This window comes from Vanellus vanellus (genome assembly GCF_965231255.1).
Source record: "Vanellus vanellus genome assembly, chromosome: 4".
Classification (NCBI taxonomy): Eukaryota; Metazoa; Chordata; class Aves; order Charadriiformes; family Charadriidae; genus Vanellus; species Vanellus vanellus.
This window is the reverse complement of record NC_138909.1, coordinates 50,333,680-50,622,037: the sequence shown is the minus strand read 5'-3', so window position 1 is coordinate 50,622,037 and position 288,358 is coordinate 50,333,680. Positions and strand designations below refer to the sequence as shown.

General features: G+C 43.9%; 1 protein-coding gene across 1 annotated transcript; it reads right to left on the bottom strand.

Annotated features, from left to right (window-relative positions):
* Positions 1-91,033: 91,033 nt before the first annotated feature.
* FGFRL1 (fibroblast growth factor receptor like 1) lies at positions 91,034-270,975 on the bottom strand. The gene is made up of 7 exons (XM_082482578.1): positions 270,547-270,975; positions 269,234-269,343; positions 181,428-181,700; positions 105,966-106,046; positions 99,859-100,143; positions 95,571-95,924; positions 91,034-92,880 (listed from the first exon to the last, which is right to left on the bottom strand). Exons 2-7 carry the CDS (start codon positions 269,292-269,294, stop codon positions 92,471-92,473), a joined length of 1,464 nt encoding a protein of 487 aa, XP_082338704.1. The 5' UTR covers positions 269,295-269,343; positions 270,547-270,975; the 3' UTR covers positions 91,034-92,470.
* Between the last annotated feature and the right edge of the window lie 17,383 nt (positions 270,976-288,358).

Genomic DNA, 288,358 nt, shown 5'->3' with positions numbered 1-288,358 from the left:
TTTGCCCAAGCATTGCATTTTAGCTGGTATTAATCCCAGCTAAACCAGCCCGAAAATATACAGCTCAGTATCCCGGCTTAGGTCCCCCGGCACACCTGTGCCATTGCACACTGAGGAGAACCAGTGTTGGGTCAGGCTACCGCCAGAGGCTGGGCACAGCAGATCAGTCCTTATGCCTGACTGCCGTTTCAGGCTGCTCCCACCAGTGAGTCCTGCTGGCTCAACAGCTAAATCATAAATCACATTTCGGTGTGGCTTTCATCTCTAAAACACATCATAAACATTAATCTTAACATCCCTGTTAAGTACCAGTAGGTTCAATGGTCAAAATCTAATAACTTGCAGACAGTCTGTTATCCAAGACAGCAGCTTCCCACAGTGCAGAGCTGAAAATAACCTGGCACACAGATGATGATATTCATTGCAAAAGCGTTACCTTATGAGGCAGATCCCGATGAATGTCTCGGGACATGCATCAGTTTGGTGGCAGCATTCAGAATTCTGTCCCATGTCCAGAGTATTAAAACCAGGTGCTCAAGTATGTGAAAGCTGAATTGGTGAGAAAAAAATAATAAAAAAAGACTTTTCTCTTTAAACTATAGAGGTAGACTAGGTTTTGTTCTTGATTTAAGTAGCAAAAATCCATCGATGTCATGCAGTGTTACATGTAGAAAGGCTGTTGTTCGTGACTAAAGAAAAGCCTAACGCCAGAAGTCAATCTGGGTAAGTGTAGCTGAACACCAGTGTTCAGGTTGGTCATCCTGTGAGGCTGAAGTCTGATCTAAGGCAAATCAGGTCATTGTGCGGCATCACGTGCAGCAGTTCTCTTTAGTGCGGGAGAGACCAGACACTTCTCTGAAGCTGAAATAGATTTCGATGCAACATGTAGAAACCCATCCTGAACAAAAGTCCACAAAAAAAAAGAGGTTTCAGCACTTGCTGGATTGCAAAATGTTAGCCAGCTGGATTTTGCTCACATCAGGCTAGCTGGCTGCTTTGAAAACCACTGCTTCTTTGATCCCAGTCCTGGCAATACTGTTGGACCTCTGCTGTACAATGAGCTCGAGGTCAGTAAAATATTTTTCAGTTGTGGTGGAAGCATTTAAGTTGGAATTTGTTAAATCGGGGGCACAATTCCACAGGTAGAAATTGAACTCTACGTGTGACATTTCTCTTCTTATTACACTTTAAAATATTAAATTGTCCAGGTTTTTACTTCCATTAAAAACAAGTTGCCAGATTTAGCATTTTGTTACTTTGAAGTTCTTCTTTTATTCTCCCCCAAAGGGCTTTAACTTTCAGACATGGTTATCCTTAAAAGTATATTTTAAATGTTGGTTTTGAAACCTTACAAAGGATATGGCGTTGGAGAAATTCAGGATGGAATGACCTTCTCAAGGGCAACAGTCAGGGAACAGCAAAATATCTCAATTTTTCTTCCACCCCCACATTTCCCTTCAGTTTCCAGTATCTTTAATTGGCTGTCAGATCTTTCTACCTCCTGTACAGAGTTTAACACTCAACTTTTAGGTAAGCTTTTCTTAGGATTAGTTTCTATTGAAACTGGTTCCAGAGGATTCGCCCCTTCCCAGCAGCAATCTGAGTTAGCAACACCTGTGGCTGATCCTTTGCAAACAGAACCATAATTAAGATGTTAGAGCAACGTTCCTAAAATCTTGAAATACAAGCCAAAATCTTATGGATCAAAGTGTGATTTGTAATGGATAAGAGCAGTGAAGTCTCACTGTGAGAACACAGAAATGTGAAAGACACTTTGCTACACTTGGGTGCTCATTGATCGCTGTAGGGAGAGGGACAGGCTATGGAGAAAGTCTCCTCAGAGCAGTCAGCTGGTTTGGTTTTGTATCTTTACTTCATGGAGAGCTACAACATTCCCCACTGTGGGAAATGCGCAAAAAAAACGAGTACCCAAGGGAATGTTTACAGACCTTCCACCTACTTGGTCAGTCACAGGAGAGGACACAGACGTGGCTCTTACTGCACCGGTCTCAGAGTCCATGTGAAAGACAATTATCATTGCAAGGACATCCACACAGCAGTCTGCCATCTCTAATGCTACTCTCCTTCCCCTGCCCCGCACCCAACTCTACAGGGTTTTCAAATACTATTTGAGCTCCTTCTACATGTTAAGAGGACACAAAACGAGGGCTGATCATCACCTTGCTTGCATTACCCTCCATCTTCTATGAATACACTAATCCATCACTCTGATTCTCTCATAGGTTATCCTGGCTTAGCTCCAACCTTCTTGCTTCTGCTGGAAGTGTGAATATGACTGTCATGGAAATGGCCAACCAAAAAAGAAACTGGAACATGCGTGTTTGTGAGCCAAGGCATGTCCTTCTACACTGCCTGGAAAGTCTTGAGCACCATCGATGCCATAACCGTAAAACCAGTGAGCGGAGACAGGAACTGCTGTGCACCTCTGGAGTATTTCACAATGAATGGCTCCAAGCAGAGCCCTCCCTTGCAGAGACCTCGGTGCCTGGGCCCACTGGAAGACAACCTGGCAGGAAACTTAGCTGGAAAGTTCTTACTGCCACCTTTCTTTCCATTTCCTTATTCCCAACAGCCCTTAAATCTTCAGAGGAAGCAGAAAACTTTCTTTAGAATGATCTACTCAGTGACAGTTAAAGCCCTCTGTCTCTTTGCGGTTACCACTATTATTTTCTATGTAATATTTATGAAAAAAGAATACAAATGGTTTCTGATTACACCAACACAGGAGAAGAAACATTTATACATGGATGTAATTTCTTTTTCTTTTAAGATGAAATAAGGTTCTAGAAGTATATAATTTTAAATTGTTTTAAATTCCCTCAGGTAACATTTAGAGGGGAATGACTTTGCCTGTTGCCAGTTCTCAGTTGTGAGATGTCTTTACAGACTTGCAGTGTATTAACATACTTTTGTTCTTTTAAAAATAAAATCTTTCCTTAGCTGAAACTAACCCCCAATTCAGAGAGCAGCAGCTCTGCTTCTCAGACTTGCCAACTCAAATTTAGTTTGCAAACTCAAAAGTCATGTGTAATCTCCTTCTATATCCAATTTTCATTTCTCTTGTTGTCAGTCTTTGCATTGTTTGAAGTGCATAAGGTGGCACATGTAGAACTGTCTTTTTTATCTTGGCCGTCCTTCAAAGTCTGGATGTTCTGTGACTTCATGTAAAGTTTAAGTCAAAAGTAAATATGCCAGTAAGGATGCCTCACCTGATGGGCTAATGATTTTGAGGGGTGGAATGGTCTTTCTCATGGTGTTTTCTCTTGCTTGATCTCTTGTTCTGGGATGTCACAGGTCACACTTGAATATGAGGCTTTGAGTTTTGCAAACTCATGGTGATATTAAATATGGCAAGAAGTGTTAACTGAAGGATCAGCTTAAAACTGTGCAGAAGTAATTTAGCAAAGGCGGCTAACATTATTCAGATTGTGCTTTGTACAAAGGCCCTATATGGCCTCCATAGGCGGGATGTGATTATTATCAATATTTTGCCTCTTACTGGGATATCTGCAATGTGACTCTTTCTGCATGCTCAAGACAGTTACATGCAGGAAGCGGAGAGGTTGCTGAGCTGCCAGTTTGCTCTCATCTCTGTCTACTCTGTTGAAAAACATCCTGATTTGTCCTTGGTCTTTTTGAATTGATCCTCCACAATTGTGCAATGCCTGGAATGAGAATTTTATGCTTAAGTAAGGGTTTGAGCTACCGATTGATGTAGAAAATGAGGAGAGTAAGAGAACTGAATAACATGGGGTATGTAAGAGTCTGAACAAGAGGCAGAAGGTGGAATGCAGGTGTTTGAGAGGTGCAAACAGAGAGACTGAGGAAGAGTACAAAATGTCAGAATTTTGCACTTGGAAGAGAAGCTAAAGAAACCACATGGGAAACAGGAAGGGGAGGAAGGGTGCAGAATTAGGGTAAGGTTAGATGTAGATGGAGTTTTGCCTGAAGATTTGGGAAGAGTTGTCCTCTATGAATACCAGATGCAGATAGATCCTTGGGAAAGCCAAAGGCTGTTGCTCCAAACCAAAGGAGAAGGCCTCCTGTTCTGTATTAGGCACAATCCATACTCGTTAAGGGACAATGTGGTGCCATCCCATCATAGCAGAATTGCAGGAGATGTGCTCCTCCTACCCTGAGCATGTGTCCTGCACGTCTCTGAGCAAAGTGGTCTCATGGCCACCAACCTGCTGATTCACAGGAAGACAGGGCTATAGTTCTGCTTTTCCCAGGTCTATTTTGGGTGCCCTGTCTTGCAAGGGGACAGAGAAGTGGTTTGTACTGGGAGAATAATAGCATCTTACTTATGCTTACTTAAATGGCATGGTATGTGGATGGAGCAGTTTTTTTTTTTTTCTAAAATCCACTTGCTAAATTGTGTATCCTGGATGCTAAATACAAAAAATACCCACTAGTTATTTTTCACTGGCCTGTAAGAAATGTAAAATTGCCCTTTAAGAGAGAAAGAACTGGAGTGAGACCACATACGAACAATTTTCTTCATCAAAACTGACTTTTGCATGCTCCCAAAGGTGGTAAGGGGATCTTCCAAAAAAGTCAAATGAGTCCTCCTGACAGGAAAAGTAAATGCAGTGATTGTTATGAAGAATTGCACTGGCATCCAACTGCAATTGTTTACAGAAATGACAGTGAGTCAGTCTCAAGGAAACCAGTTTGAATGAATTTAAGGGTTTATAGAGTGACACACTGGTCCTTATCATTCAGGATATTATCATTAGTCCAGGAAACTAGAGGCTCTTTTATGTTCTTCTTGTAAAGACTGAGTTCATGATTTTGTTGGTTGGATTATTATCTAAGGAACAACAGTCAAGATTCCTTTTCCTTTCTAAGACTCGATCTGTACAGAAATATTCCCGGCAACTTTATAAAATGGTTGGGGAAAAAAAAAAGTCACTCCTAACATAATTTAATTGTGTCCATTCTAGATAGAGTCTCAGCATGCTTTAACATACACTCAGAATAGTTGGCTGACTTACAATATAACAGTTCATCCCAAGCCTTTGACCATGTAACTCTCCCACTGGCTGGAAGCATGAAAATGGCAATGCCGAACTTTTCCATTGCTGTGTCCTCAACTGCCATTATCCACCTTCCAGAGTGAGCAGCATTTTCAACTGCTGACAACAGTCCCCTTCAGATAGCATGAACTGGCTAACAAGGCATTCCAAAACTTCCTCATTCACAACCACCATCTCAGAGAGCATGAGGAAATGCTTCTGATAAATTAATGCCTCGTAGATAAACACCTTATGGCACCTTGTCACAAGACAGTTGATAAATGACTGAGTGAAAAGACAATGGGTACACTGAGATGATGTTTCCATTTTTAACATGATACTTTTGAACTTTTTCAGAAGAGAAACCAGGGACTTCCTCACCTTTAGCTTACAAATTAAAAATACAGATATAGCAAAGTGGTGGATTTAACCTCTGAGTAAGTATGCATTAATTTCAATTCCTGAGAGTGTGCCGCATTAAACTGCTCTTGACAGAATTTAATAGGAATTTTGGACGTTGTACATTAATAAATAAGTACTACCTTTGTTATTTTAAGTGCAGTGGTTTTCCTTAGTTGAGAAAGTCTGGCTCTCTGGCTTGATTTATATGATGCTATGTTAAAAAAGGTAGTAATGATACGTGTGTTATTCATGTACTTGGAAGTCTCAAAGGATTTTAAATATATCTTGACACGTATGCTCATAAATTGTGTCTAAGGTAGACATTTTGGCAAACTGGATATGGAATTAATGTTCCTGAGACTTCCAAACACCATTGATCAAAAATACTTTCAAAATTCTCCAGAGCTCTGAACTGATTTCTTTTGAACCTGCCTGTGTGGTCAGTGCACCATCTATCAAATTGTCTTCAGCTTGGAGACATAGTTCATGGGCCCAGGCTGCATTTCAGTGCAAATTCCTCCCATCGCGAAGTCTTGACTTCATCAGTTTGAGATGGAGCCGTTGAGGGTGAGTCTCTAATGAAGCAATATAAAGAGTGAAACATGAGTGAGTACAGAGCTCAACATTCCAAATGTGCATGTGTTTATGAGTTTCTCAGTGATGATCTTTTTACACCCAATCTAATGTATGAAATGCAAAGGCTTTTGCAAACAGCGTGTTTACTTTAAGCAGTGAGCCACAAGTTGTCTGTGGGTTGATTTGGAAGGATGCTCTTGAGAAGATTTGGAGAGGCAGAATCAAACACAGCGGTGGGCTGAGAGCAGGATTCTGGTTTTACTCCCCTCTCTGCATATGGGCTTAATTCCTCTGGACCTTCTTCTTCAAATGTCCTATAACTGTTAATATTATAGACTGGTTTAGGCACCAAGAGTAATTTTTCCTTACTGTCTGTACCGTGCTGACAGCTGTTGTAGCCTTCAGGTAAGAGTGTAATCCCAAAAAACGTCTCTGCATTTTGGTCTATACAGCTAGCCCAAGTGGAGGCCATAAAGGTTATTTTCCTTAGGAAAAGCAGAGGGCAACCCAAAATTTCTTTGGCAGAAAACATTATTCTGGATGCAGCAGTAAAAAAATTGGAGTCCGTTCCCTTGTTTGCCATTCCAAGTGCTTTCCAGGCCAGCACCCTCCCAAAATGTGTCCTTGATATCTCTTCAGGTGAGCTGCAAAGTCTTCATTACCTACTACCTTTTTGGTGCTTTCTGTTGCTGGGTATGTCCAGATTTTGGAGACCAGAGTGTTATTGGTCCTGGCTGCTCACCTCCATACCACATGTTTCTGCTGTAATTTAGAGAAGACAGAGATTTAATTATTTATAATGGGCTTTTTTTTTCTTACAAGCCTGTTCTAGCTCCCACTGATCTGACCAAATCTCATTCAAACGTTCTTCTCTGATTACCTTTTCAGCATGTGGGAAGGTCTTTTCTCTATATCTTTGATGGGTCTCTGTTGTTCCTGCAAAACCTGCTGTTTGGCTCCTGGAGACAATTTCTTTCTAGTACAGCTGTTTCAGTCTCTGAAATGATTCTCCTTGGTTCTTGTGGCATAAATCTGAAATAATGCTTAGACACCTTTCTGGGTGACCCTATGGCATTCAGAGACATCTTCCAAACTTTATTCAGCCTGTTCTTCTTCATAGGTCTGCCCACACCAAGCAAAACACCTCTTCTAAAAGTTCCCTGCTTGAATGCGTCGGAAACCTTTTATAAACTGAAAATACCAGAAACGAGCATTTTTTTCATTTTTGCCATGTAGAAGGCTTGTACAAGGTCCACACTTCTGTGTTTCTTTTCAGGAACCACATATGAGAATTTATGAAGCACCCAAATTTATGTAGCACTGCGGAAAGTGCTGTGATATATTTTACTGGCTTTTGGGGGTGTTTTGTCTATTCAAATGAATGGAATACGCTGTTCCTGGTCTTTTTGGGGAGGTTTGATGCACGTAACCAGATGAACTGTTATTGAACCTTACTACTACACGATCAAATTGCTGGTGCAGAGGTTGAGTGTAGGATTTCTAGATTCACAGAATCTAATAAACCAGACAAAACACTTTGAATTCAAAGTTTAAAAGGCTCAGGGGGCATCTCCAGTATTAGTGTACCTGTGTTTCTGTATTTATTTCAAGGAGAACACATGCTGGTGCTTACAGTGCGAGGATAGTGTTAATATATAAACAGAAAGAACCGGGAGTAGGATTTGATTTACTGTGAAGAAGTAAATTTCCCAAGGAGAGCTTGTTACTTTAGCTGGCAGTGCCAAAGTCTGTATCACATTTTTCTCCATGACTTGTACGTAAAGTCAAAACTCCCATATAAGCCAAAAACTCCACAGAAAACTGTATGTCGAAAAATATTTGTAGAGCTGATTCTTCCAGAGAGCCTCCATTTTCTTTCTGTAAGAGATTTCTATCTCCCACTGGGCTTCATAGCAAATAATAACTTTTTAAACTAACTCACTTTCCTATTGACAGCCCACTTGCTTTTCCATTAGAGAGCAGTAGTGAAAATAGCACATTCTAGTCAAAGACTTCAAAATGCTCCATGGTATTATCTGGGTTTAAACACATAGTGTGGCTGTGGCAGGCTTAGCCATCCAAAATCTGCTCCACAGGCCTCCCAGATGGGACAGGTTCCTTCCCCAGGGTGAAAAACTGTCACTTTAAATCACTACAGGTCTTGTCCAAGTGTATTTTCCTCCCATTTGGGACATTTTCAATTTTTAAGACCAACACAATACAACAGACAGGGTGTCCCCATTCCTAAACGTGAACGGGAATACTGTACCTTTCCCTAGGGTAAAGTTTCTGTGCTTCAGGCTGAATTGACCCCCGTTGCTTGTTCAAGTCAGATCTTTCCTGAAGTTTTGTTCCCCTCTGTCCAGCTCCCTGAGTAGAAGAGAAGCTTCCACTGAAGACACACGATGCGCCAACCAGAGATATATAACAGTCTTGGACATGAAACAAAGAAATTTCATAACAATAACTTCTATCTGGTCCGTTTCCTGAATTTTGTGTTTGCCAATTTTTCTCCTCTCTCCTTAAAAAATAAAAAGATAAAAAAATTGAGTTTCATTGTTTTCCTGTTAGCTCAGAGAAGCCATGAGCCAAGTTAGAATCTCTTAGCTTTAGACATGCCAGGGATGGAAAAGTCCATCGGGGCTCACTGATACCGTCTTCCAGCCACCTTGCTACAGCGGGCACTTCTGCCGAGAGACTGTTGACTGCAAAGCTGGAGCACCACAGCAACTTATTCCATGTCCTGAGGTATCCTGGGCCTTTCTTCTTTGACTTAAGAGGCATGTTTGAGTTCAGGCAAGCATCCCTATGTTAGTCTTTTATGCCTTGCAATCTTCCTCTGAATCTAAACCCACGTAAGCTGAGATTGCTCAAGTCTCCTTGGATTTTGTCCCTGTTCTTTAAGGTCATCTTCTCTCGTGCTTTCCATCCAGCTGTAACCTGTTATCTGTCTGGTTCAGACTAGTGGCAGATCTCAGACAGATTTAGATGAACAATACAGTAGGTGTGTTTGTGGTTTGCGTTGGACCGGCCACTGAAACAAACGACAGATGCTCTCTGACCTCCCTCCCTTCAGAGAAGGGACAGCATCTCCCTTCAGGGAGAAGAGGAAAAGAGAGAAAGAGACTTATGAGTTTAAAAGAAAACTAAACTACTTCAATGAAAATATTAATCAAATAAGAAAAAGAAAATAACGAAATATATACAACATATACAAAACTGTATTGTGCTCCCAGGACGACGATCACGTCACTGTCAGGCACGGGGAAAGTCCCAGACTGGGCTCAGCGATGGATGGGAACTGGATTCTGGATTTGGATTCAGGAATGCACAGATCAGGATCAAAGGCAGACAAATAGACAGTCTTCCTCGGATGACGGCCATTGAAAAGTGAGTCTGACTCCTTTGATCCCTCAGCTTTTATACCGAGCATGATACAGATGGGATGGAATACGCCATTGGTCAGTTTTGGGTCATCTGTCCTTTCCGCTCCTCCCCGCAGGTGGGACCCCTCTATGCTTTTCCATTTCTGACCCTCCAATGTGGCAAATAACAAAGGTAGCTGCCCTTGGCTGTTATAGCAATAAGTATTAGCAAGAGCCTCTCTGCATACTGTCCATTGGCATAAATTATAAACAAGCAGGTCTTATCGCTCTGGGACCAAACAGTGTCTGAACAAGATGCTGTTTATTTCACAGAGTTCAGTTAGTTAGAAGAGGCTTAGCTGAAAAGTAAAGTTACTGAACAGAAAATCGGTTCTGTTTTACCTCAAACCAGGGCAACGTTGTGTATGACTTTCAAAGTGGGATGCTCAGGGTGATTCTGTTTGTACTGGCACATAAACCCCCCAACCAGCTTTTTGGGATGTGATATTGGTGGAGACATGTATGCCTTCACAAAAGGCTGTCGCTGAGTTGACACATACCTTCTCTACCTTTTGGTGTTCCCAAATAAAAGCTGGAGTAGAAAGAACCACCAATGCCCTCTCTGTGAAAGTCCTTTGGATGATATGAGTCCACATTTCGTTTATTTAGCAAACTGGGGTTTTTCATTTGCTGCTTTTTCTTTTCAGCTCCGTAAGCCCTTGTTTCAGCTGAAATGTATTGGTAAATTCCAGTTGAAAAGGGCCTTCTTTTTTTATGAGAAGCTCTGTGAACCATCAAACCCCATTGCTCAGCATTATGTTGATCTGTTACTGAGTGCAACTTGGAATTCCCTAAAAAAATGTGCGCCAGAGTCTCTGACAGAAGAGCAGAGGCAGATTAATGACCTTAAAGGGTTTTTTTAAACACTTTTGCCCTAAAATTCTAATATTGGCCATTGTTAAAGAAAGGAAGCTGTGCTACATGAATCTTTAGTTTGTCTTGGTGCAGTTTTCTAAAGTTCCTTTTTATCTACTGGTCAAAACTGTATTTACTTTAGCAGGGTTTTCTAATCTGCTCAGACACACTTCATGCTGCCCCCAAAGACCTGGTTATATTTCTGTCTTTTCTGGGAAGCCACAGAATTTTGACTCAGTTCCTTTTCCGAGGGCTCCAACAATAGTTTATATCTTGTTTTAATTATTTTCTGGCCATTCTTGAATTTTGTGAGTACCTCCATTATTTGTTCCAGTTTGATTGCAGATATCAGCGCAACCTTTCTCTCCTGGGAAACTTGATTTCTCCACTGATGCTTTCCTGTCCTGTAGCCCATATTTTTGGCGTGCAAGATTGTTTTCACTGGAAGGAGAAAATGGTGACAGGTATTTCTTGAATGCCATCGTGTTTGCTTATGGAGAATGTTCACAGACACCTGCAGCAATGACCTAGGAGTCAGTGGCCTTGCTCATAATGCCATTTTTCTTCTCCAGTAATTCTACCCTTTTTTGATGTTCTTATTTTATAGATGTTCTTTCTGTTGTTTTCTACCTGCCAGTGGTTGCTTCTGTCACTTGTTCAGACACATACGGGTATATCAAGACAGGAGCAGCGTTTATGGTGTGTATTCAGTTCCCAGCCAAACCACCAAAGACAGTTTAATTGATAGATCAGCTGCATCATGTAGATTAGTTATGAACAATAACTTCTGTTATTAAACAAAAGAGCATTTTTTTCTGCTCTCTCATTTAACCTTAATAAAAGGCTGCTACCAGGTCCATCACCTTCAGAGAGGTTTTGAAATGTCCATATACAAAAGATACTACACTTTGAAGCATTGAATCTTCCAGCAGAATAACGAGAGAGATTTGTGCTCTGTCCTAAGCCTTCATCCAGACTTTTTGGGTGAATGATAGTCTCTTAGGCTTAATATGCCTTATTTTCCCATACCGAGATATCAGCAATAAATTATTAGTTATAAAGCTACAGATGTTAGTGTCTATGAAGTGTATTTGGGTCCTTCACTGGAATCAATATAGCAATGCAAAATTAAATTAATCAGAATGGTGGTGACAAGCACACTTTATAGGTTGCAAGCAGATACACTTAATTTTTTTTTTCATTATCTTTGAACTGGAGGAGACACTCTGCAGACTTCAGGGGTGACCTCTTCTTTCTGAACCTTCAAATCTTTCCCCGATGAGCTTGTAGAAAACCAGTTCTGCAATGTTGCTCCGTGTGGAAGTATACCATGGAGTCAGATTTGAGAGTCTGGCCTTTACATGTCTTCCCCGCTCCATATTTAATTTTTTTCTCTGTTCTAGAGATGTAGGTTAATTATGTAGCTACCAAAAAAGAAGGAGTTTAAAAAGTTTAGCTAGGAAAAAGGTGAACAGCAATGTGATTAAATGCACGACTGGAGGAGTTCAGAAATTTGGAGTAGCACCATAAGTGAAAATGTGTGTGTTCCCTCAGTAGTGTTTTCTCATGGGCCAAAAGAATAAAAAGAAACTAATATATAGCTATTTTTCTAGTGGCAAGAGGAATTCTATTGAAGTTTCCACCCCTGTGCTGACCTGAGGGTTTGGACAGCTGAATGCCGATCCTGTGCCACCAGAGATTTTGCAGAAAAGATGTGGCGTAACTTCCCACCAGGTCAGGGCTTGCTCTGCTCACACAGCCAAGTCTTTGCTGCTGACCCGTTCATCTGCTGGCACCCGCGCGCACTCCCCTCCATGCTGTATCTCTGAGGTCAGCTCGACCTGGGCTGTGGCTGCAACAGCGAATCCTGGCTCTCCCTGCCCCTTGGCCCCAAACAGGCCCTTTGTCGCTACAGCTGATATTTTTTCTGCTTTATCCTGGCAGGCTCTTCTCTTGATGAATCTCCTCTTTTGACCCATGTTTGCTGCTTGCTTGGTCTGAACAGACGTTGTTTTGCTCAGCTAATTAATGATGGAGGACGGTGTTTTGCGTCCAGCTCACTGATAGATCTGGTTCCACCCTTAATGCCCTGCTTGAGGCTCTAAACTTCCTCTCTAACCCCTTTCCTCTCTCCTGTGAATGTTTTAGACCTCTTTCCGTTTATTTTTTTCTAGGTTTTCAGCTTTATTTCTTTTCTCTTTTCTAGCATGTACTTTTCCAGTGAACTGTAAACTCTTTCTTTGCCTTTTACTGTTCTCTTTCGCTTCTTCAAGCCAACAAGAACTCACTCACCCATCTGTCCTGGGGATGGCCCTGAAACATCGTTCTTTCTCTTCCAGAATTATCTTCTTCAGGAAACTGGCTCTGAACTGACACTGACCTTTTCCCAGGTGGCCAGGACACACGTTTGAATTTCAGTCTTTTTCTCTCTTTTTATTTCAGTGACGCTTCTTGTGGTACTATCTCCCTAAACACAGTCAAGTTTTTCTAAGCTGTCTTCCCTAATTGTTCTCAGATATAAATTAGGCGTCCTAAAACTCACAAGTCATTAGTAATTGAAGGAACTTTCGGCATGTAAAAAATGGTGTTTAAAAGCTGAGAAGAATCTGGCAGAACATTACTGCCCTACCTTTCCAAATGTTGCAAGATATTCTTGGCTTATAGCATATTATATAACAGAGCCTTTAAACACGGATTATCTTTAGAAAGAAAGTCAGTGATTATTGTCAAACTGCAGTGATGAATTAGCTGAAGCTGATGAGATGTGTTTGCAAAAGGAACTGACCAAGAGAAGTGAGAAGCAGCCAGCCTGTTTTGGGAATAACAGTGTTCTTAAAGACAAGTAAATAATACATATGATCCCACATTTATTGTTCTCTTGGAATGACGTTTCTGACTTTAGAGTAAACAGAAACTTTGTTTACATTATGTCTGTCTGCTTTTCATAAGGCTAACTAAGGACTTCAGCCTGTCAGTATAGCAAAGCAATTGGCCAAAAGTGGGGCCACAGCAAGATAAAATATCTTTGGTTTTCTGTTGGAAGTCCTGCCATACAAGCAATTTTTGATGGATGGAGCCAGTGTAACTCATGTTTTTTCTAGAACTCTTACTGGCATCAGGAGAAGACCAACATTGGGAGCACAGTTAAAGCACCAGACTTTTTAATGCCTTGGTTTGCTCATGCATTTTAAATAGATGTGGCTTCTGAGCACTAAGATTTTAGACTTCAAAAAGAATAAAAGAATATGTCTTGGATGAACAATATCACGCTCCTTGTATGGATATTTGTGCACCTCATTCTGACTTCAAAACATTCTTTTAAAGTGAGGAATACTTTACCCAATTTCTTATTTGACTTATCATTAGAGGCTCATGAGTTCTGGAAGGAGTAAATTATAACCTACTTCTTTTGTGAATATTTAATAATTTGATCTTTTGTGAATATTTAAAGTACAGGTTAAATGTGAGTCCAGTCACAACTCCCATTCCTGCTGGTGAGGTTTCGCCCTTTTTGTAGCTAGCATCTTGCCAAAGAATGTGGTGGATTCTCCATTGCTTATAGTCTTTAAATCAGACTGAATGTCTTTCCGAGAAAGATGCCCTGAGTCAACCACAATTTATTGGAACTGATTTAGGAATTGCTGGGCAACCTCCTCTGGGCTATGTTCTGCAGATGTCAGAGAAGGTGACTGCAAAGTTTCCATATGATCTTTAAATCTACAAATACATGACTGATCTCTGAAATACCAGGTTCTTAAAAAAGTTTTTCTTTTTTTCGTCAGGGAGGTTTTAAGAGCTTTGATGTGCTAATGATCAGAGTAGTCTGGCTAGATGATAAATCTTAGATGAAAGTAGTAGATGGTGAGTTAAGACTTCTTTCTCACCTCTGCCTGGGAGCTATGGCACATCTTAGTAACTTCCTTAATAAACAGTATGTGTGTTCACGGGATTGGGCATGATTTTAATTACAGCTCAGCAGGAAGCTGTTTCCCTATTTTATGAAAGCTGTCTTGATTTTTCAAAATGCTTCATGGAGCTGAAATCACACCAGCCTTTCACTCCTTCTAGCTTAAAGCCCAGTGTTTAGGGCTCTGGGACTATAATGCCATGTCCTTGTTTTGTTCAGATGGAGCAGGAGACAGATCTTTTGTCTTCCAAATCTTTCTGAAAGATTTGGGCTGGGGAGTATGGACTGTTCCCCTGCAAAAGTCCACCTCCTTCTTGTTTTGAATAGCAGCTCTATCCTGGACCTTGAAACTGGGCAGCGCTTTCTGGTGAAAATGTCACTTCTGACAATTTGATATTTCTTGACAAACACCTCCCCAGATAGTAAAATATTTTGCCGGAAAATTCATGGCCAAGTCTACTAGCAATGATCACGGAAAAAGCTACGCTCTGATATATAGAGAGAGCACTAAGAACTGTGATGCTTTAAGAATCTCAAAAGTTTTGTGGACCACCAGGGATAATAAATCATAGCAACTGTGAAGGCCAAGACAAAAATGCTATCTGATAGAATACAAATTGTGTCTTCTCTTTTAAGTGTTCAGAAGTTTTTTAATGAATATGTTTACATAATTTTAAATCTGAATTTTCTGTCAATGCTAGTGTATACATAGGGGGAAAAAAAGAACAAAAGTTTTTCTTCTCAAAATCAGATTTATTAAGTGTAAACAAATGTCCTTTTCAGTCTGTCTGAAGCTGGCAGTGCTAAATTTTAACTTTGCACAAAAGCATTTAACATAATGTGTGTAAATATTATGTTAAAGGTTTCATGTCCTGTTTTGAACAGTGGCGAAAATTTCCTTTCAGCCTTTACATTTTCCACTAATTTCTTTCATATTAAATCAGAGCAGGCAAAAAAACCTGCTGATCAGATCTTTACTGAGCTTTATTGTAATGCAGTTTAAGTGGATGCAGACGGCTGGTTTTTCTTTTACTTTATTTCTTCATTTTTTTCCCCTCCATGTCTGAAATATTATACAGGAGACTGAAGTTCTTGTGGCATTAACTTGAGAGTCTCGAAATGGGCCAAAAAATAAATATTGTAAAAATATGTCATCCAAATCAAATACCGTGTGAATAAGGGAAACTGGAGAGGTTACAATTGTGGTTCAAGGTTTTACATGCAAGGTACCTCAAAAGTTAGCTAAATATGTTTCAGATGGATGTAAAATGTAGAGCAAATGTGTTAAGTATCTTCCCTCGGTGTGTTCTCCAGCCTGGCTCAGATAACAACTTTGAAGGTCAAGTTCCCATGTGGGGTGATAGAAATAGGCTCAGATCCCCCTTTCCCTTCAACAACATCCACCTGGTAAAAGGGCAGAGGATCTGCTATAGCCTAAGAGCGCACTGTGGACACCTTTATGCTCACCTGCAATCAAACCCCTGAGGGGGCCTGAGAACTATATTGCAGTATACGGAGCCTTTAGGTTTCCTTATACTGGGCAAAAGCTTTGGCTACTGACTGCTCATGGTGCTTAACTGTATAATTGCCTTAATCATGCTAAATTGCTCTGTGTAGTCCCTTAACAATTAGGTGGGTTAGCAACAGTATTATATGACAAAAATGACATTCATGTAATTGTAGCATTGTCTAGCAGAAGCAGGAAAGTCAGTAAACACCGGAGTCTGCACAGGTTTCCTGTGAGGAACCGCTCTCACCAGTGGACGCTCTGGCAGCTGCATGCGACTTTAGCGCAGGGGGTGATCATAATATCACTGATTACATAAAAAGTCTTTGCTTATGGGACGAGTCTACCAAAATGCATACTTTGAAATACTCACTAAATAATGAATGTTTGGGCAAACAGTTTTAACCCAGTGGTTTACGTCGAAGTGCTTATGTTGGCTATCAGAACTTGACCAAAGGGTTTTTAACTGGTTTTGAGTGTAACTGTGAAATCTTACTATTACTATCACCGAGCTGGTTTAATTCAATAGTCCAGGACAGTTTTGATGAACAATTTTTTTTTTTTTTTGGGTGCAGCTCTGGTCAACCATTTGACGATATGGCTTTGCCTGAGAGCCGGGGACACAAAGCCTTGAAATGAGAGTCTCAGCAATGAAAACCAAGGAAGAACTTGCACAGAAATTCTAGAGACTAAAACATCAAAATTTTTTGCAAGTGTTTAGTTCTTGACTCTGCTAAGATCTTCCAGTTGACTCAGGTACTGCAGACCAGTTCCTTCTTCCCCTGTCTGAGACAACAGAGCAGTCTGTGGCAGCCCCCCTTACAGATGGGCTCTCGCTCTCAGGAAAGATGCAATCTCTTCCCCAGAAAGATCAGCCACCTACAGTAACTCCATTGTGATAAAGAGGTAGTTGTTGAACTATTTGAACAGATAATAATGTTTTCTATTTTAATATGTATGAATTATATTCAATAATTTAAAAATTTTAAATTTACTGTTTTAACAGACAATCATATATATTGCATTTGTGCAGTAAGCTGTGAACTCCAAATGTGGCCGTTCTGCCATCCACTACTTCCCATGGAACTTATCTGAAACCTGCATTGTTTCAATCCCCGTCACCAGCAGCAAGTGAGGAAAGGCCGTAGCTCAGATGAGCAACCAGACACGAGTATGAGCTTCAGGGAGCCCTAGATAGCTACAGAACCAAGTGACAGCTCTTGCGCTGCACTGTGTGAAGGCCAAAAAAAGGCTTTATATGGATTATTTAAATATTTGACCAGCTTCACCATGAAATAACATCAGGAATGAACAGAAACTAGCTTGTTCTTATTGAGTTTTCATGTTAGGGTTCTTTAAGGGGTTGTGTAGGATCCTCTGCAGCTAGCAAGCTTATTACGTGTCTATTTTTAAAAAGATGGTTATAGGTTTGGGTATGAAATAGCATAGCCACATCAATGAATCTCTTCTTAAATATCAGCGAAACCTTTATGCTTGTTGTCTTAAAGTACTGCTAAAATCCAGAGCATGGCCCTCAAGCTAAGCTACTTGATTGACTGCCTCTGCCAGTAAAACCATTTGTAGAAGCTAGTATTAATTTATATTATCTCGAAGTAATAACAAATTGTGGAGAAATATTTTTTCACTTAACCATCTATGGAAAAATCAGTGCATTCCTCTTTTCATATTCTGGGGTAACCTATAAATTAGTTCCTTAGGTATTTATAAGGATAGCTCAGTGTGTGGGATTTGCTAACAAACCCTCTTGAATTCTAGTTTGGTTTTCCTCTTGGTGAAGTGTGGATGCATATCCCCAAGTAAGGCATCTGGACAGATCCTGTTCTGTCTGAAGCGTTTAACACTCCTGTAAGGTTTAAGCATTCCTAGAAAATTCTGAATTCCCTCACAAATTGTATTTACATTTTTTAATAGTGTGAGTGTAGCCAAGATGGACTTTATCTGGAAGAGGGTTTCTCATTTATCAGTTGAATAACTACTCTTTTAGTAGTGAAGAGGGCAAAGCCTAGAAAAGCAAAATCATCCGTTTGAAAGGAGGAAAGAGAGGTATTTTCTTAAGACAGCGTGCCTTCTTGCATTTGAAGTCATATCTTATAGAATATATGGCCAAAGTTCAACATGATGTGGTTTGAGCTTGGCTTCCTTCGGTAAATAAAAACATATATTCAATGAACGGGCTTTCCTATCATTTCAAATTCAGACCCAAACTCCCCCCAGAGTTTGGGGAATTGTGCTCCCAGGGTTATGACCAATAAGCTGAAAAAGGAAGGAACTGTATGCAAAGCTCCAGGATCTGAGATTTTGGGTTGATGACATTTCTATCATTTAAAAATCCTTCCATATACAATCCGTCTACAACAGACTAACTAAAAACCTACAAACACTTATGAAAATGTATTGAAAAATGAATCTTCTGTTTGAATCTGGATGCTAGCGTTTTGTTTGTTTTTGTTTTTTTTTGTTTTTTTTTAAAATATCTGTGCTCCTGTTCAGTAGTGCTTCTGAAAGCACTCAAATAAAACTTTGTAGTTAAAGAATGGCTTTATCAGCCAAAATGACCTATAAAAATTCAAGGAATTTTCTGGTGAATAAAATATTATACTGCAAATATTTGCTCTGCTTCAACCTGGCATTGTTCCCACTCTGAATCTACTGACAATTTGGAGGGGAAACACGTTATCATTTTGAGCTTTGTCTCAGTATTCCTGATCTAGTTTCTTTACAGAATATGTTAGAGCAGCAATTCCCCCAAAAATGTCATTTGATACTTTGGTACAAGCGGAGCAGTGTGTCAGCTCTACTTCTTTGCAAAATACCTTTGCTGTGGACACAGATCTCAGCAAATGCAGTTCATTTAAAGCTGGAAAACTTTTCCTGGTCCCAGCGTTACTCAGATTCCACATTTAGTGTGTCCATCGGTTGCACACTTCACAATTACTCTTGTCCAAAAATAAATTAAAAAAAGATAACTTACTGGTTGAAAAAGTGATTTACATTAAAAAACAAATTCCCACAGTGTGTTATAGGTATAACCGGGGAACAAGTATGGATCAGGAGCCTTGCCAAGGTCCCAAACATTTCTGTCTTCGGCAGCTCCATGCCTCATTTTGGCTGCAGTTTTATCTATTTGTGTTCCACATTTCGGGTGTCTGCTGCGGGCTGTGGTTCCCTCTGGGCTCGTGGCAGCTTCAGAAGGATAGTGAGCAGCCTCAACACATGGCGCAGCCAGTAGTGAGATGCACTTTGCTTTTTTCCTCTGAAAGACACAACCTCCAGCCTGAGAGAGAGGGGACCTCTACAGTCTGAGCTCTCTCTTGCTCTACCACTCTCAAAACTTAATTTTAAAGGACTCACAGATGAATGTATTTGTTTGCGAGAGACATTCCCTTAAAAGAATGAGCTGGATTTGTATCTCACACCCATGCAAATTTGGGGTAATGGCTCTATTCTTGGAAATCGCTCTAGTTTATGCTGCTGCAGTAAACCAAGAGTTGGCTACTGTGTTCTTCCCAATCATCATTTTAACGCCAGCACATACTTGTATGTGCTTTGCAGTAAAATTAGAGAAAGAAACCTCTGGCAAACAAAACAATTACTAAATAGATGTTGTCCATTGGCCCTGATTTCACACTCAGGATATTTAAAACAAATGTTCTGGTGCTATTGAGATCTTGACATGTTTGTGTTTAGCTCAGTGGGTCAGCTGAATTTGCCTGTGTTCACAGTGATCCCTGATGAGAGATGCTTTGAGTCACAGATTATTTAGACTATTCTCAGTATGGGGTACAACTCAAAGCTCCTTCGCAGCGTGACTCTCATAACAATGATATAACCCAACAGCAGGTCCTCTGACCTGCCAACATGCCCGTCGCTTCCAGGGAATTTGTGTAGCTAAACAAAATATTTGTGAACTAATGAGAAAACAGGAGTCACCTGCAATTAATCTGTCTTTATTTTAAGCACAGGCACCACTCTGTGGCCCGTTCTGACTTCCTGGTGTATCATACCAGGGTTTTGTGTGGAAATGGACCACATCTCAAGAGATGCCAGCAGTTTTCTTTTCCTCATTTGGAGATGAGCACATGCACAGTTTGGTTTGGTGCCTCTTGGTCCAGCGTGGTGTTTTAAAGGTAGGATGAAGCCAGCCTCTCTGCTCAGATGTTAATTAAACAGTGATGAACTAGGCAGTAAAGTCCATAGAAGAGACTCACAAGGCAGTGCAAATTGGCATTTTTGCCATATCAAGTCAAGAGCATATGTGTACAGGGAAAGGGGAGGGAGAAGAAAAGGGTAAGAAGATGTCTTTGTTTAAGGACTGATATTCTCCAAAATCTGAAGACAGGTGACCATCACATATACATGCTCCAACCTACCTTAGACTTTCCCCTTATTGCTATATCCATTTCTTCCTCTGCCTTTTTCTTCATCTCTTTTCTTCCTCTTCCAGCACAAAGCCTTCACAGCAAATCCAACTTCCCCAAACAGGACCACTCTTTCCCCTCATCCCAAAGCAATGCAGAAAGTTGATCCTCCCTCTCCACCAGTCTGAGATCAGTTTGTCCTTATTAACACAAACAGGAGCAGGTAGCTGATACGTCCTGCGGAAAATACTTGGCTTTTCCACGAGTAATTCATTCCTCGCATGTAATATGAGTCTTTGTCTCCGAACAATCCACCTTTTGCTTCTTCTTGGGCCTTTGTATGGTGCTTTGGAGACTGCCAAACACAGTGCCTAGAGTAGGCTGTACTCATTAACATCTGGCTTTACAACATGTTCTCACCTGATGCCTCTCTATTTCTTTAATGTTCAGTTGAGGCTGGCTTTCTGCATGAGAGTGACAACAGTTTGGACTGTTATTTGGGTTTTTGTGTGTCTTTATTGGATTAATTTCTCCATTTAGGAAAAACTAAGTCAGTTTTGGTAGGCTTGTAAGTGCCTCAACCCAAAAGAAGCAAAGCATTCAACCTCAGCCAGTCAGAATCACTTTAGTGGATCCTTATTCTACCAGAACATGCAAATTTGGTCAAAATGAAACACTTCAGAAAACATACTGATTTTGTCAGCACTTTGGTTTAAGAAAATAGGAGGGAGGAAGAATTTCAGTCTTGTTGAAATGTGCTGGGTTTTAAATACTGCTATTTCGGTTTTCTTTTCATTTCAGAGAAACTTTTTTTTTGGCATTTTAACATTGTGTTGTGTTTTCTAACAAAATCAAAGTAAAAATCAGAAAAGAACTGGTCTTTTACGTGGAATTCTGGAGGTTGCAGATTTCATTTTAAAAGAAATTAAAATATGTATCTAGATCAGCAGCAATCAGAACTTGCTTCAAGAGAGATCTGCACTAAGCCAAAAAGCTTAGGCGATAGCCCTACTGTCTCCTATCATCCAGCTCTATCTGGGGAAAGTGGGACTGCAGAGGATTCAAATAACAAATTAACATGGAATCATTATGAGTAATTTAACTTTTGAAATGAGATATTTCTGCACGAACAATAGCTAGAAATTGAACCTCCTTCTTTCCCACAACTGTCAAACATGTTCGCTTTTATGAGACCTGGGATAAAATTCAGTTTGACTTCTTGACTACATCTTTTTGCTATCAAAGCAAGTGAATGTGGCATAGATTCTGAAAAATTACTATGTACATGCAAAATATAATCTGATTTTTATGTCAGCTTTTTGCATTCTTTCTGAATTTCTCTTCACCTTCCTTTTTATAACAAGATTTGAAGACATTTCAGTTTAAATATTTTTATTTAAAAAAAAACAGTACTGAAGAAAATATTTGTTATGAAAATCTGTTGATGTTGACAACATTTGATGACTTCTGAGTGATTGTTTCTAAGTGATCTGTTATAAGTAAAGCATTCGACAATTTTTTCAGACTGCACATGGGGAAAGTAGACACAGTCATATCAGTAACAATGAAAAGGATGTATCTAATTCTTCTTATGCCATCACAGTAAAATTAGTTCTAAATAATAACATTACAGCAAGATAGACAGTTTTATTATTCTCAACGCATGGGAGAGTAAAGGACAGAAAAAGTTGTTTGAGTCTGAGAAATGTCTGGTATCCTTAGAATTAAAAAATGTCATCATTAGGGAAGTCCAGCAAGAACAAGATAGTTGTGTGTGTCATCCCATTAAGTCTGTCTGTCTTAACGAGCAATCACAGTGTAGTCACATGGATGTGAGTGAACACGATTAAGAGTGAAAACTCACCCTGCCCCAGAAGGAGTTTTGTTTCAATTCATAAAAGGAGCTGGTTGTTTAATTATGAACACACAGAGGATCAGAGTCAAAATCAGATTCACTATGTATTTTAATTCATGAATCAAGCTTTTGTTTAGCTGAAAGAAAGAAAAGTTGTGATTTAATTAGTGGCATGAGAGTTGGACAACCCGATCTCATCAGGACTAATCACTTTCCAGGAAAGGCTGAGCGCCCTGTCTCACACAGCATCTCCCAGAAATGATCACTATTTTGCAGGACTGAGCTCAGCATTTAATACAACTGTTGCAAGAAGCTGTCGTTAGCTGTGTTAGGGGGGACAAAACAGGGACAGAAGGCCGCTATTCTTGAAATGAATGTGGCTATCCAGGCTCTCCTCTTGCTCATTAAAACCACAGCTTGCCACCTCCCCCCGATACAGGCTTGAAGAACAAACTGGATTTTATTACAAAGGGAAGTAACAGAGGATAACTCCAAACAAACAAGGAAGTCGGGCAGGAAGAGGTCAGGTTTGGAGAAAATGGTGCACAGATGCTTTCAGGAGTTAATATATCCATGTGGGAGCAGCCACTGAAGGAGGCAGGAAGGGCAACAGAGGGTGCCATTGTGCCATTATGCTAATTGTGTAAGCCTGGGCGGGGATCATTTGCCCTTGTAAGCTCTGAGATCTAGTAGATAAAACACAATCAGATATATTTATTTATAAATCTTCGAGAATTTGTTCGCATGGCAGTCTTGGCAATGCAGGTAGGAGGGCATCACACATGTTTTCATGTATATATATGTGTGTACAAATAAATATATTGTTGGGAGGGTGCCTAAATACAAAAAAGCACACCTGCTAGGTGGGCCATCATAAGTGACTTCATCACACATTCTTTCCTAGCTTCATCTGCAGTCAATCCACTAATTTCTTGATCTGGCAATCTATCGGCTCCCAGTTAAGCCCTGTCTCTTCCCCCCTCCCTGGTGCTTTGGCATTGGAATATTTCCCTACAAATCTGCTCTGGCTCGTGGTCCAGCAGATCAAAGTACTCAGTCATTGACAGCATTTGTTTATAGTAAAAAATGCCATAGCTTCATACCCAGATTTAGCCCTCGCCTCTTAGTGCTGTAGAAAAGGGACATTTTTAGATCCTTGATGCTCATTCCTAGCTCTCAAGTTATCAGAATTTACAGTTGTAGTGTTCTTATGAACTGAGAAGGCTATTTTTGGTCAGAATGAAGGCCTGTGATGGACCAAAGCTATTAAGACCCCTTACTTTATTAACAGGAGGGAAAAAAAATAGTCCTAATTAAATATTTTTCAGCTCTCCTAAACATTCCTAAAATAGCCTTTTCTGTAAGGGAAGGGGCATAAGCAGAGGGTGTGGTGGGGCGGCACAGTTTTCGTGGCACTCCTTTAGCTGCCTGCAGATCTCATACCGCTTGTTATATGTCCAGCCCAGAGTTCATCTGGTAAAAACCTCTCCCCTCTCTGCCATGCGCTCCTTACCCATGTCACAGACAGGCACTTACACACTTCATGCAACATTTGCTTCACGCAGCAGAAGACACTTAGTGAGTAAAATCACTGATGCCCTTTAAATCACTGCAAAGTGGGTCGAGGTCTTAGAAGCTTAAGAGGAGAAGCTGAGCTGTGCAAATGTTGGTGTAAAAGCTCCATTGTACAAACAAGAGCCGCGTTCCAAGGATGCTGCCGCCTTGGATTTCACCAAAAACAAACCTTACCGCCCCCCCCCCCCCCACTTCTTACAACTGCTGAATTATTTAGACTGTGAATCTTCAGGACAGACAACCTTTATTTTGAACTTTGTACTCTACAAGTCCTGCAGGCTCACAATCCCTCCTCCCACCAGAGCACAGACTTAGGTGCACATTCTATTGTTGCAATACAGATTTAAACAAAAGATTCGATTTCTGTCTTTCTTTGAAAGGCAATACAGACCCAGCTAATGACAGGTCCCTTTTGCTGTCTATGGAATAGACGTTTTCCATATAGTTTTTGGGCATTCAGAGGTAACGGCAATGACACCAGAGGAGCTCCTAACTAGTTTAGGAGCATTGAAGATTTTTTTGAGCAGAAGTATGTGTTAAGGAACAAAGCTGTCCGTGTGCCATGCAAGTTGTTCCTCCTATAAATGAAGAGTCCTGTCACGGTGCCGTTGATTACAACAAAGAGAATGAGAACTATGCACAGTGTTTCAGTGAAAACCAACATGAAAAGAACTTTATGTCAGAAAATAACTTATGTCCCTTTTTGTATAGATTCATCTGGGAATACTGTTTTCCCTTGAGTCTTGCTTTGAAGGTAAAGAGGATTAGGCCTGTAATAAAAATGTTTAATGGAGAGAGAAGTAGAATTATTCACTGTGAAAAAGATCTGAAATATATGCAAGAAGGACCACAAACTGGCGATGGCTTGGAGGTAGAGGGGCATACTTCTGCTCCTATAGTGAGCATCCCAAAGAAGATTGAAAAACTTTTAAACTTGAAAAAGACAGGTTTTGTTTGAACACAGATTAGAAGGGTTAACTTCTCAGCAGCAAAGACTGGATGTGGCCAGGGAAGCCAGAAGAGAAATAGCAAGGTTTCTGTGCCAAACACCAGTACATGTATGTTGAAGATGAAGTCTAAGCCCAGTCCATAAGATCCCCTAGGACAGCCTCTAATGGCCAGGACAAATGAGAAAGGAGTATTTAGCTCCAGCACCCTCCCTGGAAGTGCTCAAGGCCAGCTTGGATGGGGATCTGAGCAACCTGATATAGTGGATATTTAGGGTCCCTTCCAACCCAAACCATTCTATGATTCTACGAACTTGGTTGTGGAGGGCATCCATCCACATTGCTTTCTTTGCTGGCAAGCAGCGGTCTGTTGGGCCAGTTAACAAGCCAGTCAACCAACCATTGCCACAACAGCATGCCGCTGGCAACAGAACCCCCAGTGTGAAGGAATAACCATGTTTTTTTCTGTTAATCACCTTGAACAAAACTTGTGTTGGTATAGGGGAGCTGTGAACATCCACTTACTGAAATTCATAGGAGCTGTCATGATTGGTCAGATTTTTCTTTGGAACAAAGTAAACTCCCCTGTTCAGACCTTCGAAAGTTAGACTGGTGTCTAATGTTGCCAACCTCACCCTTCCTGTCCCCTCCTCACCTGCCTTTGATGGTAAGCCAGGTATTGTTTGGATGACTTATACACCCAGTTCTGTTTCTTCACCACTGAAATGCCATCAGCTACAACGGATCAGCTCTTTCTTTACCCAAGCACATTGTGTGCATGAGGACTAATAATTTTGGTCATTTCCTCTTCCATAAATCCTGTGGGATTTATGCCCACAGATGTTGTCTGAAAATGCTGTGGTAGCAAAGAGTCACCATGGTCCCTCTGAGCCAGCAGCAGGGACAATCAGTGCATAGAGGGAAAAGTGGCATCTTCTTGGACGTGCGCCGTTGAATGAGACCTGAGCACCTCTATGGTTTCCCCCTGCACCCAGAAATTGCTTGAGGTCTGAAGTGCCTGGATTTATCCTTTCCAAGTGTTTACATTCTGTTTTCCTATAACTTTTCAGCTTCATTTCTGTCCCAGGACTGAGTCAAACCTGGAGTTTCAATCCTATGGAAAATTCTGGCATTTCAGATTCTGCTTCCATTCTCAGTCAGCATTAAAAGAATATGTTTAGAAACTGCAGCTTGGAAAAAAAACGCTATTGCCCAGCACCTGAGCCATCCACATCTGAATACAGCTGAAATGTTTTTGCTGAACTGTCTTTGTTTCCTCTTTCTATCACAATAGAGAAAAGTTTCCTATAATCTTCTTAAACAAGTTAAGCAAAATTGTCAGAAGGCTTTTTGTTTTGACAAAACATTATTCTTCTCACCAAGAAAACATAAGCATTTAGCCAGAAGTCATAATCTGACTCTAGTCTCTTCTTTCCCTAATTTCTGCCAAGTGCGTTAACTCAGAGACACAGAGGAGACCCAGACTCCTCTTCTAAAGGTCTTTTTGCCACAGCAAAACCTTTTGCCACAAAAATCTTTTGCTGTGAATGAGGCCATTCACTGATTTGAAGCATCGGCACTCTCTGACCCTGTAACAAAAGACTCTGTAGAGAGTGGTTCCCAATCAGAAGGGTTTATATAGTTTGGGAAACAGCTGGCTGTGGCCAAGATGCTCAGACTTTCTCACCTACAGAACTGCACCTTCACTTGAAACTCTAGCACTTACCACTACATTTAGTCTGCTATGCTACATTCATCCTATGGTCTGGAATACCACAGAAACCCAAACAAAATGGTGTATCGTTGCTTCTGTGAGAAATGCTATGTAATCAGAGACATTTCCCAGAAAGGGCTGCTATCATTCTCTGCAAAAGCAGAGTCAGGCTTTTCTTTACCTCAGAGGTGTTCTTGCCCTTGGCCTTCAAAGAACATTTGGAGGAGAAGAAGAGGTCAGAAAAAATAGAGTGTATGGCATCAGATAATTGTGCAGCACTACAATCATAATCTACTTGTAATAATTTTCAAATAGGATAATATTAAACGAGATGAACAACATGCTAAAATTGCTAAATTGTGAACAATCACCGCTTATCTTTTTTATTGGCATACTCCACCCCTGCACATACAGCTGAAATACACCCAGAGCCTGATGCCACTTCCCACTAGCACAATGATTTGGCCTTATTGCTACTAGAATTGAGAGAGGAGGCTTTAGTCTGACCAAAAGGGAGAAATTCAGATAAACCCTCTAGGCAGAGTGCATGTCTTCATTTTTTCTAAGGAAGGGATATTTAGGAAATCATCTATGAGCCATAATCATAAACTTTCTCCAGGACATTCAAGTGAAATATTAGACAACTGCCATCTCTATTGAACAGGACAGGAAAAAGTTTACTTAACCTTGATGCACCCATATGTGCTCTTCCTGCTGAAAAACCTGGGGCTGGAGGGGTGGCAAAGTGATACCTCTCTGTCATGCTTCATGTTTCCCTGGCATATGGGGCTTGCTGGTGAACCTTACAGACCAAGCCACATCACGCTAGCTTAGCCAAAGTGCCAAGGACAAACTTTGGTGCGACCAGAGCACGGGGTCACTGAAAGAGAAAGGCATGTCCATGAGATGGACAGTCCTTTAGCTAATTGTCCGTCAGATCTTGAAGTTCTTAAATCCTCTGGGGCTGATGTGCAGTAGGAAGGCGGTGCCATTCCCATCCCATCTTTCAGCAGGGGATCCATGGACTTTGTTTCCAAGGTTATCCACACGCTGTTGGCTGTCCGTGCATCAGTCACGTGCCATTATCTATCTGCCATTGGCTGGGGTCCTGTCACCGGGGTCTTTAGTGGAAAAGGCCCCAGATGACCTTAACGGGTCAGGAGCTCATCTGACTATGTAAGAGCATCTCTATTCTTGTTCCAGGCATAGCCCCTTACCAGACACACATGGAAGATATATTTTAATAGTAATTCTGTCTAGATGCCAAAGATTGCTTTATAAATTTCTCTAAAACACCTTTTTAGCCAAAGCACACTATCTCTTTAGCTGTCTCTCTATGTATTTTTGTGTACATACACACACAGTTACAGGTAGCATAGGATCACACACTATCTAAACAAGAGCGTATTTTGCTTTTGTCAGAGCCCGATAGTAAGACAGTAAGAGTTAATCTCACCGTTCAAAAATCATCTCTTCATCCAACTTTCTGTCCTCCACCAACGCTACGTCACCTTCCGAGCTATGCAGGACAGATGATCAGCCAGAGCATTACAACACGAGGCTGCAAGGTACAAACCGGCTGCGCGAACGTGGCTGCCTGGGGCAGGGGGAGTTATTACTTGCTCTGTGGCATCTGTCAGCATCTTGCCATGAGCTTTCATTCTACATTTATGAAAAGGTACTGAGGCACAGCAGGCATTATGCATGATCTTCAGCATAAAAAAGGATCATGCCCTTATCAGTTTTCTACAGTAATTTGCTAAATGTCACTGCTCTTACCCAGGTCTCGTTCTGCAGAGCCCGGGCATGCTGCAGTCCTGCTAAAACGCTGTCTGTCTTTCCCCTCACACTCATGTGAGTGTTTGCTCTGCCATGAGATCGTCTGAATACTGGATGTTTGATAGGCCACTTAGCTGCCTGAATAAATATTTTCACTTTCTTTTAGTCAATGCTCGAGCCAAAATTTCAGCTGAAAATAGCTTGGGGTAAGCATTGTTGTTTTAAAATTAATTTTATAATACATTCTGTTCATGGAATCATTGATTAGTGTTCCTTTGCTGGCTTTTAAAGTGCAGCATACAGTATTGCAGAGAAATAACATTTTTACCACTAGAAGTATTAGATTTTAGCCCAGACTATTTTTGGAAGGCTCTCCTAAACTGCTCGTGGAAAAGTAAAGCAAAACATTCTAGCTCAAAACCAGTGATACATGTCCATTGCTAACAGAGATTTGATTGTCTGACTTAAATGGCTGATTGCTGTTAGTATCTACTTTTGCTGCAGCCTAAAGAGATTTTAAATGAAAAAAAAAATTAAAAAAAAAAAGAAAAAAAAGTAGAATAGACTCTCCCAGCTGCAGATTTAAAGGGAACATTTAAAAACCTCGATAAGAGTTTTAAAAATAAATAAGAAAAAGGTAAGATCCTAGTTTGGATGGTGAGCTATTTTTGACATTATTTGATATAAGAACTCAATGTGGATCTTTTTGAAATATGGTTCTTATTACCATTTGGATGGAATACATTTCCTTTGCTTCATTCAATCATGAAAACATTCCACCTACAGATAGTCCATACATTAGTGCAGCCTCTTTCACACATTACTACATCATAATACAGTTGGCTGCATTTTCTTCGAACAGGTCTGCTCTACCCGTTCAGCCTGGGTTTATTATTTCTTGCTCCCATCTGTTTTCAGTTATCTTCTTTGAGCTACGTTTTTCTGAGAGATGTTCTTCAGCTGCACGCACAAAGGCTGTTTCTGAGAGAAAATGCAAACAACAGGGAGCTTTTACACTCCCACATCTGTGCAAGGTTCATTGAAGTTGGTGGAGCCTACTGGTGTAGATTTTGGCTCTGCAGAGTCTGCTAAACCCCATTTTGTCTGCACGGTCTGAGTTTGTATTACAAAACCCTAGAGGCCTGGTTTTGAAATCCTTTATTCATGTGCATATTCCTGCTGAAGAGCAGCGTCTTTCAAAGAGATGTCTTTCATTTTCATTTTCCCATTCACCTCTTTCCCTCCTCATCTCTCCTCACCAGGTCAGTGAGTACTGGTCACATCCTCCACGCTGGAAAAGTAAAGAAACAGTCCTTGCCCTAAGGTTTCTCCATCCCTAGCAGAGAGGTCAAAACCTAGAGGAGTTTCCTGCTGACTTCCCCAACCTTTCAATGAGCCTCAGGATGGTCAGGAGAAGCGAATCTAGCTCACAAGACCTTCCCCTACCATCCAGCCCCGCTCCACTCTCACTAGGTGGTCAGACCATCAAAGTCACTTCCTTGTTAGGAAGTCCATAATCTTCTCCTTTCTTGTTCTCTCCTGAAACTCGATGTCCCCAACATAGTGATGCCATTTGACATTACTGATCCCTCCTAAACACCTGCTATCAAATGCATCAAATCTTTTCTTGTCAGCTTGCGTAATGCCCCAGGTCTTTGCAGCATCGAGCAAAACTGATACCACACAGCTGTTGTAGAGTCTTATTTTTTGTTTTGTGGGCATGTCACTACCCCATACTTTTGCCCTTGAATTTATTTACATTGATCTTCACCTTATACTGGTCAAGCTTAAAATGACATTGGACAAAATCCAGGCAGAGTGGTCAAGAGCACTGGGAATGGGAATAATACAAAAAACATGAACACTGCCACGATTGCAACTGACCTCAAAGAGGAAGGAGAAAGCCAATATTTCTTTTCATCAATAGACCCAAAGCCATTATTTAATCAAAAGCTTTGAAGTTGGTTTCTACTAAAAGTTTCAATTTTTAGGGTTTTTTTTTTTTTTTAAGTTGATCACTGGCCTTTGAGCTCACCAAAGAGGAGTCAAAGGATTTTGTAATTCTTCTATATAGCTGGATATGGTGTATTTATGAAACCCCTTAGAAAAGAGAGACAGAAGGCAGTGGATCTTAAAAAATGTATTAAGGATGGCTTTTCTTTTTCAGAAGGGAAAACTTGTGATATGACTGAATTTATTGATGAAGTTCTGCACCAAGATTTAAAAAGAAAATAACAGAGAGGAAAAAATAAAAGTAAAAGCTCTGTGCATAATTGTTTTCATTTGTCCAGAGGTAGGTAACACCATTTATCACAATTTTTAACATAATGTCTAACTTTTCTTAAGTTACATAGACAGTGTAAAAGAAAACAGACAGAGAATGACGGTGTTGATTTTTAAATTAAGCTTTCCTGATTTCTGTTAAAACTTTCTTTGTCTATGTCAGCGTGAAAGAATAAAAAAGTATGTGTGTACGTTTCCATAATATGAAAATAATTTGAGATAATTTCTAAAAATTTTTTTAGAAAGGTTAGAGCTATGTAGAACATATATTTCTTATATACAAGTTCCAGGAAACATCCACAGAGCATACAATCAGACTATGCCGGCCAATGTAGAGCACTGCATATATTCAATGAAGGTAACATTATGTCAGAAAATAAAGAAAAGTTCCTTCCTAGAATTATAGAATTTTATGGAAAAAAACCAATTATTGATGACCTACACATAAAAGCATATAGTAAGCACAGGCAATTAAAAAATTTAACCTATTCTCCAGTATTGAAGAGATTAACAATATGAGCAACGTGTTAAAAAGTATTTTGAACAATAATATCTAATGTAACTACAATTATATAGTTACATTATATTATACATATATGTACTACATATATTATAATTATCATATTATATTTTATTATTGTAATCATAGTGGTGTTTCAATAATATGTTTTTGAAAATAATTATTGAAACAAATATATAAAAATAATTTTCACTTGATTGTTATAATTATTACTAATTGTTAATTATAATATTTTTACATAGTACAGTTATATAACTGCATATATTTATATATAATATTATTACATGTTACATGAAGGAATAAACTGTTTACAGTTTGCAATGCAACCTTTCTGGCAATTAACATAAGACTGTATAAAACTCTGGTGTGTTTTACTTTTTTCCTGCTTGTTAAAAGTCATGTGAACATGAAATTACCCCGTATCGGATTGATTCTACCTGTAATTTTGTAATTTTCATCTAACTTCTATTAACTTAGAGCAGGTTCACCTTTCATAACAATCCTGAAATATTTTTATCTTCCAAAGGAATAAAGTCAGCACACAAGTAAGGCACGAATCAGTTACTGCATTCAACAGTTCAACGTGTGAACCTTTCCTGTGACCGTTTTTTACATTGCTTGTTCCAAATATTGCCTTTGCTGTTTATATATCTAAATAAACACAAAATATATAATTCACTCATCAGTGTGTAATTAAAAAGCACATTCGAAAAGCTATTCCTGAATTGCACGATAATTAAACACGTGTAAGTTGAAAAGATTTCTCGTCTGATATACAAAACTTCTGCAGAGCAAAGATTTCTATTCACAGGAAGAGATACTGTAACTTTTAATGTTGCTTCTAGATTTGGTCCTGATGAAGACAGGAGAAATAGATTCATCGTGACTGTTGGAATAAAATCTGTTCATAAGCAGGTATCAGAATAGTTCTTGTATTTATTTTTTTTTGTGTGTGTTGGACAACAGTCATTGCCATCCAGGATTCCAAACATTTATTCTTTTGAAGTTAATTACAAAAACAATCTTGATCAGAATTTAAAACTAGTTGTTCAGATATTTGAGTTGCAATTTAAAATGGGACTGATTTACTGGGCAATTATTAATTTCAGTGTGACTAATAATATCAGTAACCACTACCACAACTCTGATTTGCAAATAAGTACATATCCTTTCTCCATGAAAAATTTTTTATAGTAGTTTTTTATAAATGTGACATTAATTTTTTTAACTTTACCAGGTTTTCTTTACAAAATGGGACTGTGACGATTAGATACTTAAATCCTGTTTCAGTTGAATTTGCTTTGAACTCAACAGCAGCACAGTAATGAGAAAGAACATTTTGAAAGCTTTAAAACATGGGCTGGACACTACACAACATGCCCTTTTACAGTAACAGTGACACAAGATAGAGGTGCCTTTCAACTGTGGGTTGTTTTTTTTTTTTTTTTTTTGCCAAGATCATGTCAAATGACCTAAAAAGGGGCCAGCTGACAATGAGCCTGTGTGTGTCTGAGGTCATTATTTCTGGACACTGAGGTAACAAATTCTGAGCAGCACAGCTACCTGTGTAAAGAGCAATAAAATAGAGGTGATTTTAACTAGAGCTTTAATAATAGGCAACGTGATTTTTCTTCACTGTAAATCATGAGGGTTTGGTCTGGTTTGGGGTTCCCCCTGACGTTTTATTTTTTTAAATTTCAGGACTATTTGAATGTGGCCAAAAGGAGCAGCACATCCCTGTCCCAGCTCAGATGCCACAACTGGCTGCTGGCAACCGACAGGGCTGAGGACTAGCTCAGCCACGGTAGAAAAGGCTGCAGATAAAGGAGATGAATCTCACCACAAAAGGTGGGAACAGCGCAGTGGAAGTGACACAGAGGGTCAGTGGAAACACACCTCAGTCTCTAGCTCTGGAGGATGACTGAGCTGAAATAACTGTTCCACCAGTGAGATGAAGATGTTGGGCTTGAGAACATGAGGCTCCATGAGCCTGAGCGTGGACAGACCTGACTGCCTATCAGACAAACTCTGCTTTCTTGCAGAAATGAGTTTGCAAACACAAAGACGTATGGACACTGTGCCCAGACTGAAAATTTCAATCAAAAATAACACTAGAAGAATATCTCAGGGCAGGGAATGCTGCATTGTCCAGCTGATTTTTTTTTTCCCAGGGCACAGGCAGTAAGGGCAGAGGTCTCCTGTGGAGGCTGATGACCACAAAGCTGGTTTGCTGGACCACTGCCCACCTCCTCATGTGATGCCCTGCCAGCTTTGATCTCCAGAGCTGATGGCTCCCCTGGCTGAGCAGCTGCTCATAGGGAATTTTGCAAGAGGACTCTTGTCTCTGAGCTCGTTAGCCCTCCTGAGCTCATTAGCCCCTCTTGGCCCAAAGCAGCCAAGCCCCAATGACATTTACTGTTTGTGGAAAGACTCATCTGTTATGTGGCCCTTCTAGTAAAGGATGAGTTTAAGAAGCTGATGGCATAACATAGGTGTGTGTTGACTTTGGGTAGCCAGCTGGTGTCATTTAGGGAATTGCACCATGCATATTAATTATAACTGTACTTTGCACAAGAGGTCTGTTGAGCTAGAGGCAGGTAACCGGGGTAGTCGGTGATGACACCAAAAGAAGAACTCAGGTCCCAATATTGTTTTTTTCCCATATGAATAACACCAGAGCACATATTGAGGCAGGTGTCACACACAAAGGCAAAACATAAAGCTTCCCTGTCTTTCAAACTGCTAAGACTTCTCTCTGCCTCAAATAAGTATGAAGTTCTTTATGTCTTTACTTGTGGGCCCCACAGGGAGCTGCTATGATATCTCCCCTACACAGGTGAGCATGGTGGATGGGTTGCGAAGAAATGCAATAAGAACTGGTCCTAAGCTATGGTGGCAGAAGGAAGGTCAATGAAAATTTAATCAGAGCAAACGAAATGAGAATTGCCGATGCACAAAAAACGCATGAGGATTAAGCAGCTTGGTACACCATCGCTTGCAGCTAGAGCACGGATTCAACTACACAAGTATATAGAGTTCCAGCTCAGTACATAAACTCTCCTTTCCCTATTCAGTATCCCATAACCCTGTAGCCACCATTGTCCTCTCCCTGTGCCAAGGACATCGGCAAGAGCTGAACCTTGGCAGTACTCCACTCCAGAAATCACATGGGTCTGGGACTGAGAGAGGAACAGAAATTGGCTACTGTCCTGGATTGTGAAGAAAGCGCTGGGGTCTGAAGGAGCCAATTTTGTGCCATTGCTTTTAAATGCAAGAGACAACAGGGTCAGCAGGGGGGACTCCAAAGACAACGTGGAGCAATTATATTCTGTGAGTCCTGCCCTGCAGAGCTTACTCAGGTGGACAGACTCATTAACAACAATTAACGTCCCATTTCCAGGCATGGCTTGTAAAAGCACAAGGATAATCACTGACTCAAAGCTGAAGTAACATTTAAAAGTCAGTTTTACTGCACGTCCAAGTCAAACAAACCAGATCTGAGTTTCTGCAGACACTCAGTAGTCTCATGTGCTGTTTCTGGGCAACAGGGAGGCTGTTATCCAAACAGCCTTGCTACAGCTCCAGCGGGCTGAAACTGGGCTTTATTCAAACCGTTTCTGATCGGTGCCTAATTGCATTCTGCTCCCCTGCTTATTTATTATTTTGCACCAGGTGACCCTGTTACGAGTGCAGCTTCGCATGGAAAACATCAAAGGGAGGTTCAGAAGTTATCGGAGCTTTCTTATCTTGTAGCCAACATGATTTCCTAATAGCACACATCTGCCTTGCATTTTGTGAATTTTAGCACGTTGAAATCACTGTGGCTCAGAAAAGCTTCTCTGGAGCCTGCTTGGTTGGTACACACTCGAATCACTGCTGCTTCACATCCTGGTCCTCCAAATGCTCAAGTACTTGAGTTACTTTGCACGTCTGAGCAGTCCCATTAACCCAGTGGGAATATCTGAGCGGGTAAGTGCAAGATCCAGACCCTAAATCTGAAGTGAGGCTGAAAAGCATAGGCGAAAAGGGGTGAGAGGGAAGGAAGGACATGATAAAAGCACACTGAGTAGTGAACAACCTCAGGCTGTGAAATCGGGTGTTACTATTTAACTTCTTATAATAAAACAATAAGGAACTCCTCGTAGCACAGGTAAGATAAATTGAGAAATGACAGAAGGAAATACTAGCTTTTGATCAAGTCACATAATTCTTTCTTCATCACAAAAAGTAATTCATGCTGGAAATTAATAAAAAATGCAACAAGGGAATTATTGTACTTCTTCCTAGCTATGGAAGAAAGATACGTGCATTGGGTGATTATACAAGGAAAACGATATAATAACAATAGTGGGACAATTCCTCAGCACAGACTGGAAGATGTGGCTAAATTGATTGACACTGATTTTTAGATGCTGGCTAACTCATGTCACAGATCAAAAATGAAACATCACAAAATGTAGTGGTTGGATGGGGGAGAACAGTGGCAGCTGAGACAAAGAACTTTGTACACGTTAGGCTGAAAAGATGTTTGTGGGGATTTGTGGGATTTGTGTTGTGATATATTTTTACAGTATCTCTGCATCCTACTACCAAGAAGTACTACTAAGCCAGAAAAAGCTGGTTAAAAAAGAAAAATCAATTATTTTGTAAATAATAGTGTTGGAGAACTTTACTCTTGGGAGTACCATTGCTCATTCAGTGTTTAAACTGAGTTACTGGGATTAGACGCAGCAAAATTAGCCCTTCCATTAACTCGGACAGCCCGCCGCAAGACACAAGGGTGACTTGCTCTTGACCTGCTGGTCTCAGTTTTGGTGTCGTGCCCTGATTTGAGTAAATATGACTCACTAATATTTTACAAAAAAGCAGTTTCCTGGTTGTTGGGTGATTAACTATTTGTCCTGTTGCAATCCTTTCCACTCGCTCCCCTTTGCAGTGTGGCAGTAGGGATGAACTGTAAATTTGCTGGAACACCACCACCAGCAAACCCAGCACAAGTCCCCCCGGCTACTTGCACATCCTAAAACCGCGGTGTGCTGAATTTAAATTGAACCCCCTCACTTTCTCCCTCACCCCCTGCACCAAAGTGAATGATTGCCATAATAGAGGCACTGAGGAGTTAATGACGAGTGTGGCTTTGGATAGAGTCTGAGCCTTTGATGTGCCATGGCATGTCAGTTCCCAGGTGTTGCTGCAGAGCCCTGGTATTAGAGAGCCCATGGGGCTGGAGCTGATGAGCACGCCCGGAGCCGCAGCTCCTGGCATTAAGGGGTGCAATCAGAAGCACAGCCAGATGGGAACATAGAAAGCAGCAGCATTTCAATGGGAAAAATGCCTGTTTGTCCCGGCTGAAATGCTTTGCAGCAGCTTTCAGATTTTGACAACTGCCGGGGAAAGCGTAGGGGGAGTTTGCGGGGAACCCAACCACTTCACCTCTCTTCTGGTCCCAAAGAGTTACTGACATGTTAGTGCAGAACGGCCAGAACAATCGGCCTGCGGTTTAGCAAGTTTGTTTGGGTTTTGGTTTTTTGTGTTGTTTTTTTGGTTGTTTTTGGTTTTTTTTTCCCCCAAGATGAGCAGTAATCTGGGTGGCTCCATGCTCTGGGGATCACGTCTGGATGCCCCGAGGGGATGAGCATCAAATCTTTGAGTAATCGGGGCTTGGCAGAGCCAAGCAAATTCAAATCCTTTTGCTTATTTGTTTCTGAAATGCTTGGAGGACTCCCCGCTAGCATGGATTCATGCCACTGCCAGGCTTAGGTGAGAAACTGCCAGTTTCTGCACATTAATGTAGGTCTTCATGGACTTTTTCAACAAACACAAATATTAGCAATTCTCCTCCTATCTCTTCTTTCCTTTCCATTGTGTGATTTTTTTTTTAAATGCCAGGATTTTGTTTCTGAAGATCATACCATCATTCAGCTATTTAGAACCGCTACGTACCTGTGCATACAAATTTCTCTCATGTATTTTCACATAGTCTGATATACTTCATAATCTTACACTTAAATTATCAATTATTTTGTCAACGCACCATCTCAGACATGACTGAGTACCTGAAATACAGTATTTAAAGTTAGGACACCTGAACATTATTCCCCCCCCAAGCCCTTGAGCTCTCCTGCTGCTTGATGTACGGTCCTGGGCAACTCACTAGAACATTTTGCACCTCATTTTTTTTAATCTGTTTTGCAGAGCTCCAATAATTTCCTTCTCAAAATGTTAGTGTGCAACTAAATTCATTAGCTTCCTTTTGGGTGATGAAACACAAACTATTATCACTTATTGAGCTTGGTAATCAAAGATAATTTGAATATAATGTGGCCTCAAAATTAATAGCCCCGAAACAAATAAGAATAATAGACTCTAAGGAAAATTACCAGAATGGGAGCACAGCAGGCTCTCTTTAAATGTGTCTTTAAAAATAAATTGCATACTAATAATCTTATTATTCAATGGAAAAAAGAGTGTCTTTCTATTTTTATTATATACTCTGGAAAAGCCACAGTCTTTTATAATACTGTTTCTCACAAATCACTTCAGTTTAATGGCAAGATACCATACACTTCATCTCATATTTAAGTAAATATGTTTGTTTCATCCTGTAGAGAGATTTTATTTTAACTTTAAGATTATAATTTCTTAGAAGCCTGTCACGGAACAGCATGAGCACTGCCAAATGGAAATATATACCACCCCCCCGGTATGTTTAAAAATTAAGTCTTTTTTTTCCGACGGCACGGAAAAATACTTATTTATTCTGACAAAGAAGCAAAGGACAGCAATTAGGGACAGTAAAGTTAACTGCTGCCTGAAGTCATAAACATCTGGTGGCTATTTTAATTGCATTGTGAACTAACCACAAAATCCTCCACTAAAAGAATAGAAATATTTCCCCTGTGCGATACTGTATTTTAGAATTCCTCTCTTCTGAATCAATGTCAGGCATGATTATAGCACAATGAAGCCTGTGTTTTCATGCCTGCATTTTCTTGAAAATGCTGCGTACCATTATTACAATTACAGTGTTACTCAAAGATTTGCATACGGACAAATTATTCAGGTTATTGCTGCAAACACTGATTTAAAGATGAAACGTAATGCTTACATCATTGTCATTTTTTTGCAAGTTAGATAGGTTAGTATGTCTGTATAAAAATACTGGACATTAGAGAGCACACAGTCACACAAGCGCACAACTTTGCGTATATAAGAATGTATTTATATATATATACAAAAACATATAGATATTCATACATATATATGCATGTACATGTATATATAGCATGCATTTAGTAAGTAGTAATACAACCTACCTAAATGTGAATAGAAATTGTTGTTAATAAAATACTTGCATGAGTTGTACAGGGACCTTCTAAATGTCTGTGCTTCCTGGGGAGACCAAATGACCTCTTTTTTACAGATACCAAGATCAAAGCTCTTGGTTTAGATACTCCAGCTGTCTCTCTCGTTGGCATTTGACATGCAACCCAGTCCATTTAAAATCAGGGGGCATGTAAACATTTTAACCCTTGGCAGCAGTATCTGAGAAAGATGCTAGCAATAAATGGTCATAACTCTCTGGGCCAAATCACATTTGGTGTCCTTCCTTTGAAGTCCATGCAGGCACTGTACCCTATGGTTTTGACAAAGAGCCAAGTCCAAAAAAAGGGTGTAGGCTCTCGAAGCTGGCCGGACATGGACTTTGGGATCCAGAGTGGCTCCATGCAGCTGAATGGTTGCCTCCAAACTCGCTGCAGGCCTCCCTGCTTGACCTTGGAGAGTCTTTGCCCACGGCTCTGTTTGCAGAGCCCCAGCTCCTGCTCACGAATGGCAATTTTTTTGCCTAAGCAGAGAGGCACCTTCATCCTTTGTGAAACCTCCTTTGGCGGGTGTGCTCATGCTAATCACACTGACAGGATTAGACCCTGTACTTAGTAGAGTCACAGCTATTTTCTTTTTTTAAAATCATTGCCACAGGAGGGTGCCATTTTTCTGTTTAAGCCCCAGACTGTCAGATCCTTTGCTCAAAACTGAGTCATGGTTCAAATCTCTCTTGAGATCCATCATGTCCCAGGAGAGCAGGAGATGACGGATATAAGTCCAGAAGAGCTATTCTTGCATGCCCTCACCCTTCCTACCAAAGTCAAGCCAGATCCCTAAGGACAGGCGAGCAAACATCAAAAAGATCCTATGGGTAAAAGCACTTCTTCTGGAGAGGATTTCTGGCCTTCACTGCCAGGTTGATTTCTGTCCCATTTTTGGATGACAGATAGCAATGGAAAACCAGCACCTTTCTCTTCTGCAGCCATACTTTGAACAGAGTCTTTCTCTCTCTCTCTCTCTTTCCGGTCTTTGAAGAAACAGTGGACAACACCATCCCATTTGACTCCTGAACTACCTGCCCCCTGCACCTGGTACCCATGATCTGGAGAAAGGATGAGCTACATACCCAGGTAAAATATGTCCCATTGTCTTGTGTGTGGCTTGAATGCCATTCTCCCCACACCCAGAGCCCAGTCGCTTAACTTGAGCTTCCAAGTTCCTTTTGGGTTCAGGTGCTTAAATACTTTTGCCTTTAAAATGGCAAAATGCCCAAAGGTGCCCAGGGCACCTATGCCAAAGCCAGAGCTGGTGTAAAGACAGTAAAACAGGGTGATGTGACACTGGTTTTCAGGGGCAGAGCAGATCTGTGGAACAGCTGCCTCTTATAAAGTGGTGCAGAACACATTCAACGCCATGAGATGCTCATGGGGAAGAGAAGGGAACTGCAGACCTGGGAATATCCTTCCCAGAGAGAGATCCTCATTGTAAGGCAGATGCTGCAAAGCCAACTCTGATGGTTATTCCCTGGCAGTGGAGTGGGGAGCCATGCACGTGGATGAGGTGGCAGGAACTGCTTCTCAGAGGGAGACCTGAGGACCCATTTCCTGCTTGGAGGACAGTTGGTGTAGTCAGCTGAAGTGGCAGAAATAATCTTGTCAGCAGAACCCCAGGAATTTCCCTTCTTCAACCACAAAAGAGTTTCAGGCTTTGCACCCCCTTTTCCTGCTGCACTCACCCAAGCACTCGGCTTCGTCAAAGAGCTGAGTTTCCGGCACATCCCCCTCCTTGCTCCTCCTGGTCCCATTTCCCTTTCCAACAGCCACTTCCATGGAGGGTTTGTCTCCCCCCTGCCTGGACATGGAACAGGGCAACTGCCCCTGTGCTGCCATCTCCCCTTGGCGCTCCGTGGGTATCAGTGAGGCATCCTCATGAGCATCCCTGTGCCTGAGTCCCATTGCCTATGGGCAAATGTAGCAAAACACAGACATTTTAGGGAGCGATCCTTGAGTCGCAGACCAAATAGTGCCAGCTGGTTTGTACCCGCACTGCTCTCCTTCCTGACCTTACCCTAAGGGATTCATCCAAGGTAGAAGTTGCTTCCTCCCTGTGCATGGGTCCCCATGGCATGCTCAGAACTGCTCAAGCTGTGATGGCTTCTCCATTATTAAACTCACGAGGACTCAAAACTACACTCAGAATGAATGAGTCATATTTCATCTGAATAGACTTCAATTGACTTTCAGCACATTTGAGTATTTCAAGGCAATGGCAGTCACTATCAACTGCAAATAAAGCTATTAATGGCATTGTAAGCACTGGAGAATGTATTTGCATTCAATATATATTGTCAAGAATTGTGAAAGTATTTTATACCAACAAAGATCTCAGCACACATGATCTAAGGAGGTCATTGAAAGGGGAAATTATAAGATAACGCTAACTTCTGAAGTTTTTTCCCCTGCTACTCTTTCTCGTAGAACTGCAGCTATTAAAGTGTCTTGTTAAATATGTGGCTTTTAAATAAGTACCCACTAACTCAAAATTTACAGTGCCTTAATATTATTTTTAAAGTTATGGTTGTACAAAGAGGTAATCTAACTACACCATTTCAGAGTTTAAACAAATACACTTCGAGCTGTAATAGTAAGTTTGGGTTGTTGTTAACCCACTGTAATTGTATCAGTGCATTTATTTCCACTTCTGGATGATGTTACAGAAAACCATTAGGGAAGGATTTCTTAATAGTGCAAGTGTAGGCAGAAATATTAAAAAAACCACTATGTTGACGTTCTGTAATTAATACAGAGTTACTACAAGTGTTTGTAGCCAAGAAATTGAAGAAATCAACATAATTTTTTTTAAATTGATGCAGTTCAAGAATTGCTACCAAACAAGAAAGATTGAGACCTGGATTCCAAGCGTACCAATCCTGCACTTCGCTATCAATTGCTGATATGGATCACCAGTCACAGCTCTAATTGACTGATTACACAAAAGCAGTTTGCAAAATCAAGACTAAGCCTCTGTACAGTATGAGCTGCAGATCCTAGCAACTAGCTCTAACGGAGCTTCAAAGTTTGCATAGAGTGACCAAAATTGAATTTGCTGACTTAAAAGCAAAACTCGGGGGATTTGTCCCGTGCATTTACAGAGTCCAAAGGAATAATGAATAGAGCTGGAACAGTTAGATGAAACATTAATTGCCAGGTTATAAATTGAGCAGCAGTGTTTAAAAATATATTTTGTGTCTGACTTCAAGTGAAAAAAAGCATTTAGATCAGAATTGATGTTAAGGTTGGAAAATCAGCTTTTGATTTGCCGATAGCAAAATTCAGATGAATTTCGGGAAAATATGATAGCATAAACGAGCTTGCCTCTGGAATATGATTTCATTGATGGGGCTGTGAGCTTGTTTCCCTTTTACCTATTTCAAAACTAATTAAATTAAGTAGCAGCACATCTACCTATTTACACTGTAATCTCAAATCTAATTCCGCAGATGGCCTTGAGACATCTTTTCGTCTGTTGCCTTGAAAACAGGAAGAAAAGCAGAGGCAGAGAAAGGGAAGCATAATCAAAATTCCTGGTAGTAACTAAAGATCTGAATGTCAAACTGCTTCGTTGTCACAATTATTTAGAAACAAGCCATCTCATTTTCATTGTGCCGCTATGATCTCATACGGCAAATGGTGGAATATCATATCAGGAGTGCAGAATTTATGTAATAAATTAGTCACATTAAGCATAATAAGATTTTGTGTTCTATTTCTGCAGCACCACATTATCCATTTCATGAAGGCTAGCATACATGTAAAAAGACTCTCAGAGTTTTCATTGATATTTCAGCAGCCCAAGAACAGAAGCCATTATACCATTCCAACCTAATAAATTCTACCAAGCCAGTGGGGTTTTTCTCTTCTTCTTCTCCTCCTCCTCCTTCTTCTTTGTCATCTTCTTCTTCTTCTTTGTCTTCTTCTTCTTTTCCAATTCAGAGAGTAGCTAAATGAGTTAAAATAACAAGGAGGAAAATTACCTTCCCATAAAATTTTGATGACTTCTAGTTTATGGAAAAAGACAAACGTAATTTGGGACAGCAGATTTGTATTAAAATGTGACCCTTTACAACTGGAATGTCCATAATGGGTGGCAGTTGAAAGATCTGTTTTATAACCCTGTCACTTCTTTAACAGCCTCGTATGCAATAATTTCTGTATTCAATTTCCTGTACATGTGTACGACAGCTCACCCAAGGGAATTGGGTTCCCCTACAATCCTCCTTCTTTTCCTGAGCATTTGCAATTTCTAGCCACTGGAGGAAAAAAGGGGGAAAAAAATGCCATAAAAATAACACAATAACACTTACTGTATTTATGAAACAGTGAACAAGTTTATAGTCTTTGCTTCCAGTGGAATGGAAAAGGTCACAGCCTGATCCCACCAAGCTGTGCCATAACTCTGTCAGATGGAGGACAAGTCTTCCTCACCGGGGAGAGCAAAGATGCCCCTCGTGGCAGCTGTCAGATCTGGATGCGAAATGCTGTATTCCCCTTTCCTCTTCCATCTCTTCCAGTTGAGAATGGCAGAGGAAGGGGAAGGAGCAGTCATGTCTGACCAATCTGATAGCCTTCTATGATGACATAACTGGATGGGTGGATGAGGGGAGGGCAGTGGATGTTGTCTACCTTGATTTCAGCAGGGCTTCCAACACCGTCTCCCACACCATCCTCACAGGCAAACTTAGGAAGTGTGGGTTAGATGAATGGACAGTGGGGTGGATTGAAAACTGGCTGGCAGATAGACCTCAAAGGGTTGCAGTCAGTGGTGCAGTCTAGTTGGAGGTCAGTAACAAGTGATGTTCCCCAGGGGTCAGTACTGGTTCCAGTCCTGTTCAATATATTCATCGATGATCTGGATGAAGGGATAGAGTGTACCATCAGCAAGTTTGCTGATGACACAAAACTGGGAGGGGTGGCTGACTTGCTGGAAGGCTGTGCTGCCATTCAGCATGACCTGGACATGCTGGAGAGTTGGGCTGAGAGAAACCTTATGAAATTCAATAAAGGCAAGTGTAGTGTCCTGCACCTGGGGAGGAATAACCCCATGCATTGGTACAGGTTAGGGGCTGACCTACTGGAAAGCAGCTCTGTGGAAAGGGATCTGGGAGTCCTGGTGGACAACAGGATGACCATGAGCCAGCAATGTGCCCTTGTGGCCAAGAAGGCCAATGGCATCCTGGGGTGCATCAAGAGGATCGTGGCTAGCAGGTCGAGGGAGGTTATCTTTCCCCTCTACTCTGCCCTGATGAGGCCACATCTGGAGTATTGTGTCCAGTTCTGGGCTCCCCAGTTCAAGAAGGGCAGGGAACTGCTGGAGAGGGTACAGTAAAGGGTTACAAAGATGATTAGGGGACTGGAGCATCTTTCTTATGAGGAAAGGCTGAGGGACTTGGGTCTTTTTAGTCTGGAGAAAAGACGACTGAGGGGGGGGATCTTATTAATGCTTATAAGTACTTAAAGGGAGGGTGCCATGAGGATGGGAACAGTCTTTTCCAGTGGTGCCCAGTGATAGGACAAGAGGTAAGGGCACAAACTTGAACATAGGAAGTTCCATCTAAACATGAGGAGGAGCTTCTTTACTTTGAGAAGGGCAGAGCACTGGAACAGGCTGCCCAGAGAAGTGGTGGAGTCTCCCACGCTGGAGATATTCAAAACCCACCTGGATGCCATCCTATGCAATCTGCTGTGGGTGAACCGGCTCTGGCAGGGCGGTTGGACTAGATGATCTCCAGAGGTGCCTTCTAACCCTGACCATTCTGTGATTCTGTGATTTTGTGAGAAGGAGAAGAGTCAAACTCATCCTCGTAGTTAATGGGGATAGTCCTGAGCCAGCTATGACAAGAGATGGCGGAGATGTCATTCGGTTTTAATATTAATCTTCTTCACAGTAGTCCTGGACTGTAATGACACACACTGTATTACTTACAATTTATTATTTGGCATGGGAAATCATAAGGAAATCCTTTACTTAACAATGGAAAGTGTTTTCAGCCCGTTTGATAATTGACACTTCCTTGTCTATTGTTGTTGTGTTTGATGCGGGAACTGCTGGAGGGAATTGGTAGCCCAGGCTATGCCCAGAGGACTGACTAGAAAACTGATTAATCTTCTCTGGCTGTGTAGTTCATTCAGAGCAATAAAAATAAATCAGCTATTGAACTACATACAGAAATTTTATACACTCGGTTATCTCTGCTAACTAATGCTCCAGGCTTTTAGAGCTGGCTTCGGGCAGATAAGGAGCATCAGCACTTTCAGGAAAACCATTTATGCCCAGTGCTAGGCACGAGCATTAGCCTCACCAGCATCACGGCTTTGAAGGGACATGTCATGCGGCGCTTGAGGACTTGAGGTCATCTATCTTGTGGTGGATGATAGTACTTCCACCCAATCCCTGCCAGCAGATGAAATGGTAGTCATTCCAGCTTGTGAATGTAGGTCATCTATATTTAAAGTCTGCATGTGCATATAGCTCCATATCTATATGTATGAGGTCTGTAATATTTAACAGCTCCTCAGCCTTAAGTGTAATACTGGTGTTAAGGCTTTGAGCTAAGGCTAGATCCATTTTTGGTTTTGTAACAGACATCTCCTCTGGTTTTGTCAGTCACATTCTCCTGGAGCTATTTAATGCCCTTTGGCCCTTTTTTGGGGGTGAGGATGGTCTCCAGGATGCCCAAACATTGCAGGTCTAATTGGAGCACAGATGGTGATAATAGCTCCAGAAAATTAAACACACTTTTTTTTGGCTTTTCTTCCTTGTTTTTTCAACAGACAATAACCTTCTTAGAAATCATTTCGCCAGGCAACATTGCTCATTGCACCCAAATACAATAAGAAATCCAACAAAGCAGTCAAGATATTAATCAACTTTTCCAATTCCTTTAAAAAACATCGAGTGATGTGGCAAAATAAACTACCGTCTGGATAATTTTTGTTGACACAGTAGCGTACACCGCCTAGAGAAGCTGCCTCCTTTGATTTGTTTCATCCAACAATGAGGCAAACGGGCCTTAGCTCTCCAGCTACATTATCGGTGAGCGCATTAACATGGCTGCTGTGCCATTTATCTCCTGTGCTTCCTGACACGTCCTTCATCCTGCTGTCACAACAGATATTTCTGCAGCTGGAGACACTCTGCAGTGAGAGGAGCAGCCCAAAGCAGGTACACCTACAGCAAAAGGGAAATGGGAAACATAGCACATCCTGAAAAAAAAGGCTGTTGTTTCACCTTTACTTCCTGGGAAAGCAAGAGCATGCAGACAGTACCCTTTATATCACAGAAATCACTTCTGCACCCGGGAAGGGCATTGCTTAAACACCCCTCATCGGTGTGAGCAAGAAGATGGGGAGCAGTGTTGTACATGAAATGCTTTATGTTTTTCCAGAAAAAGGAGCAAGCCCTGCTGTGCACTTCATTTCCCAAAACACCCTCAAGGATAAAGAAACTCCAGGCACTTCCAGCAGGACTAGTGCACCAATGCAGCACATTTGGTAGCTTTAGAATCACGCAAGGCTCTTCTAGCTGACCAATCAAAGAATCACAGAATGGTTGAGGTTGGAAAGGACCTCAGGAGAACATCTTGTCCAACTCGCCTGCTCAAGCAGGGCCACCTGGAGCTGGTTGCCCAGGACCCTGTCCAGACAGCTTTTGAATATCTCCAAAGATGGAGATTCCACATCTCTCTGGGCAACCTGTGCCAGTGCTTGGTCACCCTCACAGACAAAAAAGTGTTTCCTGCTGTTCAAAGGGACCTTCCTGTATTTCAGTTTTGCCCGGTGTCTCTGGTCCTGTCACTGGGCACCACTGAGAAGAGCTTGGCTCCATCTTCTTTGTACCCTCCCCTCACGTATTGACGTACATTGACATTTCCCCTGAGCCTTCTCTCCTCCAGGCTGAACAGTCCCACGTCTCTCAGCTTTTCCTCATAGGAAAAATGCTTCAGTCCCTTCATCATCTTTGTCACCCCTTGTTGGATTCTCTCCATGTCTCTGTTGTACTAGGGAGTCCAGAACTGGACCCAGTACTCCAGGTGTGGCCTCACCAGTGCTGAGTAGAGGGATAGGACCACCTCCCTCAACCCGCTGGTAACACTCCACCTGATGTAGCCCAGGATACCATTCACCTTCTTTGCAGCAATGGCACATTGCTGACTCATGTTCAACTTGGTTGTCCACCAGGTCCCCCCAGGTCTTTTTCTGCCAAACTGCTTTCCAGCTGGGGTCACCCAGAACGTACAAGTGCCGGTAGTGGTTCCTCCCCAGGTGCAGGATTTTGCACTTCTCCTTGCTGAACTTCATGAGGTTCCTGTTGGCCTGTTTCTCCAGCATGTTGAGGTCCCTCTGGATCATAGCACAATGCTCTTGGCAAACTTGTTGGGGGTACACACTGCCCTACCATCCAGATCATTAATGAAGGCACTAAACAGGACTACACCCAGTATTGACCCCTGGGGTACACTGCTAGTTACCGGCCTCCATCTGGATTTTGTGCCATTGATCACCACTCTCTGGGCACAGCTGCTCAGACAGTTTTCAGTCTTGCATTTGACGATTGAAGAGTGCAGATGTTTTATGGCCTCTTCTGAAGTGCCTGAAAGGTCATCCTGCTTTGCTCTGCTGTGTGATGCAGATGGGGCACTGGACATGTCACACAAACAGATGGACTTGGTACAGAGAAAGGGAACTCACCTCCCTCTCGGCACTGTGGCATCCCGCCTTGCTGGTTATCACCATGGCAAGGAGAGGAGAAAGAGACACTTGGCTCTTTGAGGGAGGAACACATGGCAAAAGGAGAAGAATCAAAGTGATCTTAACAAGCTTGTTATCCTGGTAGCACAGCAGCCTTTAAGAGCAAGATAGTCCTTTCTGTTCTTTCTTTATAGAGGATTTATTTTGCTGCATTGCAATAATGGAGAGGCTCCAGAATGTCAAAAACATCTCCCTTCACCTCCATCCATGACACTTGCAAGCTGTCAGTCCCCCTGCTATGAGCTTGTTTTTCTTGTCAAGGACAATGCTGACCACTTGTGCTGGCCAAAGAACCGCAGCACTTGGTGCCAGAGGCAAACCTGCAACAGGACTAATTACAGCTGTTGAGACTTCAAGCCAAAAATCTCCCTTTGCAGAGCCAGTGGCGTAAGGCATGGAGCCCTCCATGCTGCCCTATCCATCCTATCGCATAGGTCTGCATTTCCATGGCGGCTTCAATGCAGTCAGTGTTAGTCCCTTGTGTTGTTGGGCTCAGCACCGTCCAAACCCCTCAAACAACTGACAGCAGCCTAGAATCCAAATCTTGGTGTGACGGACTTTTTTTTTGCCATTTTTTTCCGTCTCCAAAATGTGCTAATAGAAAGCTGCAGTCAGACAGTCATAGAATCAGAGAATCACAGGATTGTCTAGGTTGGAAGGGACCTTTAAGATCATTGAGTCCAACCATTAACCTAACACTGCCAAAACCACCACTAAACCATCTCCCTAAGCACCATGTCTACCCGTCTTTTAAATACCTGCAGGGATGGTGACTCAACCACTTCCCTGGGCAGCCTGTTCCAATGTTTGATAACCCTTTCTGTGAAGAAATTTTTCCAAATATCCATCCTAAACCTCCCCTGGTGCAACTTGAGGCCATTTCCTCTTTTCCTATCGCTTGTTACCTGGGAGAAGAGACCAACCCCAACAGGCAAATTTCACAGGATGGACATGCGTGGGTGGTACACTAGCACAGCTGGCCGCCTTCTCACCACCAGTTCTGGAGCCACCAAACCTCAGCATTGCTGGCATGTGGCTGTCATTGCATGAGGATTCAGCTGCTGTCTCCATAATTTGCATAATCATGCATTAAAGTGCACAGGTTTTCTATGCAACCGTGTGCCTAGAGGATGTCAAGGTCATAACTGCCAACTTTATGTCACCAATCAAGTAGTTTACCACTGATAGTGGTTGGACTTGTATTTACCAGGTAGGTAGGTTCCTGAACAAAACAGAGCTAGCTTTTTAATGTAAAGAAAAAAAAAAAAAGAGAAAAAAGAAAAAAAAAAAAAGAGCAGCTTGATAAATGTTTTTATTTCTGACTTTTAAAACCTGGAGCCTGAGAACTACAAATATATTGAGGAGTCTAGATCCTGGTTAGGAAAGCAGCAGGGATTAAAATGCCTGAGTAAGTGACAGGCACTAAACACCTTTTTGCTCCTAGGCCTAAAATGCTGTTGATACAAGGGATTGCCAGCAGACTTATTCTGGGAAACAATTTATTCAGTTATTCTAAATTGTTACATTTTGTTCTAGTTGTGGATGCACCAGTGAAATCAGAAGGGGCAATGTACCCTTTTCACAATAAATTAAACACTAACGTGCTTTGGAAAGCAATAGGGAGGGATGGTGTGGGTTTTTATTTCACATCCATTTCCAAATTCTTTACACATTTGTGGGCAAATCATCTTATTAGTTTGAGTCTTTGTTGCCTAAAGTATAAAAATATTTCCTTTCTCTGCAATCTTTTGTCTCTCTTGTCTGTTCAACTTGTAAGTTTTCTCTGTGTACATTGTGTAGTAGCATTAACAGAACTCCAATATTAGATGGCAATTCTAACACTATTGCAATAACAACTGTAGCCAGATCGCATTAAATCACCATATATTTGATGTAGCAGTGACAGTTTCAGTGGAATTAGGCTACAGAGAAATTTATCCAAGAGTCTTTAGCAGTGATTTAGACATGAATGCCCTTTTTATGTAAAGCGATAGTTGGAAGGATTAAGATTGGGAGGTTAATCTTTCCTAACGGCTAGCTCATTGTTTTCTCACGATTCCAAGATTCTTTGGTAAGAGACATGGTCTGGACAGCTCACCATTAGCAATTTTGGAATGGAAAGTTAACCGCAAAATAGTTAGAGCTGGATATCTTGCAAAACTCGCTCAAATACTGATTTCCTTCTGAGTCTTTCTTCTTAAGATGCCAGACACATTCCTATCCATGTCCAACAACTCTGTTTTCTGAAAGAGGAACACGTACACATATACACATATCCACGCAAAGACACACACACACTCAAAAGAGGCAACTTAAAGTCTCTGCCAAAGAACACGTATGCTGGAAAATATATTGATTAAATAACTTGTTTTCTTATCACAGGCTAAGAAAGCTTACCCTTTGTAAGAAACAGTGCTGCTCATAGGGCAGGCTAACAGCAAATTTAATATTAATTAATTAGAAATCTTTATTTTTTTTTTCCTTTGGTTTCTGAAATGGGAAATCATTCCAACAAATATTTGGGACAGAAAGGAATTATGATGATAGTCCTTCCCAGGAGGAGGAAGACTTTCTGTCAAAGAACTGGTGGAAAGCAAAGAGGGAAGGTTCCATGAATACTTTTTGACTTAAATCCCTTAAGTCTTAAGTCTGGAATCTAAAATAAGCCCTCTTGGTGCTATGCTAATACATACCTGGTATAAATCCTCTTCTAACCTCTGTTTGTAAATTCTGTCCTCAAGTCCCGCTATATAACAAGTTAGCGAAAGCTTTTTGTTTCCAGCAGATTTCTCCTTGCTCTGTCTGAAAGAAGTCTGCTGTTCAGCTTTGTGCCTATTTGGCACCCTCATGGTCTACGTTCCCTCTGGGACACTCCTGTTATGGTCTTGCCGTTTCACTGCCTGCATGGCCGTAGACGCAGAGGGAGCCTGCTCTTGCAAGACAGAAACTTCCTCCATGAAGATTCAAATATATTTATAGGCAAATGTAGAGAGGTCTGGGTTTTTTGGGGGTATATCTTTCATATATCAAGGATCTGATGACTTCAGGGCAGCATGGGCTCAGGGGCAACCCGGAACAGAGGATGCTGCTCATGTTTTCACGTAATCGGTTCAAACCATATGCAGAATACGTTTAGAGACAGGATTTATGAAACAGCCTTGTATTAGGCAAAATCTGCTCCCATGGCAATATCTGAGTGGTACAGGGACATAAATGGAGCAATGCAAGGCCAGCGAAGAGTGCTTTTGGAACACTGCCAGAGTACACAGTTGTGGGATGACATTTCTCAGTCACACCCTGAATTCTTATATTCTTCCATCCTGTTAGAAGTGAAAGTCTTGTTACTTGGAAATTGTTAGTTATGCTTCCAGTTCCTAAACAATTATTAAAGAGGGCTATCTCCGGTTATTTATGGCACAGCTGCAATCAGAAAAAAACGGCTGTAAAAGTGCCATTGTGGATATCTGGTTCAGGAGCAGCTTTCTTCGCTCGGTTTACAAATGGGGGAGTTGTCAGACTCACAAACTCAGCCAGGGAACAGAGATTTAAATGGGGTCATTTCTGGCTCAATAATCATTAGCAGTACTGAACTTTCTGCAAGATAAAGAGTCCTCCATCTAGGCACAGATTTATATCAGTAGGATCAGAGCATCCAGCACATAAATTCTTCCAAGGCCAGCACTGCCTACATTTATGTTTTTAAAGTATCTCTCTGAAAGGGGCCTCAGAGCCATATTGTATCAGAATTAAATGTCATTTTTAAATCAATACATTCCTGAATCCCTTACATAGTTTTGGCAAACCCCAGGCATTACTGTCAATAGAAAAAAAATAATTTAATTTTACTGGCTAATTCATTCCTGACACCTTTAGATGAGGCAGTGACCTGATGTCCTCTGAGACTGGTGGAGAGACAGAGAAAATACAGGAGAGAAAAATCTTTGAAGCTTTGACTAGGAAGTCCAAATTTGGAGGAAAGGATTTTGTGCCATACAAATTTGGTTATTGTGAGTTTGGGACTGAACTGTATCATTATTTTTTATAGTGCTATAAAATGAAATGCTCTTTTTATCGAATCCAATTCTAGCTGTCCCTTTTGGGTTGTCAAGTCCAAGCGTGCTGTGCACAGGATATAATTAGCCTAATGCACAAGCTAGTGAAATAAATGGACTTTTAATGATACTCAGGGTGCTCAAAGAAAAGAGTAGCCAATACAAAAAAATGCATTAGAACTGGAAGTAAAATAAAATTGCTTCTTGCAAATGACTTTTTGGCTTGTTTGCTCATTTTGTCTTTGGATATTTCTTCTTGCCTTTGCTTTTTTTTTTTTTTTTTTTACTTTTTTCTTTGATTGAATTATTCTTTGTAGCTTCCAGGGAGGCAAACCTGCTGCAGGCACAAACTTCCCTGACCATGTCATCTTCCCCCTCTGTACCAGAGTTGCCATTTCCCATGTTCCCTCACAAGAGGCAGCCTTGCCAGCTCTCCCTTGGCCCACTGCCGTGCACCCTGAGCTGTCTGGTGAGAATGCCCCTGGACCAAGTGGGCTGCAGGCTGAGCCACAGCAAAGGTGGGGGTCAGGAGACCTCTGATCTTCCCCCTCTTCACTGTGCAGGAATGTCATTCAGTTTTCTGTCTTGCTTTTTTCTTGGAAGTGGAAAAACTCTTCTGGATCTCACTAACTTCTGTTTCTGGCTATTTCTCTTCAAGAAAGAGCAAGTTCAGGCCTGAACTTCAAGAGCCCTTTGCTTAGGAGCTGTCATTTTAAGAGGAACTTGTCTGGCTTTAAATGAGTTCAGTTCTTAAGTGCATGTCATTTGTAAAGAGCATAAGTCTCATGCTAATTATACACATCCTGTGGATGTTAATATTGAAAGGCCATCCTTCTTCCACAATGTACTGAAAAAGGGAAATGAATCACAAAACACAAGCCTCCGTGAGTTGGACAGAGTGCAAGTGTCTCCCTATCTTGGTTCAAAGCAACTTTTGGCTCTGAGCCCTAGATCCATTTGAACTGGTGGCAACCTTCCCACTGCCTCCATTGGCACTGAATTTGGCCCTTGGACATTGATGTTGTTAAATGGAGCTAATAGTCCCTGGGTGAGCCAGGAGAAGGGTCCCCTCCAGGCTACAGGGTCATGGGGTCTGACTCTCACTTACTCAAACATGCAAAACAACACCATCAAAAGCTCATAAAGAGCGGTGAAGGCTGGAGGTTAAAAGAAATGCCTGCATGCTTCACAGAAATCCAAAAGCAGTTGTGCAACTGCAAACACATTAGAGCATGAATCAGCCCGGCGGTTGGAGGGAAAACACGTCCCATGGTGGACAGATACAGTGGGTAGATGGACCACATGGCCCACTGCCATCCTAAACTTTTGCTATTTTAGGTCTCTTATAATATATTATTTGCAAAACAACCCTTTTAAACTGACTTTTGTGCCATGAAATGGGGTGTAACTTCCCTGTATGTTGGGTTTCTGCCCCGGAACTCATTATTTCTCCTATTACACTCTCAGTTTTCCACTTTACTTTCCTATAACTCCCTTTTTTCTTAACGCTGCCCTTTTTTGCCTCCTCCCACCTACTCACACCTCCTTAATGCCAATATTTGCAGTTACTCTCTTGTTACTTTTCCATCAGTCAGTATCCTTCTTTCCAGTTAAAAAAGTTATTTAAGGAGCTCTGTTTAAGTGTTGTTTTCTTCTCACCTGATTCCACACTCCATGTTTTCTCTGACTCTATGCCAGTATTGGTGCTTGATTATTTGTGTTATTATTATTAACTGGTCTGGTATGTGCCCATATTTATGCTAGGTTTTTTTCCAGTTCAATCACCACCCTCACCTACCCAGTTTGATGAAGTCTTCCTTTGCTTTTCTAAGGAGCATCTTTGTTAAATGCTCTTTTCCTTAACACAGTTGTGGAAAATCCAGCCTGGTGGAAGCTCATCTGTTAAAAATCTTATTTGGGAAGAGCTGGAAAAGTGAAGGTGAGTCAAGCCACTGATGCAAGACTGCTTTATAGACAGTATTTGGCTGGTCACCTTCTACTAGCAGGTGAAGTCAGCACCCCCTTGCTGACCTCGTTACACAGCTGTAAACCTCATGCAGCTTGTGAGAACATCTACAGTGGTCAGTATGTGGGAGAAATACAATTTCGGCTCTAAAATTTTACACACTGTTGTTATGAACTGTGAAACTATGGCAGCTTTCCCTCCAGAAACAGCTGGACTCGCATGTGGATGAAGTAAGCCCTGTATTTTACATCTATAGTTGTCTTATCTACCATAAGGTAAGGATTTCTGGAAAATGGATCAGCCACTGCGTTAATATACAAAACCGTGTTGCTACCCTCATAATAAAAGTCATAGAAAGTAATGAAATTATCACACAGATCCCATGATCCATTTGCACGTAGATTTTCAAACCCAACTCGGTATGTTTTCTTGGAAAATGTGAGCTTTTAGGTGAATTAGCCATTTAGTTGTGAAAATATTGCCTTTTTGCAGAGCATGATTGAATGTGCCCTGGATGCCAATCAGCTCACCCAGTGAAGAGAAAGAACAGACAAAACTCTTGGAGTGTTAAAAAGCTCCTTAGCTGCCATCCACCTTCCTGCTTTCCTTAAGCAGCCAGCCCGGTGGGGAGCTGTTTTTTCTCTCCTTGCAAAAACACTTGGGCATGTGCAGTGCAAGGCTTGAGCAAAGCAGCTTCCAGCAGAAGCAAGTCGTTTCCTACCTAAGAGCACGACTAAACTCAGTGGAGATAGAAATGAAAAATGAAAGGTTAATATTTTGGCTCCAAGGTCCTTCTGGCAGACTTGAGGTTATCTTTGGACGTGTCAAGAAAAGCTTTCAAGACAGACCCCAGAGCCAAACATTTCTGAAGTGGCTAGCAGTTTTGGAAAACTCAGCTGTGCCGTGCCTGGCTTGAGAAAGAGGCATCACAAAACTCACCTTATGAGAAATCAGGCTGGAAGGAGATAACTCAGCCCTCCACCTCCAGTAACTCCCCACCTATAAAACCGTTGAGCAAATCCTTCTTGAAGCTGCCTCTATTTCTTCCCAGTAAAACATCTCTGCAAGGCAATTCTCATTTCAACATGAATGTCTGGACAACATTAGCATTTAAGATGTTTTTGAATTTGTGTTTTGAGGTCTAATTGCTTTCAGCAAAATCACGCCAGGTGGAAAATCGATAGAAGTTTTGTCACTTATTTCACTTGCACTGAGATTTCTCACAAGCAAGAGCTTAGATGTCAGCCTGCCTCTTCAGAAAGGCACAGTAAATCACAGACATGAGGACACGGCATGTTTCAACCTGTGTTCTTTGGTCAGACCTCAAAGTTGGCTCCACACAGAAAAAAATAATTCTCCCCTCCCCATAGGACAAATGAGGAGTTCCCTGCTGAAATCAGCAGGGTAAGAACAGTATAACTGAAGAGAAAGTCTGTCTCAAAAAAAAAATCAGTCTTTTAAGGCTGTATTCTGATTTTATATACACTAGCTTGGATCTGGAGTGTGCCTGAGACAAAGACTCTGCAGCTTATAACTTGCATTTAAACATGAAGGCCGATCTTAGTAGTACAAGGGATAAAATTGACAAGGCAAATTAAATATTGCTGTGCATACGTAAATATTGCCATAGGTACATAACTCAGCTGTGAATCCTCTGCTACTGTAAGGTCTTCAAGGCTGTTCTGCCTTTCCTTCAACTCTTTTGTATAGCCACGAGGTGACAACACACACTTGAAATGCTGGAGACCGAATCCAAGATTTGAAAACAGTATTCCTCCTCCAGCCTCTCTTCCCCTGTCTCCCCTGACCTGATGGATATTTGACTGTGTACAGAAAGTGAGAAAACTTCAATAGGGGTGCATCGCTCCAAAAGCTTAAAGGCTGTCTGACCTTGCAAACAAAGTGTGAACCAATAGCTCAGCTTCAGATGAGCTGGAGGGGAGGTTCTCCGCATGGCCACGAGTCACTCAGCTGACCTCAAAAGGCCATGACCCTGCATTATCTGGGTACCCCTGCAGTTTGGTCCACAGGCAGGAGAGGGAAAGGAATGGCTGGTATGGGAATCCCTTGAGGTTCATACACATTTCCGAGTATCTTAGCTCTGCCAGGGCTTGGCAGGTTTGCTTAGACTTTCTGGCAGAAAATTAGGCACCTGTTTGGAGCATCTCTGCAGAACCTGTATGCTGAATTCAGGCACCTCATCATCCAGCCCTGTTCCCAACACTTTTCTGGAATTTAATCCCTTCGTTTCCCTGAAACGCTGCTCTGAGTTCAGACTTGCCAAGAGACAGAGCTCAGATTCAGATGGTAAAAAACCCGAGAACGCTGCTGCACCACCACTTCTCCAGGCACCATGGTCCAGAGGTGTCCAGCATGCAGATGTGCAAGACGCACACCTCTTCATACTGGTTGTGGTCTGCCCAGCAATGTAAAAGCTAATTATATTTCTTCACCGAAGAACATTCCTTCCAGCAGCTCATCAGGGCAGGGATAGCTGCATTTGTCAATTAAGGAGAAAGGTTTGATTATTGATCCTTTGGAGATGGATTGGGGCAATAGTGACTCAGCTGTTGTAGCAACACACAAGCTCCAGGCTCCAAGCTGGCTGTCACCCGCTCAACACTCAGCCTGTTTGGGCCTTTTTTCACCCCCAGACATTGGCAGCAGAGCAATGGAAAACAAAACATGTTCAACATGTAGGAGTGTTTACTCTTGTCATGACACAATTTGGGATTTTCCATTTAAGCTTGAAAAACAAACGCTAAACAGCATTTATTAAGAAAATAGTAGCTATGAGGCAAACATGTCAACAAATGCCAAGAGGTCAAACAGACGACGCATGAGATTTTGGTTTAATATTCTGTGTGTTCCTAGAAGCAGTGCGAAAGCTGGCTCACAAGGTATTTGCTGGAGCGTTACAGTGACTGGGGAATAGGGCAAGTCCAGAAAGTTCCTGAAAGCAAAGCTTTATTCTGCTTTGCCGTAACAGAGGCCTTTTCTTCATACACCAAACCCGAGCGCTCCAGATGCCAAGGCTGGGGAATGGCAGGGGATGCCGACAGTGGCACATCCATGTTACCAGCAGGAGCCAGAGGATGCAGGACAGGCTGGTACCACAGACATCCCTGCTCCAGCCTGGATGGAGAATAACTCCCAATTTTCCCATGCTGCTCCCAAATTAAGCAGTCATAATTCCCCCCTAAAACAGTCCTAACCACCCCGCCAAAGTGAGAGATTCACAGCTGTTTCTGGTGAAGGTGCTCAGCTGTCATTAACAGAGGCAGAAATCTGCTCAGCCAGCAAGAGGGGAAGCAAGACTAATGGTAAAAGCTGAATATGAGGAAAAGGAGAGTAACTGTCCCTGCTTCAAGTAAGGTTCATATATTGTCCTCAACAATCATGAACCTGTATGATGAATCTCACTCATTTTTACATCACACATTTTTATTCTTACATCATTTTTAACTCCAGGAGTTGTGCTCTTAAGAAGAATTTCACCTGACGAGATTCATAATGAATATCACAAATTAGACCATTCCTTTATTTAGGCAGCAGCTGGAAACTGGGTAAATCCTATCTTGTCAGAGCCCCTGCATTCCTGGGTTACTAGCTGTCTACCAAAATCTTGCCCTCCTCTATCTTCAGGATGCCTTGGCATCATCTGAATTGAAATAACGAATACATAAAATATCACAGGTAATCATAGACTCATGGAAAGATCAGGGTTGGAAGGGACCTTCAAGATCATCTAGTTCCAAACCCCCTGCCATGGGCAGGGACACCTTCGACCAGACCAGGCTGCTCAAAGCCTCATCCAATCTGGCCTTGAACACTTCCAGGGAAGAGGCCTCCACAACTTCCCTCGGCAACCTGTTCCAGTGTTTTACCACCCCCATAGTGAAGAGTTTGATCCTAATATCTAGTCTAAATCTACCCTCTTTCAGTTTAAAACCTTTACCGCTCGTCCTATCACTACACTCCATGATAAAGAGTCCCTCTCCATCTTTCCTGTAGGCCCCCTTTTGGTACTGGAAGGCTGCTATAAGGTCTCCCCAGAGCCTTCTTTTCTCCAGACTGAATAATCCCAAATGTCTCAGCCTGTCTTCATAGGAGAGGTGCTGCAGCCCTCTGATCATCTTCATGGTCTTCCTCCATGGACTCACTCCAACAGGTCCATGTCCTTCTTATGTTGGGGGCCCCAGAGCTGGACAAAGTATTCCAGGTGGAGTCTCACGACAGTGAAGTAGATGGGCAGAAGCATCTCCCTCAACCTGCTGGCCACACTTCTTTTGATGCAGCCCAGGATGTGGTTGGCTTTCTGGGCTGTGAGCACACATTGCTGGCTCATGTTGAGCTTTTCATCAACCAAAACCCCCAATTCCTTCTCCTCAGGGCTACTATCAATCCGTTCTCCACCCAGCTTGTATCTGTGCTTGGGATTGCCCTGACCCAGGTGCAAGACCTTGCACTTGGCCTTGTTGAACTTCATGAGGTTCACACGGGCCCACTGCTCCAGTCTGTCCAGGTCCCTCTGGATGGTATCCCTTCCCTCCAGTGTGTCGGCAACACCACACAGGTTGGTGTCATTGGCAAACTTGCTGAGGGCACACTCAATCCCACTGTCCGTGTCCCTGACAAAGACGCTAAATAGTGCCAGTCCCAGTACCGACCCCTGAGGAATGCCACTTGTCACTGGTCTCCACTTGGACATTGAGCTGCTGACCACAACTCTTTTAGTGCGACCATCCAACCAATTCTTTATCCACCAAGTGGTCCATCCATCGAATCCGTGTTTCTCCAATTTAGAGGCAAGGATGTTGTGTGGGACAGTGTCAAATGCTTTGCATGAGACTAGGTAGATGACATCAGTTGCTCTTTCTTTATCCACCAATGCTGTAACCCCATTGCAGAAGGCTACCAAATTTGTCAGGCACGATTTGCCCTTAGTGAAGCTATGTTGGCTGTCACTGATCATCTCTTTATTTTCCATGTGACTTAGCGGAGTTTCCAGGAGGATCTGCTCCATGATCTTTCCGGGCACAGAGGTGGGACTTATTGGCCTGTAGTCCCCCGGGTCCTCCTTTTTTCCCATTTTAAAAATGGGGGTTACGTTTCCCCTTTTCCAGTCAGTGGGAACTTCACTGGACCGCCACAACTACTCAAATATGATGGATAGTGGCTTAACAACTTCATCCGTCAGTTCCCTCAGGACCAGCAGATGGATCTCATCAGGTCCCGTGGATTTGTACACCTTCAGGTTCCTTAGATGGTGTCGAACCTGATCTTCTACAGTGGGGGGTTCTTCATTCTCCTGGTCCCTGCCTTTGCTTTCTGCAGCTTGGGTGGTGCAGCGAGAGCAGCTGCCGGTGAAGACTGAGGCAAAAAAATTGTCGAAAACCTCAGCCTTCTCCATATCCCAGGTCACAAGATCTCCCGCTTCCTTCTGAAGGGGGGCCACATTTTCCCTAGTCTTCCTTTTATCACTGACTATGGAGGATTTTCTTGTTGCCCTTGACATCCCTGGCCAGGACAATAGGTTTTAACAGTCACTCTGGTTGAACATATTCCAACTTTGCAAAATTAACATTTATACATGTTATGTCCCATTTCTTCCTATTATTGTTTCAGTTTTAATAATGCCATTTCCAGGTGTGCATTTCCAGAAATTATTCTCCCTGGTTTACATTGCAGCACACAGTGTTTGCAGATGGTGAGTAAAATGCACTGAGATTATGAGAAGAAAGTCACCAACTGAGACAAACAGGGCAGATTATCATCACTAGGGCACCCCAAAGAAATTAAGACTTGTTGTGTAGCACTATTTTGCAGAGAGGCAAGACACTCCACAATGCCGTCTCCTCTCAGTAAACAGGGAAAACACTCATATAGATACATGCTATTCATAGACTATGGGTTGAAACCCACATACCGCAGGAGAACTCACATACCACAATCAGGTGTGCTAGTTTACATGGCTGTGATAGCCACACTGTGATGGGCATATCCCAAGAGGTCGCTTGTAAGCTGCAAATACTACACAGCACTGCGGTGTGCATAGGGGCCCCTGGAGGATGCCATGGCACAAATCAGCATTTTGCTGTATAGCTCTCATATGAGCTCCAAATTCACAGGCTTTATGAGAATTTATGATGCTGAAAACCTGGAAAATAAGTAATACCACAGAAAAGGAGAAACATGGAAAAGATAAGACGTTTCATCTGATGGAAAAAAATTTCCAGCTGCATCTGTGTGACCTTGGAGGGTAAGGCCACAACTATACCAGCACCTTTCCATGGGCAAAGCCATAAACAGAAGACTTGGTGTACAGACCATGGGCCATGTCATGATGGCTGACTGTGGGAATGTTCTGGCATGACAGATAAACAAAACTGTTTTGATCTACCTCACAACCTATCATGGGTAAGAACAAGCATTTACCCACAGTCAGTGAGGTGAATAAAGTCAACCCCTGGCTCACTCTGTGGTGACTTGTTTGTGTAGCTATGCCCTAAATCTCAAGTTGCAAAGATCAAATAACTTTGAAAAATAGAAGTTTTGGTAATTAATGATCAATTTTTTGCAACATTTGTGGCACCTAAAGATACCCAGTAAGATTTCAAAGCTGAAATCCTGTTAGGATCACGGTGTGTTTGCAAATCCAGACTCCTTTCAAAAGAGTCCAGATGTGTAAGGTGTGCATATGTGCAAAATGTAGGTCCATGGGACCCTTCAGCTATAACTCCAAAGCTTCCCCATAAAAATTTTGACTTGTACTGTCAACTATATTTCCAACAACAGCCTTTCTGCCAGGCATCTAATTCACACTGAAGCCTGGTAGGGAAAAACCACTGTTCTGAGCAGAGGTCCTGGGGTGAGCTCCCACTCTGGCCAGTTGGGATGCAAAGGTTCCTCTGATATCCCAGTGGCTGGAAAATTAACCTTTTACAAGAGGAAGAAAGAGGGTAAGTCCAGGGCTCTGGTCACATTTTACGCATATGTATGTCATATAGATTGAGGTGTAACATCTCCATGCTTTGGATGAGCATTGAATTGAGATGCTTTAGTGAGCAGGCTACCACTTCCCCAAGTTTCAGGAAGCGCAAGATTGCAAACACAGACTGATATTTAGCCTTTCCTTGGGGTTAATTAGGGTGGCTCCCTATATGTTGACGGGTCCACACCCTTCTTAAGTGATACGTGAAGTATATAAGCCACAGCTCCCCCAGTTCACAGGTCTGTATCCCTCTCTAACAACTAAGCATCTAGGGTAGGTTCTTAAGTGACTGAGATTTTCATCTAAATCCTTTATTAGTTCTAGCTCTGAGACTCCAAATATGCCTAAAAATGTGATAATTAGACTCAGGGATCATCTTATTCCTTCCCTGTGAAGAGCCACATCACACCTCTCCAATACCAGCAGATCTTTCTTGCAGAGATTAAGTGTTTTGGTGAGGCATTCGTCAGTGGTGGAATCTGAAATCTGGATCTTAGACATTTGCCTGGATGATTCCATTTTGAGTAAAGGGAATTTAGAGCTTTAAAATGTCAATTTTGAACCGCTAGATCCAGCCACTGCTGACACGGTGGAGCATGGAGCTGTAGGACTGAGATGAATAGGATAGGAGAATCTGGTCCTCTCCGACACAGGGGAACAGAGCCCAGATCCCGCCTTGGGTGCCCTGGCTAAAACTGGCTGGTGTGCAGAGGCATTCCTAACAAAATCCCACAGCAGATCCCAACAAAAAGACAAATGGAGGTCAACACAGCTCCCCACCCTGCCATTCTTTGATGCTAGCCCCCCCCGCTTCACCCACACAAACCCTTGATGTAAATGGGTCAAGACTTACTCTCCATATGGGGCAGTGGATGCTATTTTTAATTTTTGAAAGTTAAACCAGCTCTGAAGATGGATTAGTGGTGGCAGATCCCTCTAAACTATAGGCATGTAAACTGAGGGTGGACAGCTGCTTCAACGTTCCTGGCTGGGAATCCAACCCTTAAAAACACTAGATGCACATACATGGCTTCTTGGCTGCCCCATTTATGCCCATCTGTTACGATGGCACACTGCCTGCTTAGAAGTTGGTCAGATCTTTGCCCTTGGGTAATATACCAGGCAATGTTGAATATATAAGGAGACCCTGCATACGGTGGCAAGAGATCTCTTCCCCAGGAAGTGCCTTCTCCTGCTCTGCCTGAACCTTGCAGTTTGGTGTGCTGGTACATCCTTGCACTCCAGGCACGCCTGTTTCATTACTGGCCTCCTAATAAGTAAGCAAGCTGAGGAGAAGAAAAGGAGCCTGTGGACTTCATGGAAAGTTCTGGCTGTCAACAATGAGCCAGGTTGTATTACAGAGCATTCCTGAAATACACGCGGTCACCAATGGGGACATCAACATGACAGTTCCGCCCACAGCCACTCCGCATAACAGGCAACAGGACCAGGGGACAAATCAAATTTCAAAGGATTGCGTACATTTGAGCCCAAGATACCAGAAAGATACACTTGCCTCAAGAAAAGAGCCAAAGGATATAAACCTTCCTGGTCTTTAGTAGGGTACATGATGCCCTTTCACATGGGAGCATGATGACATGAATAACTGTCAGGTGAAAAGCAGGGATTTTCTTATGTTCCTTTAAGAGACATTCATTTCCCTTTGCATAAAGTGGGAGAACCCCCTTAAAGTGAAGACTGAGAATGTTATGGGCTTCTCTTTCCCTTCACCCCAAAGATTTTTTTCCAGAAGCAAAGTTCTTGAGTCTATAGGACAAGTAGTATTTGGCTTGATGCAGAAGAGAATATGCACCGATCTGTCCTTGTATTTGCAGTAACACTTAAAGACCTCTGCTGAGATTGAAGCCCTAGTTACTCTTCAGGTCAGCTTCTGTCCTGGGAAGCATAAAATACAAGCACATAATACGGAAGAAGGAAAATGAAGAATATTATCCTGCAGCTAACTACCAAGAATGGACAAAATTACTTATCTGTGCTCACAAAGGAAAGTTTTATTTTGGCAAAGCCCCTATAAAGCCCTCACACACACTTTATCTATGAGAAAAGACCTCCTGTGTTAGAATTGTCTCAAATACATTTGCACTAGTGCAGGTTGGTAACAGTGCCTCTTTTGCTGCCTTTCTCTCTAAATCTTTTCCACCACTGCATGATTCTGCTTCAAGTTGATTTATTTTCATTCAGCAAAAGCTTATGGAAAGCAAAATTGTTTTGATGTCACCTTGGAAGCTGTAGTTAGGGGAACAATCCCCCGGGATCCAGGATCCTGACTCGGGAGAGCAGGAGCATGCTTTATTCAATGCACTGTGCCAGTGAGGATGCTACAACTCTCTCACCCTACTCTACTCTCCCAGTAAATCTACACCTATTTCTACACTGTCTGCAAAGCAGCTTCCAAACCCCATGTGAGCTCTGGTGCCCAAATGAGCGCAGCGGGTCAGTGCACCGGCGCAAGCGCACTCCGGTTCCACCATCTCACGGACAGGCGGTTGGCAGCCCTTCAGAGGCCATTCTTGCATGATGATACACATGTCCCCAAGGGTAGGTCTTGGAAGGGTAACTGAATGTCTAGATCCCACTGAAATCCTATAGTCTCCTTGTCCCCCAGGCCTCCATATAAATTGGGAATAACAGGAAATCTCTAGCTTAGAAGAGTGCTATGAGGCACTTAGATACTGATGTAATTACAGCTATTTATGTACTTCAGGTGGACGGATCTGATGTATTACCCGCGATGGCCCTCTTACTGTCCAAACCAGCCTGCAGCGTGCGTACACTTCACTGCAACACGCTGGCCCGTATCCCATCGCTAACAGCTATTTAGAGTGCGCTTTGAGACTTTCTGGTGAAACCTCTATCGTTCAGTCACCAGGATGAGATAACGTTTTAACAGAAGAGAAAGTCCAGAGTTTTCTCACCACCACCAGTGAGAAGCCTGTAGTGTGAACTCCTGCCTCTGGGAGTGCGGTGCAGGGTGCTGCTCCACTGACCTCCAAGTCTGGCTCAGCCCCAGAAGCCAGGAGTGGACAATGTATGCAGTTTCTGACCATAGGCCATTTCTCTCACTCTAATTAAGTCTGACAAGCCCAGTTTCTCCTTACACATTGAGCTCACATGTTCCCATATGAGAAAATTTTATTCCAGCTGCCATTGTAAGATCAGAAGTATTATAGGTTTTGTTCTTTCTTGCCAGACAGTGTTTTTGCTCTAATTGGATCCATAAGAATGCCCTTATTCCTGAGATGAGACAGACTTTTGCCAAGACTAATGTCTGCAGAGAGGAGCTAACCTCATTTATACCTTACAAAGTCATGCTTTTAATCCAGCAAAAGGATTTTATCATTGTGTTATTTGGACGAGTGATATGGGGTAGAAGCCACCTAAGTGACCTAATAACTCTTAAGTAGTTAGCGGCACAAACTCTTCTTCCCAGAAAATCTTCCTTCAGTCTTGTGTCTGCTGGCTGCGTTTTGTGAAAGACCCATCCTAACAGATGCCCTATAAACACCAGTGGGTGTGCAACTTCCTGGTGAAACAGCTAGAGAAATGCCTCTTGTATGCAATCTGGCAGGACTTAACTGTAGGTGAGATGGGTTGGTGTTCAGCATGTTCCAAGTTCAGCTGGATGTGCACAGGGTGGACTTGGTATGTGCATGTATATATATATGTATGTACACTTGGGTATCCAGCAAACCATCCCTAACTTCTGGCAAAACACGTGCCAGGTAGTTTACAATAAACCTGTCCCAGCTTTTCAGTCTTCCAGCGTCCTTAGGCACAAGAACTATTCATCTAAAGTGCCCCTCCTTCCCTGTGATGGTACCTCTCTGTATGTCTGGCCACTGTGAAACTCACACTGTGAAGTGAAACACTAGGTCGTTCACACATGTCAACACCCAAAGGTCCAAGTCCCCATGCAAATTATGTCCCAGGACTTCAGTAGCACACACAGACAGCGGCTGAACCAGGGCTAGAGGATCTCAGTTTTGCACTTAGGACCACAGGGAGCTTCATATTCATTTTGTGGAGCTAGGTCAAGAGCAGAGATACTTCTTTTTCAAAATGCCTCCTACTGATTAAATTATATTTCTGTTGGCAACTGAGGGCCTCTGACCTCTCTGAGCCGCATGCTCTTTCCAGAAGAAAGTTTATATGCAGACTGACTAGTTCATTACCACATAAAGGATCACTTCTTTGTTAAGAATAGACAGTACTTGAGCATGGTTAAAAACGAAAATCCAAAGGAAACTTTTTGGGCAGGAAATCGTGGACGTGGGCTTCAGTTCTGAGTGAAGTCACTGAAGTGCTGCTCCTCACGGTGGCATGAGACAGGAAAGGCATGATACAAAGCTGCGATGTGATGCTGCCAGGTAATTGCTAGGGTTTGAATCACTCCTGAATCAAAGACCTGGAGAATCAAGGGATAAGGACTACCAGTGTTGTCTGACCCGTTTCTTAAAGATTTAAATACCAAACAGACCTAGCAAAGCTTTTTGAGCTAATGTAGGTTTGAGAGACTATATCCTACAGAATACTTGAATGCAGCTATGCTACTACTTCAGGCTGACTGTAGGAATGATGCAAAAGGGAAGGGGGAAAGCACAGGGATACGTCCAGGATGTCTGCCTTACACAATACCTTCCAGAAGAAAGGCCAAGATTTCTAACTTCTTGGACGTACTCACCCAAAAACTTGCCAAAGCTTTTCATTCTCTGTGCTGTGAACAGGAATAAGGTAATGGTAACGGGAGGCGAAATTCAATTAGGTGGAACAAAAGGGACCTTTTATGGATTTTCCATCATAAATCCTATACTCGGACCTTTTTTTTGGGGGGGGGGGGAGTGAAAAATCATACTGTTTAAAGAAATGAGGCATAACATATAAACCAGTAATGGTGATTAAATAAACATAAATCAGTACTTAGTGAAAAGTTGGTGCAAAAGCAATAGCTGCACAATATGTCATTGTCCTTTTGCCAGGAAGACTGCTTAAAAGTAATGGGTGAAAAACTGCTCTTATTTAGGCATCATCTAGGCACTAGATGGATGCCAAATGAAATTTGGGATTTTAAATCACAGTCTATGTTTAATGCACTAAGTTCAATGAATCTCAAGCAAGGAATCAATTCCATTCCTTAGACCCTCCACACTTAATTCATGTGGACTTACATCTTTTCCTGTCCCAATACGACGAGGAATTACAAGGCATACATCTGAGCTTTGTCCACTGATATTGAGGGGATTGACTTAGGTCCTACCAATGTCAGGGCAGCTGCTGCCAATTCAGACCCTGACTAGGCTCTTCATTATGTTATTTTGAATTTTTCTCTGTCACATTTCAAACCCCTTTAACAGTATAAATATTGTCACACTGATATTTGTATGCCACTGTATAAACCAATGATACATCTACATCACAAAAACTGTCTCCTCCCACTCTCAAAAAAACCCAGGTAGTAAAATGAAGAAAGTGACTGTGCGGGATCTCTGTTTTCCCTCCTTTTCTCATCCTTGGGTCATAGGTCCAGGAAGAACAAGGTCATGATCCCACCAAAGACTTCTGGCAGCTGACCGAAGTTTACCTGGTAGCGTTGCCAAAGGCAATGCGGTACGTCTAGGGGCTTCGCGGCTGCTGGTACTGGGGAGTTTTCTGCCCTGACCTTGAATAGGCCCCTACTGGACCAAGGAGGATGAGACTATCATCTCTTACATCCCACCAGCTAGTTTTACATTCCTCCAAGGGCAATGATTCTTCTCCAATAAAACTTTGTCAAAGTCATGGTTTCCATGTCACTCTCTGGACCCTTCATGGCCTTTGGCTCGTAGGTTTTCCACTTCAGCCCCAGTCAAAAATATGGTTCATCGTTCAGCACCTTTTACACAACAGGGTCTGCCAGATCCCCTAGCACTGCAGCCAGACACAGAGGGTTATATGAACATTGGATCTGTTTCTTCAGGTGATGTATGAGCCAGAGCCATGGCCCCAAGGAGTGTGCAGGAGTGGCGGTGGTGGTCCAGGTGATGGAGGCGTTCAGCAATGATAGGGGTGACAGTGTCAGCTCCATCACCATCATCTGCTCCTCTACAAGTTTTGCAGAGGCAGGTAAGACTAGAGCTTGCAGGTATACCCCAGTGCCACTGGCACCTATGAAACATTGAACAGTGCTGTCAGGAAGGGTTGTTTGCACGGTTAGTCAACCACACTGATTAGACCCTAAGAGTGCTCTATGTCATGGTGTTGACCTACCTTCAGTTATCTTCTAGTTTTTCTCTGGGAGAGGGTTGTCAGCAGGAAAGCAGAAGAAATCTGGAGCTTGATGAAGAATAGCCCAGGTCAGTGCTATGTGGATAGAGGCACTAAGTGATCATGGGAGTGAAGTGCTCAGAGCCTTTGGCTCCATCTGTACCAGCAGACAAACTGGCCCAAGGAGCACTCAGTCAATGCAATACAGTTGTCTTTACTGTGCATTGCTAGAACGGGCACCGCCATGGTTTTGCTGGCTAGCACTGCCGCAGACAATTTCTGGGCATAGGTCAGGAGTCAGCAGTTCCCAGTGAGCAGTTTTCTCATGGCCACCACTAGAGACAGTGGCTGGGATCATTTGGTACAGGCAAGTCTGAATGCCAGACACAAATCAAAAGCATACTTAACTCACCAGTACATACATAGCGCCTAAGGCCAGCGAGGACCATTTTGAGCAAGAAGAGACTATTTGGCTTGAGTCCTCAGGCCTTGAACCATTTTTTTTATGCCAACTTAAAAGAGGGTATTCCAAGGCCGGAAGAGTTGGTGTGACTTCAGCTAACAGCAGTGTCACACAAGGTCCCATAAATGCTGCATCTTGGATGGAAATGCAAAGGTGCATACCTACTCCAGATATAGCAGCATCAGATTCATCCCTGTTTAAAGATGCAGTTCCTTGAAGATGGCCCACAGCTCTCATCTGCTAACTCCAAGACCTGAGTCAAGAAGCTCCATGTTTTCTGAGTGATAGAGAACCTGCACAGAGGCAGTGTTTCTGGGCCTTTGAAAAGGTTTTACATGAAGGCAAATGCCTAAAGGCTGTGGTGGAGGAAGAGCTCTCCATACTGTCTCTGATTTTAGTCATATGATTTAGTTATAGGTAGTCCTGTGAGAAGCAGGGAGTTGGACTCAATGATCCTTATGGGTGCCTTCCAACTTGAGATATTCTGTGATTCTATGAGTCTATGCTTCGACCCCTATTGCCATGCTGGGTCGTGGTAATCCCTAGCTCCCTCTGAAGAAAAGAAAATAGGCCCTTCACAGATCAAGTAGCTTAAATTTCTCTTCCCTGACAAAGCGAATATTGCAAGAAGAATGTCTGTCTTGTTGTAGGGTCCAAATCCCTTAGGCAGAGCAGTTTTTGTACACAAAAATAACATATCCACTTTATTACAGAAAATCACACCCCACAGACATCAAAAGAAGGGAACCACATATTTTGCCTGTCCTCCAGAAGCCCACAGCAACCCAGGCCTTGGATGGAGAGGATGTGGGCACACCAGTCGCCCATCATCAGGCAGCTTTTACTGGTCCTGCCCACAGACAGAGACATGTTGGTCACACGTATGCAAGATCTCAGAGAATGGCCCATGGTGAAGTGTACAATTTTAAACCCATCCAGTTACATTCCTGGAAACATTCTTCCCCAAGTCAAACCAAGAAAAATATGTATTCCAAATACCATCAAGAGGCACAAGGAATTGCATCACTCTTCTATGGCTCTGGGGTTGCAGCGTGGCCAAACAAAGAAGGAGGCGCGGGAAGGGCAGGATGCAAAACTGCAGCCCTGATTGTTACCTCAAAGGAGGCTTGAGGGTCCTCGGTTTCAAGCAGGAGAGGTTACAGCCCTGCACCAGAACTCTCCTCAGCTACCAGCGTATCACCCGTAAAGATGGCAAACTGATGTCATGCAAGACGCAGCCTTGCTCTCAGTGAAATTGGTGCCAAGACTTCTCCTGACTCTTACTGAATTAAAGGCTCATGCAAACCTGAGTACAAGCTTGCATCAGCGTGGCCAGTAGTGTTTGGCAGCACACCAGTGTGCTGGTAACACAGTGAGCCCACAACAGACATGCAGTTATGCATCCACATATTCATGCTTTCACAGATGTTACATGTGTAAATAATCTGTTTTTAAACATGATAATGGAAATGAAGTCTGTATCTTTAAGAAGGTAGGGGCTTCTTTTGGAGAAACTGAATTTTTTTCATCTTTTCAAAGTGTGAACAAAAGAGTGGTAGGTTTAATTAATGTTGTTTTTTGCAGGGGTCATTATTTGCAATTTCAAGAACAGAGATCTTAAAAAAAAAATCAAATTCAACCTGTTCTTTAATCTGTCTTTTCTTTGAATCTCTCCTTTCTTTGTAGACATGTCCACTAGTCCTTAACCTGATTTATGTGATTGGTCAATTGTGAGTTAATGAAGGGGATAAAATGTTTTCTGGAATGTTGGGATAATCGACAAATAGCAATGACCAGTAACTGGACCACGGCCAAGACAGGAACTTAATCCCCTGAAGTCCAAGGGTATTGTGAAGTTGCACTGAAGTGGGAATTGAAAGAAACCAGTTACATCATTCCATTTGTTTCCTTAGATTGGGACAAATGCGCTCACTCCAGAAAGCATATTTGAAGACTAATTATATAGGGAGAAACCAAGTTAGGAAGGAATTTCTCTACTTCTAGGCATATGTGATTTCAAGTGCGGTTTAAGGGTTTTAATCCTCTTCTTTTCTCGCAACTTTTTACTGTTTGATGCATTCAGTGTGGGTTGTTTCTTCCAGAGGTCACACACTCTCGCCCCCTACCTCTGCTTTCCCTAATGATGTAGAGCAGCTCCCTCACCCTCTGTCAAACATTTCTACTGAAGTGGCAACACAAGAGCTGAATGGTTCAGCTGCAAGGATTAAAGAGGTGGGTTTAAAATGTATGTATATCCTTCGAGTGTAAAATTTAAATTAGAATACAGAGACATCCTTGCTTGCTCTGCCTTGGATTTTGTGTAAAGGTCAGAATTCATCACTGCTGGAGTCCCACTGAAGTTAAGCAGTTTTGTCAAGGATGAACTTGGGGCTATTCAGTCCAGCCAAGGCTTCTCAGCCCCAATCTTTCTGGTTTTGAACGCACACCTCAAGACACATGGTGGGGGAGGGTGGGGAGAGAGAATTTTCAGGTGCTTGGTACACAGTCACTGAATTTAAAAGTTGAAACTATGCTCATGAAGCCCAGATCAATTCTCGCAAGTTCAGCGTCTAGACAGGGACTGAAGCACAGCACCTGTAAGGGCACCAAGAATTAAGTTATCCCGCCTTTGGTGGAGGAAAAAGTGTGGACTATGGGCAAGCCACTAGTGATAACGAGAGGAAAAGGGGCTCTTTAAAGTATCCCCTCTGCCTGTGGTGGGTATCACCAGCACGGAGGAGCTTGCCAGGAGTGGAGGAAGGACAACCCAATTTGCCCTAGACCTCCAGTTTTGAGAAGTTAGATCATGTCCCCAGTGTGTTACCTGATATATGTCAGTACAAAGAGGTTTGTTGACTCAGTCCTAGTACTAACACTATGCAACACACCTCCCCGAAGGGGATTTTGGGGATACTGCAGGATGACCCCTGTGCTCTGATCAACAACCAGATGCTCAGTAATGTTTTCTCAAATACACAGCTTTTTCTCAGACCTTAGATCTTGCTGGAATTACAAACCCTACAAACAAACTGAGGTGACAGAAACTCTTCTCGGACTTCCAACACCCTCCCATGTGTTTCTGTGTTGCTCAGGCTCACTTTTCTTTCAACGAGTGATTAATTTTTATACCATTTTACAGATATATTTCCAACAAGAGGCCCTGGAGAGCCAGTGTTGCTCATGCAGGTGGATTGTAAATTCACTGGGGAAAGGGCTGAGGTTTATTTGCCTCATTTGCACCTCAGACAGTGGGTCCTGATTTCGCTGCTACGCCTAATTCATATAATTGATAGGCAAATAATTGAACAGCTTAAAATGCCTGGGAAGGCCCAGGAGAAGGTTCAAATGGAACTGTTGCTTTTCTTACAAGAACAGTTGGGGTCTGTAATGATGTGACCTTTGAAGGGAGCAAGAGATGATGTTTGTGGTAATGAGATTTCCAGAGACAGAGGCCCATGGGGAATCATAAAGCGAGAGCGAAGTGAGACATGAGGAGTGAGGAGAGATTAATTAGTGGTAAGAAACATCCTCCTGATACTCTTTAATAAGCCAAAACGCTCAAATATGTGAGAACTGTGTTAATAGCCCATGGTGAAGCACCAGATGGGCCAGCACCAGGGTCTACACCCAAATGTAGGAGCTCTGGGGCAGTCCTGCTGCTCCTCTCCCTCTCTGGCTCTGATCTGAATTTGCAGACTCCTCACCACCCCAAGCCGCCTGGCCACGTCTCTGATGGAGTCGGGTCCCTCTTCCACCTCCCTCTGGCTTCTCCACACCAGTTTCTCTATGCTGTTAGCCTTGCTCTGCATATTGCTTCAGCAATTTTGCCTCTTCGTTAGCATTTCAGCAAGTGAATTGCTGTCCTCCCACAAGCTGGCTGGCTAACTGTATCAGCCAGGCAGCTGCACCTTTCTTGTGTTTAGGGATTCATTGATTAAAACGATTAGCTCATCCAGTTTGACCCTATCAGCTCCAGCTTCCTTTGCTGCTGATGAGAAGCACATGTCGGTGGGCCTGAAGCATTTCACCGCAGAGCTCAGCAGCAAAACAAGGGGCTGGACAACAAGCAGGTGGGTTCTGGCAGTGTGAAGTCTTTCTTGCCATGGGTTCAGGACAGATCCATAGGGAATAATGGTAATCACCAACATATAAAACACTGCTGATAGTCCAGGATCCCATTTAAGACAAAATTTAGCAATAGGTGGCTTCAGAAGACTAGGTCATTCTAGAGAAAGATTGAAAAAGGTGATGCTGGTTGGGTGAGGTCTAGGAAGTTAAGGAAGAAGAGGTGATATTTAGCTCTAATTTGCTTGTGCTAATGAAAAATAAAGACTTACAAGAACTATTGAGTAAATGCCTTGTGAAGAAATAGAAATTACTCTCATTGGGTTTGTGTGTGATGTACTAAGGACATCTAATGTATTGCATAAATTCAGGAGAGCTGTGTCTGCTCTGTGTTTCACAGACTTCAGATTAAGCTTTTTTTTTACTAGTCAGCTTTCCAACTCTCCGAAAAAAAGCTAGATCTGATTAGGTTACAGCTCAAGGGGCTAAACCTCATCTCCACACCCTTTTAGCCAAAGAAAAGACTTGGAGGAGAGGTCTAGGAGGGGTTTATTATTCATTTGTCTTCAATCCTTAAATGCCATATTAAGGTACAGACTTTTAAGGTCTAATGTGAATTGGGCTTAGATCAGGAGGACAATTGCTCTCAAAGACAATGAAATACAGCTGTCCAGCAATGAAGGTCTATGATAGCTCAGTTTAAGGCCTCATTCACCTATCTCAGGTCTCTTAAAAACCTCCTGTTAGAAGTCTTCCTATGCAGTCTATTCCAGTGCTTGCCTCTCGGTCGAGTTACAGAGCTTTCTAGTGTTCAGCAAATCCGATTATTTCATTCGTCCATGATTTTTCCATCTATCTTCTCTTCTGTGATTTGGATCTCATGTGTCTGGAGTACATATTACTTAAGCTGTAGTGCCTGAAGCTGAACAAAACGCTCCACATGTCTCAGATATGCCTGTCTCAATTAAAACTAAAACCATAAACTGGAGCTGCCAAGTGCTGACTTCAATAATGTATCTATTAATAGTGACCGTTATCGGCGAAATGGGAAGAACAGCAGACAGATAGAAGGAGAAAAACAGTATCAAATTAGACATTTCTCCGAAAATATGCTCCAACTTAAACCACAAAATACAGTCAGATGACCTACAGAATTATGGATATGTGGGTGATAAGCCACCCTTTAATTTTTGCACAGGAAACTGTGTTTCAGATTAGCTTTTCAGAAGGGATAACAAAAGCGATTTACTCCATGCACAAAACCCCACACTAGCGTGTTTATGCATTGCTGTGGGCAAAGCGCCTTCCAGACACTCAAGATTGTTCCCTTTTCTAAGCATTGTGCAAACCAGACTGTTTTTGTTGCTTACTGGGCTATAGCAGCACTGATTATTAAGTTTGTAACAAAATCTCAGGTAACATAAATATTTAGACACAGCAATCCAGAGGGATTAAACAAACACAGAGCCTAACTCTTACAGGATTTCCCCTGTTGTTATTCAACTTGCACATTTTAGAGATAGGAAAACCAAACTGTGTAGGGCTGCGCTGATTGCTCCCCAAGACTAAATGCCTGTACGCATGGGACTAGATTCACAGGAAGGATTTAAGGATCAGTATTAGACCGTGTTCCTAAATCCTAATTAGGCAATTCCTAAAGATGGTAGTTCACAAACCCCAGCACCCTGAGTACAGCTCTGCCTAGTACCAGACACTCTATAAAAAATCAGCAAAATGCTGAAGTGGAGACATTTCTTGTGGGATTAAAAGCTGGAGGCTTTGTCTTAAATCTAAGCACTGAATCAGGTCAGTCATGCCTCTCCCTTCCCTCAAAAAATACTAGGGTTGGGGTGTCATGTGCAGAGCTCTCCTGCCCCAAATATTAGCCTACATGTCTCTGAGATGACAGACCCCCTTCAACGTCCACAGCTGTGCTGAAGCCCATCTTAGAAGTTGGGTCATCAGGTCTTCTGGTTTAATTATTAAGGGTTTTTTTGTGTAGAGGGGGTGTTGTTTGTTTTTTTTTTTTGTGGTGGGCAGTGCAAGGAGAGGGAGACAGACTTTCTGCAATAGCCCGTGGGATATGTACTTTGTCTCCGGCATGCCTTTCCCATCTGTGGCCCGAAGAAAACCTAAAACCCATCTCAGAGTTGGGGGAGGCAGCTTTATGTGGTGAGCCACTGGGCTCATACGCAATGAGCCCTATTTTGGATGGAAAAGCTTCAGTTCTAGTTCCAGAAACATGCTAGCGTCAGGGGACTGACCAAGTTATAATTGAATCTCTTTGTGTTATTGGTCCCTTGGCCTTCTTAAGCTAAAGCAAGCTACATTTGATTTCTTTGGCATCGTGTAGCATGTGTACAGCCAGCGTGTTGCCCTTGGTGCTTTGTGTAAGCCAAACTGGCCACTTCTGTGACCTCTTGTTCCTTCTATACATGGAACATATTTCAATGATTTTATAACTCCTTAAATAAGGTCTCTTTTATTCTAATCTGAATGCCCTGTTAACTTGGTTTTGGATCCTCTCCCAGACTCCAGAATACCTGATGCTTTATATTTTGGAAATACAGGACTGCCTGTTGCTCCAGTCAGTGACAGACCATGTCTGGTTCACATACTTCTCCCTTTAGATTTAGTCTGCTTATTCCTATTCCAGTTCCCCATCACCGTTAAAAAAAAAAAAAAAAAAAAAAAAAGAAGAGACGAAAAAGAGCATAAACAGCTTCCTTCAAAATTCTCACTGTAAAAGCTGCCCATCAGCTCAGTTGTGCTGTCTCATCGGATAGCAAAAGAAAGTCCCTCTTGTTGCTCAGTTCAGCTTCTCCAGCCCATGTAAATGGGCAGATTTTGAACCAAGAAAGCTCAGTGTGGGTTGTTTCAATACAGGTCTAACGACAATGACTGGGGCACAGGACTACGGAGACGAGGATCTCCCAAGCAGTGCAGGAAACTGTCATGAGAAAAGTCACATTTCCTGGAAAATGGTTTGTAAGTAGCCAGCCTGCTTGCAGGAACATTTGGGGTGGGGAGAATCTCCAGACTAAACATTTTAAAAATATACTTTTCAACTTGCCATATCTCTCTCTCTTTCTTTCTTTTTTTTTTTTTCCTTAAATGAAGAATTCCTTTTGATTCTAAAGCACCTTTGAAATTGCAGTACACTAAACTTTTCAAAAGTTTTTCACTATCTTTAGATATCAGAATTGAAATAAACTGTTCCCATATGCTTCAGATTAAAAATTTCAGTGGAACCAATCTGGAACTGGAGGGGGAGAATTTGGCGTGCAGAGTTTCACTTGTTCTTCTTATTTATTACAGGAGGGGAAAAACGAAAGCTCTGAAACCTCTCACAGGATGGGGAACAAGTTTCCTACTCACTTGTGGGGGCCAAGTTCTCCAGGCAGAGCTGCTTTTGCAGCAAACCAGCCTGGTGAAGGTCTCTTTCCATGAACAGATGGTGAGGAACTAGTCCCCTCTCAAATATCAACTCGTCATGGAGGGTAAAATGAAAATTGGGGGGGTAGATTAAGCCAAAGTGATCAACCTTTTCTCTCATTCTCAACTCAGCTTCCTCCTCTTCCTCCAAATCAACTTGTTTCTTTGTACATCTCCTTCTTAGTATTAAGCACGCAAGCTGTAATTCCTGTGGTGGTGGAAGATAAGGGTGCAGTTATATTAAATTATAGCAATTGACCCCAAACTTCTCCTGCTTTTTGCACTCTTATGGTTGCTTTTGATTTCTCTCCCTGGCCTTGGCCATTTATTCCTTGAACTTCACCCTCAAAAAAGCTTCTCAAATCCTGAAATAGCCTCTTGTGTCTCCCTCATCTGCAGATTTTCCAGTTGAAGCATCCCAGACCATGCCAAACTGGATATCTTTTAGAAAAGCCTCCCAGGGCTTCCCTCTCAGGGAAGATTCAAGTGTTTCCTCCTGCTCTCCCTCTGCTCCTCTTCACACCTTCTTTTTATGGTTTGAACTCTGGGCTGTATCATCTTTGCAGCCAGTAAATTACCCAGGAATTTGGCATAAATATGTTCAGCAGCATGGGGGTTCCTATCAGTTTCTTTGCCATGCTCTACTGCAGCATTCAGGGGAAAACAGTGGTTTCAGCAGAAAAAAAGCAAGATGAGCAGCCCTGAGTGCCTTGCTGGTCGTCTTCTCCTGTGACGTTGGGAGGTGCTGAGCAAAGCACTGGACATCCATGCCTTTAGCTTCTTTATGGAAGTGACTGATGAGTTTCCAAAGAGTCATGAGGTCTTGCAAGTGTGGACAAGACTGTCTGCCACTCTCATAAGGTTTTACAAAACCAATATCAGCCTCTCTTCAGGTGTTACCATGAAAGTATGTGGTTACTTCTTAATTAATTGTGTCCCTCATGAGCTTTTGCATTCAGATTCCTACAATACAGGTTTTTCTTCTTATTGCCTTTCCCAAGCTTTCGGTCAGGAAGAAAGCTGCTAGTCAGGAGCCAAGGAGACCTTGCCAAGACAGCACAACATTCACCAGCCCAGAAACAGTAGCCGAGGCAAAATGGAGCCCAGGCTGATTTCCCCTACATCTGCTGGGACAGTAAACAGTGGGAATTGCTCCAGGTAGCAGATATGACTGTACAATTCCAGACTGTACTCCAAAAGTCATACCGTATTGGCAGAGGATGGCTAAAGGCCATGTGAAGTGCCATCCTATGCCCTAGGAGCAGATACTGCTTGCAGATATCCCTGCCGTGATTTACATCCATAATCCTGGGCAGTGGAGAAGCTGGGGTTCCCATGGGAGTCCTGCGACCAGCCAAATGAAGAATATTCAACAACCAAGACAGGTCAAGTAAGGTCCTACCAGCAGGGCAATAATATTTCTAAAGGTCCTTCTAAAATCCAACTTGCATTTTCAGCTCTACACCTTTTTCTTCACAGCAAGGGAATTCTTGTGGGCACTATCACAAAGACGATCCTGAAGGTGCAGGGAAGTGTGAAGGGCTAAGAGGTGAGGGACGGAGAGAGATGGCAACACGAGACTGGTCTGGACCAGAAATACAAGACTACGTGGAATGGCAAGAACTAGATACCTTACCCTAACCTCACAGGCAAGGACAATATCCAGGTTTTCCAAGGCATCTCCATTCAGAAATAACAAAAATAGAGAATTGCAATCAATCTATCCCTACGTGTCACTGACATTCTGAAGCTTAAAATAATAGCCTGTAATCCCAAGTCAGGAAGCAATTACTAATTACAAATGTAATATAGAAAGCATATTTTTTAAAAAAAATCCCAGTTCCTCTTTCCTTTTCTCTCAAATCATTCCCTGAATTTTTTACAAGTGTTTGCTATTCATAAAGCTTTAATAAAAATTTTGAGTAATAACTTTCAGACAGTGCCTGTGAATTGCTCTCTTAGATTAGTATCTATAATTTCCCAGTAAGAGATGGCCACGCTGCCACTTGCAGTGTCAGAGTGGCCAGTTAAACCTTACAGCAGTATCTGTATACTGCTGTAAAATGAACTGTACTACAGCATGAGCTGTGCTAAAGGCTGAATGAAACTATTCTCATCAGAGATGAGTGGTTAAGGAGACGCAAACATTTTAAGAAATCCCCAGCAGCTGTCTCATGCATTTGCAAATATGTTATTTAATTATTTGATGGGCTCTGGGTTGCTATGGGAACTTGATGAATTTGGAGAGACACAACAAAACGAGGCCCTTCCACTTGGGATGGCGATGTCTTTGGTCCCAAGCATTTCACGATGTACTGTAATTATTTAAATGCCAGCAAAGCAGTGATATCATGCAAAGACATGACAGATCACACTTTTCTCATATTAGGAGAGAGGGCTGGAACATGTGAATATGTGTACAGGAGTCTGTTTGTAATGAAATTGCCGTTACGAGGCCCTTGTGTGCTTGTAGTCTCATTTCATCAAGTTAGGAGTACTCGCTTTTCTTAATGCTTGCTTAATGTGTTTACTTAAATATATTTAATAGCCTATGGAGTCCATTTCCATTTACTGTTGGAGTTTTTCTAAAGCATCATAGTGGCGATGCTGCATAAAATACCCATGAAAAACATCAGTAATGATAACATATTGAAAGCGCTGAGGAGTGCACGTTCAGGATGTAAGAGGGCAACCTTCGGTTTTGTAATGAAAATAAGTAAATGAGAAAAACTGTGGGGACATAGTAAAATAGAGCAATCAGCCAGGAAAGTAACACATTCCCCTGTGTACCCAAAGGGAAAGAGTGAAGAAGGCCAGTTTCTTTTTTCAGATGTTGCTCATTGTGGAAGCAAGAGATGTCCAGTTTGGAAAAAAAAGTAATTATAGTACAAGTATTGCACTCTCTGCTCCCTCTTCACCATCTGACCTCATCACTATCGCATTCCTGGCTGCAAAACAGCTCAGCTTCAAGGAAAAGACTGGACTGCTCTCAAGAAACTCTATGACCTGGTGGTTAAGACACTCTTGGTATGAAGGAAAGGAAGGTTTAGTGCCCCTTGGTCTCAGTAATGGTCTCTTTCTTCCTAGATGAATGCAGTAGCATGCACACAGCAGCCACTACCAAAATCAAATGTAATGGCTGTCCTGACCACACTCTGGGACCTTCTCTGGGAGGCCTTGGGTTGATATGGCTGACTGGCTGAGACTGCAGTGGAGCTTGAGGTAGAAGACCACCACCTGATTTACCATAAGAGGCTCTTCTGACCACGTATGAGGACTAGAGCTAAGCATCTAGGGAAATTTCAGGCGAAGTTGCTGTAAGTCCTACAGCTATTCTCATTTCTAGGTCAGTGTACAAGAAACTCCCTGGTTGGTGACCTGGGGGAAGAGAGGCAGCGGAAGAGGCTAAAAGCCTTGAAGCAGAGGCACCGAGTAATTGAGAATCCACTCTTAAATTGCGGGAATGGCAAGGGGATTTTGCACTCACCCTTTCTGTGTTTGAGTACCGGGAGTCTTGTTATTCCTGCTAGAGACACCTACATGCTAGAAAAGCACGTCCTGGTGGCAAGGGACACAATGATCTCTTCAGAAGGGTCCCAGCTGCCTTCCCCTGTTCAGTGTCACTCATATTGCCAGGCCTGGGGAGCCAGTGCTCATGCATGTAAAATCACTCTTTTTAATTTTCTGTTTCTGTAACATGACCTATTACTATACTACATCTTCATGAGGCAGAGCTGTCTGGAGAACATCTGTTGCAGTCCCAGCTGTTCGGGTACTTCCTCCGTCTGATGTTTCAGCCCTGATATGTGCAAATCACTGACAGTATTACATCCCTCAGTTCCTCCTATAAATCCTATTTTCTCTGTTCTCACAGGGAGAGGAGGGAAAAAAAAAATACGTTGTATGGTTAAATATGGGCTAGATGTTTTATTCTCACCAAATCGCACCAGTAGGGTCATTGTGGAGTAACTCATACCAGACAGACAGTAAAAACCATCCCAGTGTTTATTCCCTTTGGAGCCTATATAATTAAAGCTGCCCACCTGCTCCTGAATTTTGCTGTCGTTTTTTGATGCTATGGGCAACGTGATACTCAGTTATTATTATAAACTATGTTAAGCTGTACCCACTATGGGGTTTATGACAACAATCCTTGAGAAAATTGTAATCCTCTGTGCTCAAGTATATCTCCTTGTTATAATGCTTATGATTCTTGGCTTGAGATGATGGCAGATGATGGCCACGAAAGACTTCCAAATATGGGTCCTGGCAACTTGCTCTCTCCCTAGCTTGCCCGCATTAGATACTTTAGATGAAGCCATTTTCAGCCCATCTCTTCCAGCCGTTCAACAGAGCCATTATTCATCTTCCAGGACACATGACTGAGAGATGTGACAGCCTGTGCCGAGCTAATAGTTCCCCTCTCATCTCCAAAGCCATCCCTCACAAAGATGCTGAGGGTCCAGGGGGAATTAAAGTGGCTGCAATGAGGTGGGGTGGCTGGGGTGCCATCTGAACAGCTCTCATGCTGCTTCACCTTGGAGTTTGAATGAAAGCCACTTGCCTCCTTTCCCTGCCTGGTCCATGACTCTTGTTTTCATCCACACAGTAGCATCAGCACACCAAACCAAGGGTGCTCAGTAAGGATTTGGGGCATTTTCCAGGGCTTTGGCTGGAAAATTTGCAGGAAGTGGAGTGTAGAGAGCCCTTCTCCCACACCTTGAGTGAGAGTTACAACCACTAGATCCTCACTTTAAAGGGTGGCAGATCATCTGAGTGTATTTTAAAAGGAGAAACTGCCTGGATTTTGAGAGAAGGGTTGTACAGAAGAGCACTCCAAGCTGTGACACCCATGCACACTGGACTTAGGGTGCTTCCAGTGTCCAATATTACCCCTTGGAAAAATGGGAATTATTGACTATTCCTCCTTACACACTGCACAGGTATTGTCAGAGGGAAAGACCAAAACATGTCTCCAATGCTCAACATTTAATCCACTACATTTAAAAAAAAAATCTAGCTTCTGAGCTCCAAATACTGTGGAATAACCTAGAGACACCAACTTATAATATTACAAACACAACCATGGGACAGCTCAAATATTCGACAGTCTTAGAAACAATAAAATGGGTTTCCATATCACCCAATACTGGTGACACATGTAGTAAAGCAACCATCATAAAATGCTTCTTGTAACCTCATGACTGAAAACAGCAATAACACGTTTTGTCTCTGTAAACACTCTTCATTGGTTTCTGGAAAATTAAAAAACATAAAGAATCTACGTTTATAACATTTTTTTTTCAAATGGTACAAACCCCAAAGGCTTTGGAAATTAAAAAAAATATGACTCTTTTTTTTAATTCTGAATAACCAGACGTCCAAAGTTTAACACCTTTTGGTTACAAAAAATCTACATCTGATATAGTTTTCCTGTACTGGTGCCTCCTGCTACAATCTCAACAATGAAAAACTATCAAGATTAACAATTCAAACATGTTTCCTAGACAGTCTGGTCATCCATAATTGTTGGAAGCAGTCCTTCTCTTCACTGCCAAAATTTTGTCTATCATTTGTTGCCTGATACTCCTGGAGGGACTTATCAGTGTTTATTAAATAATTTGAATCTGCTCCGTAAAGTTTCCATTTAATGCTGGTTGAAATGTGAATTATTTATCATGATTGCCTCCACCCCCAGCTTTCTGAAGGACAACACATGGTCTTTGATAAAAGCTTTTAATGCTAGATGTGCATGAGCTGGAACCATGCTCAACTAACTTTCTGTAGTAGCTGTAGGACAAAGCTTTGATGTTGACACATCTTGTGCAGGTCCTCCAGAATGGTGCAAAGCAAAGTCTCCCCTCATATTTTTCTTGCACATACTTACCCAGAAAAAAAAAAAACAAAACAACAAAAAGAGACATTGCTCAGTTGTATTGGGTTTGCATGGCAAGGTTTTGGTAGTGCGGAGGCTACAGGGGTGGCTTCTGTGAGAAGCTGCTAGAAGCTTCCTCGATGTCCGATAGAGACAATGCCAGCTGGCTCCAAGATGGACCACTGGCCAAGGCCGAGCCCATCAGCGACGGTGGTAGTGTCTCAGTGATAACATATTTAAGAAGGGGGAAAAAAAACTGGGCAGTAGCAGCCAGAAGAGATGATTGAGAATATACGAAAGAAACAGATCTGCAGAAACAGAGGTCAGTGAAGAAGTAAGGGGAGGAGGTGCTCAGAGATTCCCCTGCAGCCCATGGAGGTTAACGGTGGAGCAGATATCAACCTGCAGCCCATGGAGGACCCCACACTGGAGCAGGTGGCTGCCCGAAGGAGGCTATGACCCCATGGGAAGCCTATGCTGGTGCAGGCTTCTGGCAGGACCTGTGGCCCCATGGAGAAAGGAGCCCATGCTGGAGCAGGTTTGCTCTCAGGACTTGTGACCCCACAAGTGACCCATGCTGGAGAAGTCTGTTCCTGAAGGACTGCATGCTGTGGGAAAGACTCATGTTGGACAAGTTTGTGGAGGACTCCTATGGGAGGGACCCTATGCTGAAGCAGAGGAGGAGCGTGAGGAGTCTTTCTCCTGAGGAGGAAGGAGCTGCAAAGACAACGTGTGATGAACTGATCACAACCCCCATTCCCTGTCCTCCTGTGCTACTTGGGGGGAGGAGGTAAAGAAACTCAGAAGTGAAGTTGAGCCTGAGAAGAAAGGAGGGGTGGGGGGAAGGTGTTTTAAGATTTGGGTTTATTTCTTATTACACTACTCTGACTTCTAATTGGCAATAAATTAATTTCCCCGAGTTGAGCCTGTTTTGCCCATGACAGCAATTGCTGAGTGATCTCTCCCTGTCCTTATCTTGACCCATGAGCCTTTCAATATATTTTCTCTCCCCTGTCCTCTCCTGAGGAGGGGAGTGACAGAACGGCTTGGTGGGCACCTGGCGTCCAGCCAGGGTCAGCCCATCACATCAGTGCTGATGACAGCAGTTGTCAGAAGGAATCTAGCTTCTTAAGTGAAATAAGCTATTCTCCCAAGAAGTCCAGCATAAGCCTCCCAGTCACTTCCATGAGGCCAAGTTCAACCCAAACCACTCTGATGTCCTCACCCAGTGGCTGGGGAAAGAATTCCACCTTTTAGACCACGTTTTTGGAGAACCAAGGATAAGTCACGACCCTGAATGGAATAACAAATCATCTGTGCCTTCCATTGATGGAGAAACTGAGATCAGCACTGGAACACAACTCCCACAGTATGGCCTCCACTGTCTTCACTCTGTCACCAGCTCAGGTTCAGAAAATAACTGGCCTTGGTCTTGGTTTGCTACGCCTGATGGTCTGAGAGACAGCAGATGTCCTGTGATTTCCCTGCGTCAAAGAAGCACTACTGATATAATGAGGAAGGTGATGGCTTTGGACAGACGTTAATTGGGTGCATACAGCCAAGTTCAAATCTCTGCTCTTCCTGCAGAAAAACCTTTTCATTTATCGTATTTCAATGCCTCTTCTATACAGTGAGAGTAATTACTGCTATAATTCACAGGGATGTAGTAAGAATAAGTGGGCAAAGGTGTCTGGAGTGCAGACGACGCTCTGGAAATTGAGAGGCACTCAGTCATCTACCTACACAATGTATATCATCTTTTCTCCTAAAATTATTTAACAAGTAGGTTATTTTTAAGTGCCATTTTGACCTTGTTCTGCCCGTTTGATTTTCTGCCTTTTGGTTTGTAGGTGCCAGTTCTAGCAAAAGATGGCAAATGAGATTAAATAGTGCAGAGACTTGCACTTTAAATGCTGACCGCAGAGTCATGTTTGCACAGAGGCCCCTGCAGCACTGTCAAGGAACCAAAAAACAAGTGCAAACAGAGTTGTGCTGACTTTATGGCCCCTTACAAATCTTTTCCGGCATATGGGAGTATTAGGTCTTAACACACCAAAACGAGAGAAAAGTGTTTTATCACTTCTCTCTGATATCAGGTCGTGCCTGCCCTTACACGCAGCCTGTATTGTGCATGCACATTTGGAAGAGGGTTTCAGATATACATCAAAGTGCATCTCTTCTGATGTCAAGCCCGAGAACTCTTCGCTCTTATTCAACCATGACAGAGGGCAGCTTGTGTTCCCCTGGCAGCGTGGGGCCAGGGCTGGCAAACCGTGGCTGGAGCCATGCGATGAAAGCTGGGGCTTGTACCAGCAGGCAATCCCACCCTGCACACCTCTCCCCTCTGATTCCCTCGTTTTGTTTCCTGTTCCTATGGACAGGGAGAGTTCAGGAGGACACCACCCTTCCAGGCTTAGAAGGGTGCTGTAGAGACACAGCAGCATAAGGAAAGTCTCAATTATGTGCTGAGGCCTCTACCAGATTTGGGCAAATTTAACACAGATGGACACTTCACCAATTTGCTGCATATTTTTCTAGTTTTCCAATGTTGTATTTCAGTGCCAAAGCCAGGTTCATCCTTTTGTTTCCTGGTACCTGGGTGACAAATTTAGCTTATCCTGTTGGCTTCAGAGGAACAGTAAACACCATTGGGTGTCTTTCTCTCCACCCAGAAACCAAACCACCTTTAGGAAGTGCCAGTTTCTCTTCCCTATTTAAGGAAGCTCATGATGACTCTGTCCCTAACTTTGTTACCTCGCGTAAGAAGGATGAATACTGTTCTCATAACACATCCTTATTTCTTTTTGAAATCCAGGCAAGGCAAGAACATGCTTTGGATGAAAGATGTTCTCCATTGATGCCCTCAAGAGAAATTGTCTGCTATAGTGGGAATTGAGTGCTCTGGTTTGTCCCGGCTCTGGGGGGAGCACCCCACAGCAGCCCCTGGCTGCCTCCTGGGCTCCAACCCATGCAGATCAGCCAAAGCAATAACTTAACTTTACCCTGGAAACCTCCTGTTGACATGCCATCTCTCCTCCTCTTTTTTAATTGCTCCTCCTTATCATTCACAACTCTTCTTTTCATATTCACGTCCTGTCTTAGGCAGCATTAGTGAAAATATTACTATTTTCAATTTTCTATATTAATAGCATCAATATTGAAATAACTCAACAAAAAATGCCTTAAACCCTTACTCACGTCCTCATCAAGATTTCAGATCCCAGCTCCTACTGGTTTCAGGATCTGGGCCTCCACCCTTATCTCTCCGATTAAATCATTAGCTTTAAAATCCTTCACCGTTTTCAACCTGATAATAAAACACAGGAAAACGTGGCTGTAAGCTTCATGAATATTTATTTTATCAACAGTGAAGGAGCAAGTATACCTAACAGCTTTGCTAACTGATTGTCTGCAGAACAAGGAAGTTATGGCCATGTTAACGCAAGCAGTAGTAGTTTATTGTTTTAGTAGGCACTTCTTTTTCCTTCCTTTCGAATAAACAGACCGCAGGGTCTGGGAAGACGTGTGCCAAGAGCATTACTGAGCGCAGCAAAAGCCGAACAAAGCGCGGCAAAAGCACAATCCTAATCATAACAGAGCGAGCAAGTATTGTTACAAATGTTCCCTTTAGTATGGAAATGAGCCAGAGGTAATAAAAACACCATAAAAATGTCAAAATGACTGATCACTATGAAGCACTGGCCTTTTTATAACCAAAACTTACAATGAACTTAAAAAAATTCCTGTGTTAAGAGAAATGCCATTTTTACTTAACTTTGTTGTTCGACTTATCCTCAGTTCACTGCACAGTTAAATGACTGCAGAAGAGAACAACTTCAGAAGGGCATCAGTAAAGATCTGATTGATATTAAATGACATTCAAGCATGATGGTGGACTCTGGATGGAAACAAACCGTTAACCAGGGCATTAGCATTAACACTGCTACTGCCTCTTTATGAGAATATGGGGCATATTTAGGTACTAATTGTTTGAACAGCAGCAATAAAATATAATGCTTAATGACATACAAATGAAGAGCTGTGTAACTCATGTAATTCCATCAGAAAACGCTCAGAAACAGCAGCTTGACTCTTTAATTACACAGATCAAAGGAGAAAAAAAAGGCATTTTGAAGTCTAGTCTAAAGTGTTATTTATTACTCCGCTCACTAAAGCATAGATCAGCTCTGATAGAAATCGCATTTCAGAATGGATTTGGTTAGCGAAAACAGGAGAAAAAAAAAAAAAGAGTATTCATTGCTTTCCTGATGTCCATATATATTGCGGGACATGTTAAATCCTAATTAAAACAGACTGGCAGAAGGGAAAAGAAAAGAAAGAAAAAGCGTAAAAGCTAAAATAAGGACAAATAAAGGTCGTAGCTCCATGTGTTGATCTCAGAGACCTGAAGGTGGTAAACATGCACAAAGGCACATGGGCTAAATGCAAAATGATCTTCCTCCTTCATTCAGACCCCACTCTATACATAGACAATATGTATGTGCCATCTAATAGTCAACCCAAGACCAGTATTTTAAATATGGTTATATCAGCTATTACTTCCTATTTTCAACTACAATAATCCACATTTTTGGTGGGTTTTTGTTTTGGGGTTTTTTGGGGAGTTTGTTGGGTTTTTTTTTGCGTTTGCAGCAAACTTAAAAAACGAGAATCTGAGTTCCAGAAATGCATTGCTGCTAAGATAAGGTGAAAAGAAAGCGTGAAATACCAACAGCTCCCAATTATTGGCATTTTCTGGCAAGTCTACAGTGCAGAACCAACCTGGCAGGGGGGCTGGGTGCATCCCAGCATATTTGGATGACATACCCTGGCCCTGGCCAGGCCAGTACCTCCGTGCCTCATTTCTTCCTCTGTTAAATTCTTGCTGAGATCTATAGGTGAAACCCACTCCATAAAGCTAGGCGGTTCTGTGCCTGTGCCCCTCACACCCTCACTACATCAATCCACGAGTAAAGAAGTGCACAGAGGTGCCCTCTTTGTGGGTCTAACACCCAGTGAGATCCTGCGCATGTAGGAGACCTGCAGGGTCACTTTGGCCAAAGTGTGCAACCCACCCTACAACCACTTGTGTCCAAATGACTGTGCTGGGGGGAGCTGTGTCCACCCCAGGGCGAGGGCAGGGCAGGATCCGGGCTGGCTCCCATGCATGGCAAAAAAGGGATTGAAGATACTTACACCAGTGTCGTGGTTTAACGCTAGCCAGGAGCTAGGACCACACAGCCACTCACTCACTCCCCCCACTTGGGATGGGGGAAGAGAATCAGAAGGGTAAAAGTCAGGAAAAACTCATGGGTTTGGATAACGACAGTTTAATAGGTAGAGCAAAAGCCACGCACATAAGCAAAGCAAAACAAGGAATTCATTCCCTGCTTCCCATGGGAAGGCAGGTGTTCAACCATCTCCAGGGAAGCAGGGCTCCATCATGCGTTAATGGTTACTTGGGAAGACAAACACCATCACTCCAAACATCCCCTCTTACCTTCTTCTTCCCCTGGCTTTACATACTGAGCATGACATCATATGGTATGGAATATCTCTTCGGTCTGCTGGGGTCAGCTGTCCCGCCTGTGTCTCCTCCCAGCTTCTTGTGCCCCCCCCAGGCTGCTCACTGGCGGGGCGGTGTGAGGAGCAGAAAAGGCCTTGACTGCTTAGAAGCAATTAAAAACACCAGTGTGCTGTCACACTACTCCCATCCCAAATCCACACCAACTGCTGGCAAAAAAAGTTAACTCCATCCCAGCTGAAACCACAACAACCAGTTAACGAGTTTAAGCAACCGAGCAGGCCATTAACCGCATGTGTTTGCATTCAAATTCACATGTAAATCCTTCACGACGCTAACTGCAGCGCATCCAGTAAGATTTTCTAAACCGCTGATAGCGCAGAGAAGGGGTGTGTGTACGCACAGCGCTACACTGCTGTTTACACAAGGGCTTTCTTGCAGACGCAGTACGTGTCGATGCACAGCTCTAGTTTATCCAAATAACACCATTACTGTAGTAATAAGCTGGAAAGTGCTGAGATCACATACTCGCAGTCTGGAGGCAAGCGGAGCCGGGTGTGCAGCCTGAGCGGGGCTGCCCTGTGCCAAACGTTGCTGTAAGGTCTGTGGCGCACGTGTGCAGCTACAGCGCCCGCCAGGAGCAGCGCAGCCGGGTGCAGGGGACCTGCGCTTGCACCTCCTGTTCTCTGCAGCTCAACTACATCTCTTGGGGGCCAGAAGGGACCACTAGATGACCCCATCTGTATTCCTTTATCCTTACGACACTCCCAATATCTCGCATCCAACTGAAACACCTTGTCCACAAAGCACCCAGACTTATTTGGAAGATTTTGAGAGATGCAGTGTCTACCCCTTCCTTTGATAGCTCCTTCCAAAATGCGTGCATTTCCCATTTAAATGTGTCTGGCTTCATACACTGGCCATTAACATCTTTCTCTGTCACATCTTTCTCTGCCAATGGGCCAGCCAGAACAAAGATGTAAAAACCTTGCAATGACTCCATGTGTCCGATTGATTTCCCAACGGACGTTGCAGGGAATTTTTTTCCCACTGGCATCTGCAAGAGCTGGAACAGGCATTGTGTGTGGAATAATCATCGACTTTAGGTAATTTGGCTTCCTGGGAACACTCGACATACCCCATATAGGCAGAGGTGATGCCCGGATAGCAAAGCCATGATAAATTCCCCATTAACCTTTGACCACCTCCCAATTTTTGCTCACTGCTACATCTCCCCTGGGGCATTATTCTAATATTTCAAACCTCTAAAGGGTTTCAGACAGCCACAGAAATGGAGCCGACAGAAATATTTCCTCTTTCCCACCCCAAGTGTGCAATTTCTGCACAGGGCTCTTTGGGTCTGAGGTCCAGGTCAGGTCAAGATGAAGTTTGGGTGAGGGCCAGCTTCTCTGAACTTAAAGTCTCACAGCTTGGACATTTGCTGCCTCTGGAACTAGTAGTGAGACACGCAGACATTCACCTCAAAGGGGTGGAGGTGCTGGGCTTGACCTTGAAATCCCTGCTCCACCCCAGGTACTAGAGCTTGGCCATCTCCTCCAGGGACCCCTAAATTTCATCTTGCTAATTGCAGTTTGGCTCCTGGTGTAATTATGGCATTTGGCTCTAGAGGTGAAGAGAGTAAAAATAGTCCCTATTCACAAAAAAAAAAAAACCACAACAGAAAACCAACCAACCAGAAACCTTTTCCAAACCATTTGAAAAATAATGCTTCCGCTAGATTCACAGCATCTACACAAAATACCAGACCAAGCTGTGGTGCAAAGGTAATTTTGCAATATTGTCTGCTTTGCCAGCATGTGTTCCTGATGTGTGCAAACATACACACATGCACATACACAGCCTCACACACGCGGCCATCCTTTTCTTCAAAATATAGTGAGTTTACAGAACTCTCTCCTCTATTAGCACAATGCCAGGCTTTTATGCCTTTCTTTTTTTCTGTAACTTTTATTATGTAGCCACAGACAAACACATGCTCTGCCATGCTCTCTCATTTCGATGTGTCCAGTTATTGTACTTGCCACTGATTGAAAAGCACGACACCTTTTATTTTGAATGCCTGATAAAAGTTTTCAGTTTGAAAGGGGCCGACTGTACAAAGACTGTCCATACAAAGTTTAAAAATGCCACCCACAAACTGGCACGTAAGGCCATGTTTGATCTGTAATGCAAATTGTCCTCGTTTGGCCTCAGCCAGCAGCAAAGACCCACACAGCCGCTCGCTCGACTCCCACAGCCGTGGGAAAAATCGGCAGAAAAAGGGCAAAACTCGTGGGTTGAAATAGTGTAATTTAACAGAGCAGCCAAAGGGAAGAAGAAAGAAAAACAATAACACCGACAAAGGAGCATAAGGACGCGATTACAGTACCGCCGCGCAGCGCGCCGACCGGACCCGCAGCACCGCAGCCCGCCCCGAGTGGCGACTGCCCCCATCGCCCCGGCTAGCGCCTCTTATAGCCGGGCACGGGTCACGTGGGATGGGATACCTGCCTCCCCTGCCGGCTCCTTGGGGAAATTAACCCCATCCTTGCCGGAACCAGGACACAAATAAAATAAACAAAGATGGTGAGTTTTAAGCCTGAAATTCCTTTGATTTTTGAAGCCCCATGGCTTCAAAAGCAAAAACTACCTTCTGTATCGCAGCCTGGAGGCACATACATCTGTATGGCTGTATGTATATGTATACTTAACATAAAATATTTCTGTGTTCAAAGTAGGGTCAGTACCTAATTACAAGACTATTGTTTTCTTCTTTAAACATCCCCTATTCATGAGTGAAGATGAGTCCAAATCTTGCCCCACTGAAGAAAAACAATTTCAAACACAAGCAGGACCTGGCTGAATTTATTTAGATGAAGGAAGACTTTGCAACACATGCAAGGCACAATCAAGCCCTAAAAATAAATAGCATGCAGTAGGGCATGGGGCAGAGTAACCCTTAAGAACACTTATAGGTTCCTGGTGGAGGAAAAATAACTCCTTAAAAATGCAAAACCCACTCAGGCACAGCAAGACAGCGCGAGGCCCAGACAATATATACAGCCCCACTCAAATAGGGCACAAGATGATATTTCCCTAATATGAAATTTCATACCAATTTGGATGCTCAAGAGGAAATGCTTAAGAGGGAGCTGATACCCAAGGCAGGATGAGCACCCCGAGCTTTCTGCAAATCAAGACCTTTATAGCATCTCTCATGGTGCATCCAAAACCAGAGCTGTCTTTTCAGTCCCATGGCTGAGAGGTGCAGCTGTGCTTGGCCGTAGCATCCTCCATTCCTCCATGCTGGGTGGTTTACTGCAGTGTTTGCTTTTGGAAATCTATTAGCATCACTAGAGATTTGTCTTTAAAGGCAGGAGCTTGAAAGGGCAGGAAGAAGCCACTCCTTCTGCATATCTGGCAATATGTAAAGTTTTTGACTGCATGATATAACACAACGGAGCTGTACCACAAAGGGTAGAAGGCACCAGAGGAGAGCATTACGGTCCGCATGGAAGATTGTGCTGTATGGGACATGCAGGGTTGCTTCTCTGAACCCACTGACCCTCTCTCTGAGGGTCAGCGATATAGCTGCCATTTGAAAAAGTGCCATAGGACAGTCTCTTAGGGCTTGCTTAGAGCTGAACCATCCAAAACCAGTGTTCACCTCCACCCTTGAAGCTGGTTTCAGTACCGCTATCACAGCATGTGTTAGAAGTGTCCTCTCGCTGCAGCACTGGCACAGACAGCAGAGAAGGGCTGTGGGCATAGGGGTGCATCCTGCCCTCTGCCATGGCCCTAATGCTGCTGAAATGTGGGGTAGCTCAATACATACTATGGTGCAATAGGTAGCTTCCCATAGGCATGAGATACGAGATGTAGCCCTTAGTATCTCTCATGGAAACATCCACTTACTGCCTTCTTAAAATAAAGGTGATGGACTTAATGTATAAAGGTATTTTATTTTTTTTTTAATGAAATGACTGAATAAACTACAGTCATTAAGAACTTCTGCCTAAATCATGCCTTATATCCAGAGCCCTCAGTGTTCACATTTAAGCCTCTTGGAAGCTGAGAGGATGTATACAAAGATACCCATGATCTGAATTTATCTTTTATGGACTTCATAAATTTGTGTTAACAAAGTGTAACTGAATCCTCCTGATGAAAAAAAAAAAAAATTAGCAATGGGTTGCTTTATTATAACTTCTACAGGAAGACCATTGTGAGGGATGGTCTTCCTGTAGAGGTTATAACATGGATTTCCTACTACAGCATACAGGCAAGCAGCAGAGTGTGCTATGCAGTGCTGTATTGCAACAGTGCCAGTTGGTAAACTCCACATGAGTAGGAAGGTCTCCTTCTTCTACTTCCTCCTCCTCCTCTCCTTCCCCAGAATCATCCGATGGCTCCAGCCAGCACCAGCACAGTGGGCAGGGATGGAGCCACTAATCCAGTTGGCTAAGACAAAAAAGGGGCTTTTGGGAGCAGCATGTATTGGTGAAGGAAAGCGGGAGCTTACGTGCTTTGCTGAATCGGGGCCCCATCTCACAGCGCTATGGCTGAGCAAACAGGGAACTGTTTGGTTTGCTGGTGACTCAAACAAACCAGCAAAAAAATCACTGCAGGTCAACCCAGAGCAAATACCTTCAGAAACGTTCCGAGAAAAGCAAAGCCTAAAGCACTGTTTTGTTTCAGGTTAAATGAAGTATTTCACTTTCAAACAGAGCAGCTGGTTTGCTGAAGATCACTTTTGCAGAACAGGCTTGAGAAGGAAGTGATTTCAAAGTTAAAAATTGGCACGTTTCAAATTTTCAGGGTTTTTTCAGCAGCAACCTTTAAGTGAAACCCAAGTGAAGAGCAGACAGTCGAACCATTGCTGAACCTGCCTGCTCTGAACAAAATTTTGGCCACTAAAGGGTTGGGTGCCTCTCCTTGGCATGCAGCAGCCGAAGGTGTGAGCCCTCCTGGAAGGGAGCAGCTCCCAACGTTCTCTTCTTACTGCATCCAGCTCACCCTGCGCTGGCTCCTTCAGCAGCTGCATTTACAAATGAAGTGTTTCACCTACATTTCATATTTTCCCCTCCCAAGCACCCTGAGGCTGAAGTTCATTTTACAGGCTCACAAATGATTATTATGTTTTGATTTACAAAATTTTCTTTTAAAAAGAAAACCCACTGCAGGTTTGTGCCTCAAAAACAAATGCAACCTCCTTCTCCCCCAAAAAAGCATGCATAGTGAAACAGATTTCCCTGTGAGCACAGGTCTTTGCTACTGAACATGACAAGGTGTCCATGACAAGTGATCTGGCCACCGCAGGCCCTCACAGTCAAAGTATAAATGGTGGAAAAGGCCAGTTTCTGATGGAAAGGATGGCACCAGCGGTACCTGAGATAATGTCAGAAGAATTACACGTGGCTAGTGTGATAAGGCATTTAGATAGATGACCGCCGAGTTAGGAGAAGTCACATTTTACATTGAGCGTATTCTGAGCACGGCATCTATAGAACCCGAAAAAAAAAATCTTTATTTTCTTTGATCAAAAATACGTATAGAAATGCCTGTTTTGAGGAAAATATCATACACTTTTTTCTTGTTTAACAAAATAAATTAAATATACATGACTTTTGTTTAAACTCTATATAGAATTACAAAGGTTTTATATTTGCAATTGGACTCATTTCCAGTCCATATAGGTATTTAATATGGTCCTTATTTATTTTATCTTCTCACTGTTGTTTGAACTGCAAATGAAGTTGTATCATTTCCAAACTGTTATCTGAGGGGAGGGGACAACCACACACAACCTAGGTGAATATTTCTCAAATGCATTTTTTCCTACAAGATTATTATTTCATTCTCTTTGTTTCTTACTCTTTTTTTGTAATGTTTTTATATATTTTGCATTGATGTAGAAAATCCAGTAGCTTGTCACTGTGAGCCATCAGTGGACAGCGTGTTTTGCTTTCTTCACCATCAGCAGTTCAATTATTATTATTATTAATTATTATTATTTTTTAAATATAAATATAAAGGTGTTCTGTACAATATTCCTCTTTCCTTCTTTCCTTTTTCCTGGCAGCAGCACTGAGTCCTAGGACCGGGGAGTGGAGCACTTGTGGTTTGATCTGCAGTACCCCCCATGGTAAACATGATGCCTTCGACTTGCAGAAATCAAGCAAACCAGCTCAGTTAGCATGTCAAACCAAATCACCGTGACTGAGAAGCATTCAGCATTTCACATTGTGAATAGAAATTCCTTTTTCCAGAGCCTCTTGTGTTATTTCTTTTCCCTGGAAGAGGTGAGTTGGTTATGTCTCCAGGTGCTTTGGCACTAAGCCTCAGGTACTTTAGAGCTTGAGTCACTCAGAAGGAACAGGCTCTCCTGCATGCTCCCGAGTGGGACAGGCTTGGGGGCTTCCCACCAAACAAGTGATGTGCAGCAGGCACAGGAACAGCAGTGCCCATCTGGAAAAGCACCACAGTTGCCTCCTGCTCTTCTTGCTCCTTTTAGTAACACAAGGAAGGAGGTGGTGGTTCACGTCCCTGTGTCCTGTCTCACTTGTTGCCACCTTGATTAAAAAATCTGGGAAGGCTCTGCTGTTGGGGATGGCCGCCTCTCTGCTGAGATTTGGAGCTCCTTCATTATTCCTCAGCTACATCCTGATTGCAATAATTAAAAAAAAAATCTATTTTCTCTCTCTGTCTTTCTCTATTATATATATATTTATATAGATAGATATAGATATATACACATATATATATACACACATACACACACGCATATACAATTATATATATGTATATATATATTTAAAATTATATATAATCTTTTCTGTCTGCTTTGCCTGTTGCTGGCAGTGTGAGCTGACTTGGAGCAGTCTCTTCTGAGGTACCACGAGGAAAAGCCCAAACGAGCTACTGTACACGGCCGCCCTCTTAGCACTGGTACTGAATGTGCTGGTGCTGATGGACTTTGCCTTCCACGTGCGAGTGGGTGTGGGTGTGGATGTCCGTGTAAATCTTTGGGTACATTTTGGATGCCATGGCTGGGGCAAGTGCAGGCCCTTGCGACAGTAAATGCTGCTGCTGGGCAACATATTCCTCATAGTTTATGGAGGAGATGCAGTCTTTGTCGGGGACCTGGGAGACACAGATTCTGTCCCGGGGCTGCGGCCGATGCACAGGGGCAGCAGCTGGTGGGGAGCAGGGCTTCTTCTTGGTCTGGCAAAGCCACAAGAGGATCGTTCCGAAGATGAAGACAGCTCCAGCGGGGATGCCGATGATCACTGGCCAGGGAAGGCTGCTGGTGGAGGAAGGGGGCACAGGTGCACTCGGAGGCTTGGGATCTGGACATCACGGCAGGAGAGAGACAGAAAGAGTTAATTAAATGCAGGCAAAGTGAATTCAAAACAGATGTCACGCTTGGGCTGGCTGTTGTTCAGGCTGTCTGGCAACCCTGCCAGACCAAGTAACAAGGGAGAAATCAAGCCAGCACATGATGTTTGGTAACTGCTTTGCTTTTCAGTGCTCCTGGAAGGACAAGCAACTCATTTTCTTTGGTTTACAGGTCGGGAGAGGAGTCTTTGGGGGATTTTTTAACTTTCTTATCCAAGCTTTAATGGATGCACTAGAGCCAGACCAAGAGAGTTTCCTAACACCCTCCCTCTGCGATGGAGTGGGCTTTGCTGCCCAGATTGGAGGATACAACTCAGGATGTGTCAGTAATACCTCCATCTCAGCAGCCCAGGAGGTATGATTGGGTTGCACAGAGCAACAGCATGTTGCCCACTTGCCTCTGCCAGGTGTAACTGTGTCTGCATGGGCTTTAGACACTCTTTAGTATCCATGTCTAGCGATACTGGAGATACTCAGCAATGGTCCACCATGGCAGGCAGCATTAATGTGGTGTTTTGAGTTTCTTGTGTGGCTGGGAGGAACACTGAAGGACGGGAAAAATGTAGGTGACCTGGTGTCCCCTCCTTGGTGCCCAAGCCATGGAGAACTGAAAGTCCATGTGACATTAGTGTGTTCAACTCCCCATACCAAATGGGCTCTACGTTCACCAGTCTCTTTGAAGCTCCTGTTGGCTCAAGGGCAGCAAATTCAGCTACTGAAGGAGATAAGATGCTTCAGAAAGCATCTTTCACACCTACCTCCCCCTTCCCCTCCCTGCTGTTGGCAGCCTTTACATCCCTGGGTAGACACTCTGGTTTCTCAGCCTGATCTGTTGATTTATAGACCCAAAATGAATTCCTGGGGCAGGATCCTAGCTATCAAAATCCCCATCTAGATAGCTACCAGCTGTGATTTCCAAAGCCCTGAAAAATACCTAGGCACAGAATTCAGCTTGCAGGGAGACACTCGAGAAACTTTGAAAACCACAGGCTATCCTAATAGCCTAATCTGTTATATTCAAACATATATCACTTAACTTTCAAGCCAAACTTCTTTAAGACACTAACGTCTTTTTCTCTCCTTGACAAATAATCCTTCGGCTAGTTTAAAATATTAAATATATACCATGTGGTCTCTTTGAAGTCAGATGCACCTATACTGTTGACCTCAGTAGACAAAACTTTGATTCACCAACACTGAAAATTACAGAATAATTTAGGCTGGAAGGGGAGTCTGGAGGTCGTCTGGTCCACCCCCACATGCTCACATCAACTCAGGATCAGAGAACTGACCCATCAGCTGACCACAAAAATAACAGTCTTCATGCTGGTTGGCAGAAATCCTCTGCTGGGCTGAAACGAAAGTGTTTTGATATTCATCCATGTTGTTCTTTGGAGCTGTCTATGTCAAATTTGGTAGATTTACAAGCAAAATGGTGCTTTTCTAACTCATGGCCTTGCAACCACATTGTTGCCTCTGAGGGCAAGCTGGGTTCTCCTTCTCCGTCATTGCCACTAACAACAGGCCTGCAGGCTCTCATTCTGGTATGAGGCCTCATTATAGTCCCATTTAAATCAATGGAAAGTCTCCCACTGATTTTATTGGGAGCTGGATCAGACTCTCATAGTTCAGAAACTCCCAGAGGCTTTGAGTTATACCCCACCCACGCAGCCTTTTCTTTGGGATTGACGGTCTTTCTACTTGGGAGTTTAGTCCTAAATCTAAGTGATGCAGAAGAAGATGTCAAGACCATTCTCTTACATGGCAACTTGCTGTCAGTATCTAAATTCAAGCTAATGACTCTCGATTGCTTTGGCAATCAGTGAGCAGAAGAAGCCATGGTGCCTTAGTTACAGGAGTCATAAGTATTTTCCCCACTACCTACACAGAAAACCAGTCTTAACAGCCTGAGAGAGTTAATGAGCTCTGTCTCTTACTGGTATCTTGACTGGAGACACCCCATCAGGCCTGACAGCTAAAATGTTTTGATATTGGCTCCAGCTCCTGAGCTCTCTTAGCTGTGTTGGCCTTGTGGCGGTGAAGGGAAGAAAAAACTCGTTCTTTTCCTTTCCTTGTGACTGGGACAGTTTTTATTCTTCTCTTATTTTATGGGCCTGTATCATTGTTTCCTTTTACCAGGAAAAGCAATATAAATAAGAGCAAGAGAAAGGAGAAATGTGACGCAATGGGGTTGCAAACTGTGCTGCTCTTCTGTTCCCCTCTCACGTGCTGCAACCTATCACTGAAGTGATGCAGTGCCTGCAACTGTAGTATCCTTTCTTAGCTCCTCTTCGATACAGGACCAGATCATTCATTTCATTTCACCTTGCTGGAATCATTATTCCCCATGAAGGGAGAAAAGGAAACATCATCAAGAGGATTTCAGCAGGGGCTGATTTAAATCACAGAATCACAGAATGATCAGGGTTGGAAGGGACCTCTAGAGATCATCTAGTCCAACCCCCTGCCAGAGCAGGGTCACCTAGAAGATTGGTTTAGTCCCTCACACATTCTTATCAGAAGTAGTCTAGCCTAAATCAGCACAGAGGGCCACGGAGCCCAACGGGCATCAGTAGTTGTGTTGACACGTACCATGATGCAGACTGTTGGTTCAGATGGGGGAAAAAAAGACATAACTCACCTGGCAGGACTGTGAGAAAAGCGCTGCGAAAGCTGTAGCCCATGGTGTTTGCCCCTAGGCAAATATACATCCCTGCATCCTCTTCCTTGGCTCGAGTAATCATCAGTTTGTTCAGGTAGGAACCATCAGGACGGGACCAGACCTCTCCTGTGGGCAGCACAACAAACTTCTGTCCCCCAACATCGATGGTTGAGTTGTACTTGCTCTCTGTGCCATACTCCACCCTTTTCAGCCACTGGATGACAGGTTTCACATCGCTGCGGACTTTGCACTGGAAGGATGTGGTCCCACCGTAGTCTACTGTCGTGTTGACAGGGTGCGTCCCTGTCAGGATGGGCTTGGACCTCGTCCTCTCTGCACAAAAAGACAGAGAGCTCCATGGAAAAAAGTGTTTGCCAATCTCACTAATTTGTGATAGCAGAAACATAGGAAAAAGGCATAGGAGGGATGCAAAATAATTGTCTAGTCCAACTCTCTGTCCCGAAGCAGGCTGAGATTTCTGCAAACCTCTCCTGATAAAAATTTGCCCAGCCTCTGCCAAAGCCTCTAATGGTAGATGCTCTCCAGTCTCTCCAGAGAGCTCCTCCATTGTCTGAGACATAGCAAGTCTTTTCTCATGCTCAACCTGAATCTCCCTGTTTCTAACAAGGAAGTTACTCTATCTGCATCAGACCTGGAGAAAAGTTTGCTCTCCCTCTTACCCCTTATATTTTGGAAGATTTTCCTCATCCGTCTCTTCTGTACACTGAACAACCTTCCTAACTGCTAAAAAACCAAGGTCCTAAGAATCTCCGATGGAAGGTTTTTTCTGTCTTTTCTGTATTTCTGCTCTCTCAGGTCTCTCATGAAGCGTTTATATTTAGGTGGTAGTTTGCAGTGGTATTACTCGGCACCACACAAGTCAGAGTTGGCCTTTCTGCTCCTTGGCAAGTATTGTAAGTCCAGTCTGGACTGCTGGCTTTCCCCATTGCCTTGCTGTACACTGCAGCTATGAGATGATAAAAAGGGCCATCTTTCCTTGTAATACAACTTATCCCCATATCTTAGGGACCATATCCCGGAATAATGGGGGTCAGAGGCTGCAGTGATCTTTCCTGAGTCTTGACCAGAGGAAGATAAGTGTCCTGATACTAGCCAAAAAGGCCAAAAGCCATTTCAGGATTAAATTTGGGCAATAGGTCTGAACACAAATAAAGTGGATTATTTCACTGTAAATATTCACTTGATATTGACCCTGATGATGTCTTATCAATGTTTACAAATATCTGAAGGCAGAGTGTAAAGAAGATGAAACCAGGCTTTTTTCAGTGGTGCCCAGTGACAGGACCAGAGGCAATGGGCACAAACTGAAACACAGGAGGGTGCTTCTAAACATTGGGAAACACTTTTGTGTTGTGAGGGTGACTGAGCACTGGCACGGGTTGCCCAGAGAGATTGTGGCATCTCCATCCTTGGTATTCAAAAGCCGTCAGGACATGGTCCTGAGCAACAGGATCTCAGTGACCCTGCTTGAGCAGGGGGAGTTTGACCAGAGGACCTCCAGAGTTCCTTTCCAACTTCAGCCATTCTGTGGTTCTGTGATGCTGTGTCTCTTACCACCATGTCTGACAAGGTGCAATTTACAGGTGAATATGTCAGAATCTTATGTATTCTCAGACACAACCTCAGTTTTTTACCAGATTATTTACAAGTACTTATCTATTGAGAGTCCACACCAGAACCACTGCAGCTACTCCCAGTTTGGGAACAGTGAGGGGAGGGTTAAGACATGTACTTTCTCCTTTTGGTCTCCCCAAATGTTCCCTAAGGAAAATTGGATGGGAAAAGGCTTCTTCTTTCATGGACTAATGGCAGGCTGTGGATATTGTCTCATCTTTTGCCTGGGGGCCCTTCAGGAGATATCTGCTATCTCTACTGCTGGGCCTGGTAGCTGCCCATGGGGGACCAACTTCTGCTGGAAGCCATCCCACGCCATGTCATCCTCTGCTAGGGGAGCTGAGACCACAGGCACTACTGGTGAGGAAGATCTTCACTTCATCCGCACCTCCCCGCTCTCCTTATTTCTTTCTTCTGTCTAATTGTCCCCATGCTCACTATGGAGCAAATTTTTGGGGAGGAAGAGCTCAGAAGGCTTCTGCTTTTCTAGCCAATAACATAGTCTTTCCTTTCTCAAAAAAATTTTTGCCTCAAGTCTCAGCTGATGTAGGAAAGGAAATCAAACACAAGAAGTTCACAAGATCATCCTTTCCAGTGTGATCATAAGCCTTATGTTGTGTCAAGACCACATAAAGTCAAAGGAAAAGTATATCCCTCATTCTGCAGAATGTTTGAGTTTTTTTTAGTGCTAGCATCGGAGAAATCAATCACAATTTCCAAAAAAGGAGGTACTGCAAACCTCTATCCTAGGCACAGAGATAAATTATGGTAACACAGTGGGTGGTAACTGCTGGCAATCATCAACTGCTTTTGATGGCAAACACTATAGAACTGAGCATGTAACAAAACAGCTCCCACCAGCACTGGCTTTGGGGTGAGAGTAAGTAACAATGGACCCTCTTTCAAAAACTCAGGATACTTTCAGTAATGAGGGCTCTAAAGATGTGCCTGGGAAACAAAAATACCACAGTGGTCTCTATAGGCTTTGCCTTGGGACTATGAGCGAGAATCACAGCTGGGGAGAGTGAGACTCAGATAAGCAGGACTTAGGAGTGGAGGCTCAGGGGTAATAAAAAAAAGGAGGAAATTGAATAAAACCTGAAATGCTCCACAGAATTATGTTAAAAATAGAAAGATGTCTGAAAACTGCTTAATGCCCTTATCTCCTTGACTCTGGTTCCAGCTTTGGTTACTGTTTTCACTCCTAGCCAGCAAAAGCTAATGAAAACAAAGGTTACATACATCTTTAAGTTGATAAAAACCAAGATAAACAGGGACACAGAAAGGGGTTTGTTCCTGGTGCTGTCTGGTTTTGATGAAGTGAAAATGCCACAGCTGCCATTAGGATGGGGCTTGATTCATTTCCCTGTCTCTGCTCCTGGTTTTAGTGTAAACACATGTTTTTACTGTCTCCACACAGCTGCATCTTTATCAATCCCAGATGTCCAGCAGGTTTGTGCCTTCGGAGCCCAACATAGCTCCCCACATGTGCTTTTAATTCCTGTGATTCTAGAGAAAGGACTTATCAGAGAACAGATCTTTACCTTTAAGAACAATCTTTCACACTGGGATAAACTTTCTCATGCTAAAATGTATGCACAGACAGACAAACAACATGCTTTCCATGTGGCGGAAATAGCCCTCCATGCCTCTGCTATTCATTAATGAAGGCTACTCAATCTTCCCTCCACTCAGCTCATCCTCTCCACTTTCTTGAGTGGCTGCCCTGTAATCATTTCCATGACAACTTGTGATGATGTCATAGACAAAGCACAATGATTTAAGAAGAAGAGCTCTTCTCTGGTAGACTTAGGTAGGATTTGAGTATAACTATCTTCAGTAATAATAGGGAAAACAGGAGATTAGAGACCAACAATCAGAATAGCTACATAGTAAGAAGAGCAATTTATTCTACCCCACCAAAATGCAGGGTAATCCCCCACAGCTCATCTTCTAGGGGCTCAATCTTTAAAGCTCTGTGGGCATCTAAAGATACAGACAGGACCCTAGTGGGATTATTTTTTTTTTTTAGTATCTCAGTTGTACCCACCTCAACATTCAGATGTCCAAATGTTTTCTAAAATCTGGCCCTAAAGCCTTATCTAGCTGATCACTCTAGTCGTAAGATTTCTGCTGTATCCCTTGGGAGACTTCTCTAATGAAGTGGGCCTCCTATTACAGGTATCTAGACTAAATTTTCAATTGATTGGTTTGACCCTATTACCACTCTGATAGAGTAATCTGGGCCATCCTAAATACTTCCACCCCTCCTTTATGGTACATGAAAGAGCTTTCTCTGTTAGTTCTCAGTCTGTCCTTGAATTGACTCTGTTGGTAGCATAAGACTGAACTGGGCAATGGTGAACTTTCACCACGCAGGTGCCCTTAGAGATAACTATTTCCCAAGTACTCTCCTCATTTCAGCTACTAAATTGTATTAGTGCTACTTACCCAGCTGTTAGGTTTATTCTAGAGTTTCAATAATGCTTTTTCTCTCTCTGATGTTTTTAACACTTCCCCATTTTTGTGTCCAGCTATCAGCACTGCACACTTGTCATCACACTCTCTTTACTCAACCAGTCTCCTTCTCAAAGCTCCCTCCCTGCCTTCCCACCCCAGATGCTGTACTTACGGATTACTTCAACTTTGTATGTTGCGTTGATTTCTCCAACTTTGTTAAACACTCGGCAGGTGTATTTCCCACTGTCCTCTGGTTTCAGGTTCTTCAGGTTCAGCGTCCACTTCTTCTTCTTGTTCTCCCCAATCTCTTGGGGCGTGAGGGGCTTATTGTCCTTCAGCCACGTGATGTCAGGCCGTGGGTTCCCACTGGCCACACACTTCAGGCGGATCGAGCTGCCGACAGGACGGGCGATCACTCTCCGTCTCATCTTGGCAGGCTGTGTGAACCTGGGTCGGGCTGCAAAAGGCATGAAAGAATGACTGTGGTGAGCAAAGGGCACACAAAGGAAGATACTGCTGTCAAGTGTTATGGCGAAATTTGTTTGAGGCACCTGGCAGCCCCATACATACTACTGTATCACTATCTCTCATATCAGCTCAAACTGATTTCCTTAAAAAGGAGGCACCATCCAGCCCGATGCATTTGAATGTCTAGTGGACTGCTACGGCCGCCGCATTAGCCTTCAACATAGCACAACCCTGGAATTTCTCAGTGTCCATAAGGCAACTGCGTCAGACCATCCCACAAGATAATACCAAAATCACACTATTGTAGATGATGGCAAAACGCGGCCCCATTATCAAATTATAAGTGTTACCATATTCCATGCCACAAGTGCAAGCCCTTAGCCAAGACCTAAGGAAAAACCTCAGATTCCTGTCAGGCTGACCATTTTCTCAGTCTTTTGCTGGTCATTTGAAGCTTCATGTTCTGAATATGTTTCGACTCTTAGTTCTCACTGCCTTTAATGGGACTTCAGAAGACCCAACATCTTTTCAACGTGTAGCAAAGTCTTAGAAGTGTGCCAGACTTTTGTACACTGATTGGAACTGAAATATATGCAATTCATTCAACATTAATTTGAATGCATTAATATGAAACATTCACATTGAAAGGCCCAAAGAAGCAAACAAATAAATGGAGAGACCCAATAAAACCCCCTTGAGTTTGTTATTAGAAGATACCCCATGCCAGTCCATCCCACAAATGGAGAAACTGGAGCAACAGCTGTTGGTGGACAGAATCATGGGTTAAGATAGTCACCTTGTCTTAGCAAGGAAATCACCAATATTTCTCACGGCAGTGACAAGAACACTAGAGAAACGCAAGGTTCTCACCTGGCAAAATCTGAAACTTATACCCTCAACTGCACCTAACTTTAGTTCAGATTATGTCAGAATTCCAGAGGGAAAAGAGGCGGCACCTTTACATCCTCGTAGCTTTACTGACATTGCAGAGAGTCTTCCTGTGAAGTAATGAGTTGGTCTGACTATCAATAGAAAGAAAAAGATCTTTGCAAAAACTTTTAAAATAGTTAAAACAATAGAATATGATCTGGTGCAAGGCAAAAGCTTGTCTAATAGTATCCTGTAATGAAGAATTCAAAAGAAATTACAAATTTCTCACAGTTACTTTAATTATGCGATGCCAGTCCAGGGGCACTTGTAACTGCAATCTCCTGCTGAGATTAACACCACTTCTGACTCCCACTTGGCACTCTCCTCCTACATGCAAAATACTCCTGCCAAATTCACCTGTCTTCTTTCTTTTTTATTTTGGCAAAGCCAGCTTCTCCTCTAAGTCCAATCAGTGTCTCCACAACAGGTTTCTCTCCCCACTTTTTCACCCTGTTTCTTGCTTACTGTAATCTTACTCTTCAGTCATAAAAGGCAGTCACCCTGCATTTTCACACTCCCTGGTAAATTCTCCCTGATCCTTTTCTTGGGAAATAAGAGAAATGGGTAATGAGGGGCCTGCTCTGTGGCCCACTGCTGAATTAAGCCCACCAGCTGCTGGCCTTCACAACCAGCAACTGGACAGCCACAGCCTCAGTAGCACACAAGACACCAAAGCAAGCTGAGGAGGTTCTGCTACAGGTATCAGGGGAGTTTGCTACAGGGTGGCACGCAGGAGTCCCTACTACAGAGCCAGCCCTGCTGCCCAGGGCTGAGGGCCAGAAGCTCTGTGATAGGCACTATAGGGGAGCTTTGCTGGATGGAAGAGACCAGTCTGCAGTTTCCTCTCTCCAAGCACTGGGGAACTGCAGCTATTGCCCTCTGAGGTCTGTGAATATATCCCTTAGTCCTCATTCCCCTGCCACTTTGCCCAACATCCCTCCCTCTTGGAAGAAGACACCCTTTGGCATACCCCTCTCTTCATAGTTCTTTTCTGTAGGGGAAACCATCTGCCTCCGCAGCCTTCCGTTGCCCCCTTGGCTGTCATTTTGGGTCCCAGCCATTTCATGTTATTTCAAACTCTTGCTCAGAAATGCTTTACTCTCCATGCAGAAGCTTTCATGTGTAATCTAATGAACCGGAGCAACTCTGGCACTGAAAGTCCTTGCCGTGACAGCTGAGCAGCAAGTGTGACATACTAACCCACTCCACAGGTCGTGGTGCGTAAATTGCTGGGTATTCCCTTGGGGGTCTGCTGCAAGAGGAGGCTCCTTCCCTTCCCAGCAAAAACAATCAACCTCCCAGAGAGACAATTAACCCCATCAGACCTGCACATTGTGAGCAATGACATGCTGAAGTTTAGGTCTGAGCCGAGGGAGACGTGCTGATAAGGGCTGTCATTGTGGAAATCCAGTGAATGTCTGCAAGGTGCATGGAGAGGTTAAGAACAAGCCGTGAAATGGGTCTAAATGGTTATCCTCTAATATGGCAGCAATTTACTCTGAGACCAGGAACCGTGGGTGCAGGTAGGGGCAAATATTTGCCGGACGGGATTCCTGGGACTACCATATCAAAACCCAGGTTGGAGACAGGACCGTCACACTGCCCATGCAGAGTGAAGAGTTAAGTGAGTGAGGCTAAGCTCTCGCCTTCCCTTACCTCTTCCCTGCTTCCACAGCCATGTTTCAGAAGGACACGATGTTGTCCCTGCTCGGTAAGGGCATTGCAAGACAGAAACTCTCTTTCCTCCCAAAAAATCAGGCCTGTAACGTTTCTGGTATTCCTCCCACTGTGACTCCCATGAATCTGTCTGGAGTTTTGCATTCACTCCACGTGCATTGTTGCCCAGATACATACCAAGCTACGGAATCATGGAATCACGGAGTTTTCAGAGTTGGAAGGGACCTCTAGAGATCATCTAGTCCAACTCCCCTGCTAAAGCAGGATTGCCCAGAGCACATCACTCAGGACTGCATCCAGGCGGGTCTTGAAAATCTCCAGGGAAGGGGACTCCACAACCTCCCTGGGCAGCCTGTGCCAGTGCTCTGTCACCCTCACCGTAAAGAAGTTTTTTCGTGTATTTGAACGGAACTTGCTATGTTCTAACTTGTGCCCATTACCCCTCGTCCTGTCACTGGGAACCATTGAAAAGAGCCTGGCTCCATCCTCCTTCAACCCGCCCTTTAGATACTTGTATGCCATAATAAGGTCTCCCCTCAGCCTTCTCTTTTCCAGGCTAAAGAGTCCCAGTTCTACAGGTAAAGCTAAACTTCTTTGGCTCTTTCTGTCTTTCTTCTTCTGTTTAAAGAAGGTTAAGTGATTATGTGGTCTCAAAAGCTACTCCAGGCTGTGTGCAATATGCTGAAACCAGATCCCATTTACACAGTCCTGACTGTTTCCTTGACAAAAGCCTGAATTGGACAAGTTTAGAAAAGCCAGTTAACAAAAAAGAAGAAAGAGAGACAAACACATAAGAGAGAAAAAAGAGACCCAGCAAGCACAAAGGAGAAAGAGGGAGAAGCAGCAGTGTGAGAGAGAAACAGAAAAAATCTCTTCGAGTTGGTGCTAGTAAATGTCTGTCCCCAGATCTGTACCATTTACAGAAGTTTTGCTTGTTGGAGTGCCAGCGAAGGCCATTACAAAGTCCCTCTGTGTTATTTATACTTCACATGCTTGTTCTCCTCCACATCACTTGGCGTTTGCTTCATAAACATGAACCGCACATTTGTACAGTATAAATTATGCCACACACAAGAGCAAAGGAAAACACAAGTGGATGGGGACAAAGAGACAGTGTTGTGTATGAGTTCCTTGCTGAAATGCTGTCTACCGTGAAGATTTATTCAAGCTAATGAAAATTAAATGAAACAGAAGGCTGTCAGCACAAAGACCTGGGAAGGAATTCAGCAGCCTCTTCTTCCTGCGGGACACCTCAAGGTACACGGATTAGTCTCAGAGGCTCCTGTCAGACATTGCTCATACAAACTGAGGTGGTTAGCTAAAACATGTAGTCTGCTGTGATCCACCACAATTACCTCCACATAGTGATGGTCAGTACCACTTCAGTCTTTTGTGATACTTAGACAGAAATGTGTCATGATATGACTAAGTATTGAAATACTTTCAAGTCTTTTGGATAAGAGCTCAGTCAGTTGTGGGAAGACATGGATGGGCGTATCTATCTTCCCCCACATGACTGACCTGCTCTTGATGGGGGTAGGACCTCTCCCTAGCAATACCACCCCATGATGGTAGCTGAAAAGCAAAGTGGAGCTTCTTTTTACCATGCTTCTCCTCTCCCACTTCTCTAGGGCCCAGGACTCTGCAAACACAAACTGCTCCTTCACCCATTATCCTCCAGAGACCTGCAGATACACACTGACCCTCCCTGCACACCGGCTCACACGAGCTTACACCAGCACTTTGCTGGTGAACACTGCTGGATGGAAAGGGCTTGGGTGGGTCTGCCCCAGCCATTTCCCTGCTTGGGGAGAGGAGACAGGAGGGAGGGAAAGGGGAAAAAGCAGAGGTGCAGGAACACTCTGCAGCACAATGAAAGACTGGACCAGGACAGAACAGAGTAAGACACGATTTGATATGAGATTGTCAAGGCCTAATAATTTTAGTAGTGCTTACACCTTTTTTCATAGTATTATTGTTGCACTGATCCCCTAGCTCTACCAGAAGCATATCTGCCGTGGCATTCAATGTCTGCTCCTACCTCCACCAGGGTAACAAAGACTGGAAAGATGGCAGCTTTTCTTGCTACCTGCTGAATCCCTCCTGAAGGACTCCTGACGTGGAATTTATCTAAGACGCCCTTTCTCTAGCTTCAAAATGTCAACCTTTTCCAGAATGAGCGGAGGTTACCTTCCTCTCCCAGATCAAGCTCGCTCAGATGAATCTGTAATTCAAAGCTACTTTGGCACTACCTCCTCTAGGTGTTGACTGGACTACACCACAGCACACCACATCTCTTTTTTGCCAGCTCCCGAAGAAAACTGGCCTCAGCTCAAGTAGTGCAGACTCATACGGTGAAAGCCTGACAGGTTCCACCCCTAACATTGCTGTGAGGTTACTCCCTGACCGTGAATATGTTACAAAGCCATCTCTGTATTATAAAATTAAAAGGAGGGATGTACTGCAAGAGCAAAATGGAAATGCTGTGCTTCATCCCTTGAGGTCATAAACTCACTTTGCACTCCTGTCAGTAATGGCCAAAAGCTGTTTGGCATCAGCCTGACAACTTACTGCCCTTCGAGGAGTGCTTGGACCAAACTTTGGACCTGCAAGTCTTGCAGTGATTCAGAACCTGTTCCAAGTGAGACTTTAGGAGTTCCTCAAAGCTCTGCAACAGCATCAAAATCCTATGCTTGAACAGACCAGGGTTTAGAGCAGTTCATGCAGGTGTCTAAAAAAGAGGGTAATTTTAAAAAATACTCAGCTTTGGCCTAATGCTAATTCTCCTGAAGTGAAGTCAGACCTCCCATTTGCCCTCAGTGGGAGCAGTGTTATGTTGGCACTGAAGGCTTTTGGAAATATTGCTGTAAAAGTCAATATGCCTTTTATAGACAGTCTATGAAAGCTATAATAGCTGCACATGCAAAAGAGAGTCACTGCCCAGAAAAACAAATGCAAGGGAGAACCATGCTGAGGTACGTGGCAGGGGGCCCTAGAGTGGACCATTTTGCAGAAGGATCCTTGGATGGGATCCATGTACACCGAAATGTTCAGCTGACACTCTGTTTATTATTTGACCATCTGTAGGGAGAACTCACTCCAGTCGCTCTGCCTTTCCTTTCCTTCAGCAACTGAGAAATGTGCCGCATGAACAGCACTGAACCAAGAACGGAGGAAAAGCAACAAACATACACTGGTCCTTACCCCATTGCTTCCCAGTATGATCTTCATATTCTCCATTGGAGCCTTCAGGTACCTGGCTATCCTTTCCTGAGCTGGCGTCATCTGCAAAGGAGAGGAAAGGGATGTTAAGAAGATCTCCTGCAGTGCAGCAGTACGACAATAAGAGTTTGCAACTCCTCCTGGAGGCACCATGCAGCAGAAACACACTCAACATACATTTGGCATCCACATCCTGGCACTTACACGCTGGCCAGTTTAATGAACAATTTAGTTTGCTGCTTTATGAGCTTTTCAGCTCATAAAAATGGGAGATTAATCAATGCTTCCATTAATAGCTGACAAAAGCCTCTTTGTTTATGTTTACAGGTTGCTGTTCCCTAGGAGGAGCTGATCTGTTCTACCTTCTATGTACCTTTAAGCCAAATAATGGCTTAAATCAAAATTAAAGCTAATTAAACCTAGGAGGTGGAGGAAGACATATGATCAGTAACACAGAGCACAAGCAGTGGAATTAGGGCCACTAATTCGCTTTTCAGCTTCCGTACAAAATGAGGAAAGCAAGCAGGTCTGGGGTCAAATGAGCCCTCAACGGATACTGAATGCAAAGCTATGGCTGGAGAAAGCAATTGTGAATTGAAAAGCTGTTTGTGTTTGTTTGTTCGTTTGTTTTTAACTAAGACCACCCATCCACCTGTATCTACAACACACTGCTTTGTCCCTTACCACTCTAGCTGTGTATACCACTACCACAGAGCAGCATCAAGGTCTCAACTCTTTACCCTGTACTGCTAGGAGAAATAGAAATCACCTAAAGGTGAAACCCCCAGCCCTCCAGCAGCCCCCACCTCAAATTGCCGCTGTGATACAACCACCTACAAGGTCTCCATGAGTGCTGAGGGAGCAGGGGAGTGCCTTGAGCCTCTTTGTGCAACCTGGGCTGTGCTGGTGGTCTCACACCTCTGCCGTGCCCAGATGTGAAGCTTTTTCCTCCTCCAGTAACAGCCCAACTTCTACTGCACAAGTGCTCAGCTCAGCGCAGAGCATCCTTTTACAGCAGTGCATCACACCAGGAGGGAGGTCCACCTGAGGGACTTTGGGCACCTACAGGTGACAGCACAGCAAAGCGTGGCGCTTCCAAGGCTACTTCTGGACTGTACAGGTGGCACAGCCCCATACAGCAGCTGGATTTGAGGTGAAGATCTTGATCAACACCTACTCAGCTCCTAGGTGAAGTGCACTGAAGTGTGTGAAGTTTGATTTTCAGAGATAGGTCAGGTGAAGGCTGGGAAAAAGTTCACCTTAATAAGGAACTGCTCTGGAGTGGTGTAAAAAAAACTATAATCAAGAGAAGTGGGAACACTTGACCTAAGGAATGAATCTCTCCAAATGCCCAACTCCAAAAACCCATAAGGAAAAGGTCTCATGAGCAAAAGAGAGGAAATTTCTTGCTGCAATCTTTGCAGCAGAAGCGAAAACCTTAACTCAGACATGAACATGTCCCCCCCCCCAAATGTACAAATAGCAGAGCTGCAGAGTACAGTTGTTTTGTAAGTTAGGTTGTGCTTAAACAGTGCTTAGTGCCTAAGCTGGTGTGCAGTCTTTGTGAGAGAAGAACGTGTGTTTAACCCCATCCTCACCCCAGTTTCCGCTATTTTGGAAAATCATCCCGTCTCTTCAGCATGGGGCATTTTATACCAACACATACGCCAATCTTGTTTGCCGCTGCCCGTTAAGCAGAGAGGCTGCAATGCCATATGGGTTTGTCCCCCCTCACCCCTAACAGATTTTTCCCTTCTCCTTGTGGTTACTTCGGCACAGTTTCCCCTGGCAGTATGTGCAGCTGTCGCTTTGAGGGGAAAAGAAAACTTTCAGGGCAGCAGCATGCCATGCTCTTCCTTCGGCAGCTCACTCCAGCTGACTGCCCCTTCCCACCTCCCTCTCGTCCTCTGTCCATCGCTGGAAACGCCGAGGCTTTCCTGAGGGCTCCTGCCGGCTCCCAGGCCAAACCGCAGGGAAGCAGCCTGAAATGCAGTCACACTCGGGAAACATCGACTCTCGCGCAGTGCCGTGAGTGCAAACGTACCGTCCAAGCTCTGCTGGGGCTGGCCCGCAGCCTGCGCTGCACAGGAGACAAGTAATCCATGTGCTGCATTTTACAAATATATTTTTACAGCCTTGGCAAGCCAAATGCAGGGAATACAAATATACCCATTATATATGATGGCTTGCATATGACAGATTGTCTCCTTTCAGTCAAAATACTGAATCGATTATCTTCTGGCACTTGTACAGTTTTTCACATGAATATCAGTAGTGCTACGAATGAAATCTTGGATGCTCTCTGACAGAGAACTTAGTAAATCCCTTAGCACAATTAGAAAAATGTATTGAGTAATGGAGAAGAAAGAAAAACTGTGGTCAGAGATGTAGGATTCCAGCCTGTTGTTAACTGCCGAATATCTTAAAAGTGGTTAAGACGTTTAAGTGGCGATGTTCTGTCAATTATATCTTAATCCTACTCAGCTTGATGTACAAAGAGCGGTATATCCTCCCTTGCCTCCTGCCTCATGTTACAGTATGTCAGCCCATGTGCGCTCCCTCTGCCTACACACAAGGACTGACTGGCGTTCTCAACACCTCTTGACATGCTGCCAAGCTTTTGATGTTAAGTAGAATTGCTCTGAACCTGTTTGATCTTCGAAGATGCTTCTGCGGTTGTTATCCTGCCAAATCGCAAACCTGCGGAGTAACCTACCAAACCCAGAAAAAAACATTTTGGGGGGAAGAGATCGGGATAACTAATGCCACTGTGCTGAGCCTATGAAATAGATAATTTGGCGGAGAAGCAAGACTGAAATAAATAACTGCATTCACTTAGATGTGTTGGTTTAGATCCACTGGAACCGGTTTCACTTTTGTTAGGAATGCAGTAGCATTAACAACACCACATAGTCTCAGTGGTGGTGGTGAAACGTCAAAAACATGGAAACTCATGTGGAGCAAAACTACTCCTTCCCATCCCCAGAGCTGCAAGGGATGTCACAGCAGTCTCCATTCCAGCTGCAACATGAATTGGGTCCCTACCTTCAGCGTGACTGTATCTGAACAAACTCATACTTGAGAATTATAGGAAAAAAAGCTGATTCATGAGATCCCCAAATTGGACGAAATTTAGCAATGCTCATTCTGGGAAGATTCCCTGAAGCCCAGGAATCTGGTCAAGCTTCAAAGTGTGAGTAAGGTGGCAGAATAGCCAGTGATATAATGATAAAGCCTTAACCTGGGATGTGAGTGGCCCAGGGTCAAGTTCCTCTTCTGCTGCATTCAGAGACAGATTTGAACCTCTTGCACCTTGGATGAGTGTCTTAAGATCTGAATTGTGGTCTCAGAGAGCCAAAAATGAGCATATTAGTATATAAAGTGGAACAGCGCTGTGGGAAACAGCTATCTGAGGAACACCCTTAGGTGTCCCTGTCTAATTCAGATATCACCAAGATTTGACTTCCACCTGCCCCATTCGAAGTCAGTACTGTGGCTGCGTGGAAAGAATCTGTCTCTCCCTGTTTCGAAGAACTTTTTCCCATTTTTTTAATTTTAATATCAAGTGTTTTCCTGGGGTAAGGAAGCACTTTTGCAGTTGTTCTAGTCCTTGTGCTGGAAAGGGTGGATATCTTTCTGTCCCACAAACTCACTTTGGACAGCCTGCTTACTCCTAGGGAGGATCTATGACACCGAAAGCAAAGCCAAATTTCCTGAAAGTGCAGAGGCATCTGGTTCAGCACAAACCTGCAGTCTGAAGCCTGGTTAATAGTGCCAGATCTGAAGACCTGCTGTTTGTCTTTCACCCCAAGCTTTGCAACTGCAGCCGGCCTGGCAATACTCTTATTAGACAGAGAGCAGACCTGAAAAAATGAGCCACGTTCAGATCTGTGACCAGCATACAAACCGATGAATTAGTAGCAGAAATCACATGAGTCTTAGCTATATTCAAAAATGACCTAATAAGCTGATTGCTTACTCATGCTCTTGTCACCTCCCAGAGAGGAAAGCAGGTCATGGTGATAAGTGCATACAGAAAAAATCAGCCTGCAGCCAAAGGGCGGCAGGGACCAGCTACGCAGCATTGCCAGCTTTGCTGCCAGCAGATTACTGCAAGAGGCAGTGCTAGGAAGGATGAGCTGCTGAAGTTTCCTACAAGCTCCCTTTTCTGTGACCTGTATTGGAAGGTCATCCTGTACTGGGCTTCTTGGACAGTATCACAGGCTTAGGAGAGCAGCCAGTTGGAAGATGAAGTGGAAAACCTGCCTTGCAAAATAATCACTGACTAATTTTATGTCACGAGTATCTGAGGCTAAGAAAACAGATACATGATTTAGGTGTCCTCACGGTACAATTTGGTTCTGTGGTGTTACAAAGCACGTTGGCTGGTTGAGAAACCTGAAGTGGAAGGCTCCGATATCATGTCAGGTGATAGACTTAGAGACATGGGACAAACTCACGTAGCCCCTCCCCCTCCAAATAACGCACTTGGCCATACAAGACAGGGCCAGGACGGATCCAGAGGCACCAGCCCGTTGTTCAGGAATGTCATCCCAGTGGCATGACCCCTAGTTGCTCTCCAGCCATTGCCTCTCTCTTGCTTTAGGATCTCATTCCAAGCAGGCTTCTAGGTCTGAGATGCCACAGGACTGGGATGCTGGCACTGTGGTGGGGAATTGTGCGGTGGGGTTGAAAGGGGCAGTCACGGGACTGGTTTTGCCTTGAGACTCGACACGTCTGAGTGTTTGAGGCCCTGATTATCGGTGCTGATGTCAAGGGCCAAATTGCCTTTTCTCACCCCAGAAAGTGCAATGCTCTATGCACATTGCCTGCCGTGATCTACCCCCTGTCCCAAAGCAGGCTGGATTTCTGCAGAAAAGGGATTTCTGTATGTAATGCCATCAGTTGATAAAGCACTTTGGGGATCCTTTGAGACAAAGACCGCCGCGTAAGCAGGGTATAGTTACTGTTTATTACCATAGCAGAATTGTTCCATTCCCTCTTAAAGGTTAAAACAAATGGAAAATTCTGTATAACACTCCGGTTCTGAGAGAAACTGATGGGAAATATTCACAGACTGTTACTAAGCCAGGATCAAATTTTATTTACCCACAGACTCTCCATGAAAGCTTCATGTTTTAGCCAAAGGGGTATGATTGGTTTTCAGGCCAATACTACATGCTGAGCATCACACCACGAGTCAAAACAGCAGCCCAATTTTTGAAGCAAAAAAATAGCCGTAATATTTCTTTATGATTCACAAAGTTGCTTCAATTTGTTATAATGCAAGGCTCGTCCCTGCTCTGACTTGACGGGACCAGCTTTGGAGTCTTTGATGTCACAGGCCTTGAAAGCCCCATTTCACAGATGAGGCAGCTTTGCATAAATAAACAAAGTGACCTCTGAACTGGAGCCTGAGACCTGAGCACACTTCAAAGCACTGGGGGAGGTGATGGGGGGGGCAACGGGGAATGAAGCGATCAGCATGCATCATTAAGGCAGCCCCCGCTCAACGCTGCCGCCGAACAAGGGGTGTAAATAAAAGGAGGGAGGCAAGCAGGGAGGGAGTGAAACGAGGGGGAAAGTGATGTAATCCAGTCAGGCTTGAACAATTATAATGAGGCCTTCTCCCATGGATGAATGAAAGAGATCTCTCTGAACTCCAGCTTTAAGAGCTGACTCTCACGTTTACCCAGATGCATCATATTTGCACATCATATCTGCTCCCCAACGTCCTTTGCTGCTGCAGATGTCTAGTGAGTGACAAAACGCAAGTTGCTTGTGGGAGGTGGGTCTTGGACCTTCCTCAGACTTAAACCAGAATTTGTTCTGCTGAGCCTAACCAGTAAAACTGGGGGGTGGGAATACACCATAAACTTAGGCCAGCAAGTGATTTGCCTTATTTTTCAGTAGTCCTGATGGTACAGTAGATAGAAGATAAACACACATGAAAGTGAGTACAATCTGAAAGAAATAGGTCTCTGCAGTTTATCTCTGCAGTGTTCAGGTTTTCCTGTAACACTTGCTAGAATTTAAGGAGAAACACAGGGAAAGATCATTCTGTACTTTGTTTTAGGGAGTCTTCTGCTAACCCAACTGGTTCCTCCGATGCTCGGATAAATGGTCCATGAGGTATATATGTAGGCAGGCAGTAATGACTTTATCACTGGGTTTGCAGGGATTAAGGCACTTGCTTTCCCCAGATCTCCTTAACATGGATTAACACTCCAGGTTTCACTAGAATTTCAGCTGGTATTAAGGCCCAATGGCCAGAGAAACACATCCCAACCTATCGGCTAGCACATGATTTCCATCTGAAAGCTACTATTGCCAGCTGCCAGGATTTTTATTGCTTATCTTGTGATATTTGGGGTGTTTCTGGAGGACCTCTACCCTGGTAAGTGACTACTTGAGAATCTATTTTTTTTTTGTTATTGAATAACAGTTCTTAACATCTGTTTTGTAAAGAAGAACTCTACACAAATATACCCTAAAAGCTTGGAGGAAAAGCAACAAAACACTCACTTTTGAGATCTTGTGATTTTTCAGCTTGTTTTGTGGTTTTTGTGAGGTCTGAATTATGGCTTCAGAACCCTTGGAACTGGTGATCCATAGATGAATCCCAAGGTTGATTTGAAATCATGAAAAAAATTAAGATGCAAAGTGCTCATCTTGACTAATTCTGAATTTCCTCCCATCATTGAGGTCTAATTTAGCAAGCCTCCTCCCTGAACCCTCCTTTCTGCCAGAGGCAGACAGCACAAAAGTCCAGCGAACTCATTCCACTAATACAAACCCGGTGTAAATCTTAGCTACTATTTTGAATGTTTTTCATAGTTCCTCCATCAACCCTTCATCTCATGCTCACCGTTCCTTAACCTACCTACTATATTTACAGTGTCACCTACTGTATTAACAGTGCTGATGCTATGAAAAGACAGGAAATGCGTTTAGAATTTATTTGGAATGGCACAGCGAAAGCAAAGGGATCAGGAATATTTGGAGGGAAGAAAAAAGATCTCATGGAGGAAACCCCTCTCTTTGGGCCCAGCCAAACAAAACTCCTCAAGATGAAAAAGAAACCCGCTCAGAGGAGCACATAGCCAAGGAACACTCTACTTTTCTTAAAAAAAAAAAAAAAAAACAAAAACCAAAACCTACCCAACAAAACCAACACAAACTAGAAGGTTACTGGCAGACAATTTGCCTCTGTAACGGGCACTGAAGTTTTTAACTCCAGTTGGGCCAAAAATAACCAGAGGTATTGAAACTGGAATTTCCTGAAAATAAAAATAAAAAATGTTTGTATTAGTGGCTTTTTGGTATTTTCAGCTCTGGCCATTTTCATGAGAATTTCCATGCAAAAATTTTCATGGATTTCAATTCAGCCCTAGCACTGGGAACCTCTCTGTAAGCGGGATGCTTTGCAAAAGAAACATTTGCAGCCCACCTGCCTCCTGAAACACTGGAGAGGCTCCACAGTCTACAGACCAAAGCCCTGGCTGGGGAGTGAAGAAACAAGATTTCTGTCCCTAGCTAGGTCACTAACTCACATTTTTAAGTTATGATGTACAGGCCCATGCTATTACCTGTAGATGACAAAGCTCTTAACTTGTTGTTATTGCTGCATCCCGCATCTCAACACACAGCTGAACATATATTAGAAGTGACTGCTTTAAGACCAAAAAAGACTTAACTCCCTTCCATGGAATGAAAGAATGAGGGACTATGGGGTAGCGTAGGCATATCAGAGCCAGTTTATTTTTTGTGGTGGTACCAATCTAGCTCCAATAGCATGGGCAAACCAGTCCTACTTCTCTGGAGTTTTAGCCGTCCATGGAGAATCTAGCACTGCTGTGCGTAAGCTGCTACCAGCACCTGAGCTAACTCTTTTACCACCAATTCCTTCTTAATACTGCTATCTCTGCTGGGAATACAACATAGACATATCCCTGCTCTGTACTCTTGCAGACCACTAAAGAATGCTGTGGTTTATTGTTTGGGCTTGATTTAAAAACTTTGCTACGGAAAGTGATCACGTATTTCCTTAAAGAAGTCATGTGTAAGGTGGAGAGATGGAACTTCAGAAAAGCAGAGTATTTTAGGCATGTAAAGGGATTCATACACAAATAACGAGATAGAAAATGAGAATACTTAAATTGAACATATGTGAAAACCTCCCAAGAGAGGCATCTGCTAAACTATGGAATAGTCACCCAGAAGAAGAGAAAGAAGTTCTATTTTGAAGAATCACAGAGTTATAGAATCATTCAGGTTGGAAAAGACCCTTAAGATCATCGAGTCCACTGTTAACGTAGCACTGCCAAGTCCCACAAAACCACGTCCCAAAGCACCACATCTACACGTCTTTAAATACCTCCAGGGATGATGATTCAACCACATCCCTGGGAAGCCTGTTCCAATGCTTGACAACCCTTGTGGTGAAGAAATTTTTCCTAATATTCAATCTAAACCTCCCCTGGCACAACTTGAGGCCATTTCCTCTCATCCTACCATTTGTTACTTGGGGATAGAGACCAACTCCCACATCTCTACAACCTCCTTTCAGGTAACCGTAGAAAGCAATAAGGTCTCCCCTCAGCCTCCTTTTCTCCAGGCTAAACAAGCCCATTTCCCTCAGCCGCTCCTCATAACACTTGTGCTCTAGACCCATGACCAGCTTTGTTGCCCTTCTTTGGACATGCTCCAGCACCTCAATGCCTTTCTTGTAGTGAGAGGCCCAAAACTGAACACAGTATATGAGTCCTGCTGGCCACACTGTTTCTGATACAAGTCAGAATGTTACTGGCCTTCTTGGCCACCTCAACACACTGCTGGCTCATATTGAGCTGTCTGACAACCAGCACTCCCAGGTCCTTTTCCACCAGGCAGCTTTCCAGCCTCAATCTTTGGGACATTTAAAATTATAATGGTCTAACTATGACTGAACTAGAGATTTCACAAATCCATTTGCCAAATTTGGTAAAGAGAGCTTTAGTAACTCCTTCACTGTTACTGTGAATATGGTATGATTGATAAGAATGAAAAAGTCCAACAAAGGATGCTCATGAAAAAAGAGTCCTTGAAAGCCAAAAAAATATTCTCTATTGGCTATATCTACACAGAGGAACTTTGGAGCTCTTCTGAGCTCCTGCATGGAGCTCTTCTGAGTCCCTACACGGTGAGACCTGTGCATACCATCTTCATCGCTCTCATCCCCTTCTTTGTCCCCATGACTCTGTATGTGGTCAGTTCTGCACCTACTTTATAACTTTTTCTCCCTCTCCTTCCCCAGCCACTTTCCATAAAGCTGTGGAGGGAAAAGCCTTCCTGAAGGTTTAGTTCTTCCCTTGCTCCTTGTGGTCCATCACTACCCACAGAGCTCACAAAGTCATCTGCGACACATTCTTATGGCACATCTCCACACAGAGATGCTCCAGCTCCTGCTGTAACCACACAAAGAACCACAAGGAGAAATGGCTGGAGCTTTTCACTGAACCACCGCAATTCCCTGGCCTACCATTATAACAATTACATTACAAAGGCAATCACAGGCCTTCCGCCATGCCGACTCCTCCAGACACCAGGACCTCCCGCCTGCCTTCAGGTCTCCATTCCACAGAGGGCAAGAAAACAATTCTTCCTTCTTTGTTGTTATTGTTGAGGTTACTTTTTTTATCAGCATGCTCCAGCAAACACAGCAGCCCTGAGAGCTCGGCACCACAGGCACCAGTCTGCGGTTATATTCTTGATCTACTACTGGAGAAGAAATCAGAGAACAAGATGAGTGGTTAGGCTTCTGCCTTGTCACCAGCACTTTATGAGCTTGAAATAGTAGCACTAAGAAGACAGCAATTACCAATCAGCTGTTCCAGAACTTGAACAAATTGATAATATTTCCCAGTATTTTTTAATTGTTACTCGCACCATGACAGTATCAAGGATTTCTTAGAGATGGGTTGCCAGTATATTAGACAGTGTTCACACACAGCACAAAAGACAGATCCTGTTTAAAGACTTTACTGCCTGGGTAGTGCAGGCACAGAGCGGACATCACAAGTACAAAGGTTCCTCAATAAACACATTTTTTAGCATCCACACGTTTTGGCCTGCTGGGGGAATGATGGGACTCTTGTGCTTTTATAGAGTTGAGAAGCAGACCTTCATTTATAACAGCAATCAGCCTATCTGAATTTATAACAATTTTATTGCATTTATTATTTATAATAAGAAATAATTAGTTGCTTATAGTAAGTTTATAAACGTTGGGAAGAATTATGTGATTTTAATTGTTACCTGACAAATAAAGATTTTTAAATAGTCCTTACTTTAGAAACCTAGCTCTAGTACCCAAGTTAGGAGTGAGAATGAAAAGAAGGTCATGTTGACGTATACCTCTCTTCCCTGGCTGCAAAAGAGGTGATGGAGGGGGCTCAGCCACATACAGTGGGTGCCAAAAGTGAGGTGGTATGAACACTCCACCCAAGAACATAGGCCAAAATTCCATCTTCAACAATCCTAATTTGCTTAGGGTTGGGGCAGGGAGGCATGCCACTGAAAGGACTAATGCAAGGTTAATGATAAGAAGAAGATTACAGCAGCGCCGAGGATAAACTGGTAAGACCTGGCTCTCAGCCTTCTCTTTTAACCACTACACAGCTGCTGTTCTCCATAAAGTTATACCTCTATCACTCCCCTTCTGTGTAGCACTGATCGATATTTATTATTTCCTTCATTGGGATGTGTGGGAACATCATATATACATGTTCTATCTCCCTGAACGTGCACATGGTCAAAATTGCTACCACAAAGAAATTTCCGGAGGGGTTGGAAGGAAAGAGAGGTCATATATGTCAGTGACTGAGTACAGGAATTATTTTTGGATGGCATTTATAATCAAACAAAAATAATCAATTGTACAATCCTGTCCCTTCCAAACACTGAGTTAATTCCTTAGTGTGGAATTACCCAATCCATCATCATGACCTGGGAATTGCAATACTGGACTTCACAGACAGGAATGTGGATCCAGCTGTTTCTTCAACACCAGTATGAAAATTATTGAAACATTTTTTATAGGCTTACATGTTTCATAGTCTTCTGGTAGAAAAGTAAAAATATCTCCTATGGAAGAAAATGAAACGTCCTATGCAGTATGACAATTACCAAATGAAGTAAACTCTCAGAGAGGACTGCTGCTGACACGTTTTTACTAGGAAAAGTGAGCCCCGTGTGTGTTTGCTTGAGGCTAAAAAACCCACCTCATCAAGATCCATCATTAACCTATTATGTTTTAACTTTGATTTCAATAAATAACAGCACCTATATGGGGTAAAAGTGCTAAGAAATCAACAGAGGATGACTGTTTTTAATTGGACATTACAAAACATATAAAAATCTCAGTGTCTAAGATGTTAGTTACATTCAAGTTATATTCAGTAAGACACAAAATGTTGTTAGGGAATCCTTCCTCTCAGATTTCAGAAGTATACAGAACTATTTCAGAAAACAGTCCATATATGTAATAAATACAGATTTTTAAAAATATGTAATTTGCAGCTGTCAGCCCCTCAACAGCCACCAACCTGAGACTATATACTCAGGTATCTTTTGATAAACGGACTTTCTAAAGAACAGGTAAACCACTAAGACAGAAAGTACACAAAAGCCATTTGAAAGGGTAGCGAGGAAAAATTAATTTTAGCTCACTTTTTTTTTAACTTAGATTTAGCTTTTATTATCAAACTGATATGCAGTAATAGCAATATGGCAGTGGTTTAATCTTTCTGACCACTATACTTTATAGCATGACAAGAAGCTAATGAAATTGAGATTTTGGGGTCCAATCAAGACAGAAAGTAGCCTCAGCATCTGATGATGTCAAGCCTTTCAACATTGCCCCCATACGCTGTTAAATACATAATTTTATTAGTGAAGCACCATACACCTTCTACATAATGTTCAATGAATGATACGTATACCTCTGGGTCATTGTCAGACTAATAATAAACTGGTTTAAGTAGCAAAATGTTACCACTTTCACAATTCTGTCCAAGAACAACTCTGGACAAGTGGCAATTTTGTTGGCTCCCAAAACAAACGGAATATTTGGCACCCTAACTAACGTGAGGATTACAGTATATTACACAGGATAATATGGGCCTATGTCTCGCCAAAATTAAACCTAACCTAATTACTTGGAGTAAATTATAGCTTTCCATGTGGGGTAAAACACAAATTGTAAAAATGGTTGCTCCACAGTTAACTATATAATCCCAATGCTGTCATTACAAATTTCTAAAACATACTTCAAAACAATGACTACTGTAGTACAGTCATTTCTGTGGGATGGAAATAAATTCCCTTGTGTTTTTTGTGTTGTTTTTTTGTGTTTGGTTTTTTTTTTTAAATGCCTGTCCTGACACATGACCAGCAATGTATGAGAACAACCACCAGCACAGGACCAGAAAGGACCAGAGACAGTAGCTACCTAAGAAGACACGTGAAACCCAAGATCATTTTAGGTAGAATTCAACAGCTTTTGGGTGCTCAGTTGCAGAGTTGCTGCATTTTTTTTGGAGAGTGAGGGTACAGTTCTCCCCAACACCCAGAACCCTCTACATTCAGGGACACAACGCACGCCATGTTAGTGCACTTCATACCTTGAACGTTTTTTAAAGGCTTCACTGAGATGAAGACAGAGTGGCAGAGAGTCTGCACGAGTAATACTATTTTGCAGATAGGGAACAAAGGCAGAGAGAGAGCATACAAATGCATTGAGAAGACAAGACTACGGCTGCAATCTGAATTCAGTGCTTGTCAGTGAACCAGAGCTAGCTAACACCTAACCAGAGTTAGCTGTCACCTATGACCTTGCCTAGATGATCCATAAACAACTTTTTCTAGGAGGTATTTCACCTTCTTTGATATTCAGAAGCTAAAGCAGGTGCAGTTTATTAGCTTTCTATGTGAGCTACCCCGTAAGGACTGCTCTTGGAGAGCACTGGAAGCCCCAGCGTGCACCGAGGGTGCAAATGGGAACATTTAAATCCTCTATTCAAAATACAGAGAATACATCTCAGTATTATCTGCAAGGGGAAAATATTTTCTTTTGTACTATTAAACAGTGCTTTCTCCAAAACCTCTAAATACTGATCCTAATGAGCACTGCAGTTACACACCTTATTTTTTACTGTGATAATGTATACTGTTATTAACATACTCATATGAATATTGCATACTGAATGTATCCCACACGCTGTTGGCTATTTTAAACAACAGATGTGAGAGGGATTCAAATGCCAATTTTAAAACTGTGCAGTTGATTAAAATCCTGTGAGCCATTCATAGATTGCCAGATATTCTATTTACATGTATTCCTCACATGTAAAATACTTCAGGGAATACTCTAGACCCTGGCATATGGTTTAGAATGATGATAACTGATGTTGGAGATGCCACACAGACAACAGGACATATTATCCGGTTACATCTGTGTGTAAAATGCTTTGAGATCTTTTGATGGAAGGAGTTATGAATGTGTAAGGCTGAGATGCTACATTTATGTCCCTCTAAATCATGCTCGGAGATAACAAGCAGTCAGAGCCCCATCAGTGCAAAAACAAGCACTTTTATGAATGCATTTCATTGCAACCATGTGCTGTTATCCTCTAGGGTAATTATGACTTGTGGGTGAACCTTGAAAAATTGCAGAGGATCAGCTTAAAAGGAGAACTCCGATGCCAAAACGCATCCAAACCTTGAAAATGGAAACCTTGTGAGAATAGCCTCTGCGCAGTCAGACTGCAGCACACTCAGGGCTTACTCTTCACTTCTTCTAACACCGGGGAAACCCCTACCCATGCCGCAAATCTGACTGACTTCAACTTCTGCATCTGTAGCCTCACAAATCCCACGGGCCCAAAACTCCCACGCTCTATAGCAGAGGCCCTGCCTGACAGATTACATGCAAATGTTACAAATACATCATAGGTTATAGTGGAGGAATGTTCACAGTGCTGCAGACGCATTCGGGAAAAAAGATTCAGCAGGACCCCTTGGTACAGCCCGCATGGTAATACGTCCTGAATGAGGAACTCTGTCATGTGAAAACATTCCTAATAATTCCTCCTGTTTTCATTAATAATATTAAATTTCCTGCTTCTGGGGTATCTTTTTGTTTTAACAAGCACAGTTTTTTGTCTCATCTTCTGAAAGACTGTGCCACTGTAGTCTATTATTACTATTTATGCTGAAGTCGTTTAAATGGACCAGGCATCCATATCCAAAATCAGCAATTTGCAAGCCTTAATCTCATACCAACCAGATCCATGTGACACCTGAGATGTGTTTTCTTTTGAGACATAGGAGTCTGAATGGCTGAAAGTGTCAGAAACGCATGAAAAAAAGAGACTTTCTGCTTCAGAAATGTACATGCAGTTGATTCTGCAGTGCTTATAAGTGACCTCTGGTAATTTTTTTCTTGACAAAGAGCCAACTAAAATTGAATCAACTTGTAATAGGCCAATGGTTTGAAATCACTAGAAAAAAAAAGAGAGAGTTGTTTTCTTACTTTTTGAAATACCTCATTCTGGCCGAGAAATAATTAGGGGCGGATAAGTTATCTAGTCTACGATTTTCTCTGGCATATTATTTTACTCATGTCTTTCTTCTTCCTCTGCAGGGGGTGCTTGTGGTCATATTGTTCTTTTATTTATGGCTCACAGCCTTTTCAGTGGCAGCACGCACACCAAAGCACAGGCACCGAGCAGGAATGCAAATTCCTTGCGAGGTAACCAAGAAGAGAAAAATGTCCCAGACCATGCCAAATCTTTACAAGAACGGCCGTTAAACAGAAAACTATACCCTTTAAAAAAAGAAAAAACTGGGAAACAACAACGCTTAATTAGAGTATCATGATTTGTATATTTACGAGCTTTAAATGTAAGACCTGGTTCCCTATTGAAGGCTAATTGGTTCTTTTGAAATTCCCTTATAAAACAGCACTCATATGATCCAGCTGATGCATTCCCCTATTTATTTTGCTCGACGGTGACTTGCTTCCACTTTGAATAGGTCGCTCCCAGGACTGCTCTCTGGCTCAGCTTTCAAGCTGATTTCTCTGACAAGCTGGCAGCAATAAAATAATTCATTCCAGAGGCTGAGAGAATCACCCGCAGCATATACTGCAAGTATCGTCTGGCAGCAGTACAGAGGCCTACGCAATGGGAAGCCTGGGGTAAACCCTGCGCTGGGACACATGAATGCTGCGGGGAGGAGGAAAGGCTCCAGTAATTCGACCAGGAATAAAGGCAGCATCATGGCAGTGGGACGGGAGGAATGCTGGACAGGGGTTGCTCCGAAGGTGACTCACCGAAAGGAGGAAGAACTCACCGAAAGGAGGAATAAGCAACCAAGGAGAGGAGTATTTTGAATAAAACTGGAATTTCCAAGAGAAGCAGCAAGCCTCTGGGATGAACCCTGCGATGTGGTGCAGGTTTCCAACCTGTGGTCTGCATATCGATGACGGCTTCTGAAGCCCTGGGGAAGATAACTGAGGAGGAGAAGCCTAACAGCAGTAGCCATGCTTTTGCAATGCTTTTTATACAGCTGTGTCTGTATTGCTGCTGGAAATGCTGGGGATCCACAAGCTGAAAAAAATCCTTGTGCTAAACAATATGGTGTAGGAAGTCTTAAAACTATGAAACTCTGAAAAAGACAAAACAGCAGATTCACTCCTGTTCAAAAAAAAAAAAAAAGGTAAACTCCTCAGAACCTCGCAAGAGGATCGTTTTTTGGATCATATTTGTGGCTGGGGTTTCTACAAGAAAAAACAGGCTCGAGATACCACATCTCCCTGCTGAAGTCACTGGACGTCTGAGTGCTCAGGGCAATCAGGACTTTCCTCTATCAGCACGATGTATAACGAACGGGCCCAATCTCTCACTGAACAATCACCAGCCTGTTGCAAGGAAACTTGATGACATATCCCCGTGTACTTCCAAACCAACCACATCTGGGTAGAGATTAGTCACCGTTTTTACAGTAAACTCCTGGACTAAGATCTATTCTTTGATGCCGTTATGAGGGCTAGAGATCCCACTACCTATATGCCCTGAAACCTGTATTAGCGACAGCCCCAGCTGACTCCTGCTTGCTCCCTTGGAGTTCCACGTAGGGAGAGGCAAGTCAGGGTGATTTGGCAAGTCCCCTTTGAGATAATACAGCAGGAAAGTTGGGTTTAGCTGTGCTGGCTTTGCTCTTTGAGCACTCAAAACATACACTGTTGGAAAACTGTGTCAGCCTCCACATGAATCTTCCTTAATTTGACTTCTGGCTGGTGTAACCATAACCTGTCAGCATTTCAAACTGCAAGAAGTTTCTTCTGCAAGACCTTCTCATAGGAGAGAGCTGATCCTCCCGCATAACCCAGTTTGTTCAGCTGAGCGGGCAGATTTCCATTGCCCTTGTTCAAACTTGCCCACGTTGTCCTGGCCCAGCCTACAGAAAGTTCATCGATCCCTAAGGATCGCCTGTGCAAAGTCAACCACCCAACCTGCAGCTAGGATGGCTCTCCAGAGAAGCTGTCTAGAAGGTGATGCACCATGTTGCCCCTTCACAAGCAAGAGCTAATGCAAGCACACTGTTAGTACACCAGAGGTGCAAAACAGACTTCATGACACGACATTCAATCACAAAGACCCATACTGAAGTCTTTCTGTTAAATTGCCAGGCTGAAGTTGGAAGTTGGAAGTTGCTCAATGGAAAAAATATGTTGTTTTCTGCTTTATAAACAATGGGTTAATCTTATCAAAAGGAAAAAAAAAAACAACCTCTGAAAGCAGATTTTTTTCCACTAGCTAGCCCTTTTTAAAAAGGAAAAGCATAAAAAAGTGAAAAAGCATTTTTAGCTACTGATTAAAAAAAAAAAAAAGTTTAAAAGCTAATTTGGAGACAGTAAACCCAGGGAACACATACCTATCTCCATAGGTAAACACGCCATTGCGCAGGAGACATCTCTCAGAAGAGACTCTCAGGAAGCTGTTATCTCAAAGCCATCAAAGCCTCTTCCCCTTCTTCGCTTTCAAGGGGCAAAAGTGGAGCAGGTGGCCCAGCACTAGCCAGGCTCTAGGCTCTCCTCTACCTCCGGGGAGGTGACCTTCCCTGCTGATGGCCTAGGACCTCATCTGTGAAACCGGGAGCAATAGGTTCCCACCAACTGGGAGTAATGTGAGGATAAATACAGCCAAATTGTGTGCTGCTCTGGTATGAGCATAGACGCAGAAAGACAGGCATGTTGTTTTAGTCAGTGTGTATAACTCACTTAAATTTACCATGCAGTTTCAACTTGCAATCCCGTATTTCCTGTCCTAATCTCATATACAATGTGGGTTTTGTACTGTTAAACAGTTTCTCTGTGGTTGCTCCATAGCAATGGGCAAATTGATTCCTATACAGAAGGCCAGACTCTGCTTTCAGATACGTACACTATTTCCAGTGGTCTGAAATGGGAGTAGTTGGTGTGTTCAAGAACAGCAACTGGTGGAAGGACAAGGCATAGGTATAAGGCACAGAGAAGCTGATTGCTTCTCAGCTCTGCCCTATGCCTCTGAGTGAAAATGAGTGAGTTATTCACTCCACTTATTGCCTCAAATTTTTACCCATAGTAATATTAATTCTGCGTTTTCTGCTGTTACTAAGGTTACATATTCTTTGGCCAAGGGTGCTCGACTGTCCACAACCAGTTGTGCAACAGGACCCTACCAAAAGGAGTTAGTAATACCTAAGGGCAACATTGATTTTCCTTGAGAGGAAATTCTAAATACAAACTCCTATTAACAACCTGTGCAGCATGACAGCAACATTATACAATTATCACAGGCCGGATCAAAGCACACTAAAGCCAATTAAAATGTTTCATTGGCTTCAAAGTAGAATGGATGAAGAACATTAATGTTTAAGGATGGATGTGAACAACACTAAGGACCCTATAACCAAATAACATTCTCCAATGGCATCACCCCAAAGGGTTGAAGCGTGCTCCATCACATATTAAGGGTTTATATCAACAAGACTGAAGCAACACCAGAGAAAAAAAAAAAAAGCAAAAAAAAAAAAAAAAAGCAATGCAAAGCACAAGCTGTAGAAGGTCCCAGTAAAAGGAACAATACAAATTCCTTAGCAAAAAAGCCTGGATAAAATTGCCACCTTCACCCTTCAAAGTTGCTGCCTGAAACCAAATCTAAATCACACCGTTAGCTGCACAGTGGTATTACTGGACGGGAAGGTGAAATACCTACTTAGCAGCAGCAATGCAAAGAGCAGCAGTGAAAGACGCAAAACCGTGTGTTTAGTAACAAGTTGCCTTAGGACAACATATGCTATGTAGCTTATTTGTGTGCGTCCCTTGATACCTGGTTTGATGTACACCTTGGGGTTTTTTTGAGCTTAACAAATAGTAGGTCTTACGATAAATCCTGATCTGTAACACAGTCAATGGCCCCATCGGCAGTTTGTCCCAGAAAGATCCTATTCTTAGGGAACATGGTTATTACAATTGTTGCTTTAAAAGGAAACTTTTTTTCAAAACATGTTATTGCTTGTCTGCGCACAGTAGATAAGTAGACATTGGTTTGTGCTTCTGTCATCTAAGCAAAGGACAAGCTTCGAGCATCACCCACCAAATCAGACAGGACATAAGTGAGTTCCCATGTGCTGCTGGGAAAGGGACTACCCCATGTAAGAGAAACATCACCTGGCCCCAAGTGCTTCTTTGTGCTTTCTGAAAAAAAGTCACTCATCTTTTCCATGGCCACAAAGCAGGAATCTATCCAACCCTCCTGTCTACCAGAGCTAGGAAATGACAAATGCTTTGCCTTCACCAGCAAATATTCTCTGTGGGAATGGCGGATAGCACGAAGCCACTCCAGCATGGGCAATTTGGCTGATAAAAGGTTGACAATACTGAAACAGAGACAAGGAGGCAAAGTTCCAGTGGGAACAGATGAAATGCCGTTTGATCGGAACTGAGCAGGCATCAACTAGGCTCAGAAAGGTGAGAGTTTGTCTAGACAGCCTTACTCCATGTAAGGAGAGGGACCGGGCAACTAGCGTAATACCTCCCACCTTTGCCATTTCCCTAAGGTGAAAGATAAGTCGAAGGGTTGCCTTTTCCAGAAAAATCACTGCATTTCACTGCAGGTCTCGGCTGTTGGACATTTTAATCATACATCCTCAAGATCTAAGAGCAGGAACTGGTTATTAAAATGGTAGCAGCTATGAGTGAACACAGATGACAAGTGTAGCCCAGGAGGGAGGGGAAAGCTGGCTTTTATGTCATACATTACTGCTTCTGAGCAAGGAAAACATAACTGGCAATAAATTACACGGAAAAGAAACAAGCTGATCAAATACTCAGCACTGAAAAATTGTCATTAGGAAGAAACTGATTTAACCAGACACAGTTTAGTACATAATGACACATTTGAGCTTCTCCATGTGAAAAGCAAAGGAGATGCTCTTGAAAAATGAGCTAAATGCTTCTTAACTTACAGAACATAAAAGCAGAGACACCTGTAGTGCAAAGTCACAGCTGAGAACATTTTCAATAGCAAAACCAGGCTCACAAATAGCAGGACAGAAAAGAGGTTTCTTTTTTTTATGTCTCAACTGTTGCATACTCAGCATGAGAAGTAGATACCTACCTCCTTCACTCCAGTCTAGCCAAGCAGGACAGCCCAGAGCCAAGTGAGCGCTCAGAGAGAAGTGGAGCATCAATGAGGAACTAGCTACGTATCAAGACTTGCCTTAAATCCGCTGGGATAATCTAGCAGGTCTAAAGACTCTGATTCACAGTTCAAACAAGGTAAGATTAGACAAATTCTACAGAAGCCAAAAAACAGCAGAAGAAACCAAAAGAAATCAAAAGCCAGGGCAGTAGCTCTGTAAGAAAGGCTGTTGTATTGGCTGACTACAATAGCAGTCCCTTTCTCCAAAAATTGTTTGCAAACAACTTTCTAATATTGCAGAAAGGTTTGTTCTCTAACACTGCAGAAAGCATGCAATGTGAAGAAGCTCAAGACAAACATTTCCCCCAAGAAAACCTTGCCCGTACCATTAACAATTTCTTGTCCTTCAAGAAGTTCTGCCCAGATCCAGATAACTCTGGAGTCCAGGAAAATTCAAAGCTACCTAAAAATGGGGCAGGTCAGACCCAACTGCCTGTATCAGACTTAACAACACAAACAGTAATTATCTGCAACCGTGTGCTGTTAAGGCACCTATTGCAATTTTTTCTCTCCAGAGCTATGGACATGGTGGGCTTCATCTGCGCAAGTGTCTATTAGCACAACATGCAGAGTGCTCCAGGAGAAACGCGGAAGGATTACGCTACAAAGAGTTCAGTAGCTTTCAAAAGCCTTCAATATGTTAATAGCCTTTAAAGTGACATTTCAGAGCACCAGTGGCACCTGGTCCAGCTGCTCGTGGCTCTGCTTCTATCTAAACCCCTCGCTGCTCATCTCCCAACCCCTCGGGCCAAGGTGAGGAGGGCTTGTGCCTGCCTACTCAGTGCTAAAATTTATTGGTTAGGCAAGAGGAGAGGACACAGGATTCTCCTTCGGTTTCTTGTGCACATTCTCCTCTACAGCTGCTGAACGTAACTTTAGCAAACATCAAGGAGAACAGGAGGCTTTACTGAATTAAAATATTTAACATACTGGCTAGTCATCGTTCCCTTTGAAACCAATACCCATCTGGGATTTGACTTCATGAAGACTGCTACAGTCTTTCCATACCATGTCCCAAAAAAGTTCAGAAGGGAAGCACATTGTTGTACACTTTATGTAGGCCCACAGAAAGATTGGGTTTGGAGTGCACAGGCACACAAAAGCTTTTTATCTCCAGGGAGCTAACCTTTGATAACTGTCACTACAAGCATTTTATTTTGCTCACTTAAGTAGCGCTATCAATAACGGCCTTTTGCTCTAAAGACAAACGTGGTCTGCTTTTCCAAGAAAAGGAAAACAAATTAAAGACTTAAAACACCCATCAGTTGTTCACTTCAGCAATTTGATCGCTATCTTTTTTTTTTTACTTTTATTTCCAGAAGACCCTTCAGGCCAGATAATAGTCACTCGCTGCCTGCAACGCTGCACTTCAGTCCACAGCATGTGTATTTTTTGAGAGCTTCAGTGAAATATGAGCGAGAGGCACAGATTAGAATCTGGCCTGGAATTACGGTTTGAACTCTGCAAAAACGGATACAGCAGGTCAAATTCTACTCTCAGTTACACCAGAGGAGCATTCCAATGAAGAACAGAAAATCCATGTTTTTAGCCCTCATTTTTTAGCTTATTTATACAACCCAGAATGATGGGGGGAGGGGGGCAGTTTAGAAGGATTAAAATCATTTGTAAGAAATCCGTGGCAAGCTGCATGTATGCAGCTCACTGGCGTATCAGCTGACCGCTTGACTGAAGAATAAAAAAGTGAGTGTCTCTGTCATTTGGGAGAAGGCAGAGAGGTCTTACTGCCTTGCAAGTCTTGTGCCTCTCTGCGGCAATTCCTGGAGTCTGGCTGAGTTTAGAGGAAGCTCTCTAGGTGGCAGAAATTTAGTTGCAGCAGCACAGAATTCAGCAAGGTGGATTTTACTCAAATGCTCTGGACTCCTCAGTTATTGTGATTTACTCTAACAGTATGATAAAACACACAGACTTTCATGCCACTGTGGCTAGGTGGATGCTGCTCCCCATGATATCCAGTCTAATTGCATCTGCCATCACTCCATTACACTGAAGACAGTGGGGGAGATATACCCCCAAAAAAAACAGCGAGAAGAACTTGATATTCACCTCGAAATAGGAAGAACTGACATAAACATGGTGGCAAACAATAACGCCAAGAAAGACCCTGCGCAATACAGTTCAGGGAGCGCTAGTGTGGGAGCGATGCAAGACATTTCTGATGTGCACGCAATAAAAGCAGCATTTGGAGCCCCAAACAAATGTACACACGAGTGGGTGCAAGTGTGAGTTGCACCCACGTGCACCCACATGCATGTGAGAAAGGGAATGGGGCTCGTGCATCTCTGGTGCTGCTGCACCACAGGTATTCAAGAGAGCATTTATTGGCCCTGCTCCTCCACTTGCTTACAGTGGAGACATGTCAGGGATAAATTTCATCCTGCCATGCTAAGCAGCTGGCTGAAACAATAAAACTGCAATCAGTAAACATGCTCAGATTTTTTTTTTCCCCCCAAAGGCAATAACTTCCCTTCACATACACACATGCACATTGTTCAGAAATATTAGCCATTTCTCCCCTGCTCCAGCTCTGGTAAGTCAGGTAATTGAAGCTTCAAAGGAGAATCACAGTTTAATGGAGCTGTGCTTGCCAAAGAAGACAAAGGACTTTCATTAGATTTCTTCCAGCTTATTTACATGACTTATCTTTTTATAAATTCAACTTCCTTCCAAAGTTGATAATGAGGTGCCTTGAAAAAAAGAAAGAAATGGAAAGGTTTATTTTGTCGCAAGACAAGTGATTATTTTTGTGATAGAGTGTGTCTGGTGTAAAGTTCAAAAACAATGGAAGTAATAGTCTTTAGGGAAAACACATAACCGTTCCTGATAACAGCCTCCCAGGAAAAAACAGCATTTTTCAGAATTCTGCATAATAGCATTGACAAATACCTTCCAGAAGCTGCTGTCACGGTTAATTTCTGCTCTAAGATCTAAAACCAGGGATGGCTTTTCAATTAGACATTATTCATAACTTTTTTGCGTTTTATTTCTTTTGCCTGAGTAGAGAACGGACATTTCTGAGACAGGCAAAGAACCATTAACATACTAGATTAAAATGTTTCCATGCATTTCAGCTCTTGTCATTCTGACTTGGACACAAATATATTCCATTTCTCCACTGTGGAGTCCTCATAAAATCACAGGCATGATGATATTTTCCTAAACTGGCCTCTAAAGTGTGGCAATAAGCCTTGTGCATATCAAGATTTGAGTGAAAGAAAACCAGAAACAGAGCAATTGGATAATCTGAAATAATGACTGGAAGTTACTTTCTAGGCAACAAGTGATCAGAAATTAGGCAAACTGATTTGCCCTGATTTGTCATTCAGCAGCTGGGATGCATGGAGAAGATCTACCTAAAACAACAGAAGGGGGCAGGTGACCAGAAAAAGGATGGAGCAAAGCATCCCCCCTCTGCAGGGAGTCGGCTTCCACACTTAAACTGACTGCTTCTTTATGGTTTGCATAAAACCCTGACAAATACGCACTCACCCAGGGCATCTGACAAATTAATCTGAGAGTCTACCCACATGAATTCATCCCAAATAGCTACCACAGTTAAAGCATGCCTCAGCTGAATCTAAATTCAAGTGAGAAGCACTCAGTTCTGGCCCCAAGATTCCCGTTTCCAAACTTTTTCAGTATATACATCAGCAAACGAACGGCTCGTATGTTTGAGTTTCACTCAAACAAAATAATTCCATGCCATGAAATAAAAACAACATTAAAGCAAAACTATGCGTGCAATAATTAAACAAAAATAAAAAGCTCTAGCATACTTGAGCAGACAACCTAAAAATAGTTTCCAAAGAGATTCTCAACATTTCTAAAATTAGAGCACGTTGCAATAGCAAATCTTGCTGTAAAAAGTTCTGAACCTTATGTGTGTGAACTAAAAGAAACTAAAAGCAAGAATTTTTACAAGCCACTTGACTCAATATTATGGTACATTAACCTTGATTTTTATTACCACTCAGCATTTTTGCTTCTGGACCAGACCAAAACCCAGAAACACAAATGAATACACATATGGGGGTGGGGAGGAGAGAAATGAGAGGATCTGGGGTTTGTAATCCTTGTAAAAATGTAGTATGAGTTCTGTGCTAAAACTCAAGTGGGTTGTCCTTTTATCTAACTGATTGGCTCCATCCATAATTAAAACCCAGTTTTTCTCCCTACAGGCTATGAATCAAAACATGTGTCTGAGAACTGTGCAGGAGGGACAGCCTGGGATGGGACGTGGGCTCAGGTTCGGGGCACAGCTCAACCTCACTCCATCGAGACTAGACTCCGGGAGGAAAGTAACTTGCCAAAACAGCCGTTTCACTGATCACCTCTTATTCAGTGGAATATCACATGTTTGCAAATGAAGTTGCTAAAAATAAAAGGGGTAGCTGCTCTGCCTTTGCACTGATGGGAAAGGCAGATGTTGCCTGTAGCTCTACCCACCACAATTTTATTCTCAATTTACCCACCACCCCCTGTTTTATGGCTCACCCTGCGGTAAGATACTGAAAGTCAGAGCTGCTGATTGCCAGTATGAACCTCGTGCTGATGTTTATAGTGCCTCATACCGGCAGCCTTTGCTGGAAAACAGTTTGGAAATATTGAGAAACATTCTCCAGTCATTCCAGTGGGAACCCATGAGAGCTCTGAATTAACCTTGGCCAAAAAGGAAGTGAAAACGGAAATAAAGAAAATGAGTGAAGATAGCATTCCTGATAATGCCTTCAGTCTGTGTTCCTAAATCCTGCCCTCAGACAGAAATGGGCGACTCGGCTGCTAAACAAATGCTTGAGCAAAGAATTTGGCACCCACATTTCTAACCACAGGTCACTGCAAAGCAAATCATCTTTGCTGCCCTTCGCAGCCCTGGAGAAGGTCACTTCCCAAAGACGCAGGGCCCCATGGGTGCTCTGAGTGGGCCAAGAGACCCCAGCAGTGCTGTGACAGCACGAAAGGCAGCATCAAGTAGCAGCAAAATCAGTTCATCTCAATCCCTTCTTAAGGCAATCGAGTCTTTCTGCAACCTTCCAGGCACGACTAAAAGCTGCTTGTGTTTGACAGAATGAGATGCCACTGGTGTGGCCGATGTCCCAGCCTTTCCATGCTCCCTCTCATCTCTCTCATTAGGAGTCTAATGATCTCACGCTCATCCTAGATTCATCCATTCCATAGATTTAAGATATGCCGACATAGTGCTGATGCCCTTTCCCACCCTGTGTCTGCATCCCTCCCGCATTAGACACACCTTTACATGTGTCTGCAATCAAACGTCAGCATGTTACCGTGGGACTTTTGTAAAATAAATATTTGAATTATGATTTCCCCTAGTTACAGAGAGCTCCTGCACGGATTTGCGAACGCTGTTCGACACCATGTAAGATCATGAGCAAATGGGCAGACACATTTTGAAGAAGCCAGATTACACCAGCAAACACACTGGCACCCAAAACTAGGAAACAACACAGCAAAAAATTAGCCCAGATTTCTTCAGTCAAAATGACATGCGAGTTGTTCAGCTGTGGCTCATCTCTAGTGGAAATGTAGCATATGCTGAGTATTTCAATGATGTGGTGAATGCAGTTAGCACAGAAATGCAAGCGCAGAGAAACACATGGCTGGTGTTACAGGAGGTGCAACACGGTCTCATCTCAAACAGACTCCCTCATTTTCACCCCACCTCCATCCAAATATTTTCAAAAAATGCCCAAACTGCTTAAAGGTCAGTTGTATATCCCCTTATCCATACAGGTGTGCTCACCAGTGTGTCCTGCCAGAAAATTACAAGAGGGTACCCACAGGTGAAAATAAACAACTGGAACTTGTAACTTGATGATTTTTTTTTTCTCCTAGTTGAAGATATTTTTTGTATTACTCGTTTGTGGCTCTTTCATTAAGCTAAATGATCTGGATGCCTTTATGTATACAGGCTGGCATGGTGAGGCAGCAACACCGGACCTCCAGGCCCACCAAAACTCCCACTGCTCCAGAGGAAATAGCTCTGAGAGCATCTGTGCTTGGAGTTGGTTCCGGAATAACTATTTTGCCGTCAGCCCCATGGCGATACCCTTATTCCCGAGCTCTCAATCCGGATGAGGAATGAGTGGTGAGCTCAGACCCCTGGAAAGAGGGGTCTGCACTCCAGAATCCATGTTTAACAATGAATTTATGCCATGATACCCTTTCCAGAATTTCCAAGCGTTAATGCAGCGGAAGCAAAGCGGGCTCCCTGGACGGCTCTCTATGCCAGCTAAACCTGCAGTAATTCTGCATTTCTGCATGTATTCCCCTGAAAGAATAAGAACTATTTCGGTTGCGAAAGGAATGTGCCATAGGAACTGCAGGAGGCAAATCTTGGAGCCTTGACTTGCCTGTTATACTGGCAGATACTCAACTGAGGTTCCCAGCAAGGAGAGAGGGAATTTACCTGCGCACAAACTTCATGTTTCAGCCCCAATGGACTATTGATACCTAAAAAAAAAAAAAAGCCTCTCTGCCTCCAAAGCAGGAGCATTTGGGAATCAAAGGGAAGTCTGAAAGCTCCTAACGAAGGGAAACATTTCTATGGAGAAACTCCTCAGTGCGGGCAAATTAGACCTGGAAAAAATCAAAGCTCTGGAGGGTTTTATGCAACAGTAGCCAAAACCTTGAAAGAAAACATTGTTAAAGGTTCGTATTTTCTCTTTTCTTTGGGGGGACCGTTTCTTCTGGAGTGGCCTACATTCTCAGGCCTGAATGCTCTCAAATTAATTGCTTTGCGTTCTCTTCCCTGCCCCCACCCCCTTTTCTTTCTCTCTCTTTAGCTTAGTCCCGAGCCGGTGAAGTCTTGGCCAGGCCCGTAATGAACTGGCAGAATGATAAAGAGATGCTGGGCTGGAGGGAGGTGGGGGACCGAAAGCCCGCTAATAAGACCAGGATCCCCTACTTACGCCGTGCCCCACCGCGGGGAAGCCATTAAAGAGCCGCAGAATAGAAGAGAAAAGGAAGAAAGTTCTTACAGAGAGACCTCCCCTCCCCGGGCCCTCTCCAGCACTTTTTCAGAACAGAGCTCTCGACATGGCTAATCCCTCCACCGCTTAATGAACTACAAGCTTCCCTTTCACTCGGACAAAAGTTTCTTTCCTTTCTCGGGCCTAATCGCAGACAAATGGTCCCCCCACCATGATGCCTGTTAAAAACCCATTCCCTTTTTTGAGGCTGTGAGGCAGGAGGAATGCCACTGGCAAGAATAGGTACCCTTGAAACGAGCTCCTTCTGCACTTCTGAGAGATAAGTGGGAGATGACATTGGAGCTATAATGGAAAAAATATTTTCACAAGGCAGCATCTGTTGTTTCAGTGGATGCAGCCCCATTTTTGTTCGAGAATGCTTCTGTGCATCTGTCTATATCTTTTCTGTCAGTGAAACAATTACCTCCCGCCCGCCCTCTCTCTACACACACATACATTACTGCCAGGAATGTTGCGTGGCTGCACAGTAAAGCTGCCACAGCCTGGGCTGAGTTTCGTATGGACAACAATTTACTGCAAGGAAGAGTTACTGGTTTGCTTCCAAAATGAAATAGTAGGCATCACTCTTACAATTTATTACTTCACAGTGCATGGGACGAGCTCAAATATTGCCAGTTCCATACAGGAAAAGGAAGATATGCTATCTAATTGAGTGTAAAAAAGCTGAGCATCCAGATTTTGTTCCTGTATATAAACAATTATCCTTGTTTCAGGATAATAAAGAGGCAAAGCGTTTGCAGCTCTCACTTCTGCTGAGCAACAATGAAACCAGGCCATTTATTTTAGTGTTTAACCTTCCAAACACAGTATGAATATTTCGTCTTGGATGACGTCTTAGATGACGGTTCAAACTTGATTTCCCCGAGTTTATAAAATACACCAGTATCGGAGCTGGGAATGTGGCAGGTCTGCCAAGCCTCCCTCCAGAGCTACGTCCTCTATCTCACACTCCTGTGTGACAAGAAGATGTATAGACTTTAAAGCAAGTAGGGACTTTCTGAACATCTAATCTGAACTCCCATCTAGTCAGTGCTGCTGTATTTGGTGAAGACATTTTCCAGGAAAGCTTCCAGAAATAAGCTGAAGACATCAAAAGATGGAAAATCCATCCTTTCCCTTGGCAGTCTGTCCCAGGGTTTTTTCACCTCCACTGCCTGGCTAGTTTCTACCTTGCTTTTGTCCAGACTCACCTTTTAGCTCTCATATCAGCTTACGCATTTCTTTTGATAAATTAAAGAGCTGTTTAATATCCTGTATCTTCCACCCAGGAAGTACTTGCATGCTGCAATTAAGTCACCTCTCAGTCTTCCTGTTTATAAGGTTTACACTGGAGTTCTTTAAATCTCTTTCTTTAAGGTCCTATCTTCATCCTGTCAACGTTTTTGTGGCTTTCTATATAGTCCCCCTGACACGTCAGTGTGCTTTTTCATGCATGGGCCCTTCGGTTGTGTGCAACATCTCTCTATCTCACCAATGCTGTTCACATGGCAAAACAACCTCCTGCTCCCAACGAATGAGACCACACTGTCCCTTTTGCAATGGCATCGTTTACACCAATATACAACCACATTTAAAAAACAGACAGAGCTACTTAGCATATAAAAATGCCTTTCTGGACTTTCTGTGGGAATGGGTACTGCTTATTTTCTGCACCTGGACTGAAGGAAAAGGCAGACTTCAATTTGTTTGCAAGACAATATTTAGATACTGGATTTGACTAGAAGGGAAGGGAGAAGGAAAAACTCCCATGTCTATCCCAGCACAGAACTTTGGGACACAGGCTTCTCTCATGCTCTCATGCATAAGGAAACGCTGGAGTTTGAATCCATGTCTCAGTAGACTTCACATACAGTTATTTTACATTTTAAAGGGGGGGGGGGGGGAGGAGGGGGCAAAAATCTGTATGGATTAAATGAGCAGCTGTAAATCAATTAAGACCAAATGCTCACAATGGATAAAAGTTCACATCAACAAGCGGGTGAAATAAGACCCAAAGCGTGTCTCTGGGGCATCACACATTCAGCATTTCCTTTCCTATTCCAAACCATCACAGCAACAGTAACTGCAGTTTCCTAACAGGCCCCTGCGCAGATAGGTACCCGGGGTTTTGGGTATGTCACCAGCAGCCTACAGAGCCTGTCTGGGAACTCACAGACACATTTTTCTCTGCAGGATTCTCAGCAGCTCTTGCTCCTTCTCTGCTCTCCTACCACTATACTTCTGCCTGTGTTCTGGACAGATCCAACAAATGCAGAAGCAATTGAGGAAATGACAAGGAGGAACACTAACACGATCAGAGCTGCGCAAAGAGATCGCACATTGCCGCGTACTGCAGAGGAGAGAGAAGCTGAAACCCGCTGGGGCAAATAGGAGCTCTGTGGCTTTGAGCCCACCTTGAACCACCACATTTATCTAAAACAAGGGTGATGACACACATTTGGACCAATGAGGCTTTAAACTGAAGTAGCAGCAGCTATACAGAATCAGGTCAGAAAAGGTCTCTTTCAAGGCTATTTCCCACTACTACACCATTGAATTATGGCTCTCCTAGGAGAGGCTCTCCCCATTCAGTGGCAGAGCCCCCCGGGTTTTACTTTAGCAAAAGTAGCACGGAACTTATCATCACCGACTTGCAGCAGAGTTCACACCACAGTCTAGGTGAACCTTTGCCAATGTCTGTAAAGCACCTAGGATGTGAGAAGTGACAAGTATTAGTACTTTCAACCACACATTTCTGACTCTCCAGAGCGGGCTCAGTTTCAAAGGGAAGGAGTCGGTTCTTATTTCTCTCCAGCTTGTCTGCCCATCAGTACTTGCAGGGTCAGGCATAGGAGGAGGGGACTTCTACCCAGAAAATCAAGCAGCTACAAAACAAAAGGAATCCCGTTCAATTATTCCCAGCAAGCGGATTAAGCAATGAAAGCGACATATGAGTCCTTTGTGTGGTATTTTTGCAATTATATTCATTTTTCCTACATTACTAATAGGCTACTAGAAACCAGACACCATGCTCAATAATGCGAAAACAAGACAAAAGAACGGAGCCAAGAAGGGGAAGAAACAGAGTGGAAAATGCAAAACAGTAAACTATTCCTCTTAGCAAATGTTAAGTACCAGCAAGGGCACATTATAGCTGGGCCCCCAGACTCACGCAGCAATGAACTCAGAGCAAAGCAGCAGATGGTGGTGCAGCAGATTAGAAATTGCTACCAGCTGCCTGTCTGGAGAGCTTTGCTTGGGATTACAGACTCGAGGATAGAGCAAAAACCTGTAGCGAGAGACGTCAAAATGTAGGGATCTTTGAAACAGGAAGGGTCCAGGCTTCACGAAGATTTAATCTGCCCATGTGGACTCTACCCTGCCAGTGTCAGAGAAAGCAGACAAAGTTTTTGTGAATGTGTTACTAGAAAAAATAACTCGATCGTGTTACTGTTGTGAATCAGTGCAGCTGCACCGGTACCAGCAGATCTAAGTCAAAATGTACTATCCGAGATTCAGGCTTCAGAAACCAGGCAAAAATGGATGAAGGTAATCATCTTGCGGTGGACTTACAAAGGAGTGAGAATGAAAAAAACCACCATGGTCTATGTCTGTCCTAGAAGGAAACACTAAAAACTGCTTGCTTGCTTTTTTTTTTTGTAGTTGTTGTTGTTTTTTTTCTTAAAGACCATTTACATACTCTGACCAGGTAGGACTGGAGCAGCTCTGACAGGTCTTATAGTCTTTCTCTGCCCTTTTGCAGAGCCAGGTGTGCAGCATGCTGAACTCTTCATGTCCCTCTCTGATTTCTGGCCACAAGGATTCAATGTGCTAAGACTTTTAGTACAGAAACATACCTGTGGTGGGAGAGTTCTGAGCATACCGAAGTGCTTATAGAGTGCTCCTTTCTGCAAAGGTCAACCATTAATTCTCCTTTACCCTTCTGTCTCCGTTGTCTTCCAGGTGTAATTGTAGACTGATGCATTAGTATTTCCCCATTAAAGTGCCATTACAGAGCAATACTTTTCTCCTAAAGTGCTGATAAAAAGTGATGTACGACATTTGAGGGATGATTGCCTTTACTGTTGGCTGCTTGGAATAGTATCTGCAGAGTTACTGAGCGCGAAGCAGCGCTTTAGTGTGGAACAAGTGTCTAACAAACTATTTCATTCAGAATTTCATTCACAAGGTCATCCTCATGTTAAATGGTTCTCAATTAAATTCCTGTTAACTACCAGCAGCTATTAGTTTATCAGTGCATCTCTAACTACAAGGTGACAAATAACACACCTAAGCAGGAACCCAAGAGAGCAAAGGAACTGACTTCAAACTTTACTGGATTTAGCCTTTCCCTTGTATGACCAGAGGTATTTTCCAGAGCAACAGTTAGATGAAAGCTTGGGAGGAGATCTACTGTATCAGGATGGGCAAATGTGCATGTATGCATATATTTATCACCACAGTACTCCCAAGGACTCAAAGTGCCTTCTGTAGAGGGATACAGTTTCTTTACTGGGTGATGTCCAAACATCAACTTCTGTCATTGGCTTTAACTAATGAAACAGTCTGACAATAAATCGCAGCAAGCCGCATGCCGCATCCACTGTGCTGAACCAGTGTGTGTTTGCACACGCATTTTTGAAAGCACATTTTCCTTGATGAGCCTGTAATTCGACTCAGTGGGTCAGTGCAATGTGCGCTAAATGGGATGGGAGTATCATTCACATGGTCAAAGATCTGAAGCAAATCTATTAAACACATTATGTTATTCCAGATATTTAGCTGTGGAAACAAGATCAGGACCTGGCTTATGATCACAAGAAAAATGTCCTTTATGACCTTTGTCTTTCAAGAGTGAGGGGAAAAACCTGCCACTTGAACATATATAAGGTTTACTGATACAGATTTCAACCTGGACCAAAGAGGACCTAATGAGTGGGTAAAATGTTAAATCAAATTAAATAAGTATTTTACAGCAGTTCAGATTTGGGGATCCAGTTGTCAGTCCAAGCAAATGTTGATCTCTTTCTATTCCAGCATCTTCCAACCAAAGCAACACAGGATTCCCAGTCTCTCTTGAGAATGCAAAGCTCCAAGTAGCCTTAGTGTTTTACTATACAATACCTACATATATATACTTTGGAATTGCACCTTTGCCTCAGCATGACCCCATTTAGTTTATGAGAAAGTATCTTCATAACATTATTTTTAAAAAGGAGTAAGAAAAGGAATCTCCTCCCATAAATACTGCCCCTCACACGTGAAGGAATCCCAGTCCCCACTCAGGTAGTTGCCCCTGTCATAGAGGGCAAATACAAGGAGGTGAAATACCTGCCTAGTTGAGCACTAATTCTTTAAAGCTATGATGTTTGACACGAACAAAACCATTTCTGAGCACCTTAGTACAGGTGCTCAGAAGGCTGGCATTTTCACATCGTATTTGTCAATCAAATAAGATTTTGGTGGGATATAAATAAAACGCACAGGCTGCCCTGCTGAGGCTTTTTCCCAGAAGGCTGGTGACACGAGCAGCAAGACATGTCACCACTTGCTGCCATGGGGGACGGTTAGTGGGTCAGATCTTGCCAGCGATGCCATGCAGTGTACCCCGCTGATACACACTGGGACCTGTGGGAAGGGAGCTGTCAGGGTTTATCGCCATTTCCATGAGGAATAAACCCTGATTAGACTGGCCAAGGCAAATTCTGGCCTGCCCTCCCGCCTGCCACAAAGGTCAGGGCTGGTGGGGCCAAGCCAAGTGCTGTCTGTCATCTCCTGAACCTGTGCCATTCCCCACGCAGACGAGGCTCTGCTTTTCCAATACGCAGCTAAGGCCAGGCCTGGCAGATGCTCCTCGTTGGTGATGCCAGGACTTTCGCCTTGGCTTGGCTTCTGCCATTTGGATGGGAGTCATCTTTAGCGGCAGACAGGCTGACGCCTGACAAGGGCTGCCCTGCAGGCAGGATGCGACCCCTCGGCGATGACCAAGGGCTCCCTTTTCTCTCACCTCTGAGTCCACACTCCAACCCCAGAGGCAGAAAAGAGACAAGCCTGTGGTGCGCAGGGGTGCTGGATCTACTCCTTCCCACTCAAAATATGAAGGACAGAAACCTGGTCGCTCCATTCGCCGCAGAGAACTTAAGTCTATAAAAGAGCAGAGCTGGCAAAGTTTCTTTTAAAGCCAGCGCTCTTTGAAATGAAGGCAAAAGATATCTGTTAAACTAAATCCCCGGTTATAATGGTCTTTTTACATCAAAAGAGAATTTAGTAGCTTTGTTGCTTTCACAATAATAATAATAATAAAAGAATCACCTCTCAGGAGACAAATTAAATATTTGTCTTCTTTGATGACAGAAAGGGTGAGGTTTTTCTCATCTGCTGCGCAAGTAATTCGTGCACGCTCCCCTCGTGTAACACTATCCCTCTCCGCCATCAAAGCAGTGTGGGTAGAGTTTAATCACTGCCCCTACTTGCTTTGCTTACAAGCCTTGCCTTAGAAGACAGGTCTCCCTTCAGAGATGGATTTTACTGTCAAATCCCTCTTTTCAATGCCACACCCACTGCACAAGATCACAAAGAAAGGGGATTGTTTAAACACAGAACCACAACTGTTTGATCACAGCAGCGTTATCACTTATAAATACTACAGAATCTTTCAAATCTCCAGGTATTCAATAAGAAGTAGTTAATCTCCGCTCCACGTCATAACGACATGTTATTCCACCTTCACTAACAAGAGTTAACTTGGAAAATGAGAACGGCACTTATATACACAACACATATAAAGAAATTATACTCCCCTTTCTAGGCATTAGATATCTACTTAAAGATTAGCCCAAACCAAATGCCAGAATCTAAACAACCTCAGGATGTGAAAACATGTGGATCTAACAAAATTAAGGCCAATTTCCAGTACCATATCAAAAGGATACTCTGCAGCAAGAGAAATTAGGGACCCCTCCCCCACCTGAACCAGACATAAATTTTAGCAGAGTCCTTCCTTCAGTTTAAATGGCTTTTTAGAGCATTGGTATTGGTTGTGTGCTATTTCTGATGCAAGGACTATGCAAACCTGTAAGTTCATTGAACTGAAAAAAGAAGATGGAAAAATTTAGGAAAGAAATATTCAAAATGTCTTGAAATAAATAACTGCATGACTATAGCCCACTGACCTTACAAAGATGTATGTTAAAAGTGTGCAAAAGTGACTAACACAGAGCTCTTGAGACAACATTGGGAACGGAACAAACTGAAGAGCACAGGAAAATGTAAAATTTCTGCTGTGTGGAAAATTCTGACATTTCAACATTTGTTTTATATCCTGGGTCTAAAATGTTGACACCTTTTAATATTCGTCTAATGGGCCAAAACATGAAACTGTTTCATGTTGTCAAACCAAACCAAACCAAACCATGCGAATATTCTCAAAAACTAGACACCCCATCATTATGTATTTAAAAAGCCCCAAATGCTTAAGTTCTCTCTAGGTTGACAATTTCTCTCTAGGTTGACAGTAGACTGCCTCGCCGCCTCTTGCACATTGCCTTATGGGAGCTGTAGTTCCTGGCCATACTTCATCTTCTAATAGGTATGCAAAATGACTGATTCTTGAGATGGATCAAACAAGTTTGGACAAGAGATACAGCTAATTGTATTACAAAAATAGCCCATGGGAAAGTATGTAAGACTAAAATATAACTGCTAGAAGGTGCTTGCTGCATTAATAGAAGCAACTTAATACCTTATTGAACTGATTCAAAGCAGAGTAAGTTGAGTCAGATTCAATAAAACAAAATATTTTAATTTGAATCACGCATACTCAAATAAAATTTCTTTGGGATTTTCCCAACAGAAGAACTGATATTTTTGGCATAATCAGAAGTTTTCTGAATTGATGGATTCATAATTTTATGGAAATTCCATTTTCCATTAGAAAATGTCTCTGGGAAAAAGTTTCCAAATAGCTTTCATAAATGTTGTTGGTTGAGGCAGCAACCATCGTTCTGTTCATTGTACACTGGCTAGTACAATAGGGTCCCAGTTTGTGCTGGGGCTCTTAGATGTTACCAGTATCATTAAATACTAGAAGAAATACACTCCTATTGCCTTGTTTTGTAACAGCTTTTTTGGTTTCTTGTGTCATAACTCTTTCATCTCCAAGCCCTAAGTCAATTTTACATTCATGAAGTTTTCTGCTTTGCCATATAAAGAACTTGTCCCTGGATCACGAAAGAAGCTGGCAAGGCTCACTACCCCTGGCAAAACTTTACTGGACGTGGCTCAGGTGCCAAATTTACTATGAAAATACCCAGAAGAGAAGCCTCACATTGATTTCTCGTACTTCACCAACACACCACCAAATAGGTCTTCCGGGGCTAGCAATTCATAGGCAGGCGAATAAGTGATACGTTTCATGCTGGGCTTCATTCTCATGGCACACACCTACTCCTCCATGCAAGAGAAGTTATTTTCTGGGCCTGGGGGAAAGTATTTGACAGTAACTGATCAGGACGAATGGCTGCCGTGTGCCTCTCCAAGTCAGTGAAACACGGTAACGCGCCATCTAGAATTTGTACTACCGCAGCTTAAAACACATTAGGAAAATAGCCCAATCAATAAATCCTCAATGAATGCACCAGCACATTGCTGCGTTATCACACAAGTGGAAACAACAAATGTGTCACTCCAGTGATTGTTTGATGTGAAATCATGTGGAACGCCTCATTTGGAGAGCAGCCTGGTCGGCCTCTCTGAAACCGATCCCCCTTGAGCCATGTTAACGAACTCTGGAGCGTGAAATCCAACCTCGCATCTGCGCTGCTGCAATCTCATTTTGTGCCCGCTACGTGTCAGCGTCTGTTTTTATTTTCTGGCACCTTGAGCAAGTGTTAGTGACTCTAAATAATAAGTGATACACAGGCACTTTGCTGGGAACAACCACCTGGACTGGAGCAGGGCATTCATTAAACCCCAACACATTCACCCTCTGCACTCTTTTCAGTACCTTCCTTTCTTCCCCTTACCACACGATTACTCATGTGCCTAATGTGAGAAATGGAAAATATAGCATGCCCCACTGGCCTAACAACTGGACCATGATTCCAGCAAAACTCTCCTCCTCTATGGGTCCCTTTTATCCTTTCTGCACGGCACATTTAATAAAACCACAGACACACCTTGGTCAGCTTCCTCATTAGAGAAGATTAGGCACTTCTTTTTCTTCACTGCATTAAAACCGGGGATGCCATACGCAGGTGCACTCAAGCTAAAAGGGTATGTATGTTTTGCTTTAGAAGAGAAAAGAAATTTCAGGGGAAGCTAACTGCGTCTCCACAGCTTTGTAACATAAAAAAAAGCCTGAATTTTTGATGCCTGAAGTTGAACTTCAGACAAAGTAAAGAACAGCCTGTGTGTCATGATGGTTTTAAGACTTGTTAATGCTCTTTTACTCTCTGTACCCACTCACTCACCACCACAACATGACTAGGGAGGGAAAGGAGAAGGCACGGTAGCCAAACATTTTACAAACTTGAGGAGGTGAACTAACATTGAAATTTGTATTCTTGTAGAAAACAAAACAAATGTACCTTGTCAGCTTGACAGGTCTAGCCTACAGCATCCTCAGTTTCTAGTAAAGGACAGACAAACTAAAGGTCTTACTCCTCGCAAATGAAGAATCTAAAATGGCTTTCACATTTAGTTTCGGATTCCAGTTTCTATACCTGATGAGCCAACAGAAACAGAAAGCTGCAGAAGATCCATGTTGGGTAACTTGTGGGTGATCAGGAAGCTGCCAGCAGTCACCCGCCCCATAGGATTTGCTGAATTAAACATCTAATATCCTCCAAAGAGAAAGCTGTGTCTGGAAGGGTGGAGGGATTAATAATGGCTGTGCCATACTGCACTGGGTAATGCAGGATAAACATTTCCAGACCATGTGAAGAAGGACGAGAGATTTATAACCTTTACCTGCAGTAAGCTCAGTCCAATGAGCTAAGGATGGGACGATCGTGAGGATTTTCCACAGAGCATCTACTTTCATTGGCAGACCATCCACTTCCATTAGCAAAGACAATGACTGCTCCTTAAGCCTCTAGTCATAATGTGTGGGTTTTTTTGTGGGTGGTTTTTGTTTGTTTGTTTTTTAAATAAAAGCTTTCCAGGGATAATTGGAGTATTTACCTGGGCACCCCATGAAGTCTGAATTTCCCAGTGGCAAAAAACTGTCTTGGCTAAAATGATGTGTGAAAGTAATACTAAAACATAAAGAAAAAGCATATATATACACACACGTATATATGCACATTCCCTGAAAAACAGGGAAAAGGGAAGATTGATGATAAACAATGTCATTAGTCTTTAAAACACACAGCCTGCAAAAAACTCAATTTAAAGGAGTGAAAAACCAGGAACTCATCAAGCCAAAATCAATAAAGCAGCATTTAAAAAACCATTTCCAGTTCAGGATAAGCCTGTCGCTGTATGGGGAAGGGAAAACCATCAGTGGTAGCACAGAAAGGACAGAAGCAAAAGTGAACTGTGGAGACTGTATATACTGAGAATAGGGATGACCGGTAAAGCATACACTGCATCATCCACTGAATAGGTAACCACTCAGCAGATTGATGCAATGTGCATACATTTGAGCCTGGAAGAGCACAGAGCTTCAGGCTGTGAGACTCAGTCTTCAAAAGCGGAGACTTTAGGACAACCAGCTCAACTTGGACTCTCAGGCAAAATCTGTGTCGAAAACACCTCATTCATTATTTGGACAGGAGAATATTACATGGAAGTGGATAGGTGACCGGACTGTATACACAATAGTATCTGAGATAGCATTCTGGGTCCAGACTCGATGTCATGGCTCAAAAATTAAATGGAAAGAATGAAGGAAAAAAAAAAGGGAGTACAAAAGTGAGCTAAAACCACTTAAGACAGTAGGAGAAAACACTTGTAAATGTTAAAGTACTCAACACATCCGAATAGTTAGAAAGAAGGCTGAGAAGTGAGTTAAGCTCCCATAAAAGATACTACTACATAACCAACACATAAAACTGGGGCCTCTGCACTCTTGGTGAACCAGGCAAAACATAAACCAGTGGCTGGCAGTGGAAGACAGCAAATGGCAAAGGAGAATTGGTGACAATACAACCTTTTACATTTCATTCAGCAGCATCTTCAAGCCCTTGAGTGAACAATTTTCCAACCTTTTCCTGGCCACATACACAGACATAGAGCTGTAATACGGGACTAAAGAAATCAGCTTTTATTTCACAGCAAATCTTTCATGGAGTCCTAAACCTGACATTTTTCATTAACCTGAATCTTGGCAGGTAGCAATGTTTAACATTACCTTCTTAAAAAAAAAAAAAAAAAAAAAAAAAGGTAAACCCCAAATAACCAAACCCAAATACTTCATCACTTTTCCAAACAAAAGGAACTAATGTACCGTAGGTAGCAATTGGGATGACATTTGAGATTATCCTATAATCCAGTTTCAATCTTCCAGCTGGAGAGTGGAGACTGGATGGTTTGAAATCTGTGAAGCTATTTGATTTTAAAGGCTTAACAGGCAAATAAAAGGCAGTGTAGGCCAATGACACCAAATTTGCTTTACAATGTGTAGTACGCTGGATACAGATTTTATACGTGTCCTCTGTGTGCTTCCTCTGATATAAACAGTTACAGCAAACCAGAAATATGTGCTGTCTGTGCACGATGGACTGGAATTCTGCCCTTGCTCACGTCTGATCTGTTCACACACAAGTCAGCAGGATCAGCCAAAAGAAGAGAAGTTCTCAAGGCAGAAGGTATTCAACAACAACAAAAAAAACCTAAAAAATTTGATCATGCAGGAGAAAAGGTCACGGGGAGCAGGGCATGCATCTTTATAGTCTTTGTATTGCATTGTAGTGGGTGACTAGCTCTTGTCCACTAACTTAATCAGGAAGACATATTTTAGAGGGTGACAAGTAAGAATGAATACAGTCAGTCTTGTTTTCACCGCAGGACACAGAGATTGGCTTTGGATGTCTTTTTGAAACATTCATTTGCCAGGCAGAATGGGAGCCTGAGGGCAGAAGGCTTCAAAAAAGAAAAAAATACATATCCCAAAAGTCATCTAAAATATACGGCTACACTGTCAGCTAGTGTAAATGAATGTAGCTCCACTAATGAGAAGGAGCATCTATAGTATAAACCAGAGGAAGATCTGTCCATGACAAACTGAAATTGTGCCCTTGGTCACATCTGATCTATTCACAAAAATATGCATGCCTTCTGGGGCAAATTTTACTATCTGCTCAAGTTTGTTTGGGGAGTATGTGCAGCTAAGTCTGCTGGGAGAACCAGAAGGGGCAGAGGGAGTGCTCTGGCATAAAAAGCACTACATCATTAAATATCTTGAGGAGCAAATTCCACCCCCAGTTGCACAGACGACAATTAACCCCCTCTGGAGCTTTGCTCCAGATGATCAATCCAATGCTCAGTTCTCACCACTCTTGTAGTGAAATTCCTGGTAGAGCCATGCTCTCCAAACATTGTGTTAGTACAAAATAGGAGCAACTTTGCTGAAATAACCATCATAGCCATTCTACCACAAAGCTGAGCTGCCTGCAAGGGGAACGCAGTTAGAAATAAGAGAATTTATCTGTCGTGAGTGGCAGCGTGCTCCAGTTCAGAGCAAATTCCTTGTCTTTTACGCATGCAGCTCTGTGTGGTTTTAACCTTAGCAGAGTCACTGGTAAGTCAATAGTAACAGAAGGGGTGGGGGGCAGGATGATTTATTTTTCTTTCTTGCTGCTGCAGAGCAACTGCATATTTTCCTTGTCAACAGCTGTGGTTCATACACACTACCGAGATAGGCAGAAAGAAAAAAAAAAAACACCCAATAAACAAGATGTAGGACGCTGAGGAATTGTTATTACATGCTGAGCATGCCAGTATAATTCTATTCGCAGTCTCCTCTCCAGGTCACTAGAGATTCCAATGTCTTTTGTCCAAAACAGTTGCTCTTCCCCGGGACTCTGTGCAAACCCTCGTCTTTGTGCTGTTCAGCCAAACCCCAATGGTGGAGGCTTTAACCAAGGAAGGGTGAACAAGTCCCACTCGTGCACCTAGCTGAAACGCCTCTGCTCTTCACACAAATTACCACATGCCTGCCTACCCTCTTTCTTTGTATCACTCTTCCAGGCTTCCTTTCTGCTGCCTTCCACATGACTTGCTCATGTCTATAATCCCTTCCCAGTCCCAGTCCTCTAACGCCTTCCACACACTCCTGCTGGGAGGTTTTACCGACGTTAATGTCCACAGGGACATGTAGTCTTGACACTAACAGGCAGTAACACTTCTACTTGCTTTTTGCCTTCTCCACGCACGGCATCTTGCTTATAGCTTCGGATATTGGAAGCTCCAAGAGGACAACTCTGGCTATGCTCCCTTTTAGCGTAAAGGCTCGCAACCAAAGACAGTGGAGCTGCTGCGTCTGTCCCAGCCACCTCTGCCACAGTAAACCATCACTCAGTCTGCCCGTGCAGCAAATTAAACGTGGAAGTATAAACTGCTGCGAATGGGACGGCATGAGAATGCCGTTTCAGCTACCACAGCTCAGCTGATAAGGGGGAGCTCATTAAATGGTGGTTGCATCAGCATTGTTCATCAAAAGCCTGTGATTTTAGGTTGCTTGAACTTAGCTGTAAATTCCCCAGCACCTTACTGGCATGAAAATACAAGAGCATTCCGACTCAGCCCTCTGCCTCAGCTTTCTTCTGGGTAGGACAGCAAATACCGTCAGCTGTCTATGAACACAAAACACACGTGCTAACCTAAACCTTCACCCACAATCTGAGCCAAACTAAAAATGTATTCATAGGCACAGGAAGTCCTTGCTTTACTGTAAAAACTGTCTTGAATTATTTTGGCATTTTCCAAGAAAACTAATTTCAGTTTCATGGTAGAGGTTGTTCATTGAAATGTCGATTAAAATTTGCGTTGTGATAGTGCCTAAAAAAAAAACCCTCTGTCAGGTGCCCACTGTCTGCAGCACTCTCTCCAAAAGCATTCAGCTTACTGTAACAACAAATCATTTTTGCAGGTATGAATGCAAAAGCATCTGGGCTGGTTCTCAGGAGACTGTGACAGTTGTAACTGGGCCACACAAGTCACTGCCTGAATGGCCGTTCGCTTCAGCTGGGGCCAAACCCACCTACTGCCATGCAAATATGCCCACCTACATTCAACAAGGGTTTGTTCAGACTGGCTGAATCTGCAGAGGACAAGAAATGAAGGTCAATTATTTAGAGTTCCAGTGAAATCCAAGCAAACCTATTTATCCATGCAGTTTTGAGCTGAACGTTGTCTGGAGAGGAGCTCAGCAGAAGTTGAGGTCAGCAGAGAGTACAAAATCTGGTTTTCCACCGTCTTGCTTTCACCAGAGAGAAGAATTTTTTGGAAGAAATAACACAGTATCTGAGCTTCTCACAGCAACCGTGCTGTCCAAGTTTTTCGGTTTGAGATCTCATTTCATGTATGTAATACCGGCTCCATAAATGGCTCTTGGAGAAAATCATGTTACAAATACAAATATACCAGGAACAGATGCAATCCTGCAGAAAACTAGCTGTTCTCAGGTGGAAGAGTAAGCACTTAGCGTGCCCAAAACAATTCTAGTATTCATATTCATAAATAAATAATAGAAAACAGTCAGCGATAGTCACAGTGGTCCTGCAGCCAGGCTGAAACCTGATTTCAAACTAAACACTGTGGAAAAGTGAGCAGCATTGCTGGCATTTCCACAATGCAGGTTGGAAGGAACACTATAACCAGACTGACACTTGACTCCTTCCAAACAACCTTCAGGAGTTGCACAAAACCAACATCTCCCTGCACCCACTTGCCTTCCACTCCCGCTCCCCAGAGAAATGCATTGCATCCTCCCAGATGGACTGAAGTTTGATACTGGCAGCTGCGCTGATGAGAACAACAAAACGCAAAAAATCTTGCTCTCCTGGGCTAGGCGCTGAGCTATGCCTACGTGTCTGGAGCCAGCTACTTTCCGGCCCGGCTTTCACAATGCCAGGTTCTCTTTTGTTGTGCAGCACGTCTTACATAAGGAATCTCGTATCTGCTTTCATTCGCAAAGAAAGATCACCCACAGAGCGGGACCTCCGTGTGCCTGGAGGGAAATCTTTCTCTTTCACTTGGTGGGTTTTATGAGGGCTATCTTCCAGTTTGCACAGCAAACATATGGCCTGATCCAAAGATCATTCAAGTCAACAGAAAAGCTCCTCTTGAATTCTATAGGCTTTGGCTCTTGCTGCTCTGGAGGGCAAGGAACTGCAGTCTTCATAATAAGTCCCTGGGCCAAAAATAGGGTTGCACACATGACATGACTCTCACCCCAGCCCCATTCTCATCCCCCACCTGCTTCTACAGGTCACAGCTTTGTAGCCACAGGAAGATGTTTACATCATGGTCCTATTGACACAGGTCAGAGTTCAAGGAAGCCCAGTAAATCATGAGTCTAAATAGGGTAGGGCTGGAGCCGGGCGGAGGAGAGAGGGGAAGTAATGAGACCAGAACCATCTCTTTGAAGAGGAACAAATGTGAATGTTTACAATCCCCCTGATGCATTCTCCCTCTGCTGAAAACGTGTTCAGACGCTGGTTGGCTAATCTGCCTTCTGAGAAGTTGTGCTGAATGGCAAGGAGCCCTATTCATGCCATCAACAAGATCTCAGCCTATGCTTCAGTTTACCCTGCAAAAATCCTAGTGGTATGGATGGGAGCCAGACCATTAGTCCTGTATTTTCACATGCACTGTACCAAAGATGCTGAACTATGCATTGTGTATTCCCAAAAGATTGGTGAAATCAGACCTAGTCCCGGCACACAGTGGGATTCTTCTCAAAAGAGAGAAAGCAAAAAAAAAAACAAAAAAAAACCAAACCCAAACACCAAACCATCAAAAACCCAGTTAGCAAACAAGACAGGGCATGTTTCTGCACTAAACCACAGTACATATTTTAACAACCTTTCACAAATCTTCTTCATTTATCATTAATCTGAAGGCAACTTCTTTTTCCCCAGCAGAGGATGTATGATCCAGCTTATTTATACTACAACATTTCTGGGTTTCCTATGTAGTTCAGAGGATTTCAGATATTCCCACTGCCTGTAATTACTGCAAAGTGCATTAGGACTTCACTCTGTCACTCACTGATTTCCTCTGCCTCATTAAGACTCCAGGAGTGTCTGATGAGAGCATTTAATTAAAAGTGAGTGCAAACTGACAACAAGGCCTCACGATTCTTTGGTTCATCTGTTTGGTGATCAGCAAATGGTAAATTCAAGGGACTGAAGAGGAAAGTCCAGAACAAAATGAGTGGAGGAACAGTAAGAAGGGATAGTCAACATCCAGGTGTGGGACATGGACTCAGAAAGATCAAATTTCACGCTGAGATCCACATAGCAAGGGTGGACGCAGTATTAGAAATGCTTGACCTTTCTTCCTTCTTAAAAACAGTCTATGTTTGAAAGACATCTGAAAAGCATTTGCGAGACAGGACAGTCCTGTACACAGGGACAGGCTTCTAAAGGGAAGCGCGATCTGCCTGCCAGGCTCCATCCACTTAGCAAACATAATCCAGCCTGTCTTCAGCACAGCCACTTCACTGATGCCTCATCTACTCTAGAAACATTATACTTGCATAGCTTTATTGCCAGATCCTTCCTTGCTCAAACGGACACAGAAAATCATCATATGGACAAAATCCTGCTATTGCTAGTAAAATCGATTTATTCCAGCTGAGCAGCTAGTCTTAGCATTCATTTTCTCTGCAAGAAAGTCCCAGCAGAGATTCCTACAAAGAAAATGATCCCCAGGTAAAAGCAACATTAATTTGCCTTCCTGGACATAGCCTTGGCTGATATAACTATTATTAGATGACTGTTTCAGCGAAGAAACGGCGTGGGCAGTCAGCCTCCCACTTCTGTAGCTTTCAGTGAAATCTCCAACTTGTCTTCAGCCCTTTTAAGCCACAAATATTGCTCCCGATCAAGTTGCTTTATAAGTTGCAAAGGCAGTTACTGCATTTTGCAGCGGACAGCAGTGGCCTAGCGTTGCTGCTCTACAGTCATACACATCTTTGCCCACAGAAGCCAAACGGCTCTTCTCTTGAGGCAACTACAGAAAAGTCTGTGGGATGAGATTGGCCTTTCCTATATAACCTATACATTTAGATATTGTAGCTGAAAGTCAAAACAGACCACAGGAGCATCTATACTGCCTGCCTGCCTGCCTGCCTATCACGTGGCATGACACATTGCCTATATCCTTCACTGGAAATGCAAAATCCTTCAATTAACACACTTTCCAATTTTTAAGCAACTGCATCGAGCACAACAGTGAAGGAAGGCCCAGCCACTGACTCACTTTCCAGGCCTTGATGAAGAAGAGGGTTAATTGCCTGAGGTAAGCCCCAGTACTAGCAATATCCCTGGCTGCAAACACCCACACAAAAAAATATCTTGAGAGATCCCTGCCAAAAGCCCTAAAGAAAAAATTGCTGGCTCCTACTCTGGCAATGAAAGGTCCTTGCCATGTGAGAAAGACACAGAAGACAGACTGTGCTGTCTCAGAAATAAGACAAAAGGCCTCCATTTTGTTCGTATGGTCTACTGGATTGGGCTGGAAAACAGGATAATATGAATTATTCTGTGGCAGTAACTATTTCCCTTATTCTTTCCTGTCTTACTTTTGGGTAACCTGTGAATTTTAACAATGTAGGATCACAGTTGTTGTAATGGCTGCTATTTTTGTTATTTATTGCTTATTCTGTAGCTATTGCTCAGAGACTCCGTTCAGGCCATAAAGCACACAAACCAGGAGCACAAAGCACAAGGTGACATGGATATGCAAACAAGCCTTATGTCTGGTTTGTAGGTTTTGAGTCGTTATTATTATTTTCTTGATAGGTAACTAAAGGTAAGATGCAATGGTATCAGTCATCCTTCCTGGCACCTGCCTAGTCACATGAGTGATAAGTAATATAGACCACAGTATTGTTTTTAGTAGGGGACATGCACAATTCCCTCCTCCAGCTACCTGGAACAATATACTTCTGTCTTATCTGCACAGGAGAAAAGCATCGTGTTAGCAAACATATTCATTAGCACAACATTCAACATAATTCATCCTTCTGAACAATTATCGCTTTTAAAAACACATGAAGTGATCTCAGACATTTCACAGAAACCCAAGTTAATGACTTGTTAATATGTTTAACTGTGTCTTGGCTCAGGCTCTCTGGAAAGTCAAGGACAACCTTATCTCTCTACCTGCACATGACTTAACTATCGTTACTTTTTTTAAAAAAAGAGTTGGTTATAATATTTGGTTGCCAAATTCTCTGCTGCTTTCCGTTCTGCGTATTCTGAGGCACTGAGTTGCTGCAGGTATTTTTGATAACCCTCAGTGAGAGGCAATCCAGCACAGGTTTGGATGAGCATTCAGCATATGGTGCTCCCCGCTCCGCTGGGGATGAAGGCCACCAGCTGCAGCTGTTCAGACAACTTTCCTAACACCATCCCATGATGCAACGTCTCCTGCTCAGAAATTACTCAGAAATCCCCACTTACAAAAACAGGACACAGGAAGAAGGTTTTTAGGACACCCAGGACAGGCTGGCATAACCACAGCTCTGTCAAAATATGTGTTCCCCTGTGGGCATAGTAACGCTCTTGCATGGTTGAGTGATGCAACCTGCCATGTTCCAAATAAGCACCAGCTGCAATTTTCTCCATATTTTGAAAATTACACGTGGCTCTCAAGAGCCTGGCAAATTGTCAACACAACCCCTAGTCTGGTGCAATTTAAGTGTCCTTAATCCAAATGGTATAAAAGGAAACAGTTACAGAAACTCTGAAAATAAAGGATGATGTTGGGTTGATGGCTTTCTAAATATTTCTTAAAATCCTGGGGGTGCCTTCTGTAGACATCTACTTTCAGGCAAAACTTTAAAAGCCTGATCTGCCATCACTTTCCAGAGGAGCTAGCTTAAAGGCTATATTTAGAAGATCTTGTCAAAAATGTTTCCTTTAAATCAGGCTGCTTAGTCCTACCCAGAAAAGTCCTACCCACTCATTTGCTTAACTTTTAGTTATTTCCCACACATGCATTTTTTAAAGGAGAGAGATGACTGGGCTACCTCCTAAACGTAAATTAAACCATCATAAAAAGCTCACAGAGAAAACGCCAGCTTTGTGCCTAGTAAAAAACCAACGTAGTATTTTCCTGGCACTGTGCAAATGACTGATCCAATGGTTGTTATCTTTGCACAATGCTCAAACTATGAAATTCTTCATTGGTTGGCAGTTACCAAAAACTTTTGGGTAGAATCTGGCTTATGTGATTTGAGCACTGCTTAGCATCTGTCATGAGAAAGGCTTAGGATGAGTTTTCTTCTTTTGCAGAAATGCAATGAAACTGAAGGAAAACCTGAAAGAATGAGGAAAGAAGCAAGTGAACAGAACAGCTAAGTTACTACTACCAAAGCAGACTTCAAGCATCTTTAACCATCACACATTAATGTGATCCTGTCTTCTTGGGGATGGATTACATGATCTCTTTCTGTAAGTCTTTTCCAGCTCTTACATCTATGATTCATCCCTCTTTCGGGCAAAACATAAAACCAGCGTGCTGATCATTCATCATCATAAAAAATCTCGTTGCTTTTTTCACAAAAGCAGAGATATTTGTTCTAGCCAAAATTCTAATTTGCTTAACTACTGTACACTGCCTACCTAAAAAAACTCCCTTCAGTTTGAATCACAGAGGCATTACTTTGTAATATCTTCTATTCAGAGGAAATAGCTTTTATTCTTTGCTTTCTTGAAGACTGTGCAGTCATTTGCACTTACCCAAAGTGGGTATAAAACACTATTTACATACACTGTATTAGAGTCCTACTGGGTAAAGCATCACACAAGATACTGCGCAGGGGAGAAATGAGCACTATAAGTTGTGCAAGCCATGAGAGTGTAGCAATAAGGACAGAAAAACATTTTGCATGCTTTGAGACATGACTTCCTTCTTGCTGCGAAACTGAAAACCTTCATAGTGGGTGCACGGCACAGCCCTCCCAGGAGGCATCTCCCTAGAGTGGTCCCTCATGGGTCTCAGCTTTTCTGCCCCTGCTTTGAGTTGGGTCTGGTCAGAAGGGCCTTACAGCCATGTTATCCTCTGCCCAAGGTTACATTCTTATGGAAATGTGAATGGTTTTTAGCACAGAAACCATCTTCTCTCAGAAAATTCTGGTTCCACCAAACTCCAGAAAATTTTCAGAAAGAAAATTTGGGACTTGCTTTTAGAATGACTATTGTTCTAGACACCATCACAAGCTGCAATAACATCTTCCAGAAAGCAGAAAATCTGAATAAAAAACTGTGTGTTATTTGGAAAGAAACAAAGGTGAAGGAAAGACTATTGTACAGCATCCCCACCATCATTCTGGGTGCCATTTCCAGTATTCCCCACACAGTACACCTCTCCCTATCATTGCAAGCCCATGGATGCCACCACCAAGGCAAATCTGGAAGGATTTGTGGACAACTGTGAAGGAAAGCAAAAAGATGACCTTGTGGATCTTTAAAGCAGTGGATGCCAACCTGTAGCTAATGTAAAGCCGCATAAAGACTTTTCAGCAATACATTTAATTTGGCTGTTCCCAGCATGAAGGATCAGGCCCAGGGAACTCCTGTCACAAGAAAAGGACTGAGTTGAGATGAAGCCTTCAAGGGCTTGTTGTCCATAGGAGGTGAAGGAGTAACTTGAGCTACAAGCCACCCAGAGCTGCAAGAGATGGTGACCCTTCAGCTGCAGCCCTAATGCTGCTTGCAGCTATGGAAAGGACTAGTCAGCCACTGCAGCCCAATCTGACAGGAGAGTGAAGTCCATTGGTGCTCTCTCAGCCAGTTTATTGCACAGCAAAAAACCCCAGCCAGCTCTACCGTACACTAAACACAGCCGTTTACTCAATTTTTAATTACGACAATATTTACTCCATGTTGTTGATAATGAGCCAGCACAGGTTGGGGTCCAGTGCTTTGCATGCCGTACAGATACATTTCTGTTTCAGGGAATTCCCAAGCAGCCAACTATTGGAGTTTGGGCGCTTATGTCAGGGGAATATCACAATCTGCAGCCTCCGTGTTTTTTTCACTTTTCCTTGAATGCCCACTGTCATGGGTGTTACAGACAGAAGACTGTGCTAGATGGGTCTCTGCTTCAGTCTGACCTGGGCACGGCCATGTTCTGATATCCTGTTCCTAAGGCCAGCGTGTACGACCCTATCTATGGAAATTAACTCAGTGATAGTAGGGTGATAACACGGTTATCAATGATAGTACAGATAATTTCGCAGCACAGCATCCAGCACAGATTCTAAGCTCAGAGATTCCTCAAGAAAGAAATTCTTAGGGAACTTCATTTATTGTAATAAAGCTGTAAGTGCTGTAAAATTCTAAGACCAAACTGCTACTGTCACAGGGTCAAAGAGATTTACGGCACCTCCATTAAGAAACTCTTAACAGATCCTTCTGGGTCCTTAATTTGACAACTAAAATATGGAAAACCCCATGCATGTAAAATAAATTTGGACAAAAAAAAAAACCTAAACCAAAATGCAAATTAAAGTGGAAGAAAAACACTATAGTCAGGGTTTAGGTTAGACAGCAGAACTTTCTAAATTGTTAAAAGACTGTGTCTTCCACATTTGGGCCAGGAACGTGTGCATGGGAGCACCCTTGTCCCATGTCGTCTTCTTTTCACACTGAGACATTATAGCTTGCTTTAATGTACTTTATAAGTATGCCTGACTGGCAAATTTTAACACTCAATACCTTCCATATGTGTTAGAGAAGCTTTCTGGTGCACCAACAAATCTTATATCTGTGCAAAGGAGCAAACCCAACAGTCACTGTTCTCCGTCATGTATGTGCGTTGTCAACAGTAGAAAGCCAAAGCCAAATCAAAGGGGGATATCGAATTCTTTACAGCGGGTCTACCTCAAACTAGCAGGATGAAATTCAAAAATAAAATATTTAGGTTCTATACCATAAAATCAGAAAAAAAAAAAAAAAAACTGGAAGAAAAATAACATCTATTAATAAGTTTTGGAAAAGAAGGATAGAATTCTGATTACGGCACCTGGACTTGTAACACAGGGTCACAGTTTCCAGTTCCTATACAAACTTCCTTTGGGACTTCAGGAAAGTCCCCTCACTCAGTAAAATGGGACAAGGGCTGTCACTCATCATTTGTCTGTGTGACTTAGCCTGTAACACCATATGGGTGAGGTCTACTTCTTACTACAGAAAAATCACCAGCATAACATGGCTTTGCTTTCCATTTGCACCTCTGAGCACTATCATATCAATAAGAAATAACCCAAATGTATTTAAAACTGCTTGGTAAAAAAAAAAAAAAGGCTGAGAGGGACAAAACAATAATAATAAAAAAACATATTCCTTGCAATAAAGGAAGGCAAATGACACCGTCCAAAGAAAACACCAGTTCTGGGGTGGGACAGGCAGAATTCATAGATGGGAATGGGCAGTAGACTCCTGGGATCTGGCAGACGGATGTTGCTGCGTCGATATCCATGAAAGCAGGATGGGAGCTGACAGCAGCTCTGGATTCCTGCTGGGCTGCTCCTCTTTTAGCTTCTGTCTTAAACCATCCTGAGATGCTGCTGGGGACTCTGATGCCAGCTCCTGCTCTGCCTTCCAGAACATGGCACCTCAGGTGACTTTGATGCACCACCATATCTTCTAGCCTGGCAGATACCCTTCCCTCAATCCCTCACCAAGCGTCTATCATATCATCCGCCCCTTCACCCAACGGACACGTTTATCTGCTGGTGTTTCCTCTGCTGCTAGCCACCACAGGAAAGCTATAAAAGGACATGAAGAAGATAATGCCATAAGCCCTGTTCTCCCATAGTGTAAATCTTGGATCCTGAAAAATACATGCAAGATTTTCTCTCAGACAGAAAGCAGATTTCAAAACTGGAGAATCAAATTTGGCCTTGGCATACTCCCAAGCAAATGGACAACTCAGGCTAGACTGAAGCCCAAGGGACTGCACAAGGCAGCATCCTGCTTTTTAGCAATGCATTTCTGGCCATCACACCACCACGCTTCAAATGAAAGGTCTGCAAAAGCCTCTACTTTATAAATCTCTATCGGGTACTTCTACGTCATAGAAAAATGTAAGTGACAGAGAGAGGTAAGTAGAGAGGGACGGAGGAGAACTAACACACTAAGGAAATAAAATGCTGATGCACAGCTGACACAAGCACTAAATATTTACCTCAGTTTAAAAACTTGAGCTATTTTCTTTTTCAGTCCTATCAAATCACATTCCTAATCCTATGCACTTGTTATTTTTCCCCAAGGATAGGAACAGTAAGTAAAACATCTACTTGAGGGAAAGCAAACTGTTGCTGGTGTGACATGAATTGCTGAAGAAATGCGGCTGAGCGTCCGATCCGAATGCAAGCTTGAGCAATGGGCTTCCAGCAATATTGAAGACACGAGTCCAAAAATCACTTCTGTCTCTCTCTCTCTTTGAGTCTTCCGACTCAGCCACTCCATGCTAACCTACCAGATTACCAGAACCCACGTTCCACTTGATTTCTAAGATAGGAGAATCATAATGAAAACCTGAGCTCGGCTGCTTTTGCCTGAGGCTGAGATCTGCCACTTGAAATAAAGGGACTACTTTTTCAATTTCTATTAATTTTTTTTTGTGAGGAAATTGTTTTAATATAAGCTAAGCAAATGCTGAAACTTTTGCAAGCTGTGAAGATCCACAGGAACTGAAGAACTTTTCTCCCATGACTGTTGCATTGTTTTACACAAGGAAAGATGAACAGGAGGTCAAAAGAAATGCAGGAACAAGAGCCTTTGGCCAAGTTTGTGTGCTGAAGACTTGGAAGTCCCACTAGGAATTCATTCTGCAATGTATAGAACAATAGAGTTTCTTTGCAGTGTCCAAAAATCCTGCCCCACCTCCTCAACAGTGGCACATAGGCCCTACAGCAAGCAAAAACTGCTTTAAAATAGTTCATCCTGTGCTCTGGCTAAAGTGTTAAACCAGGCTTCCTTCCACCCCTTAAAGCTCTTTGAAAAAAAAAGCCTCATCTATCTGCAAAGACAATATCCAGAAATAGGTCTTTGAATTCTCTCACATCCAGGACAGACAGAAGCAGAAATTAACTGTTTGGTCTCAAGAATTACACCTGGGAATTAAGAGAAAAAATACTTTAAAATAGTCTCATGTATTTTAAGTCTGACTCTCCAGTAATGACGTTCTGAGGCCTTATTTGAAACCTTATTAAAGAACTGCAAAGTATTATTGTTATAACATTACTAAATAACCCTGTGGAATAATTGCAGATGTAATGAGGATGGAAAGGAAGAGGGTGCCTCACACTCCTTCACAATTATATCTTCAGATGACTCTTTTGCTCTAGCTGAAATTTCCCACTCTGTGTCCCAACAGCGGAGGTTTGTAGTGCCTTACACGCTGGAATTGCTAAGATGAAGCCCACGATGAATAATAGTGCTTTTGTTTCAAATGAGCTCCAATTCCCATGGTTTCTTTTGAGATCTCTCTTCCCCTTCACAGATTCTATATTTTGCTGACTTTTCCTTATATTTAAGTGTCAGCCAGCAAAGAATTGGCAACAATTGTGGGACAATTTCTTCTTCTCATCTCCCTCTTGCAGGGGAGAAAAAAAAGGAAAAAAGAGGCATTTAAAGAGATAGCCTGGTTGAAGCAGCGAAGTTTAAACTGTAAGCTACACGTTTTCAGAGAGCATGAAGCTGTGAAGCAGAAGGCTTGGGGAACCGGAGAGATGCGGCACGCCTTAATATCCAGGTTCTTTAGCATGCCACCTGAGGAGGAATTTAAGGGCAACGGACCCGTATCACAGGGGTCTTGGTGGCTTACGCAGTCCGATGCCACCCGCACAACTTCACTCAGTCCTCCCTAGCCCATGGGTGTTTGCAGGGAGGGCTGGTGGACTGAGGTGGTCAAATTGGAAGAGCACTGACTTGGCAATTAGGAGACCCACTGGGCATCTTGAGTGGGATTGCTCTGTTGCCATGCCCACTAGAGCTTAGAGCCTGGTGAGAACATCCTTGGTGTCAAACTATTAAACATGGAGAAAATACTGTCAAGCCCTGGAGTGAGTGGGACAGGGAGCTCCATTTTCTTCCTGGCATGCTACGCAAGCGGAGGAATGACCTCCTACTTTTCCACTGCCTTTCTACGTAGTCCTAGGCTACTTGCTATATGGACAAGCATCCAGTGAAGTACAGGTAAACTATTTTTAATGAACAGAAGGTGGTCTAAACCATTTATCTTCTGTTGACCCTTTGGGAACTTCCAGGAACCGGTGTTTGCCACAAGTCAACTCATACAGCAAAAGATTTTTCTTAATTTGGCAAAAATTATAGTCCTCTTATTTTTTCTCCCATAATGATTGCAACTTGTTGAACACAGATAAGGCCCCCAAGGATCTCTATTACCATGCTGTGGGACTGTCCTCCGTGGAAACATGTATACTCTGGTCACACACTGTTATTTGGGATCAAAAAAATAGATGATGCCCTCAGGAAGTTTCTAATGCAATCCTAGGTGCCACAAAACTGCATCTATTCCTAATCAGTCTCAGCCCTCTCAGTATCCTCTGTGGGCACAGGAAAGTCCCACTTCTACTCTGGATGGAGGCCACCCTGGTTAGACGGCCCTCCTACCTTTGCATGTGGTCAGAGGTGATGCTTTATCTCTACAGTGCACAAGGGACTTGGGACACCATGGAGGAAGAAGACAGGGTAAGGACAAATGGGCCAAAACCTGGCAGCCAGACTGGCAGGACACACGTGATGCCCAGGAGGCTGGGGAAAAGCTGATATAAGGATCTCTACCACCTAAGAAAGGGCATGAACTTGGGCCCTTTCTAATCTTTCACACAAGAGTCCCTAGGACAAACTGCCTTGTTTATTCACCTTCCCACCTTATTCTCTTCCATCTTCCCTAGTGCCATTAGACCTAATGAAGCCCTAAGAGTCCTAAGAGACAGCTTTGCCACTGCTCTGGCACGAATACACTGGTTGCACATAGGAATGAGAGCTTAGCCTGGAGACACAAACCCAAATATACAGCTGGTACAGTATGCTGAAAACTAACCCAGCACAGAGAGCTGCTTTTATGGGCAGGATTTGTTTTTCCAAATGGGATTTATTTAAAAGAAAATTGAATGGTTATAAAGAGCTCACTCTAACAATAACACAGAAAATGAATCCAGTGTTCACTGCCGGCTTTGCTGCACAGTACAATCCAGAAAGAGAAATCTTCTTTAGAGGGTCCTGGCAGCAAATGACCTGCCCTGCAGAGCAACCCATGCTTTATGGGGAAACAGCTGGCTGAAAACTGGGATTCTGCTAATGTCTGAAGTTAAGGCAGAAATTTCACTGGGGGAGAGCGTTACAATGCCAATGTGAGGAACGAACTATGGGAACACTCTGTTTCAATAACCCGTATCAATAGCGTGGCAAGGCTCTAGGAGACAAACGGGATTTCCCCCTTCAGGAAATTGTTTGTGATCCCCATTCCTCATTTCACCATCTTCATCACCAGGGCCAGGACTCCTTCAGTCCAAAGGTCGCTTATATTCCCTTGAGGCTCCAGCCAGCTGTATTAAATTGCTTCTGTATAACTGTGTTTCAATTATGATGGCATTTGGGAACTAACCTTTGGGTACCAATAAAAACTTGATGTGTTAGGTTTCAGCGTAAGGTGTCCATAACCTGCCCCACTGAGTTCCTTAAAACAAAGCACTTGGGATCTTTTGACCATCACCCTCTACAAACCCTCTTCACTATCTGCTTTTCCCAGTGCAGTACAATGTGCTGCACCTTCCTTTGTCCTGTTTGTCTCCTTCAGCGTAGTCCCAACAGGCCAATACACCCAGTCACCTAATCGCAGTTTATCCAACTATCTGAAGAATAGAAAAAGAAGTAATTACCCATGACTGTTAATGTTTCTGATACAATTTCATTCAGAACTACAAATCTATTTCAGTGACTAATTAGAGAGACCGTTAGATGTTTTTAATCTGAGGCACATCAAAGACCTTTCCACTCCAATTAGGCAATGGGCTTCATTCAGTCCTGCCCAGGACAGTAAGCCATGCACTGTTGCACAGATGTTTTCAAGTCACAAAGCAGAGTGGGTGTGGGGACAATTTTTACAGCTCTTACTGGAAACCTATTAAGGTCATGCTATTGAGAAAGAGCACAGTATGGCCTTCATATTTTAAGCTTTGGAAATATCAACCCCAGAGTTATAAGATTATTTATACTGGAAGCTGGCTACCAGGCAGCTGCCAGGGTAGAGCTAATCAAGGGACTGGCTGGCCTATTAATCCTGACATACACCCGAACCCATAGTCTGCCATAGCCTTCCAGGCCTGCCCCACGGTCGGCAGATAATCCATCACACCAAGAAGTCCTGATGAAACCCCAGATGCAACCGATTTTTTAAACCTGCCCCAACCATATTAAGATCCAAACAGAGAAGAAGCAGCTGGTTATTTTGCTGTTATGGACAGAAATCTGGAGAGGTGGATTAGCCTTGGGAGAACTGTCCCTTGAGATCACCTGATCCCTTTCCTGATTCATTCACTCAAAATTGTATAACACCTTGAAGAGGTAAGAAACTTGTGCAAGTGGTAAGTTTTAGTAAGGTACATTAAGTGATAGTGAAAATTAAACGGGGAGTATGAATTACGCAACACAAGCAGTTCTCTAAGACCTCTGTAGATAACTTGAAAGTAAGTGTTTCTTTTACCACTACATTGGCACATTTGCTGAGAAAACCAAGTTACCCAGCGCTAAGGAAACCCTGTCAAATAGCTACCAGTGTTAAAAAGAGGAATTTCCCTTACTTAACCTTTTGAGGAACAAGAGGTTAACAGAAAAGGTAAATTGTAAATCTTTCCAATTTAAAAAGTGGGACCTTTTCAACAGCATTTTCAAGGAAATCTACTGCCAGAGTGTTCCCAGAATTAAAATGGAAAACCTGACACCTTTAACAATTTCCTGCCACTGTATAACTGTCAGCGTTGCATGGATTTTATCAACTCAAAAGTTAGGTTTCAAGGTTGTGAAATCTTTGCATTCATATGCTTTTGCGTTGTTTTTATACGGTTTTCTTTCCTCTGCAGCCCCAAGATACCTGTCTGAGGAACCCTGAGAAAGGCAGCGTGGTGTTTTTTACAGATTCTTCCTCCCCCCATGAAACACCATGCAATAAAGATCTGAACAGGAGAGGTTTGGATCACTCCCATGGTCCAAAATAGCTCAAATCTATTGCCCTTCATATCATGTAACAAGAGACGACTTTCAGAAGTGCTGGGGAAGGAACAAACATCATTGGTGTGGCTACTACTTGCCATGCAATTAAATCCAGATGCCATAACAAAAATGAGAGCCCCACAAGGACAAACACTGTCCCTCTGGGAGTACACAAGTGGCATATATAAGACCCAGGTAGGAAAGCAATACCCAGTGGCACCTAGTAGCTAAACAGAAAAAAATCCAGGTTTGTTAACTCCTTGCCTCCTGCCTAGCGTGCTGTGGCACCCCATTTCTGGGGTGAAGCACCAATTTGGCTTAGCTACACATGCTGAATGTAATTAAGGGTAGGGAGGACTGAGGTGAAGTTATAGTCTTGCTGGGTTCACACCACACACGGATGCACACAGCTTTTACTATCTTATCAGCCTAGGTAAACTCTTTTTAAAAAATGTCTGTTCCTCTCTTTCTCGGTCTCTCTCTCATTTGCACTTAAAAGTCAAATCAGCATCACCGAGATCACAATGAACATTGAGAGTCACCAGCATGGAAAAAGGTCCCAATATTTTACCGCTCCATCCTGTTTCTCATAGAAAAAAGGTCTGGCTTTCTTTTTTCAGAGGTGATCTAGGGTATAGCAGCCCATTTTAATCACTGTGAAGATACTCACGTGCCCCTGTCTCAGCCAGAGGTGCTCAGGACACCGAATAGCGCTACATATTATGATTTGATCAGTTTTATTAACTAAAGAAGCATAACATTATAAACACAAACCAAAAAGCACTCCCCAAGCACGCACACCGCTATAAGGAGAAAAGCAGAAGAGCTAACAGAAAGGGAGCTCACATGGGAGGAAGAGACTACGACTACAGAAAATGATTCTGCGGTGCTGTTAATTATTTTAAAGCAATCCTCACCATCCCCCATAATACGCTATTTTTAATTTTATTTTTTTTACAACAGAAAGAGCATTTGAGACAGGAGAAGGCATTTGGTTCAGCTGTCCGCTCTCAGCCCTGCAAAACCACAGGGCACTCTCTATATTTCCACCTCCGCCACGCCGGGGAATGACATCACCTCTGCTCCAAGGGGCTGGCGGGCCAACAAAAATAACTGTTACTGACCAAGAGCGCTATTGCAAGGAATATTTTTGGAACCGTACTCCGCATTCCTCCAAGTCCCCTGCTTCCTAGTCCAAACATCTCATGGCCTAAAAATTCCTCGCATTTTCTATGCAGTGTTTCCTTTGGGCTCGCACAATGGGGCAGTTCTTCTGCTCAGCAGCACTAGTGTTCTGGAAAGGGAAGGGGAAAAAAAAAAGGCTGAAGCACTAAATAACCCTAATGGCAACCGCAGGGGCCGCAATGTTATTTTTAGGTCAGAAAAATGATGCAGAAGGCAACAGAGTCACCTCAGATTTACCTTCTACTGCCCTTTACTGAACAAAAGGGCAAAGAACTTTCTTCCATGTGGCAGTAAGGGGGACTCACCTATGTTTGTGGCAAAGACCCATACATTTAGTGGTATTTTGCATGGAAGGAGGAGGCCAGGAGGATGTGGCATCTCTCTCTGACAGCACCTCTGGGACCATCCAGGGGTAACGCAGCCTCGAGCCTCCTCACCTCTATGCTCAACGACCCTTTGGCTGCAAGAGGCACAAAACAGTGGAGGCAAATACTGTGTTGCATCTAGGCTGTGCACCAGCCATCGTTCTCCCAGAGGAAAGAGCAGGAGTCCCCAGTGGGGACTGTCCCTCCTAATATCCCACCCAAGTGACACTGTACCAATCCCTTCCAGTCCCACATCTGTCAGTGTATTGACATAAGGTCATTCTGGAGGGTTTCTTACTAGCAAACAAATGATTTTTGCAAATTGTTTATGTCTAAAAATATTTCAGCCTAAGCCAAGCAATGGAAAAAGCTCTTATTACTACTTTACTGTGCATTTCTACTGTTGGGTTTTTTTCTCCTTCATTGGAAGAAAGCCGTTTTCCTTATTATCAAGGTAAAAGTCAAGGCTGATCTCACAGGGAGAAGTTACACGTACCTAAACGGTAGCTCCATTCCAGCCCTGCTCTGTCCCAAAACGAACTATTTACCCAGTCTTGGTACAAAATTCTATTTGAATAGAAACAGAGGTTATTAAACAATATGTGCTTTACTGGCCAACACTTTGTTTCTTTTTTTAGCTGCCCAGATAAGAAAAACAATGCAGAGAAGAAACTAATAGGGAGCATAAAGAGGCCATTTATGCCACCAATGTTCTGCACAAGGTTTAGAAACTCCCTTTATCTTTTTGAACCACTGTTACTCCACCAGTCAGTCCTTGATCAACTTCATCTGTTTAGACTATGAAGTCTGGAACTTGCTTTCTGCCGTGCCCTACTCTTTCCACTCATATTTGGGCCTTGAAGCACGTGTTTATTAAAATGATTATGTTTTTAAAGGTATTAAATTCACTGCACATCCACAAACAGACCAGCTGCCCTAAAACTGTTATTCAAACACAGGGAGCACAAACAAAATTCACTCTTTGGGGTGTTACAATTGAGAGATGAGGAATGGGCTAGGGAGATCAGTACTTAGGTGGAACTAATTAGCAATGAGTAAAAACTAAATGACAACGTAACCCATAGCCCCCTTGTGGGATATTCTAAAATGGCTGTGCACGTCCGAAGCATTTCAAGGACTTTCATTATCTGCTCGGTCTAGCGCTTTCACAGCTCAGATAAATCAGTATTTTCAACCACAGCATTCAGCCTGTTGCCTCATGGAATAATTCCCCAGTCATAACATCCAGAGATACAGAAGCACACAAAATATGATCTCTTTTACTAGGCTAATAAAAATCAGAAAGTATACTGTATAAATTTTATAGACCTCGAAGGTCTGTCTTCCACAGGAGGAAACTGGGACTTCAGGCTACTGTCGGCACCGTAACAGAAATAAAAATATTTATTGGCTACTTTAGAAAACCCACCAGATAGAAGTCACCAGCAAAGCAAAATAACATAACCGTAAACTTACCTGAATCTTTCCTCTTTGTGGAGCCCTTTCACGTTACGGTTTCAACTTGCAGATTAACGCTCATAGAGCCACGAGGGAAAAAAGGCCAACCAGCAAGAAAACTACTTATGCGTCTTTGAGCCTACCCCGAGCAGGCAACTCTATACTATCAGAATGCAAAGCACAAGGGCCACATAGGTCTCACTCGCAGCTCCTCTGCATGGCTGCGCTGAGCCCGCTCTGCGCGGGGTCACCGGCTCCCTCCAGCTAAGCCGGGCTGGGGGCGTTTGGAGGAGAGAAGGCGCCTGCTCTGTGCAGGAAGTCCTGCTGACTCAGTAGGGTGATTTGGGGAACCTGTCTGTGCTCTGTTTCTGAAATGCACTGGCCCTTAAGATATTACTGCGCCACTGAGCGCTCTGAGGTATGTCAAGCACAGCCCTCAATCACGGAATCACGGAGTTTCAGAGTTGGAAGGGACCTCTAGAGATCATCTAGCCCAACTCCCCTGCTAAAGCAGGATTGCCCAGAGCACATTACTCAGGACTGCATCCAGGCGGGTCTTGAAAATCTCCAGAGAAGGGGACTCCACAACCTCCCTGGGCAGCCTGTGCCAGTGCTCTGTCACCCTCACCGTAAAGAAGTTTTTCCGTGTATTTGAACGGAACTTCCTGTGTTCTAACTTGTGCCCATTACCCCTCGTCCTGTCACTGGGAACCATTGAAAAGAGCCTGGCTCCATCCTCCTTCAACCCACCCTTTAGATACTTGTATGCCATAATAAGGTCTCCCCTCAGCCTTCTCTTCTCCAGGCTAAAGAGTCCCAGCTCTCTCAGCCTTTCCTCATAAGGGAGATGCTCCAATCCCTTAATCATCTTAGTTGCCCTTCACTGGACTCGCTCCAGCAGTTCCCTGTCCCTCTTGAACTGGGGAGCCCAAAACAGAGCATAGCCTCACGGCTGTGTTGCTCCTTGCTGAACCAGGGGTGAGAGATCAGAAACCCAAATGCCCCCTGAAAGCCACCTGGGTGCTTCCCAGGAGCTACGTCCTGCGTCAAGAAGATCCATATGGATTCAGCTTCTCCACAAAGTGGGAGGAGGCAGGGTATGAAAACAGGGGAAGGAAGGGAAGGAAAAGGGTCATGCAATTTTCCCCAAAGAAACCAAGATGCTGAGCTCATGCTTCTGTAAAGCTGAATGACTAGGCAAGAGGTGAGAAGGAGGACTTTTTGATTTTCAGATTGGTGAACGAGGGAAGAAGCTGAATACTGGGGTCCCAAGGGAGAGAGAGAGACCGGGCTTCAAGCAGAAGCCATGAGCTGCAGAAAGAGAGCCCAGCAGAGGCAACCTAGAGACCCAGAGAGGCACTAATAGAGATTTTGGAGATCACCTCAAGCTTGGAAGGAGGACCCCTGCACCAGCAACATATTTACTTTTTTCAATATAGCTCCTGCATGGTACAGAACAGAAAGTGACTGCTTCAAAGAGCTTTCTGCAAAATCCACGTCTGTTTGCTTGTGGACAAAACCTTATGCCTCAGACAGGTGAAATCAGACACTTCAATATATACCCTGGATTCTCAGAAAGTTCGTAAATACCCCACACCTCATCCAGTTTCATTGAGGTGAGAGGCAAGAATGAAGTCCTGAGTGACAACCTGAGAAAATGTGTTTTCACGCGCCTTAGTGGAAGGCTTCACTTCTAAAAGCAGTTACGGTTTTCCATGAAAAGGATGATTTTCTCCTCAGGTTGTTTGGGTCCAGAGTGCTTGTCCACATGGAAATACTTCTCCTTTTCAGTGATCCAGGACTGAACAGCTTTGGAGGGGGGACACAATGGTTGTGCAAATAAAACCACCCACAGAGGATCACATTTTTTGCTCCTCCAATGACCAAGGAGGTCAGAGACTATGGGGCAATATGGGCATAACTGAAAGTCAAACGGTGCTTTTTACTTCCCCCACGATGACAATTAGGTTAGATTGAAGAAAAAAATAGGATTCTTGCCAGGGTAATCAAGCTCTTCTTGGCCCTGAGAAAAACCATTCCACAGGCCTTTCCATCTCATCCACCATGGATGTGAACTGCACTGACCACTCTCCACTTCAGTGAAGCCTCAGGGAAGAGATCTGTTGTAAAGGAAGACAGACGTGTATGTGTTGAGACTGGCTTCCACTTACATAATTTCGGACTTAGTCCCAAATTCGTTAGCCGATTTTCTCTGTTTCTAACAAATGAACAAAGAGAACCCCTCCCTGGATTTGGAGATTGGAGGGAGACTGAAGTAACCTTGACAGGTTTGGGGGACATGGAGAGAGGAGAAACTCTATTGAGACAAAGTTCCTCAAGTGAGATTAAACTAACTAATGTGAAGCAGTCCATCTTCACAGGAAAGAGAGGGAGCCACACAGCCAGTTTAGCCCAGGTTAGTTATATGAGTATCTTATACCCCACAGTCTAGTGGAAAAAACAATGGCTGTCTCTTCAGCCCAGCTTTAGTCCTAGTTTCAATGCTAAGAGATGGAACAAATAGATCTGGCTCATGACTTTGACATTTGCTCTGCTATCATCATCAGCTCTATCTGATAGGATGACACTACTTAAGTTGTAGTAGCCAGAGGAAATCCAATGCTAAGGAAATGGACATTCATTTCATGTTTATCTAGGATCTGCTCCACCAATGAATTCCAGATGTTGGCTTTAATTGTCGCGTTCTGCTATGTTTAAGCAGCAGGAGTTCGTAAGGCCGATTTGTAAATCAATCTGGCAGACTCATACTGAATCCCATCTTCGCCAGCTTTTCTAAGTAAGAAGATGCTCTTAAAATATTAAGTACTTAACGTGTCTGCAATGCTAAAGGAAGGAAAGATTTTTAAAAAATCCCTCCCTGATGTTTTTCTCCTTTTGCTCCTTCTCTCCTTCATTTCCTCCTTGCAGAACTGCAAGACAAGCCATGTCCCTCAGATGAGTGCGATGAATTTTAGCAGTCATAAAGCTAACAAGGGCAGGCATTAAGATGCCTCCCTCCAACATGGGCAGAGCACCCTGCTCCTCACTCACATACGTTCCTTCTGAGTAACTCCACCGATTTCCCACCACACCAACAGCAACTGCATGCATGGACTGCATCCAGCAACAGTGTTCCTGATATTTGAGCCTGGAGTTTTCTTAAAGTGGAAAAAAAAAATAATTGATTACTGCAACCTTGGGACTGTCTCAGGCCCCAGCTTCCACGTTCTTATTAATTTGTATTTAACTGTTACAGCAGTTACAGCTCATATCCGGAGGTGGTACAGAAATGTCTTTCATATTCTGAATCCCAAAGCATCGATACAAGCTCTGAGTTAGACACTAGCAAACCTTGCAATTGTTTTGTGCTCAGCGTGACTTCACACAACAGCTGAAAGTGTTGGACTAGCATTAGAGGGATTGCTTATTGCAACAGCCAACTTACCGGTCCGGCCTTGCTTACAGGAGAGAAAACTATGTTAAAAAATAGCTTCAGCTTAAGTGCTACGTCCCTACTGACTAGGGCAGATGCTATAGCTCACTAAAATTGCTTTAGAAACCTGTTTTCTCAATTTCCTTTCAAAACACCTGCTTCTGAGAAAGCACCTCAGTATTCAATGCACGTGAACCCTACTTACATTTTCCCAGGAATGTGTGCTTAGTACACACCTTTTTCAAAAGATGCCACTGGATGGTTAGGTAGGGTTTCAAAAGCTTTCAGCATTGGCCATACTCATCCCATGGAAGTTCATAGGAATTCTTCAAAAGGGTTGGCTCAGCCTCGGCTGACTGCTTTTGAAAAACTCCCCTTTATCTTCCATCTTTGATGGCCCCAGAGATAAAGTGCTGTAAGTTCAGTTTACCATCCTCCTTTAAAATTACAGACTTCTAAGTGAGGTCTACTTCTTCCCTCACTAAGAAGATGAAAAGCATTTCACTCATAGACTGAGTCATGTCATATTTGAAGAGGGGTTTGAGAAAGGCACTGGCTAAAAATCCACCCATTACTTTACGCTCTGAGCAGAGACCAGAGTATCAGCAAAGAACTGGATGTATCATCTCAGCTTAGCAGTGATTTAGCATTTGAGGCTGGAGAAGAAATCTCACTGCATTACAATCACAAATCTCCTAAAATACGCAGGATGAAGTGAGCAGACTTGAAACTACCTTAGAAGCCCAACAGACCATATCTAAGCAAGGTACAAAAGCAATGGCATGCCAGTAAGTTAAATCGTTATCACTGCGCATCCTGCAGAGCTGGGGTGGCAGCAGTTATCATGCAACATCTGAAATATAAAAAAGGCAGGTCAGAACCCCGTAACAGAATAAGCAAACTGGTTATTTCACCACAGCAAATAGGATCCCCGTGCTAAGTGTCAAAAAAGCTGTTATGGGGCTCCAGGGAGGTAGCTGTCAATAAGAAAAGCAATAAAATGCTGTAAAAACAGGCTGCAGCAGCAATAACAGGAACAACATACAGGCAACTTGTTGGCTTTCATTCCCCATGTCTGAAACTATTTCCATGGTCCATAGCATGTGAGCAAAGATGAATAGATTTGGCCCCAAACACAGAAGAGTGCTTCTCCAAATACCAGGTGGGAAGGACTTTTAAAGAGTTTAAACTTTTAAAGAGTTTCCCCTTCAGGACAGGCCAACATGGCCTTGGAGGAACAGAGATGCTGTCACAGGATCTGCAGTATTCCCTCCCTCGGTGCAGAGGCTGAAGGGTGGCAAAAATGTCACTTGTGAGCAGTCCAGTGTGCAGCCCATCCTCCTGTCAAGAGTGGAGCTTTGAACACAAGAAGGGCCAAAAATTCCTAGGAAAAGCTAACAGGGGTCAAAAAAGCAAATAGTAATAACCACATATAAGGCGTAACTTCCGTACTTAAGGTTTAACAGTTTCATTTATAGTTGACTATGTCCATGACCCAGGTTTTGCCTAGAACAAGGGTAAAACATAGCCAAATCATTCCTGGAAAAGGGATGGGAGATACACATGAGCACTGACGGTACTGAGGATGTTGGGTGGCCAAATTCCTTTCTGATGCAATTCCACAGATCTGCCCCTGAAAGCTCTTGCCCTTTTGTCTGTTTATCATGGCAAGGTTTCAAGGGGCCACCACAAAACTCTCCATAATTACCCAAGGACAGAGCACCCACAGAACAACCTCTTTTTTTTGAAGGTCATATAGACATGTTTTTACAATGGCTGTTTACATTTACAGCTTCTCAGACACCTCACCATACGCTCTGAAAACCATCCCAGAGGAAAGGGGTTGATGGATTCCCCATAGATCATAGAATCATAGAATCAGTGAGGTTGGAAGGGACCTTTAAGATCATCAAGTCCAACCATTAACCTACCCTGATAAAAACACCACCACTCCTAAACCATGTCCCTAAGCACCTCGTCTACCCTTTTCTTAAACACCTCCAGGGATGGTGAATCCACCACCTCTCTGGGCAGCTTATTCCAATGTTTAATAACCCTTTCAGTGAAAAAATGCTTCCTAATATCCAATCTAAACCTGCCCTGACATAACTTGAACCCGTTTCCTCTCGTCCTATCACTTGTCGCCAGGGAGAAGAGGTCAGCTCCCATCTCTCTAAAACCTCCTTTCAGGTAGTTGTAGAAGGTGATAAGGTCTCCCCTCAGCCTCCTCTTCTCCAGGCTAAACAACCCCAGATCCCTCAGTCGTTCCTCATAAGGTTTGTCCTCCAGACCCTTCACCAGCTTTGTAGCCCTTCTCTGGACACGCTCCAACACCTCAATGTCCTTCTTGTAGTGAGGGGCCCAAAACTGAACACAGTACTCGAGGTGAGGCCTCACCAGTGCCGAGTACAGGGGGATGATTACTTCCCTAGTCCGGCTCACCACACTATTCCTGATGCAGGCCAGGATGGTGTTGGCCTTCTTGGCTGCCTGGGCACACTGCTGGCTCATGCTCAGCCGGCTGTCCACCAACACCCCCAGGTCCTTTTCTGCCAGGCAGCTTTCGAGCCACTCCGCCCCCAGTCTGTAGTGCTGCATGGGGTTGTTGTGACCCAAGTGCAGGACCCGACACTTGGCCTTGTTGAACCTCATACCATTGGCCTCAGCCCATCTGTCCAGCCTGAAGCCAGATGAAGCCAACCAATCCACCACCGTGAGCAGATGACAGCTTGCACCTTAGGAACACTCCTGTCAGGATGGGAGGAGCACGCCTAGCACCTTGCTTGCACTTCAAGCCAAAGGCAGAGACCAGCTTCTCAAAATTCACCCTCAATATTACTCACTTCCCACAAGTGAAGGCTGCTGCTGCATCTTCCAAAGCCTCCTTGAAGGAAAGAGATTAACAAAACCACACTCAAACCAAAGCAGCTCACAAGAGTCCTTGGCTGAAACAACCCTCTTGATGTCAAATTCCCACAACTTTCTCCTGGGCTGGACTTTCTCCTGCCAAAGCACACACGAGGGCTACCAGGAGAAACTGCAATGGGCTTGCAGTTGTCAGGAGACACTGCAAACAGAGCACAAACACTGGGCTGTGCCGGGAATTAGGGAGGCACCATCACTCTCCTCCATGAGATTCCTGGGATTACTCTGGAGAGAGCAGCAGGGAGGTCTGGGAATCCCAGCCCACATCTGAAGTGGCTACAGCTCCTTTCCCAAATTCCCTGCCAGCGAATGAGGAGAACTGTCACCAGCTCTTCTCTCTCCTGCTGGCTGCATGTTCAACAAAGGTGAGATGAAGATCCTTGGTTACTTCAGCAGAAAGGTCATAATTTATTCTAGCTTGAAAAACCCAACACAAAACCAACATACCAACTCATATGGTTTATCTTTAAGAAGAGAAACTTCTAATATTGGAGCAAAGAAAACTCAAAGCAAAGAAAACTCAACAAAGAATTTGGTGGTGATGCTTTTTCCAAATGAAAATAGTTTGCGATGGAGGATTCAATCCCAAATATTTCAAGGCCCTTTCTTGACAATCAAGCAGAAAACTGACTCAACTCAACAGTTCAACTGACTCGACAACATTTTTCAGGGAAACAATGAATTGGAAGTAAAAAAAAAAAAAAAAAGGAGGTAATAAAAGTCCCATGCATCATTTCAGTTGTGTGATAAACTCAGATTTAGTGGCTTGGTTGACATGAAGAGATCAGAAAACCGTCCATATTCTGCATTTTTTGCCCTATAACCTTTGTGTGCCAGTAAGAAAATTGTGTACACACACAGCAACACACATATCTGTAGCAAGATGAAAGAAAAGAAGAAAAGAAGAAAAGAAAGACATCAACTGCCTTTGTTGCACTGGATCATTGCAATGGAAAATAAAATAATTTGCTTCCTTTTAATTTACATGACATATTTTCTGTACAGGTCTGTTAATAATTTAGCTTGTTATTAAACAGCAGCATTGTTCTGTACTGTTTGTCTCCCTATTGTTCTGCCACTTGCAGTAATTTAAAACAACCCAAAAGAAATCAGAGAGAGATGCATTGCGTAGAGGACTGATGTGTTGACCCATACAGTGCTTTAACAGCTAAGCTTGCGAGATATGTTTATGTGCTTCGCTTTTACTGCACATTAAAAGAAGGTTCTCTTTAAAACATTAACTTGAGAGCTGCAAAATACATCATGGGAGTAGAAAGTGAAGGGATAAATTCTACGTTATCTGATTCCTTTTACTGCTCGGAGGGGTTTTACTTTCCCCTCTTCTCCTTGGCTTCAGTGAGAGGAGCAGGTTCCACGCCGTCAGCGCGACCAGAGTAAAACTGACATTTTATGAGTGGAAACAGTCCAAGTATGGTGGCTTATGCTCTTAACATCCTGACATCTCAACCTCTGAGAGCAGCAGCGGCACTGCTTCCAGTGGCTGCAGAACACCTTAAAAAGCAGCACAAACTGACAATGAAAATAAACTACGGTTGCAGCACTGCTGGAATCTGGCAGCCTTTAACAAATACAGCAGCGTCTGGGTGTTAAAATACATAAATCTGTCATCATTACCAGGCTAAGGGGTCGTCATCCTATTCACAAAATAAAAGAACTGTGCATAATCAGTAGGGCAGGGAGTTCAGAACAAAGTACGCCTTTTACAAACTCTCAACTGCTGATAGATGGATGTTTGCAAGGGACTTAATGTCTTTAACAGGGTACGTTTAAGGAGTGTAGGTTTCAGAACTCCTGGGATTAGTGCTTTTTTTCTCTTCTTTTCCAAATTTATTGCCAAAAGTGTATAATGTAAACACTCAGCTCTTCTGACTGTGAAACCCATGTTATTATAAAGTAAGAAGAATCAAAGAGTTCTAGCACAATGATATTATTCATCAAGCACAACACAGAATATGTTCTTTCTCTCATCAAACAAAAATAAATTGGATTTAAAAATAGGTTTATACACTAATTGCCAGCAGTTTTGTTGGGCTTTTTTTTTCCCCTTTTCTTCATCTTTTTCTTAATGTGGATGCCAAAGACAGCACAGGAAAGGTAGAGAACCAGACCCTACAGGAGTGTAAAAATACACCTCCTCAACAACCATACATTTTAACAGGCAACATACCTACATATATGGATCAGGAGGCAGCATGTGAGTGATTGATGGCGTATATGTGCGTTTACACATAAAGACAGAGTCTCCAAAATCAACATTCAAGCTACACCTTATAAACTAGCCCAACTTGGTGCTGTTCTTTCTATAATAAATATTATACACTGTGCCTTTTGTACATTTCTGAGTTAACTGATACCAAAGGGACTAAAATTTGGCTAAAAAACACTATCAGTGGCATTTACTGAGCAAACTGAGGCCAGCAGGGCTGTATGACGGCACTAGTGAATGGGGCACAGCACACTCTGGCAGAGACCTCCTAGAGACACTGTGTCTGTGAAGCTTAACGCAGCTTCAGTGGTCCTCTGAGTCCAATGAGACGATGCGAAGTCCTTCACTTGCCTTTGGCAAGAAGAAGAGGGATGGAGCACAGGTCCCAAGGATACACTGTCAGGATAAGGGCAGGACAGTATTAGTTGTAGGAAAGTTACCAGAAAGATCCTGCTACTTGGGGAAGGTGGTCATCTTGGATGGTTGGCAAGACGGTAGAGATCTCAGAACTTGACGACTGGGTTTGCTATTAGCGTGATGGCTTCTCGTTACTTGGGGTGCTATTAATTAAAAGACTCTTAACTACTATTCTGCAGTCACAGCAGACCTTGTCTGGTAATCTAGACCACCTTCTGCATACCTGCTTTCCACACACATATCACCTGCTTGGACCAGGGACTGCCTTGGCTTTACAAATGCAGCTATTTCTAAGCATTATAGATCCATAGATGTGGCCAAATCAGCGGCTGTGCATATCAGCATTGCTCTGTCAACACGGGCTGAAATTCTGGCCATTGGCTGTATGGAGGATTGCAACAAAGACAACTCTGATTAATAAAGTCAGAGGCAAAAGATGTTTTTATCCTCAGACACGCTGACGAGAAAAAGCCTACATGTATGCCACAAACTGGCTGGGATCAGAGGCTAATTCTATTAGTATCATTTAACAGAAGGAAGCCATAAATTGCTCAGATCAAACACACTTTTAACATCAGCCGCCTGGCACTGCGTATTGCTTTCATTTCCAAACAATATTCGTGCAGCAAACAGAGCTGCACTTTGCTATTTGCATGGGTGTAGCAGCAGCTACACACTCCAAAGCATCTGCAAAGGATTGCGGACTAAATGCACCCATATGTCCTGCATGCCTCGAATTCACACTGACTGCAGCTCTGGTTTGCCGCAATCTACCACAGGATGGAGTATGGGGGAAAATTATATATCCATACATATATGTATGATTTTCATGCTTACATCCATGGAAAACAATCTTTTCATTTCCTTTAAATTGTGAACAGGTGTTGTCACCTTCTTAACTTGGCTTCTATGTTACAGCTTCACGAAGGGAAAAAAGAAATCTACCCAAAACAGTGAGGCTTTTGTTAGCCAGAACATGATGTATTGATAAGCATACTGTAAAGTTTGTTATAAAATCAAATGAAACTAATAAAACCTAACAAAGATCTTGTAAAAACTGTGGACATTATACAGCATTAGCACTGAGTTACATTATAGATCTGGACTTGGAAGAAACAAGACTGCTGCCCGGTTGTGATATTTTCCAGCCTTTTACACCCATTCACCAAGAGCCATCAGTCAAATCGCTTGTCGCTACGTTTTTGATCAGTCATTTTTAGGATAGTCACAGCTAATACTGGCACTCCCATCATCACCTCTTTATAGAGAAAGAGCTTTTCAAGAACAAACTATTATGGGCTGTTGTGACATCAATCTAGTATAGCACTCACCAAAATGACTAAAACTAGTGAAATCGTATTCCTGCAGCAATCCAGGAATAGGCACCTTTTCATTTTGGAGTATTTCTCTCTCTTCCTTTCCTCTTGCAGGACAGTGGACATTTTCCAGGACTCAACACGCTGCACATGGGTACAGGGAGTTTGTTGAACTCTGAGAGGGATTCCCCAAGTGCGGAGGAAATGAAGCACCACTGCAATTCAGCAGATAGGAATACCTGATTGCTTTTAGATTTCTTTCAACATGCTTCTGCTGTCCCTGAGCAACACCAAGTTTGGTCAGGGTGTGTACCTTTATGCCTATGCTCATAAACATTCAGAAAGAAAAGCCTTTGCTTGGGTGAGGGCATCATTAGTCAATGATGAGTCACTTCCAGTGGAAAAGGAGCTTCATTTCCAAGTGAAGAGTGTTTAACTATGAGTTTGCACTGAAACATGACAATACTCATATTTCACGTACTGAGCATTTCATTGACTCCTCTAGTCAATGGGATCAGTTCATGCAGATTGACAGTCCCTTCCCACAGCTGGCATGCAGGACCCCCTCACTTGGCAACACCACTAAGACAGGTCTTGTTATGAACTGAAGCCCAACCTGCATCTCCACAGAGGGGTTATTGTGACCCAGTGACACCGCACCACTTGCTGACAAGAAGTCCTTGTGCAAGGATTGCAATTGCTGGGCCTTGAGTAGTAAACTAAGGCTCCCCTTTTCTGCTCAGCTTGCAAAGGCCAAAAACAATCTGAGCTTTAATTAGCAACATAACCATTACTAAGCATCAGTGACTATGGCCAGATCCTCATCTGGTGTTAATCACACTGCGTATGCACAGGAGGCCACCAACGTAGATCCAGCTGCCGGATTGGGGCCTTAACAAATTAAACATGAGAACTTTGTTACTGTTTATTGTCACAAGGAATTCTTCATTTCCATATAACAACTGACTAATCTTCATTAGTCATGATTATATGCCCTGTGATTGTGTTAACGGTTCCATGCTGGATGGGCTGCCTTTCACACTTCATGGTGAAGTAAATGCACTATAGATGGACTGCTAACTCCATACCATGACCAGCACAAGCCACACCACCTTGTTCTCAAACGCAACTACTGCACTTTTTTCTTCTTTTTTTAAGCGTTGACTCATTTCAGTTTTTGCTTAGCATGAGCAGTCCCTTGGTGCACACATTGCTGACTCAATGTTGATTCAAGTCTTCTTGCTGACCACATCTCTCTCTGGTCCCCAGAGTTTATTAAGAGGCCAAAATCCAAACATAAATGAATTTGTCATGCTTTTCCAAGATGGCTGGTGGCACCTGACTCTGGGCTACAAATGTTTTCTCAGCTTTTGCACTATAAATGAGTTCTGAGACACGGATTGATGACTTCATTGGAGAACTGTAATGCAAACCATATTTTACTGTACTTGACATTTTTTTCACACATTATTTTCTACTACTATGAGCAGAAAAAAGCACATTAGAATAAATATCTATTCAGACATTGCCATGATTTTTATTTTCAGGATACTTATGCTGACTGTTTAAAAAAAAGGTTATTTTAATGCAAATTTTTCACACATGCCTGTTATCAAAGAGAGCTGTCTCTAGACAAGCTGTAAAAAAGCATAAATTAGCAGCTGGCTCAGCAGGAAAAAGCAACTTTAAAGATAAATCTTCTGATGTCAGGGAAGATTCTCAAGCAATCAATTGCAGCAGACAGACAGCAGACATTTAATAGTAAATTTGATTTCTTTGAAAACAAGATGTAGCTCAAACAGCCCATCAGAGGTTTAAGACAACAAAGTGCACTCTTCCCCCTGCTCTCTGCATCAAGATTTTACCACTCAGCAGCTCAAGTTGGGCCAAGTGGCTTGGTCACTCAGAGGGCCATACACCAAAGCAGGGCATGAACTGGAAGGATGGTGGTTTCCTCAGCAAAATCTTCCTCCAAAAAAAACCCAAAGAAAAGGAGAAACAATTACAGCAGTCAGAGATATGGGGCAAGAAAGAGAAACACTGCAGCAGCTGTTCTTTGGACTTAAATGTTCATCTTTTTTGACGGTGCGCTGAGACGCACCCAAGCAAGATACGTCTTTGGCAATGCACAAACTCCAAGCGAAGCAAGAAATCCGCAGTGTGGAGACAATCCTAAACCCCATTCTTGTTGCTGCTTCCTTTTTCTTTTCTACAGAAAGTAAGAAGAAACATGCATGCAGATGCAAAAATACAGTTTGATCTTTCATCACTTGGTTGAGCAACTGTTGCCGGATGAAGAATTTACGGGCAGCACCTGTAGCAATAGCCCTGCATGTTGCAATGCTGGCACACCTTGCAAGATTTGGCCCATAATACTTTTGAAAGTGAAAAGTCGTCTGTGTTGTGCATTAGTGAAAGAGGTCATTATGCTACAGCATAAATATTTACTAATAGTCCTTCCTACAGCTGTTCACCAACAATTTTCCCTTCAGAGAATGACCAGACTTCTGGAACAAGTGATACTGTTTATTATTGCAGAAAGAGATGGTAAGGGAAGTTGTCCAGCACTTCCTTGTTGGAAGACTTTGTTTTCAGTTATTTATAAGTCAGGCAAATCTCACCCATTTGGGCTAAGATTTCCCATGAGGGCCTGACGGCTGGATTGTGTGATGGCTCTGTGTGTGCAACCTCACAGTTTCTCCAGGCTGACCACGGCTTGATGCAAGGCTTCAGTTACACCACCACATGCTATTTTTTTGCTGTAAAACATACCTCCATGCAGCACATGAGGTGGACAGTTTTCAAATAACGAGCAGCTATTCAACATTTTGTTTCTTCCTCTTTGGCCTTAGGCTTCCTTTTAGAGCACACTGGCAAGGAAGTATTATTCTGCAGTAAAGAAACTGCAGGTTTCAACCAAGCATCTAGAAATAAAGTTACTTTTCACACCTGTAGGTTATAAATCAGCTCTTATGAATTGATTCAGCTGGGAAAAAACCTTAAAGAGAAGATTCTCATGGGCAAAAAACTTCTTGGGAAGGTAAAGCACATTTGTTTTGATGAGCTATAGATAATTCTCCACAATAAGGAACCATTGTACTTAATAACTGCAATGCTGATTTAACACTGATTAAAGAGAAGTTCCTCTTCCAGCATTTGTAAATCTGTCTGCAGTGTAATTGGCATCCCAAATCTTGTGGTAAGCCACAAAAGCTATTAAGGCTGGCTAGGAAAGGAAATTGTAGTTTTGACTTATATTGGTTATCTGCTTTTACTGGCTTACATTTCACACAGGAGTCTATTAGAGCAGGATTCCTTGGATCTTTGGGATCCGGGCCTTGCAGTCTGAGAAGATGGGGAAATAAGCAAGGTAGAAACCGATTGCTACCATCTGGGTTGGCAAAACCTTTGTCTGAGAAGCAAGATCGAAAACCTAGAGTAAGAGAAGACTCCCTTCCAATACAGCAGCAAGAAGATGCTAAATTAGGAAGTAAAGATTTTACCAAGTGTTATGAAGGAGGAATAGTCCTTTAGGCTGAGATTTAAGAGGTTTAGACTCAACTCTGAGCCACAGCTCATATTTTATGCGGTCTTGGACTAATCTCCTGATCTCTCTTTGCCTCAGTTACCATCTGTAAAATCACAGTAATCCCTCTCATCCGCACTTACTGACTGAGAAGTCCTCCAGCCAGGCAACGTGTAGGTATGTCTACCAGACATGTAGAGGCAGACCTACGTTTGCTTTGCTCATGCACTGGGCTGGCTGGTTGCAAGCAAGATCTGTCCTGAAAGCCGCAAAGCTTCATTCAAACGGGCTTATACCAAAGTTATTACATCTCACAGAGATCAAACTGCAACATAGACAAGGCAGCTCACCTCTGCCATGTCTGCCTGCACCCACTGATGTTGGCGGATCCAATGCCCTTCTTCATTCCTTTGTACAATGTCACAGATTTCTGTTGGTTCTCTATACTCTAATGGAATATAGACACTAAGAGTTAAGATTAACAGGAGTTATATAGCACTGAGTGCAGGCAGAGTGGTTGAAGACAGCTGAATTTTAGTCTCAGCTCTCTGTAGGACCTTGGGTAAACCATCGCCTTATCCTGCTGCAGTGTACATGTATATAACACACGTGTGACAGTTCCTCACTTGCCAGTGGTGTGGTAGAGCTCAGTTAAAAGCATATAGCATAACTCAAAAATCTTTCAATAAGCTACTGTATAGATTCCAGATATTACTGCTTAAATTCCCAGAATGTTTTCATGTCAAAATGGATTTTATTTTTTCAAGTCCCAACATTTAATGAATCATTCGATGCTATTCTAGATTTAATATCTTAACCACCTTACTCATGTCTGACACCTGTGTGGTTTTATATGTTTGGTGTCAGCAGTAAAGCTGGAATAAGAGGGCTTTTTCTCCTTTGAAGGAGTGGGAGAATAGAGAGGCCATATGGTTCAAAAGGCCACTCTGCCTAATGAAGTTTGTGCTTTCCGGAGCACAAACAAAACAGCTCCATCAATTTGATCTTCATCCTCAAAACCGACACGCAGTTGGTCTTAAAACACTGCCTCCTTCTCAAAAATCAACAAAGAATTGATTTGCTCTCAACCAAAAGCATTTTCACCAAGACGAACGCAAGCATCTGGCCAATGCATTACATGTTTGGATCCTTTGAAAGAACAAGTCAGTGATACCTTGTGTTTACTTGCAGACCTTGTCAAGAAAGACACTAGGGGAACATTTGTTTTCAGGGGAAATTGTTCTAGTGAAAAGCAATTGGCTTGAAACATGTGAACACATCTGTACCACTGGAAATGAAGGACAAAAGTAATCTGTCTAAAATGGGCTGAGCAACAACAATGCACAAGGGTACACTGCGAGACAAGGAAGGAAGGTGCAAAGAGTCTAAAAAATACTGGGTTTGGCCAGCATTAGAACAAGGATGCACGGAGATGAACAATAACTCAGCCCATATGTCTGCCACACATTTAGTTTAAAGTTACCCTTTTCTTGGCACTTGGTGATCAATATTTGTTTGCATAGGGCTCAATCTCACACCCACAGAGGCCAGTGGGAGCTTGCCATTTCCTTCCATAGCTGCCCGATGAGGCTCCAAATAACTAGAGTTTGTGCCCAGGGCCTTTCAGTGCCAAATATAATGAACACTATTGTTCTTAACACAATTAAATTTGATAATCCAATTTTCCTGAGCAACTGGATTGGAGTTTTTGCCTCAATCTTTCCTGAACTCTAGTCCAACTTTTACCCTATGCCTCCTGGCTTTTCCCTTTCATTTGCTTCTGTTGTGCTACCAAGAATAGTCAGAGGCTTCTTTGATTCACAGATGCCTCGACGCCTCTTTGCCTTGGAATAAAAGGAGCTGGCTTGGGCCCTGAGCTCTATAGAAGATACTGGATGACACAGAAGATCAAAGACTTTGGCAACCTCCACACGCTGCAAAAGCACATGCAGGACTGAAGCAGGCTCCTATAGCATTTCTTTTCTCCACACCAAAGAGTCTGGAAAGCGCGTCCAAAAGGAGTCTGTATAGACATGACGCTCTATAGACTGTTTCCACTTCACCCTTTTTGCTCAGTGTAGCAAAGAAAGATGGGTGAATGTGGATAGAAAAGAGATGAATGAGGAAAACCAAATCTGCACATTATGTAAAGTGTAAGGTGGCTTTTCTGGCTTTATCCCACTGATGCTACAGGAGTCATACAGCAAGAGGGTTTCCCTCACCTAAGCATCTCTTTCCTGATAAGACATTTACATTCTCGTCTCTCTCCCGTACCAGCTCTGCAGCAAAGTGCATTCTCCAAGAATCATCCTGTTATCAGGTGATAATCCTCCATCAAGCAGCACCAAGTGTTTGCTACATGCCCTGAGTCCACAGCAGCCCTCCTTCTGTGAAGGTGTAGAAGAAGAAATAGAACAAAAACAGGCCAAGTGCCAACCAGTAGGCAGCGGCAATCTGTCCTAAACTCTGTCCTCACTTCCACTATCTGAGAGAAACAGAACTTTGTAGACCAGATACTGGGGGTGCTGATCAGGCAATAGGGTAAGATATCAGATCTCACCCCCTGCTTTGTAATCCTCCCTTTTGCTCTCTCAGCATCCTCCGACACGCCAAATTTCCTCCAGCTCTTTCCCTCCTCACAGACAAGGAGCAATGAGCATATTTCTGCAGCAGCCACAGCAGAAGAATCTCTGATTACCCAGAGAAGTGTCTTTGGGGGCCTTCGGGAACACTCAGCCCAGCAGGTGACCCCAAAATCCCATCACCAGGCCAAGCAAGCCCTTTGAAGACTGTCAAAAGCATGGCCAGAGAACCCATGGTCACCAAGATGGCATCTGAAGCTTTTTCAATTCTGCCTCCACCAAGGGGATTTTTCAGGAATTGAGCATCCCTGGGTCATATGCCAGCTCTGAGCTTTGTTCCAATCTAAATATTATCATGCCTGAAGACACCATGCTTTGCAAAAGCTCACTACATGGATCTTCCAGCTGTGCGTTTTTATACGGGTGCCTTAACATTTGTTTTGAGAACTATCCTGTTCCAACAGCAAACATAAAGATCAGTGTGACCTGTCCTTATCGCGCAGCCTTTCCTGTGTGGAATTCATTGTGATGTGGACCTAGTGACTATTGCATCATTCCTGTTTATTTGTAACCTTTGGCACTGAGTAATCTTATCTGCCTGCAGCCGGCTGCAGCAGATGTGCAGCAACATCGTCAGCTCTGGCAATCCTCAAATGCTGAAAAGGGCCAGTTAAGAGTGGAGGCCAGTAAATGATTAGCAAAGCAAATCTGTAATCACTGACAGCTACACAGAAATCAGCTTGCTCTCTCCCCCCAAAGCAAGGTGAGGCTTGGCTTTTCTCCAGCTCTACTCACCAATCACGATGAGGGTGTAGTTCACGTTGGTGCTGCCGAAGCCATTGGTGGCTTTGCAAATGTAGGTTCCCGCGTCTTCGCTTTCCACCTCCTTGATTTTCAGCCCTTGCTGAAGGATTCGGAACCTCGTCCAGCCGCTGTGGATAGTGCGTCCATCCTTCATCCACATGGTGAGAGGCGGGGGGTCACCCTCCACTGGGCACAGGAGCTTGATGGTCCTCCCTAGCCTCACGGACTGACGGTGAATCACTTTATCAGCAATCCTTGGGGGACCTAAGACAGAACAGAGAGAGGAACAGCTGTTACTGCTTTTGCCAGTGATACAGCACTGATTTAAAGTCCAGTCATCAAACAGGGCACTACATTGACTGCTATACAGAGATATAGGGAAAGGTGCTTAGCAAAAATCACTTACAACCAAGGCTAAAAAATGCAGGCAATTACAGAGGGATACAACAACAGGGATACTGGTTTGTGCAAGACCTGAAGCTGTAACCTTGCCATCATCACCACCTCCTGAAAACCCACCAGGGAAACCTCGTTCTGAGTCTCTTTTGCTTTTCCAAAGCACCTTCACCTTACAGCAAGGAAGAGTCTATTACACAGACTGTTCAGCTGTATTTAGTAAAGCAACTGTAGTTGTTTTAAACTTAACACCTATCCTGAAGGCAAAATTAATAACAGCACCGGCACTTTAAACAAAACACTGCCCCCCTCAAAAAGTTAAAATCCTTTCATGTTGTATATACAGTAATTTCCTTTAATAGTCACCAGATGGGCTTTATCTGAGATGCATAAGCCTGCAGTTGTCGGACATAAAGCATTCATTGGGTAGCGCTTCACCGAATGATACAGCATCGCCTGACATGTTAGCACTGCTTATAGTCCAAAAGAGGATATTTTTATAAATTGCCTTGACAACCCTGCTGGTTTTACCCGACTGACAAATGTTTGTTCTTTGGAAAAGGTGATAATTTCATGCAAAACAGAGTGTCCCTGGAATGCCACAGAGTGAACACACTGTTTGCCACATGATAACAGGATGCACTTGGACAGACCAACACTCAGAAAAAAGAAGTGGTAAAGACTCAAACAGTGGGAACGGTCCAGTAGCTGAATTCAAACCGGAATTTCTTCCCAAGGCTCCGAAAAGTTGAAGTAGAGTCTTTTTTCCTGCATCTGCCTTTTCTGCCTTTTCATTAATTGCAGAAGTTCCACACACAAACTGCAATAGTAATGCTCTTCCCAGAATAGTCTATTAATGGGTGTGATAATAAGTGCCCTGCTCTTGCATAAGGACAAAATGTTTTGCTAAGGATTGCTAATGCTGAGTTGCACGCAAAACCCACAAGATGTTTGTGGGATTTGGAATTGTTCCCTCATATTTTATTCCTGTTCCTAGTGTTTTGCAGGATTGGACCCACATGGGATAAGCTACAGAGGTCATATTTGCACTTCCTCATGACTAATTCCTATTATTCCAATGTCTGCCTGAATTTTCCCCGGCATGACTAAGGCAATATACACAGTCCAGCTCATGAATGACTACAGAGTTGCTGTTGCAGTTACTCATGTTGAATCGCACCCATGAATTTCACAGCTTTGCTGGTGAGCAGAAGTGCTGCTCAAGCTGAGAAAAGAGTCGTGAACTAGCTTGAAACCCATTAATTAGTTTAACTAAGAGCCTGGTTAAATCAATGGGTCTTAGACACACTCAGATTCTGATGAACTGCTGAAGACCCAAAGGAGGGATCTTGAGAGCGCTTATTCTGAAAAAGTCAGTCCCTGGCACACCTTCTGCAGACACCTGTGGGAGAGTGTCTCAGATGTGACGGTGCCCTCCCATACTCCGAGGGAATGGGCAAAACACCACGAGAAATCCTGTCTGTTCAGGTCTTTCCAAGCACTACAAACCACATTGTTAATGTTCTTCACCCTGGGAGATCTCCAACCAGCTCTGTGGATGGAGAGAAAATCCCAAGATCCTTTGAATGCTGATCTGACACAAGCTGCGTTGCTGAATCTTCTAAAGAGGGAATCCACTCATGAGGAGGGGATGTGCGTGTTGGCTTTGATAAAGCAGAATTCACCAACACCGTGTGAGTATCCAGCCCCAAATTCTGCTACATTTCCCTGTGTGGTGCAGCATCTCACCCAGTGTAAAGGAGCAGAACTATGAAGACAAATCCACAGCCTTGTTGAAATTCTGGGTTGGTCCTTGGACAGGTCCATTCTGACCGAGAGCCCTACCAAACCAAGTCAAACTTTAAGAGTAACTTCATTGCAATCTACTTGTGAGCCAGGATACTACTCCATGCATATTCAAATAGCAAAACCAGTTCTATAATTAGTGCTGGGGAAAAATGTTTGGTGCAGGGCAAGCAGGGACAGTGGAGAGAGAGCGCCCTCCTCCCAACTTGGAAACCTGCTGTAGCTCCTTCAAAATCCCTTTCCTTCCAACATTCAGGTTGACTCCTGATGAATTTTGAGACCTGGAGGAATCAGATAGTTTCCCAGTCACGTCATGTGCCCCATTGGGTCAGACCGCACAACCTCTCCTGATAGCACCAGAGTTGCCTCTGAATCTGTCACATGTTTGGGTCAGCGGTAAGCTTGGTCCTCCTAAATGCCATTTTCCTTTGATTGACCTTTCGTTCTGAGGAATTGTTGGATCACTGTCTGTCACAGGATCTATTCGCAGACCTTTATGACATTTAGAAAAGGGTGCGTTTCTTGAAGCCTTTCTGCCTGAGAAGAAAAACACCACCACAGTCCTCCGCAGCCCTTCATTAGCCCCTACAGCGACTTTCTCGGATTGAGGAATAAAAATTTTCCCCCACTCTTTTTCCTGCTCTGAATCTTGCCAGTTACAGCTGCGTGCGCTTCTCAATGAGGTACAGCCTCAGGACATAGATGCTAAAACCTTGCTTCTGTTCATTTGGTGCTGTAAATATTCACATTTTATTACATTACCTATCATCTTTGCGTTAATAACTTTCTACGCAAGCAGTACTCTCTCTGGAATCAGTGCCTTCGCATACACCAGAGGCTTCAGAGATCCTGGCAAGCCAACGATAGCTGGACCTCCTGTAGATGGCTACAGCAAGAATAAAATGTTGATATCATCACGGATCTCTGTCTCTCTTCCTAATGTACAGGCATCCACTGGGTCTTATTTCACTACATATCTGCACAGCCCTGCCTTGGGACCGCAATAGTGACGGACGAATGCTTTTCAAGTCAAGATACACTTTGGCACATCTCACCACTCTGTGCTGTCAGTATTTGGAGGGGAGGTGGGAGAGGGGGAAGTGCGTTTTGCAAAAAGGCCCCTCTGCAACATCCCCTGTGTAGTGGCTGCTGCTGACACAGGGCTGCCTCGCATGGCATAGTGTGGAAATCCCACACTATCCAGACAGAATGTATTCCCCCTCTGAATCAATACGTTAAGCTGCCCAGAACCCCCCAGGTTTCCCTGGAGTTTAATTTCCAGGGCTTCTCTATGGCAGTTCTATCTATACGAACAGAGTGAAAAGATGTAGTAAAAAGATGCTGAGCACCCCAATTTCCTGTGTGCACCACTGCTCCCCACCTTGCAGAACTGGCCCATAAGATGCCAAGGGGGTGGCCACGAGAGCGGAGTGCCCAGTATCTGCCAGCTCTCCCAAGGCGCTGATCTGGGGGTGTCGCTTGGCGGCTGCCCCCGGCAGGGCTGGAGCACGGCTGCGCTCACAGCTGAGCGCGGCGGCGCAGGAGCAGAGCCCGGGGCACAGCCTGCCACCCTGCCGGCTGGATCCATTTCTACAGCTGCTTAGGGAGGCAAAATCCCGGGAAAGCACCTGCTGTTTCACCTACAGCTGCCAGCGAGGTAAAAACAGGCTGAACCCTGGCTGCTGCCGACTTCCCATCCCTCGCTGCCGCCGGCTTCTGTCCTGTGCCCTAATGCAGCACTAAAAAGCAGATGTAATTGCCCCTCAAGCAGCCAGTGTCACGATCTCAGCCGTCCTAGACTCCAGCTTTGTGTTGCGTGTCAGCAGAACTGATCTAAAGCGTTTTAAGAGCAATACCCTATGGCTGCTTGCTGCAGTGCCGCTCTTGCCTTGTTTGTAGGTTATGCACCAGGGCAACGCCGCACGAGATGGATAGCGACACCATAAGGGATTGTTCCGAAACGTGAAATCGTGTTGTTAAACCAGACTGTTAAAATTGTCAGTACATGTATCTACCAACGCAAATTTTTTAATGCTAATATTTACCGTCTTTCTGGCTCGGGGGGGGGAGAGAACCCATGAATTGCCATGTGCCTGCACCCATGGAGCCAAAGCTCCAGACTGGATCCTTTGAAAATAGCACAGGGGAGAACACTGCCCTCTGGCCCTGGATATAAATCTCGAGGAAGGTGTCCCTATGCCATACCCCCACTCATTTCTTAGCCATTAGGCAGTGATTCTTGAAAAAAAATCAGCTTTTATAAGTGCTGAGAATCTGCAACCTCTGATCCTCCCTAGAGACAGAGATAACTTCCCACAGCACCTTGCCATGAGATATGGGAGAAGGGGCCAAAACCAAGGTCCCAGGTAGATATTCCACAAAAATTGGCGACACAGATTTTTACACATTTTTATAGTTGTGAGGGGAGGGGGGAATGAATGGTGGGGAGAGAAAACAACCACCCGTTTCTTGCTTCCACTCTTGCAATTTTCCATTAGGCAAAGGCAGCTCTCTACGGCCGCGGGGCACTGCTCAGAAACACCCTTTTAACCCACTCCACACTGGAGAGGGTGCAGCTGACTTCACAGCCTGAGCAAACAGAAGGAGCTATCACAATAAATTAAGCCCCTACCTCGACACAAAACCAGCGGGGCCAGGTTTCCTTCAGTGCCCCTTGTCCTCAACCCAATAGTTTGAGAGAATAATTTCTTAACATTTCGGCCGAGGGGGAAGGGTGGGGTTTGACATCTGTGGATGTGACTTGGGAAGAAGTGACGAGAATGCAGCTGCCTCCCCCCGTGCCTGGTTGTTATTCTTTCTCCAAATACAAACTAAATATAACTTTGCCCCATAACATTCAAATCATTTTAGTTACTAGAAGGGATCATGCCTGGAGTTCCAAGGGCCAGGGTGCAATCAGGCTTAAAATATAATTTAAATAATCCAGACTCTGCATTTTCCACCCAGTTATTTTCTTGCTTACAGTTTCTCCATCTGCAAATACATGTAAGTGCACCCAGAAAGAAACAAACAATCCCAGTCAGATGCCAAGTTTTCTGTTCAAGATCATATAAGCCCCGTCCAACATTAACAAGGAAATGCCATGACTACCTCATTTGTTTTAAATATTTCTGTTCATATACATGCAGACAAGTGTGCAGATTTATTTGCCTCATTTACGAATACAAGCAACTGGAATCTCCATTCTGTTCCATTATATAAAAGACAGATCCTACACCTGTCTTACTGAACAGCTGGGCAATTTTCAATTTATATCCTGCAATACTGCTCTCCACTATCCTATACCACCGAAAAGCCCCACTTGCTGTTCTGCTGCTGACGCCGCTTTACAAACATTCCTATTCTCCTCCCCAGTGCCTGGGAAGGGCTGGTGGTTGCCACTTCTTGGCAAAAGGAGTTATGTAAAACCCAAGAAAGCCTCTGCTTTACCAAATAGCTATTTCCGGGAAGCAGTAAAAACAATTTCTCGAAGTGTATTTAAGACACAACAGTGGAATAGCCTGGAGCTTCCTGTCCATATTTCTCACAGTCAAAAACACACACACATGTAATTATATTTTCCTGGACTGCATTGCAAAGTTCATGCACTCGTTCAACTCATACATGCAGTAAACATGATTTATAGCTCTGTGTGAAAACCTTCTAGATATATGGTGTTTTGATAGTGACTCAAACCTAGAGCTATAATTTAGTAACACCTAGCAGTGAAAGCTAAATGATTTCCCACTCCACATTCCTAACTTTCCATGAACCTCTTTTACTGCTAACCTGGGGAGGAGATACTGCTTCTACAATTGTTGGGACTTAGCCTTGTTATTCCTTCAACTAAACTGCACACTAACGTCAAGCTTCACATATGGTGAACACACCAGGACTGACCCATGTCCTGTGAGACCATTTGCCATGATACAGTTCAAAGTGAACTTTATTAACACATTAAACATAATTACAAAGAGGAAATTCCAAGGAAGGTCAACTAGCCCGGACAGTTTCTTGGAATGGAAAGTAATTTATAATATCCACGTACTGTATTGTAAAGTTTATAAAGAATTTACATAAGTTTTAAGAGCCCCACGGGTTATGTATATTTTATTATTTAATACCAAACCCATTCACTTTCCATGAAGATAAGATTTATTTTGAAATGCTGTGTTAGCAAATTAGCAAAGTCGTTTACCATGAAACACCCAAACAACCCATCAACACATGCAAGGAATTAACATCAGGGACTGGGGTACCACAGACAATGTGTGTCCTATGAGAAGAACACAGCCAAGCACAGAAATCTTTCATTATGACAGTGAGATGAAGGAGTTGGACAATGGCTGCTAACCAAACCACTCGTTCTGTGTGAACACAACCTCTTACACCAACACTTGAGGCAACATTTGACCTTCACCATACTCCTCACTGTAAAATCTGATCCTCCAAAGTCCTTAGTACAAGGATGGTTCACACCAAAGTTGCTTTCTTTCACCTCTCCCATGCTTCAGAATGACTGGAACGTACCATCTAAAAGCCATCGTCCTGGACTAATGTCTCTTCTAATGCCTGGGAAAACTGCAGTTTTAGAAGACTCGAGTGTCTGAATTTGTGAAAATATTTCCTTTTTAGCCAGCTACAGTGTGTGAGTTTCAAGGTCTCAGTGTTTTAGAGTTAGCCAGGTGCGGGGATGAGGAGGAGCGAGACCCAAGCTGGCCAACAGAATTATTTTATACCATGAATGTCACATTCAATATAAATAGAAAGTTTGCTGCAAAGCTCTCTCTCTCCCTCAATGGCTGCCATCCTGAGAAAGTCTTGCCCCAGCGCCAGACCCCTGAGGCCTTCCCTTCCTCCCGAAGCTGTAGCGCTCGCAGTGTCCAACATTTGCTGTCCACTGCTGGGAGTGCACAGCTTCCTACTGGTATAGTTGGCTGAGTACAATCCTTGTATGTTTTATATTGGTATCATGATCAGTACTTGTTCTTTAGTATTATTAAAGTTAATTAATTAGTCTTATTCTATCAAATCTATTTATATTTCAACCCCCAGGTTTCCTTGTTTTTTTCCAATTCCCCTTCCCTGGTGGGGAGGAGTCATCGAGTGGTAGAATAATAGTCTAAATGACAATAAATTGTTGTGGGTTTCTCAACCCATAACAGCCACATTTTAAACTTGCTTCCAGAGTTGGTTAACTTGGGATATCCATTGCCAGAAAGCTGAGCTGGACAAGTCCTGCTTAACCCTTACTACAATAGTTTAACCCTCTCTGCAAGATTAACATGAGGATTATACACTCACACTCTCCGCACATCATTATTACCATAATTTGTAATGGTATTCAAGCTGTAACTATGGATTAATGGATAGAGGCCTCGCTATGCTGGGGACTGTAATTCCCTCCAGGAAGGGCTGACAAAGCAATGATGGCAAGGGTTTCAACATGAGTAGGTGTTCCTCAAAGATAGGAACTCTTGGCTATCTGCACAGGGGGAAGCCATTACTTGGAGAGCAGAACTTTACAGCAGAACTTCAATATCTTTGTCGGCAACATAGATGGTGGGATTGAGTGCACCCTCAGCAAATTTGCCAATGACACCAAGCTATGATGTGGTGCGGTCGACACACTGGAGGGAAGGGATGCCATCTAGGGGGACCTGGACAGGCTTGAGAGGTCGGCCCGTGTGAACCTCATGAAGTTCAACAAGGCCAAGTGTAAGGTCCTGGACATGGGTCGGGGCAATCCCAAGCACAAATACAGGCTGGGTGGAGAATGGATTGAGAGCAGCCCTGAGGAGACGGACTTGGGGGTGCTGGTTGATGAGAAGCTCAACATGAGCTGGCAATGTGCGCTCGCAGCCCAGAAAGCAAACCGCATCCTGGGCTGCATCAAAAGAAGCGTGGTCAGCAGGTTGAGGGAGGCGATTCTGCCCCTCTACTCCACTCTTGTGAGACTCCACCTGGAGTATTGCATCCGGCTCTGGGGCCCCCAACATCAGAAGGACATGGACCTGTTGGAGTGAGTCCAGAGGAAGGCCCTGAAGATGATCAGAGGGCTGGAGCCCCTCTTCTATGAAGACAGGCTGAGAGAGTTGTGGTTGTTCAGCCTGCAGGAGAGCAGGCTCCAGGGAGACCTTGTAGCAGCCTTCCAGTACCTAAAGGGGGCCTACAGGAAAGATGGGGAGGGTCTCTGTCACGGAGTGTAGTGATAGGACAATGGGTAATGGTTTTAAACTGAAAGAGAGTAGATTTAGACTAGATATTAGGAAGAAACTCTTCACTGTAAGGGTGGTGAGACATAGGAACAGGTTGCCCAGGGAAGTTGTGGACGTTTCATCCCTGAAAGTGTTCAAGGCCAGGTTGGGTGGGGCTTTGGGCATCCTGGTCTAGTGGAAGGTGTCCCTGCCCATGGCAGGGGGGTTGGAACTAGATGATCTTTAAGGTCCATTCCAACTCAAACCATTCTACGATTATATGATTCTATGAACTGATAAAAGTGCTTTTTGAGAGAGATAAAAGGATGAATGTTTTGCCCATGTATACCATTAATTATTGGAATAATCAGTTCAAAGCACTGGTGAACCCAAAATCTTTTCATATTTTCAAAACAAAACAGTTTGCATTTCCAAAAGGTACGCATTAGCCAAGTAAAGCAGGGGTTAGCATAGGGGTAACTGGGCCAAATGCTTTGGTATGTGATATGAGGAGATCAGATTAGATGAGCTAATGGGTCCTTCTTGGCTCGAAAACATAGGCGCCCACAGACAAAAACAATGCTTATCAAAAACAATCAAAAGACTAAAGAAAAAAACAACAGCACCCTGTAGAACAAAGACTCTTAGAGAAGAACACAAAAACATCACAAGTATTTGCTGACCAGCCCCAACGACAGGTCAGGCTTAGCTTTGGGTATAGCAGACTGTTTGCAGGAGCAAGTTCTAGGCATGGACTGCACAGCTGAGCCCAACAAAGTGATGGAGAAAACAGCTTTGTGGATTCATTTTACAGCAAGTACAGTGACATATTTTCTCTTTCTTCCCTACCTCTGTGGTAGGAGCTGCTTTCTTGATGAAATGGATATTTATTGATAGCACAAGAAGTGCTTGCCATATTTTTACATAAGTAATAACTAGCCCCTTGGGTGAAGGCTGCCAGTAAATTTTCTATTCTAGATGTTCCAAAAATAAGAAAAATAGAATATCTGGGAACTTGTTCCATTTAATTAAGTGCCCTGCATACACATTTCACCGAGATTTAATAAAATAGTTATTGTATGTTAAACAATTGGCACTTGATTATTGCATAGATTTATTGCAGTTCAACAACAGTAGATGAGATACGTATCTCTTACATGGTTTTTAAATCCTTTGACCATATGTTTTCAATAATCAGTTGGTATTTATTTAACATGAAATTACCATCTTATTAAATTAAATGTGCATGGGTGACATTCAATTTCAAGTGTTGCTGAACATTTTTTTAGCAGCAAAAAATAGTAACTTTATCCCTTAGGTTTTGAGGTAGCAAACACAGAGGAGAGTTTGGATTACTTCAAATTACTTTTGAAGAAACAGACTTCGTATACTAGAAGGTTTCTCCTCTAGTGTAGAAGAAAAGATATTATTTATTGTTTCTTAAGTGCTGCCAGTGGACTTAGCATGGGCCAAAATAGAGGACTAATTTCTACTCTAAGGCTAAAATTATATTGACGGTGCAGTTCATGTATGCAGTTCAATGGATAACCAGACAGCTTTTTTTAGAGAAGAGATAAGTACAACAAAGGTGTGTCAGCACATGTACCCACACAATCTACCTTTTTCGTTGCCATTCAAGAAGGCAAGCCCATCTGAATAAGGCATTCCTCATTTGTTCTTTTTATAGAAATGGCATTAAAACATGTTTTCAAGGTTCTGAAATGAAAAGGCTTTTTTTTTTTTTTTTCTGCCTCTTATTTCCAGGAAGACCAAACTGCCTAATTCTGGAAGTAAGCTAGAAATTCTCTGGCTTGAGGGAAGCAGGAGGATCCAGAACCCAACCGAAAATCCTGCCCCATAGACCCAACCTGCTCTCACCGAACCTAACCCAAAGCCCCAGCATCTCCACCACAAGTCACACAGGGACCACTCCTGCCAACATAAAGCATCTCTTTGCTTCCCATAATCTCTGGGAAACAATCCAGTCAGGCAACCCTGAATTAACTTCTGGGGTTAATCTACCCCAATTTTAACATAAATGCTATTGTACTCTGCCCTTCCAACTGCTTTCCAACCATGCAAATCCTGCTTCACGAGCCCAGCCAAATCGCCCACCATCTCCAAGACTTTCAGCAAAACAAACCAGACACTCCACAAATCTCAGTTTAATTCACTTATTTTGTAACAAAACTCCCCTTCGAGCCACCAGTTGCAATCATGTTCCAAAACCCAAAGCTTCAAAGACAGGCTTTTACTTCTGAGCCAATCTGCTCTGCTTTTTGTCCCCTTCTTTGTCCCTCCTGCCTACATGCAGTAACCTGTCACCTAATCATTTTATGCGAACAGCTCCCAGGAAATAGGATGCCCAAGTTCACATTTGGTGACACGGATTCCCCTTGAACTTTGGTAGTCAATGTTTAACCCAGTCTAAGCACAGTACAAGGTTTAATAAGTAATTAGCCGCTTCCCTTATAGACAGACGTTTGTGTGAGAGCTGCACAAGCAGGAAATTGTAAGTGTCATTGTTTATGTCTGCAGGGAAACAGAAACCACGATGGTTGACTCCGTGCCATATTCAGGAATGATGTGAACGAAGATCTTTAAATAGTTGGTTTGCCTTCCTGCTAGTCCAGAGCGGTGACTCTTTGGCCATACACCAACATAGGAGCCTTCCTCATTTGTATCCAAGACTTTAGTTTTCCTCAAAATATTCTTTAAAATCCTTTTTTACAGGTTTCTCCCTAAGGGATGAAATTGGAGAAGACTTTAAGCTCCTCCATCCAGTGCTGGTTCCTACTGGCCTTTCCCAATACCCAAGATGGAAAAGGTGTGATTAGGGCATTAAGGACTCAGAAAAAAAAAAAAATTCTTGAACACTCATTCTCAAACAGGAGACTCTGCCAAAATATCCATAAGCCTTTTGCTGTTGGGAAATCAGTGGCAGTGCCCTACATGGCGAGGTGGCTCTCAGTCCTCTCTTTGCTCTGACCTCATCACTGGGGGCTTCTAAGTTTGGTCACCACAAAACCGTGGTAACAACTGTTTGCTGGTGACCACAAAGAGATAAACACTGTGGTATTTAAGAACTGAAGATATTTTCGGAGGCTTCTCTAGAACAGAAAGCACTTCTGGTGAATGGCTGCAGAGCAGACTTGGTGTGGAGTGTTTTGCAGAAATGTTTTTGTACCAGAAGATGACATTTTTGTCAAGAACCAAGACTTTGTCCAGTTTTCTCTTTCAATCTTCCCTTTTCCAGTTTGAGAAACTTTTGTGTCGTAATTTTGGCAAATTAAAATGAAACACATACAAACAAAAAAGTTGGGATTTTAAAAGTATAGTGATTAAGCAATGGCAATCTTTTTTAATGGGTTGCTGTAGCCCTAAAATATGAAAACAGTTTTTATTTGGGACAGGAATAAATTAAAATACTTGAAAAAATCACAAGGGCAAAAAACCCCACCATATATATACACACACATAATAAAAATTAAAAAAAAAAAATCTTGTCTTGCTCCAGAAGAAAAATTGTCAGATCTCACATAGGAAACAGCCTCAGCTCAGCCCATACCCAAAGGAAAGCAAGTAATATTTTCTTCAAATGGATTGACCCTACTCTGGTGCCACAGCACAGTGTTAATACATGCGACGCTGTCTGCACAAGTCCATGCACAGGTGACCTTCTGGCTGTGAAAACTCAAGTTATCATTGGCACAGTCTGAGGGCTCAGCTGGTGCCTTGGACAGAGGCTAGTCCAGATTTCTGCAGCCTGCCTGCTACTGGGAGAGCTTCAAACAGATCCACTTCCTCTGCTCCTCCTTTTCTCCACGCTGGCTTGCTCACAACAACAAGGTTAGTGCACTCTTAAGTGGCCTTTATTAGTTTTCCTAGCAGGAGATAGCGAAGACTCATTCTGTTACGCTTACTATATCTGATTGCTCCGCCATGGTTTGTGCCTAGGATTGCCAGGTGCTTTTCTCAGGACCATTCAGCTTCTAAGATCAGAAAAAATCAGTGCATTTCGCCTGGTATGTCTGAAGCTCTGCCGCACTCCTTGCTGCTCAAAAGCTGCTTCACTTCCCCTGGAGGAAGATATTTTTCCTATACGTCTATTGCACACCACTACAGCGTGTCTCAGGATGAATGGTATTACCAAAACAGCAACTAACATTGGATATATTCTGCCTAAATTGAAACACTAAAAATAAATATTTTAAATATAAATCCATAAATTCCCCAAACGATCCAAAGGATTTGGAAATATTTCTCCTTTGCTGAAGATCCCATATTGCCTGCCTTTGTTCTCTATAAATCTGCATGAGGAGAAAGACAGTGCTAATTATTATCTGATACACAAGAAAACTACCAACCCCCATGACTGTCAGTGTGGTTGCTTTATTCGAGCTGCCTAAACTTCAGCAGCTACAGAGCATATGGGAGTTTTGCTGACATCAATTGCTCTGCAATTTCAAATGTCATTCCACTGGCGGGCTGCGCACTGGTGTGTAACGTCATATCCATCAGGTAGATAGAGCTACACTGGAATATCAATTAATGTGCGCTCCTATTACCTCACAGTCTGGTAATGTACAGTCCCAGCTACCCTCCTGCAAGTGTGCGCGGGGGAAAAAAACCTGGAGAGCACAACAGCTATCTAGGAAAAGCCGTGCATGGAGAAATATTGTCTCGCCGCACGATTACATAGCTGCTTTATCCCCCACCGCGCGCGTGCGCGTACCAACACGCGCACATCGCATCAGCTGTCAGCAGGAATTCCCGACTGCAGATTAGAGCCTTGCCACAGTCTGTCTGCTCAGCCTGCCCCGGCCGCCGATGCACATCAGAGCAAAGTGGCCACTCGCATAAAGATTTCTGATAGGAGTTTTTACTGTTGCAATGACTTGAACTTGCTCTGGAGAGAAGCCACATCAGAAATCACTTCTGTGCTGCACACTGGCATTTCTAAGTGAGGAGTCAAGAGGTCAAAACCCAAGGTCAGAAAAAAGCAGACACGCAAGACCGCTTGCTGTACCTGTGGCTGGATAAATCAGTCCTAATCAGTTCCTAATCAGTCGCTGATCCCCTAATCTTTATTGCATGTGAAGTCCACTCCCTTCCCAACGGCTGGGCAGTGGTAATATCCAATCTGATTACAGTGAAACCCCATCGGAAGACTCATTGATAAAAGATGGCAATGTGTAAAATCAATGTGCTACATATCACAAACAGTGCTGCACACTCCTTCGGGGATCAAAGAATCGCCATCAAATACCAACAAATAATGGGCTGTTAAAAACACTTCCTATCTAATAGTGGATTTGACTATCTGACAAAAGACAAAATTCACTTCTGAAGGGAGAACCAAAGTATTGTTTTACATACAGTAAAGGATTAGTTGGTGGCCAAGGCAGAAAAGGCAGCGCAAGAAAGGTCATCATTTAAGGCCACACTATAAAAGTGTGAGGGCAAAAGACAGGAGAGACTGGACGCGCTTAGGCTCAGAATTTACTGGCAGAAGCTCAGACTCAGCCAATGATCTCAGCTTTATCTCCAGAAGGTACGGCAAGAGCAGTGTTGACACGGAGCAGTTGGCCAATGAATTTGTCATTTGGTATTTAACTTGATAAGAAGCAATAATCATTGGTAGGGCTGAGCAAAATGCTCCCACTTTTGGTCCTGAGATTAATCAAGCTTTGGGCTGAAATGGCCCCAGCAGTAGGGACCACAGCTCTGGCCCACCAGGAACAGCCTGGACTCCATCATCACTAAGAAAAGCGATTCATGTGTCTATGATTCTTAATTTTGAAAACAATAGGAAATTGATAATACTTAAAAAATATAATATTTTGGAAGGACCTCACTCTCATATCACTTTTCTACAGTGGGTAGAATGGAAGCCAAAGCCTCCTTTGTGTAACCCACCAGAAGATAGAAAAAAATATTAAATTAAAAGAAAGCAGAAGCGAATCTAACTCCTGTGTTTCATCCATTGAGGAGAATTTGCCAGCATTCACTATTTTATTTTTTAAACCTTATGATATTAGGTGCTTGTTTCTTAATGTCTCTTTCCTGAAGATATAATCCTGAAGGAGAATCTCTTGTTTATTTGAACATGAAAGAAAATTTGTGACCTTTGTGATCGTGGGGAATCACTAAATGCTCTAAAAACAGGAAGCAAATAAATAAAACCCAATTTGTTGTAACATTCGTGCTACTTAAGCCAGAGTACTGGTTTTCTGGGGTTTGACCCGAGAGTGTTGAACACACAGGATTAGTAACGTGAGTGTTTCCCACGGATGTATCCCATGTGATTTATTTAAGCATCTTTATGACATGCATTAACAAAAAGCTACACTGGTTGTGGGATCCAATAGCTGTAGGATCTAATATAGCTTATGCTCCATTGACCATAGAGGAGATTACAAGCAGGTGTCTCTCCTAGAGAAACTGGTATGCTACAATCAGCAGGAAGCTGGCTCATATCCCCAGATGTTTGTCATTACGGGAAGGGGGGAAAAGAGGGACGTGAGGGTCAATAAAACCATACTGCTACTCTTGCAGCACCTACAGTCCAAGAGGGACTTCAGTAGTTCAACTCCGCCATTGATAAAAGTTTTACAAGACCTCTGCTCCAAACAGCCCTGAAATCAAAGGTCTGTTTACTTAGCCTTTGCTTGCTGGGCTTTAGGATAGTGCAGGGAAGATCAAAGCAGAGACCTCGTTTAACATGTCCAAGTACACAACCGGCAAGTCTGTTTATGTTGGATTCCTACCCACTGAGTGTGCTGCTGTCTGTCAACACATCAGGCTCATTTTCGGCAATATTGGGTGAGGAGGGAAATATTCAGAAGGACCCCACAGATTTTGGTCCTGTTGAAACAGAAGTGAAAGTCAGAGGAGGGAGCTCTGCTTTTAACTGTGACTGCTGAGGTCAAAAGTTAACTCCTCGCAGAAAAAAAAGAAGTAGACTTATGGTCTCTGCTGAAGGGCTACACCACCAGAACGCAGCCAAAGTCTGCAAGAAGAGCAGCAAAAGATGATGTTGGTTCTGTATTCTTTGGGTCCCACCTGTTTTTACTGCAAATGCACAGTGAGACTAGGGTACTTGGCTTGGCATCGGTAAGGGATGACACCCTGTGCACCTCACACACGGGAAGAGGTGCAATAGCCATCAGCAATTCACATCTGCCAGCAGCCTCCCACTGACGCCTGTACAACCCCACTCTGGGGATGCAGCAGTTTGCAATGGCAGGCCATTTATTCCCCATACATAGTCTTTCTTTCACACCTGCTGCTGGGGACTCCCAGCCAGAGATGGTTTTGCAGTTACCAAAAATGCAGCAGGACTAACAATGCATAGTTTCCAACGGCCCGACTGGCTTTTGCGGCAGAATTTCCCAGTGCCTATTAAGAGGCAAGAAACTGCTGACACTTTCATTTATTTATTTGCTTGTTTGTTGCTGGAGCATTCATCTCTTCGATATTTAGAAAAGGCTGAAGCCATGCAACGGCCTTTGGCTCAAGCATGGTGGTAGTGGGATGCAGCACTATTACAATCACTCCCATCTACATGGCTTCCCATTTTCACAAAGTTTGTAATAACCTATTATCCGCCACATCACTCCTCAAACAGATCTGTCTGAAATTAGCTAATAGGCTTGAAAGCTATTGGAAGGGATGGAGATGGAACAACCCTCAAAAAAAAGTTGCCAAGTGGATCTCATCTCCTTAGGACATCACCCTACAGACCAGCCAGACATGGATAGGTACAGGAAGGGCACTCAGACAGGAGGGGCTCTTTGAAAGTTTTTGCTGAAGATATAATCCCTATCTGGTACCCCAGCAGAACCTTCATCAGAAAAATCAAGATCACAAAAGCTGGGGTGGTTCCACTTTTTCCTGATTTCTTTTACTTTTCTTGGTGCTTATGTTAAAGTTTCCCAGAAAAAAACTCTCATGCTCTGACCAGGGTTGCTCAGAAGAAATAGAAACCCAGCTCATGCAAAATATGAGGCAGTTTGTAACCAGTGTTAGGAAAACAAGTCTACCAACAGACACCTCGTTCTGGAGCTGCCCCCTGCGAAATGCCCTGCATCTCCTTCTGAAATACCTGAAAAGGCCATAGGTAGAGACAAGGCACTGGTCTGAACAGCCCGTGGATGAGCCCAGCACAGGACTAGAATTCAAAATGCATGATATATACTATTCCTCCATCTCCCACATGCTTTCTTTCTGACCTCAGATCACCTCTATTTCACCAGCTGGGAAACTGAGTCATTTTTCACAGAATTAGAATCATAGAATCAGTGAGGTTGGAAGGGACCTTTAAGATCATCAAGTCCAACCATTAACCTACCCTGATAAAAACACCACCACTTCTAAACCATGTCCCTAAGCACCTCATCTACCCTTTTCTTAAACACCTCCAGGGATGGTGAATCCACCACCTCTCTGGGCAGCCAATGTTTAATAACCCTTTCAGTGAAAAAATGCTTCCTAATATCCAATCTAAACCTGCCCTGACATAACTTGAACCCATTTCCTCTTGTCCTATCACTTGTCAAAAAGCACTGCATATATGTTTTGAGATCCTTAACCGATGGATACCACAGTAGCACTCTTGGAGTAGAAATGGACCCGTTTGGTCTGAATTAGCCCAGTCTGTCCTTTGCCTTAGGAAAATAAACCACACAGCTGACTGTGTGACCTTGCAGCTCTGTGACCAGACAGGAACCAGCAATGTAGTTCAACTGTATGTGCACCCTATTCCCACTGCTACCCAGGGCGCTGATCAGTTCTAGGTGTGTTTAGGGCAAAATTGCTGCAATCTTAACCCCCCATCTGAACATACCGCTTCCAGTGGTTCCCTCCCAAACATGCTCTCTTGCACTGATGGGAGGAGCACAGGTAGGAATGAGCAACAAAGTAATACCTGCTTCTTCCCTTGGCTTCACAGAAGTGTAAAACTTTATAAAGAGTAAAAAATTATAAAGAACACATAGAGAAGACTACACAAATTGTAGGCTGTAGGAGCCCCATGAGATATCCTTCCCACCCATCTCACCGCACTATCAACAGGACCACACCTTTAAAACAGAGACAAGTAAAAGGAAAGAGAACATAATGGTTAAGATAAATCCTCAGGTCCTTGATTCAAGTCAGATATCAAGGGTCACACAGGGTACCAAAGCGCCACAACTGCATACAGGGACATCTCCCTCTCATGGGGTGCTGCAAGGCCAAATATCAGATTGCCAGGCACCCTGTGATGAGGGGGGTGCAGGCGGGAACCTAGATGGATATGCAGGTTTGTTTTAAATGACCAAGAAGGAGTCTTCCCAGTCTTGCAGAGGGATGTTTTCCCTACATGGGCAATACAGCTCGCTTTGCTCCACCTTATTCCAGTGCCTCTAGTCAAAATCCTCATCTACGCTCCTAAACTGTTCCCTCCCCCTCCTCCTGGCTCCAGTATCCAATCCCTTCATACACTTGTAGACAGTTATTGTCCCCCCAGGTGTCACTTAGCCAAGCTATACATGTATTTACAAGCAGCTCTTTTAATCTTCGCACATAAATCCGTCCCTTCAGTTGTCTGATCTGATCATCCGGGCCTGTCTCTCTCTGTCCAGACGAAAACCTTGCCTGTCTCCCTGACATCTCATGGATGTCGAGCTGTCAGCTCAAGCCCAGAGCTCTTAATCTTCCTCCCCCTCCCCATCTCCTTCCTTAATTGCTGCAGACACCGCTACTGTCCCGACTGTCGCTCAGGCTTACGGCCTGAGTGTTATTTTTCACTTTGCTCTCCCTTTAGCTTTCCACATCTCAACTTGGACCATGAGCCACAGAGTCTTTCTGCAGCTCATTGATAAGCCCCAGCCTTGCCTGTCCATCCACTTGCTTGCAGTTTGCATCCAGGCTCCCGTCATATTTCATCATGACTCCTCTGCTCCAGCCTTGACGAAACACACTCTTGCCTCATTCATATTCATTTTTGTTCTAGGCACCGCTCCGTCCACATCTGCTTCTCTTCGCACCTAGCTCTCCCTTTCCCTGCCACAACAAACAGCTGCTACTTTTCCTCACTTGTCAAGGCTTCCTCTGGCCTCTCCCCACTGCTGCTATCCCTTCTTCTCTACCAGAGGTCCACCCTCTTCCAACTGACCCAGAAGTCCAGGGTCTCTCCTCCCTTTTTAAGTTTTTCAAAGAAAATCGTAGATGTTTCCTGCCAAGCTGCCTGCCTTGTGTGGGAGCAGCTCCCCATCAGCATTGGCTGAGGCACTCGGCTCTCTCCCCATACACTCCTCCTTAAAGCTTTCCTGCCCCAGATACCAAGGATTGCAGGTCAGCAGCTAAGCCTTACACTTCTGCTGGTCCTCATGGTCACCATCTCACTGCTGCTTTGCTCCACCCATCTCTCCATCATCCTTCATCTCGTACCCCCAGGTAGCTCTTTGGGCGCAGCCGCCTTCTTGTGTTCAGACAGCACCTTGTACAGTGGGGTGAAGGCCCTGAGCACAGCAGTGACGCACAAATCACGCTAATCACAACAGCTCCACTAGAACCTCTCTGCTGATTATCCTCATTTCTGCATCCACAGCATTAAAGTATAATTGCATTTTAACAAGCTTCATTAACACATTGCCTTAGTCAAGCTTAACACAGCCCAAGCACCCAAGGAAACCTCATGGTGCTTCTTTTCTGCTCAATATAATTTTCAAGGCTTCTGTAACCTGATTTGTTAGGAATAACCTCAGGGCTGTAAAGCTTTTCTTCTGCTATCCAGCAATTAAGGAATAATTTGTCACGGAGCAAGTCAAGCTGCAGGGCAGGAAAGCCCTGTGCGATACAATGAAGCTGTGTAAACCATAGCCCTCGGTGCAGGAATGAAGCGAGCATCCCTCCCCTCCTCCTCCTCCGTTAGCCGGCAGCTTGTGCTCTGCAGCAGCTCCCGTAAATGCTGCACAGTCTCCTAGGTAATGCAACTCCTTGGCCCACAGGCACAGAAATGCCTGTGTACGCCCTGCAGCACACACCAACCGGGGCTCTGACCCTCCTGCACTCCTCTGGACATTGTGCGGGGAGGTAAACAGCAAGTTGCCAAACCGAACCACTGGCATGAGCTATACAATGGAATAGGATTAAGAAATGGGCTGCAGAGCTTTTTCTTAGCAAGCTATTAGCAAGGATAACCGAAACCCCTAGAAAGAAAAATGTTAGTATCTTAAGAACAAGAAAGAATGAGCAAAGGTAGGTGATGAGTTTACAACACTCTAGATGCCTCGATCTCACTTAATTTGTATACGCTGCTATCCATGATAGGCATAAGGCGTGATACACTGGACAGACCAGGGCAACCCATGCTGCGTACGCGACAGGATCAGGACGTGACCCTGGGCAGCGGCACCCTAGCAGGGACACGGTCCACATTTCAACCATCATTTATGGTCTAATAGTTGTTCATGTAGCAATGGAAAGATACTCACACAAACACTGAGGAGAAAAGAGTCTCACGTTAGAAAGAAGGAAGAGACGGCTCCAATGCCTATAGAGTACAATTAGTATTTCTGTCTGGTTAAACCTTTTCTAGCTATAAAGTTGCTTAAAACTTTCTTCAGTTATGTCAGTGACATAAAAGTCAAACACCTTCCCAAGCGTTCCTGGAAAGACGCTTCCTGTTTTGGTGAGGGAAAGAGGGTACTTTTAAATAAAAAAAATGATCTGACTGTGCTCACTGTGTATTAAATCCAGTCACAAAACCAGAAGTAGTTTTGCAGATGGAGGTTGTTACCTGATTTTTCTTTTCCTTAACGTCCATAGTAGCCAGATTAAGGAACTGCTAGCAAACCTCAGTCACTGTTTCCAAAACCATACATAGGAACGGTGTGGCAGGAATAGAAAGCTATAGAGTATCAACCACTACATGGCCCCAGACAGCTATCTGTGAAAGCAGAAAACATGAGGTCAATGGTTTCTTTTATATTTTTCTTTTAGTACTTGCAGACAACTGAGGACTGGCATGGAGGTCATTGATCCCTGCTGGAAATTCTGCACACAGAGACTGATCTTGTGAAGTGTGGGCAACACTCAATACCCATTAATTTAAAGGGAGATAAAAGTTGCCCAGCATTTTGTAGGAAATTCTAAATCTATGGACAGGTAGGCTCCCATCTCACTATAAAACGGTTCTCCTCCAGCAATCCCCTCTCGTGTCTCTATTTATTCATGATTTGCAATTTTTCGTTTTATGCACATATAGAAGAAAAAAAAAAGCCCAGTTGCTAACTATCTGACATTACAATAGTACATTCTTCAGGAATATGTACTTTTCACATCCTACTACCATTATTTTAACGTTCAGAGGCAGAGGAAAAACTTCACCCATCCCCACCTTCCTCCCCCTTAACCAGACAAATAAGGCATTCAGCCCGTCTGAATTTAAATTTTTATTGGAGTTGATCCAGCAACCAGAGCACATTGCTAGAAGCCAAGGTCCCGCTTCCTTCAATGCACCTCCTTCATTCTGACTCCCTGCTTTTGTACTGCTTTGGTAATCTCAATCTGTGGTCAGGGATAGGATAAAATTTCAGCTATTTCCCCCATCAACTGCACAGAACAGGTCTTGCTCTTAAATCAAAAGCCCTGCACCCTAAACCTCTGGTTAAGTACTTAACTATAGGCGAGTCTTTGAAATCATCATGGGCTTTTTTTTTTTTCCCCTTAGATATAGCTCTGAAAACCACAGAAGTAAACCAAGTTCTCAGCAATATCAAAGGTATTCAGAGGAAATTGGAGGAGGGGGGCATATAGGACGGCTCCACAGAGCTTTTTTGGCTCGATCCTCTGAAGTAGATGGCATTACCAGCCCTCATCAAGAATGCGAAATTTCTTCCTTTATCCTCTAGGGCATGAGGAAATATTGTTAACTTTTCTGGAAGCATTAGGAGCAGACAGCAACTGGAATCCCAGCAGAAGTCACATTTCTGTCATTGCCTTGGTAAATGACCTCCACCTTTCTGTACAGGATGGTGTGGGCTCCCCCATACCTTCTACTAATGTTTATATTTTCCTCTCTCTGTGTTTTTCCTTTTTACCCCATTCCCTCTCCTCTATACAAATAGTAATTCAAGAACCACGTTCAACCCTTCGCTTGGCTTCAGGTCCCTTGCATGGGCTAAAGTTACCTCCAATTCTCCGGCATGGTTTGGGGAATTTATTTATATTCCGTGTTCTGGAGATAGACCTCATGTCTTGCCAAGGGCTCGCATGGGTCTTACAAAAGGAACACTGACAAATATTTATGGAACCTAAAGTGAAACTCAAGACACTGTTAAAATAAAGTTTGCCTTAGTTTTTTTATTTTCCTGAAGAATTGACCTGGCTTTCTTGGCAGAAAGACTAATCCAAATGCTATTGGTATCTTAACAGCTCATAAGAACCACATGCTTCAAATAAAGCCATTACTATCAGACACGCTGAGTGGTTCAATTAAACAAATATGAAAATAGACACTTCATCCTGCTTTAACTAAGTGGGATCATTTCACTCCTGAATCCAGACTGACAATGAAAATGATATAGTATTTATAGAGTAGCTTTTCATCCTGAAAGATCCCGAAGGATTACGCAGATCCCGCTTCACACACTACCGAGATGCTGCCACTTCCAGGGAGGAACGCACGAGCTGTCCCACAGTCCCGAGGAATGGCACATGGCAATTTAGACAGAGGAGCAGAAAAGAATTTTGCATTCAGCTGGAACTATAGAAGGGAATTTATTTAGGCAAGCAAAATGGAGATTGTTTAGACTGGAGCACATCCAGCATAAAGGAGGTATAGTACTCCAGTGTTTTAAATAAAAAAGTTAAGGCAAAACAATAAAAAAGCTCTGGTTTGAACTATACAAAAATCAGAATTTAGGGCAGAAACTGATATGCCATCTTGAAGGTGAACAGTTTCATTGTGTCCACTTTATTTGTGCATGGGAAATTCTCTACAAGATGCTCTTGCTCACTATTCCCTTCAGGAATACAATAACCTGCAGGGGAAATTCTCTAAAAGATGCTGTTGTCCACCCTTTCCTTCAGGAATACAAGAATCCGGACTAATAATACTTTGCATAGTTGCCTGCTAGCATAAGGGTTACACAGGATACTTTCTGAATTAAAGACTTCAAAAATGCTTTGACTGGTAGTCTCACTCACTTCATGGAGAAGAAAATATTGGGTCCATCTACATCACACAAGGGATCACATCGACTGCTGCCAGGATCCCTGCTGGCATCTCTGCCCCATTTCACATTAGCTGCATTGCAAATGTAATGCAGCCCAGTATGGAGAGAGCGAGCGAGTTGCCCAAAGCTGCCCTGCAAGCCTGTGGTAGCAGCATCAGGAATTCAGCTTTGACCCCCAGTGCTCTAACTGGGACGACCAGGTGATGCTTCCCCTCTCCGGGACGTGCTCCCTTCCTGTGAAACCTTGGCCATGCATGAGGAGCTCAGCAAGCTTCAGCTTTTTCAAATATTATGTTAATAATGTTAATTAAAATGTCCAGTGAGAAGCTTTTGTGGAAGAAGGAAAAGGAAGCTGCTGATTTGTGGAGCAGCAGCATGGCAGATCATGGCAAAACAGGGAAAATCCATTCTTTAAGAAGCTAGGGACACGGCGACGTGACATGAAGTCACGCAGGGACACATCAAATGGCAGCTGCAACTCTCGGGGTTACAACAAGGACTGCGACCATCTCAGCAGGAAGAGTTCAGCCTGTGGATGTGCTTATGTAGCCATGTCCGTAAGTCCGATCAATGCAAAATGCCACATTTAAATATTTTTTTTTTTCCCCTGCAAGATTTACACCTGTTCTCCTCTAAAAATGTCAATGGTCCTTCTTCTGATTCACAGACATGCCTAAGAAGAGAAGCAGTCCTGACATTATCACTGCAAACATCCCCCCCCCGGTACAGAAGTGTGAAAGAAATACAACTGTGCAGTGAGAGCTTTTTACCGGGCACAAAGACTAGAGCTAGCAAAAGCCTCCCTGCAGAACGATTAGCAGAAAGCACCGATCTTATAAAGCTTCTTTCTTTTTTTCAGTTCATTTAGCCTAAGTAGAGCAATCAAGTTTCTGCTGTCAGGATATCACATACTCAATATGTAGCCACTTAAAGAAGAGGACAGCTATTGCAGAGACATCCCAGGAGAAGAAATCATTACACAAGTGAAAGGGATTTCTTTGGAGTAACTTTTAACATAATGTGAAGCTGCTTTTTTTTTTTTTTTTTTTTTTTTTTCTTTTTCCCCCTTCCAGGAGTGGATTATGAACCTTCCTTTCACCAGTGAACAGTTAGTCACACACCTAATCCTCTGTGATTTAAATGAAACCCCTCAGGCAGATAATCATGTACCAGCAGGAGGAAGGGGCTGACCCTGTGGCCCTCCAGCCTCCAGGTAGGGCACTCCTTTTTCCTGGAGGAGAAGGGAATGGGAAAGAGCAAAAGGAAAATACTCAGTCTTAAGAGATGAGCAAAGTGGAAGGAAGAAGTTGCATGCTGGGTAAAGGAGAAAACTTCCAGTAGCTCCACATACTGCCAAGAGCTAAGACTATTCACTTATTTATACATATTTTAGGGGGGTTCCAGTACTCACAGAACTCCCTGCTGACAGCAGGGAAGAAAGAGCACCTATACAGAGATTGTGCATTTCCCTGCTGTGACGGGGAACCTGTCCTCAGATATGACGGAGGAGGAGGAGGATGCAGAAAGGTCAGCCCTGGCTGGCTCAGGGTCCCGTGACAGGCAGGACAGCAGAGCTCCAGACCCATGCAGCAGTACAGAGGAAGGCTGTGGGATGTATCACGGCTAAACGGGTAAGGAAAGTAGGTGCCTGTTGTGCCAACTCTGGTGGGGCGGTTTGGGAGGTGTGTTGGACTGAGGCCACCGGCTCGGCTGCTGTTTTGGAACAAGAAAACCTCTATTTCCACTGCTGAGCCAGAACCAGACTGGACTAATGGGCGGCAAGCCGAGCTGGAAGAACCTCTGTGCAGCAATCTCAAGGCGAAGCAGCCCACATAACCCCCGGGACTCAGTATTTCGTACAGCAGTGACTCTGTTCTTCTGTTCCTGTGTGAACATGCTGTTCGTAGTGAGTAAGCCTGTGTCATCCTGCAAGCCTGGGACGTTAAACACACCCAGCTTCCAAACCTCGCGGATGGTGAACGTTTGCAACGCCAGTCTTCAAACTGCAGCGCAGGGCTGTGCGTGGCCCGGAAAATCATACATTTGCGAGCTTTAAACTGAGCAGTCAGACAGACGCCCGCAAAGGCGTGGTGGTAAGGGCTTCTGCGCAGATTAGCAACCAAAATGTGTGCCTTGGAGGACCTCTGGCCGGTGTCCAAGGTGAAAAACCAAGCCTGGCAGAGAGCGTATCCCCTCTCTCTCATCCTGCCAGTATCTTTAGGATTGTCCACTGTGCTCTGGCTGTTGCTGGTGCCGATACACCTTTGCTGATACACCCATGCAGCAACAGCACTGTCGCTGCCTGCACAGCCCGAGTGCTCCCGCTAATCCCCCCGCTAAACTCCCCTGACACTGGAAATGCCCGGCAAGCTATCCCTGCTATGGAAAAAAGCAGTGGCTGTTGCTGGGAATGGAGGCAAGAGGGAAAGGGCAGAGGGGAAAGGGGATGTTTGAATAATGCAGCAAATGACTGAGGATATTAAAAATTATTTTTAAATCTATATTTCTAAATAAAAAATAAATATTTTTGTAAAACTTAGCAGCTTATAATTGGTTCCTCTGCATATGTATATACATGCACATATGAACAGCACATATAAGCACACACATGTGTGTACACACACGACCTACATGCATTTTATCACACGGCTCTGCAGATCAGGACATGACATCACCCCACGTACAAAAAACGCGTGTGTGTGTATTGCTACATATTTCTTGAAAGTAGAATTGGGACAGCATTGTACTAATGCAACTTAGGATGCTGCTCCACAGCCGTGAGGGCTCCCTCTCTGTATCTTGAAATACATGGCTATTTTACCGCATGCAGAGCCGACTTTCTCCAACAGCATGACATCACCCGCCCCACACTCAGAGAATAATTACCGCCTTGTCTACACTGCAAAAACTGGCCCCATAATTTAAAAAAAAGAAAAGTGCTGTTCAGCTAGTAGCAGCAACAGCAGTGCTCTAATGCACGACTGGACTCAGCTGTTTTTAGTAGTGGATCATCTAACTCTGCTTAGAGTGGGGTCAGAAAAAAACACTGGGAAAAACTTCCACACCCTGACACCCCCCTCTTAACAATAGCCTAATTGCAGCGGCCACAAGGAAAGCAAGGGGGAAATGGTTTTCCTGTCCCCGGAGATTTTTCTGACACTTCTAAAAGAAAATTCTATTCCAAAGAGGGGTAACAAATAATAATGAAAAGTAAGAACCTCAGCGTTTTCTCAAAATGTTAATCTAAGAACATTTTCCTATCTGGCCAGATGTTATATCAGCAGTTTGGGAGTGTTTCATTTCAATCCTGGCTGTTGCTACTGGTTTTTAATCTTTTCAAGCTTTTTGGTAAAAAAGTAACCTAAATTGCAGATCAAACCCAAACTATTCCAAATCAGAAAATATTGCTTTTCATTTGAAGAAAGTAAACTGCAATCACAACCTCCCTGGGTGAGAGACAATTTTATTCCTCCCATTCTTTATTTGTTCAACAATTAGCCTGTCCTGATCCAAGATAAAGTCCCCCAGGCACAGCTGCGAAACAGATTATAGGAGCAGCGTGTTGGGTTTTATTCAAATGAACCTGAAAAATTACCAACATCAATTCTTTCCTCAAAAATTCAGTTATGATGAGCTAGCATCTTGCACTCCAAAAACGTCACCTCCAAAAATTCTCAGCTAGGCCCAACGGTGATATAGGAGCATCCTAAACTTCCATGTCTCACAGAAGTTCATGGGTGTTACATTATTCCGTGGTGCTTCTGCAGCTGTGTATTGGCACAGCCACTAGCTACTCGTCTTAAACACAGAATGATATAAGATTTCATGCACATTGGACTTTAAAAAGCAAAAGTCGCTCCTTCCCCTACATGGCAATGTCAACGAAAGATGAAACGAATTGAAATCTTTCATGCAAAGGGCCAACGAGCCATAATACAGGGCAGCACGCTAGCTCACCATGTCAGCAAGCAAAGAAGAAACGCACCGAGACCCTGTGCCAGATGCGCCTTATCGTTTCACTCGCAAGCAGTGACAGACGAACATATCGCTAATGGCACCCCTTCCCTCTGGTATGCCCCTATCTCTCAATTCCCTGCCAGGAAGAAGTGAAACGCTTGCAAAGTGACCTACTCTTTGCAAGCATCTGGGAGGCCGCCCTGTGCAGCGAGCTATCTGGCATGGCCTTCAAGATCTTCCATTCCTCTGCACAAATTACTTTGGTCATTCAGATAAAAGCAGAGGGAGATGAAGAAGCACTTGTGTTTGGAATTCCCCGAATTTCATTACCAACCACCGAGGGCTTAAGTGGGGCCAAGCTCTGTGGTTACGGCACGACCACACTTCGATTTCAGGATGCTAAAGGTCCATTCAGTACCACCGGCAAGCCGTGAGGGGTGTGATACGAGTGCAACAAGGAGCAAGAAAACGGCCCCCATGGTGACACTTGGTTGAACTCACGCAAACAGGGTGGCTGTTGCAGCACCCCTGCTGTGACGTGCACTGCCACGGTACTTCTGCGGCTCTTGTAGCGCTTAACCTATGTCAACTGCCTTCTGAGCCATCCGCTTCAAGACCTGATAGTGACAGACGTGTAATTCGGTTTGGGAAGGCGTGAGACCCAACGCCTGCTCTCTTTTACCACCTCCCTCCCACGTCTATCTACTTTCCCTGCTGCTGGGTTATGTCAGCCCAAAAGCTTCTCTGGGGAAGAGAATAACAGCTGGTTCTCTCCAAACCACCTCACCCAATTAAAGAAAAAATCTGCAACCAATGCTTACATGCTTTTATCGTTGACAAGGCACAAGGCTGGTGAGGAGCAACCTCACCCTCCCTTGGCTGTGCTGACTTTAAGAAATTCCTGAAAAAAGTCAACTGAACAAGAAGGTGCTACTCGTAGCCGACCGTTTCTCAGAACAGAGCCGGGCTTCTAAATGTTAGAGCTTATGTAAAACTCTCCGAGATACCAACTGTGCTCTTTTCATCCTGAGTTAATTATATTTAGTATGTTTTCGTGAAGTCCCAGCTTCTGGAGTCATGGGGTAACACAAAAGGATGAACCTTAAGGAATTTTTTAGCTGTTGTGGTGACAAGCTTGTGGAAAGCTTGAGAGTTTGAAACTTCAGCCAGAAAAGAAGTAACAAGTGCCCAAATGGGAATTTTAAAATGACCTTACAATATCCTTTTCAGTGTTGGAGGCTGAGTCACGGTTCTGGGAAGGGCAACATTACATCTTTATCATCTGCTGCAGGACTTGAGTAGGATGAAATCAGAGGTTTTCTGTAACAATTTTGAGCCTCTGTCTCTTCTGTGGAGGAGGGTCCTCAGCAAGTAGCAGGGGATGCCTGTTAAACTAGCGCTAAATTAATAAAATTGCAAGTACTTAAAAGCCTTCATGGATCAGGACAAAGCAACACATTTATGTGCCTAAGTGGATTTAAGCATCTGTCATTAGACGTGAGTTTGAAGGCCTAACCCCAAACTTCTTACTGTTATTTCTTCCCTATGAAGTAGGTGTAAATCTAAATCTCTGTCTCACCGCAGCATCGTGAGGTTATTCTAGTGCCTGTAGAGTAACCTGAGAGTGAATGAGATGGGCAATGTCAGTGCTATAACTAACTCTCAGTCAGTAAGGGCAAGCTCTGGAAGGAACATTTTCTACTAGGGACGCACCAAGCTAACGCAAGAAGAGCATGGGAGGCTTGACCAATGTTTCTCAGCAATTCCTAGGCAGGCCCCCAAGTACAGCTCCTCTAGCAAGAGGCCAACTATACTGACACAGCCACCGCAGCGTCAATCTGAGATCAACAAATGGGCACTTGGGCAGGTCAGGGCTTTAGTGGTTAAAGCTGCCACAGGTCACTTGCAGACAACATGTCAACTATACTTTTTACTGTTCCCTGGCCCTCCCATCCCTACCCTCTCCTCTCCTCCCAAAACATAAGCAACTGGCACTTCTGATATTTACAAAGCAAAGTATGACATGTGCTGAGGGCTATGGCAGGGATTCACCTTCCTCTCTGAGCCTTTTCACACACGTATCTGCAGAGCATAGGCTCCCGTGGCTCCAAGTGATGTGTGCATTACTCCCGTTCTCCAGAAGGGTCAGCTCGGCAACCCCCATTCCATCAGCTTTTAACAGGGACCCTATGCATTTTCTTACACCCCTGTATCACCAGGCCATGCAAAAGCCCCCCTTCTCTCTGAAAAGAGCCCTCAACTCCGTGGCCACACCGTTTGGTCCTGCCATAGCTCCCTAGACAGTATTCACATATACCTTGTTATTTATTAACTGAGACATATTTTCTGCCAAATAGTTTCTCCTTCGTACAGATCGTGGAGCCATTCAGCCCTTTGCCAAGTGGACCTCTCAAAGACATAGTGTTAAAACCAAAACAGCCCTTGTAATTGTGCAGTGTTGTGCGGAGAAATGTTTCTTCTTGCTATATATTGTATTATAGGTACAGCAACAGCCCGTATTCACAGGGAGCCGAGAGCCACATGGTGACATTGCTGCTATTACCCCAATGCACAGGGAGCAGGGTAGGGGCCCAGGTCCGTTCCTGAGAGGACAACCCGATGGCCTGGTTCCAGCAGGACACAGTTCACCCCATTCAGCCAACAGTCATGAAACAACAGGATTTTAGGCCTGGGTTCATCACACCGGTCTTTGGATTTTGCAGGAGACAGAGTCCCTCTGCAGCGTCCCTTTTCTTGGATGTGAAACTGCTCCGGAGGAAGGGCCATAATTTGACCAAGCTGGCACGCAGTGCTCCACAAAACTCAAAATTTCAGGCATTAGTCATCTTCAAGCCCTCACATGACAGCAGTTCAGTTCATGAAGGAAAGGATTCCTTTCCCTTAAAAGTCCCCAATAATCATCACAAACCTAAAAAGCCTTTACACGCGTACGGATCTCAGCAGGACCAGCCAGGCTAGTTTCACTGTTCGCATAGAGCAGGAGGCAAATGGCACTTTGATTATCAGTCATCTTCATTACGTTCACAATCAGGAACAGGGAGGGGGATTTTTGGTAGCACTGGATGGCCTGCCAAGCATGACTAGTGCTGAAAGACGAAGGGACTTTTGCTCCTCAGCCAGCCAGGAACTTCAAAGACTTTTTCATTCAGTTGCTGTTACCGCAGTACACACACACACAACTGCTGTTAAGGTATCACAAGCTTTGGCGGAGGTCAAGCTGCCTGACTCACACTACAACTGCTGCAAACACAAAGTAGACAGCTTCCTAAAAGGTTTTTTATCTATATACAACTTATGTTCTGTGCCCAACAAAAGCGATGCAGGAATTACCGTGTGAGATTTTGTGAAGTGCGTTATGCAAAAGGTCAGCTGAGATTACAGCACGTCCATTTTCCAGCTGCCTGCATTTCAGTCAGAAGATGCCAATTTGAAAAAAAATGCAAATTCGGGATGAAAGTATATCATAATTGATATACTGTAAAAAACATTTTAGGGTCAGGATGGAAATTTATGTTTCCCAGAACAGCCACAGCCTAGATAACAAAAATCTCAGTTCAAGCCCTGTAATAAATCAGTGAGAAAAAGACTTACATATTTTCTTACAGCTTTAGTGTACACACAGATGCACCTCCACAGCTTTCCTCTCCTTTTGGCCTGAGGAATACTGACTTTATAATAATAAAGAGTTCCAAGAAGTGAGATTGGGAGAGTGTCATCTCTAGCTAGTCTGGTGAGAACCAGCTTCCCACCTGCCCCAGTGATCTCCCTCCCATAGAATAGTTTGGAGCACCTTTCTGTCTCTTTTGGGTTTTCTCCTTGCCAAAACACCAACTAACTCCAAAATAGAATGGAAAAACTGAAAAGCCTATTTATGACAAGAGAATCCAAATGATCCCTTTTGCTTTTCAAGTCAATAAAAGATGTTTCTTGCTTCCAAAAGGCTTAAGTTTTAGGATCAAACTCTATAGTGGTTTTTAAAGGAGAGCTTCCCACAGAGCAAAGTCTCAGTTAAGGTAAGATGCAACCGGTAAGTGCAAATCTGCAAAGGAGAAGGGGTGAGACAGGACGAGGACTACTATAACTTTGTACCATGAAAAAAACAGAATAAATAAAGCAAAACACATTAAAACTCTTCCTAGGTTGGGTGGTTTTTCTTGTTTTTTTTTTCCCCCTGAAGTGTTAACAAGAGGAGAAATGAAGATATTTAGGCATGAGGTTGAAGTCAATGGTCCCCTTTAAGAAGCTATATTCACTCTCCTCTGCACTCAGTAGGTTTTTATTGAGCAATTGGAAGATACTATTTTCAAAGCCAGGACTCAAGTTGGTTAATTGTTACACCTCTTTGTGTTGCCTTTTCTTTCAATGAAAAACAGCTAAAGGTTTGCAGGAAGGAGCCTGAGGGCTGCAACAGATGTCATGAGCCACTTCCTACAAATTAGAAAAGGAAAGTAACCCCCTCAGGTTAATTATGGGGAGAGGCCACACACGGAGCTGTGTAATGAGCCAGTGGGATGGAGAGAAGGCAACTGCTTCATATTGGATTTCAAGAGACAGAGCATGAAATCTCTCGTGCTGACTACATGCTTTCACACTGCTAGAGCAACGCCTTCTCCTCTGGGAGGACACCAGCCATACTGTCTGGGCCAGGCAGCAGCATTAAGGAAGGACACACTTAGATTCTTCGACTATTCTCTGACGACATCTCTGCAGCTCAGCACGCCGGGGCTTTGCACCTGCCTCCCTATTTACACAGGTGCGAGGTAGTTCGAAAGCCACGGCCTAAGGACTAAAGCGTAAAGACTGGGACTTGGCTGACCTGGATGATGTTGTCTTCCTGGTGGGATAAATAGGCCAAAGTCCTTTCATCTTTCTCTGCCTCATTTCCCCGTCTGTATAATGGGGATGGTGGTATTTATCTTCTTTTTTTTTTTTTCTTTTTTTTTTTTAATAAAGCGGTTAGATTTTCACTAAGGGAAAGCACCAGAACAGTCCTAAGTAATATCATTACCAGAGAGCAAGTTACACCTTTTTTCTCTCTTCTCCCTTTCTTTTCCATTTACATCCTCCCCAACAGGTCGGTCCAGGCTTGTCAGAGAGCCCGTGTTTCACGAAAATCTTTCCTTAAGGATCCGGTCACTTTAAAAAGGCACAGATGCTTGTTTAAAGTAAATTGGTGTGGCTAAGCAATTGTAACTCAGCCATGAACCTTAGCTGAAGAATCAGCCCCATGTTTCCTTCAACTAAAATACACATCTATGGTCAGGTTAGCATGACCTGACAACAAAACCCAGCAATGACAAAAACAACAGCCCAGCTAGTGTGCCTAGAAGATTTATTTTAGTGGAGGGGAAATAGCTTGATGTTTACTTAAAGTATGATTTCCAGATTGGAGGTTTAAGTGACAGTTAATGGGTTCATCCACAAACAAGGAGAATCTTGGCAAAAACTGGGCTACAGCTTCACCCGGGAAGGCATCACTGTTATCACAGGAGAGTTCAGTGGGATGTAGGCAACGTTGCACAGGGGTAGCTGAACCTCCTACTGCCAGGATGGCCACATGTAGTTGTTCCTGAAGAAGTAGGGATAAGTAACTGCACGTTTCAGTAAACTCGTACAGTGGCCAGGAGGAATGGAAATCCTCAAGATTTGCAGTCCAGAAGAGACATTTTGTTGACATTCCATCTTGTGGGGGGAAAAAAAGTGAAACATTTTGGGTTTGTTCCAGTGCAGAACAGTAGTTTTTTTCATCTCAAAAAAGCAACAGGAGATAGATCTGCCATCCTTTGGACAGCTGTAATCACAGCCTCCTCCTGTAACGTCTTCCCAGTTGTGTGCACATCACTTCTAACACTTTTGTTGACACTGTGCTCAAAACAGAGGCCAAGAAGAAAAGTCTGAATCATTTCAAACTTCTCACAAAGCATAAGCAGTGCAGAATAATACCCAGTTATAATACACAGTTCCCTCGCTGACAAAAGCACCAAGCAGTGCTTGTGGCAGTGAATTTTCATCAACACCTATCACTTCCAAGTGCACAGGAGGATACTCACGAACACACTAAAAATGAATAGTGGTCAATGAATATTAAACGTCTTCCAATTTTTCCACACCCAAAGACAAACAAGCAATCTCCAGACTCGAAGTGCCGGTTTGCATGTCATCTTACTCCCCACTTCTTCCAAAACAAGGCACACCAAATCCACCCTAGTTTCAGCAGGTAGATTAGAGGCTAAGTAAAACTGGTTTTCTTGAGCAGGATTAGTCTGAGGTGCTTCTGAGATAATCTGTTTGCCTTCCAGCCACCCTCTAAATACTTAGAGGCACCCATTTGTCATCGCCGCTGCATTATCCCTGCAAAATGCATCATCCTTGCACGATGGAGCTACCTGATCTGCGGGGTGGGAGCGTGCATGACTGTTACCTTGCGTGTGTATCTACTGCAGAGAAAAATAGTTTGAGGCCTGCGTATTTCAAGCTGAACACCAAGACTGCTCAGATATTACCGGGAGACACATTGCTGAACGCTGAACCTCCTGTCCCAACGGTGCAGGATGGCACTCAGCTGAGCTACAGGAACGTGGCCTGGTAGATCTTCACAAAAATGGCCGTTCAGCAGGGCTAAATGAACGGTTTCAATTTCTTGTGGCAGATATGAGGGGCACACACAGTCCACCTGGGCAATTATCAACGTCCTGTTAAGTGCAACAGGACAGCGAGGCAGCCTGGAAAACTGAAAAAATACAGCAAGGCTTGCTCATGATTGTACCAAATTTTCTTGGGCTCAAAGGATTTCTCTAAAATTTAAACAAATAACAGGATCTGAAGGTTTTAAGAAGCTTCTACAGGCTCGTAAGGGGCTCGATCGAGCCTCCAGTGCAGTCAATAAGTTAAAAAAAAAAAAATAAAAATCTCCAACTTAATCACAGCTATCGCGATTTACACCTGCTGAGGATCTCTCAGCCTGACTTAAATGGGAACACGACCAGGCTGCTTGCCAGCGCTTTTGGCTTTGCTGCAGTAGGAGTGACGTTCAGGTATGCGTGACCACTCACCATCAGATTTCTTTACAATGACAAGCTTTGAAGTCAGAGTGCTTTGCTCTCCTTCCACAAACCATTTTCACTCAAAACAATAACTATTTAAATGGGAGCCTCACCAAAGCCATTTCAGATTTTTTTCGTTAGTTCTCTGTCAATGATAAAATATAGTCAAATCACAAAAACAGAGACCTGCCTGCTCCATAGGACCTATTCAGCATAGGCTGATATCCCAACGCTGAACCACCTCTATTGATTTTCAGCACCGTGAGAGAAGGCACCAGTGGCTTCACCCAATATTACACTAACACTAGAAAGAATAAAACTGAGCAAATGACTCTTTTTGCTGAAAAACTTGTTAAGCTGCTCACTCCGAAAACCAGTAAAAGTTGTCTTTTCGTAGCCAGCGGGGCTGCGAGAGGCTTGAATGAGATTTGTGGCCCTCATCCTGCCTATTCAGAGCAAAAGATAACACCTGCGGGAAGCAGGCGAAAGGTTAAAACCTGGTACCTCTGTGTTTTCCTAAGTGCAGAGCTTGGCACCAGAACAGAGGCTGTGAACAATGGCAGGAGCATTGCACGTGTTTTCTTTTCCCTTAAAGTAACATTTTTGCTGCAGTGTCATCTTTCTGCTCAGCCAAGCAGGCGCTCTGGGTCAAATCAGCTGCCTGAGCCGTCAGCAGATTTTTCTGGCCCTTTCAAAAGATCTTCAGGCATTGTATTAAGAAGCCAAATCGGTAAAAAAAACGGGGGGGGGGGGGGGGGGGGGGGGGAAGTCGACAGACTGCCCACACGTTTTACCGGTCAGGCGCTCGCATGACTGTGAAATAATCAGCATTCTTTTGGTGAAATGTAGCAGCTTTAAACCAGCAATCTGGCTTTGCTCTCTGGAAAACAGTGTGCTTTCTCGAAAAAGCTAAAACCAGGGTATTACAGCCTGACAGCTTCAAAATTCCTCAGACCTCCCGTAGGAATCGCTCACAAAAGAGCAGGCTATTCTCCAGGGCTGGATGTCAGGGAAACAGACCCTGAGATGGAAAACCCTAAGGGAAGGCATACTTCCATTTATACCATCTTTTATGTTTTGGCTAAGTCGCTTGTTTATAATTGTTGGATTTAGGCAAGAGAGGCTTCACCTCTCCTCACAGTTCCTGTAATGCAGCAATAAGAGCTTTGGGGCCTGCTGGGTCACTTCCCAAATAGAGAAGAGAGGAGAAAATTTCTTAGAGAATTTCACGTATTTTGGCAAGCATCCTCCAGCAGACACGGACACAAATAGCATGGAGGACAGTTCCACTTTCACAGCGTTTTGCACAAATCATACCCGTTTCGAGGAGCCACCATGCACCAACAGACCAGAGAGAGAAGAGGCACTGAACGAACTTCATTTTCCAGGACTTCCATAAAAGAAACAGCATTTTTCAAATGAAGCAGCATTTTTAAAAAGAAACAGCATTTTTGAGAAACCTCACCCTTTCTATACAAAATTTTGTCAAGGGCTATTGCTATCCCAAACAAAAGAAACTGAGGAGTTACATATGGGACTTCCATACATAATAGCTACCACAAGTCTCTATGGTTATGGTGAGAAATCAACAGGTTCTTAAAACTGATGAAGACAAAAGTTTAATTTCTCATAATTTTGCCAAACAGAATTGTTTGGGCGAAGACTTTCCCATGCTTGGGACATGTAACTACATTCTTATGAGAGAGAAAAATAGTAAGAGAACATCTAATTAGAAATTCGATGTTTTGGCACATGCAGCCATGAGCCAAATTAAGGCATAAAAGGACTTTTTCTTCAATTCTTTGTTTTGCAACCTTAATAATTTGTTTAATATAATTTCACGTATTTGTAAATACATTTAATGGATGGCTAAATCAATGCTAATTCCTAGTACTTGTGAAGCAGAGGAGTTGAACTAATCATTGCTGCACATTAAATCACCGGCCTTAATTTCTATTTGTCTGGTACTAAAAGAGTGGTGTTCAAGGTCACGCCCTCCCTGCTGCCTGTTCTCGTGTTAACTTCCCCCAGTCTGCACTGTAGTGGAAGACAGATAAAATAATTTCTAAAATGAGACTGAGGCCTGAAATGCAAATAAGAGGAAGAAGTCATCAGAAAGTGGTCTCCATACAGATTCGGTAGGTTATCAGGTCTTTACCTGCCTGGTAATCAATCCTGGTGCCTGATCAGCTTCAGGGGATGGACCCAGCAGGAGTACAAAGACTCTTTATCCCCTTTGCTCATGTTGTGACGCTGCTATAAAGCCTAATTCGCCAGGAAGGGCAAGGTGGAGCTGGACATAGGGCCTATCAGGTAACGTTAATGTTCAGCCAAGATATGGACCTTGTGTTTGAACGAGACAGACAGTCTTTGAAGAACATAATCTGTGTTGCCAACAATGGCTGGAGTGAAAGGAACTCGCTCTCATTACCTTATAGGATGGACTGGTAAAGCATAGTTGGATTCTTATCAAGATGTTGGGTTTGGGGTTTTTTTAATCATTGATTCATATGGTAATGGCTGTGAATACAAAATGCAAGGTCTTCAAAGAGAGGAAATATGAGACAGGTATAGCCTTAACCAGTTCATGTTAAGGTTGCACACTTTTGTTCTGTGTGATTTTTTTTAAATATATAAACCCTGCTATCCTTGCAGGGACTAATTCTATCCATGCCTTTTCAAATTCCCTCCAATTCCACTTGGATACAGGCTCGCCAGCAGCAGTGAAAAGCAGCAGCTCTCCTGGGGTGTTGTGTTTCTCGGATTGACCTTAGCTCTGTTTACCCTTGCTTCAAAAGTTTGGGCCAACATCTGCTAAATAAACTGGAGTGCCGGGGCGATGGGGACAGGGAGGGGGAGTTAAAAACAAATGGGATTGTTCTGAAATGAGAAAGTAGCTAGAGGAGCTCTAGGGAGGTTGTCGTGGATCACAATATAGATGCAATTCCCTATGTATCAATGGAAAGCCTTCTGACATCTCTGATCCAGTTTTGAAGTGTGCTGAACATACCTGTCCAAAGGTAGTGTTTCCAATTCAGATTGAAGCACTCTTCAAAATACCCACCCAAGCCACACTGCTGTTTTTTCGGTTCCCTCTTCATTTTGCAGCACACTGAAAATATGCATATACTTCAGCCATGCATGCAGTAGTGGCTTTGTTCACACGGCATGGTAAGAAGGGCAGCAGCTTATATTTAAGACAGAAGAATCTGTTTCCCCCGCTAGCTAAGTTCAAGTTAATCAACCCAACAGCAGCCAGCTGCAAGCATGGGGGCTAGAAAGGTCTTTTGAAAACCAGTGTTGTGTTCATTCCAACACATCATGGTTCGGTCCTTCACTACCAGCAACCACAGCATTTCGCAAGCCATCGTAGCTCCTCTCTGATACAAGACGTACCTGACTATGTCACACTTTGGACTTTAGGGCTCTTCCCCAGACCAGGCCCGCGCACCATCACTATACCGCAATCATGCCTCCCTCCAGCTGTTTGCCGGGGGCACAATGACCCGCCCTCACTCACTTTTAGTGAGTATAAATGGACGTGAGGATGCTCAGTGCTTTGCTGAAGAAGCCCAGCATTTTGATGGATCAGACACGGAGGTATTGCCTCGCACCTGCCGCCTTCCTGATTTGAACATCTTGCCAGCTAGACTGTCATCTAGGCACTAATTCTGAAAGCCAGTAACACTGGATGAGACAACAAACACTTCAGCCTCCAGAAAGCCAGGAGTAAACAGTTAAGTCTTGGACAGGGCAGGAGAGGAGGGGAAAGGGCCCATCCTAAAGGGTATTACCACTGTAACGATGAGGTTGCATAAAAGAGATCCCAGACTCACTCAGGAGGCTCCAGTGTAGACAATATATATGGGAAAACCTGCAGCTTCTTATACAGAGGATTCTTTAGCTGTGTGGGCCAAAAAACAGCTTTGTTGAAGCAGCTATATTCACCCTAGGAAGCCACTGACTGCATAGCATACCATTATATACCAGTAAAGCACTTATATAACGGTATCCTCAGTATTCAGCATATGCCTTTAAAGCATCAGGATTAACATCCCTTAAAAAAGAAAAACTGAGTAATATGAGAGCAGATATTCCCATTATCAACATATCTACATATTTTTTAATCCCAACCAGCACGTGGCCCTGGTATTATCTCATGGCAGTATGTTCCAGAGCTTATCTAGAATAACTTTTCTTTTCATCACCTTCAAAGTTCCCTGAATATTTCCTTGTTCGTCTCTCATGCTGCCTTTGGCTTACTGGACAGCTCTGTTCATACTCAAGGCAGCCGCGAAAAAGATCCCAGCTGACTTAAAGACACCGTCTAGAAAAAAAGGCAAACGAGGCCTTCCTTGACAGCAAGCTGTCTGATACTCTTGTTCATACACAGCAATAGTGAGGCCAGCACAGTGTCATCTGAGGTAAGTACAAGCCCAAGAATCCAATCTTAGTACTATACAGGGCTTTATAGCAAATCTTGAAGCCCTGAGCAGTCAAAGGTGGGTAAGTAGTCAAGAAAATTGGGTAAAATGCAACATTTCTTAATCAAAGATGCCAACTGACTGTGAATCTGCTTTTGACATGAAAACTGATTTTCTAGACATGAAAAGGTGATGCTGAGTTTGGAAAAAACTTTGGCTCACGCCAACCACACAGAGAAATGAAAATGAAGTGGAACTCATCTTGTCCAAAAGCACATCACTGGAAATCTTCAGTGAGCATGAGGAGATGGGGACCAGTATGGCGAGCCGGTCGATCATCAAGCAGGAAATCACTCAGCGTTATGTTAGAAAGATCAACCTCGAGGAACTTCCCTAGCAGAGTTCTTCCAAAAGCATCCAGAGGGTAAATCTTGCTAAAGGATATCACCAACAGTTTTGGCACTAGAGCAGAGCATGGTGTTTAGAGGCTGGAAGGCTCTATCTCAGGTCTCCAACCCGTTCACCACTCCAGGGGCAGAGCTGGATGACACATCTTCCCTGAGGAAGCCTATTATAGGCAACCTGGTGTTTCCCAATCAAAGTATTTTTGTGAAGCAACATTATCCTTGCTTCACACCCGGGAAACTCATGCACATGCTGGTGGCGGCAAAGACAAAAGGGATTTCTCTCAGGTCAGTCGGGAAGACTGCTGATTCACAAAGATTTAAACCATAGTTTGTTAAGTGCCAGGCGAGAACAGTAACCACTGAACCAGTCTTTCTCCCCTCTAGGTTACAAGCCCTTGAATGCCTCTCCTGGAATCGATCTCAGATACATCAATCCCACATTGGGACATTTAAGGGTTAAATAAGGCTTACAAAGCATTTTCTCTGCTGATGGTAAAGAGTTTGAAATACATTATAAATAAAATCAATAAAAATTGTGAAGGAAACTCTATTGATAACTGTCGCAGCGGGAACTCCCTGAACTCTATTTGTACTCAAAAGCAGCAAAATAGTAACCTAAGCCTGTTCAGTTCACCTTTAAAAGAAGAAAACCAGAAGAAGCAGGGAGTTGAAATGTGTCATTCGATACCTCCTGGCAAACTCTTCTTGGCTTTATGGTTATGCTTCTAAATCCTCTCAATTTAATGGCGTAGGTTCCCCTATTTTTAGATCACAACTTAAGGCAGCTCCGCTTTTTTCCCCTGCATTATTTTTTAACCAGACCACGGTCAAGCTTAGCAGCAAAGGAGCAAGAGCATCCTTTAAATAAAAAAAAAAAAAAAAAAAAAAAACCAAAAAAACAAAACACCATACATGCAGAATAACTACACGACTGGAGAAAATAAGTCGCTCCCAGGGGCTGACAGACCTCTTGAGTTTCCACTTCGCTGGCCCACGAGGCAGGGCTGGTGCTGGGACTCCCGGGACCCCAGAGGTGCCAGGGCGCTTGGCGGCTGACCGAGAAGCTGCCTTGGCACAAGTCTCCCGTCGCGCACAGGTCACCAACAGGTCTGCAGCGAGTGTCAGTCCACAACGCTTCGCTTGGATTATAACCAAATAACCCCCGGTTTAATGCAGTAATCAGGGTGAATATGGCACCTTGCTGCCTCCTCTCTGCCCAGCTGCAGTCGGGCTGGGGCGAGGGGGATCTGCACTGGGAGGGCATGCCGTCCTCCAGATTGTTTTGAAACAACAAGAAAAAAGCTTATCGTAATCCTCCTGGCAATTAGAGCCCTGGCTGGCTGTAAAGTGTAATGCATTTATCAAAACCTCCTTTGAAGGCGCTGAGGGAAGTGAATTTGAAGCTGTTGGGGACTGCAGGAGTAAGAGAGGCCAGCTGCTCCTGGGGAGCCCGAACTGGGGTGAGGGGGCAGAATTCCCTTGTCTGCGAATGCACATTTTCCATCAGCCTGTTTGTGCAAGGATAAATAAAACATTATCTCTCTCAGTGCGTCTCTCGAAAGCTCAGCCGATTACAGCTGGCATGCTCCGGGGGCTCTTCCTGCAAGGATTGCCAAAAAGTTAGCCACCTCTGGAGCCATAAATCATCCCAAACCAGGCCGCTCTCCCCTCCTCCCCATAAACGTGAGAAAAACCCAAACTGTTTTAAAAAAAAAAAAAAAAAAGAGAGAGAGAAAGTTGCCAGTTTTGTGAAATGTCAGGAAGACAAAACTGGCAGCTTTTGCCTTTTTTACAACATGCATCAGCACCGGTTTCCCAGAGGCGATTCATACACAGCGGCATGTTGAAGGGGATCATCTCCCCTTGCCACACAATGAGGCTCTGGTCCAGCAGCGTGAGGTGGGATTACAACACTGTAGTCTTGTAAAAACCATCTAACGTAACAGGCTAGAGCAGTGTTCCCAGACCTTTACCATCACAGATTGGGTATTGGCATCTGATTAAATTCTCCAGACCCTTTTCATTTCCCACCTAGGGCCTGCTGCTCTCTCCACAGCCCTACAGACCTCTAGGCATCATTATTCCTCTCCCCCCTCCTCACAATTACAAGTCATTTACTCAGAGGGCAGAGCGAAGACAATTGCTCATGACGCTCTCTCTCCTCATCAGCTTCCTTCTGTCTGGTGCGGGCATGCAACCTCTTTGGCCACAGGACACCCTCCTTCTCTTGGAGCAAAGACCATCTTCCCTTTGAGCAAAGACCGTATCCCATGATATTTATGCTGTAATGTTAGTGGTCTCCCCACGGCAACCAGGGAGGTTGATCATGACACCGTAGTTCTACCACAGGGAAAGGAGCCGAGTCCAGCCCCTGGTGCAGCCATCCAAGGCTACTAGGGCTCTGCAGAAGCGCGTTGGCACACGCACAGCCTCAGCAAGAAAAAAGATGTCAGGATAGGGAGTGAAAGCCAGGGAAGGAAGGGAAGAAGCAGACGGGAAGGTAAAAATTAAAGACTAATTAAATTGTCCTGAGAAAACTGTCTGCAGAGAGCAGGACCCCCATGCCACCCTCCTGCCACAGGGCGGGATTTCTCTTTACTCCGTATAGATGCACAGTCCCACGTCCCCTTCAAAAACAGCTTCTCTCCTCTGCAAGGTTTCATTCATCCAAAACCACTGAACAATCATTGCCTTGAGTATTTTTTTAATCAATCCCAAATGCCTTTCCTCTGAGGGATTTCTGCTGAGATCCCAAGCTGGATTCTCCACTGGAGTAAATCAGGCTAGCTATGCTAACTGGGCTGCCGATTCACATCTACCAGGGATCTACACTCCTCCCAGCCAGCTTCACTCCCTATGCTCGCCCGTGCGCAAGCCCTGTCTAAAAAACTCCTGGCGAAACCCTGTAGTGCATCCTCCCCTGCACAGGGTTATTCTTGGGATTTAAGGAATGCGGGCATTATATTGCTATGAAAAGGGGCACTGTACTGAGTTTATACACAGGGAGGTTGCAGAGATGAGAGCCAGGGTGTAGTAGCCTTACATCTGTGACAATGTTACAGGGGTGACAACAGCAAAAAAACTTTGATCAATCCCCGAGTACAAATGCAGGTTTATTTTCTTGCCATCTGGCAGAGTATCATGTTAAGAGCTGAACAGACAACAGTGGCTGCTACTACACAGTGTACTATATACCAATAAAAGCTGAATGGATCTACAATAAAGCAGACTTTTGAAAAAGCTGTGAAAGGAAAATCTAGGCCACTAAGTGCTGTTACAAACAATGTCCCTATATTTTTTTCCTTCCCTTACTATTCTCCTCTGTCTTGCTTCTGCTCTTGGGATTCCTCTTCCCTCCCTTTTCCCAGCCCCGGTGGCTGCACAGAGAGCTATCAAGTGAAATACTGAACCTAAACTAAAGGTTGTGTTCATTTAACAAGCATTAAGTAACGGTCAGGAGGGGCAGACTGGCAGCTGCCTTCACAGCTGAGGCCAATCCCCCTCCATAAATGGTGAAGCACAGCATCCCCACGAATGGAGGAGGTGACTGCAGTCTCTTCTTTCCTGCTTCTCCCTCCCCTACTCAGCACAAATGCATATGAGATCTGTGCTGAGCCACAGCCCCATGGATAACATCCTGGACTAGTGTAATCACTGTCTTTTGCACTTCTCCAGAGCTTCTCCAGCACAAGGAGCTCCAGTCACTCTCTGGACTTTGCCCATAGCAGCTATAAACTCCCAAATACGATCAAGCCACTGCTGCTTAGTGGGCAACAGTGCTCTGCATCCATCTCAAATGCAAATATCTTAGCTCAAATGTATTTCATTAGAAACAAAGTGGATGCACTCTGCCCTGCACTTTCCACATTTCAAGAGCACATTTGCTCTGACACGTGCAGTAGTGCCTTACACAGTGTTATTTGGGCCACAAAGTGCCAGAGCAGCTCTCTGATAGGGATCAGAGGAGGGACAAACCCTCATTTCACCCACGAGTTCACCATGGCTTGAAGATGTTTGCCCAAGCCAGCAGCAAAGTCAGGAAGAGACTCTACCCACCCTGATTCCCAGAAACCGGTTTCAATACCAAGACCACCACTCCCGCATTGTTCACCTTCACAGGCCGCACACCTTAACACAAAACACAGTTGATATCATTCTTCACAACAAACTGTATAAGCCGTCTGAGCTACCAACTCATCACACCAACTGGATATGGACAGACACAAACACATCAATGCTAAGATGTACCCTCCAGCATTCTCCAGTTCATCACACTGGTGAAAATACCAAGGACAATGGCACATCATCTAAAGGACCCCATGGAAACTCTTCTCTCCGTTTTAAGTATGTATTTCCTATTCAAAAGAATAAGAATATTTGCCAGCAATTAGACAGAAGAAAAATTCAGCCTGGCAGTTAGGGCTCATTGTTACTAAGTTTTCCTATCAGGAAATGCAATGGTCTCAGAAGGGAAGCAATGGAAACTATCACTCAAAACAGCTGAACAGGTTGCTAAACTAGACACTACAGGGAACAGTTCTGACCTGGCAGGAAGACCCAATAGCCCTATTCTTCCTCTTTGGCATCTGTGATCCTATAATTGCTCAGACATCTCAATAAATCCTTCAGCTCATCTATCACATTTCATATTTTTATGGGCTTAGTTCTCAAAAGAACTCACTGCCCAGCATTCAGACCAGCTTTTCATCCTCAATTGCAACTCTGAGCTTTCTAAACATGCTCAGCACCCAAGAGGCTATCTTCGGAAAGTCCCAGACGAGGTGATATTACTTTGCCCAGACTCTGAAGTACGAAGGGTATATTTGATGGCTGCCTGACTCTTCAACAGGAGGAAATGTTTGCATGATGTTCTTATGGATGTTCACACTGTCAAAAGGGCTAGATACTATTTTCCCAAAGTAACTTGACCCATTTAAAGAACTTCTCCGGGAAAGCCAGTTGAGTATCTCTGACATCTGCATTACCACAGACACTCTGGTATTAACCGTCCCCTTTATCTCACTATATTTTTGTTGATAGCTGAACTATGCAATGCAGTGGTTCTGGCATCCCAGCAATGGCTAGTTATCAGGAGCAAGAAAGCACGAGGTCTGGGAACTCACTGAAAACATTCAGAGGTGATACATGAGGGACTGGGAGAGATTAGACAGGGTTTGCTGGGGCTCCAGGAATTCCTGCCATTCAGGAGTTACATGGCAGATTTCTTTTCTGTATGGGACAGCAGCAAGCAGGAAGATGGAGTTTCCATTTCTCTTTAAAGTTGTTTTCCCAAAACTGTCACACATACACAGCTTCTCCTGTTTTTTCTCCACTGTTTCAACTAGCTGGGGTACCCAGGGCAGGTCCTCTGAGTAACAACCCTCATGTAAACTGGAGAGGCTCAACTGGGCTCTCATTTCACCGGGAGCTAGACTTTGGAGCCTGACTGACAACATCCACAGCTGCCTCCCCAGCAATTCATGACTTAGAAAGGGCTAATTAGTATGAGGTAATTAGTTTCAGGCAAAGAATGCTTGAAAAATAATCTGTGTGTGTAAGGTCAGCCATGCCAGGTTTTGTTCAACGTACTTTTTTTTTTCCTCTGCTGCTGAAACAGATCCCAGTAAGATGATGTAAGACACCTAAACTAGGTAGATGCTGGAGATTCAGAGAATCAATTGCTTAAATGTACTAAAATGCTTAAAGATGCAATTTCAACCCTAAATGCGTCTGATGTAACAGGCATATAAAATGTGGAGGTTTCATGGACGATGCTAATTATCCTAATATCTCATCTACTTTTCCCATACACCCCCACACCTCGGTTCTTGGTTTGCCCGGGGAAACAAACAAGACAACACAAAAACAACCCAGCAGAAGACAGATGTACAGACAATGCCACAAGAGTTGCGGCCACATTCATTTGCCACTCGGCTCCTGCCCGGTCATGGGGCAGCTGTGAAAACAAGGCCATTGGGAAAGCACCACGTGAAGCCAGAATAGAAATGCCGACACAAACCCAAAGTAATAGCAGCCAATCTCAGCCACAGACACTACAGTGGGAGCTTTCTTGCATTGTTGTTGTTTTTCCCTAAAATAGCCTGTAAGATAAAGACAGCCAGTGATTAGCTAAGTGCCATCTCCCCTGATAGATGTTTGCCCATTATCTGCTCCTGACACCTAATATCTAATTGCACTGAAACATCCCAGCAGGACAGCCTGTTCTAAGAGGGACTGAATAGACTGACTGGGGGGGGGAAGCTTGTTGGCCCATCCAAGAAATTAAAAGGCTGCACTCCAGCAGGGTTAGGATGTCAGTGTGGGGATTTCAACAGCAAGGGTGCAAAAGGTTACTTCTAGGAAAGGTTGGCTACCTCTCAGAAGCACATCCAGGTTCCAAACTATTGGGTCTGGTAAGGTTTCCTGCCCGCAAAAATAGCTGCATGCTCTCTGTCAACGAGACCTGGGCTCTCCCTTCTTTCCTTCCTGTTTATAACACATCACTTCAAGGATGCCAACGAGATCAGAGGCTCTCTGCTCTAGAGAGAGACAACCCCTGCCTCGCCATGCTTAAAATCTGCACAGAAAAAGCAAGAGGGGATAGGAAGCATTATCAACTCTCAAGGAGTTTTTTGTCACCATCTTCTTTTTTTGGCCTTGCCTTTTTATTTTTTTAAACTGGTTCATTTCACAGATCCTGTTTGCCAAGCAAACACACGAACAGCCCGATCAACACAGCTGGCAGAGAAGCACAACGTGGCACAGGAACAGAAGACCAGGGATGGGAAGGCAGGAAGATGGACCTTGTCTGAAAAAGAACACCTGAAGGAGACTGGTACCTCCCAAAGCAACACAGTGGACCTGTGGCAGAGCCCAGTTCCCCCGTGCTTCAACCTAGAAGGCTAAGATCCATTTGCCTTTCTATCATTTGGTAGCCAAGGAGCCAGCTCTAGTGGTGGAAGAGCTACATACCAAGCCCTGTGGGTTCTGGGACTGACACAGTTCATCCTGCCCCTGAATGCAGGACTGAGTCCACCATAAACACAACAATGTTTAACTATTTGTTGTAAACGCAACAGGAAAGTATCAGTTATTTGGAAACCTCATGCTGTCCATGCTGGAGAGACAAAAATCATTAATCCTTAAAAAGCAGCAAAGGAAAATTCTGCAGCTTAGCTTCTGCTGACAATTTTTAGCTATAAGGTTTGTTTTCTACATTGTCTCCCTTCGTGACAAAGTGATTTTGGGTTATGATCTGCAGATGCGTGGCAAATGCCTAATGCCCAGGAAGAAGGCAGAGGTTTTTGGATTAGGTTGCAGTGCTTTGCAGCTTGCACTTCAACAAAGCAACAGCCATGACAAACAAATGCAGCCATCACAGTTACGACACACCATAAGAGGTTCACTCTCCCCCAAAACTGTGACATACTTCTCCATGCTCTGGCACGCCTGACACATCCCTCTGAATACTGTGTTACCCAATGTAAAATGTAACTCAGCATTCAGGGACATTGCTTTACTTGGCTTTGAAATCAGTCTGAAAGCATCTCAGTTATCCAATGTTGGAAACGGTCATGATGCATTAGATTGCTCTTCTGCCAAAGATCTGTGCAAGCATCTTACAGCCCTAAAACCACTCTGAGCCCTCTAATCTAAGCAGAAGCAGTAGTGCTTGAGTCTTAGTCTGCTCAGGTTTGCTCAGGTTTTGTGATTTGAGATCTAATCATAATTAGGCTACAGAACTCATTTCCATGATGCTGGAATCGTCTAGGCTGTTCTGATCAGATTCATACTACCTGGAGAACCATAAAAAGGCTCCCAAACCACACCTCACACTGCTATAATGTCATTCCTGTTTTTCTGATCCTCATTCTAAATGCGACCAAATTCAGCAGACACCTCTGGTAATGCAATCCAAATCCCAAACTAAAAATCATTAAGTCTGGATTTGGATTTAACAAAAGCTTCTCCTCCACATAAAAATTAGCATGTAGATATAACAGATAAAACCTTCAAGTGATGCCCATTCCTTGTGAAATAACATGCCATAAACAAAAGTCTTACGATATGTATTGTTGTGCCATATCTCTCACACAGTCCATAGGTTTGCAAGACGACTGCAACTGTTCTCTATGAGAAAAAGCGAAAGGAATGCATGTGGCTCTGCCAGGGGTGGATGACAAGCCAGCTGAGAGTTTATGGGTCAGGATTAGAGAGCAGACCATGGTGGGCAATGTTGTGGTGGGTGTCTCTAACAGACTATCTGCTTAGGAAGAAGAAGTAGATAAACCCTTCGGACAACTGGAAGAAGCCTCACATTCATAGGACCCGGTCCTTGTGGGGGACTTCAGGATCCTGAGAAGAAGGAGCAAGGCAAAAAGCAGGATCGCAACCTTGGACTACAGGAGACCGGACTTTGGCCTGTTCAGTGATCTGTTTGGAATAGTCCCATGGGAGGAGGGTCCCGGAGAGAAGACGGGTCTAGCAAAGCTGGCTGATTTTCATGGGTCACCTCCTCAAAGTTCAAAAATGATCCATCCCCACGTGCAGGAAGTAAAATAAAGGTAACAGGGAGGCTCGTGTAGATGAACAAGGAGGTCCTGACTAAATTCAGTCATAAAACTGAAGTATGTGGAAGCCAATCAGCCTTACTTTGATAAATAAACCCGAAAGCCAAACATATTACAGACAATAATGTGACTGGTAGTAGTCAGCATTGATTTACAAAGGGTTAATCATGACAGACCAACTGGATAGCCTTCTATCTAGCCTACAACAGCAGAGATGGGGACATTAGTGGATGTTTTATATCTCAACTTCAGTAAGGCTTCTGGCATTATCTCCCATAACATGCTCATTGATAAACTGATTAAGTATGGACTAGATAAATGGACAGCAAGGGGATTGAAAACTGACTGAAACACCAGACATAACAGGTTGTGATCAGCAGCATGACGTCCAACTGGAGGCCAGTCATTAGCCTGGAGTCAATACTGGGGCTCGTACTGTTTGACATCTTCATCAATGCCTGGACAATGGGACCGAGCGCACGCTCAACAAGTTTGCAGAGGATACAAAACTGGGAGGAGTGGTTGTTGTACCAGATAGTCATACTGCCATTTAGAGGGACCTCAACAGGTTGGAGAAATGGGCAAACTGAAACCTCATAGAGTTCAACACGGGAATATGTGAAGTTCTACAGTTTAGGAAGAACCATGCACCAGGACAGGCTGGGGATACGTCTATCTTGGAGACATTAAAAACCAGACTGGACATGGCCCTGAGCAACCTGCTCCAGCTTCCCCAGTTTTGAGCAGGGCATTTGGCCTAGATGGTCTCCAGAGGTCCCTTCCCACCTCAGCTATTCTGTGATTCCGTTAAGTTCTCATGGAGTGTATGGAAAGTGTGCAAATACTCTGGCTTTACAGTACATGCATAAACTTGTTAGATACTAAGATTGCCTAATAGCTATTGTACCTTCAAGTAAAAGATGACTATGAAAGCTGTCAAAATGATGAAGGCTGCCACAAGGGACACCAGAGGGAAGGCTGTATACCTCCACAAGCACAGCAAGCAATGCACAAATACATACTGCACCAGCTAGTGCCAAATAAGAAGTCCCCTTCTTCTCTGTCTTCTTTTCATTTTACACTTATTTCAGCTTTTATTCAGGAATGAGGTTACAGTTTTGACACTGAGTGTCAGAGGTGCAGGGCCAAGTGTCTCTCACTCTCCTTGTTTCAAAGGTACATTTCATTTCAGATCAGAGATTTGAACCTGGAGCTCTATATCCTGAGCCAGCAACCTGAACTCAAGATGAGAAGCACCACACTGTCTTGCTCTTTCTCTGTCTTGGCCTCTCTCTTGGAATATTCCTACTTACACATTTTCTTCAAAACTTCTACCTTTTTATAAGTATGTTGGTTTCAACAAAAGTACAAAAACAATTTCAGGAAAGCTTCATTTCACAAAAATGTTTCCATCACCTCTAGTGGTGACTTAACTTTCTCTAAGTATACACAACATAAGTCCAGCTGCAATGTGTGCGTTGTGTAAACCTGGTGTGACTCTGCTGAAGTCAGCAGATGTGGCCCAGATTTGCAGTGCTTTCTTGGAATGAAGAACTTTGCCTTCTATTTATAACATACTTCCTTGTTAAAGAAATAGCCTAAAAATGGCATTCCCTTTTTCAGTAAATGATTTAGAAAAAGAAACACAAAAGACCATCAATTACAAAAAAAAAAAAAAAAAAAAAACAAACCAAAAAAACACAAACCTCCTATGCAATGGCAAAAAATAGCATGTAGTCCAAGTTTTGCTGTTATGCTGACACAAATCTGGAGTCATCCTGATCTTGTCGTTAACACGAGGACACATTCACTCTAATTTAAACAGGCAGCAGAAAGCTATTCTCATGCAAATAATACGCAATTCTGCCAGGAACTGGTAATACTTAGTTCAATTTGACAGCTATGCATACCATCAGACAAGCATTGATGATAAATAAAGATAATGAATGAGAAACTTGTGTTGAGCAGCCTAAGCAATTGATAACTAAAGACAGACAGACAGATGAAATCTCCCAGCACATGGAAAGGGTCCACTAATTGCATTGCATGTAAGTTGCAAAAGTGGACAGCTTTTATTGTTTTGTCTTTCAGAAAGACAAACTTGTAAGAAAGTTTAAAATTATGCTGGTTTTCCGTGGCTGCAGCTCCCCCCTGAGCAGGGCAATGCCTTATCTGCCAGACATCTTTCAGGTGTCCTACCTTCAGCTCCTCTGCTCCACAAGGGAACCAGGACACCAACAGCCCCCCCCCTCACACTTAGATTTTCCTCCCATTAGTCAGGCGACTTTCCTGTTGACTTAACTCCCTTTTCTTTAATGTCTCTAAGGCTGATCTTTCCAACATAAGTCCCATTCATATTTAATCTCTATCTCTATTTAACTTGTCAAGGCTCTAATAAATGAGGAGAGCACTCTTGGCCGAAGGTTTTCCTCTGATCTGCTTGGTCCAAATAGGTACACGGAAGTGGATATATACTTCAAATGATACAGTTCACGTCTTGGAGGATGAAAGTGAGACTCCAGCCAGCAGCGGGGTAGGCAGGCACCCAGCCACACAGCAGACCCACCACCACACCCCTTCATGTTGAGATAGATATCAGGCTCCAGCATCGACCTTAGCCTTGCTTGCATGTCCCAGTTAATCCCCAGGACAAGGGAGGGAACCTCTAAAGGGTAAAAATGGCCACTGAGGAGGTTAAGCAAAAGCAATTTCAAGGACTCCAGGAGGCTGTGATGGGGGGTTCACCATGGTCTCCTCCCATCTTGGAGGCTCCCTCCACCTTTTTTTCAGGAGCAGGGACTGATTCCACTCCCTTGACCCCACGGGAGCTGCTTTAGCTCAGAGATCTCATTCATCAGTGCAACTTCTGCTGGAGAAATGGGTCAAATCCCATAAACACCCTTTAAATGGAAGTATAGGACACCTGATGGAACAAGAGATGGCCCTGGCCAACTGAAAGGGCTGCAAACACCAGAAAACAGATCTCTAACTGTTGCATTTCAAAAATCTTGCTTCTATTTGACCGTACCTTCATCCCTTTCACCCTGAAAACCTTGGTGTCCTCATTGCTCAGAACCCAGAGCCAGCTTCCATTGTGACCATGACCTTCCCTCCCTCTCTCTTCCATCATGCAGTGCCCCACTCCCCCACTGTCCTTCACCAGCACCAGCCCTCCCCACACACACCAGGTCCACCAGCCACCTCAAGAGTTTACCACCGCCATGCTCTACCCACCATGTCGTGCTACATCCACCATGTCTCACCCTACCAGCCACGTCACACCCTACCCTCCACATCACCCAACCTGGGTCCTGATGGCAGCCATTGCAGCGGGTCTGGACCACCACATCAGCAGGGAGAATGAAATGCAAGCCCTTCTCTACCTCAGCTGCCTTTTTTTCCTCCCCTGACCTCCACATCAGTAGACATTTATCTGAAAAAATGTCACCTTTAAAGCCAAATCCTACGCAGGGGCTGGATGATAGGAAGAAGAGGGGCTTTCTGTCCATGCTGTCCAGACACTCTGGCAAGCAGCACTATCTCAGGCTTGGCTCCCTCCTAAGCCCCCAGACAAACGTAGCTTCCCTCTTGACTTGCTATTTAAAAACCACCCCAAGACCAGCACACAGTGGTTTCAGATTAACAAGCTGGAGCTGTTAGCGGGCGGGTGGTGTCCCCATCTGCTGCGAAGCACCGGGTGCCTCCGCAGCGAAGCTGCTGCTGCCTCCACAACAGACCAGTCCATTTATTTACTCGCCTCTTCATCTTATTTTTTAATTTAAGGAGGACCAGTTCCTAAAACAGATTAGAAGCTCCAGTTCCAGGGAAGAGGAGGCTCAGTCATGGGTATATATCACATAAATTTAAGGTTTTATTGCATGTACACATCCCCTCCCAGTGCATTTTACCAGAATAGCTCTTTATCTGCAGATGCGGCTCATCAACTGGGGCTGAATATGGAGCCCGTACCGAGGCGGACAACACGCTCAAGATCATTTGGGTCCCTGTGTTGTGTCCCTCTACCCAACCTGCTCTCTCTAAAGCCCACGTCCTGCCCAGCCCACGGGGCAGGGTACTGAAAGCCTCCTGCTATACAGAGGTAGGCAGAAGGTGGGTATTTTGTTTCACATACAATTTCAGAGATTTTGAAATCCGCATTGACGTGGAGCAGCAGCAACAGTTGAAGTGTGAAAACTGTCTTAAAAGGAAACCCTTGTTTTCAAGAGGATTGCTTAGGTCTGAAGTTCAGCAAAGCCCATGCCGTTTTGTGAGATGCTTTCATTTCAATGGGATGGGACTGCAATTTCTGATGGAAAACAGTTCTTTTCCCATTTTTTTTTTTCTATATATATCAGAGCTAATGTAATTACATGCAATGGAAAAGAGAGAGTGCGTATTTGTAGATCTGCTACATTCAGGGCAGTCATTTACAGTGATGCAAAACAGGTTTAAGGCCCTGTCAAATTGACACAGAAGGCTTTTACATCACGATTATTACAGCGCTTCCCCCAAGGTCGCAGTCAGGATCAGATCCCTGATCAAATGAGGTACGGTGCAAACGCATAATAAGAGAGCATGTCCAAATGGAGCGATGGGACAGAAAGCAGGAGGATGAACAGAGCTATGAAATGAATTGGCCAAGGTCCCACAGCAGGTTGACTGCAGAGGCAGGAATCACCCCAAGGGCAGGTCATACCACCCTTTGCACAGGTTTTCACAACAGTAAGTAAGCAGAAACTTTATAATCAGACTCGTTGTATAGGGAAACATGGCTTTGGGGCACCACTGGTCTAGACGTACATGACGGGCCTCATCTTTACAGCTCACAGCTGCAGTCTTGCTTTCTGTGGCAAACTGAGACCAAAACAGCACCATCAGCAGACGGTGACATCATTTAATACCTTTGCTTGCTTAGTGCACCTGGCCAAAAAAACCCTGCAAATATTTGGCGTTGATATGGGATGCAGGTGAAGAGTCCAGTGCTCTCAGGATTTAGCTGCACTGCAGGATGAGAAGCCTGGGGAGATTGATGCTGGGTAGAGGAAAAGAAATAGCCAGCAAGAGGATTAACATAAGCAATTGCAAGAGGATTGACAGCGGTGGAGCCTGGGTGATAAAAACCAGGCGCAAAACACAAACTGGCTTTAACATTCAGAAGCAACTAAAAAAAAAAAAACACAGGAACATGGACAGACATTTATGTCATCCTTGTGCAAGCACAAGACAGCTCCATACAGATGGGGTTACTGCTCAGGCTGTAACCATCTGAAGGGCTGAAGTGACAATCCCCAATACCAGTGGATGGGAAAAGCCTCAATTACAGCGGTTGCAACCTCTCAGCAATTTGTAGGACCAGCTTGATATTTTACATGGCTGTGCTATACCCTACACGCCATGGAGTGTATGCTCTTTTCCACATGTCCAGCAATGGCAGGGCAACAATGAGATGAGATCACAGCATGCAAAGAGAGGGTCTGGAAGCTGGAGGGGCAACTTGTGGAGCTCCACTAACTCTGTTACCTCCTAACGTTGTTGGTACATGCCAAAAAAAGAAAAAAAGTGGCTGTTATGGAAGAGCTCTGATGAAAAAGAACAGGAATTGCACTCTAACCCTGAGAGTTGCATGGTTGTAGTCCATGGAAAATCTGGTCTAGGTTCCCTGGAAGACAAGCTGCATCCTGTGCTAAAAAGCCATCTTGGTGAGTCCTTGGTAGGCAATATTTTGTTGCCAATCAAGCCCCTATCCTTTTTAAATACCTCTGTCCACCTCATCCACACCATCCTCCAAGAGCAGTCTTCAGAACAGCCACTCACATGGCATCCTCCATCTCCCACCGGTGCCCACCCAGCAGCACAAGGACCATAAGTAAATTCTGCCAGCTTCAACCCAGGCTGGCCCAGGGTTTGGAGGTGGCTGGTTTGGAGGGCAGCAAGGCCGCCCGCCCCAGGCAGCACAGACACGCATGCAGCCCATGCATTGACTTGCGAACATTTCTGCTTTGTAATTTCTGAAAGCGGTTTTTAGAGGCCAATGTTAAAAAGGAACCACAAGATTACAGAGGGCTTGCGGACAGCCACAGTCAAGCCCACCAGACCTGAAACTGTGGGCGCCCCAAACAGTAGACAAATTCTCTGGGAACTTCAAGCCCATCACTGGGTGCTGACTCCTTTGTGTCCATTCAGATTCAGATGAGGAGAACAGGCATTAAATCCACAACAGATCTGCGGTTTAGGACTCCAGTTAACAAGGCAGGCTTTGCCTTGCTTATTTTTACATTCCAGTCATACATAAACAAAGAATATAATCTGCTTTTGAGGATTTAAATCTGTGGATCTTGCTGTAAATGTTAAGGTGTTTGGCTGGTGCCATCAGCCTCTGTTCATCAGGTCTGATGTGCCAGGTTGATTTTTTTTCCCCCTTAATGTTTTAGAAAGGAAGGGAGCATTAGAGAAGGGAAAATTGAGGTTGCTTTTGAAGAATTGCTTGCTGTTAGGGAAGGCAGGAAAACACTTCTGGTTCAGATTAGCAGGGTTGGGTAATGACAGAGGAGACCTTTCGCTACAAACTCTTGCGTTTCGTCAGCACATGAGTTCTTTGCTGGTGCACTGTCCAGCCCAGTTCTGACCATTAAAGCAATGGCATTTTCAGCACCATTTCACTCCAGAGTCTGTCCTGTAAGCTCAAATGTCTGGAGCTATTTACACTGCCTATCTTTACCCTCCTGTGTAGCTAATGGACAAAGTGGACACCACTCTGAGTCCTCACTTAGATACCCAAATTAGATGCCTACAGTTAGATGATACCCGCACTTTCTCACATGCTCCCTTTCACATCCTTCTCACACTGTCAGATCGGCGCTAACAAACCTGAGCATCCACAAAACTAAGTGTCTCCCCTCCTAGGGTTATATTACCCCAGGAACAAACTGCATCCTTCGCCTGGGAGCTGCGCTTTGACTGGTGGCTGTTGGCTTGGGTGGATTACAAAAGAAGGCTCATCGACTTCCCTGCACTTTCATGCCCATTAAAGAGAAACCACGGATGAAACGCAGGACCAGCCTCCTGCACTCAGACACCTGTCTAAAGAGGCAGCGCCCTGCACCCAGGGGTTCATTTGTAACGAGAAGGGGAGAAGAAGAGAAAAACCTCCTATCTGAACGCATGCACCACCTGTCCAAGCGGTCAGCTTGCCTCCGGTGGTCTCGCTTTGACACATTACACACTGGATTTGGGCTGTGAAACGCTGGGTTGCAATACATCTGTAAAAGTAACAGCCACTGTAAAAGGAAGGGGGGGGTGGGGGGGGGGAGGACGGGCTCCCGATTTCCTGCAAAATGTAACTAGCAGGAATTAAAATGTAAAAGAAACACCCTCCAGGGTCTTCACAGAAGCTATAAACCCAAGCAACTGTTTTACCAGGTGTTATCGTGCAGCGCCTGCTGTTAAAGCGACTCTCTGCTGGCACCTCGCCTGCCTCATCTTCCCAGTACCCCTGAGCCCACTGGGCAGGCGGCGCCGAGCGGGGACAGCCGGGGAAGTTATTAGCCAGCACCGCTCGGCAAGGGCTGAGCCGGCGATGGGCTTTGAGCAGCTGAATGAAGTGTTGTCATTTCCCAGCTGGGAGCGGGAAAGAGCACGGTGCCGCTTCCTGATGCTGTTATTTTATTTTGCAGCGGCTTCCCCTTCCCGCTGTCTGAATGTCACAGATTACTTCACCGCTGTGTGAGCCTCGGCAAGGGGGGAGAGCAGAGGGGGAAGTGAAAAATCTGGCAAGAGCTTCCCGAGCTGCCGGCATCCCTGACGTCCCAGCTGCTGCTCAGAAACCAGAGGCTGGAAGGCACAGGGGGGGAAACTCACCTTTTGGGAAGCAAGAGCTGTGCACAGGTCAGTAACCAACCTGCCAAGGTCTGCAAAGACCCAAGGATCCTGCTCTCCCTCCCATCTATTTAACCCCTCTGCACAGTGATGTCTCGCTGGCTCAGGAAATTTAAGCCCCGGGGGCTGCTTTTTGGAGGCTGTCAGCAGCGCTCTTTTGTCAAGCGGAGGCCTTCCTGTCAAGCGATACAAAGTGCTCGCTCTCCTTTTCCCCTTGGGAGCTGCACATGCTTCCTCCCGCGGCAGCCCCAGCTTTTGTCATCCCAAGGGAGCCGGGCAGCTGGCAGGATGCCCACCCGCGTCTGGCGGGGAGACCGCTCTGCGCAGCCCCGTAGCTCACCACCACGTGCATGCAAAGGGCCCGGGCAGGGGAGGCGGTGGGGAACCTGAGGGACCGGGCTGGAGAATGGCAGAGATCACCCATCTGGATGAAAGGCAAGGATCGACACACGGCCTCAGAGCAAAGCACCTCAGCTGGTCCTGCCTGAAGCTGCTCAGGGTTGATGCCCCCGTGGCCAGGAACTGACCTACTGCAGGGCTGCTGGGAGACAGCATACCAAAATGGAAAAAGGACTAAATCTGAAGGCAATATACGCTGCTTTCTGACCCTTTCCAACTTTTCTGGCTTCAATCTAGAGATGGACAGAAAAGCCGAGGGTCTATTTGGTCAAGTCAGAACCAGTGCTGCAGCCACATGATTTCAGATAGTTTACAGAAAGCTCCTTCTCACAGCAGGAGTAAGCTGTCCGACCAGGGCAGAACTGAAACACTCAGAGAACTAGCAAGAATAACTAAGAATAAGAAACAAAAGAGCCATGACACAATTTCCCCAATGATGCTACACAACTACAGCAGCAGCAGCAGTGAGAACATCAAATTCTCCAGTATACAAGAGAAGCCCCTTTCACCAGAGCATCCTTGTCTCCGCTTATCTCTGAAATTTCATTTGGCCATGGCCTTGTTTTGTGGAGTTGGCTCCATATCTGCAAATTTACATACTTAGATTTGTACCCTGTAGGTTGTACACACACAAAATAAGCTACGCCAAATTCACTTCTTTTTCCATATCTTAACAACCAGCACCTCCAACCCTGGGTGAAGAGCCATGGGAGGGAGAGCAGATAGTACTAGTTTGAGCTGGGGTGATCTAACACCAACCTACAACACCACCACTGACTGTCACGTGGGTCATATTCTCTTTTCCTTGCTGCTTGGTTTAGTGAAGGCGCTTCCCTATGCCTTGGATTTGTAAGCAGGGACAAGGGTGCCAACTGTCTCTGTAAAGCATTTTAAGACCTATCCACTACAAGGTGCAATACCCATGAATTTCAGCAGGACTGGTGCCCAAAGAAGATAGCACGCAGAGCTCAGAGGGCAGGCTGAGGCTACTAAAATCATCCTTTGTTTTAAGAAAAAAGGAAGATGCAAATAAAAGTATTCCGCTTGATTTGTTCATTCTGAAAGAGATGGAAAGTGCTTTCTTCAGTATGCAAACACAGGAAGGATAATTAAACAGCAAAGATTGGGGCAGCATAGTGTGTCATTGTGACAGTCTTGTTTGCAGGTTCCCCATATAATTTTCATATCGGAAACAGTTGTCATATCTGTAACATCTAGTAAAAGTTGGGCATTGTCAGGAACAATTAAATTTATAACATCTTCAATTTTTAAGCCCAAAGAGCACATTAAAATCACTGCAGAAAATGCGAAAAGTCAGACTTGATGGCAAAATTAGTTTCTCAAAAAAGGCTTCTCCTCCAATTGCGAGGGAGGTCCTGAATCATATTCTCCTCTTAAGTAATTTTTCCTTTTAATTCCAGAGTCAAAAAGACAATTCATTTTAATAGACAACACCAATAGAAAATCCTATGGCTCATATTCATCACAGCATCAAGAGAAGAGGACCACAACGGTAGCCTGGAGCTTTCCCTCTTCTGTTTAAAGCTTCTAGCCATCTATCTGGGAGGGTCTGCAGGACAGGCAGTAAAACCTCAACCTGTATCAACTTCTTGGTGAATTCCCCCAAACTAAGCAAAGAGGATGCATTAGTGTATCAGTGCTTGGTAGGAAAGGGTTGAACTCCCAGACTGCTGTTACCTCATCTAGCCTCATCCTGCATCCACGTGAGACAACCATGAGAGGAAGGTACGACTGTAGTTGCACAACGTATGTTGGCCTAAATCACTACCGGGGTTGAAGTTGGTTGTAAGCCGGGTCAGTTTATTACAACTGCTTACAGCAGCACTAAGGGAGGGGTAGAGCAGGGGTGGTAGGTGGTCAGGGGCAGCAGGCAGGTCAGACCACTTTTCTCAGCACCAGTACCGGACTGTGAAGGCTGAAAATACCAGTGTCGCACTCAGTCGCACTGCCAGCTCTGGGCTGAAGGACAGAAGCCATTGGTAGCACACAGCACCACTTTGCAGTAATTCAGGCTAGGAGGTATTCGCCACCGCACAGCCCCATGATTTCAAGGAGCGTTTATGCAGACAGGTTGCATTAAATCCCGTGTCAACATGCAGCCTCCAGCTCTGATGTTTGGATTGAGTGAGTGTAACTCTTCACTGATCTCTGGGGCGACAGGGAAAATGCTATCCACACATCCCTCAAGGCACAAAGAAAATCTTTTCGTTCTCACTTCTTTTTCACCCCTCTTAAAGCGATGGCATTCCTCACCAGCTGTAATCAGCACGCACGTTCTCCCAAAGTGCCATTTAATACCGTCACACAAAACTGCAGCTTGACCCACTTTGGGTTATTATGCGCAATAATTGCAAGACACAGCAGCCCCGGTCTGCCAGGCTCCAAGAGGCTTTCTGCAAGGGCACTCACTCAATCCCTCCTTTCTGTAGACTCTCAGCTACGTGCCTGAGAGATGGACAGCATTTCTCTTCGTCGCATCCACCCCCACCTCCACTTAATTTCATGCTTGGACTGTGACTGCACTAACAGGGCATATCTAGTTTCTCCCTCATATGCTGATTAAACCGACATGGTGCTTTGCACAGTCTTTCACGGACTCCTTATCTCAATAACAAGAGGGAGGAAAAAGCACAAGGACAACTCTGAGCAAAGCAACACTGTCTCCTTTTCTGGCACTGGCAGAAGTCTCTCTGGGAAATGGTGTGCACCCTCTGTCAGGAAGCTGGGAGAAAAAAGTTATGATGGCTCAAGGGCTTGTCAGGGCAGGCCAGTCCTGACAAATGGGAAATTCTGGAGGTCTATTTAACAACAGTGTTTTCCAGCCTTTTCACTGTATTTTTCAACTGTATCTCGTTTAGGAGGTGGATAGAAATCAGAGGCTCAGAGAGGTTGTGCACAAAAGTTCTCAGAAGTGGCTTTTGCTTCTGAGAGATCTGCAAGAGATGCCCAGGACCGGGTGGTGCCCTGCCCTACCACAGTACATGCCTGTGAAAATAAGGATGCTGGCTATGGAAGCAGGGCACTAAAGCCACAACTGCGTGTTGCTACTTTACGTCAGTCAAAACCCACTAGATCAGTTTTAACTAAATTATTTTTCCCATACTGCCTTCTGGACTGCCAGGTTTCAGTGTTGTTGAATGTACTCTAGCAAGCTTACAAAGCTTTTCTGGAGAAGCATCTTGGATTAGGACTAAAAAAGAAACTTGAAAATCTGAAATCGGGAATTCTCATCTAATCCCATTTCCTTGTTTTTTTCAAATGGTTGTAAAAGCAGGAAATATTCTAAAGCCCACAATAATTGCAAAGGGAATCGCCACCATTAAAAGGTCTCTTCCAACCCAAACCATTCTATGATTCTATGACCATGCCAGGATAAATCAGTGGCAGAGCCAAGGGTAGATGCAGAGACAGATCTCCTGGCTTTAGGGCCTTGAGTCACTCTAAACATAGGATGCTTGGAGCTGCAGAAAATGCCCCAGGTCATCCATATGGAGCTGGCAGATAGGACACTGAACCTATGGGATGCCTATCTTCTTGTAGGGTAACAGAGCCTTGGGTAAGAGCCCCCACGTACCAGTTACCTGTGTTTCAGAAACCAAATAACAGCCTAGATTTCCACAATGCAGCTGCCTACATCCAAGCGAGTTCCCTTCAGCTCCCTGTATCAAGAGTATAGAGAGACTCAGTTCATCTCACGATAATGCAGGCACTTAAAACAGATCAGATTATTTCCACACCAGGTCTCCTAGACCATAGCCCAGCATACTCTCCACAAAGACTCTGTCTGACAGGCTCTTCAGACAGGAATAGAGCAATGACTGTAAAACAAGGATGGCCCCAAATCAAAGCCTTCATCAATCCTATGATCTGAGGCTCTAAGGTACCTTTGGAAAATGCAAACACATAAACTTGCCTTTCTCTCCTGCCTTCTTCTTGTGCTCTGGTACCATAAGGCAGGCTTTTCACTCCTACTGGGCTTGTGAAGCACTCACTGCTCCTTTCAGCACAAACTAAAACCGTTTGACACCTTTAAAAGTTCCTTGGTTTCTCAAAGGAGCCAGCCCAGCATCTCCAGAGCTGATAATAGAAGAGCACAATGCAAGTATGAAAGAACAGATTCAGTTTCCAACCCATAGGTTAGAGGCTTTGCTTAGAGAACCTCCAAATCCATCACAAGCCTATTCACTGCCTTCAAATCCCCTTGCCATAACCCTTGGAAAAACAGCAACAGCTGGAAGAGGAATGAGAGGAGCTGATTTCAGAGGCGGATTGATTACCTGTGACACACCTCGCTGATGCAAAGGGACCAGCTCGGACCTCAGCTTTCCCAGCAGTTCCTTTGCTCATCACACAAAACTAAGTTTGAGAGAGACTTGTTCTGGTCACACATACCTACAGGTCACATTTGTGCAGTTTAAAACAGGCTATTTAAGGAAGAAATATCTTTCTTTGGCTTGGATTTTTGATGGGACCAGAGAATTGCAGCTGATATCACTGTTGAATGGAGCTAGGCCAGGTGGGTTATCGTTCCAGATAGCCAGTCTGCTGGAAAGTGTTTTCACACATGCACACACACACACACACAGAGTTTGGCTGGGCTGGTTAAAACACTGCAGCACTGATTGCTCCTTGAGGCCTATGAGTTCACTTCTAGGCTCCAGGCCAGCTTGAAAATCACATAACCCACATGAGCAGCAAGGTTGTAAGGAGACATTTGTCAAGAAAAAAGATAGCTCCTAAGTGCTGTTCCCCGCAGGACATATCTCAGCAACCCTGAAACCAAGATAGTAACCAGTCAACAATTTAGGGACAACCCTTGGCGAGGTCGGCCAAGAAATGACTGCCCACCGCCACCACCAGTGAGAGGGTTGCCATGCCAGGGGAAAATGGAGAAAGTACCTCCTAGGCCTGGCTCTTTTCTGCAGAGAAGCACAGAAATTTTGAGTCATACTCTAGCGCTTTTATGTCAAGTAAAAGGGTCAAAGAGGCATAAAAGGGTCCTAAATCATTTATGCTGTCTAGAAAAGACAGCAGAGCATGAGTAGTTACCTTCCAAGGACCTCCTTGCAAACAGCAGCACAAGAGGCAGGGGGAGGATGCCAGGTAATCAGAGAATGGCACGATGAAGAGGCATGGAACAACAGTGGATGCCATTACATGGTCCACAGGGCATCTCATTTATAGACATGCCTCTAAAGGAGACTGCAAACCACCGTGGGTCTCTTTCCCCCACCAGAGCAACAGATGATGGGCAGGCAGCAAGTAGGGAAATGCCTCTCAGAGCTGAGTATTGATCTACCCACAGAACAAGGTCCTCTTCCCCAAATTCTGGCAGCAACAGTCATGCTGGCTCTGCTGTGACCTCTCTCTGCAACACCTGGTGCATCAGCTTCAGCTGGATCACAACAGAGTGAGAACTGGTTCTGAAACATGAGGGGGAATTAGATAGCTTTGTCAGGCCAAATTCCGATACCTCACAAGCACATGCCATCACTGAGGAAGCCAACATAGTTTTGCCCCATCATATGAGGATGAAATTTATGCTAAAACAAGCTAAATTAAGGGCAAACCCCTATTGCATCACGCTGTAACAATCTGCATGAAAACACAGCTATTGATATAACCAGGTTTCCCATCCCTAACAGTCATCTTTTTCTTATTTTGTTTTAATTTTTGCTGTTATGAGGTAGCTCTTTGGGGGGGGGGGGGGGGGGGGGGGGAGGGAGGGTGTGCTGGTTATGTTTCTTTCAAATGAAATTGTGGCAGCGGTGTGCAGAGAAGCAGGGCACTTCCCCTCTCTCACTGGGTAAGCTGCAGCACAAAGGCTTGGGGCTGATCTCACATCCTCTTCAACAATTAAAAGTCAAGGCCAGCAGCACAGCCAAAACTTGACACGCTCTTTAGAGAACAAAGGTCACAAGATTGAAGTCTTCACTCCCGGCTTTGGCTGAAGCAGCATGAAACATCCTCTTCAAAACCTAAGGCAGTTGAATCTTTATCAGGTGATGATGGCTTTTTGGAGAATAAAGACAACTGACCTCTGTGTCTTCCCTCCTACTGTTCCACACGAAACCTTCAAGCCACCTAATTAGTATAAATAATTTTCCAGTAAGTGCTCCTGCCCCATGGCAGCCTCATCAGACACAAGGTCCAGAGATAATGCTCCTGATGGCCGCGATAGCAGCTGGGCCAACACTGAGTATGATGGCTGAAGCAAGCCAGAAGCCAGACGGTCACAGGCTATGGTCGGCCCCGGCTCCCTGAGGAGCAGAACGGGCTGAGGTGGTCATCGCAGCACTGCAGGTGTGACCTCCGCATAGCTGCAGGCCACATCGCTGCCCAGCCAGGGGACAGGGGGGTGGAGAGGACAACAGCTGGGCAGGAAATGAGCCAAAGAAATGCTGCATTAGAAACCCCGGCACTACTAATGCTTTTGCATAAATAGCATATTTGGAAGATAAAATAAAATAAAAAGTCATTACATGGTTAAATGGTTAATTTCACGGCTGCAGTCATAAAGCTGACAGAAGTCAGTGCGGCCACAGGGAGGCCCTGTCCAAGCCTGACAGCACCAACAGCCCCCTGAGAAATGAGGCTTCACTAAGTAATTTGGTTTTGGCTAATTTAAAATTAATCCTCAGAGCACGTTGCCTGGTCAGCCTAGGAGTCTCACTCTTGAAAGAGTCCAAAAGACAGACTCATAGGACAAAAGTCAGCCATCCTCTTGCTGATCATGGGGCAGGACTAACATCTATTCCAGAGAGTTCAGAGGTCCTTCCTGCCCGTTGCTCTTTCCCAATGCTGCCTGCTTTGTCTGGCATGCTGAAATCCTTACTTGAGAGCCACCCAATTCAAAGGTAGCCTCCAAATTGAGGACACTTTGTGTATGTGGTGAACAAGGCCTAACACACTCCCAACTCCTGCTCGAGGCAAGGGTGACCTGTGAGAAGAACCTACAATGGTGGACTGAAATTGCCTTGGGGTTCATAGGATTCATTTTACTCACTCCTTCCCACCACCTCAGACACACTCTGGAAGTGAAATACAGACTGGCTACATTTCCCGCCACACTTTGGTTTGCTTCTAGCATAGTCCTTGTCCCAGCACAGAGCCTTCCCGACAGTCCTCCAACAGCCAGGGAAAACCCTCACAAAAAGGGTATTTTTAGGAGCTGTTTCCTCCTATCAATCTGAAGAGCAAGTGGCATTTTCCTATCATTAGCCTAGCAAAAATAGAAATCAACAAGGCACCGCAGAATCAGACCTCTCGCTTCCATGAAGAACTCAAAGACCTAACCCTAAGCTCTTCCAAACTAAAGCTCAAATTGCAAAGATGAAACCAAGCAAACCAAGCAATCCCCACCAGCACCAACATCAGGAAGGTGTTGGGATTCAACTATGAACTTGGAGAGATTGAAGTCTGAAGCAAGGCTAAAGCAAAAATCAAACCAACTCTTTCCTCTCCTCAGAGTGTGGTGACTCTGTAGGAACTGTCATGATAAGAAAGAAGATTCAGGTCATTAATCCAGCAGAAAATGTTTTGCTGCATTAGTTTTCAGTCCGGTTGGCCCAGTGCACCCAGAGAAGTGTGAGAAGACATCAGGCAGCCAGCAGCAGGAAAGGACGCAGGGAGAGAAGGGCCTCCAAAATGAAACTCACCCGAAAATATGATTTTTATATGAAACAGCCTCTGCTGACAAATAGTTCTTTGTCCCAACACAGAGAGCATGCTTCAGGCAAGAGCTGCTAAGGCAGAATTTCCCTCATGCAACTCCCTGCTCAACAGAGATATGCTGCAGAAGCTAGTACTGCTTCCATGTGCCCTGTGTGCTCTGGGGCTAAGAAAAACATTTCCAGCCATATCCTTAAATACATAAGTACTCCATTTCATGTATTGATCCATTCTACTTTTACTGAGCCAAACTCAAAATCTTCATCCAGTATCGCTGAAGTCAGCGGCACTGCGCTGCCAGGGCCCAGGCAGAACTGCTACTCTCCTCAAAGTGTCATCTGTGTTAATCGAGGCTCAGAAAACAAGATGTTTACTAAAACATGAGGTAGCTTTGATCAGGTCACATTAATTGATACCTTAAATTCCAGCATGTAATTCTAGTTTTTAAAACTTTGTTTCCCCCAAAAAACATAGGAGGGGGAAAAATGCCAAATTTTCTTTGGTTTTCTTTCATGGGCTGCTGAAGAAATTCTAAAAGATGAACGGATAGAGGCTCAGTATTCCTAGGATCCTCCCTCAAGGTTTATCCCTAGAAAACTGGATTCAGGTTTATCAGACATTAATTACCTATATAAAAAAAAAAAAAAAAGAAAAAAAAAACCCTCTTCCTAAAAACTAGTGATTAAAAAATAAAACTGATAAAGAAGTCATAATGGATGAACACACACATGCATTCACCCTGCTACTTACTAATGGCAGCCCCTAATAGGAGATAATGGAAGCTGCTTTCAAATGAAACGTCTAAATGGGTCCAGAGCTTGTTTTCTCCAAACTCAGCCAGGCATTACTGCTGCCACAGCCACTTTCAATCAAGCTTTTACTGCAAAGCAAAACAAAGGAAGAAGTTAAATCCATGGGAGATTTCCAATGAATACTTAAAAATCTTTTCATCGGACAGAGTGAGGGAACTCTGTACCAGCAATGACCTCAGAAATCTGGTGAGTTCACTACATTGCAGACTGTTCCCTCTCTCCACTAGATTTTAATTAGCTAATTCAAGGCCTTGTACGGAGGAGGAAAGAGTTGTGCTTAAGCAGCAGAAAGTTCAGCTAAATTTGCTGTGTGCTTGGAATTTAATACACAAATACCAAGATCCTTTTGGGGACTGTTATTTTACACAGTTAAAGGTAGACATATGGCCACTTGGAGCTTTTCAAAGGACACAGACAGTATGTCCATGCATGCAGCCGCAGTACCTCCTCTTATATCAAGTATATGCCCAGATTTGTGTGCCACGCGTACACCTTCTGATGCGATGGGGATGTACGCATGGGGAGAGGTGCTGCCACACTGTACGTGTGCAAATTTGCGACCGCAGACACGTAACACACACCAGAGGCATTTTCCCTGCCTGCCTGTTTCTCCCCCATAAGCTCTTTTCACCCGCCTGAGGAACAAAGCCAGAGGTTGAAAGATTCAGCAAAAGTGCCTTGTTACGCAGAAGAAAGAGATACTTTAACTCAGCTGTCAATAAGTTTTGCCTATTTACATGTGTGCGGAACACTTTGAATAAATTACGTTTCCAGGATTTAGCTCCACAACACCAGCCTAACAAAAGCGGACTTATAGCTCCGGGTGAGGGGAAGGGGCCGAGGGGGAAACACATTTTGCGCAAGATAAAATCCCTTCCAGAACCATGAGGGCAAAATGGGTTGGTGTTTTTCTTTGAAGAGAGCGGCTTTTGCATCACTTTCAATTTATTTTTAGACACATATTGTGCTTTAAAAAGTTGGGTTTGCATCAACTGTAGAGAGTCAGTTCCACGTATGGTCTCTGTGGGGATGAGGATGGGATGGTTTTGCTTTTTAATTACAGATCCAAGAAAATTAAAAACGATGGGGGAACCATGGGGTGCTGCTGATGTCAGGTAAAGATGTGCTCCTCGGGGGTCAGATTCTACTTGGAGGGTTAAATCTACTGTTCCAGCTTTTAGCAAGACCAGCAGCCAACAGACGCGCTTACAAGGCACTGGCTGGGGTTTATATCTTATTTAAAATATGCACACTTATGTCCCCAACTGAGTAATCTGCAGAAAATTTACTCATCTGCAGAAAATTTACAGAGCAGGATGCAGTCTGTCACATCACCGGGGAGGGTAGGAAACGCAGCTTTCTCTTGGACCAGTGCTATACCAGGGGAATCACTTCAGCATTTTGCTAAGTAAGAAACCCTAAAAAGGCAAAACCCACTGGTGTAAAGTCAGTGGGATTTGTTAAGAAAAAAAAAAATGGGAAATTAGGTTTCCTCATTATTGGAAGGAGACTTTCCCAGGTGGCAGGTACTCCTCTCCATCCTTCACTTTCCTGCAGAGAAATAATCACCTAGAGAGATGCGAGAATGGATTTAATCAAACACAAGTAGATGATGCTCCCAGTTCTGTGCCAGGCAGGACAGACCAGCCGCTCTAACAGTATGCACTGATCTTCGCGTCCTTCAAACCGCAACACCAGGATATAAAGTCTGGCTGCTTTCCAGGGTTGCACTGGTCAGTGACTTTAATAAAAATAAGTGAAGAAAAATAGATCCACGAGGCTGACAGCTCAGGCAGGTTCCCCACGAAAACGGCAACTGAAAATATCCCTAGCTGACTAGCTGGGGGTACAGTGCAGCTACAGTGCTTCGGTGACAGCAGTTTGGGATGGGCAGCCAAAAAGAGCTAAAGGCTACACGATTCCTTCCTCCTCAAAGGCAGCAAACATGAATTCTTGACCTCCCTGATATGAAAACCAAATACACTGAAAGTGAGAGAAAAGGAAACCACCAACATCACAGCTTCGTGTTTCATATCAATGGGAACATGCAGAACCTTTCTTCACGGCTTTAAACAAATGAGTGACTCATTCCCTTTGCAGCAGCAATCCTTACAGCCACTGCCAGCAAAAGCAACAATGTTAAAAAAAAAAAAAAAATCTGTCTCAGTTAGGTGAGTTCTTCACTCCCAACACCCACCAGCAAGCAGTGCTTGACAAATCATACGGGAACACTTTTGAAAAATATATCATCATCCTCCAAAACGACCTCTCTGCAATTACCACTCTAAACCAGTCAAAACCACTGCCAGAAGCGTGCCGATTTCAATGCTCTTAATCTTATCTGCGGAAGAGGATCCAGGGCATCAGCTTCACTGGTGTTTCCAGGAAGAGGAGCCCTAATCAAGCATTTTTCCCCATGAATAGCAGACAAGAAATGTCTCCGCTTGGCCAGCAGTAGCCTGTGAAAAATTAACAAAACATTGTAAAATCTGCTTTGGAAGCAGGGGAGAACTAGCAGAGGATGTGACTGCTGTCTTATCTCCACCAGTACAGATGTCGCGAAGGCAAGGCTGACCTACAGATGGCCTGTTGCTCCAAGCAGGCCTAACCAAATCTGCAAGGTCAAATGCAGACCTGGGGAACTGGTCCACCATGCTGGATGGCAGTCACCCAAAATGGAGGTCTCTGCCCAACAGATGCTTTTTTTTTCATTATGAATAGAGTTGCAATAATCACTGCTTTTCTTAAAGCTTCAGCTGCTGCAGCATTGCAGCAATGTGCAAGTTGCAGTCAAAAAACACCCATGTTTTTTTAGAGAACTCTCAATGTGCAGAAAAATAGTCAAAGAACCACAAACCACTTCAGGTATGAATGTGAGACTAACCAGCCCCGGCTTGGGGACTCGACCCATTGCTCCAGAAGGCACCAAGTGGGCCATGTTCACTCTTTACTACAGGATACCCCTGAAAAAGAAAAGCAAATGTTTACAAGCTCTTTTTCACGCCATCTGGGCCTGGTCGTTCCCAACCAAACCCCATGATCCCGCATGGTTAGCAGACAGTACTGCATTTGCCAGGAATAATTGCTAATGTTGGGATGGCTGTTCCTAAGCAAGTAAAAGCACTTTCAAGTGTGTGCACGCATGCAGATGTGCCATGGCACTTCTTAGATATCTGACAACTTGCAGCAAAGGGTCAACAGTTCTCTCTGGAAGGCTGTGTTGATATCTGCTGCAAGATAACGCACCCTGCAGTCTTACTTATTTTCTAGGCTCGTTATCAGCTGTTATTGTAAGTAAAGCAGTACTATGTCAAATGCCCCTTCGTTTTGACCTTACCATGGGCAGGACCCACTAAGATCTCATGGAATGTGAAATAATCATTAATACAGTCTCTGTGGCAGTGCTAATAAATCATACAGCTCAACATCTTTTAACAAAGCAATAAAACTCTACCAAAGACACACCAATAAACTGCACATACGAGAACTCTTCCACCCCCAGCCTCTTCCCTCACATTCCAAAAATGCAGAAAAGCAGCGGTGATGTTGGCTCCCATCCTCTAATCCCCAAATCCCCAATTACACTGAGGGAGCTGAAGATAACACAGATTTAAGACCTAGAAGGAACCTTCTTCCAGAGGTACAAGAAAGGTGTTAAATCAACAGTCCTGGGTAATGGATTCATTTACCATGACACTTCTGTGTGTGCCGACAGACAGGCAGCACAATGTCTATGAGCCTCCGGCCTCCCATGCAAGCTGTTGAGAGGGGGTTTGTAGCACCTGAGCCTTCTGCAACGAGCTAAATTTCATGCCATAAGGAAAAGTTTTGCCTGTGTAAAGAACAGGGCTGGCTCACGTATTAATCCTTCTAACGCTCACTGAAGCCTGAGGGTGAATTCACGTTTATTGGCTTTAAATTAGCCTTTCCTTTTCCACTTCAAAGAAGCCATTCCTGATTTACACCAGGACATGCTCGAAAACAGACCCCATCAGGACTCCTTCACCTCTAACTTCAGACACACACAGTGTAGGCAACCGGAGGGGTTCGTCACCTCCCTTTGCAGGAGGAAAAGGGGCTTTCAGGGCATGATACATCTTAATCTTATGCAGGTAAATAGACTGGCCAAATAAATCCTGCTCTGCAGCATAGCAGGGGCCGGATGAGCTTCTCTCCTTCACACTGTCAGAGGGACCATTGGGGCTTTGCAGAGAGCACCTTTCGTTGGTGGCTTTTTCCAACTGCTGCCATGATTTGATGTTCCCTTTCATGGCAGTGGGGCTCCGGGCCATTTTGTCTACCTTTTCTGGTTCACACAAAGCAGAAACTGCTGTATTGACCCTCTGTCTAGCTGGGGTGAAGGCCATCAAGTCCTCTGCATGCGTCACCAGCCTTGCCAGCAAGGGCAGGATTTGCAGCACTAACTCAGAGGAAAGTTTTGCTTCCAGCTCCTGATCCACCACCTACAACTCCTCCTCCCTGATCCAGCTACAAACCCTCTTCTAGGACGTTTAAAAAAAAAAAAAAAAAGTAATGTTTTCAGGGTCACTGTGAAATTATGTTGTTTTCAGCAAACAGAACTGCCTGAACCTGATTTACTGTACATCCTGTCCATGCTTCGCAAAGAAAACACCACACAAGGTTTCAGGTCAGACCTTTGAGCCCCTCCTGCTTGGGATGATAATTCCCTGCACAGTGATGAGAAAGCCCCAAGGCTTCCTTCCCACTCTGGGGTATAAATTAATCACCAGGAGGGGGGGAAACCACCCCTTCCCTCAAATACATATAATATTACACACTTAGGAGTAATTAGCCGCCTGCGAAGCTCCCAGATACAGCTACTTTGCTGATAGTGGCCAAAACGTACCACAGGTCTGTCCTCAGAGTTTGCCCAGACAGTGTGAACTACAATGTGTCCTCAGGCACCAGCACCCAGCAGGGAGGGGTTGGGGGCTCTGGGTGAAGGTGGCCTAACCTTGGCTGAGGATGTTAAGTAGCTAAGGAGCGCGCTAGAGCTCATCCAGGCTCAAACGCAGGGAAAACACCCTCAGTGGGGACCTGTGAATTACCTGGAGGCTTTAATTACTGGCACTGCATGCAGATAGATGAGCAGTAATCATATATAGCATCAGCATTAACTATTCCAGGAACCTCAATATGGCCAGGACTCAGCTCTTGGATTCACCTAAATTTAGGTGTCTAATTCCCATTACGGTCTGGAGAGAGCTGGTCAATACTAGCTCAATGCCCTAGTTGCTAATTAGTTTGTCTCTATCAACTTTGAGGGCAGCTCAGACACTGAAACATAGATGACTTAGTCTATGAGCTGAACACCTTCCACGGTGCCTTGGATTCGTGTTTCAGGACAGCATTCCTGTGCCTGGTGGGGTGAGCCTCCATGGAGGGATGAAGGGGGTCCCCTGGAGCACCTTGCCCACACGTACCTTTTCACACTCCCCAGTAGTGCAGGGTCTCCTTGCCCACCCAGAGACTCAATGCACCAGCACAGCTGGCTCGGAGAATAAGTTGCAGACCTGCAGAAGCAGGGGGGATCAGTCCTGCCTGAGCAGGAGCACGTGGAGGGAGCCAAGTGCGTGTCAAGCCTGCACCCGCAGGGTTCAGCGGGGCTGTCCTGGTGCTCCTTCCAGGCTGCTGCCCGCTCGAGGGGGGAGCCAGGGAGGGAGGCTGTGTGCAGGCAGTAGCTTTCAGAAACGCTTTTTCATTCTCACTAAATCCTCAATCCAAACCTTTCCCTTTTGCTGAAAGTCTTTGCAAACACTAGCAAAACCTTTCCCGTTAATCTTTCTTCATCTCACTAAAACAACACAGACTGTCTGTCTCCAGGGAAGGCTGTCACAGGATATGGGGGAGGAATCTATCATTTGTAATGCACGGAAATATAACTTACATATATCAAAGGCATTTTCTGTAAAAACAAATACGCAGCAAAGATTGGGAGGCCAAACCCCCATTGCCTTCAAGCTACTGTGCTTAGCAATTGAGTGAGCAACAGCCTGAGCAAACCCAATTAACTTGATTAGTAGATTGCACAGATTAGCAATTGTGTTCCAATAGCAAATCCCACAGGGAGCCCCTTTTCCTTACGTTTCTGTACAGCTCTCATTTGTTACCATAATACGTAAGGGCACCTATCTAAATCCCTTAAATTAATGTACTGCCAGGTATGCATCCCTGTCTTCCAACAGCACCATCCCACCAAGAACTGCAGAGATTGCTGCAAATTTTAATTCTGAAAACTCTGATGTCTACATCAGGTATATAAGCAAAAACCTTGACACTGAGTCAAGTGGCTCAGTTTAGCTGCTAACATAGAAAGTTTGGAACAGAACTGAACTGTCTTGAGGACACGATTTCCGATGGGCTTCACACTTCAACCACCAGCTGTGCCAGGGCTCCTGCACTCTCCACCACCTCTGGCTTGATCCAAATTTAACTCCCAATGCGATCAGATCCAAACCTGAGACCCTTTACATGATAACAACCAAACAAGGGGCGTCTTACCAAAAAAAAAAAAAACTTATTCTGAAAACTGAAAAATGTTGCATAATCCACTCCTAGAGTGGAAATTATTCTTTCAGCTTTATGAACAGTTCTCAAATAAAAATGCTTGACATAGAAGTACATAGTGAAAGTTACATGAGATTCTAGTAATGTTTGTTTTAAACCCAGAGATGCCCCTTTAAAATGAAGAGATTTGTGAAGCTGAGAAAAAAATACAGCGGCAACAGAGGGGTAGGGAAAGGTGGGGTTTTTTGGTACTGCATCAACTAAAGAAACATGTTCTGTTGGTTAAAATAAAAAAAAAAAAAGCAAGATGTCTGATGAATAGTTCTACTGATATTGACTGGATTTCTATATTTCTAAAAACATGAGCACTTCATAAATACACTGAAATATTCTGTCATCGCTGGACAGAACGTGCCAGTTTTCTATAAATATAGACATCTGGTGGTGGTTTCTTCTACTGTTATGGATTTCTGGTGCAAAGAACGCTACTTTGTGAGCAAATGCATGTTAGAAATTAATTTCATATGCGACAGGTTACATTAAAGAGCAAGAAAGATTTGCTGGGCAGAAGCGCGTAACAAAAACACTGTGTTCCCATACCGCTCCTGACCCTCTGTATGAGGTTGCCTGCACAATACTCTAGGCATAAAATATGTTCCTCCAAGCAGTGCTGTGAAGCTTAATTAAAGCATGCCCACAAATTGCACTGAAACTTGAAAATGGGACTTGGTGTTTGGCATCGTAATTCCAGCCATGGTGAAACCCCACTGAGAAAACAATGAATATTAAATATCAGTGAATAACAGCATGCTTTGTACAAACCACCTCAGGGGTGCCACAAGCAACAGCCAGGTATATAAAATCCAGTGCTATAGGGCTGTGCCATGACTTTATTTCTTTCTGGGGTTTTTTTGGTGGGATTTCCAGCCAGATCTCTGTCCTAATCTAGCCCACAATGCAACCGTCCACAGAGTTGCATCAGACAGAGGCCAAGCTGGGGACGCCACAGGGTCACAGCAAATACGTGAGCATGGGGGGACACCTTACATCACTAAGGGCTTGTTCAGGCTGAAAACAGATGCTAATCTCGCACTCAAAGGGCGACAGAAGACATCTTTGTGTAAGGGCATGGGCTATGTTTTCTGCCCACATCCGTCTTGTTCACCAAAACAAAGTCATTAGCATCAGCAGGTAAATCAATTTTTGGCTGCAGAAGTTTCCTTTCTGGTTAACATAAGCCAAGTGTAAACATTGCCTTGCAGGTTAACAAAAGCCAGCAGCCCGAACAGGGATAAAGCTTTGGGAGAGGGGGAGCTGGAGTAGGGGGCAAGTTGAAAAGACAATTAATGACAAGCTTTCCTAAACCATGACACATTTTTGCCAGTGACCGGGTGTTTAGGGTGACTCGGTGGTGCTCCTCACCCCCTTTAAACTCTGGTTGGGGGGAATATTTTCCAACTGGAGCCATCGAAAGAGCAGAGCCCAGAGCCTCCCTTGTCACCCAGCCCCAGATGCCCACCTTTCCTGTTCCCTTCAGTACACACTGTTAATTCACTAGCTCCATTAGCACACTTTTTTTTTTTTTTTTCCTCTCCCAAACCACCCTAAAAGCATTTTGGGACCAACGACAAAGAGAAGGGAGGGGGGGAACATACCAAACCCAAAGTTTCTAGACAGCTCTCTGTGTGTCAAATACTTGCTAAAAAATCCAAATAAAGACAAACCCAAGAAGCCTCGATACCCTGTCTTATCTTTGCAGGCTGGCTGCTGCCTTATCAGCTCTGACAGAAACTGGCATTTAAGAAAAATTCAGTAGCCTTTGGGTGGAAGCTGGTTCCTAAGAAAACACACAGCCAAAATTGCTGGAAGTTGGTACAAGAGGAGAGGGTAAGCGGGTAAAAGGAGGACTGAAAGCCTCTGCCATCATCTCACCATTCTCCGTCAGGAAATATGCTGCCACGTATGATTTTTAATCATTTTTCATAATTCACTCCTCACACTTCACACCCATTGCACAGGCCAAGAGCTACAAGGGTGAACAATTACTCAAAATGCCACTTGCTCTTATTAGGGAGCAACAGAATCCAGGCAAAGTCACCAGCTCTTCGTACCAGGTTTCAAAGTGCATCAGAAATCAAAGACGACAGAAGATCATGTCCAGCACTGGTACGAAGTACCACTGTCTTGATGGGGAAGGATAAAGGTGTTTTTTTCCCCACCCTCACTTATAACAAAGATGCTCTTTTTGGATAAACTCTTCATGGAAGAATTTGAATGTTCGGGAGCATTTTTTTCCACGAAAAGCAAAACTCCTGTTTGTTCTCACACATAACTCACCGTGCGTGGATTTTGGCAGCCATGCCACAGAGGAGCTGGACTTGCCCTTTGAAAGGGCATGAGGGTCCCACTCTTGAAAAAGTTATAAAATAGTTATAAAAACCCTTTGCTTTACATTAATTGATGGGTACAATGAGCTAGAGAGAGAAGAGCTGTCTCAAGGCCAAGGGCTGCTTTTCAGCATCTCATTCATAATGTAAAAGAGGGAACAGCTGGGGAGACGCCGTCTGCCTCTTGTCAACCCCAGAGGAAAGGACGGACAGACGGACACTCCACAGGGAGCTGCCCTGGCATTATAAACACCTCCGGTAGAGAGTGAGTGGCTTTCTACCTCTGACCTGACCCTTTATCCCCCAAAGAGTCCTCACAAATCTTCCTCAACAGCTAGCAAAAATTGAAGTGACACAGCTGGGCCCCCAAAATGTCCGTTTTTTTGTTTTGTTTTGTTTTGTTTTTCCTCAAGTTTTGCCCAAGATAGCATTACAGGGGAGGCAGAGGAACAAAGGGAACTGCAAGTGTGGAGGGCATCCACACAACTGGGCTCACGCCCTGAAGTGACAGCACGATTAGGGGCACTGCCTATCCCAAGCTCCCCAAAAATCATAAAGCAAGCTCCAGAATAATGGGACTGGTTTAGAGGAGTCATGGAAAACTTGCTTTGGTTCTTTCTTTATTTCCCTTCTGGTGTCCAAGCCAGCCAACAAGGTTGATGGCATGCAACTCACATTTTCTATCTAGCCTTCGAAATCATCAGGGTTAACATCTTGTGGGTTAGTTTCTCTTTTCTTCAACTGAAAGCTGAGTTATTTTGCAATTTCCATAAGCCCAGAAAAATAATCTTAAGGGGAAAGAACAACTGTTAGAATCCTTGAGAAATAATTGCTACCACTTCAGCCTATGCTTAGGTCCTCCATGTTTCAAATAAGCATAATACACTGTGTAATGGGTCCTCAGCAACCGTTTCTTTGAATACAAGCAATCCTCAGGTGCTCATAAGTAAGTACGTGCTTAAACACTTGGTGAAAATGGTGTCTGAGATCAGAAACTTCTGTAGTTGCAAAAGTGCACTGAAAGACTCAGTTTTGTACTTCCCCTTGCATGTCTCCAGTGTTGTGCTACATGGGTTTCAGTGGATTCAAACCAGGATGAATTGAAATAGATCTGTCATACATTATTTTCTGTGGTTTATTTGACTTTAATTATTTCTTAACAGTACTGCTGTTTGAAAAATCTTTCTCAATTGAGGGTGTTGGTTCTGCCTAGGGCTGCTTGGCCCTTTTCCATTGAAATGCCCTTTCAACCACCACCACAAGCCTTTCCAAGCAAAACGAAATCTTTTGGAAGAACCTCTTTTTCTGTGCCTGTGTGAAAATTGGCCTTTCTCAACTCTCTTCCCCTCCCCCAGATTTTAGGTTGGCTTTTCTTTGCACTTTTCCAGGAGGGAACAGAAACCCATGGTGGGCTCCAGCAGGATGTGGAACAACAGTTGGGAGAAAGCAAACTTTGTTGTTGGCACATCTAAAAACACAATAATACTACTAATAATACTAATAAATGCTTGAATAATATAATTCGCTTTTCCATTCGAGGACTTCTGATGCTTGTTTCCATCAATAATAACCTCGGTGTAATGCCTAAAGTCAATGATGAATTCTGTACCCAGCACAGAGGGGATGACTGGTCTTGTGATTCACGCATGCAAACCATGTCAGGTTTGCGGTGGAAGCCCTTCAGCCCGTGCACGAACGATACCTTTGCACCTGTTTTGCCTTGGGCATTTGCCCAGGGATTGGGCACAAGATTATTGGTTGTGTGGACCTGTATTGTAGCAGCAGTGAGAAATACGTATCAGGGCAACGTCTGCTTTGCAAAGGGCACTGTAGGTAAATACAAGATCTCACCTTTCTCAGGTTTAGGCAAGTAAAATAAAACTCAGCTGAAGGATGGCTCTGGTTTTCAGAGGGAGTCTCTGTCAGATGAAAGCATGAAGTCTGTATACAAAGAGCTATTAGTACCTTGCAGTTAAGGCTGTAGCTGCCTGTCTGTCATTCTGGGTCTGACAGCTCTTAACAAAACAACAGGGCTTTGGTACAATTAGGACTTCCAGCAACTAACCCCAATACCAAAAAAAAAAAAAAAAAAAAAAATCACACCAGCTATAATAACAACTTTGCCTTATTCTGTGTTCATTGTATCAACCAAAACCATTGCTCATTTGCTGACCTGCTCTCCACAAGCAATATTAAATATTTTAGATGTTGTAGTCCTCCTCCAGCTCTGCCTTAATATCTGTCTTGTAGCAAAATACCCTCCAACACATGCCACAGACAGAAGGCCCTGCTCTGGTTTTAAGGCTGAGATACTTACAGCAGGAAGCTCATTCAATTACTTTGGTGCATTTTTCATCTCCCTCAGACAAGTTATTGGGTTTGCTGGTTGGGGTTTTTTGCATTTAGTACAGTATCTGCATTACTCTTGAAGAGGTAGAAGGGAAAGCGCCTGTAAGCACCTGAACAAAAAGATCCAAACCAAGAGGTTATTAAGATTCATTCAGGCTTGTTCCTTTCTCCTGTTATTTCAATTAGTATCTGATAACTAAGTTGTTCCCTTTTAATTCTGCATTGCACATTTTTTCTTTCAAACACTTGTCTCAGTGGAAGTTTGATGCTGTTTTTACTTCTGGAGAAAGAAACCCCAAAGATGTGTTTTCAACCTCCCGGCGCAGTGTTTCCCAGATATTTTGAATCAGGGACTGCTGCCAAGATGCACATTTTTCCACAGATCACTGCATACCCTCACGCTCTCAGCAGAAAGTCATCGTGGCGACACAGACACAGGGATGGACCCTGGAGCGGTTCTTATTGCCCTATTCTTTCCCTTATTGCAGTCCATGAGCCAGCATGGGAACCAGCGCTTGCCCCTCTTGCATTGTCCAGGCCTGAGAAGATCTGGCAGATTTTAAAGGATATTTAAAAAAAAAAAAAAACAAAAAAAAACAAGCAAACAAAAAAACCCCACCACATCCCTGCTGCCTTGGGATAGTTATAATTATTTAGTACCACGTTCTGATTTTCCTGAATGTACCAGAATTTAGTCTTCCAATGCAGAGTAACTCCAGCAGCCTTCACGCGTGTACTGGGGCATGCACCAGGATCTTCCCCTCTCTACAAATAACTGGATCAATGGGCAAGAAAAAGCCACAGCAAAACCCAGAGTTTCTCCAGGGTGCAGGGTCATGGTTCATCACGTTAGATATGCGTCAATCATCCCTGCACAGAATTCACCCACCGCATTCTCACAGGCCAACATAAACACCCCTCCTCCAGAAAACCCCTAAAAGCATTGTTAATGCAGCCCTGTGGCTTTACCTGTTCGGCCTACTGGCTCCATTCCCCTGGAAAAATATTTTCGCCCGTGGGAACTATTTTGCACAATTTTTTTTTCTCTGCCTTGTTTTTGCAGCCCCCTGAAGCGGTGTCAGTAGTCAGAAGTCCACATACAGATGAAGACAAGGTTGGCAGGGAAACCTGGCTCCCCCTCAGGCCTGGGTGACACACCACATTCAACCTTGATACTGGGGTTGATGTGCACTGTGCTGGGACCAGAGGGAACCTGATCACCAGCAGCGCTGGCTCCAGGCCGTCTTTGCTGCCGGCTGTGCTCCCGATGGAGTAGCTCCTTCCTTGCAGCAGGCAATGCCGCAGGAGGGCCAACATTAACTTGCCATTTCCCATCTCCCTAAATCATCCTTCTCCCTCACAAGCCAAAAGCAGAGGAAGGAAGATTCCCATTCCCCCTGTAAAGCACTCCAATTTCAAGGGAAAATGGAGACAAACAGAAAATTGTCATGATAGAGAGTGTGAAAGCTAGCATCTCCCAACGCAGAAGGGTCAGCGATGCGCTACCCTCTAACTGAGCTTAACCAAAAGCAAAAGTCAACGAGGAATAATTACTGCCTGTTCAGAATGGCCCAAACCACTTCTGGACGAGAAGTTTCTACCAGGGTAATATACACTGTTTTGCAGGGAGAACCCAGGATCCAAATCTGATTTTTCCGGTCTTCACATTCACTGCTCCCGGGCAGTGCTACATTTTGCAGCGTGGACCCTGCTGCATTTTACATTCCTAAAGGGTCATTTTATCAATGTTCACGTAAATGCTCAGGCCTCCAAAGTACTGAGCCTTCCTGCCACAAGTGGGAATGGATAGGACTTGCTGCCCGTGGTCACACTGCAATATCCCACGAGCTCAGGTCATGCTCCTATAACAATTTAACTCATCACATTTTTTCCAGGTTGGCTTCCTGCCCAGCTTAGCTCCCCAAAACACTCAACAGCAAGATTGAACAGCTCTCATACTTGCACAATGGAGTTACAAGCCTGGGAGCAGAGCAGGACAAGGACAGGACGGTGGTAGGGTCAAGTTCAGTCATCTTCAGCTGCCATGAGATCACACCTGAGAAGCATTTACTGTCAGGATCCAAGCGGCTGTAGTTGGGCAGAGGAAGGGGGGGGTCCTATTTGTGCCACTAATGACACAACTTAGCAGGACAGAAATCAAGTGCTTGACCTTTCCCAACATCATGTGAAGCAAATGCTCCATATGACATCTCCAGCATTATCTACCAGGCACAGGTGCATGACTGCAATTAGAAATGACCGGCATTTCGTACATAACAGCACCTTTCAACCCAACTCAGCCTATCCAAAAACACTCACAGGTTCAGTTATCATCTTCTTCCCAGCCAACCTCCCCAGCACCTTGTCAGCTCAGGAAACACCAAAGAATTCCCCCTTTAGTCTCACAGCTATTACTTGGAAATTAAATTGGAAGCTACAACACCTCTCCACGCACTGGTAGATCTTAAACCCGGCACTTGGTTTGTCCCGAGACGATTTCTCACCCCCACCCCTAATTCAGCTTCCGCAGAGAACAATGCTGCTGGTTTGTGTCTACAACAGATTTATTCCATCCTTCTAGCAGCTCGCACCGCCTGTACCTTCAAGGGGCAGTAGCTGCTTAAAGCGAATGGTTCTTTCAGGTTTCTGGGAATAAAAGGCTGCCCTCCATAATCAGGACATTGTTCTCCCTAAATGGACTCAGACTCTGTAAACATGCTCTTCTGCACAGCACTGGGAGGGCAACTGTGAGCGTGTGTACACGTACATGCGGGGAATGTGTCTTGTTCTAAAAAACAGTAAATTACGTTAATTCATTTCCTCTGCCTAAACGGTGGTAATAAACTTCGGGAAAGGAGGAGGAAAAAAGTAAACAAGAGTCAATTACAGAAAGGTGAGGGGGAGAGGTAACTGAATAACTCCACCAAACGTCTCCTTTGGGAAAGGACATTCATGTTACAGCTCAGATGGGCTCCATGCAGCCCTCCCTCGGTCCTGCTGGAGGTATCAATGCAGCCGTAACAATTACTTGCTTTTATAAGGTTTCAGCCTGTTTCCATGAGTTCAATCTTGGGAGCTGGGAAATGAGCCCCCACCCTGACCAACGGTGAGTACATCCCTGGGGGCTTTGCTCCGCGAGCGATGCAAGCACTCCGGTGACTGAAGCCAATACGAATAGTCAGAGCCTATTTGTAATTTTCTAACAGGAAAATAATTTCACTAAGCAAACTACCATGCTTTGACTCAAAACCCTGATTAGCACAGTTTGAAAACAGGGCAGCATACTGTTCTGGGAATTAACTTGCTTGACCCCTAGTCTATAATGGCACTCAAATAATCTGTGAGTCAGACAAAGTTGAAAAACTCTTGGAAGACCACACTGAAAGAATTTACTGGATTTATTGGATTTTCTAGGATAAAAGAAAAATAAGCCTCAAACTCCACTTAGCTAGTCTGTGGTCTTCAGAAAGACAAGCTTTTTCTCCTGACACTGTCTAGAATAGGAACGCTGCCTATGCTGAGCACTTTTTGGGTCTCTTTTTTATATTTTTCTTCTTCACTGGAAACTCACAATAAATAGTAATAATTATAAATAGACAGTTCTATTGCTGTGGCTACTCTTGAGTAGCACCTTGCTGGTTTCTTCCTTGGAATCAGTGGTAAAACATGGGGAAAAGGGAGAGATTCCCATCCCTGTGAATCTACAATCCTCCTCCCAAGAGGAGCACTCACGGGGAGAAGATCCCTGAATTGAACTCCAAATTAAATATCCTGAGGCTGCTGTACCAGTTGCAAAGAATGACTACCCTGGTCTTTCCAGTGAAGTTCCAATGCCAGGATTAATGCTGTATATTGCACTATCACAAAATATTCCTTGAAATCCTCCAAATTCCTAGGCCTACCCCTGTTTGAGCAAGCAGGGAATCAGGAAAAGCATTCTGCTGTAGTGATATGAGCAGGACCTTGCCCTGGTCTAGATAAAACACTGACCCGTCCCTACCTTAGGGTTTATCCAGCCCCTGAGCAAAATGCTCTGACTAGCCTCTACCACTTCTCTGTGTCTCTTTGTACCCCAGAAACAATAGATGTGTGCCGAGAGCAGTGGCAAACATTTTCAGATAACAAATCTGGCAATTAGAAATCAACTGTCCAAAGCTAGTTCTCCTGCATATGCAAATATCTCCCTAATAGGTTTACGATTCCTTGTCAATAAAACCTGTCAAGGAAAAGTAAACACCTGTCCCAGCCATGATTAAGTTGAAAGCTCCACTCTCATTAGCCCTTAACAAAATTAACCCCGGCAATACTGCATTTCTGATTGGTTGAGAATACCAGGAGGAGGAAAGATACTCATCAGCTCTGATCTGTTAATCTAGTTTTATATTAACTATTGCAGATCACGATGAACCTTCCCGTGGCTCAGTGCCACACTGTACAGAACTGAAACACAACCTGGTCTAACCCCAGTTTCTGCTGTCTGGGAGGATTATAAGTTTAAATCATACTTGCAGCTATTCAGCCACAACTCATGGAACCTAAAGGGACTATCACCTTTGTAATGGAGAGCAATATCCGACCCTGAATATTAAAATATGAAATGACTTATCAGAGCACAGAGCCTGATCTCCATGTGCTGGTGGAGCTGGCAACTCCTCTCCCAGTTTCCCACTTTAAACTGCCCAAAAATACATTAAATGCTTCCTAATATTACTTGTCTGGCTGAAGAGACACTGTGATTGCCACCAAAATGGTGTGCTAATCTGAAGAAGAACATGAAAGACTATGATCCAACCAGGAGGCGAGTGAGACAGCTCATAACATCCTCGCTCAGAAGGGTATCCACACTCTGAAGGAGCCTTATCCGCCAGTTTTACATCAACTGGTTGACACCAAACAAGCGTTCTTTCTTCCACATAGATCCTGCAGTATTCTTGGAGATATATTCCACAATGTCCAGAGGTTTACCCTGTTATTCATTAACCCCTCCATCCTTGACATGCAGTTCATACACCTGTAACTCGTCTGACACTTGTCATTGCTTAACCAGTGTTAACAGAGCTGTTTAGGTAAGAACAACCACTGAGAAAAACAGCTTCCTCAGTTACTCCAACTTACACAAATCTATTAGTCAAGAAGAAAAAGGAGGAAAAGAAACCAGTTCACAGTGCTCCAGCATCTGCTGCAGCCTAACTCCAGTAGTTTGGCTTGTTCAGCTTTGGGAGGCTGGTGGGGCTGAGTAACTGGCCCTTCTCCCTCTTTGGGGGTTGATATGGCCTCACCCCATCCACTTCTGTCTAGAAAAAGGAAGATTTAAATCTATGCAGGGCGATAGTAAAATACTAGCTACTACAAGGAAAACTCCCCTTTTACAATAGAATGCTTATACTCAGAGTCACACATTGGTCAAAAGCCAATTAAGCATCACACCTCCACCTAATGACCTGGGGGCACCTGGGAGGACACAGGTGAAGAGAGAAACACAGCACAGATTCGGAAAAGCCACCTGTCAACATCCTCTTCAGAGCACACACGCTGCCCACTCAAGATCCTCTCCCGAGGCTTGGCTTCACCAGGCCTCAAGAGCAGCAGTATACTAATCCGGCCGAAATTTTCTCTTGGAGGTTGGCTAATGCTTACATTTCCCTCCACGTCCTCCTCCAGCTTTTTCCCTCTCCCGAATATCTTGTTCTGGCCAGAACTAGCAAGCCCGCAATTGCCACAAAGAGTCTGCACAACGCCAGTACCAAATTCTTACAGTCATTCGCTCACTGGGCACGTGCCAGTAAACCCAGCAAGGAGAATATGAATTTTTTAAAAAATGCCTATTGCACAACTTAAGTCTGCATTTCTGCGTTTGTCTGCTGTTCCTGCGTTTTTTTTCTAACGTGCTCAAATACCGACAGCTGCTAAAATACCCACCAAAGTCAGCACCACCCAAGTGGCATCTAGGGTATGACACCTCTTGTGTTACTTACTTCTCAATCACTTGACAGGATACCAAAGATTGTGTAAATCTTTCATGAAATAAATTTACCAGACGTAAGGAGAAATGATTTTGGGTCCCATCAAGCTAGAAGCCACTTGGAGAGATGCTGAGAATAGAGGTGCAGCGGTCCTGAGAAACATTAACCTGCTCTGAAAAGCCTCTGTTCCCAATTTACATTTTTCTTCCCTTAGTGAAGCTCAAAATTAAGTTTGAACACTTAATGGAAGAAGTAGCCTGGAGTTATTGGCTGGATTTCTTCCTGAAAATTGGAGTGGTTGGGATGAAATAAAAACATTAGGTTATTCGCAGCACTGCTGGATACTGTGTTTCTACTGCAATACAATGGGGAGACTGTGTAATCAGGGCAACCAACCAAACTCCACGCAGCCCATGTTTATTTGACTCAGAAGGGGCGAAAAGAAAAATCAGAGATGTGAATGGATTCAGCAGCAAACGGCATATATTAACGTGTTAAACAACACTCGGGCCAGTCTTCAGCCCCTCCACACCTAGCAACACCGCCCACAGAATGGCACCCTTTCTTTGCGGATAAAACCCCTCTGTGGTGACCCAAAGTTAAAGCAAAGAATTTCCACATTGCCTTCATCCCCAACAGCTTACACTCTAGCCACCAGCCAGAGCTCACGGTGGGCAGAAGCAATGAGTTTCTAGAATAAAAAAAAAAAATGAGCCCGACCTATCTGGTTGAGCAAGCAAATGGCAGGATCCAAAATACCAGGCTTAGCCCACGTCTCTTCTGCTGTCGTATGCGAGGGATCCATACGGAGATCAATATCACAGATAATCCGTGATGAAGGATGAATCGAAAGCCCATGGGAGTGAGTAGGAGTCACAGCACCAACATTCACAGGCTCCGAATCAGGTCCTAACCTGTTAAAACCGGCATGGGCTGCAGCTGCATATCTTATATGAAATCGGGGCAACAGGATCAGATTATTCAACCTTACTTTTGGAAATATTTTTCGTTTACCTTAGTACCACAGCTGCTACGAAAGAGCACCAGACTCAATAGGCTTTCAACAGACTGCGGTCTTCACAACTTCTATACTCACTCTGGCTCTACTCTTTTTTTTTTAAAAAAAAAAAAAAAAAAAAAAAAAAAAAAAAAAAAAGAGTCCTTTATATGACCAAAAATGTTCCAGCTTGGTACAAAAGATTAGGACAGATCAAGGCAGCTAAATACGTATGGAGGCATTATTATTAGAGAAAACTCCAAGTCAAGACTGATTACAGAGAACAAGAAATGGAATAGAAATAAATCCAAATTAAATGTTCAAAACAAGATTGAATGCATTTCAGCTTGAGCAGCCCGCCAGAAAACACAGGAAGAGGTCAGGTGAAAGACAAACTCCTTGAAACAAGACAAAATGAGCAGGTTAATGAAAGGAAAGGGAGAGAGGAGCATTTCCACCGAGTCCTGTAATGCTGGGATACATTTGCACGGACCCTTTGAGCAGCACAATTTTACAAGTCACTGCAGACACAACTAGGAGCTTCATATCTCAGGAAAATCAGAAAGCTGCACTGATCCTACTCCCACTATGACTAAAGGTTGTTGGTGTGGGTTGTTTTTTTTTCCAATTCAGGCTAGGCACAAGACAACATCTGCATCTTCCCCTTTCAGTGGAAATTTTTATCTCTTCCAACAGTCAATACAAGAATGCACAGCCAGACAGTGACCATCTCTACTACGTTCACGCTATTCTATAATGAGTATTCTGCACCCAGATGTACCTGCATTGCTCATGGCAAGACAGCTGCTCAAAAAGGAATTATCAGATGTGTCATTGGAAAAGATCAGCTCTATCAGCCAATTCATGCCAGATAAAAAACTTTACCTTTAGCTAATAAATTAGTACCAATGCTCCCAAGCCTTGAAAAGCAGGTTCCTACTTGCTAACAAGTGTCACTTTTGCTTTTTTGTTTTTGAATTACTTTTTTTTCCTGAAAGAACCATTTTCCTGTAATTTCTCGAGCAGCACCTCATGGCACATGAAAGTTTCTTCTGTCAGACTTTGGAGTCTAGCCTTTGCTGTGTACAAGGTCATCACAGAAAAGACATCTTTTAATTTACTGCTTGAGTCTTTTAAGGAAGGTCAAAGAAACATATTGACTTGAAAAACAAAGTTATAAGAACTTTAAGGAAAGTCTAAACGTATTAGAGCAATTTGCCGAGTTTTTTAATATTCCTAATAAAAAAAAAATTAAACCAACGCTAATTTTCCAGTATGACGCACACCGTATTTTATGTTTAAACGCAGCCACAATTTAAAGCGGCCGAGGGCCTCAGAAGAAGGGAGGAACCAGGGTTTAAAAAAATAAGCAGGATTTTCTTAGATCGTCATGTTGACTCCAGGTACAAGTCATGCTGACAGATTATTCATGAGCAAGTTCACCAAGAGCATGATCCAAAAAATGCCCCAAACTTAACCAGAAGATGTGCAGTGACTTACATAAAACCTAAATCAGGCTGTTAGATCTGAACATGCTTCTGTTTCACAAGTGAGAAATTACCTAATCGTTATATCTGGTAATGACCATTCAACAAGAATAAAGGAGTAAACCAGAAGCCAACAATCATCTCTCTTACATTATCATTATTTATTTTTTCCATGTTTACTACCGTTCACTCTTATAAACCCGAAAGTTATAGAATGGTAAATATGTTCACCAGAATGAAGAACTCATCTCCCGAGAAAGGAAAAAAGAAAGAAAAAAAAAAAGCTTTCTAGGGTCCTATTCCCTGTTCTCCAATATTCACAGAAACAAAAATGGCACATAACATTATTTCTGCATGAAACCGCTGAATTTTGAGGTGGCCCCATCAGCAAATTCCCTGTAAAGCAGGCATCAACCAGGTTTGTAAGCCAAGCGTCACACAGAGAAGTGCCAGAGCAGAAAGCAATCAAGGTCCTGTTCTTCCCCTCCCTACGCAATGCACCGAAAATGAAATCAACATCCAAACTAATTAGTTTCCAGCACAATATCAGTTTACTCGCTAAAAGGAGGGTTGTTACTGCTCTTACCAAAAACTTCTAAACATACCATACGAAATCTTGTTTAAGCCACGGGACCAAGCCAAGCACATCCCAACGTTACCATATACGGTCACCAACGCGAATACGATGGCAAGTTGACAGATTTGGAACAAATATTGCGTTGTGTGTCACTGAGATAACATAGGCAGGAAAATATCAGATTGTATTACCTGTATCCGACCGGAGGTGTGGAGTAGTAGGAGCTGCATTGCTGCAGGACATAGTCACTAAAGGTTAGTGACCCAAGATGGCATTCGTCCCCGCGGAGGAGGGCCAGGGCAGGACACTAAGGACTTTTATGAGGACTTTTATGACTGCTTGGAGAGAACAGGAACGGAGTGACACGAAGGACAAGCCACCAGACCTGCACTATTAGCCCAGATTCAGGGCTGATGCTAATGGGTGCAGCTGGCAAACCGGGCTGAAGCTGCTGCCCTACGCCCTGCCTGTCAGTCAGACAGTGTAGTCCCTCTTAGAAAACCACGGCACACAGGTTTTGTTCTCAAAGAGTGGATTTTGTGCACACAGAAGTTCTTGTGTTCACCCACAAGGGAAAGAAGGGGCTTGGATATTTACCAAAATAGTTCTCAAGAAGGACTTTTTCAGTACAAGCTCCCTCCAGGAGATCCTTAGCCCGGAATAAGATTGGTCACTGGAGGAGTTATTCCAGATTAAGTTTTCTGGAAGGGTTATTCCAGTGCACTTGCAGGTGTAGACCAGCCCTTAGCCAAAACCTTTAAATTTCAGCCCCGAAAGCATTGGTTCAAACGTAGCCAGAGCTACCTCATCCTTCATCCCTCCAGACACAGCGAGTTCTGCACCTGGACTGCTAAAATCAGACCTGTTCTCTGCTTTGTGTGGATACTTTGAACGTATTGCCTCTTTCTTAAGTGTCTATCTCGGTTTCCTAATATATCCCCCTTTTTGCAGTGTTTTGTACATTGGCGATGTGACACATTGGGTCACAAGAAAGGACAGAGGCAGTAGGCACAGCTCCAAACCTGGACAAATGCCCCCGTTTGCTGGGGAGGAGGGAAAGTTGCCGCATTAGCCCAGTCAGTCATCACTGTGGGGCCCTTCACCTTAAAAGGTATCACCTAAATAAAGATGTAAAAATAAAACAACGCAACATTTAATGCAAGATTGCCGCTGAGCACTCAACTGTCAGGAAATATCAAAGCCGGAGCGTGTGGGCAACTTAACTCTGCCCCCTTGTGCAAACGCACTACGGCACAGCCCTTTCCCGAACACGGGGCACGCAATCAGCCAGCTCCAAATTAATATCCTAATTCCAGCATAAGCCACTTTTGCCTAATACGAGTAGAAGAGAAGGACCAGCACTTTCACCGAGAGCCTCCTCAGCCACCTTCCTCACTTGTTTGCAGGCCAGCGAGCACCTATTTAACTTCTGATGCCTCAGATTAGGAGGCGTTGGCACGCTTTTGGCCACACACGTCTAATTTGCAATCAGGATACAGATATTAAACACTGTTTGGCCAAAACAAAGAGCCCTTCTTCCTCTGGAGTAAAGCCTCACGACTTCAGGCTGAGATTTGGCCAAAGGTCTGTCTATAAAACCCAAGCGACTGAAACAGGTAACATTTATACATCTCCAGCGGCCGAACCCACCGTATGATACATTCGGAAAAAATCCACAAGCACGTTAACAACCAGGCATTTTTCCGAGAATCTGAAATTATCCCAATGTAAACATCTAATAATTGGGGATATTCAACAGCACAACAGAAGGTTGCAACATGCTGGAGAGTGTCTCACCTCTGCTCACTTACAAGTTTGATCTTTCATCTACATGCTTTGCTATCGAGAATACTCTTACCTTCAAGAGGTCCAAAGCAGGATTTAAATGTTAGGGTTTTGTCTATTTATATTTTTTGTTACAGCAACGACACCTTTTTCTTCTTCACTTTCCCTCTCTTAGTATGAGCACAAGAACGAATTACACTTTTCATGGGTTTAGCTCTGGTTTTTAAACTCTCTATGTCATTTTAAATAACCAGGACCATCTCTCAATCCACTTGCAGGATGGATTTTTCCAGCTCTGAAAAGAGCTCAAATAACCAAATTACCAATATGATCCTATCAAAGTTACATTAAAAAGACCTTTCCATAGGAAAAATGACAATGTCCTGAAATTACGGCTGTTAATTTTCTGTCACTTCTTCACACAACAACAGCCCACAGGACTTCATTTTCCAAGGGCAACAAAAGAGTACGAGCAAGACATGTGCAAACCAAATTTAAACAGGGTCAACCAGTAAAGCAGACGATACTCGGCTCACAACAGAGACAAAAATCTTTTTGTCTTCTCCTGCCCACTTCAGATCTTTTCCGGAACTCCACCAGCTTCTCAGGTCCATTGCAATAATATACATCCATGAGGTCATCTTAATTCATACACTGCTGCCCATTGCCTACAACTTAAACTGAGTCTCCATTGTAAACCTTGCCTGGAATTCAGACTTGCAGGACTTACAGCCTATATACTGTTTTCTTTTTCATTCAGCTTCCAGCCGAATCATTTTATAGTGCTTTTGCCTCCATAAAATATTTGCTTGGGAGCTGATGCCAAGAAAGAGGAAAAAATAAGAAGCAATGCACTAACCAAACTTAGGGCTTTCAGAGTAATGTGCCCCCTTCTCCTTTCCCACCCTCACCCCCAAAGGTTTATTTTTGGCAAGTTACGGCCCAAGCGAAGGGCAAGTTTTGGCCCAAGCGAAGGGCAAGTTTAAACCTTTTCTTTTTTAACTCCATGGCACTGCGTGATTTAAAGGTCTTCCAACAATTCACACAACTCTGATACTGTTGGGAATTGCAGCTGGAGCGATCTACATCCTAAAGCCATACCCCCATTCTCCTGGAACAATGCAGCCCCTCCTTTGTGACCAGAGCCGGGGGAGCTGAAAGCATGGTTTCTCACTCCGGCTTTCCAGGGACAGCACCCACCAAGGTACCACACAGGCGAGAGCAGAGGAAAAGCCACCGCTCCTTCCACTCTGATCCCACAGCTTTGCTTAAAGCACCTTCCCGTAAAGAAACTGCTTTCCCCCCCCAACCCCCCCACCCCCCTCTGGCAGTCCCAGGTAAATGTATTTCAGTTTGCCTCTGGTAGGGTAACCTGTTTATTGAAATCTGATCAACTGCTGGAGCCCCAACATTAAAATACGCTCTTGCTGTTGGGAACTGTCATTTGTCTGTCACCGAGGAAGTTAATGGATGTGTTTGTTTAGTTTGCCAGTGGGAATACACAGGGCAGAGGCTGGAGGGATTACAGGAGGGGAGAGGTATTTCTGATCCACAGAGGAATGCAGTTGCTTTTCTTTAAAATTGTCTGTGTATTTTTACACACGCAAGAGAAAAGCGCCTGGAAGTTCACCTGCGCCTAAGAGACCTCAGCAAACCCGGAGCGACCGCGCTCTATCCAAACCGATGGCCCCGAAACACACCGGTAAGGAGGCAACGCATGTGGGCACGAGCCTACACCCCTGCGCAGATATGCAACGTGCAGGGGACGAGTCCACAACAACAGCAACTCCCTTTCAGGGTCCCTCTGAGGGCACCATGAGTGTTTGCAGAGCACAAGCCCAGAAGAGGAGAGGGAAGGGTGCGAGTCGCAGAGCGTTTGCAGCAAGCGCAGTCTCCTTACCTCTCGCCGAGTCCGAAAATGCAATTATCCCCGCGAAAAGGAGCGCAAGCTGCAATTCCATTTTGAAAACCAGATCCCTCAGTATCCTACGGGCTACCGTCCTCTCAGACCTGGAGGCAGAAAAAGAAGAGCAAAATAATTACTGAGGAAAACAAACAAACAAACAAAAATAACCCGCAACTTTGCAGTTTTAAAACCTATTGCGAAGACGTAAGAGCAGAAACAGCAAATGAAAGAGCAACGTACTTGTAACTCATTCCTTGGTGCTCAGCAAGTAAAACTTTGCCCTCCTTTCTGCTTTAGCCTGATATAAATCAAGAACCCACTGAGGCCAGTAAGCTCCTCTAAGTTTACAGTTAATGCATAATTCTTTGGTATTCTGTACAGAACCAGTCTGGAAGGCAAACAAAACACTAGCGAGTGGCCATAAAGCAAGATTTCAGGTTAACAATTTGCGGAGGAACTTGGAGAAGGGGGAGGAGGAATGTTACCTCTCCCATCAGCAGCCCAGAAAACTTTGTGTTGCTGCTTCAGTGCCCCTCAGACAGGCTCCGCTCTGGGTATGCGCCTTCCTCCACTCCAAACTTCTCTGAACTGCACTGATTTTTCCTTTCCTCTTCCCTCCCCCCGAGCCCCACTTGTTCCCGTGTGCTCCAGAGGTGCGTCCCAAAGCAAAACCGCACTTAATTATCCAGATTCTTGAAGATGCCTTCGCTGTGATACGCAAACCCGGGGTAGATCAGGTTTACGTTAATTACACCCTGTTCTCCTCCTAAAACTCTCACTCTCTAAACACTGTCTGAATTCCTCACCCTTGTAAACTCCCCGGTTTAAACACTCCGTGCCCCCAGGACACACAACAACCCGTGTACAGCATCCAGCGAAGCAAATAAGGACGCTTTGCCATTAGCTTCCCAATTTGCAGCGGGGAGCTGGTACGGAGGGCAGGCGGGCGGGCGCCGGGGGCGGTGGGCGGCCGGCGGGGCCGGGCAGGCGGAGGGGGCTCCCCCCGGGGCAGGACGCGGGGCCCGGCGGGGCTCAGCGCGGCTCAGCCCCGCGGCGGTCGGTAACGGGATATTCGCAGCCGGGAACTGGGGTCGGGGAAGGGAAGCCGGGGGAGCTGGGGGGTTGGGGGGAGGGGGGGGGAGGGGAAGGGGGGCGATAACCGGCGCGATGCCACCTGGTGCTGCCCCCCGCTTCGGGGCAACCCCGGCGGCTCCCAGCTGTGCGTTAGTGTCTCCCCGTCCCAGCGCCCACCCAGGCGGGGGTCTCCCGGCCGGGGCGGGGTAGGGGGTGGCGTGGGGGCCACTTACCTTGGCTGCTGCCGGGGCTCTAGCACCGTGTGCTGGCGCCCATCCCCGCCGCTCGCCGCCTCATGCCCTCCGCGGCCACGGCGCCCGGCGGGGCGCTCCGCCGCCGCCGGCCTCTACCTCATCCCCCCCCCCCCCCCGGGGGCGGGTGGGGGGCTGCCCGCTGCTTTGGGGGTGCCCTCGCCACGGAGCGGCTCTCCCCCTTGACCACTGGCTTTTTACCACCACTACCCCCCTTCTGCCCCAGCGATGATTTTTCCACTTAGGGAGCCACGGGCGAGGAGCTAAGGGAAAAAGGGGAAACCTTGTAAATTATTTTCCCTGCTTTCCGGGTCGGGCTGAGCGTGTGTGTGCGGGGAGGGACAGTGGGGACCTGACAGATCCGCCGGGGCTCCGCAGCAGCGGGATGCCCGGTGATGCCGTCCCGCGGCTCGCCCAGCCGGAATCCCGTTTAAGGAGCGAGGGGAGGAGGGGAAAGGGGCTGGGGAAGGGGAGGGGAGGGGGGGGTGCGGGAGAAGGGGGGGGGAGGGAATGGGGGGGGAGAGCCGGGGCGAGAGAAACAAGCGATAAAGCAACTTTCCCTGCAGGGCTTTGTGGCTGTGGGGGCCGAGCCGCCGAGGAGGGCGGTGCGGTGCCGCCCCGCTCCAAACTTCGCACCAATCCCCGGGAGCCCCCGCCCTCCCCGCCGGCCCGCTCCCCTTAACCCTTTGCGGGAGCGGCGGAGGGTGTGGGGAGGGGGAAATCGGCGACCCGCCGAGCTCCGTGTGCGCCTCGGAGCGGCGGAGACCGCCCTGCGCTGTCTCCCCCTTTCTCCCTCATCCGCTTTGCGCCCCACGGCAGTGGAGCCCCCGAGCGCTCTAGATTCCGTGTGTGTGCCCCCCACCCCCACCCCCCGCCGCCCCTCCGGCGCCTCGCAGCCCCCCGGGGCAGTGGTGCCCCTGTGCCCCGCTGTGCCCCAGAGCATCCCCCCACCCGCACCCTCCGGAGCACACGTAGGACCCGTAAGCTACGGGGGTGGAGACCTCCATCCCCGCAGCCCCCCACCCCAATGCACCCCGCAACCCGTCCGTGCCAAAGCACCCCTTTTCCCACGGAAAGAGCCCCATCCGTTGAAACCTACCGTGGAGGCAGTGAGGGAGAGGTTGGGGTCGGCTACACTGTTTTGATCTCCCGGTTTGGATGCAAATCATGCCAGAAAGAGACTGGACCGAACTAAACTAAACCAACTGGAAAATAAACTGTGGAGACGTCTGTTCCTTAGATTAACTGTTACAATTATTTATTATTTACTTTCAAACAGGACTCGGCTGATGCATCCGCTCTTACAGCAAATTACTCCCTGCACAGGATAAAAATCAACCTGGCAGAATTCACCAAACAGACTAAACAAACGACAAGAAAAAAAGCTGCCTCAATAGCCACACTTTTATATCTGGAGAGAAACATTGTTACTGTTGATGTTATTGTTTATTAGATCTCTTCTTTGATATACATCAGCATGAAGGACTCCTTGAAAACTAAGCTGTCTCAATACTGATTCAATGTGATCGGCAGCAGGAGAACCCCTAAATCCAAGCCAAGAAGTAGTCTGAACATCCATCTTACCTATTTTGTTAGGATTATGAAATTAGACCCTCTATTATTATCGTTACTAAATATTTTTATTCAGTGGCTCCTGACAGCATTAAATCTTGATACACAAAATCAATGTGAAAAACATTCAAGACTAAACATATAAACCCCCTGAACCAGAAACAAAGTAAGTGGCTGACAATATTGTTTTTATATTTTACATATTTGTATCATCATTTTTATTATTAAAGTTCATTCATCTGAGAAATCCCAGATGGACTACTACTCCTATCAGGCAATAACTTCAGCCTCATTGACTTCAAAGACAGTGTTGACTGAGGCAAACCTTCAGGACTTGACCTACATGGTCATATTCATGCCATGGATTCTGATAAAATCACTACAACTTGTACCAGAATGAGAGCTCAACTGCACGCTACATCTCGAGGGATGATGTGTAAAACAACTCTTTGTAACATTTCCCAGCCATTTCACCACAAAGAAGTCAAGGTCTTTGTCCCAAGGACGTCACCATCCAGGTGATCCAGAGCCAAAACTATTTACACGTCCTTCTGTTCTCCTGCAGACTGAAGTCCAAAGCAGCCTTAATTCTGACTCAGATGTGGGACGCTGGCTCGTCGTGGGCGGGTTTCCTACCAGGTTAGAGAGACCTGGCTGAAGACCTCCTACTCCTCATCTTGTTTTTCTGGGTTATGTACTGACACCAAGGATTAATTCCCAGATACACCATGGCTTTCTCATCACAGACTGTCTAGAGACTCGGTTGAACTCTCTCTGGGCCTGAATCAGCTCCGATGTGGAAAAAGAGACCTTCTTCCAAACCGGGCTGTGCCTAAGCCCAGTGTCAAGCATCCAGCTCAGGTTGGACTTATCAGACACAGCAGACAAAAATCCTCCACTTCTTCCATCCTCACTTCCTTATTGAAAAATCCTATGTGTGCCTCTGTAGGCTCCAACATCTCCCAGACTGTGGGCGTTTCTCCTTCCAATACACCTATAAAGCAGCAAAATCCCTCCTGCAGCTTTTCACCAGTGGGAAGTTCTGGGAGACGGATGATTACAGAGGTGGCACACAATGTTTTCAAAAGTATCCAGGTGCCTAAACACCTTCAGATCCCCCTTAAGCCTCTGTCTTTAGGCATCAAGAAGCTTTTTAAGAATCTGACTGCAAGTGATGTTGCAAAGGGATTACATGGGGCAGGGAACGGAGCCCACAGCTTCCATACCCCAGGCTAAAATAACCAGAAAATAACCCCTACTGACTCCAAAATGTCAGCACAATTATTATTTATTTTTTTTTGCTGGGGCTTGGGGTGCCTGAAAGACAATCTGAAACCATGCTTTAGACTTCATCCATCTCATTCCCAATACCCCAGTGGAGGAATAAATTTAAAACTTTGATACAACAAAAATAATTAATATTCCTGAAACAGCTCATAGTTTATCAGAAACAAAATCTCATGCTGTTTTCCCAACACTTCTACCTAAATAAGGAAACATGCAGAGCTGTGTTTTTTCTAGGCTGGCTGTAATTTGCAGGATGATTGAGTAGTCTGAAAGTCAACAGCCCCAGTTTGCTCCTGCACCCCATGGTCCTGAGACAAGGCTGTGGGAAAACAGCTTTCTGGAGCTGACAAACAAAACCAAATGCTAAGCAACCAAGTACGTGTCTCCGTGTGGCCTGTGAAACAGCCTAACAGTCCACTTGTATCCCAGTTGTCCCCAAAGCCCTGTTTCCAGACCGTGGTTTTCCAGATTTTGCGTAGCTGTGATGGTCTAGTGAGCACATATCCCCAGAACCACTTGCCTCATGTCTCCAAAACCACAGCTCGGCCTTTTTCCAGTTCTCTTACCTCTTTTCTCTCAGGAGCTGCTCACCTCCATCATCACAGAACTCCATTTTTCCCCATTTTCTCCCTTCCATCTTGGTTCTTTTGCCTTTTCTTTCAGATGATTTGGGAGACACAGCACCTCCAGGCTGTAATCCTTAACCTGCTTCAATGATTTTCTCAAACCGCCGTGATAGCCACGCAGTTGAACTTCCCCATCACACAGAGCACCTCAGGAGCCTGGGGCCATCCAAGCAGCTTGGGCTGGCAACGGTGCCTTGCAGGAGCACGAGGCCCCATGGCACGGCTCCACAGGGACATGCCACCGGGGCGGAGGGTGTGCAGGACCGGGCGGCTGGGCGCAGCTGACGGAGCACGTGAAGGTGATGGAAGGGCACGGCCAGGATTAGGCGCATTCCCTCCACCCGCCGCCCCGTTTGTGCAGCCCTCCTCAGGTTACTGGGGGGAGCAGTCGCCCGGGGTCAGCCCGAGCATCCGTCTAGGATGCCTGGCGGAGGGGATCACTCTGGACGTGGGAGAAAGGTAAGTAATGTGATTAATGGGGCAGATCTCCCTGGATGGATCTGTTCTGATAAAGCACTTGGCTTGTGACAAGACAGCACAGAATATGTCACAACCGCGCAGGCAGACAAGGAGCACAACACACACCTTTCCATTGCGCACCACCAGAGTCACTGTGCTGATCTGTTTGGGTCTATAGCTAAGGCTAAAACATTGTTTTTCAGAGAAAGCGGTGTTTTATGAGAGCTGGGTCACCATCTCCCCTGTCTGTGGTAACTGAGATCTAGCTATAACCCAGGTAATATTCAGAGAGGAGGTATGGGCAGACAGAAAGATGAACCAGGGTGATACGATACTGGAATCTGTATTTTTTTCTTAATAAAAAAATGGCATTTCTTCTCCCCACACATACTTTTATTCCCTTAGACTATGCTTTGCTCTAAGCAGCGTTGCAAAGAAACAAATGGTTCATCATGTGCATAAAGGTTAACTTTTATACATGAAGCATGAATTAATGCCATTGCCAGGCAAAGAAGAAAAGATGGTAACAGGGTTAAATGTCCTGTCAAGCAAACCTTGGGTCCTGTGTGGGATGCTGGGAGGTCCTAATGCCCCATGGCCCTTGCATCGGGGTTTTCGAGGCTTTTTGCAGGCCCAAACGATTCCTCTGTTACCTTGTGGACTCTGTCTTGGTCTGAAGTACCACCAGGAGAAGGTTCCCAGCCTTTCCCCTGAGGACCGGTCGCACACGCTGCCCAGTCTCACTGTCCCTGGAGAATGTGCTTGGATTTCTCATTGATGCTAAATTTGCACATGACGGCATCTGCAGGAAATGCTTTCCACCATCCCCAGTTGGCCGGGAGACCCTATCTCTCTTGGCCAGGTTAGGCACGCTGTGTCAGCGCTCCCTGGCACTAGGGAAACGTGACAGCCCCGAGCAGGGTACGGGCAGCGCTCAGGGAACGCCAGCCAGCCCAGCCCAGGAGGACGCATCTCGTCGGCAGCGTGAGTCCCTCACGCTGCTTTCCCAGGGGCTGCCAAATGAAGTTCAAGGTCTTGATGGGTAGAACGCACTGCTCAGCAGCTTAGTTCTCCATATTGGAGGCCTGTTGTAGAGGACAACTCCTCTCTCCAGGCTCAGCTGAGCTTTCCTCTCAAAGGCAAAGCTCCCTCCTGCCGGAGAGCCAGAGCACCCGAGGGCAGCCCCGGGAAGTACAGACCAATATTCCCTGGGGTACAGCTTCAAACAGCCTTCCCTGCTCCAAAAGTGTGTATAAGAAGGTCCTAGTGTAATAAAACACTACAATCTAGGCAAAATTCTCCTTCCTTGCAGGAAAGGTGTGCACAAGGAAGGTTTTTAGGTCAAGCAATACAGATGGAAGAACACAGAGGATTTGGACACACAAGTCCTAGACCTCGTATGCTTTTTCTCTGACTTCTCTTAGTAGATCTAAGAAAAGATATTACCTCTCACAACAAAATTTGCTTCCCTTCCACCCAATGACCATACCACCACGATGGCTGTAGAGGAATAAACCACATCTGACACTCAGCACACCATTTCCACACTCCCAGAAGGAGCTCAGATATCCAGATGGGGAATATAGTTTAAAAAGCTTATGGCAGACCAGTCTACCATTTGTTTGAAAGAGCTATACTCCTTCTGCTTTCTTTAATTGTATTTCATTCTTCTTTCTCACAACCCTATGCATCACCTCAAGCAATTTGCTTACGCTCTGTACCTTTTTCCAGTTTTAAATGTTTGCAGGCAGTTCCCTTACGCGTTTGCTCAAACTACAAGTAGTTAAAGTTTCCAAATGTTCTCCATAAACACATCCTTCCTCAGGCCCCTTATCCTTTATATCACTCAGCACTGGTTTCTTGGAGTCAGTCTGACACTGATGTATGAAGGATTTGATTTTGCTTTCCTTTTACATCTGGCTAGTCCAAGAATAATCCCACTGGAGCCATTGGAGTCGTTGTAAGTGAGAAAATAACCTGATCAAGCCAACAGTCTCATCTGTGCAGCAACTATTCAGTCCAGGTACTCTGAGCTGAAGACTCTGAACATGCATCCCCGAACCTAAATATCTCATTCAGTGAAGTGACCACAGTTTTGAAGGCCTAAATCTCCTCTCACTGCTCCCTCATATCATCATCCTGTGCAAGGAAGTTTGTACAAATCGATGCTGGGTTTAGCAAACAGATGTAGCAAACATGAAAGGAGAGATGCGAAAAATAACCAAAAAAAACCCCAAGTCCAAGATCAACAGACAGAGTGAAAAAGAGAAATGTCAAGTATTAGTTGCTGCACAGACCTGAGGAATGTTAAGGGAAACTGTTTGGGGATTTATGTTCAAAAAAATAAGACAACTTCCCAAACTATTTCCTTTCAAATCTCTCAGCATTTTCCATAAATTCCATGTGCGTGTGTGGTGCTCTCTGATAACATACAAATCTGCATGCATAAACTGTTTTGAAATGTTTGTACAGTTTCATCCAAAAACATGACTATATGTTTGTGTTTTAATTGTCAGCAATAGGATATTAGGCAATAGCCACATGCAGCATGTCAGGGGCACTGGCTAAGTTTAGGTGGTACTAGCACAACCTTCCCCTTGCTGGCTGGGTCTCCATAAAGAAGAGAAAGCAGATTAGCTGTAGAAAGAACCTATAATCAAGCAAGGTGGAAGCAAGAGCACAGCCCCCGCTCTCAGTGACTGGGGTGCTGGTCCAGACAAACCCACTGAAACCAAAAAAGCCATTTCAGATTTGTACCGGTAGAACCAGGAGCGGAAATTTGCTGATTTCCAGGTCAGATGTTAAGAGTTTTTGCAAATCTTTGCAAAAAAAACAAAGCCTTTGCAGGGGATAATGACACTTCGCTTCAATCAGTGTTGTTTGAAATGTCTTTCATTTATTAACATTCTTGCCGAAGCCGAACATTAGTTCCACTTTATCAGGAATATAATGCAGCTGCATTTTCTGGATGGGACCATCACCAAAAATATGTTAACTATATAGTCGACAGCTATGCCTTGTTTACTCTTACGCACAAAACCATACGGAAACAATCCTTGTAGGAAATCTCTTTCCTTTTTCTCTATCTGTATGCAAATAAAAATAACAGGAGAGGCTGGAATGGGATGCTTGCCAAGAAATGGGGTGGGAGGGCTTTGCTGCCCTCTCCCCAGCGAGCAGCAGGATCCAGTCAGCAATCGGTGGGTGAGGATTTGTCCCCCCAAGTGCGGCAGAGGGAGGTCAGCACCATGCTGTGCCTTTGCAGAGGAGTGCTGGGTGCCGGGGAGTCTCTTGCTCCATCCCGCCTGGATTGGCAGGAGCTTTGTTTTGTCCCGGGTTTGCTGAGAAACTCCCCCTAATTCCCCCAAGTGCAGATCTAGCCGTGTCGTGCTGCTGTAGTACAGCAATAGGGTTTGCAGGTAAGATGCATCCATCCCCTCAATACTTTCCCTCTAGGACATTCCTCTTGCAGATGCTTTTTTTCTGAAGCGAACGCCGCAGGCTTGTGGGTGGCTCTCAGCCCATGCAACCACAACACCACGACGGCTCAGCCTTGACACTACTCGTGCCGGGAGATGAGCTGCTTGAGGAAATTGGCTGGCTCCAGAGATGGGTTCCCACAGGTGCAGGGCACAGGGGCTGCAACAAGGGAGGCAGCTCTGGAGAGGCTCAGGGGAGACCTCTCAAACCTTCGGCTGCCCAAATGTTCCTCCAACTCTTCTTGTCCTGGTGCCCATGGCTTCCTCCAACAGCACTGGCAGGGCGGCTGCAGGCTCAGGGTGAGGCTGGGTGGGGGAAGGACACTCATACCAGGAGGACAAACCCCGATGAACCTGAGGAGCGCTGCCCGCTTTCCACAGCCCAAGGAAAATGGCTACAAAAGCCACCAGGATGTGACTCACCAGAGACTACATGGCAGAGCCTCCATCCCACCCTCCCCAGGCACAGGCAGGGTTAAATATTAGCCACACCAGGTCTGCTTAGGCTAGAGCACTGTGAGACAGGAGACAGCCCCTTCGGTTGGGCAGCCGCCCCCCACAGCCGTCCCCACGTGAAGGGAAGAGCAGAGAGCACGCTAAGGAGCCCTGGAAATATGCGAGGAGCTGCCAATGTTTGCTGCCAAACACTTTTATCTTTAGACGAAGATAAATCTGTTGCTTACTTAACCCAGCCTTTATGAAACTCACAGCTCGGGGGTTCCAAAATAACAGGAGCAGAGTAGGGCTGGCTGGTGTCCTGGTGAGCTGCAGATATGTCCAGGGCAGCTAGAAGGTGACAACTTATCTCACTAGAAAAATGGCTGGTGAGTAAATTATGTATCATAGAAATAAATAAGAACTTAACCTCCGTGGGCCAGAGAACTTATCTTCTCATGTTTCTGTAAAGTGCAGGTGTCTGTTTACTTAAGCGAGCGATTAAGATATAATGTTAATAATGAAGAACAAAAAAAAATCTGCTATTCAAAAAGAATAATGAGGAACATAAAAATCTTGCAATGCAAGGCAGTTGTAATGCAATAGTAAAAGAGCAGAAATGTGCCATAAATACATAAGAGGGTGTCCTCGGCTCTCACATCATTTGTAACCCAGGGCCAGAGGGAAGAGAGATGCCGGCGATACGAGGTGCAGTCCCCACCGCAGCACTGGCTCCGAGCCCCGGGTTCTGCTCACCCAGGTGCTTTTAGTCATGATACACACAACTGTGAGCTCAAGCAGATGAATGTCATCCCAGGGGCTTGGTGTGGAGCTTTGGTGTGAATTTGGGACCTGCCTCCTCTCAGAGGTCCCACATCCAACTGAGCGGGCACTACCCATTTACCAGGACTTTTATCCAACCTCAGGCTTCCTGAAAAAACAAGCTAGACGCCACCCTCCTTTTCAGGTCATTTGCTTCTTTTTTTTTTTTGCAGGGATAGGTGCTGCGAAACCGTTGCAAATACTGACTGGGAATAACAACTCCTTTTTTAGCTATAAAACTCCCTAGTCTCAGTAAATACTATTTCTTTTTAATACTAGAGTTATTATCTGACAAGAATATCACCCCTTCCTCTGCCACCCGTGACCCAGGCTGAACCTGTTTGGCCTGTGTTATTGTGCTAGTCTAATTCAGTGGAAAAGAGATTGGATTAAACAGGCAGCTCTGGAGGAGTAAATAAAAGGAACATGCTTTAAAGAGTAAATAGACAAGTCTGAGTATAATGGAATAACTCCTGGCAGTGCTAAATCAAAGAGAAAATAATGCCCTCGCTAAAATCTGAACACGAATGTTAGCAAGAAAATGCCCAACAAAACCCAGAGGGGAGCAGAGGATGCTCTGGGGCTGTCCACAAATCCACACTAGAAACAGTACCAAAAAAAGGGAAAGTATAAAGGAAAAAAAAATAATAAGGCAAGATCTCTATAACAGCCCGGCTTGCGTTGGGGAAGAAGCCGAATTTCTGAATGATCTGCACACACTTCCTAAGAGGAGCGCAGAGAAAGCCGGCTTAGCTCCAGGTTATTCCTCACTGATTCCAGACCAAATCTGTTTAGCAACAGAAATATTATTTTTTTCCTCACTGCCAGCCCTGCAGTTCAACCTGGACTGGCGGGTCAAGTCCTCGGTTTCACCTCCCCTTTTCCTTTTATGCTGCTCCAGTGATGTCAAGAGCATGTTTGAAGGCAGTAATAGGATTTTCCTAGCACGGGAGATCCTACGGAAGCAGCCAGCAGCTCCTGTCCGGGCCAGTAGCACGACGTCCCAGCGCAGGAGGGGGTTGGGAGGATTTGACCCTTGCTGGCAGCCTCAGCACTCAGATTCCCACTTTGGGAATGGTTAGCTGATGGCATAAATCAGCCTAGAAGTAAATTGATCTGTCTTGCTCCACAGGCCGTTTTACCCCCAGCACAAAGTTGAGTAGCAGATGATAGGAAGATCACTGCATTCTCCCCCTGCTCACCAGTGCTCTCCACCCGCAGGAGCCCTGCAAGAGAAGCAGGGCACTCACCTCTCCAGGACCACAGCAAGAAACAAAGGTTTTTGCAAGCCCGGGATCTGATTCTGGTTGCGTTCATACCTGTATAATCCAAGGTGGATCCTGGTCTGTCTCCATCCCTCTGCTGGGTTGGACTGCAGAGAGTAAGGGAAAACACTTTAACATCAGCTCTCACCTGAATATATAGGCAGTAAATATCTGAGTGGGGTAAAGCATATCTGGAGTCGCTTCTCAGAGCTGACACCCTCATTTTCATGTAGTGGCATCAGAAAAAGTACATTGTGAATGGCTTGGGGACATTTGTTTCCCATCAGCTGTAAAGGAAATTGTCTACACTTGCAAGGTGTGAGAGTCCTTCCCGTGGGAAAATGGGACAGTTAATCTGGGAGCCAAAAATAAAGTTCTCTTTTTTTTTTCCTCATTTCTATAGCGACTCCAGTGTCAGAGCTTTAATGAAGAGTTTTGACAATACATAGTATGGCTCAGCTTTATGGATGTATTACCTCTTCTATGCTAAGAAGGGAATAGAGATCATCATTTCAGTTGAAAACAGACATATAAGTTTTCAATATGCAATATTCAATATATGCAATTTTATACAGTCATTTTCCTAACCAGACCTCAAATGTCTTCCTCATATATCATTTGCTAATATGGAAAGGATAAGAACTTGTGAACGTTTTGGGGTCCTGATGTGACCATTAATTGAGATACCCAGATTACAGACACAACCACCCCTACTTAAGCGTAGCACTTGTAGTGAACAAGTGGAGAGAAGGAATTATACATGTTGTAAAGTTATACAGTGCAAAAGAATTCTTTAAGGAATACCACATCCTGAACCTTAGGCAAGGAAATCCAGGCCACGCATTATAGAAAAAATTAATACATTTCAAGGCCAGGCAGAATTATGAGGATGATCAATCTGAATCATCCAAAGTGCACAAACTCAGCTGTATTTTCCAACAAAGTGGAGAAAGTGGAGTAAGTGTGAGTCTGTTGTGTAATCCAGCACCGAGGTGCAGGGTTTGGGTTACAGACACCAAAGGCATCTGCATGAAAGTCTTACCAGGGCTTCACTTCGAAAGAGATTCGAAAGCAAGAAGAGAATTAAAACTTTGGGTCAGCATTCCCAAATCACTGACCATGACTCCAGGTGGGGGGAGCCATGCTGGTTAGTGCACTCTGGCAGGGTGCACAACTCTACAAATCCCAGTGCACAGTGCAGATGGGCATTAGTGAGAGGCAATGGCCCATGAGAGCATTCTGCTTCCACCAGTTAAGGGTTCCTTCCCAGCCTTATAGCCCCCTCAGAAGCAGCCAGTCCTAAAGTCACTCCTTGCTTACATCTGGGCAAGATTTACTCCCAAAGTGTGTTTTCCCAGCACAGTTGCAGGGCACACTTATGTTGGCAACATCCCCAAGCAACTTAACGAGCTATGCCTCATGAGAAGCCTTCCAGAAGGTGTTTCGAGATGAGCTGGTAGAAATCTGGGTGCAGGAAGTAGGACTGCATGGCTTGAAACCTAGAAGGCCAGGAAAGAGCAGCATCCTTCAGCACAAACACAAAGCTTGGCCATGAAAAATCACTTGTCAAGAGAATGTGGAACAGGAGGGCATTTGAGCTGGCGTCTGTAAGAAGAAAATAAGACCTTTCCTTTAGAGTAGAGAAACATTATTGCTAGCATCTATATCCTTGTATAATTATTTTTGTTGAACATAGATCCATGCTCTTCTGAAGCTACACCCCAACAAGGCTAATATGGCATGTGCAAGAATGTCTTAGTTATTAGTAGCTACTTTTTGCACAGGTCTCAGAGGTGTGCTGGGGCTAAATAGTTAAAACGTGCTTCTTGGATCTGAATAAAGCCTTGTGGGTCACTCAAAAGTGACACAAATCTCAAATTGGAGTGGAGGTTAGCCTAGTGCCATTTCTGACAAGTCCATTTGAAGACGGAGCTGCCATTTATTACATTAATGAACTCTAAAAGAGTGGTCGTCCAATGGGCCTGGAAATGTGTGTTTCCTTCTTAGGCCAAGACTTTTGGCATCTACTGAGGGCTTTTGAGCTTTTCTCTTGATCTTCCCCACCCAGGGATGAGCATGTGCCAATTGACCTTGTGTTTTTCCTCCCTCTGATGTTGGCACTCAAAGAAACTGATACTTACCTATAGTCAAATCTTGGCAGGTTGGTTTGCTGTTCCTGTCTTTGTGTTTCCTTCAGGAAGCGGAATAAGAATGTAAATCACATTTAGCACAGCTACAATCCTGCGAGAAAGGGAGTGCAGGTTCTTGAAGGAGGTGCTGTGTTGTTCCCATCCCTTTGAGGCCCCTTTGGAGCCACTCTCCACATTGATACTGTGGATTGAACTGGAAGCAAAAGCCCCATTGCACTGTGCAGGAAGGCACATCGTGGCTGCGCTGGAGAACAGTTTCCAGATGTGATTCTGTAGGAATCCATCCAGGGCAGAGCAGAGTCTCCAACTGGTTTTCTCTCTGGGTTCAATGGAGTCGCATACATCAGAACAGTGAACTATGTACTTGGATAAGTTGGACAACATGGTATTATAGTCCTGACAAAACTAGATGCCAAAATGCTTCAGAGTTAAACACAAACTTGAATGCTGGCATGGCTCAAATGTTAGCAAGAAAGAGCCCAACAAAACCCAGAGGGGAGCAGAGGATGCTCTGGGGCTGTCCACAAATCCACACTAGAAACAGTACCAAAAAAAGGGAAAGTATAAAAGAAAAAAAAATTATAAGGCAAGATCTCTGTAACAGCCCGGCTTGCGTTGGGGAAGAAGCCGAATTTCTGAATGATCTGTTTCTAGGAATAAACCACATACTTTAGAATTTTAGCTCTTTTTTCCCAATCAAGATGTTCTTAAAACAATCTCAGGTGTGCAAAAGGCAGATGAATCAACAACTCCTTATTCTCAGAGAAATGGTAAAGACACAAGGAAATTGAGATGCTTGGAACTGCAAGCTGGAATACCACATGTGTAATGTTGTAATGTCTCCAGCCTTACATGTGTGTTTTCTGTACAGACCTAAGGTCATCTTTGGATGTGTCAGGACACCAGTATAGCCAATACCTGGTCATCAGTTCTCTAGGCTTGTGTAAGAAGCTGTTTGGTTGCCATTTAGATATACACTAGTCTGTTCACTCATACATCTCTAAGCATTTTACCTGCAATCATAAATTAAATCACAGTGAAGCCTTTTGCTCCGCTGATCTGTGGGTATCTCCATTTGATGGAGAAGCAAGATGCACTGGAAAGTTCAGTCATGACTGTACCCCAGTCAGCTGCAGCTCTGGAACCCAGACTCCCAGTCCTTCCTAATAAATCTTAGTGCTTCATTATGGACACTTCTCATTTAAAAAAAAAAAAAAAAAAGAGCAATATAAGGTGTGAGAACAAGTCTGCTTGCAACACACATACTGCAGGAGAGACATTATGGTCCCAGAGCAACACAGATGAAGTGCTTTGACTGGAGGAGGGTTTGCCACCAAGGACATACCCAAGCTTCAGCACAGAGCATGCATAAGACAGCCCTTTTCTTCTCACTGCCAGTTCAAGTGTCAATCGTATTCAGGGTCCTGATTTATAGCAAGTCATGCCACCACTCTTGCAAGCTGGAAGTGAGAATGGCTGCATGAAGCCCCAAATGCCACCACAGAGTGCAGGACACATGGTGTGAAAGTGTCTCTTAACGATGCAGTCCCTATAGACATAGGGAAGCAGCTGACACCCCACACACACCCAACAAGGGGAGTTTGCACAAAGAGCCAACATGAGTACGTGGGCTAAGGCCGACAAAATACTGGTCAGAGATGAGCTACAGCCCCAGAATTTGGCTCCAAGTCCAAATTTTTCCAAAGCTTAGGAGCATTTGTTTAGCTGTTGTTCAGCCAGTTGGAGACAGATCTCATAAAGATATGTTGTCTGCTGCTTTAGTTTCTAGTGCCTAATCCAAATACCTACAATGAGCACATGGAACTCAACATCTTCCTCTTCTCCCATTGTCCTCACATGTTCTCATTGACTTGCTTGAGTTAGCATCATGTTTAGTGAGGCTTTGCAGACACTTCTCAGCTTTGTCAGGAAACTGTATCTTCATCCCAGTTTGTCCAGAAGATAGTCTGGGGGTCTACATGTTTGTACTCTAGGAACTACCCTTTGCTCCCCTCTTCTTGACCCCAGCATTAGGACACAAGAGAAAGGGTGAAATAATTGTCGCCGAGTCTCAGTTGTGGGTGAGTAACAGCTGGGTGGTTTATCCCTCTGCTGCTAAAGCCTCCTGGTGATGCAGAGGTATCCATCTGAGCTCCATTAGAGGCATGATGTCAGCAGCATGACACCACCTTGCTCCTTACATCTGATGCCATGCAAATTGAACTATATCATTTCAAGGGCCAGGTCTAAAGTCATTGGCAAGATCCCACCGCTATATCCCACATACAGATAAGTCCTCCAAGGCCCAGAAGTGCTAGGGAGTATAAGGAAAGACAGATAAGAAGCTTTGAATAGAGACTTCAAGATCTGATAAGGCAAGTATTGATCATCACTGGAAGGCCTACACAGCTCAGTGCAGACTCTGTGCAGGCACTTCTCCATTGTGCCCCCAGTGCATCCCATAGCTTCCTCAATTTTTGGCAATATCCGATTATCACGCACACACAAAGTTAAAGGAAAGATGACTGTAGATTGAAAATGCCAACATTTATTTTCATTTCTTCTTTTCTTATCCATGTCTTTCTCTTAGCTGGTAAGTGCTGCACAGCCTCTCTTTTGCCATGTATAGCAGTAGTGTGTGAATAATAAATACCAATGATATGCTTTCAGCCAGCAAATAAACCCCATATGTGTCCTCAAGTCTCTCTTTTCTCCTGAAGAATTCATGCAAACATTGGTTCCAGAGACTGTCATAATCCTGTTTACTTGTCGATGCTTGGAGTGAGCGTGTAATTACAGTTCCACTGTGAGATACTTAACATGTAATTCAATGGCAAAGAGCTGCCACGTTATTATAGTCTTCTAAGGTTGGATTTACGCCCTGAAACCTAAATTAGTCCCAACAATTTCTGTTCAGAGGAGGATAATTTAATGCAAACATTATCAAGCACACCAAAGAGCAAATTTCACCGACACAAGAGACAAAACAAACAAGTAATTTTTTTCAAGATTTCTTTGCCACCACAGTTTTTCTTGGACTTGAATCTTCCTAGATAGCTAGGCAAAGGGTTTGTGTTTGAGTGGGGTGCAAAAGTGAAATGAAAAATATCAGTGGCAATCAAAGAAACCTGAGCAACCAATTCTGTCTTTGGAGACAGACATAAAACCATCAAACCACCTCAGACACGTCTCTTACAGTGATACTTGGTGGTGCGACTTTGATGTCCATACTGAGCTAGAAGATGAAGAAAGTTATAGGAGTTTCTGGCCTTTGCTCACTTATTTACCCCAGTGCAGCTATGTTTCTAGGATCTGTTGTTAAGCTACTGCCTGTCATACCATCATCATCAACATTAATTGCTCCCTGCCTTTAAAATAATCCATTCTCGGCACCGCAACACTTAGCACTCCTATGGGCCTGTTCATACAAGACTCTCAGAGGGCTTTACATGTCCTGACTGCTTAAGCAATACAATGTGCCCAAGAATTTGATCAGAGGCACAACAGGGGTAGCTGTCTTTGCCACAGTAAAGCTACACACTCACCTATGGCCATAGCTGAGGCTGCTTGAGGAACAGAGGGAGGTCTCCAGCTCTTGGCCGAATTCATTTTCTGCATGCGTAGTCCCATATTTTGTTATGATCCTCAGTTTCCCTTTTGTAAAAGGAGCTTTGGGCCTTCAATCTTCCCAAGGGCAGGGTAACACCAGCCATGGGACTTCTCTATAGCAAGTGAGTTATCTATGGCGGTGGAAATACCTGGATCTCCTTCATCACCTTTCAACAAGGTTGCCCTTCCCAAGCCATTCCCCGCGGCTCCTTGCCAGCCCTTTCGGTACAAACACAACACAGGCAATTTTGTTACGAGACGCAGAGGCCACAGCTAGGCTAAGAGTCCACAGGAGTCATGCAAACGCGGACAGAAAGTCCCCAAAGCTCAGAGGAAGGAGAGCAGAGGAATGCAAGCGCCGGGAGCACCTGGGACCCCGGGCTGCCAGCAAGACCAGGTGTGCACCGCACAGGCGGGGGGGACCGTGACCGTGAGCTGGTGATGACAGCTCAGGGTCCCTAATACATTAGTTCCTGGGGTCTCACGTGCATCTGTTGGAGGGTTCGAGATTTGCCGTGGGCCAAGGGAATAATTAAGCAGGTGGGCTGCTGGCTGTCCAGCACGCCTGCCAAATTCAGGCCTCCTGGAAGTGGGTGTAACCCTATGGAAATCATGCAGGCATGTGGATGTATATGCAATATCCTCACCCATGCATGCACACAAACACATGGGGGAGAGGGAAGAGGCGAGTGCACGCACTGGCTTGGACACATTTGCAGAAGCACAAGAAGACCCCAGGAAGAGAGATGCCTGATCTGCAGTGCGTAACTGGTCACCTGAGAGCCACGATGCACCCCTTGGAAAATGTCTGGTGGTTTAGCTCTCCTCTTAGCAACTCTCCACTCTTTATTTAGGGACAGCTCTCTGATGGGCCGCCAGAATAGCCAGGTTCATACAACGGTTACATTGTGCCATCTTCTGGTTAAAGGATGTGGACTCCCTCTCCGGGAGTCCTGCTTAACTCCAGCGCAGAAGAAAAGCTTTTTTCTCATGCGTTCCACATTTGAGATCTGGAGACACTTAGGCAGCTCCACTGTTGTGGTGTAACATCATTACCTGCAGAATTGAACCACAAGCACAAGGCAGAGTTTGCGAGGATCACGGGCACATAGGAGCTGCCAAACCAAGCTCTGGTCTGCCAAGCCTGTTGTTCTTGGTGACAGGAGAAATGATGCTTCAGCATATATCTCTTCAAGATGACACTGAGACACCCCTATATCCATTTGGCCAACTGTACACCTATGAACCACCTGCAGGTCATGAACAAAGCCACAGGAAAGTGAAAAAGAAAGTAGACTCACCAGGGTCCTCAGAAACAAAACATGTTCATCTCTCTACTAAGGAAGATCATAAGTATCCATAAATGCATGAGGACACATGTTCAGAACAGCTGCCAATTACTCATCTGGATCATGAATATGGGGAACTGGATGTTCCCAACCCACCCTTTGCTGAAGAAAAATGAAGATACACAACTGCAAAGGGATATGTGATCTTGGAAAGAGCTCTTCGTGGAGAAATAACTGGTCTGAACGTGCAAGCCTAGACTTGATGCAAAAAACCTAACTGACAAATCCTCTTGTTTTTCAGCAGCACAGTTTATAATCCAAGTTTTAAAACACAGCCTCTGAAAGTAGAGAGATTTCCAGCACTGCTACATCACGCCCAACTCTGAGATCACTTGCACCAACATAGCTCGCTTGATTTCGACAGCAGCATTTCTCCTCCTACCAGGATCATTTCACAGAAGTAGGTGTGCAGGATGATGGGTTCAAAAGGAGCTAATTAGGCACAGATTAGACAGACAAATTAGAAACAACGACTTCACTAAATACCGGTTAACCAAACACAGCTTCAGGGAAAATCCATGCTCGGGATTGTCATCAGCAGCACTAGTGTGAGCTGGATGAATTAGGTGCCCAGCGGTCCCCACCAAAAAGCTGACATGTAATGATGTTGCTACAGGAAACAGTACGAAAGGATGAAATCACCTCCTGTTCCAAGGAAGGGGAAATAGCCACTGCATTTCAGACACTGCAGAGTATGGGACCTGACAGACCGGTGGCTGCAAGCCTTTGCCGTCCTAGTAA

What these genes read in the sequence shown, in the direction of transcription:
- FGFRL1 (XM_082482578.1), bottom strand. Translation starts at nt 269,294, where the DNA reads ATGGAATTGCAGCTTGCGCTCCTTTTCGCGGGGATAATTGCATTTTCG. An exon ending in CTACACCCTCATCGTGATTG is followed by an intron (nt 106,047 to 181,427) that starts GTGAGTAGAGCT and finishes TCTCCTTTGCAG; the next exon opens with ATGACGCCAGCTCAGGAAAG. An exon ending in ATACAAAGTTGAAGTAATCC is followed by an intron (nt 95,925 to 99,858) that starts GTAAGTACAGCA and finishes CTTTTTGTGCAG; the next exon opens with AGAGGACGAGGTCCAAGCCC.